At 37.5% G+C, this 288358-nt stretch overlaps 1 protein-coding gene across 1 annotated transcript; it reads left to right on the top strand.

Annotated features, from left to right (window-relative positions):
* The first annotated feature begins 93546 nt into the window (after nt 1-93546).
* Nucleotides 93547-257304, top strand: Rp1 (RP1 axonemal microtubule associated). Its single transcript, XM_077801313.1, has 22 exons — nt 93547-94161; nt 95055-95226; nt 116710-116873; nt 120904-120990; nt 124872-125004; nt 133915-134066; nt 153525-153603; nt 165674-165749; nt 166590-166666; nt 166778-166809; nt 166981-167110; nt 183117-183208; nt 184978-185154; nt 187977-188189; nt 202108-202285; nt 208519-208650; nt 216946-217145; nt 221052-221138; nt 234536-234668; nt 236230-236381; nt 239412-239566; nt 257235-257304. Exons 1-22 carry the CDS (start codon nt 93547-93549, stop codon nt 257302-257304), a joined length of 3306 nt encoding a protein of 1101 aa, XP_077657439.1.
* Nucleotides 257305-288358: the final 31054 nt, after the last annotated feature.

The raw sequence follows: 288358 nt of genomic DNA, 5'->3' as shown, positions 1-288358 counted from the left end.
ATTTTGTTTAGAATATTTGCTTCTACATCCATGAGGGATACTGGTCTGTAGTTTTATTTATTTATTTATTTTCAGTACTGGGAATTAAACCCAGGGGTGCTCTACCACTGAGTACCCCTGGTCTCCGGTTTGAATTGAGAATCCTGCTCTGCCTCACACACTGTAAAAACAAACAAATTTCTGTCTTTATTTACAAATTTCATCTATGTAGAAAATCTGACAGAATTTACAGAAAATGTAGGAGAACTAATAAATGAATTTGGTAAGATCTATGGATTATTTAAAATGCATTTTGTAATTTCCAAATAGTTGGAGAATTTTCCAAAGATCTTTCTGTTATTAAAAGTGATCTTGCTGGGCATGGTGGTGAATGCCTGTATTCCCAGTGGCTCCGGAGACTGAGATAGAAGGATCACAAGTTCAAAAACAGCCTCAGGAAATTAGTGAGACCTTATCTCAAAGTAAAAATTAAAAAGGGCTGGGGACGTAGCTCAGTAATTAAGCACACCTAGGTTTAATCCCTGTTTATTTATTTATTTTTTAAGAGTGATCTTAAAATCTTTGACTGAATAGAGAATTTATCTATTTCTTCTTCCTATTGTATCACTTTTGTTTTGTTTTTAAATATTTTTTTTAGTTGTAATCAGACACAATACCTTTATTTTATTTATTTATTTTTATGTGGTGCTGAGGATTGAACCCAGCTCCTCGAACATGCTAGGTGAGCGTTCTAACGCTGAGCCACAACCCCAGCCCTCGGTTTTTGATTTATAAATTTATAAACACTCTGTTAATTGGCATATATGCACTTACATTTTTATGTCTTCTTGATTATTATGAAATGGCATTATTTTGCCATGGTAGTATTTTTCCTCTGAAATTGACTTTGTCTGATACACATATAGCTTCTCTAGGTATGTATTTAGGCTAGTGTTAGCATAATCTGTACATTTCTACCTTTTATTCTTACTGTGCTTGTGACTTTATATTTAAAGTGAGTTTATTATAGGCAGCATTTATTTTGGTTTTGATTTTGTATTCAGTCTGATAGCCTCTGTATTTTAATTAGTATGTTGGACCATTTATACCTAATGTAATTATTAGTAAGTTTAGATAAATGATAAAGATAATTTTTTTTGAGTCAGTATTGTGGTATATTGTCCAGGCTGGCTTTGAACTTAAGACCCTCCTACCTCAGCTTCCTGAGTAGTTGGGATTACAGGAATGCCACCACTGTGCCTGGCTTTTTTATCAATTTGACTTGTTCTTTTTTTTCCCCCATGTAATTATCAAAGTGATTTTAAAACTTTAAACTTAGAGATTTTCTGGGGTGTTTCTGTCATTTTCTTTGCCAGATTATTTTTCTTTGTGTACACAATCCTGTTTATATTTGCAAACTATTTTTGTAGAAATAATTTGGGGATGAAATAGTTTTTTCTCTTCAATGTAGTATATGTTTCATCTTAAAGTCCCCTTTGGAAAATAGCACTTTGAGACCAACTTAATTCAATTTTAAGCAGTCAGATGATTCGAGCTTAAACCCCTTTAATATCAACAGGGCCTCCAGTTTATCCTTATTCTGGGGTGTGACTCCTTGAAGTGACACCCAATACATACTGGGTGTGGGGGACGTTCACTCTGGCCTGATCAGGTCTGAAGGCTAAAGATATTCCCTCTGGATCTATGAGCTCTTCAAAATTGTGCCTTAACTCTTTTAGTTTCTCAGTTTTTCTCTGGAATTGCCAACTTTTTCCAAGGCAGAAGTGCCCCAATACAAGGCTTAATTCTCTGGCCCTCCAAGTTTTTGGTTTCTAACCTGAAAATTCTTCATTATCTTATCATTCTGTTACTTTTTGTTTTGGGCTCTGAGGATTGAAACCAGAGGTGCTTTACCACTGAGATATATCCCTAGCCCTTTTCATTTTGCCACAGGATCTCTCTAAGTTGCCAGGCTAGCCTCAAACTTATAATCCTCCTTCCCCAGCCTCCCCAGTAGCTGGAATTATAGGTGGACACTTACCATTTCTGGTTAGATTAATTTTTAGGAATGACTGGAACAATATTAAATTTTACTTCAGGAGCACCTTAAATTTATAAAATTCTAGATTTCAAGTCATGACTTTTCTTTTGAAATTAAAAGTAAAAAAGCTTCTAAGTTAAGAGAATGCAGGTTTTTCTCAAAACAGAATGTCATGTTAAGACAAACTTTCCAGAAATTCTAACAAAAAGCTAATAAAATGCTGCCTTACATAATTTAATTTCTTCAACTGGGTCTGTCTTTATGGAGTCATTACCACGTGCAACATAATGAATTAGGAGATGGGAAGACATATGATATTCATGGCTGCCAACAAATAGTGCACATCACTCAAAGGAGTCATGCATTTATGCTAGGTCTACATTTCCTTGAGACTCAAATTCCCTGGTGGGAATTTTGATGCTAGTGGGAGAGGAAACAAGAGCCCTTACAGGGAACAGAACTTCCTGTCAGGTTGCCTGTTGTGTTTGGCTCATGGATGGCCTTGTAGATGTGGCCAAGAATGGGGACAGCTTATAAGGTACAGGGAATGTTTGCATTGTACCCTGTGTGTGTGTGGGTGCCTGTGACCAGTGCACTGGCTACTTGGTGTCCACCATTAGGGGGCCTGTTTCACTGCAGCGATGCTCACTGCTTTGAGCATGTGGTCCCATTTGGTATCCTCACTGGTGAGACATGCTGCACCTTTCTTGGAGACATTTTTGACTAACATATCACAAGAAAAAACGTGGTTCTGCCTTGTGTCTTCTGTTTGTCTTAAGCATTAAAAAAAAAAAAAGCAAAGTTACTTAAGGGAATATAGTAGTCAGTTATTACTTCTCATCTCACTGTGGTGTCCGAATGTGTCGGTGGCAGATGTTGACCCCCACCCCCCTTTTTAATAAACAGACACCAAATTTTTCTCTTACTGAAATCAATCTTACAAGAGAGAAACTAGAACTTCCTTACTATCATTTTTTTGGTGTGTTTGAAATATTTTATCGAGCAGCACTATATATTAGAAACTGAAGGAGAGAGAATCATAAGCAAATGAGTAAATTACGTCTTGTTAAGTGTTAAATTGAAAAACGAATGGTTGAAATATAAAAGTGATAAGGAGATCTGCTTTAAATTAAAAGTTAGAGAATAATAAATAGAGCAAATTAATATGCTTTCTTTCTTTGAAGACAAAAAAGTATTCATTGTAAACTTACTGGACTTGACTCCAAGCCATTTTATTTTCTTGACCACACTGTACTGCCTGATATTTTTTAAAATTTATTTACTTATTTTACAGTAGAATGCATTTTGACACATTGTACACAAATGGAGCACAACTTCTCATTCCTCTGGCTGTTTATGGTGCAGAGTTACTCCACTAGTATAATCATATAGGATAATCATGTCTGTCTCTTTCTATTGTCCTTCCCATCCCACAACCCCACCCCTCCCCTGACTCTCTTCAGAACTTCCTTATTATATTAAGTGAAAATGGGCCAACTTTGGTTTTAGGCTGAGTAATGGATAACAACACTGTGGTTTTTTAGGTGAACAAACTGTTCTGTTGTTCAATGCTTCCTTTTCCCCTGATTTAGAATTGCAACCATACACAGAATTTTTTATTTTAATGAGGAATCTTTATGGGGTTCTCATGATTTGGTTTAAAGCAAAAGGAAATGGTATTTTAGACATTTTCCTTAAACATTCTTCTTCTGGGCAGGAAGGGACAGTGTCAACTAAAAGTGTGGCCGTTAGACAGGAGGGAAACCTGATGGTGTAACAGAATACCTACCTTCCGTACTTGATCTTGCTAACTTAGGAATTAAACTAAAGCTCATAACATTGCAGGGAGAAAGCAGGTCTAAACTGTAGATGGAGGTGCTTGGGTACTGACTGTGGGCAGAGGCCCTGTTACTGAGATGGGAGCTACAAGGGCTGTCTTCTGCAAAAAGGAAAGACAGTCCTACTTATGGGGTAAGAGTTGTATCATAGTCGAGCCCTATTGCTTACTTACTGGGGGCCTTTTTATAAGTCTCTTCTCAATTTCCCCATTATAATGGAGATAATAACATGGAAAGTTCTATAACACCAAAATGATATAACTCATTGGAAATTTTCTTCAGGTTCTCAAAAATATTGTACAAATTTAAAAGCATGGTACTAAGATAATCTAAGTGAAAAAATGCACTTCTATTTTATTGAAAGGAATGCCCGTATTTGCCAATAATATAAATTTAGGTCTATGAAAATAGCACAATCTCCAAGGAGCCCAGCTTGTGTGTTATATTTGCATTCTCTTTTCTGTGTTTTTTTTCACAAGTTTTTCTTTAACTGTTAAAGATATTTACTGTTAAAAATAAATAGCTATTGGTTATTGGTTATTTACAATGTGTAAGCACTGTATAGTTCTTTGTGGGACACACACACACACACACACACACACACACACACACGATGACCAAATACTGCTTTCATCCTCACAGAACTTATACTATTTACATTATCTTGGAACTATGCGTTTTGGTTTTATTATTTCTCATCTGTGGATTTTAATAGACGTGCTTCCTAAAATCATGCATTGTGTGATGAACAAAATTAATCATGGCTCGAGTGTTAACAGACATTTTCAATGTAACAGTTTTCACCAGATAATATAATGTGTTTCTTAGAAAGGAAGTTCAAAAGGACCAATTCTGTTAGATTGCTGACCTTGACCTCCTGTGGCCAAAAATCCTGTTTCCCCATGTTTTTAAAGGAAATACGCTTGAGAAAAGCTCCCGATCCCAGATTCAGTGGTTTTCCTTAAAGCCTGTTTGGAGAGACAACAATGGAATTCTGGGAGAGATCTGACATAAGTAGGTTCATCTGATCTCTCTCAGGAGAGAGGAGTGTTTGTTTACTCTGCACAGAGCGGGGATATTCCTATGCACGTGCTATTATTAGATTCCTTTGAAGTAGAAAAGTCATATGTCATAGACCGCCTTGTGATTAAAAACTTGAGGGTTGTTTTTCTGTTAGGCACGAAGAGTCGATGGAAAAGGAGAAACACCTGTCTGTTGAAAATGAATTCTGAAGAGTTACTGAGCAGAGGTTTGGAGGTTTAATTCTCTGTTTGGAGTTGATTTTTTTTTTTTTTTTTTTTTACATCTAGGCAGCTTTACAAATGTTTTCAGACAGATGGCCTTCAAAAGGAAAATACGACTGCATGTGGAACTGTGGAAATTTATTCAGAATTGGGTTGGATCTAGACACTGTGTCGGAATAGAAGTTACTTTGGAAAAACTAAGTGCCTGCCCTAAGAATATATATTGTGAAGAGCAAGTAAGATAAGTCGTGTGAAACACCTCCAGCACATAGCTTTTGATGCATTTCTTTAGCTGAAGCCCCACTTTTTAGAAGATCTTTTAAAACATAAAAACAGAAAACCCATACATTTTTAAATGGTATGCAGTTGAATTGTTTTACTCCATAGCAATATATCTTTTTTTTTTCTTTTTTGGTGGTTCTGGGATTGAACCCAGGGCCTTGCACTTGCTAAGCAAGACTCGACCCTGAGAGAAGCCCCAGCCTGGCAATATACTCTTGACTTTTTTTAATATCTAAATTTTACATTTCATTTTTTAGTGACTATCTAAAATCCCTTGTTTGAAAGTAAAATACGTATCCTGTATTGGTGGATATTTAAAGAAATTTCTGTTTGACTATTTTTATAAAAAGCTACCATGAGGGGTTGGGGATATAGCTCAGTTGGTAGAGTGCTTGCCTCGCATGTACAAAGCCCAGGGTTCAATCCCCAGCACCACAAAAACAAAACAAAATAAACACACACACACACACATACACACACACAAAACTACAGTAAGCATCCAAGTTATCAATACTTGTATATGTTCTCAAACATCTGTCATTGAAGGTAAGGTATGAGAAAAGAGAGGAAAGTCATACAAGATGATATACTGTTGAAGATGTAGGCTAATTGTGTTTATACTTATTAAGGGATAAAACTTTATATCAGGCACTAAGAAAATAGACTATAAGCGTTCAGTCATTTAAAAATTGTAAAAAGGCAACACCTAGAAGATGGAGTAGACGTATTTTCCTACTCTCCTTGATAATTACATCTAAAATGCTGGACATTGTATATAAAATAAATATTAGAAGACTCTGGAAGATGGAGAACTAAAGTACTGACTAGACACCTTGAAACCTGGATTTTTGGATGGTCTCATGTATTCCAGGCTTATTAGAGAAACTGGCAGCTTAGAAATGCCAATGCATGTAGAAAAACAAAGATAAGAAAGTTTGCTTTTTTTAGCCAAAGGACCAAGAAAATGGCTCTCTAGCAGGAACACTAATGTTTGTGGTATTTCAGTCCAATACCATAAAAAAGAGTACTTGGTCCCAACTGCCCCACACCTTCCTTCCAGCAAAGGCCTAGAATTCCACCCTTGCCCTTCTGTCCTGGGGTGCCCACATCCCATTGGTATGGTATCAGTGAAGGTTGCATTGAGAGATGGGAATTTTACCCTGCCCTGCATTGTGAGTGGACACCACATGGAATGTTACCACCTTTCTCTCCTGCTGGGTGAGGTCTGAGGAAGCAGAGGAGAGAGTCAGGACTTTCACCATGGTCGTGTGGGAATCGGCCCACCCCTCCTCAGCGGCAAGACTATATGGTCAACAAGAATGATGGACCCTTTCCCTTAGGTGTGGACAGAGCCCAAGGCAGAGACCTGACAGTAACCAGATGATACCTTCCTTCCTTTACCAATGTGATAGTATAAAAGGTCGGCTAGAACACAAGAATTAAATAAGATACAGATATATAATACTCAAAAAATTGTAAGTGTTGGACACTCACAGTTCAACTGAATATCATTCATCAGAGCAAGAAACAGGATGATCTCAACTAGAATGGAAAAAGGGAAGTAAATAGGAGCCAACACTGAAATGATATAGATATTGAAATTATCTAATAAAGATTTTAAAGTATACATCATAAATGGATTTCAATGAGCAATTATAAATACAGTCACAACAAAACAAAACAAAACAAAACAAAAATAGAGTCTTGGGCTAGGGTCCTGGCTCAATGGTAAGGCGCTTGCCTAGCATGTGTGAGGCACTGGGTTCAATTCTCAGTATTGCATATAAATAAATGAATAAAATAAAGATCCATCAACATCTAAAAAAAATTAAAGAAATAGAGTCTCAGCAAAGTGATTTAAAAAATCTCAGAAAGGTATTAGATGATATAAAGAAGAATCAAATAGAAATTCTGGAGTGGAGTAGTATAATAACCAGAGTACAAAACTCAATGAAGGAGCTCAGCTGAGTGGAAAATACAGGTGAAAGAGTATATGAGATTTTTTGGGAGGAGGGTACTGGAGATTGAACTCAGGGATAGTCAACCACTGAGCCACATCCCTAGCCTTTTTTAAAAAATATTTTATTTAGAGACAAGCTCTCATTTTTTTTAATTTAATTTAATTTTTATTTATTTATTTTTTAATATTTTATTTTTTAGTTCTCGGCGGACACAACATCTTTGTTGGTATGTGGTGCTGAGGATCGAACCCGGGTCGCACGCATGTCAGGCGAGCGCGCTGCCGCTTGAGCCACATCCCCAGCCCCTAATTTTATTTTTTTTATTGGTTGTTCAAAACATTACAAAGCTCTTGACATATCATATTTCATACATTAGATTCAAGTGGGTTATGAACTCCCATTTTTACCCCAAATACAGATTGCAGAATCACATCGGTTACACATCCACATTTTTACATAATGCCCTATTAGTAACTGTTGTATTCTGCTACCTTTCCTATCCTCTACTATCCCCTCTCCCCTCCCCTCCCATCTTCTCTCTCTACCCCATCTACTGTAATTCATTTCTCTCCTTTTTTTTTTTTTTCCCATTCCCCTTGTGAGGGGAATGAGACAGGCTCTCATTGAGTTGCTTAGGGCTTCACTATTGCTGAAGCTGTCTTTGAACTTGCAATCCTCCTGCCTCAGCCTTCTGAGCCACTGGGATTATAGGCGTGAACCACTGGAATTACAGGTGTGTGCCACTGTGCCTGGCATATGCGAAATTTAAGACAGAATAAAGATAATATTCAACCTGAACTACAAAGAGAAAACAGTTAAAAAAATCAGGTACCTGTAGAACTATTAAATATCTAATGTTCATGCCATCAATGTCCCCAAAGAAGAGAAGAAACTAGGTGGAGTTGAAAAGTTTTTGAAGGAATAGGACTGACAGTTCTTTGAATTTGACAAGAAACATAAACCTATAGATTCAAGGAACAGAGTAAACCACAAACAGGATAAACACAAACATTTCTGTGCCAAGAAATGTATGAATTCATAGCCAAACATTTGAGAGCTAAAGATGTAAAAGCAGCCAGAGAGAAATGCTGCTTCACCTGTAACAAATAAAGTGTCAGTGGTTTCTCATCAAAACTAAGACAGCCGAAAGGGAAGTGGCACGTTTTTCAAGTCTGTAAAGGAAAGATGGATCTGTGTATTTCAAAATTTTATATTTGGAGAAAATATCCTATAGGAATGAAGAGGAAATCAAGATGTTGTCAGTGTATGAGGATAAAATTGGTAACCTTTTCCCCAAACATACCCTAATCACTAGAATCTCGAGATTAAAAGATGTTGTCCTACATGGATAAAAGTGACTTATCAGATGTGATTAAGTTCACAATCACAATCTTGAGATGGAGAGATTATCATTGACTATTTGGGTGGGACCAATGTGATCCCAAAGTTGTTTTTAGAAGGAAGGCAGCAGAGGAGAATATGATGATAGAAACAAAGGAGAGGAAGAGCAGAAGAGAAGGAGAGAGAGAGAGAGAGAGAGAGAGAGAGAGAGAGAGACATACTAGATTTGAAGATATTACCAATTGTTTTTAAGGAGGAAGGGGCAACAAACCCAAAAATAAAGAAAAAATAAGGAAAGAAATACTCCCTAGAACCTCTAGAAGGAATTATCAAGGCTGTCTTCTTGGTGTTAGCCCTGTGAGGATAATTTTGAACTTCTGACCTCCATAATTATAAGATGATAAATATTTACTGTTTTCAGTCATTAAGTTTTTGGTAATTTCTTACAGAAGTAACAGAAAATTAATATGCTCAGATAAAGGAAAACCAAGAGAATTTGTCTCCAGCATATACACTTTAAAGAAATGGCTAAGGAAATTTATCTAAATAGAAAAACAAATTATAGAAAATAATTTTGGAATAGGAGATCTGAAGAAGGAACATGGTAAGCAAAAATATGGGTGCACATGATAGATTTCCTTCTCTCCAGTTTTTTAAATTATGTTTGGCAGCTGAAGCAAAAATTATAATGTGATATTTATTCTTAATGTATGAATAGGAAATATTTGTCAATTATGAGCGGAGGAGAATAAAAAGATGTGAGGGGAGATAAGGTTTCTATATTTCATCCGAACACTAAATTGTCAACACCAGTAGATTATGTTGTTATTGTATATAATTTAATGCCTGAGGTATCCACTTAAAAAGCTATGCAGAATAACTCAGGAACACACAAACAAATTAGCTGGAATTCTTTAACAAATTCAAATAACACAAAAAACAAGAAAAAGATGATGGAAAAATAAAAAGTAATAAGCAAACAGGAATCACAAAGTAAAATGGCCTACTAAGCCTTAACATATTGCTATTGCAGTAAAGATAAATAGTCTCAATGGGCTACTTGGTGGAGACCCGTTGTCAGAGCATAAAAAAAATGGCACAAGAATATGCGATCCATGAGAAACTCCTTTCAAATATAATAATAAAAAAGGGATTGAAACTAAAAAGATGGTGTAACAGTTAATTTTATATGCCAATTTAACTGGGTCATATGGTACTAAATGTTGGGCCATGTACTAGTCTGGGGGTGTCTGCGAGGGTATTTATATAGATGAGACGAACCCCTGAGTCAACAGGTTGAATTAGAGTGATTGCCTTCCCTCATGTGGGTGGGCCTCATCCAATCGACTGAAGGTCTGAATAGGACAGAAGGTTGAACAAAAGGGAACTGCCTGCCTATTTGATCTGGGATATTGGGCTTTCTGGTTCTCCTACTCAGATTGAAACATTGGTTTTCAAACCTGCTGGCCTTGAGACTGGAACTTATACACTTGGCTCTCTTGGTTTTGAGGACTTCAAACTTGGACTGCAAGTACGCATCTGTTGTCTGGGTTTCCAGATTGACAAATGAAGAACTTCTCAGGATTGTGTAAGACTTTTCAACTGGCATGCTATAAGTATTTATGTCCATCTTTCTTTATTATATATAAATATATCTCCTATTGGTCCTATTTCTCTGGGGAACTGTGACTAATACAGATGTGAAAAGATATACTATGCAAGCATGAATCAAAATAAAAACCAGTATCATCAAGATCCAATAGGATTTGATTGACATTTCTAAATGATTTCATCCAGAATAGCAAAATAAAAATTTATTTCAAATGTTTGTGGGATATTTCCAGAGTGTAAGTTTTACTGATGGTAGCCTCTGATACAACATTTTAAACTAGAAATCCATATTAGAAACATAATAGGAAAATCTCCAAACACTTTAGAAACTGAATAATACACTTTTAAATAGTCTTTAAATCAAAAAGAAAATCCCAAGGGAAATAAAAAAAAATACATTAAATAGAATGAAAATGAAAATATATCAAAATTTGATAAAAGTCACAGCATTATTGACAGGTAAATTCATAGCATTAAGTGTTTACAATAGAAATGAATAAAGATATTAAATTGGTAACTAAGCTCCCATCTTAAGGTCCTAGGGAAAAAAGATAAGGAGAAAGCATGGAGTAATAAGCAAAAGTAAAAATTAGTGAAGTTGAAATTGAAAACAGCAAATTAATAAAGTCAATGGAAAAAAACAGAGTCCTTTGTAAAAGTCAATAACAGTAGAAAAACTCTATCAAGACTAACAGAGAGAGAAAAAGGGAGAACACAAATTACTGATATCAGAAATGAATTAGGAGATAGTACTACAGATCCTAAAGATATTTTAAAAAGTCAATATTTTGAGCAATTGTACATATGCAAATTTAACAACTTAGATAAAACAGGCTAGTTCTTGTGAAAGTACATATTACCACAATTCATCCAATATGAAATATCTGAACAGCACTGAAACAATTAAGAAAATTGAATCTGTAATATAAAAAGTCTTGAAAAAAAATTCCCAGACCCAGATGTTTTCATTGGAGAATTTTACCAAATATATAAAAAAGAATTAATACACATTTCTCCTTCAGAAAACAGAGGGAAAACTTCCCAATTCATTTTATGAAATCAGCATTACCCTAATATCAAAACCAGACAAAGACAATATAAAAAAGAAAACTAATATCCCTCCTTAATATAAATGCAAAAATCTTTCACAAAATATGAGAAATTAGAATTCAGCAATATAAGATAGTATGAACAGTGGAGGTTATTCCAGGGACTCAGGACAACTCGTTGTTTAAAAATCAGTCACTGCATTAGTAGGTTAAATAATGAAAATCACGTGATAATATTGACTGAAACAAAAAAGTATTTGAAAAAAATCAAATGATAAAAAATCCAGAAAAACAGGAGTAGAGGGAAATCTTAATTTGATTAAAAAAAAAGCCTATATGGCTAATATTATTTTAATGGTAAAAGATTAAATGCTTTCACTCTAGGTCAGCATTTGATAATTTCTAAAGGGAAATTATCAAATGCTGACCTAGATGTCAGAGGTATCTGTGTAATAGGACCCCAGATCCAGATCAAGGCACCATTCAAAACTCAGGAGGTTTCAAATAAAGATACAGATTTTCAGTTTCTTTTCTTTTTTTTTATTTTTTATTTTTTTTATTGGTTGTTCAAAACATTACAAAGCTCTTGACATATCATATTTCATACATTAGATTCAATTTGGTTATGAACTCCCAATTTTACCCCAAATACAGATTGCAGAATCACATCGGTTACACATCCACATTTTTACATAATGCCCTATTAGCAACTGTTGTATTCTGCTAACTTTCCTATCCTCGACTATCTTCAGTTTCTTTTCATAGATTGGAAAAGTCTCAGAGCACTGGGCAGGCTTGGTTACACTACTACAGCTCAGGAGTAAGTACTCCCGTTAGAAAGGTCAGCCCTGTTATAGTTAGAACAGTTATTGAATGCCTATATAAACTTGCAACTACAATGGTGTTGGGAATATTTTTTAAAAAGCAAATTTTCCTTCTTATAGTTGAACTCTAACATAGAACATTACATATAATAAATATTTTAAAATTTCAACTTGGAATTAAGTACTGCTAGAGATTAAATGTCTGTATTTGTCAGATTCATTGTTAAAACATATCTGCACTGCGGTGTTTGGAGGTGGGACTTTTCCCTGGTTGATTTAGATCATGAGGAATGGGATTGTGCTTTCATAAAGAGGCCCCAAACAGCTCCCATTCCCACTTCTGCCCAGGGAGGACACAGCAAGAAGTTTCCATCTATGAACCAGAAGTAGGAGCCCCTTCTTAGATATCAAATCTTCTGCTTACTTAATCTTAAACATTCCAGTCTCTAGAACCAGGAAAAATAAACCTTTTTTTCTTGTGATGTTACAAATAAGTTTGTTGTCAATTATTATTAATTATTCCTTTAACACTCCTATTATACAATACCCAATCTATGTATTCCGTTATAGTGGCCTGAACAGTGGAAGATAGGTATGCATCTAATTTTTATAATGAGTCTTTTTTTTGTTTAGTCATAAAATATTTCATAATGTTGTTCTATTCATTCACTAAATTATTCCTCAATTCCTAATTGACAGGTTGTTTCTAGCTTTTATAATTGATTTTTTTATACCATTCCAGTTAAAATTTAAGCATAGGATAATTAGGTAGGTTTTATGAATGAAATATAAGATGGTTTGTTACTTGAAAATATATGAACACTTTATCTATTTTATAAAAATTTTAAGGGGAAAAATCACAATTGTATCACTAGACAACACAAAAAGCAAATGATTAAATTTAGGAGCCAATTCAAACTCCCTTTCTGAAAATAACTAAAGTAAAATAGGAATAGAAGAAAATTACCTTAGAGAGAGTACCAAATCTTAACCACTTAGATAACCAGAGAAGGTAAAAATTACCGCGGAAGAAAGAAGCACAGTTGTCATTTGCCGATGGTATGATAATATTCCTAAAAATAAAATAAATTCAACAGAAATGGCTAGACAATTAAGAAAATTAATAAGTTGGATATTTGCAAGATAAATTGCAACAGTAAGTATTACTTGGAGTAACCTGCAGGGCTAATGGGTACAAGGAGGGTGGGTGAAACCATCAGAGATGAACAATAATAATAAAGGCAAAGGAAGAAAAAAACAAGTAATACTTTCCTTTTTATTAGCACTAAATAATTAGCAATACTTTATGAGTTTTGTATAATATGAGTGTTTAAGGAATAATTAATAACAATTGACAACAAACTTCTTTTTAACATCAAACAACTATTCTTCTAAAATGATGTGCCAGATTATAGTAAGACTGTTCAGGAAAAGGAAAGGAAATAAGAAAAGTTATACTCAAGATTTTGTGAAATTAGTTTTTAAAACACCAAAAAAAAATAACTTAATAAGAGAATTATATATCATTTTTTTTAGGGGGGTACCGGGGATTGAACTCAGGAGCACTGGGCCACTAAGTCACACCACCAGCCCTATTTTGTATTTTAATTAGTGACAGGATCTCACTGAATTGCTTAGTGCCTGCTTTTGCTGAGGCTGACATTGAACTCATGATCCTTCTGCCTCAACCTCCCAAGCTGCTGGGATTACAGGTGTGTGCCATCACGCCAGGCGAGAACTGTATATTCTTAGTAAGAGACGTAAGATTATATCAAAATGAGAGACATATTGAAGTTTTTTCTCTTGGGAAGAATAAATGGCATATAGAAGTTGCTCTTTCCCAAATCAATATGCAACTATAATGCAAATTTGATTAGGATCTCAATGAATAGTTTTAGGAGAATGGATTATTTGTATGTGGAAGAGTATAGTTTCTAAAAGAATAGTCAAGAAGGGGAATTTAGTCTTTAAGACATTGAGAAGTATAAGTATGAAGACAAAAATAGTTGGATAGCAGTACAGAAGTGGATAAACAGTACAGTGGTACATAATAAAGAATGCAGAAGCACTCACATTGGTATATATGGATTTATTACTAGGATAATGAAGGCAGAAAAATATAGTAGATGGGTTTAGCATTTAGATGGGGGGAAAATCTACACTGTTAGGGTAACTCTGCTAAAATGGCAAAATATTTTAGGATTACAGTGGCTGATTGTAGGAAAGCTTCTTGATTATTCAAAGTCTGAAGAGATACTGGAGACTTTTCAGAGCAACTTCCTTCCAGGTGGTGACTCAGGCACCAAAGCTGTTTCCATGTTTTGGAATTTGGAACAGTTTTGAGGTGTGCTACTCAAGGGGAGAAGCAAGCTAGAGTCACACATGGGTCTTCAGGATCAGGGTAGATGTGACCAAGACTTGTATACTTCACTTCTGCCCATATCTCATTGGTTAGAATGGGTCACATACTTTAACTTAATTCTAAAAGAGGCTGGAAAATGTGGGAGGCTATAAATGGACATTCAATCAGCATTAAATGTTTAAATACTAGAAGTATTAATGTCAAATATAGAGTCACACTTTTATAAACTCAGTTTGGGGGTGATTTCTTAAGATTGTCTAGGAAAGAAAAACCAATAAAGGGGAAAATTAGATTGGATTACATAAGAGTCAGTATTAAACCGTGAAAGATGTGGAAATGCAAAATTAAATGACAAGTGACAGATTAAGAAATGATATTGGCCATATACATAAATGGTAAATATTATAATTCCTAATGTACAGAGTTTGTGTAAATAAAAAATTGCGAATCAACCAATAGAAAAAAAATAGCAAAGAATACTAACAGTTCAAAAATACAGATGGTCAGTAATATATAAGGAAGTATTGCAGTATCGTGATAGCAGCATAAAATTGTCAATTAAGTGTAGTTTCATTTCCTCCAGTTCCTCCTCCTCCTTCTTTTTGGTGCTGGGGACAGAATCTTGGGCCTTGTGCATGCTGAGAAAATGGTCTATTGCTGAGCTAAGGGAGTCTGGCAAAATCATTTATGGGATGTCTACAGAGTTGAATACCATGAGTCATTAAAAGGGAAAAGGTGGATCTCTACACCCTAACATGAACAGATGTCCTTGATATATAAGTGGAAAATAAGATATATAATTCTCTATGGACTGTGACTATTATTTTGGGGAAAAATTAATAAGTTAGATAACATAATACAATAAAAAATAAAAACATGACAAAATCAGGAAGGATATAAACAGAACTTAACATTTTTAAAAAATATTTATTTTTTAAGTTTTAGGTGGACACAATATCTTTATTTTACATTTATGTGGTGCGAAGGATTGAACCCAGTGCCTCATGCATGATAGGCAAGTGCTCTACCACTGAGCCACAACCCCAGCCCAGAACTTAACATTTTATCTCTAAAATGGGGGACATTCCGTTATAGTTTTTATAGTTTCTTAAGTGATAACTTTTGTCGTTTTGTGTTCTCTGCCTTGTTTGAATAAAAAAACCATCAATAATATTCACTCACTCATCATTTATACATCCACCTATCTACCCAACCGTCCATCCATCATCCATTTATTCATTCTCTAATAGGAGATAGACCTATTCTCAGACATTGTGTTTATCATGAATATTGCAATTAATATTCAGGTTAGCTCAGCTGGGAGTAAGAAGGATGCCCATGTGTTTTTTCCTCCTTCTTGTCAACTATTTAAAAACCAACCAAAAAAACATAAAGTGTTTGGTTAGTGGCCTCCTGTACACACCATCTGGCTTGGTTTCCCTAGCCTCTGGCCTTTGTCTGCCCTGAAGATGACAGATTAGTGGGGGACATCCTTTATAGTCGGAAATGGAGGTCAATAAAATTTGCACCAGGCTTTCCAATTTAGTATCATCCCAGTCAGGACATCCCAAAATAAAATTTGTTTCAAAAATAGATCTAGGAGGAGAAAAGTCAGAATTGAAAACAAACAATTAATCCTCTTATGTCACTGATTCTTTGAGAAAACTTATTGAAAAAAAAAATCAGTTTCTTGCTCAGGTGCAATGATTTTGCCGGTAGAAAAAAAGCAGAACAAAAATAGAGCAGTCAAAGAGCGGTGAGATAAAGGATACTATAGAACAAAACAGGAAGTTGTTTAATGGGAGGGAATAATTGACCTCCGAGTCAAGAGACAAGAGATCTTTGGATACAAAAGGTTTTACATTTCTGGAAATGTTATATTGATACTTTAATCACTAGATTTCAATTGTCACAGTGTGGATTCTTTTGTGCCAATCCAATGGCTTAGCTATCTGAAGAGAGGGTCTTCATAACATTGAATGATAAATCATTTGAAAGGTTATTACAATGGAAAGAGAAACACATGTTTCTATTCTAGTGCATGTACTTCTGCAGATAGATATTTGTGTGTGTGCCTGTATGCCAGCACGCGTGTGCATGCACTTTTATAACTTTAGTTGGTTTCAATTGATTTTATGTGCAATTGGACAGATATCTCAATCTAAAATGAGAGTTTCCTGCGACAATCTTAAAAATACAACAGATTGCTGGGTGTGGTAGTGCATGCTTGTAATCCTAGTAACTCCAAAGACTGAGGCAGGAGGATCACAAGTTGAAGGCTAACCTGGCAATTTAGGGTGACCTTGTCTCAAAATAAATAAATAAATAAATAAATAAATAAATAAATAAATAAATAAATAAAGAAAAGAAAAGAAAATTAAAATAAGGATTGGGAATGTCACTCAGTGTCCCCAGGACTGTTAAAAAAAAAAAAAAGAAAGAAAAGAAAAAGAAAAGAAAGAAAGACAGAAAGAAAATTAAAAAAATTTGTATCTTAGAAATATACTTCCTGGGCTGGGGATGTGGCTCAAGTGGTAACGCACTGGCCTGGCATGTGTGGGTTGCTGGGTTCGATCCTCAGCACCATATAAAAAAAATAAAATAAAGATGTTGTGTCCACCGAAAACTAAAAAAGTAAATATTAAAAAATTCTCTCTCTTAAAAAAAAGAAATATATTTCCTTTTCTTATTTTTTCCAAATTGCATGTTTAAAGTAGACAGCCTTAAAAGGGAGAAAAACATCATCCTAATATTCCATATATTTGGTTCTGACTTCTAGTTTCAATCCAGGAAAACAGGTTCTTCCTGAAGAATTTAGTTTTGTTAAAACTTTTCATCTATCAAAATAAAAATAAAAATAAAAATAGACCTTTAAAGTCCTTACTGGGAGAATTCAAGCAAAAGTTCTCCTTAAAATGAAGTAAAGGAGAATATGTAGCAGACGGCTTGCTAGGAGGCGGTTTTATCTTCATTGCCATCTTACAGGGGAGGAAATGAATATTCAAGGAGATTCCGTGACTTCCTCAAGACCCAGCCACTAAGTGGAAGAGCCGGATCTTCCACCAGATAAACCCGTGCCCCAAACACCAGCAAAAGGCTCTCTTTAGAGTCCCCAAAGGGTATTTGTATCTTTTGCCTTGCTCCCCTCTGTGATCTTGCCTGAATGCAGAGAGACTGATTCTAACTCACAAAGACGTGGAGATGATGACAGAATTGAGGATTTTGAGAGAAGAGGTTGCTTGTTTTGTCGATGTGTCCCCTCGAGGGGACCTCGTCAGCGCTCGCAAACACCCAGGCTGTTCCCGCTAATTGGCCTCGGAGAGAAGGATCTGGCCTCCCACCCCGTTTTGGGGGAGGTGGTGGAGGGGCGGGGAGGGGAGGCTGCAGACAGAGCCTTGGTCGCTGGAGAAAGGGAAGGGGCACCCCGAGGATCCGCCCTGTCGGGGGAGGGAAAGCGGGACAGGAGGCAGCCGACACGTAGGGGACGCTTGGTAGGAACGCCGGCCCCAGCAGGCTTCCTGAGCTGCGTCCCACATCCCTTCCCTGCCCAGGCGATGCCGAGGAGTCTGACAACTTGGCCTGGGGCCAGGGGTTTGTAGCCAAAGGGCACTAAATCAAAGTGAAAAAGAGGTGACATTTTAAAAGCAAACGACATTTCTTGTTTGTTTGTTTTAGAGGGCAGAGAGAAATCAGTTATTGTAATGGCAAAAGGGTCGAAGATATAAAACAACATGGCCTAGAATATTTCAAAGTTATTTGTTTGGAAAAGCCCTTTCTTTAATGAGTGCATCCCATTCTTACTAAGCACTTTCCCAGGATTTCTCCAGATGAAGATGATGAGTGCATGAATTCTGGTTTTGTCTGAAAACTGAAGACTCCATAGGAGTGAAGCTCTGATGCCTTTAAATTAAGAGTACTCTAGTTCATAATTTCCAGAGGAATGTTCAAATGTTTTCTGCAATAAAAATTTTTGGTTCCAAAATTTTTCTGTTTTCTTAATTTGAGATTGGTTTCTTATGTTCTTCATGAGTATTTTATGTGACATTCAAATATGAGAAAAAGTTTCTGAATTCTCGTCTCCCACCTTCGGTTGTGAACAGCTTTACATTCCTAGAGAAAGACACTTGGGGAAGTCGGGACTGGATAATGTTATGGGGGCACAAATCTGGGGATGGGTTTCCAAAGAATGGAGGGAAAACCCAGGCATTTGATTGTTTTTGTGATTATAGCTTTATTTTGCTTATTTTTTACTTAGAAGTGTAAATATTTCAGGAATATAGAGACTGTATAAAGAATCTACTTGCTGCCTTGATTAGGAAATAAGGTGAATCACAATTTTATTTATAAGGGAAAAAATGCCAAGCGACCAAAGCATGAATTGGAAAACACTGTTAAGAGTAGAAAGAATGCTAGCTCTGTGGTTCCTTTAACTTTATTAGCAACTTTTAATGAGCTTCTGTTTGTGTCACTGAGGTTGCAGAGGTGAAAGATGCCCTTCCTGACCTCAGTGTGATTCCAGACTCATAAGAAACACATGCATTCTTACACACACACACACACACACACACACACACACACACACACACACGGCACATGCACACACATACTAGCTTTTACAGAATTCAGGAAGGGCTATGGCAGAAGGCTCTGGGAACTAAGGGATATCCCCCCCCCCCCCAAGAGCAGGAGGTGAGGATAGATGTGATTGGTCAGCAAATGTTTCTCAGGGAAAATGATCCCTGAGCTGTGTTTGGAAGAAGCAGCGTTAAGATAGGCATACCAGGGGATAGGGTGCACTAGACATCTGCAGAACACTGGGGTGGCACAGAGCACTGGTGAACAGGCTTCTGCCATGAATATGATTGGCTGCACTAGTAGGCTTTGCTGTCCAGGACTGGCAGGAACCACGGAGGGCCAGGGAGCCCCCAACCAGAGAGCTGAGGCTTTTGAGCAGGGAATTCATATGATCACATATGCATTGGAGAACAAGTACTCCACACAGAGACTAAGGGTTCTGGAAGAATCTGAAGACAGCGTCAGGGCCTCTGCAAGCCCTTGGAGTTGTATGCATGATGAGGATGTGAGTGCTGTGTATGTGTGTGGGTGTGGGTGTGCTCCTCCCCCTGGGAAGATCCCACTCCGTTCTTCCATCTTACAGTGTTTCATAACTCAAAAAGAGAAAAGATCTGTACTAGGACAGAGAGCATGATCAGATGGGAAGGTGATTGCACTAGCTGAGATGACAAATCTTGAAGTCCTGGATTGAGACATTGTCCTAGGGATGGAAGGCCAGTACAATTTCCGAGAATAAAGATTGGCTGTGAAAGATCAGAATCTAACTGGATGTGCAGAGAGAGGGAAGAGGAAGAAGTCAAGTGCAAGGCTTTCAAACTTTGATGTGCTTGTAAATCACCTGGTCATCTTTCAGATGCAGATTCTGACTAGAAGATCTGGCCAGAAGCCAGCGATTCTGCCTTGACTTCAGGCTTCCCCATGGGTGATGGTGATGCTGGACTACACTCTGGAGAGTGACCTAGCACACTGTCCCTGCAGGATTCTCAACCTTGGCTAGCCACCATCTCTTTCTTTAATAATTCTATGTTGGGGACAGGGCTTGGTTAGATATTTAGCAGCATCTTTGGCCTCTGGCCATAGGCAGACAGTAGCATTTCCCTGACAGTATAACCAAGATTTTCTCTGAGCTTTACCATTTTTACAGGTGTGGGTGGGGATGCACTACCTGCCGGGACACAGCTCTTCAAAGGATTGGAGGTGCATTAGGAACTGGCCTTACCCGGACTGATTATATTCTAATCTCTGGTTGGAGGAGAGGGAGGGCACCAAGGCAGCTTTCTGGAATCCTGATGTGCAACCCACGTTGGATTGGGAAGGACGACCTGGTTTGGTGGCCGGAAGCACCTGAAGGCAGAGGGGAGCTGGTTGGGCGGGGAGTTGAAGTGAGAGTAAAAGATAAGACTTCAGATGTAAATGACAGGAGCTCAGTGTGCCTGGGGGACATGTAAAAGGAGATGCTCATTTTGATTGTCTAGGCCTCTGGAAAGCCTTGTGACCTTGGGCCATGTTTTCAGGTTATTTTCTTCACCTGTCCATTCTGATACTATCTACTTTATATTAAGGGTTGAGGGAAAGGGAAAATAAATGCTAATGTGGAAGGAAGTAACAACCATCTCACACTATTACACACACACACACACTCACACAAACATACTGGAGGGTTTTTAGAATTTTATTTGAAAAAAACATATTTTGGAAGTTTTAAGGAAAAATAGGGCAAGATCTTATCACATCAGGGCAAGGAGTGATTTTCAGAAAAAACAAACAAAAATATAAATCATAACTGATAAATTCAAGCAAATTAAAAATAACAATTTTAGTACATCAAAAGGCACCATCAGTGAAGTTAAAAGCCAAACCAAAGATTGGAAGAAAACATTTGCATAGCATATAACTTAAACAGCTTTAACATAGAGAATACACAATAAACACCTAAAAGTCACTTAGAGAAAGACAAACAACCCTAGAGAAAATAGGCAGGAGATATAAATAGGTAAACTACAGGAGAGGAAACTGGAATGACCAGTAAATTTCATATAAGATGCTTAACCTCCCAGTTACAAGGCAAGTGCAAGGTGGAACTGCAGTGTGTGACAAGTCTGATAGTTTGAAGTGTTGCTGAAACTGTAAGACAGAGGAACTCATACCGTATAAATTAGTGTGACTACTCTATGAGCAACTTGATAATATTTAACAAAGTTAAAAATGCCCAATAACCTATGATACTATAATTTCATTCCTAAATGAGGTATATATGTATAGAGATGATCCTTCCAGTGTTCTTTCCAAAAGTGGAAGCTGAAATTGTCAAAATATGTATTTCTGGGAGAATGGATAAGTAAAATTGTTTTTTTAAATAATGAAATGTATGCTTTCATGAAGAAGTGTTCTATGTATTAACATGGATAAATATCAAAGGTGATGTTGAATAAAATGATAAATTACAGAAAAACAAAGAGTATCCTGTTTATGTATGTAAGGTATAAAATACACAAAACAGTGTCATAATTTATTTATAACTGTATGCATTCATACTTAAAAAAGAATATAAAATTAATGCATGAAAAGACTAAAGTCCATATTCAGGACATTGGTTGTCTGCTGGGGAGGGAAGAAATGAGATTTGGAGGACTACATCAGGTGCAAAATTTAAATCATTTGCCCTCCTGTCCATAGCTAGAGGAGAACAGGTGATAGACCCCACCCTAGCCTCTGGCCCAAGACCAGAGCTCTTGTGCTATCTCTTTGCTTTGTGGTTCATTCTGCATTTAAAACACTATCTCCCTACTTAAGTTTTCTGGATGAGTTGTTTGACTCAATCCCTTTATGGTAATTTAATTGGAGAGATTCTTGACCAGGTGTCAGTACTGATGAAAGAACAGGACTCCCAAGAGAAATATGGAGCACCTCAAAGGAAGTGGCCAAGGCTGACTATGATGGAGGGACTAAGCAAGGAGTTGGGAATACAAGTGGAGTGTCCAAGGAATGCAAAGAAAAAAAAATGTTTGAAGAAAGAGGAGTTGGATACTATGTCTTTTGCTGCTCTGAAATCAGTAAAGTAAGAATTGTTAGTCACATGGTAGATAATCTTCAAAGATGGTCCCTAAAGGGCTAAAAAGATACGATATCTATTCTTCACCCTAAGTAAAAATATTGAAGCTGACACTCCCCTCACAAAAAAAAAAGAAAGAAAAAGAAAAAAAAAGGCTAACAAGAGAAGAGCATGAAATTGATTTAATTAAAGTTTTATGAGATGTGGGAGATTTCAGAAATAAAGATCCACAGTTTTCTATTTTCTCACTGAGACAATGTTAACATCTGGTCAGGAGAGGGGTGAATATTTTTACGAATTAAGAATTTATCACATGGAAGTCCTTATTGTCTATGTTTAGTAATTAGAATTGCAGTCTTTACTTTTTGTTTTAGGAAGAGAAGTGAGAACCATTTTAATGGATTTTGAAATTACATATATATATATTATTAATAGATTTTGACAATATATATATATATATATATATATATTATTAATGCATTTTGAAATTAAGAATGGTCCGTCACGTGGAAATGTCATTAGACTAAAGGGTCTAATCTAACAGTCATAGATGGAGGGGGAAACCCAGCAAAGCCTGTGTTCAGATTCTTCTCAGCCTGAGTACCCCTCAGTATTGGGCAGGATCCCTCTGGAATGGGGGGTCTTTAAAGGAGAAGGGAAAAGGGAGAGAATGAGTTTTTTTAGGTTTTATGGCTTGCTTTGCGGGAGAGAGGTTCTAGTTTCCGGGTCCTGTCTCAGGAAGAGGAATTTAGGTTTCTTTGACTAGTTTCCAGGAGGAAAAGAGGCTGCAGACAGGAGGGCAGGAGAAGATCAGAGAGACCTTGTCCCTGAGGCTCTTCCTTTCATTGTGCTTCAACTTGAAGTAACTCAGTGTGCCAAGGTACCGCACTTTGGGGTATTGTGTTCTGATCCCTGAAACCCCCCCATCAACGTCTTCCTCCCATATGAATGTACTGCTCCTTGAATCAGGACTGGCCTCATCTGACCTGAACAACAGAACAGTCATGATAATGAAATTAAGGCTTCCATTGCCAGGTCATAAAAAGCTTGGGGGCTTCTTTAGCCGTGACTTCTAGAGTCTTTGCTCTTGGTAATCCTCTCTGGGAAGCCAGCTGCCATGCTGTGAGGAGCCCCAGTCACATGCAGAGGGCTCTGATGGACAGTCCCAACTAGGATTCCAGACAACAACTAGAATGAACTGCTGACTTGCGTGAGCATCTTGGTCATCCAATCCTACGGATCCTTCAGATGACAGCAGCTTTCTGAAGAACCCTGTGTGAGAGCCATCTGGATGAGGCAGACAACATGTGGGCCCAGGAGATCAGAGTACATTGCTATTTTGAGCCACTAAATTTTGGGGGTAGTTTGATGTAGCAATGGATGACAGAGAATAAGGTGACATAGAGCTTGTTGACTAGAGATATCTCAGTGGATTGGTGGCAAGTAGGAGTGAGGAGAGGGAAGAGGTAAGGTGATAGGGAAAATCACTTTAGCTCTTATATAGCAAGAGCTAAAGTAGAGAGAGCTCGCCCTTCCAGGTGGGATACCCCTCCCACATGGGTGTCCGGAGAGCTTGTATAGCACCAAAGCCAGGGTAGAGGGGACTCGCCCATCCACGCAGAAGACCAGTCCCACCTGTGTGTAGTGGGACACTTGTATACCGCCTTAGCCAGGGTATGGAAGACTGGGCTCAATTCCTTTAAGAAACTGCAGGGATGGGAGTGAAGAAATTGGGTGATAACTGAAGTTGGATAAGGGGGAAAGAAACTTTTTTTTTTTTTTAAAGTAGAGAATTCCATGTTTAGAATTCCCACATCTTCAGAATATGTTTGATAGGATAGAGAAGGAGAAATAGGTGATGTAGGTTATAAATGTAATTAAGAAATGAAAAACATGGCCTTTGATGGGGGAATTTTACTGATAGCAACAGAGTAGACTGCATAATCTGGGTGTAGCAGCAAGTGGATTGTTCCTAGGCAGAAAGAGGGTGAAAGCCCTCCTATCTGGTAATTTCTGTTTTCTCACTGAGACAATGTTAACATCTGATCAGGATAGGAGAGTATATTTTTACGAATTAAGAAATTATCACATGGAAGGCCTTATCGTGTATGTTTAGTAATTAGAATTGCAGTCTTTACTTTTCGTTTTAGGAAGAGAAGTGAGAACCATTTTAATGGATTTTGAAATTTATATACATATATATTTGAATGAAAGCCACAAGAGTGTCCACATTTGCTTCTGGACATATTTGAAGTGTTTAAAGGAAATGTCCATGGATTATCAGGATTAAAAAAAATTATGTGCGTTGTCAAATTCTGATGTGTGCAGTATTGGAATGCCACCACAAAGTCAGCTAAAAGTCATTAAATATGTTGTATGGTTTCCTTCCTTACTATGAGATTCGAATTGTATAATTTTTTGTTTGGTCATTTTTTTAATATTTATTTTCCAGTTTTAGGTGGACACAATATCTTTATTTCATTTGTATGTGGTGCTGAGAATCAAACCCAGTGCCTCACGCACACCAGGCGAGCATGCTACCACTTGAGCCACATCCCCAGCCCTTGTTTGACCATTTGTAATGGCGAGCCAGAGAATGAAAGTGTCTTAGTAAGAAAGTGTTCACAAAATCAAGTAGATCCATTTTTAAAAAGTAAGTCTGTTAAACATGCTTTATTTTTTAAAAAACAGGAACATTTAACAGATCGATTTTAGATTTCAATTAGTATTTATGGTGAGGGAGCATTTTTCTGTTTGCAGTTGCACAATATGTTCACTGGTTTCTGTTGCTCTAACAGGATAACTGAGATTGGGTAATTCATGAAGAAAAGAGATTTATTTGGGCTCACATGTTTTGGAGGCTGGGAAGGCCACAAGCATGGCACTGGCATTTCTTTGAATTCCTGTGAGGGCCTCCTGCTGCTTTCTGGCATGGTGGAAAGCAGAATGCTAAGTAGGAATTTATGGAAGAGACAGAACATAGCTGGTGGGCTCACACTCTCATGGTAACTAACTCAGTCCTTGGAGAAGGAGAACTCACTCCTGTGAGAGAGGCATTAATCCCTTTTAACAACCCACTCACCTCTTAAAGCCCACCCCCACCCCCCATCAAATTGAGTTCTGGAGAGGACAAACCATTGCAGTCACCAAATAGTCTACACAGTGGTGGGCTGGGTCTGCATCAGAGCCTACAGCCTGATCTCCCAGTGGCACCCTGCTGTTGTGTTGTTTCATCCAGGGACATCCACAGGGAGGGGTTGAGGAATCTGTCTGTACTTCAGTGTTCTAAACAATTTTTTATTGCTAGAAACTCTAAATCTTCTAAGGCTTGTTTTGTTTCCCTAGAGTGACTGTGTATTGGGAGATGGGAGAGGGTTTCTAGTTTTCACTTTCTGCGATTTTGTGAGCCACTCTGTAAAGTGAGGGAGCAGAACTCATCCCCAGTGTCTCTTTCTGTTGTGTGTCTCTGGTCTTGTGTAAGTTAAATTCTACCTAGCACCCATCTGTAAGTATTCTAAGCTGTTCACTTTGACAGTCACATTCATTGTAGTGCTTGCTGCAAGGGAGGCATATAACCAGATGTTTTGGCTAAAACAGGATGGTAAGGCATTTTTTGGGTTCTAAATAAAAGTATTAACGAGTCTCATTAACAGATCACTGGCAGGCTGCTTACATGGATGATATCTCCTTCGTTCATTGTATTGGAAGAAGGAGGTGGAAAGGGAAAGAAAGAAACCTAATACTATTCCAATGGTGTAAACTGGAGATACGCAAATCCCTTAAGATGCAGATGGCACTTGACTGCCGTTTTATAATGTTGTTCTTTCAAGTGAAACTATTACATTGCCTCTCGATTTCTCTCCAAGTGTCAAACAGTCCTTAATACCATTCAAGATATTTACTTGCCACTCCTATTTAATTCCTGTAAATTTCTTTTTAGTGACATTTTTAAAGCTAGCATAAGTCATCTTGCTTTTTAAGAGTGCACTTTCAGGAACCCAAGATCTACTTTGCTTTTCTCTATAATTGTTTTTGGTCATCACTTAAATAGAAGAGAATTGCTACTTCTTCCTTCCTTTCTATCTTTTGATTTCTTCCTTTTGATCTCCTCTTGTGTAGGTTTCTTTACTTGTATATCATTAAAAACTTTGAGGACTTCATCACTCACTCCAGATGCCAAGGTGCCCAGAGCTGTGCTTAACCTTTACTCTTTTTAAGTTGATTACTCAGGTATTTTGTTATGGTGACAGAAAGCTGACTTACACAGTCATATAAATAGAGTTATCCAATAGGAAATCTTTTGTGTCTAGCTTCTTTCACTTCAAAAAGGCATTTAGGATTTATCCATGTTTTTGCATGAATTAATAGTAATTTTGCTTCTTATTGCTGAGTAGTATTCTGTCGTGTGGATATACCCCAGATTGTTTAACCTGTCACCTATTGAAGTATGTCTGTGTTGTTTCCAGTTTGGGCATACTATGAATAAAGTTGTTAAAAACATTTGCATAGAGGTTTTTAGGTGAACATACACTTTCATTTCATTTAGCAAATACCTAAAAGTGAGATTTCTGGGTCATATGGCAAGCATATGTTTAACTTTAGAAGAAATTGTTAAACTGTTTTCTCAAATGTCTATATAATTTGTATTCCCACTCAAAATGTATGAATGTCCCTGTTACACATACAGTTTTCACAAATTAGCCTTTTAATTTTAGCAATTTTAGGTATGTGGTAAGGTATGTTTGTGGTTGTAACTCACCTTTTTAATGATTATGAATGTTGAATATCTTTTCAGATATTTTGCTAATTTTTAAAGGAAAATTACTTCTTACAGTTGAGCTTTAAGAGTTCTTTACATGTCTGCCTCAGTTTGTTTGCGATATATAACAAAATACCACAGATGAGGTAATTAATAAGCAATAGAGATTTATCTCTCGGAGCTCTGGAGGCTGGAAGTCCAAGATCAAAGTTCTGGCAGGGTTGATGTCTGGTGAGGGCCCCATCTTTGCTTTCAAGATGGTACCCTCTGTCTGACCCTCCAGGGGGATGGACGCTGTGTCTTCACATGGCAGAAGGGATGGAAGGGCAAGTGAGTGCTTCCTTCAACTTTGCAGTCTTATAGGAGTGACAATCCCATGCATGAGGCTGAAGTCCTTATGACTTAATTACCTTCCAAAGGCCATACCACTGTTGCATTGTCAGCTTTGCATGCCGTGACCAAAATACCAGACAGGAACAACTTAGAGGAGGGAGTTTCTTTTGACTTACGGTTGCCGAGGTCTAGTCTGTGGTGGGCTGGATCCATTGCTCTGGGCTCCACCCAAGGCAGAAGGGCTTGGTGGAGGAATGCTGCTTCATTCTTCACCAGGAAGCAGAAAGAGGAAAGGGAGAAGGGATTAAAAAGAAGATGAATCCTTCCAGAGCTCATCCCTAGTAACCTACCTTCCCCAGCCACACCCTACCTGTCTACAGGCAGCCTTAGCAGATAAAAACACCTGTTAAGCATTTTATAAGTATTAACTCATTTAATCCATACAATCAAACCATGAGGCATGGAAAATGGGGCAGGGGCCGGTTGTTAAATACCATAAGAACAAAGCAATCAATGTAATCCAGAATCTGAAACATTCCACAGGTAAATGGTAATACTTTTCCAACAGAATAATGGCATGATTAAAGAAAAAGGAGAATTAAAGTTGCTTAAAAGACAGTAACCATGTCCAACATTTGGGCCTTATTTGTGTACTGATATGACACACCAATTGTAAAAATACCTCTTTCCTTTTTTTTTAAATTTTAAGACAGGTTTTTACTTTAAGACTAAGCTGCTTAGGGACTAAGTTTCTGAGCCTGGCTTTGAACTCGAGATCCTCCTGCTTCAGCCTCCCGAGTTGCTGGGATTACAGGTGCATGCCACCATGCCCTGATAAAAAATATATATCTTTGAGACAATTGAAGATATTGGTTATGAACCAGATATGAGATGATGAAATTATGATAAGGAATTAATCTTTCTGGATGTTACAATATCATCCCGGTGGTCATGTTAAAATGCATAATTTGTCAGTGTGGGTGAAATGCCCATACTTCCAAGGATCCAGAAAAAAAATATTTGGGACCAGCTTACAAATACTGGACACTACCCTAATGGCCATTACACATAAATGGTAGCTCACTCTACTATTCTTTTACTTTTAACAATGTGTTTGAAAACTGAATTTCATAGAAGCAGAGAGTAGAACAGTGGTTACTAAGAGCTAGGAGGTGGGGAAAATGGGGAGATGTTGGTTAAAGGATACAAACTTTCAGTTATAAGATGAATAAGTTCTGGGGATATGTTTAAGTCAGCTTTATGTCACTGTGACCAAAATACCCTACAGAAATAACTTAGAGGAGGAAAAGTTTACTTGGGTTCCTGCTTTCAGAGGTTTGGTCCATGGTTGACTGTTTCCTTGGCTCTGGGCCTGAGGTAAGGAGGAACATCATGGTTAAATGGTCTGGTGGAAGAACACTGCTCAGCTCATGGCTGCCAAGACACAGGGAGAAAAAGGGGACGGGGATGTAAGGAAGAACCCTTCTAGACCGTGTCCCCAGGCCCATCTCTTTCAGCCATATCCCGTCTACCTACAGTTACCAGCCAGTCAGTCCACTCAAGCTAGGATGAACCGATTAGCTTCCTGCTCTCGGAATCTAATCATCTCACCTCTGAATATTCCTGCATAAACACAGGAGCTTTGGGGGGGACATCTCATACCCAAATTATAACAATTGAGACTGAAGTTTCAGCCTGAATGTTTTTTTTTTAATGAAAAGTAATAACTTTATGAGTCATCATATAAAATGAAAACTGATATCATGTGATGATACCACTGAATACCCACCAGAATGGTTGTATTGGAAAAAAGATAGTGATTATCAAAATTAGGCTGTAGAGCAATAAGAACTCATATACACCTCTGAGAAAATGTTTATTTGTATAACCACTCTGGAAAAGTATCAGTAAATAACTATTAAAGCGGAATATGTACATATGTAGATTCACCAAAAGATATATATGAGATCCTTCACAGAGCACTATTTGAAATATCGCCAAACTGGACACTACCCTAATGGCCATCAATTGTAGAATACATAAAGACATTGTATTATACAGTGCCATAAGCAACAAGAATCAACAGTCTGCAATGACATGTTACAATATGGATGAGGGTCACAAATATGATCGTTTGAGTAAGCACCAGACACAATTGATAATACTCTATGATTCTATTTACATAAAGTGCAAAAACAGGCAAAACTAGACTGTCCTTAGAAATCAGGACTATGGTTGTGTATGATGGTGTACACCTGTAATCTCAGCAATTTGGGAGGCTGAGGCAGAAGGATTGCAAGTTCCAGGCCAACCTCACCAACTTAGTGAGACACTCAAAAATAAAATTGAATTAAAAATGAAATGGACTGGGGATTTGGCTCAGAGAGCTACTGGGTTCAATCTCTAGTCCCCAGGGTTGGGGGAGAAATAAATCAATACAGTGGTTATCCACAGGGAAGAGAAATGACAGTGAGGGGGCTCAAGGAGATTTTGGGGAATATAAAATTTACATTCTCTTCCTTGATTTGGGGAAAGGTCAAGTGGGTTGCTAATTCTGTGAAAACTCATTCAGCTGAACAAATAAGTATCAACCTGACTTGTGAAAGGGACATCATCCTTCAAACCATATAGTATTCTAGTTACAAGTCCTTTTTTCAGATATGGGATACATAAATAGTTTTCTCCCAATTTGTGTCTTGTCTTTTCATTCTTTTAGCATTGTCTTTTAAAAAGCACAAGTTCTAGTTTGCTAAAAGTCCAATTTATCAATTTTTCTTTTATAGGTCATGCTTTTAGAACATTTAAAAAAATTATCAAACTGAGGGTCTCACAGTTTTTTTCTCCTACATTTCTTCTAGAAGTTTTAAAGTTTGAGGTTTAGAATTAGGTCAGTTATCTATTTTGAGCTTTATATAAAACATGAGATACGTGTCAAGGTTCTTTTTTTAACACATGGATGCCCAATTGTTTCAGAAACATTCATTGAGAAGATAAAAAGTTCACCATTTAATTGCCTTTGTTTCTTTGCCAAAATGCAATTCATTGTATTTTTATGGGTCTATTTCTGGGTTCTTTATTCTGTTTCATTATAATTTCTATCTACCTTTTTCACAATATCATATGGTTTAAATAAATATAACTTTATAATAAGTTTTGAAATCAGGTTTAATGAGTTCTTCAACTTTGCTTTTCTTTTCAAGATTTGTTTTGGCTTTTTCTAGTTCTTTTAAATATCCATATACATTTTAGAATTAGTTTGTCTGTATCTTAAAAAACTATGCTGTGATTTTTGTTTGGACTGTACTGAATGTATACACCAATTGAAAAGAGTGGAAATCTTAATAACATTGAGATATAGTTCTTTGTTTATTTAAACTTGTGGTATATCTCTTTGTTTACTTCAATTTCTTTCATTAGTACTTTGTGCCTTTCAGGATGCAAATGCTGCACATATTTTGTTGTATTTATACTTAAGCATTTGATTTTTGGTACTGTTGTGAATGATTCTCTTTTTGAAATTTCAAATTCCTACTGTTCATTCTGTGTATGAGAATACACTGATTTTTGTATATTAGCCACGTGTCCTATGACCTAGTTACACTCTCTTTTCAATTCTGAAAGATATTTTTGTAGATTTTTAAAAACTTTCTCCATAGACAATTGTGTCACTTGAAGTCAGAGACAACTGTATTTCTTCCTTTCCTATTTGTATGACTTTTACTTCTTTATCTTGCTTTATTGCAAAGGCCAAGGGCTTCTAATGTAATTTTGAAGTGATACTGAATAGGAGTGGTGTTAGAAGATTTCTTGTTTTTGTTCCATTCTTATGAGAAAAGCACAGAGGTTTTTTTTTGTTGTTGTTGTTGTTTGTTTGTTTTTACTATTAAGGGTACTTGTAAGTTTTATATAGATATGTAGATGTGTTTTAATAAGATTAAGATTTTTTTTTATTCCTACTTTCTACATTTCTGGGAGTTTTTAATCATGAATGGATATTAAATCTTGTTGAGTAATATTTGTGACATCTTTTGAGATGATTATAAAGTTTTCTTCATCAGTCTTTTAATATCATGAATTATATTAATTGATTTTTTCAGCTGTTGAACCAGCCTTGCATTCTTGAGATGAATTCCACTTCATCAGATGTATAATCCTTTTTATATACTCCTGGATCCAAATTCCTGGTATTTTATTGAAGAAATTTACAACTGTGTTCTCAAAGGATATTGGTTTGCAATATTTTTTCTTGTAATGACTTTGTTGAGTTTTCATTTAGGTTAATCTCAGCCTTATAAAATGACTTGGAAAGTCTTTCCTAGTCTTTCAATTTCTTGAGAAGATCATATAGGTTTGTTATTATTCTTTCCTAAACACAGGTCGAATTCACCTAGGGAACCATCTGGGCCTGGAGTGTTTTCTCTATTGGAAGATAGTATGCAGGTTTTCTATATCTTTTTCAGTGAGATTTGGAAATTTGTGCCTTTCAGGGGATTGCCCTGTTTCATCTAAGCTGTCAAATTTATGGGGATACAGTTGTTTATTCCAGTTTTCTATGATCCTTTTGATATCAGTGAGGCCAAGAGTAAAAGTCCCCCTTTGTATTTTCTGGTATTGGTATCTGTGTCCTCTAATTTCTCTTGGTGCATTTGACTAGAGGTTTTATCTATTGCATTGACTTTTTCAGAGAATCAGCTTTTGGTTTCATTGATTTTCTGTTTTTTTCCCTATTTTTAATTTCATTGATTTCTGTTCTTATCATTATTATTTCATTCCATCTGCTTGCTTTGGGTTTAATTTACTTTTTAAGTTGGAAATTTTAAGATGGAAATTTAAAATTTAAGATGACAATTTTAATAACCCCCTGCCCCCTCCCTTTCCCTCCCACCCCTCTGTCCTATCTAGAGTGCATCTATTCCTCCCATGCTCCCCCCTCCCTATTCCACTATGAATCAGCCTCCTTATATCAAAGAACACATCTGAATTTGTTTTTTTGGGATTGGCTAACAAGTTATTAATAATAGTGGAATGTGATGATCATTATTATCCAAAGTACAGGTATAAAGACACAAATTGGTGTGAACATACTTTGTTTACAACCAGAGATATAAAAAATTGTGCTCTACATGTGTCATAAGAATTGTAATGCATTCAGCTGTCATGTATAAATAAATTTTTTAAAAGATGGAAATTTTAGGCAATTGGTTTTATGTCTTTGCTCTTTCTTAACTTAAGCATTTGATACTCTAAATTTCTTCTGACTACTGTTTTAGCTTCATCTCACAAATTTTGATATGTTATGCTTTTGTTTTCATTCAGTTCAAAATATTTTCCAATTGGTCTGAGACTGTCTCTCAGACCCATGTGTTATTCACAAGTGCATAATTGACCTTCTGAATATTTGGGCATTGCCCCAAATTTGTTTATTGATTTTTAGTATATTTCCATTATGTTCTAAGGAACACACTTGTTATATGATTTCTATTACTTTAAATGTTTTTGGCCTATTTTATGGCTCCCAAATTGGTCCTTTTTGATGAATGTTTCATGTTCTTTAAAAAGAACATGTTCCAGTTTTGGTGGCGTGAGTGTATTCTACACATCAGTTAGTCAGTTGGCCAACAGTTTGTTCAGGTCATCTATGTGCTTAGTGATTTTATGTCCATTTGCCGTATCAATTATAGAGAAAGAGGACTTGACTTCTGCAATTATTATTGTGAGTTTATCTCTTTCTCCTTTTGAACCTATCAGGTTTTGCCTCTTTTATTTTAATGCTCTGTTAGGTGCTGACATATTTAGGATTGTTCTTAGAAAACTTTCTTAGAAAACTCACACTTTTGTTATTAGTTGTTTTCTTTGTTCTATAGTCTACTCTGCCTGCCTTGAAATCAGAGTTCCTCCAGCTGTATAGTATTTTTATATGTTATACATATATATGTAAGTATGGATGTTCATATTTTTACTCCTAACATATTTATAGCTTAGTGTTTCAAGTAGGTTTGTTATAGACAACACATAGCTAGGTCTTGATTATTTTACCCGATAAAGCAACCATTTTCCTTAAGCTTGATTGTTTAGTCACATTTAAAGTGATAATTAATGAGGCTGGATTAAAATTGCCCATTTATCATCATGCTACTTTCTGTTTGCTCTATTTATTCTTTGTGTATTTTTCCCTTTTAAAAAATACTCTCTTTGGGTTTATCCAAGCACTTTTTATTATTCCATTTAAACTTTTTTTTAATTGATATTATTTATCTCTTAAGCACTTTTTAGTTGTGGCCCCAGGGTTCACATATAATTTTAAAATAATCAATTTTCATTTTTAAATGATCTGCACCTGCCCCCAAATAACAGTATACCATTCATATGTCATAAACAAATTTGTAGCAGTGTGCTCTCAAATTTTCCCCACCATTCTTAGTGCCATTGTCATATAGTTTACTTTTATATGAATGAACATTTTTTTTAGTATTTACTATTTTTAAACATTCCATTATTTTTCAATTAAAATTTAAAAAGTAAATTAAAAAAATATATTTTTTTAGTTGTCAATGGACTTTTATTTTACTTATTTATATGTGGTCTGAGAAACGAACCCAGTGCCTCACACATGCTAGGCAAGCACTCTACCACTGAGCCACAACCCCAGCCCCTTAAAAAGTAAGTTTTATTTAACTTTATATTCACCATTTCTAGCACTCTTCATGTCTTCGTGTAGATTGACGTTTTTGACCTCCATTATATTCCTCTGACCTTTCCTGCCCAGCTGGACTGCTGTCAGTGAACTTGGACTCCTGCCCATACACTCCTGTCTGCAATCCCCGGGGGCTTCACGTTCTCCTTCTGCCCTGACCCTGGTCCTTCAGCAATTCACTAGAAATTTCTAGCGGAATCTTCTTTCTGGTTTCTATAACGTCCGATGACATCTGCCCCAGGTAAGCTAAGACTTGGGAACTGTTTCTCCTTGCAGTCACCTGTGTCTGAAGACTTTGGCTTCATTGTTTCCTCTTATGAACTCAGTTCTCTAGCAGATTCCAGAGGAGTCATGGCTTTACCATTTCTCCGGCCTTTTGCTTGTTGTAAGAGTGGGCATGACACATTTCTCTGCATTCTCATGCGGAATCTGGAAATACAGTGAGTTTAATTTCTATTTTTTTTTGTATTATTGGACTGAGATGTTATAATTTTGGAGTTCATAAATAGGAAAAGTTCATTAATAGGAAAAAAGATTGTCAGATAAAATGGCCTGTGTTTATTTCCCGAGGGGCATTGGTCCCAAGGAGGTCTTGCCAGACCTCACCTCCCCTGGCTGTGTTAGGGACTCCCGGAAGTTTCTTATTTCCATATTGTTGTCCCCCAGACAGTACATCAGTGAGTGGGATTCAGTGCCACTGGTTTCTTCTCAGAACTTATCATCATTGTCTTGGGTATTGATTGTATATGTGACCATGCTCTTTTACTTATACTTTCCTTTAGACCATGAACTCTGAGTTTAGTTTGGGAAACATATTTATATTCCTGATACTGGTATCCCAAGAAACTATTATCCTGACTTTTTCCCCCCCAGTACTGGGGATCAAGTCCAGGGCCTCACACATACGAGGCAAATGCTCTACCACTGAGTTATATCCACAGCCCCATCACTTACTCCTCAATTTAAACATTTTTATCTTCCACCTCTTCCTTCCCCTCTGTCTCTGTCAGCTTCCAGCCACTGTGACAAAATACCTGAAACGATCAACTTAAAAGGATGAAAGACTTATATTGGCTTTTGGTTTCAGAGGTTTCAGTTCATGGTTGCCTGATCCCATTGCTTTTGGGCCTGTGGTAAGGCAGAGCATGTGGTGGAACAAAATGACTCACCCCAGAGCAGCAGTGAAGCAAAGAGAGAGAGATGATGGAGTCCTGATATCCCTGAAGAGCATGCCCAAGTGACTTAACTTCCTGCCACTAGCCCCCCCCCCTCTTAAAAGTTCCACCACATCACAGTAGTGCCACAGGCTGTCAATCAAGCCTCAAACACATGGGGCATTGCGGGACCACTTAAGATCCAAACCATAACAATTTACTGGAACAGAACTTACCTCTGCACACTTGACAGATCACTGTCCGCAGCTGATCCCTGACCCCCAATTTAGCCCATGACTTTTTAAGCCCCCTTTGAAGACAGGTGGTTGGTTGTGTAGAAATGTCTCCTTGGTCCTAGCTGTCTTAATTCCCTAGAAGTCTACACACCTGAGAAGCTGGGGAAGGCATACCTACCTTACTGAAGACAGTGGGCTCCAGATATGAGAGGAGCAAGATGGAGTGACCAGGGTGTCAACCTTAGTAAGGTCAGGAAGAAGCTGCTTGGCTGACTTAGCATTGCCTCCTCTTTATTGCTGCCCATTTTATTTATTTAATTATTATTTTTAATTAATCAATTATTTTTTGCATTACAATTCTTAATACACCATTATACCATAATTTATCATATCTCTGATTATATTGCTGCCCATTTTAAATCAAAGATTTCTTAAAGATAATTTCCAAATCATAATCAGAAGAAAAGGGTAGTGAAAACATATTTTAAAAATTTCTCTTTACCCATATAGCTCATTAAAAAATTATTTTCTAAGCCATCAATGTAGCGTTACATTTATTTATTCACTGTGTGAACAATGAAGGTCAGTTTGATTTTTACAAAGAAATGTTGGGAGGAAAAAAGCATTCACTGTGGAGATCAAGACAGCTCTGCAAATACGCTCCACCTGCCTTGCCATTCCTCCTCACCTCTGCATGCTCCTCCTCCTTCCCTGTCCTCCAGGTGCGCTGATGCCTGTGCGCCACAAGGTGGAGCCTTCAAAGCAGTTTATCTTTTAGGGCTTCCTCTCCAGTTCCCTCCCAGAGAAATGCAGATCTGAGACTGAGAAAGAACAGCAAACACTCCAAGGCAGAGGGGCTCAGGTAGCAAAGGATCCTTTGCTCAGGTAGCAAAGGCTGGTGCTAGTCCTTGTAAGGAAAGCTGACCTGCCCTTGACTCTCGATTAACATTGCTATCAGCAAGATTCAGAAGATCTGCTCAGCAGGTGGGCAGATAACACAGGCCAGAGAGGATAATAAGTGCATTTCAATGGCAAAGATTCTAGAAGCTTTCAGTGAGCAGAAACGGACCAGATGCAAGTGGACAGAAGCAAATGTAAGTTTGTTTTTGATGGAAGAGTAAACAGAATCTCTAACGGTGGAAGAGAACCCAATACGTGTTCAAGATAATGTAGCAATAGTCACCAGGGGACTGAGATGATTATTATCACAGTGTAACCTAACAGCTTCACTCAGCGCCTCCCGACTGCCAGCTGGCAAACTGCCAACTGCTAGTCCTTGGCAAGGTAAGAGACTTCAGCCAGAAGGTCAGTGAACTTCATCACGAAGCCTGTTATTTAGTAAAGCATCCCCTGCCTTCCTCTGCAGTTTTGCTTTGTGGTTTCGGTTATCTGTGATCAACTAGAGTCCAAAAAATATTGAATGGAAAATTCCAGAAATAATGCCTGTTTTAAGTTGCACACTTTTCTGAATAGTGTGATGAAATCTGGCACTGTCCCACTCTGTCCCACCCCATCCCACCTGGGATGTGTCTAGTGTGTCCACACTTTATACGTTGCCCTCTCAATTATCTGATTGACTGTCCTGGCATCATTGTGCTCTTGTTTGGGCAACCTGTATATTACTGAATCACAGCCCCAACATGCAAGAGTGGTGATGGTGCTGGCAATTTTATTACAGTTTATTATTCTAATTATTCTATTTTATTATTTGTTATTGTTTTTAATCTCATATTATGCTAGTTTGTAATTTATGAGAGGTATGTATAAAAAGGAAAAAATAGTATATATAAAATTCAATACTATGCATGGTTTTAGGCGTTCACTGGGTTGTATCCCCTTTGGTTAAGGGGTGTGACTACCGATAAATTTAAACTTTTGGTGAAGGAAGCAAGGACTCAATCTATATTTCAGGAACAACCTGCCCTTTGAGCAGTGCTGAATTTTAAAGGCTCCTGTGTACTAAGTATGTAGTACTTAGTACTAACTGTGTTAAGTACTTCAAATATATCATCACATTAGTGCAGAAACATAGAACATGTGGAGCCAGCATGGTAGAGTGCTTAAGTACATATGTCTGGACCACACTACCTCACTTTCCTCATCTGATGGGTGGTAACATAAAGGGTTGTCATCATGAAGGTGAGAAGTTTGGATCACCGAAGAACATATTGCTTCCTTGCACATGATGCATGCTCAGTACAAGGATGAATTAATGTGTTTCTCCTTAATAACTCTTTGAGGAAAGTACTGTTATCCCATTTTATTGATGAGGAGCCGAACTGAGTTTCTAAAGAGCTTCATGATGTCCTTTCTGCCATTTCTAAATGCCAGACCCCAGACTGTAAACCAGAGATTTTCTGGTTGTATATTTCAAACAAATGCCTATCTATTATGGCTGACTGCTCTCTCCTGATTGGACTAGATTGATGGTTTTTTTTTTTTTTTTGGTGTGTGTGTGCCAAATTTCCACTATGGTCATAATCTACATAAATATATAATTGTGTATATAAATAGTTGTGCATAAGATATGAAACAACAAACTTTTTTCATTACTGAGGATTAAATCCAGGAGTGCTCTATCACTGATCTACATGTCCACTCTTCTTTATCTTTATTTTGAGACTGAGTATCACTAAGTTGGTCTGTCTGACTTTGAACTTGACAAACCTGCCTCAGCCTCCTGAGTTGCTGGGATCACAGAGGTGTGACACTATGCCCTATTTGAAACAAGAATTTAGTGAAATAAGACTTGTCATTCTATGTACAACGAACTCTGATACATTCTAATCTATTTTATGTCTTGGATGGATGGATGGATGGATGGATTTATTTATTTATTTATTTATTTATTTATTTATTTATTTATTTATTTATTTATAGAGCTGGTGGTGACTCTCTTAGTCCACTCAGTCTGTTATAAGGGAAAAAAAATAGGCTAGGTGACTTAAATAGCAGACATTTATTTCTCACCGTTCTGAAGTCTAAGATCAAGGCTTTGGCAATGATGTTTGGTGAGGTCTCATTTTCTGGCTCAAAGATGGCACTTTTTCTCACTGTGCCCTTAGATGCCAAAAAGGGCACAGGGGCTCTTTGGCAGGTCATCTATGCACCAATCCCATTTAGGAGAGCTTCCTCCTCATGACCTAAACATGATCCAAAGGCCCCGCTCTTAATATCATAACATTGATGCTTGGAATACCACTCTATGAATGGGGGCAAAGAAATATTCCATCCTCCTAGTGACCTACTAAATTGATTTCACAGTCCCCAAATGGGATATAACCCACAACTTGAAAACATGGTCAGGTTGAGTAGCCTTTATCCAAAATGCTTGGAACCAGAAGTGTTTGGGATTTCTATTTTCTTTTTAAACTGTGGAATATTTGCATATACATTGTAGGATATCTTGGAGGTGGGATCCAAGAGTAAACACAAAATTCATTTTCCGTTTCACATATGCCTTGTATACATCCTATGAAAATATTTTTTTTTGCAATATTTTAATGTGCCTGTGTTTTGACCATGACTGGTCCCATGAAGTCAGGAGGGGAATTTTATTTTTGTGGCCAATGTTGGCTCTTAATTTCTGATTTTGGAGCATTTTGGATTTCAGGATTTGGATTAAAGATGCTAAACCTATACCAGCAGTTTCTTGAGAATCTTCAGTTCTAATGTTCTTTGATTCTCTAAAGACAAAAACACAAATAAAAGGCTTCAAACCCAAGCTGATTAGCCCAGACAAAGACCTTGACTTGGGTGCAATGTATGTAATAAAGATTTAAAGATGTCCACCTAGGTCAGTGTTTGTGAACATTGGACTGTAGGGATAGAAAGCTCCCCTTAATTTCCACCAGGAATCTTGTGTTCTATCTTATGTCCATGTCACATTTTAAGAGAAGTCAACAACCTAGAATATGCTCAAGGTACAGTCAAGGTGGGGAAGGATCTTAAGTTATTTAAGGAGCTAAGAATATTTAATCTGATTTAGAAGGAAGCATCTCCAATTTATTTTTATTTTTTTTAAAAATTGATTTTATTTTTTAAATACATGACAATGGAATGCACTACAATTCTTATTACATATATAGAGCACAATTTTCGTATCTCTGTATATAAAGTATGTTCATATCAATTCATGTCTTCATACATGTACTTTGGATCGTGATGTCTATCACATTCCACCATCATTGCTAACCCCCTGTCCCTTCCCTTCCCCTTCCACCCCTCTGTCCTATCTAGAGTTCATCTACTCCTCCCATGCTCCCCTTCCCTACCCCATTATGGGTCAGTCACCTTATATCAGAGAAAACATTTGGCATTTGTTTTTTTGGGATTGACTAACTTCACTTAACATTATCTTCTCCAACTCCATCCATTTACCTGCAAATGCCATGATTTTATTCTCTTTTATTGCTGAGTAGTATTCCATTGTGTATATTTGCCACATTTTTTAAATCTATTCATCTACTGAGGGGCATCTAGGTTGGTTCCACAGTTTAGCTATTGTGAATTGTGCTGCTATAAACATTGATGTGGCTGTGTCCCTGTAGTATGCTGTTTTTACATCCTTTGAATATAGACCCAGGAGAGGGACATCTATAATTTTAAAAAATTAAATAAATAAATATGATAGTATTTTGCTAAGTTAGTAAAATTAACTTTCAGGATGGAATAGGTCTTGGCTCATCTTAGGGATTACCTCATGTAAAGTTTCTTTCAATACATTTTTTAGGTTTTGTTGTCCAAAGTTTCTAAAGTCTTGCAAAATGACTGTCAATATACTCTCCTCATACAAGGGGCTGTGTAGAGTAGGCAGGAAACTGTCCTTCCTGTGGAAGGGGAGGAGCCCTCCCGCTTGGCATTGGTTGGAGGCTTTTTGGGCAACTTTGAAGGGATTGGAAGGATGGTGGTGGGCTTGAGTCTTGGAACGCAGGCACTTTGTGCCAGGGGTCTGACTTGGTCCTGTGGGAAAGCCCCAGGTTCCTGCCTGTCTGAAGTGGTAAAAAGCATTTGCCAAGGTGGTTTCCCTCCCTTCTTAGGCCCCATAAAAATCAGGAAGGAGACAGAGAAAGGAGTGAGCAGTCCCCTTCCAGGTTTCCATGGTGGGGTGTGGGGCAGGAGCACCTGGAATTCCCCTGGGAAGGGGAGCTACATCATGGAGGTGAGCACTGTGGTTGTTGGAGGAGGGCATTTTACTCATGTAAATAGCAGCAGTTTTGTTGGGAGCTTATTAAATTCATGAAGGAATGGGGAGAAAGGAATCAAGCATGATTGCAAAGTTACTCTGTGGCAAAATCTTGGAGCAAGAGGCGGGGGGCTGGCAAAATGAGGTGGGAAAATTTAAGTCATAAATGGTGGGGAGAAAGGATGCAATTTCTTTCTTTCTTTTCTTTTTTTTTTTTAAATTATTTTAGGTGTCAATGAACCTTTATTTTATTTATTTATTTGTGGTGCTGAGAATTGAATCCAGTGCCTTACACATGCTAGGCAAGCACTCTACCACTGAGCCACAACCCCAGCCCTGGTATTTCTTTTTTTTTTTAAAATTTTTTGAAATAATTTTTAATTGGTGCATTATAGTTATATGTAATATGATTCATTATGGCATATTTGTATATGAACATAATTTGATCAATTTAATTCCCCAGTACCTCCCTTTTCCATCCCCTACTCTCTGTCCCGGATTCCCTTCCTCTACTTTACTGGTCTTATCGCTGCCCTCCCCACCCACTTTTCTAAATTGATGCCTTATATATAAAAGTGGGGTTCATTGTGGTATATTAGACATACACATAGCATAATTTGGTTGATTTCATTTCCGAATCCTCCTCTATGCCCTTCCTGCCTCCCTCTCCCTCCATCCCCATCCTCTACTCTGCTGATCTCCCTTTTACTTTCATGAGATCCTTTTTAAAAATTTCCTTTTGCCCTCTCGGAAGCATTCCCATATGAGAGAAAACATATGACCTCTGACTTTCTGAGTTTGGCTTATTTCACTGAACATGATGCTCTCCATTGAGGATTGATACTTCTGATAGAGTTGTATGTGTGGCTTCGAGTTGGAGCAGTGTCTGTGAAAGTTTGAAATGAAGCCAGAGTGGTTAAAGATATACTGAACTTGTGCCAACACCAATTATGACCCAAAGTTAAATCTGGGGGCTTGTGCAAAATTCAGCTGAAGTGGTTCTTTGGAATGTTGAAAATGTTCTATGTCCCAGATCCACTATTTATTCATTATTTGTTAGATTAATTAATTAATTGATGTATTTATTTCTGCTGTTTCTTTAAGTAAACTTAAACAAGTTGATGAATTTTTTTTCAATTTTTTTAGCACCTAACACAGTGTCTAGCACATGGTAAAAATGCCATAGTATTATTATTATTTTTGCAGTGTTAGGGATGGAACCCAGGACTTTGTGCATGCTATGCAAGAACAGAGCTACACCTCCAACCCTGCAATAATATTGAATGAAAAAAAAACAAAACAAAAAAACAAGAAAACCAGTGTGTCCATATGATCCAGCTCCTTACTTTACAAAGCTCCAGTGAAGGTTAAAAAGTTGCTTCAGGAATGTAATCAACCCAGGTTTCTGGCTGGTCAACCATGGACTTTTTCCATTGCACAATCCTGCCCCCTGCTGTTTTTAACTTGTCAAGAGATGGTAAATGTTTCAAAAGGCCTAGGTTCTTCCAGAAAGAATTTCTTCCCCTCTGTAATTGACATTCCAAGGTCAGACTTGAAGAAACTTTGCTTCTTGCATGTTCCACCTCACACAAAAAGTTATTTCATGCATTGAGAAGACCAAATAAATTTCATCTTTGCTCTAAGCATTAAAACCGATATGAGACTACGACTGGAAAATTGAAAACCAAATAATGAATTGAAAAAATACACAAAAGTCTTTAACAGACATTTCTCTAAGGAAAACATACAGATGGCAAGCAGGTATATTGAAAAATGGTCAGCATCTTTCATTAGAAAGGCAAATGAAAACACAGTGTCATCTCACACCTGTTGGGATGGCTATTATGAAAAAGAAAAAAGAAAATGTTGATAAAGATGTGAGGAAATTTGGAAACTTTGTACACTATTGGGAATGCACAATGGTGTAGCAGCTACAGAAAACAGAGGATAAATTCTTCAAAAAATTGAAAATGAAACTACCATATGATCCAACTATCTCACTCTTGACCTATATATAAACAAAAGAATTGAAATTTGAAGAGATATAAGCACTTGAAGAGATATTAACATTCTATGTATATTGCAATATTATTTATAATAGACAAGAAGTGGAAACAACAGAAATATCTCTTGATAAATAAATGGATAAAGCAAATATGCTCTATCTGTCTCTATATATTGGAATATGATTCAGTCTTAAAAAAGAAGATCTTGCCATTTGCAGAGACATAAATGAACCTGGAGGAGATTATGCTTAGAGAAATAAGCTGAGCACAGAAAATACAAATGTTGCATGATTCCATTATGTAAAGGATCTAAAATAGTCAAACACTTGGAAGCAGAAAATAGAATGGTGGTTACCAGGGGACAGTGATGGGGAAATGGGGACATATTGTTCAAAGGGTCTAAAATTTCAGTTATGCAAGATGAATAATTTGTAGAGATCTGCCACACAGGATAGTGCCTGTAGTTGACAATAAAATATTGTCAACTGTGTATTTTAGAATTAGTTAAGAGTATAGCTAATGTTAGCTGTTCTTACCACAAGAGGCAAACAAACAACAACAACAAATAATTACAAAAAGACACAAGGAATCTTTGAGGGTGTCAGATATATTTATTAACCTGATTGTCATAATGGTTTCATGGATGTATGCAATTCATCAGATTACATATATCAAATATATGCAATATATATTTACATATATGTATATGCAATATACATATACAGTTCTTTGTATATGTATTAAACCCCAGTAAAGCTATTAAAAAACAAAATAAAACAAAACAACAAAAACAGGAGACCTTGAAACAGTGTTTCTGAAGATGTTGAGTGATCTGATATGTTTATCATCCTCTGAGGCCCCATTTCTCTGGGCCGCCTGTCTATCTCAGTGCCTGAATGCCTGGCCCAAATTGGGACTTACATAGTTGTTTAAAGAAAAAGTGAAAAGTTAACAGAATGTATGCGTATTGATAATTTTATTTCTTTTTTCAGTTGTAGATGGACATAATACCTTTATTTTATGAGGTGTTTAGGATCGAATCCAGTGCCTCACATGTGCTAGGCAAGTGCTCTACTGAACTACAACCTCAGCCCCTTGATAATTGTCTTTCTATAAAAGATAACTGGCTTGTGAACCAATAGGAAGTCAGAAGTGTTGTTTTCTCAAGGCCAGATTTTAAGGAAACAGGCAGTGGAAAAATGTCTGTTGAGCTGAACCCATGTTCTTGTTAGAGGGATGTGAGTTTTATTTACCTCATAATGTCCAACTAAATTATCACACACATTGCAAAACAACCACTAAAAATATCAACCTCAAAATAAGGTAAAAACTCCTGTGTAGTTATGCCACATAATATCTACGTACTACAAAGGATGGTTTGCATAGAAAAAGAACACAATAAGTTATTTTGTTTGCCATCTAACTTAGGTGCTATAGTCGGAACATTTCTTTATCTGAATGAGAGGACTCCACGCACTGATACATAAAAACAGTGGAATTCCAGACCTGTGTTGTTCTCTGCTGGTTCTCTCTGTGTTTGAAAGGATGTTTACCGTTGCTACAGGTGATACTGGTGACACTGTAAACAATATCTCTATTCCCTGTGACCAACACAAATAGAGGCCAAGTTCATTCCTCTGCAGTTGAGCTAGAGGCCTGCAGCAAGATCATCATTTTGCTTTGATTCTTCCAAACTCTGGCTCTCTTGAAACAATTGAGGGATTTCTACATATGTTTTAGAAATCACAGGTACAATATCTGCATTTTTTTCCCTCCTCCTTCTGCTGCTGCTGCTCCTCCTCCTCCTCCTCCTCCTCCTCCTCCTCCTTCTTCTAAGCAGGGAATGGTGACTAAAATGTTAAGTTTTTAAAATTAGGGTTTAGAAAGGAAAGGTATATTTCACTTTAAATGTGGCAGACTGCCAAAGATGGTAAAGGAAAGGCGTGGGCCAAATAACTTTTGGTCTTGGTTGCTACAAGGAAGGTGACAACTATTTTTCCTATGAGGCATTTTTGTAGATATTTCTGAGAACTTCTAGCTTTGAGAGGGAAAATGTTGTCAAGTATAAGACCCTGTGAACCACCCCTGGGGCTTGTACTTGATCTGTAAGATCTGTGTTCCCCCAAATTCTTAATGTCCTAGAAAGTGATAAACAGAGGAATAATATGACCAGCCTTAGGTTTTCAAAGCAACAGTGACATTTGTTAGTGATGGAGCCAAATAGCAGAGTGGCTCATAGAGAGATGGGATCAGAGGGATGCATGAAACCCACCAGGAGGCTGTTGAGATGGTCTGATGTGGGAAGACTTTGAGGGCCTGAGAAGGGCTAGATCAAGATATCTGAAAAGAATAGGGAGAGGATGAGATGGAGTGGGGATATATTTTGATTTTTTTAACTTGGGTGATGCTAATTTCTCTCGTTGAAATTGCAACTTTAATCATGTTTAATCAGTCAAGTCAAGCTGCACATTTCCAGTCTGCAGTAGCTGGAGAGGAGAAAATTCAGGGCATTCCTCCTGGAGCGCAGAAGTGAAATCAGAGGGCATGGTCTGCATATGCACTCTGCTCCCCTAGGCACCTCCAAGTTCCTCAAGAAGGGAGGAGTGATGTGGAGTGATCTGCGACGTTTATCACCCTCTGAGGCCCCACTTCCCAGGAACTCCCACCTCCCAGGAGGGTTGGAGATGGTCAAGTTGGGTGAGACAGTCTGAGTGAACACACTTTCAGTGTTAGTTATTGCTTTCCACTTCTTTTCTTCCTGGACAAGTGGAAGTTTATTTTCATTTCAGTTGAGTTACTAACTGCCGTGTCTGGAATGGAGGATCTCACACACACCTCCTAGAAGGTTGGAGCTGGAAGCAGCATTAGTGAGTCTATCCATCTTGTTTACAGAGGTAGAGATGGGCCCAACATCTTAGAGTAGGTGCCAGAAAGATGCAGGTGAGAAGTTCCCCTAGTAACTCACTCGGGGCTGTGTTCCTATTCCACATTTTGTGAAACATGGTTGGTTTGCAAATGTGAAGAATGTGACTGGTCTATAAGGCGTCTCATGGGGTCAGAGGCAGCATTGCCTAGTGATTCAGAACACCTGCTCTAAGATGTTTCATTGACCCCGTGTGCCTTATCTCACATCTTGTGATTCTATCTCCAAATCTGTCATTGGGAATGATACCAGTAAGTTGGGGTAAACTATTGCATCCAGCATTTAGCAGGTTGAGAACTCTCAGTTTGGAAACAGGTATTATTTGTTTGGGGTTTCACAGGTAGCTCCACATGGCATGGACACACGTGGTGTCCTCTCTGTTGACAGTCTCAGTGGTGTGAGTGGGAACTAGAACTGGGACCTCCAGGTGGTTTCCCCTCGTCCTTTGTGCACTGGGGACAGGTGCCACTTTGCAGTTTCAGGAGGTAACATAGGAGCTGGAGGCTGGACAGATTGATACTGACCGGGGAATGGCTGTGGGACTCTTGGAGACTAGGCTCCTCAGAACGGAGTCCTGTTCCTCTGACCTCATGGATCAAAAACCCATCAACCCAAAGCTTCAATACTACAGCTTCTTGATGAACCCTCAAACTCTTTACTTCACTTGATAAGTTTACAATTAACCCATTTCGTCCCATATCTCAGATATGGAACATTTATAAAACATTCTAGTGAGCTGGGTGTGGTGGCAAACATCTGTAATTCCAGTGGCTCAGGAGGCTGAGGCAGGTGGATCATGAGTTCAAAGCTAGACTCAGCTACTTAGTGAGGCCATAAGCAACTCAGTGAGACCCTGTCTCTAAGTAAAGTATAAAAAAGGGCTATGGATGTGGCTCAGTGGTTGAGTGCCTCTGGGTTCAACCGCCAGTACCCAAAACAAAAAACAAGAACACCAAAACTTAAAGTGAACAACAAATACACCTCTCATGATGATTTTGAAATAATTATTATGCTCACAGAATTAGAAACTTGGGACTTAATAATGGGTTAATGATACAATACTTTTTTTTTATAAGATATGCTACACAACACTTTTGAGCAACCAGAGTTCATATATAATCGAAAAAAAATGTAACTCAGATTCTGAGTAAACAAAGTGCTTATTTAAATTACTTGCCATTAACACCATAGCGATAAATGTTTGGTTTCTGTTTCTGTTTGTTTAGTATGTTAGATTTATTTAGTAGCAACATAATATAGAAGCAAAACAAGCAGCTTTAGAAACTTGTAAACACAGTAAGAGGACCGGACATTGCCACCACTGAAGGACTCCTTCAGGACAAGGAAATGCTGGAGAAGTTTGACAGGCAGGATTAAACCAGCCAAGTCTTACAGAAAGTGAACTTCACAGATGGTCAACTTATTACAAAGCACGTTGTGATTTTTCAGGTGATGAATTGGCAGAGTGTCTAAGCTTTTCTACTGGCTTCTTTTTATTCCAAGTTGACTCACTTGGTGAAAGAAAAATTTTAGTAAATATCAAACAGAAGAAGCATCAATGACAAATATCTAGATTGCTAGAACAATCTATAAGTAAACTGCTTTCTAGGCATGGATGGTGAATGTTATATTTCAATTAATTGTATACCCTTATAACATACAAACAAATACCATGTTATCTTATACACAATAACTATACTTAATGAGAATACAGTAAAATATAAATGATTTTTTTCTCTTTTGAAAAAAAGAAAATTATTAAAAAATAATTCAAGTTTTTGTGGCATTTCTGGGACATTAACGTCACTTGTTACACTTAGTGAAGCAAAATACTGTAACTACAGCACATATAGGAAATTAGCTTGGGATGACTGGATGATTCCCTTACTTATGTAGGGAAGGATGAAATCCTAACAATATTGAGTAATTTAAAATGATGTCCCCCACCAAATTCAGCAGCTTTTCTGTAATTCAAATGATTAGAACTCAGAATTTCCAATTTCTTATTATTATCATGTTCATATGTGAAACCAGTTAATGCAGCTGTAACATTTTTCATTAAGAAAATGAAGATCAATGATGGCTTTTTAGTGTGCAATTTCATGAGTCACATCTGAAGTTCCCTGACATTTCAGAGGAGGAATCCCTGGAGATGTGTTAGCATTCTTCTAAAATATATAAACCGGTCTCTGGAATAAGTTAAAAATACATTTTCAGGAATATTAGGGTAGTGAAATGTTAAATTAAATCTACAAGGAATAAGATTTCAATATTAATTGATCAAAAAAGCCTTTTCATAGTAGATGCTAGACAGACGGCATCTTCTGAAAAAGAGAACAGAGCCAAGCAGTTTTTCAAAGGTTACTAAAACTCCCCAAGGCATTTCTGCGTGGAGAACGTGGAACCAGATAAAAACCTTCTGTTTTTCCCTGCATGGAAAATACAGTTGCAGGTTCATCAGGCAGGATGTATGGGGTCACCCTTTACCAAGGCCCCTGCTGTACCCAAGTCCTGTAACACTTAAGGTATCCCTGCAGCACAGCATGGCAGCCTCTTTTCCTTAAGCCGACACCCTCTTATCTGCCCCTTAAGTCTAAATCAACTCTACAGAAAGACAAAACGTTGTCTCCTTTCATGGCCCATAGCAAAGGGTCAGCCCTGTTAGCCTCACCTATGGCTTGTATTCTGTAGGATATTTCACTAGCCAAAGGGTTTTCTCTGGTGCAAAATACATTGTCCACAGGATTTATGCTCTGGTCATTCAGTTTACACATGAAGCTCAACTCATTCAGTTAGACCTAAGCTCCTTAATAGTGGAACTCTAGAAAATAATTTTTAAAGCTCTAGATCAAGAGGATATTACAGATCCAACCGTGAGTTGACAAATGAAGGGACAGCAATAATTTTTTTTTTGTAAGAAGCAAAGAAAGGAAATTCTTAAAAAAATAAAAGAATCACCACCCCACGGGCTAGATTAGGAAAGATAACAGGAAACAAATCAGTGTCCAGGAGGTCAGTGCATTAGGACAAGTGTCAGGTATTTATTCTGTTTCCTTGTTGTGGGCTCCTTGCTGGTTACTTTGTGGCTTCCTTAGGAGATATGAGACTAGGAATAGGCCAGTGAATAGGGGAATGAAGAATGAGGGGTGGGTCTTATCCCCTCAGTCATATGGGAAATGCCTCTGAGATCCTTGGCTTGGGACTGGCTCCTCAAAAGAGATGGGCCTCAGGGAGCGAGGTCCTGGCAGTTCAAGAGAGATGCCCATGAGTCAGTGTGCTCTCATCTCTGAGGCATATTATTTCTGTGGGTCTATATTTCAAGGACATGATGCAGATGAAATACCTCCCTTGTTGACGTGGTGGCACACAGCTACTCAGCAGGCTGCAGCAGGAGATCACAAGTTTGAGACCAGCCTGGGGAATTGATCAAGACCCTGTCTCCAAATAAAAAAATCAAAAAAAAAAAAAAAAAAGGGCTGGGGAAGTAGCTCAGGGGTAGAGCACTTTGCCTAACGTGTGTGAGGCCCTGGGTTCCATCTCCAGTACTGTTCTCCTATAGGATCCTTTATTATTTAAGAGGCCAGCATAGTTTGAACGTCTCAGAATTTCAAAAGAGGGCTGGGGATGAATAAACTCATCCCTGAAAAAGCTACTTCAAGTTAAATTGATAGAATGGACTTGGTGGCCTTTGAACACACCTTTGGGGATGGAAAGAGCCAGAGGAGTTTGAAAGGTTGTTGACTTTGAAAGCCTGTGGATGTGCACATCTGGATGTGGGGAACCTGGGCTTCTCAGGAGGAAGGTATGACACATGGGTGTGTCATTGGGATGGGATATACAAGAGGCAGAGAACTTCTGTGGGATGTGTGCTCTTAGCTGTTTCTTAGAAGAGTGTTTACTGGGATTCACTGTGTGAGGCCCAGGAACACGGCAGGCTGCAAAACCCACAGCCATCCCAGACTGTGAGCAACTTAAATCTTAGCCCACTCAAAGCCTTTTTTACTGGCCCATTAGCTAGGGGGGATCCACCTAGATATCAGGGTTGCCTCCATCCTCCTTATGGGGGTGTGATGAAAGGGAATTCACAGAGCCCAGCAGCATCAGGCTGCGCTAGAGAGAAATTTCCCATGATGAGAATTCAGTCATATTGTATGAGGGGATCACCCCACTCCAGGGTGACCTGGTCTTAGCTAATGCATCTACAAGAAGCCCATTTCCAAATAAGGTGCATCGTGGGGAACTAGGGTTAGGATCTCAACATATAAAATTGGCTCTAGGGACAGGAGCTGGGTGGGGATGGGGGGTAGCCATGGTAATTCCACCTGTAACACCTCCCCTTTCCTTGACAATGATCTTCAGCTCCTCTCAACCCATCCTGAATGGTGTTCTTCTGATAAAGAGCGAGATAGAAAAAAAAAAACGAAGCTCTGTTACAGAAGGCTATGGGCTTATCTCAAATTATTCTAGACGTAGGTCAGGATGCTGACGTTTAATAATAAATTATCTGTGTAGACATCTTCCAAATCAAAAGGAAGGTGCCCATTTTTCTGAAGAGCCTCACAAGGCAAAGCCCGCTCCCCCATTTCCTTCTCTCTGGGAGAAGAGGTGCCAGGCAGGTCAAGGGCTTTCAATTATAGGTTGTCCACCAGCTGTTCCTCTTAGGACTCTGGAAGTTGGATTAGTTATTTTCCTCTAGTGTGAACCTTGGTTTTTGTAACCTGAGGATGGCTCAGGAGGGCTGCAGGGGGCAGCTCTCCGCTGAGCTCAGAGCCAATTCTTATTAAATTTAATTAATTAATGAATCAATCTTTTGTAGTGCTGATTATCAAACCCAGGGTCCCTTGCCTGGTAGGCAAGTGCTTTATCACTGACCAACATCCCCAGCCTATTTTATTTGTTTTTAATTGTTCAGAGCCATTTCTACCTCCCCAGGCCCCTGGGCTTTCACCCTGTGCTAGTTTCAAAGTGATAGGAAACAGATTTAATGCTGACAGATTTTACAAAGGGCTCAAACCAGCAATTACTGCAAAACACACAGACAAAACAACCCCAGGGCCAGGCAGAATGTACTGCAATAGCAAGAACTAAAGGGTAGGACAATTCCCAGGGCCCACGGTACATTGTGGGGAGCAATCGGAAGTGGGGTGAAGAGCTGGGGACTCTCCCTGTGGGTCCCTGGTGGGAGGCCCAGCAGAGCAGACCTGGCCACACCTCTCACAAATCCTGGCTGCAATGTGGAGCTTACCCTTAGCCCTGGGTGTCCCCTGATTTCTCTACAATTCATTTGAATTTTTAAGTCCCCATATTTCAAAAGGTGATTTGATTTTTACTTCTCCTAAGAAAACTTTTAAAACTCTTTAGTCTGAGCAATTATTTTGTCTCTCTCTCTCTCTCTCTCTCTCTCTCTCTCTCTCTCTCTCTCTCTCTCTTTTGATGGTACTGGGCATTGAACCCAGGATGCACTACCACTAAGCTATATCCCCAGCCTTTTTATTTTTTGATTTTGAGACTGGGTCTCACTAAATTGCCCAGGCTGGCTTTGAATTTGTGATCCAACTGCCTCAGCCTCCCTGGTCTCTAGGATTATAGGCGTGCACCACCATGCCCAGCTTATGTTCTCTCTTTTGTCTAAAAGACTATTTGACATATTTGTTAGTTTCTGTTTTAGGCACAAAATGTACATTGAAATTTATCCGTCTTCAGGCAGACAGAAGGATGTCTACATGTGGTAAAATCTCAGGGGACTTTCCTTGTATTAGGATAAATGCCAATTAATGTGGGCATTTGTATATGGAAATTTATTTTACACTCTCAATTCAACTACCTTTCCTCCCTATTCAGGAATTCCTGAAAGTACCACATAACACTATTGCTTCCAGATTACTGGTTCTAGCAGTGACGTAGTCACAGGTCATTGGGCATCTGCTGCAGCAGAGACTGGGATGGTGCCTGGTTTAAAAACAAAGTTAGAACTTTGTATTACAAAGAAGAAGGAAAAGATTTTGAGAGAGAGCTAGCGAGCAATTCTTACTATGCTGCTCAAAATGTATTTGTTCAGTTGAATTTAATTAATTGGCCAGAATTGGTGTTGGATATTTTGTTGATTGATCTTCCTCCATGAACAACTAGGTAGGAGATTTCTATAACTTGGGACTGGAGAGAAAGGATGCTGAGCACAGGTATATTTTTGGACTGACCCTGAGCTACCCTTGGTTCTTTTATTTATGTATTTACTTATTTATTATTATTATTATTATTATTATTATTATTATTATTATTATCTGTACTGGGATTAAACCACTGAACTCCATCCTTAGTTCTTTTCATTTTTTATTTTGAGACAGGGTCTTGCTAAGTTGCTGAGGGTCTCTCTAAGTTTCTGAGGCTGGCCTCGAACATGACGTTCTCTTACCTCAGCCTCACAAGTTGCTGGGATTATAGGCATGCACACCTACACCTGGTGAGGTTTATAAGTTTTTTAAAAAATTTTTAATTTTTAGTTATACAGGAAAGTAGAATGTATTTTGGCATATCATACACACATGGAGTATAACTTCCCATTTTTGTGGTTGTACGTGATGTGTAGTTACACTGGTTGTGTATTCATATAAGAATATAGGAAAGATATGTCCAATTCATTCTAGTATCTTTCCCATTCCCATCCTTCTCCCTTCCCTTCATTCCCCTTTGTCTAATCTAGTGAACTGCTATTCTCTCCCCTCATCCCCCCAGCCTATTGTGAGTCAGCTTCCCCATATCAGACAGAACATTTGGTCTTTGGGTTTTGGGGATTGACTTAGTTCACTTAGCACGATACTCTCTAGTTTCATCTATTTTGTGGTAAATGCCATAATTTCATTCTCCTTTATGGCTGATTAATATTCCATTGTGCATATATACCACATTTTCTTTATCCATTCATCTGACAAAGGACACCTAGGTTGGTTCCATAGCTTAGCTATTGTGAATTGAGCTGCTACAAATATTGATGTGGTAGCATCACTATAGTATGCTGATTTTGGGGTCTATATGTTGAGGAGTGGGATAGATGGGTCAAATGGTGGTTCCATTCCAAGTTTTCTGAGGAATCTCCATACTGCTTTCCAGAGTGGTTGCTTGCACCAGTTTGAAGTCCCATCAGCAATGTATGAGTATGCCTTTCCCCTCACATCCTTGCCAACATTTATTGTTATTTGTATTCTTGATAATTGCCACCTGGTGAGTTCTTTTATCCTTAAGGAAGTCGGATGTGAATGTGAGTGGTGTGAGACCAGTGCCTCCAAGTTCCATGAGATGAAAATCTAGTGCTCTCATGATGAGTGAGAAACATCTGAGGATCTCTTCAGTTTCCTTCTTATCATCTGGCTGTGTGATGGTTTCAGGGGAAGTCTCTGGTTTCCCTGTGAATTTTGAAATTGTTGACATTATAATTGGTTGTACCATTTAGTTTCCATATGACCATGTAAGTTATTTAACCTTGTTAAACTTCACTTTACTCATTTAAAAAATGGAATAATAAAGGTCTCTACTTTCCTGGGTTGTTGTAAGGATTAAAAAAAAATGCATGTAAAGAGCTTTGCTCAGTGCCTGGCACATACTAAATACTCAATAAATATTAATAATGCAAAACAGAAGAGAATAAGAACACTAAAGGTTATGCTCCCAGATAAGAACAAGTAGTCCTGATTGGATGATTAAGTATTGGAAAAATGTTACTAATCAGAAGTTGGAAGGTGGGAGGGCTGATCAGGATAGGGCTGGGAAAGGAGATAGCATGAAGGCCAAGTTGTCTGTCTCCTTTCCCTCAAGCCCAAGAGGCCTGCTGAATGAATGGGTTTGGATTGTTGGGGTCCCATTGGCCACACCCTCTCAGGAATGCCCTTTGTATTTGATTTTGATTTTTTTGTTCCCTACATAAATTTTGATTATAATTTGGCTTGCCTTATTGCCTTATGGCAGGACAGCATGCATGTGCCACATTGGTTTGTGAACTCTTCTGCAATCCCTTTGTAAGATGAATGAGTTGGCATTCTGATGTTATACATCATTCCCTGGGAAGTTGGTCAAGGTGATTCTGGCAGCAAAGTAAGAGAACTTTTGTTGTCTTGCTGACCATGTGCTTTATGGGAAACTTCTGGAACTTTTTCACAAAAGCTTTGGCACCAAGGAATTATTGCAGAAAGCTGATTGCCAGATTTACTGAGAGATTTCTGGTTGTCAGATACTGTGCTAAGTTTTGGGGATACAGCCATGAATAAGAGGGATACTGTCCCCATCTTGTGGAGATTACAATCCAGCAGGTCAGAGAGCTGGTAGGCAAAATCATCACCAACAGTGAATTGCATCATGTCAAAGTAGAGTAGGAAGGTGAACTGAGTAGAAAGACAGGGGGTTGGGTGTCATGTGGCAGGTAGGGGTTGGCATAAGAAAGTTCCCTTCTCAGTCTTCTTCTGAGATCCTCGGCACAAGTGAGAGTGGGAACCTCACATTGGACTGTGGGTGCTTCTCTGTTCTTTCTTGTTGTGAGTAGTGGGTGAGGTGAGGGGAAGGTACATCTTGGATATCTTCTTGTCCACTCTACATGTTCTATGGAACTTCCTGAGACTTGTGCCCTGCATGGCACCCCAGCTTGGTTCAAGCTCATGGGGACCCTAATGGCTTTATGCCAGGATTGCCATGATGGAGGGAGAGGAAAGAGCATAGTGACACAAAATCCTGCAGGATGTTTTCATTTTTCAAATCTGAGCCTTTCGTGTTCTGTGAGTCTTTCCTTTTGTGTAGTTGGGAGTGTGTCCTTTGGAGCCATTATCCAACTCTTCTTTGCCTTTTTCAAACAAAGAAACAAACAAACACCTGGAACACACTCTCTCACAGGAGCCTAACAACCCAAAGGGGTTGGAAAGAAAAACTGGCTGTGTGGTCTAGATGAAATGATGTGTGTTTATTCATAATTTGCGTTTCCAGTCTGCTAGACTCCTCGCTTACGCAGAGCACGGAAAGAATGCCATCGGGTCCAACCGAAGTCTAAACATGCCTTTGAAGTTTGGAAGTGAGTCATGATGGGAGCCTGGAAGTGTGGGATTCCTTTGAAATAGTGTGTAACTGCTGCTGTTATAAACAGGGCCCACTCAGCACGCACTGACCGGCACAGGATCCATTTCTGTAGTAACTTGTGGCTTTACCACATGCTGAACAATACACTTGCTCCTTCTGTCACCAGCCTTACTTTCTCTTTTTTTTTTTCTGCCCATCAAGACTGTCCCTTGCTTTAGAGAGGGACAGACAGTGAGAACTCCGTGCTGGTCCTGCCTGGAGCATGCACCCCATGCCCTTGCCTCCTTACTGTTGGGGTGCTAATTCTTTCCCTCCACTCTTGGTTTTCTCTTACCTTCACTCCACAAGCCTCAGGTGTTAGTCAGCTTTTTGTCACTGTGACCAAGATACCTGATAAGAACAACTCAAGGAGGAAAGGGTTATTTGGGTTCATGGGTTTGGAGCTTTAGCCCATGGTTGGCGGGCTCCCCTGACCACACTGTTCTGTTGTATATACACAGGGGGCAGAACATCATGGCGGAAGGGTGTGGCAGAGGAAAGCTGTTCTGCTCATGACAGCAGGAAATCAGGGAGAGAAGGAGAAAGAGAAGATCCAGGCACAGAAACAGTCCCCAAGGGCATGCCCTCAGGGACTCACCTGCCTATAGTCCTACACTACCTGCTGACAGTTACCACCCAGTAGTCCAACCAGCTATCAACGAATAATTCCAGAAAATGGATTAATCCACTGATGAGGTCAGAGCCTCTACCACTGCCTGAAAGTCCAACCTCTGAACCTTGCTGCTTTGGGGATCATGCTTCTAACACATGAGATTTTTCTGGGGACATACGAGGACCAAACCATAGCGCCTTGTTTGCTTAAGGAAGCCTGTCTGGCACACCCACTAGTCGGATGCTCCCAGGGCCACCTGTGTTTCCTTAGTATGTGTCTCACTTACAGCTCCTTGATGGAAACTGATCTTCCCTGGGAAACCGGATTTCCTCCTCAGCGGGGATTATGTCTTCCTGCTTATGGCTGCCTAGTGCCTGACCGCAATAGGGGCTCGGTAAATATTTGTTCCTTGTCTGAGAGGCGTGGCCTCTCCCCTCCCATGGCCAGAGTCATGTTTCCCAGGGCCAGGTGTGGACTCGGAGCCCCTGTGTTAGTCTACCTTTACCTGCAACCACAGTCATTGAGCTGGAAGGCTCACTCTAATTCCAACTCCTCCTTTTCACATGGGGCAATGGTATTAGTTTGCAAGGGTTGCTGAACAAATACAGACTATGCATCCCCAGTCTGAAAATTCCCAATCCAAAATGCTCCAAAAAATAGAAAACTTTTTGAGCATCACCATGATCCACAAAGAAAAAAAATTCTTCACCATGAAACATTTGTTTCATGCACAAAATAATTAGTAACATTGTATTAAATTATCTTCAGTCTATGTGTGTGAGGTGTATATGAAACAGAAATGGATTTTATGTTTAGATTTGGGTCCTATCCACAAGATATCTCACTGTGTATATGCAAATATTCCCAAATTAAAAAAAAATCAAAATTGGAAACATTTCTAGTTTCTAGCATTTCAGACAAGGAATCCTAAGTTTGTATCACAAAGTGAACTGGGTGATTTAGATAATGAAAAATGTCTAAATATTCTAGAGGCTAGAAGTCAACATCAAGATGAGTTCCTTCTGACAGCTGTCCAGGAGAATATGCACCATGCCTCTCCCTTAGTGATTTGATGGCAATCTTTAGAGTTTGTTGGCTTGTGACAGCAAAACTTTAATCTTTATATGGTACTTGCCATGTGTGCCTGTGTACAATTTTTCCCATTTTTTTAAATGTACTGGGGATTGAATTCAGGGGTGCTTAACCACTGAGCCACACCCCAGCCCTTTTTATTTTTTTATCTAGAGACACTTCTTGCTAAGTTGCTTAGGGCATTACTAAGTTGCTGATGCTGGCTTTGAATTTGAGATCCTCCTGCCTCAGCTTCCCAAGCTGCTGGGATTATAGGCATGCACCAACATACCTGGCCAATTTTTTTCTGTTCTTGTAAGGACTGTAGTCATTGGATTAGGGTATTAATGATCCTAATGACCTCATCTTCAAAGACTCTTTTCCTTAAAAATTTCACATTCACAGGTACTGAGGGTTGGGACTTCAACATATTTTGGAGGACCCAATTCAGCCCATAACTGCAGCTAAACTTATAATATTTAATTCATCCTCCCTATTGAAAGATGGTCTTACATAGTCACCATTTACAGAACTTGGAGATGGTGTTATTTTCCCAGGGATAGTCTTTATTTGTTGTCTTCTGTGAGTAAGATAAGAACTGGAAGACAGAGAATGCCTGGTTATAAATTAATAGCTGGTCATCAAGCTCAGAGTTGGAGCTTGTTGGCTAAGTTTGGAAAATTGTCCTTACCTGATGCTTTTGACTGACATTAGACACACTTGGCTTGTGTAGCCTCGAAGAAACCCAGTCTCATGGGTCCATTTATTCTTATGGATCAATAAACATTTAGAAAGTGACCTTGTCAACAATTTAATTAATATTATCCAACCTTTGAAATTAGAAATAATTCAGGTTTTGCCAAGTATTCTCTGCGTGGCTGTAGGCAAGTCACTGAACTGTGTGGATCTCAATGTGCCATCTGTAAAGTTCCAGCGCTGGGTCAGGTAACCATTGGCTAGAAGGTGGAAGAAACTTTCTTTGGATTATGTGGTTCTTTTAATGTTGAAGGCAGAAAAGTCCTCTATGGAATTGGGCTCTGCAAGTATAAAAAGAGGTTAATTATTGAAATAATTCTTTATTATCCCCAGTAGATATGAGCTGGATCTAGCCTTGGCACAGAAGAAAGAGATGATTCTTGCTTTAGTCTACTTCTGTGTATTGAACATCTACCCTTGGCAAGAGATGGATCATCACACAGTAGGTCAGCTACTGCTGACAGGGCCTTGTTCCCAGCTCACCCCGGTGTCATTCCTATGCAGTGACAATTTGCATGGGTCAAATGTGTTGTCTTCATTTTCAGAATAATTGATTTTTTTCAAAGAGTTCTTTTTTGGGGAATCTGAGAATTGAACTCGGGGCCTTGTGCTTGCTAAACAAACGCTCTACTTCTAAGCTAACCCCCTAGGTCCGAAGAGTTATTTCTGTAAGTATCTCATAAGATGTTTAAGCACCAGAGTGTTGGTTACTTGTTTCTTGTACAATGTAGCCCTCAGGGTGTAATGCTGGCCCTTTATAATCTTGGCATTAAAAATGCCTGCTATTAATAGAATCTTGAGTATAAATAGAGATTTTTAGATGTCCTCATCTTCTATTGTATCACCTGTTACAATGCTCATTGTATCACAATCCTTTCTGTTTTTTTTTTTTTTTTTTTTTTTTTTTGCCACCAAATTGTGACTCTCAATTGTGGAGAGAACATAAAATAGACCAGATGTTTTAACTGAGTTTGGATAAATCAGTCATCACCTTCTATTTTCCACGAAGAAGGAGGCCTAGCAGCCTCCTTCACTTTCCATTCCATCTTTCCAAAGCAAACAGAGCAGAGATGTCCAAGTCTGCCAACCATCCTGGGCCGGCCCCGGGGGTATTCAGTTTTAAGGATGTGATGACTGTTGCTGTGAACAGAAGGGGAAGTCAGACTGTCAGCACTCTGTCTCAAAGACAGAAAACAAGACAAAAACCAAAAACCCTGAAACCCCAAACAAAACCACCTCAGTAGAAAGAGAACCGAGGAGCCCACTCATTTCTAGTGTGACGTCCTAGAGGAGCACAGACCCACGTAGGAAGCTGGAGAGACAAGCTCTTGATCCTGTAGCCTGGCCTTCAGATTCAAGGATTCTTAAGTTCACATTGAAATAGGACGTGACTTTAGGGTCTTCTTTTTCTTAAAAGAAGAAGAAGGAGGAGAAGGAAGAGGAGGAGGAGGAGGAGGAGGAGGAAGAGAAGAGAAAAAAAGAAAAGAAAAAAGAAAAAAATTGCCTCCTTACCAAGGTCATTATGAGACCGAGTGGATTTTATAGTCACGTAATAACAGTCAAACATCTAAGTGTTTTATCCAGATTTGAGAACCAGATGAATAAAAGGCTCCGTTGTGACACTGATTCCCACTGATTCCAAGGGTGCCACTAAATGCAAGCCAGGCCAGTACTGGTGGAGTTAGGAGGAGAACTGGAATCAGGCCCTATGGGACTCCCAGAAATGAGAGAAACAGTTCCTCAAACCACTTTTAGGAAGAACGTGAATAATAAAAGGGACAGTGTAAGTGCCACCATGCAATTGTTAAATGATGCGATGGGGAGCCTAAGTGCGTGTGCATGTGTGTGTGTGTGTGTGGGGGGGGGTGCTGAGAGCCTGGTCTCCACAGGCCTTTCTGAACCTGGTTCCTTCTTTGCCTGGCGGCGGCCACGCTCAGTGAGAAGAAAGAAAAGCCCTGTTAGGAGAAAGGGGGTGAGAGATGGGCCTGAGGATGGTTGGGATTTTCAGAAGATGGTACTCCAAACAGAGGGAAGGAACACGAAGAGGGAGCCGCCTAATGATAGGAACGCTTTCTATGGAGGTGCATTGCTTGGGACGAGGCTGGGACCTGGGAGCATGTCATTTTGGGAACTTCAAACTTGGTCTCATGGCACACTCTCTCAAGAATTTAGGAATAGGTTTCAGTGAGTCTCAGAGATTTTATTTGAAACTCTGAGTATATGTGCACCTTTCAAGTTACCTGTTGTTGCATTAGAAACCACTCCAGAGATGACTTAATAGGCTTAAGACGGCAGCTTCCCATTCCTTATGATTCTGCAATCTGGTCTGGTTTAGGAAATAGAAACTTGCCCCAGTACCCCAGCCTTCCACTGGGGTCCTTCCACCTAATGTCAGGGGCCCTTCATGATTAGTGCCTGCAGTCTCACTGAGAGTTCAAAGTGACAGCTAAGCCCATCAAGGGGTTCCCCACTAAAGACCATCTTTGGGGACGTTTTCACAATTCCCCTTGAGACTACCACTGCAGTCAAGTACAGGACTTGTACAAAAGAGTAGACATCTCAGAGGCCAGTTTTGACTCAACATGACTAATGACTTTCTTTTTTTTAAATTGATTTTTTAAAATAAATGATAGCAGAATGCATTACAATTCATATTACACATATAGAGCACAATTTTTCATATCTCTCTCTGTATATACAGTATGTTCACACCAATTTGTGTCTTCATACTTGTACTTTGGATAAAGATGTCCATCACATTCCACCATCCTTGCTAATCCCCTGCCACCTCCCTTTCCCTCCCACCTCTCTTCCCTATTTAGAGTTCGTCTATTCCTCCCATGCTCCCCCTCCCTGCCCCACTATGGATCAGCCTCCTTATATCAGAGAAAACATGCAGCATTTGTTTTTTTTGGGGGGGATTGACTAACTTCACTTAGCATTATCTTTTCCAATTCCATTCTTATAGCTATAGCTTTCAACTATGAACTTGGCCGTAAGCCAGGGAGTCCTCTACTATTAGACGAGATTAAATAGAGGATGAATAATGGTGACTCAGGGATTCTGTAGAAGTAAATATTTCACTCCAAGGGTCTACTGCACTGGAGGGTGGTCTTGTGATGGCTGGTAAGCAAAGGGTCTTGATCTACTTGTGCTTCAATATACAGAGCTATCTACTGCACTGGAGGGTGGTCTTGTGCTTCAATATACAGGTGTGGCATGAACAGTGCACTTGGTAACTGGAAGTGTAGAAAATATCCATTTCCCGCTGGTGAGAGAGGGGTCCTTTCTCTCCAAGAGTGCAGGCAGAGAGAAGGAAAGTACCGTTTTCTCAATCGCTCTTTAGTTTCTGCTTTCCCAATCCGTGTGCTGTTTACATGTCCCAGGGAGAGAAAGGAAGAATGGATATGTCAGACTTAATGCTGATTAATGCTGGTAATCAGCCTGGCAACAGCTGCTGGCTTAGCAACTTCATTAGCCGCCTTGGAAGTGTGTTTCCACTTCTTCTGCCTTACTTAACGGCAACCTAATTTGCATTCGACCTCTTCTTCTGCTGTTGAAGACATTCATCAAGGATACATTAGACGCCAGAGGAGTCATTGACATCCACGTTAAAGAAAAAAGATGCCCTGTGGGTCACCATAAAGAGATTCTCACCTACAATTTCCCGTTTTAGCTTGGGATGGTAGTGTAGTGGATGATCCTTGTTGCAGACATGGAACAGATTACACTGCAGTCAAAAACGACAGGAAAAGTGTTAGAAGACTGGAAGTGAAAATTCTGGGAAGTGATTTATCTTTAGGGCCAGAGTTAATCTCTTTCAACTTTGGGTCTGGAAAATCATGGGTTTTGTTTTCTATATAGGACTCTCTACAGCACCAGCCAAAGGGAATGTAATTACCGTCAGGTAATTCTAGTGTGGAAAGAGTTATCGATAACACAAGTTAAATTCAGAGACATTTCTGAAAACTTGGCTTGATTAAATTGATTGATCAGAGCTCAGAGTATATTTTAGGTTTCTTTCTAATGCTGCTATTTATAGTTGCTCTATGGACTATGCTAAAAATAAAAATATGAAATAAAAACTTCTTTGCCAGAAGTAAAACCAAAAATCCATAAATGGGATGGAATCAAACTAAAAAGCTTTTTCACAGCAAAGGAAATGATCAAGAAAGTGAACAGAGAGCCTACAGAGTATGAGAAAATCTTTACCAACTGCACCTGAGATAGAGCTTTAATCTCCAGGATATATAAAGAACTCAAAAAACTTCACACCAAAGCAAAACGAAACAAATAACTCAATAAATAAATGGGCAAAGGAACTGAAAGGCATTTCACAGAAGAAGAAATACAGTCAATCAACAAATACATGAAAAAATGCTCAACATCTCTAGCAATTAGAGAAATGCAAATTAAAACTACACTGAGATTACATCTCACGCCAGTCAGAATGGCAATCATCAAGAATACAAATAACAATAAATATTGGCAAAGATGTGGGGAAAAAGGTACACTCATACATTACTGGTGGAACTGCAAATTGGTGCAACCACTCTGGAAAGCAGTATGGCGATTCCTCAGAAAACCTGGAGTGGAACCACCATTTGACCCAGTTATTCCACTCTTTGGCATATGCCCAAAGAACTTAAAATCAGCATAAGATAGTGACACAGCCACATTAGTGTTCATAGCAGCACAATTAACAATAGCTAAACTATGGAACCAAACTAGGTGCCCTTTAATGGATGAATGGATAAAGAAAATGTGGTATATATACACAATGGAATATTACTCAGCCATAAAGAAGACTGAAATTATGGCATTTGCTGGTAAATGGATTGAACTAGAGATTATCATGTTAAGTGACATAAGCCAATCCAAAAACCAACCAACCAACCAACCAACCAACCAACCAACCAACCAAAGTCCAAATGCTATGTGGATGCTGACTCACACTCACAATAGTCCAAATCTCTCTGCTATGTGGTTGCTGACTTATACTCACAAACAGAGGGGTAGAGGGAGGAATGGAAGTTCACCAGACTGGACAGGGGGAATACAGGGAAGGGATGGGGGATGGAAATGGGAAAGACAGTAGAATGAATTGGACATAACTTTCCTATGTTAATTTATGAATACACAACCAGTGTAACTCCATATCATGTACAATCACAAAAATGGGAAGTTATACTCCAAGTATGTATGATATGTCAAAAATACATTCTACTGTCATGTATAACTAAAAAGAACAAATAAAAATTTAAAAAAGAAAAAATCTTCTTTATGTAAAAGGAAGCTGTCTAAATAGAAGGGAAACAATAATTGCTTACTTTGGGGGTAAAAATGTCAATAATTTATGTGTGATTTATTTGTAAAGGGGACTATGTCACTGTCATTGTAAAGACTGAGAAACAAATGCAAAAAAAATGAGTCTGAATTCAAAGTTAATAGTGTATGTTTTTAATATGAATTTGTACATTATTGCCCATGTAAATTTGAGAATAATAAATGATCAAATTCATATTATTAATAATGATGATGGTGAAAATGATTTGTTTAGTTATTATGCTACTTTACTTCGTTTAACCCTCAAAATAATAGTATACGATACATACTATAACTTCCCCATTTGTAGGTAAGGAAATGGAGATTCTGAGGTGAGTTAAATTTGTAGATTATTTGAGCAAGAAAAATGTAGTAGAACTAGGCAGTATTCCAGTTGAAGTTAAGTTAGAATACTCTGACCTGCCTCATGAAAAGGTTGTATTTATGGCCAGAGAAAAGGAAATAATATATGAAGCAACCCATTTGGCTGCAGTCACAACATTCAACCTTACATGGGCATTACGTGATGCGGCATTCGCCTTTTATACACATGCTCAGACAATTGGCAGCCTGTGATTGACTGAAGCTCTATGGCTGTGATTGGCTGAGACTCAGTTATCTGTAGCAGAAATATATTCTTGGGTTAGTCTGCAGTTTACTTACACACACTAAGTTAGAGTGCAGTTTCCTACCTACGGGGGCAGCATTGGGCCAAATTTTATCATGCAAGTACAGAAACAGACTTTGGCCAAATTTATCAATTTAATAGGCTCAAATTGAGGAATGCCCATTGTCAAAACTACATTTTTAATGAGTCCACTTCACTTACTTTTCACAGAGTGCCGGGTAACCTCAGACTTGGATAAATTCCAATGAGGAGCACCTTGGTAGACATTTTCGGAAAGGAGGAAATAGAAGCACTATAAATATTTTGTCTTTCTTTCTAGAGAAAGAAATGAGGGCTCAGAGGAATCAACTAATTTTTAAAAAATAATATTAGTTGACAAAAATTAGTTAAAACTTCACAAAAGCAGCTCTCTATATTATGCTATATTTTATTTCTTTTGCCTCTGAATTTTACTCTGGTGATAAAATATTTTAAACTTTCTAATGAGATTCCCAAGATCATATGGTCCCTTTCAAATAAAAATGTCTTATGTCATGACTTCACAAATTGAGTGACTGTGTTCTATTGTGCAGTGAATCAAAGGAAGGCTGTCAGTGTTTGTTAAACACAAGACATTGAGCTGAGGAAGTTACTTCATGTAAACCCCATGAACTCTGTGAGCTAGGTGTTAGTATAGCCATTTTTTTCCAAGCTAAGGAAGGAATTCAGGAACATTAAGTGCCTTAATAAAAGTCCTCTGTGTTATAAAGTCAACCCAAGTCTGTCACCTTCTCTTCTTAGAGATAGATTGATGATTCCCTGAAAAATGATGGAAATCAAACCACTTTCCAAAATAAGCAGAGTCTTTATAGTTGATTTTCCAATTTTCTTTGTTCTGATGCCTCATTCCTAAGATTAGTTTCTGACATAATCAATATACATTCCAATTCAAAGTCTGCTGCTGCAAAGTTTGCAAAACTGCGTTGGTGTGTCATTACATGAACTGCCAGGCTAATCACCGTAGCCTCTCAAGTGTCCAGATTTTGACTTTGTGTTATGGCAGTAGACACACAGCTGCAAATCAGTAGCTACAGACAGCTTCATAGGATGATTCTTAACATTTCTTCCAAACAAGAGAGAAGAAAATCAGCAAACTGATGAGGAGTCGAGTCAGCACATTTTGTCTATTCAGATTCAGGAAGTTGGAGTGCAGGATCAATTCTGAAAGCAGAATAACTCAAAAGTACTAGTGACTCATATTCCCATGCAGATCTGCTCCTCTATTGTCACTTAAGTAAAGTTTTGGTGTCTTGTAGCATTTTTACATTGTGTGACTAGTCTGGGGTGTTTGGGATTGGCTGTAGGAATGAGTCCTCATATCCTCTTAGGGCCTGGAGCCAGATACCTTAAAACACCTGGTCCCCAAATCTGTTCTGATTTTGACTCTAAGCTTTGGATAGGTCCTGAGTCCTTAAGACCACTGTGAAGTGGTCTGTAGTCTGGATGAGCATTGGGAACTATAGTCCTTTGTCCTGCTCACAGTTAGGGAAGCAGGGACCTTTTTACTCTACTCTGTACCATGGCATTTCCATGGTTTCTGAGCTGGTTTCTCCACGCATCAGTCTCTTCCTCAGACTCAACCTGCATACAGAGCTGTGATACTCCCTTCTTTCTGAGCTTGTTTCAGAGACTCTTGGAGGCAGCCTGTCTCCTGGGATGTATAGTGCTATGCTCTGTCCTCATCTTCATGTTGCTCCCAGATCAGGAGAGAGTCTTCTGCTTGGACTTGGAGTCCTCAACCCGGTACCAACATCACCCGACAGATGCCATAGTAATGGTACAGGGTAGTGAGACAGTTGGGGACCACCAGAAGGTCAAAAGGGCAGATAAGGGGCTGGGATTGTGGCTCAGAGGTAGAGCGCTTGCCTAGCACATGTGCAGCTCTGGGTTCGATCCACAGCACACATAAAATAAATAATTTTTTTTAAAAAGTATTGTGTCCAATACTAAAAAAAAGGCAAATAAGTTCCAAGGTCTTAATCCATAATCTGTTATCTATTAAATCTTTCCCTACCCTTCCATTCTTTCAGTACTATAAGTGGTATGTGTCTTTCCCTACCTTCCTATTCTTATCAGATTGACCATGAAGAACAGGTGCATAATGGTACCATGATGTTTTCATCATGCTGTCATTGCTGACTGCTGATCTGTATCTTCTGCAATGAAGAAACACTTAAAAAAATAAAACATACTCATGGCCAGTGTAAAAAAGCAGACCCTTGCCTACCCCAGCAACTTTATAAAAGGCTGGCGACTTGCTTCATTTGGGGACTGATCTGCTTTCTCTCTCAATCAGTGGTGGTCCCCCTCTCCTTGAGGTGAAACCTCTTTTCCCAATTAAAGACTTTCCTTAATATTTGTGCTCCCTTGGCTCAATATCTTTTTATTTATTTTTTTAAAAACATCACTGAGTCAGAAGTAGTGGCATCAATAGCAGAAAAAAAAAGAGTTGTTTTTTTTTTTTTTTTTTAAGATGGGCTTGATTGAAATATTGACTCCAATATGTTCACCTGGCTTTGAGACGCTTGGCAAGTCTCAGTTTCTTCATCTGTAGAATGAGGTGAATAACGGGGGTAAAGAACTATTGTAAGGTCAGAGCTAATGAATATAAAGCACATGGAATAGGACCTGGCATGAAATAGCCCTTTAATAATTCAGAACATTTATTAAATCTTTCCATGAACCATCTGAACAGTGGAAAGCAAAATGTAGTTTAGACATTTTTTTTTTTAGCCTTTGAGATACTTGGTAATAATGGCAAAGCCATGAAATCAGCACTTGAGTTCTTGTGTCTTAGCCCCAGTGATCTTTAGAGAATGCCTATTTAGCTTGGATGAGGTCCCACCCTTCCTAGGTCATTTAAAGGCAGATTCCTCAAGGTAGTGAAAATCCTCCTTTTAGTCCTGTGAATTGAGCTGTAGCCAGGAAAGTCCATGGAAACCTTAGGAACTTATTGGGAAGTTAAAAATTTAGACTGAAGAGCTGGAAGGGTTGTCAATTTCTCTGAAGGCTCATTAGACAGCAGAAGAGCTTTACAAATGAAGGGCCTGAAGCCCAGAGTCTCAGGTCATCTAAAATTAGACACTGGAGAATGAGCTATGCCAGCAGGAAGGGAGCAAGGTGGCCCAATGACCTTTTCCACTTCTAATTTCTGTGAGTCTATGGAAAGGTCTATTACTTCTCTGTATTTACTAATGCATTTTTTTCCTTATCCTTCTTAAAGGCATTTTCACCCTTGGGTATATTTATAGATTCTACTGTCAAAGCTTAAAATTATAACAAAAATGCCATTTCATACCCTATGAGGTTTAGTCCATGTTTAATTCCATCTTGCACATTTCTCTTTCTAGAAAGCAAAGTTCCCCCATCCATGTTGCCTTATTTCTGTTGCTATTTTTGAGTTACATTTACGGTAGAGTTAATCCATTTTGATAAGGAATTTAATATGCATGGCCAGGTCAACTAGTAAACTAGTGTGAGTACTGCTGAAAATTATGAAGAATATTTCATCTTAGGTTATTCCCTGGATACAAAAATGGTCCAGATATAGAAGGGAAACTTTGCTATAAAGTAGCAGTTTTTTTTTTTTTTAAGAGAGAGAGAGAGAGAGAGAGAGAGAGAGAGAGAGAGAGAGAAAGAATTTTTTTTTAATATTTATTTTTTAGTTTTCAGTGGGCACAACATCTTTGTTTGTATGTGGTGCTGTGTATCAAACCTGGGCCGCACGCATGCCAGGCGAGCGAGCTACCGCTTGAGCCACATCCCCAGCCCCAAAGTAGCAGTTTTATAGAAGCAGTCCTCCATGGTGGACAGTGCTTTCAGGATGGAATGTCAGGGAAGATTGCAATCGGTTGTAACCACATGAAAGAGAATTGTGGAGCAAAAAAGAAAGTGAAAACAAGATGGTGAGGGTAAGGGGATACCAGTAGGAGAGACCAGCATGAGATTAAGAGGGACCCAGAGCAGGTAAATCATAGCTTTGAGGTTCCAAGTAGGGCTCAGGGTCTGGACTGGTGCAGGGGAAGAAGCCAGGCCTGAGGAGTCAGCACATTTTTAAGATGAGAGCAAGGGAAGTTTTAGGAAAGTAACTGCAGTATTAGGGTCTCACCACAATGGGAACAAGGGTCCCAGAAGGAGCCGGACTGATAGGCTAAGCCTTTGGTGGTGGGAAAGGCTTTGCACATTAAGTGGAGATTTCAGTGTAGCCCTGACATTGTGTAATTGTGGTGTCTGGTCAGAAGCTGGAGCTGATGTCAAAAGCCTGGAGGTGCAGGTGTAGGTCAGTGAGGATACCGGGCAGGAGTTTTCTCAAGCAAGACTTTTAGGAAGAGAGCTTGTGGCTGATTTTACAACATCACCAGACCTGGGCTTTCCTTGATTTCCATGTGCTTTGATTTTCAGCTTTTTAAAAAATTTTTTTTTCAGATAATAGATGTTCTGTCTGGTAAATAAAGAGAAAAGGAATTAAATGAACATTTCTAGAATGCCTGCCATTGAAAGGTGCTTGCCTCGACACTTCACAAATGTTTCTCAATGAACTGTTACATAGCCAAGGACATGGTCACGGTTAAGTCTACCTGACAGGGAATACAGGCTTTGAGGGGTTAAGTCACTCATCCTGGTGCATGTGGGAGACCAACCTTGCACTTGACTGAGTCACACTCCCTGGCTGGGTGCTGAGGCGCTCAGTCACAGAAATGTGGCAGAGCTTTCCCCACCCTTCTTGGGTTCGAGGGTCGGTCTCTTGTGCATGGGCATGTCTTGCTACAGCCCCAGGGTGAAGCTATGCTCACCTGTTCCTTTGTAATATAACCCCTTGCCCTGTTTAGGATAGAATCTTCCATGGAAGTGCCTTCTGTGTGTCCCCTCCTCTTACTGTGCCCTTGGGTGTGGCCAACCCAGATGTCAGTCACCTGCTGACAGTGGACATCATGAAGTTAGGCTCAGCCCCCTGAAACCTGACCCCTTGCCTCATTTCAATAGCTTCTCTTTTTTTTATTGGTTGTTCAAAACATTACAAAGCTCATGACTTATCATCTTTCATACATTTGATTCAAGTGGGTTATGAACTCCCATTTTTACCCCAAATACAAATTGCAGAATCACATCGGTTACACACTCACATTTTTACATAATGGCATATTAGTGACTGCTGTATTCTGCTGCCTTTCCTATCCCCTACTATCCCCCCTCCCCTCCCCTCCCATCTTCCCTCTCTACCTCCTCTGCTGTTGTTCAATTCTCTCCCTTGTTTCCCTCCCCCTTTCCCCTCACAACCTCTTCTATGTAATTTTGTGTAACATTGAGGGTCTCCTACCATTTCCATACGATTTCCCTTCTCTAGCTTCTCCTCAATAAAAGGGGTCAGCGCGTGCTCTCGCTTTCTCTCTTCCTGCGGACCCTTAAGGTCAGAGGAGCCGTCACAGCGACCCCAAAGAAAAAGGTACTTGTGTCTCTTGTGTGGTTATTTTGTGCAGCCCAGTTAGCTCAGTTCAACTGGAGTGACCCCTGAGCCTTTTAGTCGTGAGAACAGAAACCCGGCAGGTGCACACAACTAATAAGCTTTGGCCTTTGGGTTCACTCCCAGGTCTATGTGATTCCAAAGTCCATGCTTTTTACATTCTGCTCTGCTACTTTCTTCAGCTGTCCAGGTTAGGGCTCCAGTACCTGGGCCTGGCTCACAGCAGGCCCTCTGTAAATTAGAGGCTATTGACTCTCCCCCTCTGCTCGCCTTCCTCCATCTCTCTTAAAAAAAGTCTATTATTTTATTTTTAAAGAGTGTCTTAGTTGACTCTTTAGAATTATTGAATTAGGTTATAATGCACCCACATTTTCTCTTTCATTTCATGAAGCAGAATAATATCCTGAATTTGGAAGTTTTGGATATTTTTTGGAGAAGGGAGGGTTAAGCAAGGGTCTATACTATACTATTACTTTATTTTTAAAATTGAGACTCTTTAGTTTTTTTTTTAAAGAGAGAGAAAATTTTTTAATATTTATTTTTTAGTTTTCGGTGGACACAACATCTTTATTTATTTATTTATTTTCAAATATTTATTTCTTGGTATAAATAGACACAATACAATGCCTTTATTTTTATGTGGTGCTGAGGATCGAACCCAGTGCCCTGCACATGCCAGGCGAGTGTGCTACCGCTTGAGCCACATCCCCAGCCCAGACTCTTAGATTTTTAAGATATAATGGGGGCTGTGGCTGTGGCTCAGTGGTAAAGCACTTGCCTGGCAGGTGTGAGGCACTGGGTTCGATTCTCAGCACCACCTATAAATAAATACATAAAATAGAGATCCATTGACAACTTAAAAAATTAAAAGAAAGTATATAATGGCTTTTAAGAAATCTTTGAAATGAGGTATTTTCCAATTTTTCTGAGGGAAAAAAAGTGGGAGATTGATTCTCAGAGCGCTTAGGTGAGTCCCTTAAGCCCCATTTCAACATAAGTGGACATGCCTGAAGGTCACTTTCCTGCACCTGCATCATCTTTTCTTTGCCACTTAGCTTTTTTATCTTATTCCTTGTCATGAGGGGGTTGGACCTGCCCTCTGGCCAGCTTCTCACAGGTTTTCCAGCTATGTATTTGTAGATGTCTACATAACATCTCCAATCGGAGCTCAAGAGGTCAAAAATCTGACGATTCTATCATTTCTGTTCTTTTCCCACCAAAGAAACATATTTTCTTCACTTTCACATTCTCATGTTCTTTTAGTTCTCAATGGAATATTTATTGACGACTTCTTCTAATGCCCACGACCAGTAGAATGGTCTTGCTTAAAATGAATGATGGGCAAGTCTCAAATGGGCAACCAGATGACTCCCAAATCCTAATATAGTGTCCTAATAAATTGTCTTCTTTTTTCCAGATGATATCTTTCCTCAGTCTTCAAATCTCCTAAGTTTTCTCTCTTCCTGATCAATCAACCCAGCTCCCTGCGTTGGACTCCCTATTTTCTGCCTGCCTGCCTTCTGTGACTGGGAAGAATGTGCCCCTGCCCCTATCGCAGACCCATCCCTCCCCCATGTTCAAGGGTCCCATTTTCTCTCACCTTCCAATTTCTCTTTAGCATGATCCTGGCTTTGCCTTCCATCATCTGTTTCTGCTTGATTATTCTGCCAAGCATACAAATACAGCTTAACACCACCAGTTTTAGAGAAAATCTCCTTTGATCCCATTTCTTCTGTCTAGTATTATACCACCACTGTTTCCCTTCCCAGATACAGTCCATGAAAGAATCCTTCTACTTCTCTCTCATCTCTTAGTCTAGCTCACATCTTTGTCCCTGACTGCTGTCTTCCCACCTCTCCACGACAAGCACCTCCGTTGTGACCTCCAGGGACTCCATCTTGCCACAAGCAATGAGTTACACTCAGTCAGAGGTGCTTCTCTAGCTCAACCATCCTTTTCTCGAGAGCATCTTGCCTACAGGCTTTCAAGGTCTTCCCTATATGGTTTTCTTCCTATCTTAATGGCCAGACACACTCAGTTTCTTTTGGAAGTTCTTCTTCTCTGTAAGACCTTGAAAAGCCTAAGGACTCTCTCTTCCTTGTTTCCTGCAAAACTTTCTCCAGGTGTGTAGTGTCTCCCCTAACTGCAGTTATGTGGCTTTCAGCACCATCTGTAAGCTCATTGCTCTCAAAGTTACATCTCCATCTGTGGTTTGCAGCCTGAGCTCCAGACTTCCATATCCAACTACCTACTTGGCACCTGCACTTTGAAGTCCAACAGGTGTATGGAAGAGATTATACCATAAATATAATTATAGATGCTAGCTCCTGCTCACTCAAGCCTTTCCTATTCCAGGACACAGTCCTACTCTCCACCAGCCCAAGCTCAAATCTTTGCTTTATCTTAAAATAGTACGTCCCAACAGATCCACACACAAACTATATATAATCCTGCACAATCTACTTCTCACCATTTCCCTGGCTTCGCTCCTAATCAGAAGCTGCCAAGATTTTTTTTTTTTTTTTTTTTTTTGCTCCAGCTACTTCAGTGACTACCTGAGAATGCTGCTGCCTGTACTCCTGCTGTTCTCAACTTCCAGCCTGCCCCTACCAGCCAGAGTGATCTCCAAAATGTAAATCAGCATGCCCCTACAGAACAGAATCTAAACTCCTAACCCCCGCCCAGAGTTCCCTAACAATCTGGTCTCTTCTGTTCCTCGGATGATGTCTTTCTTTACTCTCCACCTGGCTTATATTTTTCAACCACACTGGCCTTTCTATTCTTGAGGCATTCCCATTCGTACCCCAGGGTCTTTGTCTAGACTGTACCTTCATTTGGAAAACGTTTCTGCTGTATCTTTGAATAGTCTTTGCAGTTGTTTTTCCCCTTAATACTCAAGTTTCACCTTACATGTCCCCTTCTCAGAGAGACCTTCCTTAACAAATTGAGCATCCTTATCACTTTCTACAAAATAGCCTATTTTATCCTTTTCAAGTCACTTCTTTACCTGAAATTCTCTGATTTACTAATTTGCTTATTTTTGCTATCTGTAGTTGTATCAACTAGCATTTGTGCCATAAAAATCACTAATGGTTAAACCAAATGTTTATTGAGCACCCAATTTTTTGAGCTGAGGGCCAATTGGACTGGGCTAACATGGGTTATCTTTTGGACTAGTGGAGCTTATTCACATGTCAGTGGTCTGGTATAAGTGGTTCTGTTTCTGGAATTTGGTTGGCTGTTTGCTGGGGTAACTTGGGGCTCTGTGACTAGGTTTTTCTTCCCATCCAGCAGGTTAGCCCGGGCTTATTACCTGGTCAATAACAAGATTCTTGGGAAACAAAAGTGTACTAGTCCTCTTAAAATTTGCTTGTGGCACTTGCATAATGTTTTGTCTTCCTTATTTTATTCATCAAAGATAGGTAGAGAGAATTGTAACCATTTTTGCAAATTACCTACCACAACGGTACCTACTTGTATTTTATTTTGGATAGTTAGCATCTGAATCCTTTTTTTTGAGTTTGGGAAATTACCTTCTGAATCTTTGTAGTTTAAAGAATACTTCTTCCTGTTGGTGCTGAACAAGCTATATACTTTATTTCCATTATGGGCACAGGCGTTTGGAAGAGTGCAAGCAGGCCTGTTGGGGGATTGATTTGCTGGTTGGGGTGGCATCAAAGGAGACTGTGGCAGGCTGGACTTGACTTGCAGTGCCATTATCTTCCTAATGAGAAAGTGGCAAGGGTATAAGTTGTAGCCTTCACAGCCCTGCTATAGCGTGCTGGTGATTTCTTTTATCATGCCAGTTTTATGAAAGGTTTTGTGTGCTGTTTCTAGAATCTTCCATTTGAGCCTCGTTTTTACTTTATTTATTTTTTTAGCCCTCTCAATATTCTGTGACCTGCTCAACTAGTTTTTCAAGTAAACGTCTTTTCTGTGTAATCTCCCAAGGTCAGATTTGGTTGCTTGTCACGAAGAGCTTCTGTTTTCAGCCACTCGTACCAATAATGGAGCAAACTTTTTCCCATATAACAAGCAGAGATGGGGGTTGCCAGATCAGTCTAGCTGCTCACACAACTACCCAGGACTCTGCTTCCGTCTTCCTGCTTGGACATCCTCGGTGTGTTAACCTTTTATTTCCGTGCTTGTTGCTTCTTGGGTCGTCCCAGTTATTACTTCCTTATTCTGTTCCAGGCAGGAAGGGGGAAAATTGGGCAAACCCAGCTCTATCTGTTTCTTTTATCAGGAAAGCAAAAGATTCTGAGGTGTGTTCTTGTAGACTGGCATTGTCTTAGCCTAAATAGATCAACTGGTCCCCTTCCCTGGGAGGTGAATTCTTGGTATTCTGTGATAAAGGCACCGAAGGGAGAAAGCTTAGAAGTGTGAGTCAAAGAAGGTGTTGAAAGGTGCTGATCACATCATTGGTCCCCTCCCCCTGCCCTTTAGAAGGGTGGGGTTTGGAGAGCCAGGGCTGTGCTTTATTCATTATTGTCCCCCTCAAGGCCTGGAGCAGGGCTTGTCAAATATCAAGGCCTGGAGCAGGGCTTGTCAAATATGTGGCTTCTACACACAGTGAAAGACTGGGTGATCTTTTTTTTTTTTTTTTTTTTTTTAAATTGTGCTGGGGATTTGAACCAAGGACCTTGTGCATGCAAAGCGAGCACTCAACCAGTGAGCTATATCCCCAGCCCCAAGACTGGGTGATCTTTAACTCTACATCAATGTGTAGAGATTCTTCCTGCAAGATATGTCTTATTTTTTCTTGCTTTCCTTACAGAACCACCACTTTATTCCAGGCTGTAGTGCATTATTAAAGATTCGTTTCCATTCTGCATTTCTCCTGCCAGTCTTTCCCATTTGGCTGAAGTATATCATCTTGAATTTCATTTTTTTTTGGTCTCGTCCTTCTCTTCCTCAGAAATCTGTTTCATTGGTTGCTCTGTGGTGGTAAATCCCAGACTCTCAGCCTGAGATCCAACTACTTGCACTAAACTGGTCTGTGTCCTCCCCTACACCAGCAATTAAATTGATAATCACTCACAAGACCAGCTAATCTAAGGACCATCTGCTGTACACAGCCGTATCAGCGTATGCAGGGGGACAAGCTGGCTGGGACAAAGGCAGCAGGCTGAACTGTGAAGGGAATAAATGAGATCAATGTAAGGAAAGCCCTCAGTGGAAGGTAACACATGCCAGACTGCTCTGTGGGCCTATCACCACCCACTCTGAATTCTGGGGAAGTCTGCAGCCTCATGGTTATAACTCATAGTGAGAGGAGGGTCTGACTGGTTGGAGCAGGACGAACTCAGTCGAATCCATGGGGCACTTGCAGAAGTCTTTATCATTCCAGAGAAGAAATGGGGCATAAGCCAGGATCAGGAACTGTGGATCATTATCACAGATTAGATTCAGACAGGCTACAGGAGAAGGCTGAAGGTCAGGGTGATGTAGATGTCCATGAGCTTGCTGCTTGGCCCAGCAGGCACCAAGACATGTCTAAGCCCCCACAGAGTTTGAGCTGGTGGACTGTCAGAGCTGGGGGGCTGCATCTGAGCTCTGTAGGATCTCATTTTTTGTCAGAGAGACGTGAGTTGGATCCTTCAGCAACTGTTTCATCTTCCCTTTGCCCCTGTTTCTCTACCTTCACATGTGTTCCAATTTGGGTTATAGATGTATTCTTTGCTGGTATGCTACGAGGTAGATTTTGAAAAGTCATGGTGACAATTATGATCTCTGTTTGATAAAAAGTAATTGAAATTATTATTATATTAAAACAGTCGAGTCCTAGATAAAATTGGCACGATGTTTTTCAGAAAAGATTTTGAAACTTAAATTTCAAGCTTTGATTAAAACTCCAGTCTCTGATTATATATTCATTCTCTTCTCTCATTAGGGATACTTAGATGGAAAAACTTAAGAAGCACAAAATTCTAAGGCAAATAAAAGGCCTCTGCAGGTATTGTCATCATTACAGAAGCTGTTCACTAGAACAAGCTAGGAATTTAAACCAGAATTCAGAACTTTCCACTTTATGAATGAATTTAAAAGAACATGTTTAAGATTAAAAAAAAAATTCATCAACAGGAAAGAAGAGTTTTTGATAATAGCATTTAGTGGTAGGACTTAGAATGAACCTGCTATTGAGGGGAAAAAACATCTTTTTAAGGTAAAGATGTCAAGTCAGTCTAAAATAATTTTAAGGTGTTTTTCTCACTATAAAAATAAACTTAATATAAATAACTCTTTCCCCACATTACATTTTTATTCTAGAATGTCTATTTTCTCCAAGTAAGAAGGATCCTCCAAACATGTTAAACTTAACAACTTAATCCAATTGCTTGGACAGAATGAGACTTTCTAATGTCATCTCTGTAGCAAGTTGGAATTTTCCAGTATCTAAATACTTCCAAGAATTACTTATTATTTGAAAGAAAAGTATAAACCCAGGATTTACCTACCTGATTAGGCAGACATTTTCCCTATTATTCTGCCAAGATATATAAAAATTATTTTTGTGGATTGCTTGGTTTTAGCTTTTCACTAATACTAAGTTATTCCTTTCCAGGATAAAATTAGAAATGCTCTTTTATTATATTTCACATACTTTGGAAGATACTCTCTGGAGGAGGTACTTTATCCCTAACAATAAAACTCTTGGAGAAATCCATTGTTTTCATTCTTTTATCAAATATTTATCAAATTCTGACCAAATAATAACAACTCAATACTTTGGTTTGAATTTAAAATAAGTGTCAAACAAATAACAAAAATGATAAATTTTTTTATTAAATATTGCTTAAGGAATCCTTGGGACATATAGAACTCTGAAGTATGTGCTGTGTAATGATAGTTCTGCCAGCGACGGACTGTATAGATTCTGGGAGTTCCAGAAGATTATACTGTCCAGTGACATCATAATTACACTCTAAGATATTCACATGATGATGGAATCACCGAATGTCATATTTCTCAGAACATATTCCATTGTTAAGCAATGCATGGCTGTATTTTAGTACTTTTTCTTTTTAAAAAAATGTTTATTTCTTAGTTTTAGGTGGACACAATATCTTCATTTTACATTATGTGGTGCTGAGGATCAAACCCAGTGCCTTCTATATGCTAGGCGAGCACTCTACCACTGAGCCACAACCCTCGCCCTAGTATTGTTTTTCAATAAGACTGTTGTAGACCTCAAGGTGTTTTTTCATTCTTGTCTTACACATGAATCAGAATCATTCTGAATTTTAATTTTGAGTTTATTTAGATCAGTTTCATCTGACCAGTCACTGAAGGAAATGTGAAATTCCATCTATTTTGGCATCTGTTATCTCAACATAACCTAAACTCTCTTATCCATTATAAGTTGTAACCATATATCACAGTCGGGTAGCGATAATTTTTAGTTTGTTTCATTGTATGAATGAGAATATTCACCTCTTTACAGTTCTTTGCTTCTTAGCTATCCCACGACACAAAGTACCTATTTCCTGTCCTTGAACACTTCTCATTTCTTTTATTCTGACCCCTCGCCCAATGTCCAGTATCATATTAATAATCACATTTTGGACATCCCCCCTGAACATTTTTCTTTCTGTCTTTTTTTTTTTTATGGTGGAGGGGACTAAACCCAGGGCCTTGTGCATGTGAGGCAAGCACTCTACCAACTGAGCTATATCCCCAGCCCTGTCCTGAACATTTTTCTAAGATCTTAAACTACAATAAAATTAGAATGGACTTACTCACTTCCTGATTTAACATCATCTTTCTCTTATGCTGTCTATTTTCATTCTAGCACCATAATTTTGCCAAGCTTGTAAAATTGGAGTTACCCATTTAATCAGGGACGTAGCAAATATTCAGTAAGAGCCAACTCTTGTTTTCATCTGTGATCCTCATGCTTCATGAGGATTCATAAACTTAGGCTCTAAATTAACATTCAGAATGATTCTGACTCATGCATAAGAATGAAAAATTCCTCAAGGTCTGTGATAGTCTTACTGAAAAAACAGTATTTTTAAATACAGGACTGAATTCTTTATTTACACTCCATTATTCATTCAAAGGATTAAATAAATTACCTGTATCCTTGCCTTCCATAATGACTCTATTGTTATGTTATTTTGAGTCTAACTCTAAAAAATTTTTTGGGGGGGGAATAATTTCCTTCCTTTCTATTCCTATTCTCATTACTCTAAGTCAAGTCCTTATGAACGCTTAATTTAACTATTTTTTGAGCCAACTCACTGTTTTCTGCTACCATAGTCTCCCCGCTTCTAAACATCTGACATTGCTATGTTCTGTTCTGATGACTGTTGTTTCCCTGCTCAAATACATTCAGGGTATTTCCATGTTAAAGGAGTAAATCAAAGCTCTTTAGTCTGGCATTTTCCACCCTCCACATTATGGTCTCCACACGTACACAGGCTCCAACATGAGACAGAAACATTATTGCAAAGTGGCTAAGAGGCTTCTCTTGTTACCAACTGTGTATCTGGTAAATTCCCATTTCATCCCCTTCTTTCCTCTATTTCATTCCTTCTTTCTTACCTGGAAAACAAAGATAGTAATAGTTCGTATCCCCTGGAATTGTGAGGATTAAGTGAAATATTTATTTAAATATTAAATATATTTATTATTAAGCATGATACTTGGCACAAAACAAGTTATCAATGTGCATTATTAATGTGGCAATAATTATTATTACTGCTATTACAGTACTGCTACATGACCAAGTAAATAAATGGTTGTTTATTTATGGAACTAGGTATCAGTTCAATCCTACTCTTTTAGATGTTTGAGAGTTGGGAACTTGAGACTTCAAGATAATTAGGAAATATGCCTTCATTCCTGTTCAGTCCCCATGTATTTCTCATTATTGATTATTTCTATATGAAGGACTATGCCTGTTGCCTTGCATAGAGCACATTAAAAATTGTTATAACTCCTTGCCTAATAGGATTTTTCATAAAACCCAAATCTCCATCATTTGATGGGAAGATAAACAAAGTGTGGCATATCTGTTCACCAGAATACTATTCAGCACTGAAAAGGCACAGTGTACTAATATATGTTAGAACATTTTGAACATCAAAAATATTATGCCATACCCATGTTCTTTGCAGCATAATTCACAATAACTGAATTACGATTCTTCAAGGGTATTTTCTCTGGATATAGAACTCTAGTTAGCAGTTCTTTCATTTCAGCACCTGAAAAATGGTTGCAATATCCTTCTGGTCTCCCTGGTTTCTGATGAGAAATCTGTTGTCATCTGATTTTTTTCCTTTTTCCTTCCTATAGGTAATGTGTCATTTATACCTGGCTGCTTTCACAGTTTTTCTTTGTCTTTAGTTTTGTAAAGTTCGTTTATAATGGTCTTGGTGTGAATTTCTTTGGGTTTATTGTCTTTGGGGTTTACTCAATTTCTTCAATCCATAGTTTTATTTTTTTTTTCTAAATTTGGAGAGTTTCCAGCTTTTACATATGGGATTTTTTTTTTTAAAGGGATATCTGTTGCCTTCTTTCTGAGATGTCTTGCTATGGTCACACAGGTCCCTGAGATTCTGTTCAAATTTTTACAGTCTGTGTTCTCTCTGTTCAAATTAGTTAACTTCTATTTTCTATCTTCATATTTTCCATAGGCTGCTGAGCCCATCCATTGCATTCTTAAATTGTGGCTCTGGTGTTGTTCAGTTCTAAGATTTCCATTTGGGTTTTCTTCATATCTTCTATGTCTTTGCTGAGATGTTCTATTTTTTCACTAGTTTTAAGTGTGTTTGTGATTATAATTTCTCACTGTGTTTTCTTGTTGGAATAGTTTTATGGAGGGATGTCTTAAAATCCTTGTCAAGGATTCAAATCTCTGTCATATTGGTGTTGACTTTTGTTGGTTGCCTTTTGTCATTGAAGTTGAGATTATTTTCTGGCTTTGGTATGAGGGATATTAAAAAATTGACATTTGGGGTACTGCATTAGGGAATTGTGGGTCCTATCTAAATTTGGATATTATGCTGCCAGGGGAAAGGCAGCGTGTCTCCATTACCAGGTGTGGATAGAAATCCACGTTACCCACAATGCTGCATTTGGTGCCGTGGGAGGGCTACTTTATTGCTGCTGGGTACAGGTGGGATTTCAGGCTTCCTTTGGGGTCTCACTTACTGTGGGGTGGTGGCTTCACTGTTGCTGAATGGTGATGAATGCTTTGGTTCATCTTTGGGCTTTCTCTGAAGAAAGGGGTGGGGTGCCTTGTCCTTGCCAGGGTGGGATGGAAGTCCTGGTCCCCTGCTTGGTCTTCAATGATACCATCCTGGCATGGAGAAGGGGGAGAGGCCTGGTAATAGATGGGCAAGGACTGATGGGGAAGGAGAGGTGGGGACTGGATATGTTTTTCCTTGGTGTCTGGCTGGAGTAGGGCAATTATTTCCTAAATGTATTTTTTGTGTTGCTAGATCGTGCCTTTTCTGGATATTTGGCAAGAGAGAGCTGACCTTTGTTGGGGAATTTTTAATCTATTCCCATTAGTATTTCTGAATTATTGACTTTCTTACTATCTGGTTTGGGATACATGGGATATAAAGAAAAGTTAGAGAATACACTACTATGTCTTATCATGGGACCTGTGTGCCCAGCCCTTCTGATTCCTTGGCTGTATCTTTCAGAGTATTTGATATATCTATATCTATATCTATATCTATATCTATATCTATATCTATATCTATATCTATATCTATATCTATATCTATCCCACTGTTTTTAGTGGTACTTAGTGAGAGTGGTAGGGAGAAATGTTAACCTGAATGTTGCTCTGGACTGTACATTTTTGGCAATTATTCATTTTTTCCATTCTGCTTCATAATGTGGATATATTGATTTGCCACATCATAGAATACTACAAGTAACTTGTACAATAAACATAAAATGGCAAGCAATGGGGTTTACCAGATATACCTCTTGTCTATAAAAAATAAGCCTTAACATCCCATCATAAGAAAGCAGGCTAAGTGAAATAAAACCCAAAGTATTTTAATAGGTGGACATACTATATATGTACTGTATATTTATTTATTAATTAGTTTTTAAAAAGGAATGATAACTCTAAAGATTTGAGCAGGGATGTTCATAGAAGTTATTTCTGTGAGATCCCCAAAGTGTAAACAACCCAAGTGCCATTCATCTAGTGGAAGAATAAATAAAACAAATCTATTCAATGAAGTACTATTTGACAAAGCAGGGAATGGAGTACTGATATGTGCTACAACACGAATAAACTAAAAAAATTGTGTTAAATAAAAGAAGGCAGCCATGAGAGACACATTGAATAATTCCACTTACATAAAAATGTTCAAAATAGGCAAATCCATAGGATCACCAAGTAGATTCCTGGATGTCTAGGGCTAGTGCAGGAGGGGTGGGATGGGCATAAAGTTTCTTTCTGGAGTGTTCTAAAATTAGAATGTTCTAAATGTTCTATTGTAAATTGGATTATCGCGCTTGGAATAACTCTGTGAATATAATGAAAACCACTGAGCCATCCACAGGTTAATTTTTTGGCACCTGAATCACATATCACTAAGTTTTTTGGAATAACAGATGATCATGGTGGAAAACTGAATGTAAGGAAGCATTAAGGAGCCAGCCCACTCTGCCCTCTCTCAGCCTGGTACTGGCTTGTGCCTGACTAGCCATAGGTTGAGTTACCTGGATGAGAGAGCGGCATGAGATGGTTTTGCACACACACAGACCACGAAACAATGTCTTTTTTTTTTTTTTGCATATATTTGTTCCACATGGCAAATAACAACAATAAAAGTAAGAAGAGCCGAGGGGAATCTAGTGAAAACTAGAGTAAGTCTTAGATATGTTTACTGTAATAGTGACAACAGACTTGTAGTCTCAGTCCTGGCCAGTTCTGTCGTCCTTTCAAGAAACATTTCATACTCCAGCCTGCTGGTTTGTGAAGTGGATTTGGGCTAAGTTCACCTCCCTTCCAGCTCTGAGCATCATGAGGACAGTGGCTGGGGCTGCCTTTACTGTGCCATAAAGGACAGGATCTGTGGAAGGAAGAGATCAGGATCTTTTGTTCGGTTTCTGAGGTCTCTTACCTGCACATAGGCACGCTGAGGAATGGGAGAGGCCATTGGGGGTTGGAGATGCCCAGGTTCAGGAGTGCTGGAAATAGGCGTTAAGCCGCGGTGTATGGATTCCAGAGAAAATCAGAGTATAGGTCAATAAATGGGCCCATCTTTTCCGATCATAGCAGATTGGTGCTGTGCAGTGTGAGCCAGGAAAGGGTAGTTGGGTGGCAGCCTGTATTGGTGCTGCTTAGAGTCATTTTATACTCATGGCTGTGAAACTGCAGCAGGTCGTTAATGCTGCCTGGAAGCCCATTGATCTCCTCTTCCAGTCCCTCTTCCACACCTCTGGGTGAGTATTTCACATCTTCTCCTCACCCACACTCAGTGGACAGCTTCAGATCTTAGGTCACTAAGTCAAAGAGGGACACATAAGAGAAAGCCACCTTGATAGGCCTCTCTGCATCCCTTCCTGCTACTTGGAAAGAACTTCTCTGTAGTCCCTTCTAAGACATATAACTCTATTGTGCATTTAGATCCTATATCTGTTATCCACTCAGGACACAGCTCTAGCAATTTCCCCTTTTCTCACCTGCAGCACCAAATCTTCCCCGTGGACTGGATCATTCCCGATATTAAACAGGAAGCCAACAAACCCAAATCATCAAAAACATGGTCTCCACATACTGCTTCCAATCCATTTCTAGTTTTCTTTTATCTGTATTCCCACGGTTCCACCACAACTTGTTTTGTCAAATTACAGATAAAATTGGCATTGGGGAAGCTCATGCTTAATTCTCAGGACTCCTGTTACTTGCCATGTTGGTACCATCTGACACAGTTCATTGCTTCCTTTTTGAAACACTTGCTTCCTCTGGCTTCCAGAATACCACTCTGTTGAAGTACCTTTCACCCACCTCTCCTTTGCTGGTTCCTCCTTAACTCTGTGACTGTTATACTTTGGAGTGCCCTGGCCATTGATTTGAGAACAATCCTCTTCTCCATTTACACTCACTTCTTAGAAGTTCTCATCCAGATTCATCCAAACTTTTAATATTGTTGTGGTTTTAATATGGTGTCCCCACCAAACACTCATGTTGAAGTGCTGGGGTCTTTAAGAGAATACATGCTTTTCCTAGTAAAGTGAGTTTTTGCTCTCAGGGGTGGAGCAGATTGGTTATAAAGTAAGCCTGGCGTTTCTTAGTCTTTCTCTCTCACATGCATGCTCTTCTGCATAGGTCTATGTTTTCTTTCTGCTTTTTCATGAATTGAGCTGCCTTAAGATCCTCACCAGAAGCTGAGAAGATGCTAGCAATGTGCTTTTGAACTTCCCTGACTCTGAAAGTGTGAGCCAAAATAAATTTCTTTCATTTATAAAGTATTAAAATATTTTATTATAGTAACAGAAAACAGTCTGAGACTAATACCAATACTCTGTCAACGAATCCCACATTTATCCTTTTGTCTTGACATTCTAGTTTATGTAAATCCAACTGCTTACTTAGTATTTCTACATGGATGTCCACTATGCTTTGCAAGATGATGTTCACTGCCTGCACTGTTATTCCTAGGGACTTCTCCGTCTGAATAATGAGCAACTCCATTCTTTCCATTGCTATGGACAAAAATCTCATCCTCTTTGACAGATTCTTTCACTCTCATTCCCCACACCCTGTCCTTATCCAATCTACGTCTATGATGTCTGCTAATGGTGTGAAATCACCAAGAAAATGTTCAGAATCTGTTTCCACCCTTTTCACAGCAGCTAATCTTGGTCTGAGTCATCCTCATTCTTGTTTGGATTATTACAACACTCTCCTAATTGTTCTAACCATATATATTTTTAACAATCTAATCTAATCTTAGTCTCCTTTCATTTCAATTCAAAGAACTCCTTTTTTTAGCATTTTGAACAAGGCAAGCTGGTGGAAACAAACTCCCTGAGCTTTTGCTTATTTGGGAATATCTTAATTTCTCCCTCATTTTTGAGGACATTTTTTACCAGATGTAGAAATCTTAGTTGACATTTTTTTTCCTCCAGTATTTTGAACAAATCATCTCACACCTTCTGGACTCCAAGGTTTCTGACGAGAAATTGGCTGAGGATCACACGGGGGTTCCCATGTACCTGACAATTTGCTTTTCTCTTGCTGAGTTTGGGTTTCTTTTTATTAATCATTGTCTCAATACATTTGAGATCATTGAGCTTCTAAAATTTGTAGATTTATATTGTTTCATCAAATATGGGAAAATTTTAGCCATTCTTTTTTTCTTTTCTTTCTTTCTTTCTTTTTTTTGTTACCAGGGGTTGAACCCAGGGGTGCTAAACCACTGAGGACCATTTCCAGGCCTTTTTATATTTTATTTTGGAACTGGCTCTCACTGTCTTAAGGCCTCACTAGGTTGCTGAGGCTGGCCTTGAACTTGTGATCCTGCTGCCTCAGCCTCCTGAGTTGCTGGGATTACAGGCACACATTGCTGGCGGCTGGCCAGCTATTATTTCTTTCTCCTTTAATTTTTTTTTTTGTAGTTGTAGATGGACAGCATGCCTTTATTTTATTTGTTTATTTTTATGTGGTGCTGAGGATGGAACCCAGTACCTCACCTGTGCAAGGCAAGTGCTCTGCCACTGAGCTACAGCCCCAGCCCCCTGTTATTTCTTTAAAGAAGTTCTCTTTTTTCCTTCCTCTCTTCTTCTTGAGCATCCATAATGCACATGTTGGAACTTGACAGTGCCCTACGTGCCCCTTAAACGACGTTCACTTTTCTTCAATCTTTTTTCTTTTTGTTCCTCAAACTCAAAAATTTTAATTGTCTATCTTCAAGTGATACTGATTCTTTTTTTTTTCTTTCTACCTGTTTTTAAATTCCTCTAGTGCAATTTTCATGTCAGTTTTTGTACTTTCAGCTCCAGAATTTCTTTTTTTGGCTCCTTTTTATATTTCCTGTGTTTATTGATATTGTTATTGTGTTCCTACATCATTTTCCTCTCTTGTCTGGGCTGTTATTTATTTTGTTCCTTCAGTGGGATATACTTTTCCGGTTCTTTGTGTATGTGCATGCATGTGCTTTTTAAAGACTATATATTTGAATCTTACAATGTGGTAACTGTAGAAAGCATATTCTCTCCATTCCTCATGGTTTTCTTTTTCTTCTTTGCTTTATGAGATATGGCTCTACCAGCCTGCAGTGAAAGCTTAAAAATATCACGTGGTTTTAGAGCTCATGTTGTTCCCTGGGCCTATGAAGCAATTCTTTTTTTCCTACTGTATATACAGCACTTTTCATGACCTTTATCTTTAAATGTTTTATTCCCAAAAGGAATCTAGCAAAAAAGGAGAAACCCCTTTCCATGTGCTGTGCCTTTAAATTTCCTGGATATTCTGACCGTGACTGCCACCTGTGTATGTACCTCTGCAATCAGAAGTATTAATTAGGAATCAGAACACAGAATCTCAATATTGGGAGAACAACATCTTTTATTTCCACATAAAGACCCATGTGAAACTGTCGGTCATGGGGCTGGGGGTTAAGGGATAGGTAGCTACTATAATCCTAATGGCTGAAATAAAAAGAGATTTATTGTAATTTTTCAGGCAAGCTTTTCCCTGGAAGCTTCAAACATTCAAATTGATTTCAGAGTTCCAAAAGAGTAACTTCATCGAGTTCCTGGGAGTGCAATGACTACTGGAGACATGGATTCCTGGGACCTCTTACTCTTGCTGTCTTCCCTCTGGTCTACCTGTGTTTTTAAAGTTATTTTTTAATCACACAGCAGAAAGGATTCTTTGAAATGAAAATCGGATCATTACTTCTTTTCTGAAAACCCTACTTTGGATTCTCATTTTACTTGAAGTTAAAGCCCAAGTCTTTACAAGGCCCATAGAATTTGTTCTAGTCACACTGACTTTATGATTTCTCAAATATTTCAAATACTGCCCCCAGGATCCTGGATTCAGGATCTTTGCACTTATTCTACCTGCCAGGAAGACTCTACTCTCAATCATCTGTATTTGATTTCTTCTCACTATTTTTGGATCTCTTCTGATGTTACTTTCCCAATCAGGTCTTCCCTGACCTCCACCACAACCACTCCTAGTTTACCTCATTTTTCTCCACAGCATTTGATACTGTTTAACATACTATACACTTATTGGCTAATAGTTCGTCTCTGCTGGATAATGTAATTCCAAGAATGCAAGGATTTTTTTTTTTCTTTCTGTCCTGTTTGTTGCTGTGCGTGACTGGACACGCACATTCCCATAGCTGTTGAATGAGTGAATAAGGAAGGTTGTAGGAGAACCCCCAAGACTAAAGGGGATGTGTTAATTTCAGGATCAAGGTAATCCGTACTATGGAGAATGGTTTCTAAAGCAGAAGTCACCCAGGTTCAACATCTAGCAATTTAATTTCATTCTAACAGCCCACATACAGAACACCAAGTGGGTTGGGTACAAACAACAATGGTTGGATGTATTCCATGCTAATTACACAAACTATTTGTTGTTTCCTGATAGGGGCTGATTTGTGCTCTGGGTTTCTTGAAACTGCCTGAAAAGGTAAATTGCCGCCCCAGCCAGTGTGGGCAGCTGAATTAAGGTTGCTTGTGTGAATTTGTAGTGATGCAAAATAAAACACAGACACAATTTACCTTTACCTAAGCTTCAGGACGGATTCCCCCTGGCTCAAGGCCTCAGGGTCTCCAAAAGGAAGAGCAAGAAAAATGTCAGAGAGGCTGATGAGAGAGAGAGAGAGCGCGAGAGCAAGAGAGCAAGAGCACATTTGGAAGTCGGTTTTTATTGGGGGACTCTGTTCTTAGAAAGTTCTATCCATAAATGGGCAGAAGGGGTAGGATTACCAGGGAGCAGGTGAGTGTTACTCAACTCCAGGGGTATGCCTACAAAGAAGATGGCCTTGCTATCTGAGCTGGGTCAATACCTAAGCCACCACGAATATCGTGGTTGGTCAGGGCCTCATGTATCAGGACTGGAAAGTGTGGTCATTCCTCTCAGAGAGACTCCCCACAGTAAACAGTAGCAGTTACAACAAGGCCTGTTCTTTATAGTGTTTAGATCTCTGTGGAACAGGCCCCAAAATTATTCCTTTCACAGACATTTATTGAATGTGTCTGCTATGTTTTTTTCTGGAAATTTAGAGATGATAAACCACAATTCTGGTTCTTAATGAGTTTATTGAGTAAGAAGCCATCAATGACCTTGCAGCATAAAATATATGACAAAATAAACCTATGGAGATAGGAGAGCACCAGGGTACACAGTCCCCTATCCTGCAGATCACAGGGGTGTGGTTTGTTGTAGTGTAGGGTGATTTTGGGAAAGGCTACTAGGAACATGAAGTGTTTACAAAAAAGATTAACATGGAAAAAGTAAAAATTTTTATTTATTGAGCATTTCTTTTCTTTTTTGGGGGGTCGTGGTGGTACTAGGGATTGAACCCAGGCTCTTAACCACTGAGCCACATCCCTAGCCCTTTTTATTTTTTTTATTTTGAGACAGGTTCTCAATGAGTTGCTCAGGGTGTCGCTAAGTTGCTGAGGATGGCTTTGAGTTTGTGATTATCTTGCCTCAGTCTCCCCAGTCACAGGAATTATAGGAGTGTGCTACCGTGCCCAGTTTTTTCAAAAAATACTTTTATTTATTTATTTTTATGTGGTGCTGAGGATTGAACCCAATGCCTCACACATTCGAAGCAAGCACTCTGCCACTGAGCCACAATCCCAGCGCCCTCCCCCTTTCCCTCCCCCCTCCTTTTCCCTCCCCCCCACCCAGTTTTACTGAGTATTTTTTTTTTAATATTTATTTTTGGTGTCGATGGACACAACACAATGCATTTTTTATTTTTATGTGGTGCTGAGGATCGAACCCGGGTCCCGCCCATGCTAGGCGAGCGCTCTACTGCTGAGCCACAATCCCAGCCCCTGACTAAGTATTTTAAAAGACATTTAGACATTTTGTAAACACTCTGTCCTCTGTTTCCATGGGTTCTGTTTTCCATGGATTCAGACAGCTCTCCATATCCATGGGATCTATCTCTGTGGAATTCTAACTTCAGGTTGAAGATATTAAAAACATAATTTAAATCTGAACTGAACATGTACAGACATTTTTCTTGTTATCATTCCCTAAACAATGAAGTGTAAAAACTATTTACATAGACTTTACATTTTATTAGGGATTTTAGGTGATATAAAGTATATGGGAGGATACGTGTAGGTTATATGCAAATACTATCCCACTTCACTTAAGGGACTTAAACATTTGTGAATTTGGGTATTTTCAGTGGGAAGAGGGTGGCCTTTAACAGAGTCTCCACATTTTATGGCCCAGAATGTAGACACAGAGTAAATTAAGTAAATAGCCTGAGATCACACAGCTAACTGAAAGAAGCAGGATTTGAATTAAGGTCTGACCAAATTTAAAGAATGGACACTTAGCCACTGTCCCCGGGTTTCCCATGATCTAGCTACTCTGCCATGGTGATAGAATTTAAGTGTTCAGATGTGAGGGTTCATAACTATTGAAGGCATTTGTGGGAAGAAAATTAATATGGGCCTTACTTTTTAGGCCTCTGGCATCCTGAGACTCATTAATCAAATTGTGGTCCAGGGCCAGCAGCATTAGCATTGGACTTAGCTTATTAGAAATGCAGACTTGTAGTCCCCTCCTGAGACCTACTGGAGCAGACTGCAGTTTAGCCCTAGGAGAATTATGTGCATGTCACAGCTGGAGAAAACAGTGGCTTAGACACAGCGTGGCACCCATCAGAAACAAGTGATGCTGGGGAGACAGACTGGTATCATGTATTGTAAACTAGGTGTCCCTGGTATAGTGTATATTATGGGAGATGCTTAGAAAAGGAGAGCTCCTTTGCTGTTTTCTTCCATGTCAGAAATTTTACTTTTCTTATAAGTGTCCCCAAACAACCCCTTTAGTTGAAATTCCTTCAGTGTTGAAATAGAACTGGTGGAGTTGAATTGTTTATCAGACATCGATGGTAGGATTCAAGGTAAAATCAGCAGAAATACTTCACATTGTCCTTAGCTGTTTAAGAGCAGATCAGAGCTAACTCCAAACTTCAAGATTTTGTACTTCAATTTGGAGCTGGTAAAGATGCCATTCCCGACTATTGCTACCATATAAACATGAATTTCCTGATCTATCCATTAACCATTTTTCTGTGTGTGGACAATGATAAATGTAAATGGAGGTTTGTGTCAGGTTAAACACTATTGTTGTCCTTATCTATCTGAAGAGGTCTCTTTCTCTCTCATCCTCTCTCTATCTCTATTTCTTTCTTTATTTTTTTCTTTCTAGTGGCAGGTTATGACAAAGTCAGTATTTATGAGGCAAAGTGTGCACTTCCCACCTCTAGCTTTCCATGCTATCACTCATTCCAGGGGTTGCTTTGTCCCTGATCACAGCTCTTCTTTGAAATTCTATCTTATTTTAAATTATTCAAACTGAGAAGAAGGGGTATTTTTGTTTTCTGCAACTGTAAAGACACAGGTTCATGTGCATAACTGAGTCATCTGTAATTCACAGTCTTCTTTTACAATTCTCTCTCTCTCTCTCTCTCTCTCTCTCTCTCTCTCTCTCTCTCCACACACACACACACACACACACACACACACACACACCAGAACCATTTTCAGGAGAGAGCTAAATGACTAACCAGGGTCTGGACTGGCATGTTGTCCCAGGTCCCAGATGATGGCACCACCATGTGAAATAGCATGTGTTTGAAGACAACATTCTGGGGCACATATTTAAAAGTGATTTCTCTTCTCCAGAGGACACTTATCATTTTGTTGTTGTTGTTGTTCACTACTGAGGCAGAAAGTCCAGTAAGAAACTAGATTAGGTGAAGCATCTTCAAAGCTGATTAGACCTCGAGTAGGCTTTGGAGGGATGATGTCATCTGGGGTGTCATCTGGGGACTTCATGTGTGGTGAGTCCTGACATGTTTACATCCCACTGTGGTGAAGCGGTGGTGGAAGAGTGCTGTGGGCAGAACAGGGTCCTGCTGAGCAGCCACACTTTGACACTTACAGCCATGGTCTTTAGAATGACAACAATGTGGCACTGTCTAGAAGTATCTAAATAAATATTAATAAAAAATCCCTAGGTTCTTCTCTTTTTTAATTACTACCAGGAGCAAATAGTGCCTCAGAATTACTTATTAACGAATGAAGTGTCAAACTATTTCATTTTTCAGCAGCATGATAGTTTTTCCCGTTTACCATAAATAAATGGGGCTTGAAGGTTGTCAGGAAGATTTGGAATGCATAGCATGCTAGGAGATGTCTTGTTTCTGGCTGTGGTCTCCTTAAGGCGAGTTCTGTCTGGTGATTAGCATCATCTTGGATTAAATTAATTGGCTATACTCAAGCCCTGGGTAGACACGCTAAGAATAAATCCAGAGATATTAGTTCCTTCGCATGAAACAAGCAGGTTACATATCCAGTGAAATTTATGTGAACTACACAAACAACTTAACCTAGTCTTTTCTTATCCTCAAGCTCTGGTAAGTACAAAACTATTTGAAATATTTCTTTGGGTGAAAATAACCTCCTTTTTTTTTTTGCTAGTTTTATTTAATTTTTTATTTTATAATCTAAATTACATGACTGTGTTCTGTCCTTAACCAGTAGAAAAAGTATAAATGTTCCTAATAATTATTGTCTTTTATTGCCAGCAACCTTTGCAATATGCTGCTAGTGAAGAGAGAACTTCACTATTAGGAAATCAAGTGATTCTAGTTTATTCAAATATGAGTAAAGCTTATTTTTTTTGTCATTATAAAATCACTATAGACTCAGGGTAGAAATCTGTGAAATACATTAGAGAAAAAGGAAGCTGATTGTAATTCAACAGTACTGTGATCATCACAGTGAAGAACTGGTGTGTACATCTTTCTGAACCTCCTTCTCCTAATTCCCATCCAATAGAGTTTGAAAAGTTTGTGAAATGAACTATTTTTTCTTACATCGAGTCTCTGAATTACCGTAAGAATGAATATTTTGAATGTATCAGTTTTCTATTTTGTTTTCTGAATTGCCTGATTTTCTACTATGTGGAAGAAAATTATATTTAAACACCATTAGTAAAATGGCATGTGAACTTTGTAGATCTTTAATTGTAGGTCAAGTGAGTATGAGAGCAAAGCCGTAGCCCTGTAAGTAGAGGTAGCTATTTTGTTCTGAGCTGCATGGTCAAATACATTATTGATTGACACCCACCCACAAGGGCATAGACAATTATATTCATAGTTGAACACAATGAAATGAACAGTATTGGAAAATCTTAATCTTAAAAAGCAATGAAGTTATTCAGGATAGTTCCAGGGTATAACTTGAGGCAATGAAGAAACTCTGCAGAAAAGGGGGAAAGACATGGGCAGCAAGCAGTCACATCGTTAGCAACAGATTTTAATGTAAATTGGGCTGGAGGCAAGAGATTTTTTTATCAACCAGCTTCCTTGCTAGGAAGCAAGTGGTAAGAAAAGTGGAGGGCTGCAAGATTATAGTTTTCTGTTGTTACCCCTTTCCACCTCTAGTCTCCTTCAGTCTAAACTTTTGGGAAAAGAGTTTAAAGCATTTTAGGCTGCTTAGTTGGTTTGTGCCCTAGGTAGTCATTAAGCATATTACTGTCTTATTCCAAGTTCAGAGGAATATACCTTGTCATAAAAATGTATGTGAAGAAAATTTACTTAATTCTCATTCAAATTCTGATTAGTTTTCAAAATTGATTAAGAAAGGAGCACAGTTAACACAGGATAATTTAAAGTCATGGAGGGTTGGTAACTCAGTTTCATAGAAAAGGGGATACTCGACTGCCAAGACTCAGTGACCACACCACAGGGCTTACCCCTATGTGCTGGCTAGATGATGCTCTATTTCTGCCTTCAGAACCCAGTAGGGCATCTCCAACTCTCTTCGCATCAGCTTTACAAGGCTTTCCTCACTCCTACTTCCAAGCCTTCAGGTGAGGTTAGACATCCCTTCTTGAATATTTTCTTGGTACTCTGACTCATTCTCAGTTTTGTTCTTGAATTACCATGTGAATGTCTTGTGGACTCCACGAGATGCCGATGATTATGTCAGAGCAAAAACTGATCCACTTCCTTGGGAAATAATTTGGTTTGAACCCTCTTCCCCAATGACAGAATCGTGTACAGAAAGAACATAGCTTCTTTTATTCAACAATAATATTGAATAGTCATCATGTTCCATGTTTTACACCCAAAGCCCACCTTAAAATGGGTTCTTAAGTCTTACATACATGTATGCAAAATCTCGATGCCGCCTAAAACTTCCCCGAGTGACTTCTAAGAGTTTCCAAAGATTTTTTTTTACATGTGATGAAGTCATGAGAATTTGTATTTTTTTTCCCCTACAGTCTTCTTATCAAGGTGCTTGGCAACTGCCTTGCTATAGGCATTTTCTCTGCAAATGCTCCTCCATTGCTGGGCATGGCGTATCTTCCCAGGTCATGATGCCTTCAGCTCTTGCCTTTCATACATTGGGCTCAGAACTAGCTCAGGACCTGCAGCTGTGAAATAGGGACAATGGGGCTGCCTCTTGTTTCCTATTGCCCTTATCTTCTATGTTTTCCCTTGTGGTCCTGGTACAAAATCTCCTTTATCATATTTTAGACGAAACCAAATAAACATAAAATCCTTCAAGAGCTTTAGCATATTGGATCACACAGATATGTTTCCAGAGTGGTCACCAGGCTAACAACTCTCCAAATAGTGAATATGGGCAGGACAATAGCAATATTAAAAGCCTCAATAATAGGTAAATAGCATTTTCAAAATGTGGTGAAAATGGCGTCTCAAATACTGTTCATGTAAAATATGTTCAAATAAACATTCAAATAAACCATCTTAAAAAGTAACAGGAGGAAAAGATTTCTTTATTTTTTTATTTAAACACTAAAATATTCATCCTTTAAAAAATATTTTTAATTGATGCAATGGGACATTTTAATATTATGCATCCAACGTGTATGATCAGATCAGGTTGAATGGCATATCTGTCATCTCAGACATGGATAATTTCTTTGTGTTGGAAAGTTTAGAATCCTCTCCACTAGCTCTTTTAAAATATTTAATGAATTGTCATAGTCTTCCTAGTGTGCTCTTGAATACTAGAAGTTACTCCTCCAATCCAGCCGTACCCATGTGTCTGTTAACCAGTCTCTCATCTTATTGTTGCTGAGGGCAAGGGGATTAAGCAGCAGGCTCAAGGTCAAGCCACAGTTTATCAGTTGATAAGAAGAGGTTGCAGTTTTGCTGACTCCATTGCAAAGCTGGATTCCCGGTCTACTGCTGCACATGCTTGCCATAGCTGCTGCTACTGTCTTAAGAAGTATAATCACTGTAAGCCTCTGGGGAAGAGAGAAGGGAAGACATCAGATTTCTAAGCTGAATTTCAAATGCTTTTTGTTAAGTTACTTATAAGTAATATTTGCAACTCATTTTAGAGATATATGGAAACTCTTAAATTAGAGCTCACAGACATTTATGTTGGTTGTTTGGATAAGGCATGCAAACATGCCTTTTTCTATCCTCATAATCATATTCTGTTTGTTCAATTTGCCTTTTCGTCTGCTGAGTTTTCTTGCTCTGAAAAAAGGCAATAATAATTAAATTGATTTAATTTATTTATTAAACAATAGAAAATACTAAAAAATTATATATATAATTTTTTAGTATTTTCTATTGTTTATATGTGTGTGTGTGTGTGTGTGTGTGTGTGTATCCCAGAATCAGATAAATCTTCCCACAAACTGCTCATTTGGTCTAGAGTCTAGATTCACTGGGGAGTAGAAAAGGAAAACCACCATGGTTTGTTGAAAGTGTCTCTTCTTGAATTCCCTTCTGAATTTTTATTTTTAGAACCACTACTGCAAAGAAGTACCCAAATTAGACCATTTTTAGCATCCCATAGAAATGCTATCATTCAGTCAAAGAACACTTGTTTATTGCAGTATTTCCCAAGTAGTATAAGTGGTATGTCAGATGATTTGTCTGCATTTTCTCTAATCAGCCATGGGAACATCTGGTAGTATCATAATATGGCCCTTATTTAAGGATCTATGGGATACATTCCTCCTTGGACTTAAAGTAAGGTACATATTCCTCCAGATAAACTCATATGGTTCCACCCAACAGACAGTAAGAACTTTAAAACCTTTTCCTGTCTTTGCTTCCCCTTTTTTCGACTGCCAGGACATTCAGGACTAAATTGATCAATTACAAAATTCGAATTTTTTTCATTGGATAATTTCCATTTTTTTTTCTCCTTTTGTGATTTTTTAAAAAAGTTGTGCAATAATACTTGTTGAATTTACTTTTGTTCACAACGTTTAGCAATGGATAATAAAACACAAATAGGATTGGGATGTAGCACAGTCCACTTGCTTAGCATATACTATGTCCTGGGTTCAATGTGCAGCACTGAAAAACAAAAACACAAATACAAACAATATCCATAGCTGTGCCATCCCAAGATAACTGGTCTATATATTATTTCTAGACTTTCCCTTATTTCTATAAGAAGTATGTTTACGTAGAAATCAATGTCCTAGCATATGTGTCTTACAAACTGCTTTTTCATTTAGCTGTATGTCAAGATCATCTTTCTGTGCCGCCAAATACAGATCTATAAAGCAACTTTTAACGGTTGTATAGTTTTCTATTACGTGGGTGTACACATCATAAATTTATTGACCTAGGTGCTTATTAGTATCTGTAGATTGTTTTATTTGCAAATTATAAATGTTTTAATTTAACTGTTTCATTTGTATCTTTTAAAATTTTAGGATAGACCCCTAAAATTATCTTTTAAAATGGATGGGTAGAATGAATGAATGAATGAATGGATAAAATCCCAGGAATATCCTGAATGTCTGTAACTATAATTAGCCTGCATTAGCATTATCATGTATTTTTCACAGTGGTGCTGTTAATTCTGGAACTATTTTTTTTCTCTCTCTCACTAGGTCTCAATCAAAATGAGTGAGACTCCTTCCACTGGTTTTTCCATGATTCACCCGAGTTCTTCTGAAGGTCAAGTTCATTCTCCTCGCCACTTACGCATCACTCATCCTGTTGTGGCCAAACGGATCAGCTTCTATAAGAGCGGAGACCCCCAATTCGGGGGAGTCAGAGTGGTGGTCAACCCTCGTTCCTTTAAGAGCTTTGATGCTTTGCTGGACAACTTGTCCAGGAAGGTGCCCCTGCCTTTTGGGGTGAGGAACATCAGCACGCCTCGGGGAAGGCACAGCATCACGAGGCTGGAGGACCTGGAGGACGGTGAGTCCTACCTGTGCTCCCACAGTAGGAAGGTGCAGCCTGTGGACCTGGACAAGGCTCGCCAGCGCCCCCGGCCGTGGCTCAGCAGCCGCACCCCGGGCGCGCAGGCACAGGGTCACCCGGTGGTGGCCGCGGCTCCGGGCTTGCTGCGCGCCCCCAGGCGCCTAGTGGTTTTCCGGAATGGCGATCCAAAGACGAGGTGCGCCGTCCTTCTGAACAGGAGGGTCACACAGAGCTTCGAGGCCTTTCTGCAGCACCTGACAGTGGTCATGAAGTACCCGGTTGCCAAGCTGTACGCCACGGATGGAAGGAAGGTGAGCGTCCAGGTTGGGGGTCTCCACGAGGCTGAGCGGGCATCAGGAGCCTGCGGGGGTTTGAGCTGAATATGCATGGCAGCCCTCAAAGAAGGCCTCGCTCTTCTGTGTGTGTGTGTGTGTGTGTGTGTGTGTGTGTGTGTGTGTGTGTGTTTAAATTCTGTGCGTTTGTGGATGGTGTCTTTGCTTTCTTGTCAGAATCTGGGGATGTGGCTCAAGCGGTAGCGCGCTTGCCTGACATGCGTGCGGCCCGGGTTCCATCCTCAGCACCACATACCAACAAAGATGTTGTGTCTGCTAAAAAAAAAAAAAAAAAAAAAAAAAAAAAAAAAATCTGCAGAGGCATTGGGCACGAGGTTCTCTTTTTACTCCATGCGTTCCTTGAGTTATAAGGCTGTGGCACAGAATCAAAAATATTGATAATTCTTGGATGAGGATGGCATGGATAGTGTTCTTCTAGCCAGGGAAAGCATTTTTTTTTTTTTTTTTCTGTTTGCGGTCAGCAGCAGACAGCATGTCCACAAGAGTTCACTTTCCTGACCAGCTATGTCCACCAGACCCTTTCCCAGCTTGCCCTGCAGCTGTAGACTTCGGTGTGGAGTGACATATACATTTTAAAGATTTTTTAATTATGCCAGAAGACCAGCCTGTCTTTTCAGTTAACATGTAGGCTTAATAGACTTCTTGGGTCTGTATTAGTCACCCCTACCCTTAGTGTTCTGTATTTCCAGTTATTTTATATACATCATTTTACATCAATTTTTTGCTTAAGAAAATGCTTGATGTTGTCTTTCAAACCTGAGAGGTTATTGCACTGATTTCAAGTTATAAAATTATTTCATGGAAAGAAGAAAACCTGCTTGTGTAAGGACCATGACTCTGTTTTTTTCTAGGTTCCCAGTCTCCAGGCAGTGATCCTGAGCTCTGGAGCTGTGGTGGCAGCAGGAAGGGAGCCCTTTAAACCAGGGAATTATGACATCCAAAAGTACTTGCTTCCTGCTAGATTACCAGGGATCTCCCATCGTGTGCATCGGAAGGGAAATGCTAAATCAGAAAGCAGAAAGAGTAAGTCACTTACACATAATAGGCCTTATTTTTAGTCCTGACAACTTTTGTCTCAAGAGCAAAAAGAGACATGCTTACTAAATGACCAACTTCATTTATCACAGTAAATAAAACATAAGAGGATTAAAACCACTCTAAAATGAAAATGGTTTTATTTTTAGTTGGAAAGAGTACAGAGATTATCTGGTAATTTAAAAAAGACTTTTCCAAATCAATGATATATCTGTGTAAACTGATGAAGTATGCTTTATTTGTTTTATATTTTTGCATAAAATACCTAGTTAAATCAAAATGTCAGACTTTATTGCTCTAGAAATGAATTTTGTGGAATCTGTATAACATTTCTGGTAGTTGCTGAGTTTTCCCTAAAGGTCTCATGCAGCTTTCATAGCAGAATTTAGCAGGTTAGTGCAGTGACTATATTTTTTTTTCTAATCTATCTGTATGTTCTACCTTCTTGAGTTATACCTGTAAAAACTATAGGTCTTTAGAACCACTTTTTCTTTATTACAAAAGTTTCATGCTGCCAAATCTTTCTGGTTGACAGTAATCTGGGTAGTTGATTCCTTAGGATCTTTTGCATAGTGTGACATTATCCTTTGTATAGGAGAGAAGGAGGACCTCTTAAGGCTTGGGGTTTCGGGCACATTAATCTCTTTCTTCATTGTGCTCAGTATATCCAGGGAAATTTTAGCTCTATGCTAATATACTTATTGCCATTTATACTTTGATTTTAATTTTCATTGCTTTTAGATGCAGAATAAGACATACTACGCATTTTAAGAGGTACTAATCCCTCTACTTACTGCTAATGTGGAGAAAACTCATTTATTGTCATTTAATCATTTCATGGGTATCATATCTTATCAATGAAAGAATTGATAAGCAATTGATAAGCTTACAATCACTAATAGGTCATTGTTAATGCTTCTTTTTTGTAAGCATTATGCTGCCAGAAATGTTATGTATATTGTAGTACTATTCTACCTTGGTCATTTTACTGATGTAGTTTTATTGCTTTGTGTCTGATATTGGCTGCTGATTATGATTTTTGATGACTTCAGGGAATCTGAGGGCTTTGCTACATTTCACTTCAAAAAAATTAATAGTGAGACATTTTCATTTATGAATTCAGTAAAAGTATATCAAAAATAAAAATATTTTTGGATTTATACTCTGGAACACTAAAGATGAACACTTGGTGGTATTCTATATTCTGTAAGCATGTGCACATAAATATAGACTACTAATAGGAATTTGATTGCATTGAAGAAGCAGGAGCACCAAGGTTAATTATAAAAAAAACTTTAAAAATAATATCATGACTGATGTGATTCTGCAACATGTACAGTCAGAAAAATGAGAAATTATACCCCACTTACGTATAATATATATATACAGCATTCTACTATCATATATAACTAATTAAAACAAATAAAAAAATAATATTGGACCTGTGTCTTACTGTTCTTTTTTGTACCATGTAGTAAATCAACTGCAATGACTATACAAAGTGAATATTAAATTTATTATTTGATTAATTCAGTCTTAAATGCTAAAAATGTTTTCTGCCTTCCTAAAGCTATAGGTGTCTGTCTTGCATATACACAGATAGGTTACTACTGTTACTTGTTTAAATTGATAAGCATTTCTTGATAAGCTGACAGTTTTACTAACTGTAAAATCACGAAAGCCCTTCATTTCAATAGAGTCCTTAGTAATTTCTACTTTATTAAATCATCTCATAAATTTGTTGAAATTAAAACTATGTGAATCTTCTCATTGAAGTAGACTTACAAGTTTCTTTTGAGTAATTTGAAGAAATGTATGAGATATTACATTGTTTTCTCAAATAACCATTGAACATAGAGATTAGAAACATATCAGTATATTTTACTGTGAAATACAGAAAATATGGTATTTTTGTACTAATATTTTCCTTTTTCTTCTTCTTTTCTTTGCTGCCTCCTCCATTGGATATTATAACTTCTCTACCTTTCATGTTATATTTTGATGTGGGCATCTTTTACTCCTAAAATCTTGAAAGTGAACACACATATGTCTTCGATCCCAAGATCCCAGATTTATTCTGTTTCTTCTGACAAAACACATACTGTTGACTGCTGCTCAGACTATTCTTTTGCTCCTGAAAACTACTTGGCCTTAGAAAAACATGGTTCTCAGAACTTATCAATATATCCTTCTGAAGATGATATTGAGAAATCAATTATTTTTAATCAAGATGGTACTATGACAGTTGAGATGAAAGTTCGATTCAAGATAAAAGAAGAAACCATTAAGTGGATCACCACTGTCAATACATCTGGTCTTTCTAATAATGACGAAAAGAGTGAGATAAGTTGTTTTCCTGGAAGAACAGATCCTCTATCACCTAGTTTCAAGTTTGCAGCGTGTTCAATGTCTGCAGATGCAAAAGGCAATAATCAAGAGGCCAGTTTAGCAGAAGAAATAAACACTCAAATGACAGTTCAAGAGGCTGAAACTTGCAGTTTTGCTAGTTGGGAGAATGCTGCTTTGGACACAGGTAACATCCATGGAACTCAGAATCAAGTGAAGCATCGTTTTCATAGACCACCTACACCTGGACCAAGGAGAGCAAGACAAAAGAAATCAGTGATGGGGAGTGTGACCCTAGTATCTGAAACAGAAGTTCAAGAGAAACAGTTTTCCTATAGTGAAGAAAGGGAAGGTGGGAAAAACAAATCTGAATATCACATGTTCACACATTCTTGCAGTAAAATGTCATCCATATCCAACAAACCAGTATTTGTTCAGAACAATCAGAATGAGCAGATGGAGTCATCTTTAGAAAAAAAAAAGGAAAGTAGACTCCCCAAATCAAGAGCAATAGGTGCTGGTATTATAGAAATTACAGGTCAGAAGATGGTAAAGATGTCCCATAATAGTGGCTTATCATCATCAACATCAGAGAACTCCACTGTGGAAGAAAGTACAGTTAATAGTGTCATATCAGACAACAAAACTGATATCAAGAACTTAAGAACTTACAATAGCACCAGTGATACGTTCAGTCCTATTTCAGCAGATGTCACGAGCTCTACAAGTAACAATTCTGGGACTGACAGAAGTATTTCTGAGGCCACCGTTTCCGTAGGGTCTTCTACTGTCACCACAAGAATTGACAGATTAATTGATGAATTTTCTCAGCGTGGTTTAACAGAACTGCCAGAAAATCAAAAGCAGACTGTATTATCCATTTCCCGAAAAAAGAAGAAGAAAGTTCAGCCGCAAGTAATAAGTTCCAGGTATCAAGATGGGGTAATTGCCACCAAAGAAATCTCCAAAAAGAGTAAGAGAATAAATACAGGAGATAGAATTGCAGAAGCCACCGTGTTGAAAGGTTCACACCGTCCCCTTAAAGGAGGGACACTTTGTGAGGAAGACCCCCATACAAGTGATATGGTAATCAAATCAAATCATTTTTATTCCAAAAGTATTCTCCATCCCACAATTTCTAAGAATTTCCATAGAAATAAATTAAATACTATTCAAAACCCTAAGGTTCAAGGACTTTTAATCAAAAGAAAATCCAGGCTACTAAAGAGATCAAGTTTAGGAACACCCCCAAAAAGAGAAATTGGTCAGGGAGATAAAGTACTAGCCCACAACGAATCTAAATATTACAGAAGCACTTTAAAAAATCAAAGTTCATTTCATGTGTTTAATCACACTGAACAAACATCAAAAGTTTTTTGTGATCCAGAGTCTCAAGCAGAAATAGCATCTGGGAATTTGAGAGGAATGGCCAAAAAGAGTTTATTTCCAAAAATTAATGATTCACACATAATTTCAAAAAGCCCCCCCAAACGGAAAGGGGTTAAATTGAAATCAGGTGCTATTGTAAATAAGCACCATGCTAGAGCTAGGACCAATTCTTTAGCTTCTTTGAGAAAAGCTGATTTCCTTGAGGATATTGCCCATAATTCGGTTCATAATTATATACAGAGATGGTTGCAGAACATAAATCCATATCCAACTTTAGAACCTGGAATGTCAGCTCCACTATGCAAAAATGAAAGGAGAGTGGTAAATTATAATCATGGCGGTTCTCCAGGAAATCATCCCCACACAAATACTGCAAAAGGAAATGATTTTGTCCTGCAAAGTAGTAAGCACATGACTAAAAATGCCACTTTGACAGGAGATAATCTCTGTAAAGAGGCAGGTGAATCTCCTCTTGCCAAAGATGACGGTGAAGAACCTAAAGATCTTGATGAGAGTCAGGTTGGATCTGTGAATGGCGCCCACTTGGTTTCACTGCACGAATATGGTACATTGTCACAACCAGCTGTCAATGACCCTAAGACTAAAAGCCAGAGATCTGCTGAAAAGTCAGGACCAGAAATGAGCCTTGTTTGCCAGGGAATAAACCTAGCTAAGAAAGCACAAAGTGTAGAGGTTGCCATCCAAGTAGATCCTATGGAAGAGAGCTCTCCCAAAGACCTCTTATCAGTCCTGCTGCTTCGCCAATTTCAAGCTCCAGCTGCGGGTGTCCACAAGCCTCAGAATGGAGTCGTTCAGATGCCAGGTTCACTTGCAGATGTTTCTTTCCCTTCTTCCCTGTGTAATTCATCCACTAATCTTCTTCTGGCTTGGCTGTTGGTGCTAAACCTAAAGGGAGGTATCACTAGCTTCTGTCAAGGGGATGCTCACAAGATCACCAGCCGATCTTCAGAGACACTTGCCCTGTTGGAAGTTCTAAAGCACGTGGCCGTCACAGAGGAAGCTGATGAGTTGAAGGCTGCGGTTGCCCATTTAGTGGAAGCCACGAAACGTTGCCCTGGACCCAGCGGGGAAGAACCGGGTAGGGTTCCGGGAGGTCTGTCTGCCAATTGTGTCACAGCCAACATTCAGGGAGTTTCTGACTGCAGTGGAAATGGAAGAACCCTGAAAATCTCTTTGGAGAGAGATTTTCAGGATTCTACCGATCAGGTCTGTGATTCTGAGGTCTGTGTTCCAGAAACGCCTTGCTCTCTGTGTGCAGTAGGCACTGTGGATGACACTTACCCTCCCGCAGAAACATGTCACCCCAGCGAAGCTGGTTCCCCTGGTGATGATGGTGTTGGGGATCAGACCTCCTTGAGTCAACCTTGTTTCCTAGGACAGATCTGTGCACTTCCTGATGCTGAGTTTTTCCAGGAAGCTTACGCTGAAGAGGAAAATATCTATGAGGCAGCTTGCTCAACTGATGAGACCCACATTCCCACCAGAGTCCTCAATACTATTGACATTTTAGACTCCCAAGAAAACAAATACATTGATTCATTGGAATTAAGCGAAGAGTCGAGAAGAGTTGATGAAGTTGAGAAAGACCCACATGTTTTGGCAGACTCTGAGTATAGAAGTGGCTTTAATACATCAGCGTCACTTCGGGATGTCAGTGATTTAAGCCCTGGTGGCCTTTTCTCGAGTAAAACTGATCTCGAGTTTGATAAGCAACAGAGTTCTTCAGATGAATTTGAAAACTGTTCACTAAAGAAATTTCAGGATAAAAATACCTACACTTCCTTGGATAAGGAAGACTCAAGAACTTCTGAAGAACCAGGTTCAGTCACCAACAGCATGACATCAAGTGAAGGAAATAATATCTCGGAATTGGAGTCCTTTGAAGAATTAGAAAACCAAGACACTGGTACCTTTAATACCAAGGTAAATGCAGAAGAGCAAACCACTGAAGAATCCATCCAAAAAGAGATAGAGGCTGGTGGAAATTTGCAATCCATCCACATGTCTAGTAGGAATATTAGAGAAGAAGAAAGAAGGAATGATGTAATTTCTGAGACCACCAATCCGAGGCAGGTGACACCCCCATCTTTGGTGTTTTGTTACGATTCTAAGCAAAATACTGAAAAAGAGATTAGTGAAGGAGATGCTAAGAGGAGAGCTAAAATGACAGTGAGGCGCAGAGAAGCTGGGAGTTGTTCAGAGTCCTCTCTTGATTTCAAAAAATGCTTCAAAAGCCCGGCAACTTCTGACTGGTCAGACTATAGGCCAGACAGCGAAAGCGAGCAGCCACATAAAACATCCAGTGATGACCACAATGACAGTGATGACACTGCCCAAGAGAAAGAATATAATAAAGGGTTTGTTAAAAGGGCCATAGAAAAACTTTATGGGAAGGCAGAGAGTATGAAACCATCTTTTTTTCCAGGGTCTTTACACAGATCTCAAGTTTCTCCTGACAATTCTGTGGGGTTTCAGTGTGCAAAGAAAGCAAATTCTTGTGTTTCTGAAGGTCGGTCATTTGGCTTCTCTGAACAGGTGTCTAGGAGATCCCCGATGTTGCAGGAATTCCAGGAGGAAAGACAAGGTCAACGTGATGCTAATGGTATGGGGGACAGTTATCATGAGGTCGACATGGCAGACCATGGTACTATAAAACAAAATGATCCTAACAGGGTCCTCAGAGACAAAGAGGAAGGAAAACTGATTGACAAAGGCAAGTGGCTTTTGAAAGAAAATCATCTGCTCAGGGTGTCATCTGAGAATCCTGGCATGTATGGCAATGCAGACACTACATCAGTCGATACCCTCCTTGATAATAACAGCAACGAGGTGCCATATTCACATTTTGGAAATTTGATCCCAGGCTCAAACATGAGTGAATTATCCTCTTCAGAGCTGGAGGAGCTCACTCAACCTCTTGAACTGAGATGCAATTACTTTAACTTGCCTCATGGGAGCGACTCTGAACCCTTCGGTGAGGATTTTGCAGATGTTGAGAATAACACCTCTGCCAAGGAGAGACCACCAGATCGCACAGAAGAGAAGGGTAATCCTCAATCAGAAAGAGTATGCACGTCAGTCACTCATGCCTTTACATCTTCTAGTAACAAAGTTCACCCCGTCTCTGATGAGATCATTAAAACCCAACCGTTACCTGGCAGTTCTGTAACTCACAGTACACTTCCGGAAGGCGACTCTCTGGATAAACTCTACGCTCTTTGTGGTCAACACTGCCCCATACTAACCGTCATCATCCAACCTTTAAATGAGGAAGATAGAGGATTTGCTTATCGCAAAGATTCTGATATTGAAAATTCCTGGGGTTTCCATTTAGGGATGAAAATATACCCCTATTGGCCACAGTCAAACAAAAACACATTCAAGAATCAGGATGATCATTCAATCAGGAGAAAAGAATTTGTGGATAACGCTATTGACGATCCATTTGATAGACTTTATTTCAATAAAATGTTTGACTTGATGGATAAAAGAAGGAAACCAAAAAGAATTAAGTTCTTGGGCTTAGAGGAAGAAAGCAATTTAAAGAAATTTCAGTTATATTTAAAGAAAAGGTTTTGTGTAAACTTCTTGCACAAATCATTGTTAGTTGTGGGTGACGGGAATTCAGAAAAACAAAACCCCAGCAACTGGACAAATGGTGTTTTTAAGACAGTTGATGAGAATAACAACTTATTAAATGACAGATTTCAGAACTCAAGAACAAATCTCAATCAAGTAGTAAGAGAAAATGTCAACTGTCGTTTATTCTTTGAAATGCTTTGTCAAACCTGCCTGCTAGATATTTGCCAAGTTGAGACATCCTTCAATGTTATTAATAGAAATATATTAAAAATACATTATATTTTTGAGGGTGAAAATCTTCTCATTTGGGAAGAGGAAAACCAATTAAATTTAATTGATCTTGAAAGCAGTAATAGGCAAGATGATTTTTAATTTGTAATATCAGCACCATCTTTCTTTGTAATTATTTTTTTTTTCCGAAATAAGATGGAACATTGGGATGGACATTATAGATGACCTCTAAGTAAATTTCCTACTCTTTAAAAATGAGCTTACTCTAGAAATCTTACCCTTGGATGAACTGATTTGACTTTTATTATTACTCTGTTCTTTTGTTTTTTCAGCATTTACAGATTTTATGTGGTTTTGTTCTGAACTTGTGATTTCTTGTATACATGAATTTTTGTCTAGGGCATCAAAAATATGCCTAGGACAAGAATTATGTCTTTTTATATTGTTGGCTTTATATAACATGTTTATTGAATATATTCTTAAATAAATGGAATAGACATAGACTTAAAGTGCTTCATTTATTAATTTTAACTACTGATCTGATAAAATGTATAATTAAAAGACCTTCATCACAATGTCCTAGTTCTTGTGCCAAATATGTTGAGTCCTGGACCCTCAGAACATCTATGTCTATGGGACACGATTCACCATTTTCACACTGAAAAAAGGTGCTCTACCACTAAGCTGCTAGAAAGTACTAGAAAGTACTTTTCCTAGAAATTATAATCTTTTAAATAGTATTAGAAGCCAAAAAATATGAAGGGGTCAGAAAAAGTGGAGACAAAAATATTAAGACATTCTTTGGGAAGGAAAATTAAAGGAGCTGGAACGATTTAATCTGGAAAAGAAAAGAACGGAGACTTCAACATTCTCTTCTGGAAAGAGAACTGCCGTGAAGAATTTGACAGATTTCTTTGTGTCTTTTCCTGCTTTAATGAAGTATTAATTTGATAGAAATAAAAACATATTGCTTCCCAGAAGTATAAATAAGCTTGACTAGATTATAGACCATGGATCATTTTGCATAATTGTGCTATGTTGCCTGGGTGTTAATCAGGCAACCTTTTGAGAACCCTTCCACTCCATGGTTCTAGGATGGTATAACAAGTCTTACAGGACTTGGAAATCTGTGCCTGTTGTCTAGAATGGACTTAGAGTAGAATGTTTACTAATGTTCTTGGAGCAACACATAGAGGTGCTGAAATAACAAATTTGGTTTTGAGGGATGAAAAATAATTAATCACATCAATAATTACTTTTGTATCAGTTCAGCATGAGTCATAAATCCATAAAAATTTGTGAATTGCTACTTTGCCAGCTAAAGACTACCTCTACATAGAGTATGCTTTTTCTACATGAAGTGATACCTTCTTTTTTTTTTTTAATTATTTTTTAGTTGTAGTTGGACACAATATCTTTATTTATTTATTTATTTTTTTGTCTTTGTTTTTTTTTGATTTTTTTATTGGTTGTTCAAAACATTACAAAGCTCTTGACATATCATATTTCATACATTAGATTCAAGTGGGTTATGAACTCCCATTTTTACCCCAAATACAGATTGCAGAATCACATCGGTTACACATCCACATTTTTACATAATGCCCTATTAGTAACTGTTGTATTCTGCTACCTTTCCTATCCCCTACTATCCCCCCTCCCCTCCCCTCCCATCTTCTCTCTCTACCCCATCTACTGTAATTCATTTCTCTCCTTGTTTATTTTCCCATTCCCCTCACAACCTCTTATATGTAGTTTTGTATAACAATGAGGGTCTCCCTCCATTTCCATGCAATTTCCCTTCTCTCTCCCTTTCCCTCCCACCTCATGTCTCTGTTTAATGTTAATCTTTTCTTCCTGCTCTTCCTCCCTGCTCTGTTCTTAGTTGCTCTCATTATATCAAAGAAGACATTTGGTATTTGTTTTTTAGGGATTGTCTAGCTTCACTAAGCATAATCTGCTCTAGTGCCATCCATTTCCCTGCAAATTCCATGATTTTGTCATTTTTTTAGTGCTGTGTAATACTCCATGGTGTATAAATGCCACTTTTTTTATCCATTCATCTATTGAAGGGCATCTGGGTTGGTTCCGCAGTCTAGCAATTGTGAATTGTGCTGCTATGAACATCGATGTGGCAGTATCCCTGTAGTACGCTCTTTTAAGGTCTTCAGGGAATAGTCCGAGAAGGGCAATAGCTGGGTCAAATGGTGGTTCCATTCCCAGCTTTTCCAGGAATCTCCATACTGCTTTCCAAATTGGCCACACCAGTTTGCAGTCCCACCAGCAATGTACAAGTGTACCCTTTTCCCCACATCCTCGCCAGCACTTGCTGTTGTTTGACTTCATAATGGCTGCCAATCTTACTGGAGTGAGATGGTATCTTAGGGTGGTTTTGATTTGCATTTCTCTGACTGCTAGAGATGGTGAGCATTTTTTCATGTCCTTGTTGATTGATTGTATGTCCTCCTCTGAGAAGTGTCTGTTCAGGTCCTTGGCCCATTTGTTGATTGGGTTATTTGTTATCTTATTGTCTAATTTTTTGAGTTCTTTGTATACTCTGGATATTAGGGCTCTATCTGAAGTGTGAGGAGTAAAAATTTGTTCCCATGATGTAGGCTCCCTATTTACCTCTCTTATTGTTTCTCTTGCTGAGAAAAAACTTTTTAGTTTAAGTAAGTCCCATTTGTTGATTCTTGTTATTAACTCTTGTGCTATGGGTGTCCTATTAAGGAATTTGGAATCCGACCCCACAATATGTAGATTGTAGCCAACTTTTTCTTCTATCAGACGCAGAGTCTCTGATTTGATATCAAGCTCCTTGATCCACTTTGAGTTAACTTTTGTGCATGGCGAGAGGAGGGGATTCAGTTTCATTTTGTTGCATATGGATTTCCAGTTTTCCCAGCACCATTTGTTGAAGATGCTATCCTTCCTCCATTGCATGCTTTTAGCTCCTTTATCAAATATGATAGTTGTAGCTTTGTGGATTAGTCTCTGTGTCCTCTATTGTGTACCATTGGTCCACCCGCCTGTTTTGGTACCAGTACCATGCTGTTTTTTATAGTTGTAGGAGGACAGAATGCCTTTATTTTAGTTGTTTATTTTTATGTGGTGCTGAGATTGAACCCAGTGCCTGGGAAAGCATTCTGCCACTCAGCTCCAGCCCCAGCCCCCAGAACTAGAATATTATTAGAACATCATAAGGACGTAGTAACTCTGTGTTACAAGGATGAGAAGTGTTTTTGAAGTCACTTATTCTTTACCTATTATTAATTTCAGATCCATATTTGTAGAAGACTATGCAAATATGCTGAAGGATCGCACTATTTCTGTATTTTAAGAAGCAAGATTTAAGTCATCTTTAAAAATGTGAAGTTTTTTTCCTATAAAACATTCATTAAAGGATGTTTTTATTTTCATAAATCTTGCATTAAAAAACTTTTGTACCTGAAATTTAGCATGTAAGTGAAGCTTCAGAGGGAATTTAAGAATTTTATATAAACCTCCCTTTCACTTTAGAGTAAAATACCTCAATGGCTAAGAAATGGAGTCCAGCTTCTTTTTTCAAAAACATTTTTATTCTTTGTTGATTAATTTTAAAATTTTATTTATTGATTGAGTGTGGTGCTGAGAATCAAACCCAGTGCCTCACACATGCTAGGCAAGCACTCTACCACTGAACCACAACCCCAACTTGGAGTCCACCTTTTTGTACCCAGAGGAATACAATGCTCCTCAACTTCCAATGGAGTTACACCCTGATAAACCAACCTCCTGCAGATACCACGGCATGAATGTATACCTGAGTTCAGAGTTTCTGGTCGCAGCGTGGCATGGTGAAATTTTATTTATGTCCACCAGATGGCGGAGGTGCAATGCACTGTGCAGTGTTCAGGCACCGTCAGAAGGACGCTTTTGTGGTCCAAGGGAGTACTGTCAACATTAGCTGTAAGGAGTTGAAGTTCAGAAGTAGAGGGTTGAAATGAAAAATGACTTATAAGAGTTGATCTCAAGGAAAACCCAATTTGGAGAGGGTAGGGGACATTTAATGAAACACCTAACCCAAGTTGAAGCTAAGTTAATGAGTGATTATCTCAGTGCGTAAGAGTAGTTTTGTTGTTGTTGTTGTTGTTGTTTTTTCCCCCCCAGGGTGGGAGGTACAAGGGATTGAACTCTGGGCACTCGACCACTGAGCCACATCCCCAGCCCTATTTTGTATTTTATTTAGAGACAAAGTCTCACTGAGTTGCTTAAGGCCATGCTAAATTGCTGAGGCTGGCTTTGAACTCAGGATCCTTCTGTCTCTCGGCCTCCCAAGCTGCTAGGATTGAAGGTGTGTGCCACTCCCAGCCAGAATAGGGGTAGTTTTTTATATGATTCCTTTAAAAATAGTTTACCTCTTAACTTTCCGGTGACACAAAACAAATACACCATTTTCAAGGTTTGAACTTAAGTATTGAAATCACATTTCATTTTCTGGAACTCATTTGGTTGGTTTCTTCATCTATAAAACGAGGCTGCTATTTAAAAGTCCTTATGAGGCGATTTCCCTGTAAGTTTATTATGAGAAGATAACTAGAGATGCTCTGAGAGCTCTCTGCACAGACCACGGCCTCCAGTGCTGAATATATTTTGTCTATTAAAAAATAAAAAGCCATCAGTGTTAGGACTTTTGATAAACTTTTTAAAAGTTGGCGTTCTTCCAATCAAGAAGTATTTCTCTCTGTTGGGTGTTAGGATATCTAAAACAAATCAAAACATTTATTTCATGTTTTGACCCCTTATAAGGTCAAGGTGACTAACATTTTGAGCCCTGTTTGGTGTCAAGTATTGTTTTAGGTTCTTTATGCTGATTGGTCAACCCGCATAAGAATGTCCTCAGATGGGTCATTGTATCTTTAATAGCCCAAGGGGAACTAACTCTCACAGAGATAGACTAGGAAAGGAGCACTTCCACTTTCACGTGTGTCTTTCTTCCAAATTGTCCTGTGTTTTGTGGTTGGGTCTTCTGTGTCTAGAACTCCTCAGGGTGGCATAATGATGAGACTCAGTCCTCTGCTTCTGCAGGAGGATGGGGTCTGTTTCAGCTCTAGGTCTCTGCAGCTGAGGAAGCCCATTTGAGTGTTAGCAGATGGTCAAGGCAGGGGATGCCTGCCAGCATAACTCTGAGGGTGGCAGCTGACAAAGCTGAGTTCTTCTCTAGTACTATGAAGTGCGCGTTGCAGCTCTTAATGGTGGGTCGTGCCCTCCAATGTCATAGCAATTCACTGCCGACTTCTTTTTAGGTTCGGCCACTTCTTTCCATGTTCTTATCTCATAAATCCAAAAGAATGAAATTCACAGACCGTGGAAGGCAAGAGAGAAAGGAGTAGGATTTACTCAAGGGGGAAGAAAGGAGAACTCTTGTAGGGTGAGAGGGGACCTGAGAGCAGATTGCCACTAGACTTGGGTCAATGTTGCTGGACCAAATTTATGCTCATCGGGGTTTGGAAAAGTGCCAGCGCTATTGCTGAGCCCTGCAGTTTCCATTAGGGTCTGTCCCACTTCTGTTTTCCTGCCTCTCACTGGAAAATTGAGGTTGCTGAAAGGTGGATGCTGGAGTTTGGGGCTTCAGTGCTGTTTGGAATGGGTGCCTGCACTGAGCCTGGGTGTGACAGGTCTGGCTTGCCTCATTCCTGGCTTATTGCACCTCAGGCCCACATTGGCATGGTGGGCTCCAGGGGAGATTAGTGGACTGGCTGCTAATTGGCGGGGATTAGTGGACTGGCTGTGCAGCTCAGCCACTGGGGAGCCATGTCAGTAAGTCAAAGTTATTTTAATCCAAAATAGAGTACTTTCCCTATTGTTATACTCTCCCATCTATTATAGCATTAAAGGATGATTTTAAAACAAAATCATGAGTCACATATAGATAAAACACGAACATGTGCCAAGAACTTTGTTTAACTTATGAAGAGGGAACCATTTGCATATTACAGTGGTTTCAAAGGAGAATTTAAAGTATCACAAAAAATAGGCAGCTGAAGGAATGCTGAAGTGAATATGGGTCTGTCTAGGACAATAATTAACTGCATCCCCCTGGTCATAACTAATTTATACTTTTATGGACCAGAATAATTTGCATCATGACCTGCTTTTTTTTTTTTTTTTTTTTTTTTTTTTTTTTTTTTTTTTTTTTTTTTTTTTACAACTTACAGGATTGTAAGTTGATTTAAAAAATAATGAAAGAAGAGATAACCCTTAAGAGGATGTTTGACAAGACATAGTCCCCTGCCTTTTTTGTTCACTTGATGAAGTTTCACAATTTTTTCTTTCATAATTTTTATCCTTCAGTGGCTTAAGTGCTAAGTTATTAAAGGAATATTCCCAGGTCATAGTAAACAATGTATGATTGGAAAAGCTTACTAGAATTAAATAACAAAACGACAAATTTTCAAACAGGGACAAGTCTTAGACTGTTTGATGGTTTAGAGCCTATTTTTTCATTCTGTTTTTAGGATAATAAACAATATACAGACTTTAGATGCCATATATAATGACTGATTTTAAACAACTGGAATTCTTTCATAGGATGTGCACATCAGCCTTTTCTCTACACATAGCTATTTCTGTACCTGATGAATATTTACTTCCTGATTCGTGAACAGAGATCATCAGAACAATAATAGCGCTACAAAAAAAAACACAACAAAAGGCAACAGATGAAAATCATTTGTTGTTTTTCCTCCTCTTGAGAATAGTTCTTATCTTTTGTCACACCAATGTTGAGGAATAGCTGAAGTCTACAGAATACTAACTAAGTAACACGGCTTAAAGTTCAGGTAAATCCATAAAACTAAGTAACCTAAAATGAAACATGAGGTTCATAGGAAGACATGAGTTATACATCATAGGGTTTCATTGTATTAGGGCTGAAAGTGGTTATTAGTGAGAAATGAATGACATTGAATACAATAGCTATATTTATAGGTATGGTTATTCATATATATGTGTATTATTACAGTACTAAATTTGTTTAATATAGTTAGTTGCTGCCTCAGCTTCCGTGTGAGACTTGAAATACATTATTTGAAGCTCAGTCTTTTTTCTCCTCCCAGCACTTGAAATTGAACCCAGGGCCACTCTACCACTGAGCTACATCCCTAACCCTTTTTATTTTTTATTTTGAGACAGGGTCTGGGTAAATTGCCCAGTCTGGCCTGGAACTTACAATCCTCCTGTCTCATCCTCCTGAGTAGAGGATGCCCTGCTTGAAATCCATTATTATCCTGTCACCTTGGCCTAGTTTAAACCTCTCCATAGGGTTGTTCACCAGATAGCCTGCTTGGTGCTCATCTCACTCATCCAAACCCAGTGTCCTCCACAATTGTTATCTATGGTAGAGTATAATGGTCAACATCTGTCGTGTGACTAAATCTGCCCTTCAGGAGTGCAGGGGATGACATTTCATTAAACTAGCAAATCTACAGTCTCCAAGGGAAGAACTCAGGGATAATGCCCATGGATCTTAATAAATGCATAGTTCTGTAGGCACCCCTTCCCCATTGAGCACCCTACTTCCTTTAGACGTCTTTTTGGGAGTCTAATCTCTCTGGGGGCTGTGAGTAATACATTTCTTTTTTCAGCATTTTCATCTCACTCCCTCATTGTGTCTCACACAATAGACACAAACACACCCAAGCTTCAACCTATTTCCTGGTCGGGATTCTCTTGAGGTGGTTATCTTCATAGGAATAAACTGAACACAGGTCAGACAAGAGGCACAAGGATATCTTCCAATAAAAAGAATTTTTTTTTTTCTGTGAGAGGGACACCTGCTCATGGGCCAGACTCAGAGGCAACAGGTTGTTTACCAAGATAAAGAAGTATCCCATGAAGGGCAGACTGCAAATATCCATGGCCAAAGCTTTTAGATTCCCAAGCAGGGAATGGCTGGAGCTTATGGCCATTCCCAAGGGACAAAGAAATCTGGGCTGGGGTTGTGGCTCCGTGGTAGAGCACCTGCCTAGCATGCATGAGGCACTGGGTTTGATTCTCAGCACCACATAGAAATAAACAAAACGTCCATTGACAGCTAAAAAAAAATATTAAAAAGGAAGAGAAAGAGATCTCAAATTAAAAACGCCATAGGAATAATATCACAACATCTGTATACATATAAGTTGCATTTATTCTCATGAATGTGGTGCAGATAAGCCAAAAGAATAACACAATGTCATTTAAATAACATTGGAATTTGTTTTAGACTCATATTTAAATATAGACCAATATACATAGCCATATATAATATGAATCTTCACTAAGCAAAGAGTTTTATATGAAGAAAGACTTAGACCAATAAAAACCTAAATCTGTGCTATCTATGCTATTTTCACTTCTGCACCTATGTTTGAGATACTTCCTTCTTCCCCTTTCCTAAAAGCTTTCAGATCTTTCTGTTTATTTTGGTATTTTGAAATTTCACAATGATACACACTTGTGGGTGTGTATATATATGTATATATATGTGTATATATATGTGTGTGTGTGTGTGTGTGTGTGTGTGTATATATATATATATATATATATTTAATTTTTTATACTTGGCATTTAGTATCCATATTCTTTAGTTCTGGGAATTTGATTTATATGATTACTTTAATCTTTCCCTTCTGTTTCTCTTTTCTTTCATTTTGGAATTCCTGTTGTGAATATCACCCGAGGATGATGAATCTGTGGAATAATTTCTTAATTTTCTATTTCCTTCTATTTTTTTAAAATAAACTTTATTAATGTGTAATTTACTTTCAGGAATTCCTTGATTTCATGTGTATGATTTAATGGGATTTGACCAACATATATATTTTTATAACCACCACTATGATCAAGATATAGAACATTTTTATGACCCTAAATAATACTTTTCGTTCATTTGTACAGCAAATTCCTGCCCCATTTTTATTGCTCCTGAATCAATAGTTTGTTCTTTATATATGTATACATTATATGTAAGTATATGTATTTATCCACCAGTTAATAGATATTTATTTTCCAGTTTTTGGCTGTTATGAATATAAGTTATGTAAATATTAATGTGTAAGTCTTTATTTAATTCATGTTTTTATTTTTCCTAGGTAAATCTGTAAGAGTGAAATTGCTGGCTTGTATGGTGATTTTATGTTTAGCTTTAGAAGACATTGCCAGCCGTTTTAAAATGTAGCAATGCTATTGTGCATCCCCCCAGCAATGTGTGAGAGTTCTAGTTGCTCTGTAGTCTTGTTTGCATTTAAAATCCTTTAAAATTTAGCCATTGTAGTGTGTGTTTAGTTGTATCTCTGTGGTTTTGATTTGCATTTCCCTAATAACTTATGAATGGAATAAGCACATGTAAAAATATTCAATATCATATGACTTTTGTGGTTCAGTGTCTTTTAAAATCTTATTTTCTATTGGGCCTTTGAAGTCTAGAGCTGTAAGAGTTCTTATATATTCTGGGTACACTATATTCTTTGATGTATGTTTTGTATATCATTTTCTTCCAGTGTAATAATAGCTTGCTTTAAAACTTTTTTTTAAATGGTGGAACTTTTAAGAAGCTAAATTTTGCACTTTTGGCTAAGTCTAATTTGTTAATTTTCTTTTTATGGATCAAGTTTTTCAAGTTCTATTGAAGAAATCTCTTCTTAGTTCAACGACAAGATTTTTCTCCTGTTTTAGGAGTTTCATAATTTTAGTTGTTCAATTTTCTTTTTGGTCCCATTGTGTGTTTTCTTTTCTAATATGAAGGGAGGTAAAGATTAAGGTTCATTTTATTTCATATGAATATCCAATTATTCTAGCACTTTTTGTTGAAAAGACTCTCTCCATTGAATTCTTTGAATTAAAAAGGATAATCTTTTGTTGAAAGTCAGTTTCTACACTCTCATTTTACTTCATTGATTTGTCTATCTGTATGCCAAAACAGACTGTCTTGATTACTGCTGTTATAATAGTAAGCCCTGAAACCGAGTAGTGTAAAATTTTGCAACTTTATTCTCTTTTCAAAATTGCTTTGTCTAGTCTAGGTTCTTTCATTTACCTCTGCTTTAAACTCTGCCCCACTGTCAGGTGGACACCCAAGACTTAAGTTTTGAGCTTGCAATCCACTGTGGATGGATTTTTGTCCACAGTCAGAGACATGCCCTTGGTCTTATATTCCTAGATGAAAAGAGAGACCACAAAATGATGGAGGAATCAAAGTAGCTCAATGCTTAGAGGCCGTGTGATGAAAAGTGTCAGGGAGAACTACATACAATGACCCTGGTATTTGTGAAGAAGCCCATCGGTGCCTAAGACACTCAAATTGCTATGTTAAGAGGCAAGGAACAGAAAAGAAACTTTTTTTTTTTTTTTACAATGTAAGAGAAATATCTTCCATTAGTTCTACATCTTGAACTACTCAGCAGTTATTTATTTTATTGCCACCTCAATCAATCTTCAAACAACAATAGCTAAGATTAAACAGTCTTTACTTATTGCCCTATTTATGGTTTTATTTCCAGTGGATTAACCCCAAGTATTTGTGATTCATATTTGGCTAATGCTCACCAATATAAGCTTCCTTACCGACAACATTGTAATACAGTGGCTACAGATATATGTCTTAAAGGCTGATTCCCTATCTATCTATCTATCTACCTATCTATCTATTTTTATTACTGGGCTTGTGAATTGCAATCATTCAGGTGTATAGATAGGCACATGCCCTTTTTCTCTAACATTGTTTTCCAGGAGATTAATTTTCATTTGTATAATTATGCTTTAGCCAGCTTTTTCATTGCTGTGACCAAAAGACCTGACAAGAACAATTAAAGGAGAAAAAAAAGTTTATTTGGCTCATGATTTAAAATGTCTCATTTCACAGATTATAGACTCATTTTGCTTTGGGCACAAGATGAGGCAGAACATCATGGCCAAATGTCATGGTAGATGAAAGCATCTCAGAACATGGACCCCAGGAAGTAGACAGAGAGCTTTGCTCACCAGGAACAAAATATGAAACCCAAAGGCACACCTCCAGTCACCTACCTCCTCTAACTACACCTTACTTGCCTAGAGTTACCACCCAATTAATCCACATCAGAGCATTAATCCACTGATTGGGTTAAGGCTCTTATAACCCAATCATTCAACTCTGATAATATTTGCATTGTCTAACCCATAAGCATTTGGAGGATGCTGATATTTATCATTACATTGTTTTTTTTGAAATTTACAAGGCTGATAATAGTCTTGCTGTGTAACTTTTAAGTAGCTTATTTAATTTCTCAACTTTTTTTCTTATCATTGCCTCCTGCTCAAGATTAAACATTAAGGAACAACATTTTGTTGGATAACACAAAGTTATATGTTCCCAGCTGATTTCCTCCACCACATTCTCCCACCATGATGTTCTGCCTCTCCTTGAGCTCCAAGAAATGGAGCCTGCTGTCTATGAACTGAGACCTCTGAAACTGGGAGCCCCCCAATAAACTTTTCCTCCTCTAAAATTGTTCTGGTCAGGTCTTTGGTTACAGCGGCAAAAAAAGCTGACTAAAACAATTTCTTAATGTTTTTGTTGAGAATATTTTTATTTATGTTCATGAGGGTGATGGCCTTGTAGTTTTCTGAGGATGTCTTTTTCTGGTTTTGGTATCAGGTTAATGCTTTTCTCATACAATGAGTTGGGAACTATTCCCAAGGGGTTGCGTTGGATTGATATTATTATTTTTTAAAAGCTTTGAGAGAAAACTTACTAGTGAAGTCTTCCCCTGAAATGCTTAGTGAAAAATAATTCAAACTATAAGTTTATTATTATTTTTAGAAGATATAAGAGGATTTAGATTTTCAATCTATTTTGTATTTGCTATGGTAATTTCAGTGTTTTATTAAGCAAATTGCCCACTACCACACTCTGTATTCTCTAATTCATTTACCCTTCAATGTACTCTTTTTCAAATTAGGGTCTAAAAGGGAGATTAATAGTAAGAAGATTTTTAGAATTTTTGTCTTCTTTCTCCCATAATATTTCTGAGAAATCTGGGCTCCTTACACTACAAATTCTTGAAATCTGTGTCACTCACTTCTTTGCTTCTATTTAACAAGATTATGGTGAAAAATTTTGTACATTCTTTGTTTATACTAACATGGGTTTTTATTTCTTGGGGGGAAGGGCTTCTTTGTTGTTATCATTGCATTTGTTTTAATTTTTCTTATTTATTTTGTTAGTCTTTCTGTGATTGGGCCTCACCTCATCAAAATCTTCTATTGAGAGTAATTTATTTTTTCTTTTTGGTATGTTGACAACTACTTCACATAGTTACAGCTAATGGAGGACAAAGACATCACCTTGTGTTTTTTATCCATACTCCCCCTCCTCCCCTTCTCCACCCCGACACTGGATACCTAGTCATGACTGAGTGACTTGCTGCCTTTTGGTTGATCAAAGTCTAAGTGATAAACTAAAAGGTGAATCTTGGTTGGTCTACTTTCTTGTAGTATTCCCTTGCAAGGCTAAGGTTTTAATGATTTAAGGAGGTGCAGAACCTATAAGTAAACCAACGATGGATTTCATTATTTTAATCTTTATTTCTACTCCTACACTTTTCTTCTTTTTCCATCTTGGTTGCTGGAAAATGCAATTTCTCTCACTATCGATTTGGTCCTTGCACATTTAGCAAGTATCGATTCTCCCCTAACCTCCTTTGCCTCATTTTTAAGAAAGCAGAAGTTGAAAAGCTTTATTTCATTTATTCAGACAAACACTAGCATACCAAGTGTTCTGCAGAACACAACTAGAATTCTCCCATCTCCAAATTTATAATTGTGATTTATCTGCTTCTGCTGCTATTAAAGATAGGATTTCAATTTCTATTCATTTGTAAAAATTATGTTTTTATTTACTGAAGGATGGTAGCCTATCATGGCTTTTTATCCTGTGTGGGACAAATAAAGTACAATTTTCTGTTTTAAAGTAGATTTTTACAAACATACACTAATTTCACATATACTTGTTATATCATATATGTAAAATTTGAACTTAGAACTTTATTACTTATTTTAGTGATACAATGGGAAATATATATTGCTTCAAATTTGGTAGAGAGGAAATTAAAGTTGAATGAGTAGAATGTTGGTTAAGTCCCTAGTTCTGAATTTTATTACCCTGTATTCTTACTTCTTTTATGTAGTCTTGAGTGTGTTCCCTAATTCTCATTTTTCACTTGTCTTACATCAACTTTCTGATGTTTACCCTAAACAAATCTGACAAAATTAAGTTGAAACCTTAGGAAGTTATACCATACAACTACTAATGTGTTGTAATGTCTAATCAATCTCATTGATACTCACAATGAACCATATAGTTTCTAGCACTGTTTTTATTTGTTGCTGAATGATACAAAATTTACTTAATGTTTATGAAACTCAGTTACTTTATCTGTTAATCAAGGAAGCTTAAAATAATAAATGAAATTGTGCCGGATGATTCCTCAAATCCTTACCTTATTGATTCTAATCTATATTCTTATGTAAGTTATATTTTAGAAAGTGTCTAAACTCATAAACCTTTGAAAGCATAATGCAGAATGCATATATTACATGTTAGAGCTAAGAATATGGGATACATTTTGGCAAAAGGTTGGGAGCTTCAGAGAAGTTCTATAATGACTCTTTGAGTCCAGGCATGACCAACTATGACAGGATATTTTCACAGTCACATTGTCAGATATAGTAATCTTATTGGGTATTTTAAAAGCCAAGTCTTAAGTTCTCTGTTGTGGCACTTTTCTCAAGGAACTGACCTCTATCTGTCCTGTCATCTACTAGCTTTATGATGACCTGTTCTTCAGAGTCTTTCATTTCTGTAAGTTGACACAGTGTTGTATATTATTTGTACTTCTGCAGGTGGTAACTGGAAAGTTTCCATAATCACCAGCGACTTGCCAAATGCAGGGACCAGCTCACAGATTTATATTGTATTATATGGACAACATAGAAGTTCAGCCCCTATATATCTTTATGGAACAGATGGGACCCGATTTCAGGATGGCCATGAAGACATCTTTACTGTAAGTAATAAAACGGAGTAAAACTTTTAATAGAAGTGATGCAACCAGTAAGTACTTTCGAATGACTGCAGTTTATTAAACCCGGCTCTTCCTATTGTAACAGATGTGCCCTGTAGAAGATCAATCAAAAGAAATTCATGGCACTCTTTGCTCGAGCCAATTTAACACAAGTAAAACCACCATATGGAAGAGACAGTAGTAGCACGAGAGAAATACTAGATGTTCAGCATTTATTGTTCTTATAAGGGTGACTAACAGCAGCAAGGCCTTATGTGTCTCAGGCACTACAGAAAAGTTTCAAAGCCAAAGTCAAAAAGGGCAAAATAAAATTATCAAACAATGAGGGCAAAGAAGTTGTCTTCAAGTTATTAACTATGAGTCGTAGTTTTTCCTTGTTATTCAGGAAGAGACACCTTTAGAGACACTGAGATCAGAATCTAGAAAGAAACAGAAGTAGAAAAGATGAAGTAGGTGAGACCAGCGCCATGTTGTTAAACCAAAGTAAGAAATGTCATCCATCAGTGACAAGATGGGCCAAGCATTGAGTAGTTTGTAGGTGCTGCATAATGGCTGTTGAGTGAATGTCTGGGTGCATATTTTAAACCAGGTGGAGAGAATGAAATCACAATCAGAAAGTGGTATCTTCAGTATCTTAAGTTTTCACGGGGCATCCCCTTCCATGTGGCACTAAATGCTTGGTTTTACTGCACCCACATGTCACATGTCACAGGGGTGGCCAAATCATTCGCAAGTATCATTCCTTTTAGATTGGTGTGAACTATCCTTTCCATTCTTTATATGAGTTTTTTTTTTTTTAAAAAACTCTCTTTCTTGTATTGATGGTCACTAGAAATAAAAGTTTTTAAAAATGAAGATTCTTGTCATTATTTTTCATATATTAGAAATAAATGTAGAAGTGACTATATCAAAATTTATGTAAACTGTTTTTCTCTTTTGTGGGTACTGAGGATTAAACCCAGGAATGCTCTACCACTGAGCTCCCAGCTCCCCGCCCCCCGCCGCCTTAAAACTTTTGAAACAGGGTCCCCCTGAGTTGCTGAAGCTGACTCCAAACCTGTGACTCTCTCCCTCAGAATCCTGAGTCCCGGGGGTTACAGGTGTGTCACTACTCTCAGATAACTTGTTTTTCTTGTTACTGTTTTGCCATTGTATTGTCTCATGGTTACTTTTACATCAAATTTTACTTTCAGGTAATTTATAGGGCTAGATCGTTTTGAGTTCTCTAGTACGAAAGGAGTACATTTAAACCCTCATTCCCATTTCCCATAGAAAATCATTTACATAGTGTGATGCTTCTTGTTTTTGGGGCACCGCTACCTACATTTCAGCTGTTGGTTTGTCTTGCCCTCTTTCTAGAGCCTTCTTGGTGTGGCTAAATTTGTCTTTGTAGAGTTGTTAGCTTCATTGAGTTTAGTAATTTTATTCAAATGTTGATCATAGCTTTATTTGTCCTGGTGAATTGTATTTTGGTAAGGGTTCTTAGGAAAACCTTTCTTTCCCATTCTTCTTTCCTTTTGCCTGTATCTTCTTCTTAGAGATCTTCTTCTTATTATTATTGTGGAAGAATGCATAGGACTATACATAAGGGTTCCCATTTTTACAATTTTAAAGTGTACAATTCTGTGGCTTGTAGTACATTCACAATATTGTTCAACTGTCGCCACCATCTTAAGTCAACCTAAAAGGAAACCCCATTGTGCAGTAACTCCCATTCCTTTTACCCTGAACTTCTAGCAACCTCCCAAGTGTTTTCTGTTTTTCTTTCTATACGAAAGCTTTACATTTCTTCTTCTTGCTGAATGATTCTGCATAGAACTTTTAATACAGTGTTGAATAGGGGTGACAAAAACTGGTATCTTTGACTTGTTCCTGATTTCTGATTTAGGGTGAAAGCTTTCAGGGTTTCATCTGTGAGAATGTTATCTATAGATTTTTTTTTTTTAAATCGATGCCATTTATCCATGTCCAGGAAGTTCCCTTTTATTCCTAGACTTTTTAGTGTTTTTACCATTCACAAAGGGTGTTGAATTTTGTGATTTTTGTTTTTTCTCCCCCCATCCATGGAGATGGCTGTTTTGCCTCCCTTCAGTCTGCTTATGCAGTATGTTATATTCTTTGTGGGTTGACCCCCATCTCCATTCCTGGGATAAATCACACATGGTTATGATGTATAGTCCCTTTAATGTGGCTCTGGACTCAGTTTGCTAGTTTGGAGGCTCGTGTGTGTGTGTGTGTGTGTATTTGTTAGGGGTCTTGGTTTTCCCTTCTCTTGTCTCTCATCTGGCTTTGGTATTAGTGCACTGCTGATTTTGAGGAATGAGTTAAGAGATGTTCTCACCCCTTCTATATTTTGTAAGAGTTCGGTATAAATTGGCATTAGTTTTTAAAAATTAATTAAATCAATTTATTTCAAGCAGGGTCTGTCTGTGTTGCCTATGTTGCTTAAGCTGGCCTCAAATTTAGGATTCTTTTGCCTCAGCCTCCAAAGTAGCTGGGATTATAGGTCTGCACTACCATCTCACCCAGTTTAATTCTTTTTAAAAATATTCTTTAGTTGTCAATTGACCTTTATTTCATTTATTTATATGTGGTGCTGAGACTCGAACAAGTGCCTCACACATGCTAGGCAAGCACTTTACCACTGAGCCAAACCCCAGCCCCTCGCCCAGTTTAATTCTTCAAATATTTGATAAAATTCACCTGTGAAGACTTCTGTTATCGACTTCTCATTGTTGGGAGATTGTTACTGATGTAACCTTTTTAATTGTTATAGATATACTCATGATTTTTCTTTCTTTTTGAGATAGTTTTGGTGGCTGTGTGTCTCTAGAAAATTTCCCATTTCATCTGGGTTAGCTACTCTGTTGGAATATAATTATACACAACATTTTTTTCATAATCCTTTTTATTTCTGTAAGGTTGTTAGTCATGTCTCTACTTATATTTCTGATTTTAGCAATTTGAATCTTTGTTTTTCTAGGAGACAGGTTCTTTCTGTATTGCCTATGTTGTTTAAATTGGCCTTAAAATTTTATCAATTTTGCTGATATTTTTCAAAGAACCAATTTTTGGTTTCAATGATTCAATTGTTTTCTGTTATCTATTTTTTTTTAAATCATCACTCTGATCTTTATCTTTTCCTACCTTCTTCTAACTTAGAATTTAGTTCTTTATTTTCTAATTCTTTAAGTTATAAAATTAAGCTATTTATTTGAGATCTTTTATTATATTTATATATTTTTCTTTTTCCTCCTTTTTAATATATATGTTAGAGCAATAAATTTCCTTCTGAGCTCTAATTTCACTACATGCTTTATGCTATTTTTTGTGTCATATTTTTGTTTTCATCCATCTAAAAGTATTTTCTGATGTTTTTGTAATTTCTTTTTCGACCAATTCAATGAATTGTGCAGTTTTACTTCTAGTATTGATTTCTAGTTTCATTCTATTATGTTTAGATAAAATAGTGTGTATGATTTTAGTCTTTTAAAAATTTCCAGATTTGTTTTTGTTACACAACATACAGTCTATCTTGGGAAATATTCCAAGAATACTATATCTCTTGTTGAATGGGGTGTTCTATAGATGTTATGTCCAGCTAGTATATGATGTTCCAGTCCTCCATTTCTTTACGGTTTTGTCAAGGTATTCTATCTATTACTCAAAGTCAGATATTGAAATCTTCAACTATTATCATGGCCTGTTTCACTATTCAGTCCTGCTAAATTTTACTTCATAAGGCTTGAATTGTAGCTCATGGAGCATATGCTTGGCTCATGTGAGATTCTGAGCTCAATTCCCAAGTCCCATTCCACCCCACCAAAAGAAAAAAAAAGCCTCATATATTTTAGTATTTTAGTGCTCTGTTGCTGGATGTGCACATTTATAATTCTACTCTAACATCTCGATGAACTGACCTCTTTATCAATATATAATGTCCTCTTCTGAACTGTTTTTAAGTGGATTTTGTGAAATTACATTGAAAGATATTTCTTTGACTTCTTTATAGATTACAGTTGGAGACATTGGAACGGTTTTTAAAATTCGTATTGGTCATACCAACTCTGGCCACTCCCCATCCTGGCACTGTAAGAAGGTAAGGATGTATCAATAATATTCTCCTCCCCCTTTTCTTTTTGCAAAAATTTCTGCAAATTTCTCCAAGAAATTAACTCTCAGGGAGACATTTTATGTCTACAGCAGGTTGATGATGTCAAACCTGGACCTTTTCAGTCAGTACATTTCTTAAGGAAGTAGTATCGTATGCCCTTATCAATTCATTAATCCCTAATTGGTTGGGGGAATTTCCTGAAGTAAGCAATACTTTCACTTCTATTCAAAGAAAAGGAAGTACTGGGATAATACTCTTGATAAACTCACATAGCATTTTTTTAAGAACATTATAGTTATACATGGTTGGGTTGATACTGACAGAATCATACATGCATGGAATTTGACTTCAGTTCACATTCTCCCTTTTTCTCTCTTTTTCTCCATCTCCCCATTCTCCTTCCTCTACTAATCTTTATTTCTCTCATCTATTTATTTATTTTTTAAAGTTCATAGTCTTATTTACTCTGCAAACATTCATGAAACAGCACACTTATGGATCAGAACACTTTGAAACGTTATACTTCAATAGAAAACATTAAAAAAAATCTCAAAATACAAACATATACACAGTATAAAATATATTCTTGACCAGTGGATGAGGTAAGTTCAAAGATCCTAAACAGGTTGAAATTGGCCAGGTAAAATCTTAATTGGAAATTAATATTGAGCCAAAGTAAACAACCTGTATGTTATATCACACCTTTGAACTCTTCTTTATGACTGAGTAATTGAGAATTGTTCAGATATAGTTTGTTGTTGGAGAGATTTCTCAATTAATATTTTTATTAAGTAGTAAGAAGAACTAATTTTGTTTGTAATAAAATACTGAGCCCAAGGATTTCTAACCTGTCTTATTAGATTATTCTTTTTTTAAAGATTTATTTTAATTAGGTATATATGGCAGCAGAATGCATTCTGATTCATTGTACATATTGCAGTACAACTTTACATTCCTCTGGTTTTATGTGATGTAGCATCACACCATATGTGCTGCCATACATGTACCTAGGGTAATGATGTCCACTCATTCCTCCATCTTTTTTGATAGATCCTTTCTATTTTTACATAAAGGTGAAATCCACTGTAGTATATTTAATATATGCACATAGCAAAATTTTTAAAAATTTATTCCACAATTTCCTCCCCTTTCCTATCTCTCTTCTCTCCCTCTTGATCTCCTTCTATTCTACTGATCCTCCCTTTTTCCTTATGATATCCATTCTTTCCCATTATCTTTTCCTTTTTTTTTCTACCCTCCACATATGAGAGAAAACATTTGACCCTTGATTTTCTGAAACTGGCTTATTTCATTCAGCAGGATGTTCTATAGTTTTCATCCATTTACTAACAAATTACATAATTTCATTCTTCTTTATGGCTTAGTAAAACTCCATTGGGTATGTATACTGCAATTTCTTAATCCATTCATCTATTGACAGGCATTGGAGTTGATTCCATAATGTGGCTATTGTGAATTGTGCTGCTTTAAACATTGAGATGGCTGTATTGCTGTGGTATGCTGATTTTAGCTTTTGGATAAACACCAAGGAGTGGGTCATATGGTACTTACATTCCTACTTTTTTGAGGAATCTCCATACCCTTTCCAGAGTGGTTGTACTAGTCTGCAGTCCCACCAACATACACATAACTTTTTGATATATTTGCATTAATGATGAAAAGATGTCTAGCTGTATAGCATTTGCATAAAAAGTTTATTAAGATATATCATTGTATTGATGACTTCATGATATACTAGACTTGAATTCCAACCCTAGAATTTAGTGTGGCATACTAAGCAAGATACTAACCCTTGAGTATTCTTAAGAAGGAAAAAAAGATGAGTTAAATTTTCTACATTGTTTAGAATGAAAACTCTGTTCACTTTCTCCATCACTGGTAAATGCAGATCTCTCACACGGAAATCAATACGGCATGTCATCCATTTTTTTGGTATGATATATTTACATCATATAATTTCAAAATAAATGATCTTTAACTAAACCAGTTCTCAGAGAGCAGAGAGTATCTAGTTACATATTCCTGATATTGTTGACGAACTTGTTCTTCTATAGTTTTGGAATGTGTGAGAAAATTAATAGAAAATTCATGGAAGATGAATAATTACTTAAGACAGACTTTTTATTCTACCAGTAGAAATGAATAGTTGTTACTTATGCCATCTTCTCTACATTAAAGTCACAAAGCATCCTGAAGCAGAATGAAAAATTAATATAAAATCTACTTTGTGAAAATATAGGATGTGGATGTTAGATTTCAAAATTCAAAATTATTGCCTGGCTTTTATATGCAATAATGTTCTCTTTTATGCCATATAGAGCTTTTGATGTATGCTATTAAGGCTTGGTGTGGTGGTATATGCCTACTATCCCAATGACTCAGGAGGCAGGAGGATGATGAGTTCAAGGCCAGTCTCAGTGATTTAGAGAACACGCAGCAATTTAGCAAGACCCTGTCTCCAAATAAGCAACAAAAACAAAACAAAACAAACAAACAACATAAAACAAAAAAATGACTGGGAATTTAGCTTAATGATAAAGCACCCCTGAGTTCAATCCCCAGTACCAAAAGAAATAAATCATATGATATTCAAATTGATACTTTTAATAATTATATAATATCATCTTTTCCCTTTTTCTCTGTTTAAAAACTGATTATAAAAATTATCATTAATGATTATGCTATCTCATTTGATTGATAACCAATAAGAAATATTATATTCATTATAATGTTGGGATGCTAAGATAGTTGTTAAGTTGTCTGAAAATATTATGTACTATTGCAGAGGAATGATATAAAAATCCGTCTGAAAATTCCTACTCTCTTTCTCTCCATGATAACTACTTTCTTTTTGCAAGACAATTTGTTTGCCTGAGGTTTACCTCACCTCTATTTGAGTACCAGTAAAGAAGACACTCTTTTTGGGATGGGGTTGCTGGGGATTTAACCCAGGGCCTCAAAGATGTTAAGTATGCACCCTACCACTGAGCCAGCCCCCAAACATTTCTTAAATCAAAGTTTAATTCTGAGTAAATAAAATCTTCATGTAATTCATCTCAATTAATATGCTGATAAGAGGTTGGAATTTTTCTGTTTAGTTTTTATAATTCAGTTTAGAAGTTTGAAGTTTGACATTTTAAAGAAGCCAACTTATACCTATAACCTGAAGGGATTTGAGTGAAAACTCTGCTTTCATATACAATACCAACAGTGATACAATATTTCCATAAAATAATTACATTGCTTTTAGGAACTTAATTCTTTCAATTTTAGTTGGGGAAGAGTACAAGATAGAAAGTTAAAAATGCCGGTTTATTTTCTGTTTCTCAAATGATTAGTTTTGGCCTTAATAGCTTAATTGCAAACCAATGATTATTCTCCGTGGTTGTCAGGGAGAATTTCCAAAAGTGACATTGTGTCTGAAGTGTACTTGGTATGCATTTATAAATGTGAATTCCTGGATCTGTGTGAGACCCACAAACCTTAAAGTATTGGGTCCTGAAGATTTGCTTTTTAATGATATAATTTCTAAAATACATTAAATCACATCATTAAAACTCTTAATAACATAAAACTTGGGAGAAATTGGCATGTTTCATATGAACATTTCAAAACAGAAAAATTACAAATAGAAACATTTCAAAATAATAAAAAGAAATGCCATTGTACAATAAAAGATCAAATTGGAGTAAAAAGAGTAAATATGCTTTTTTGGGGCAAATAATCCATAATTTCTTATATTAAAAAATGTAAAATGGTTTCTGAGCTAAGTGGAGTGTTTGGACAAATTTTGTTGGAGACTTTGATAGGAGATTCTTTTGCAAGTAATATTGTTGCTGTTGTAGATACAGTTGCAGAACATAAATTCTGGAGAAGAGTTTTATATACCTGTACAGCGATGGTTGGCGCGAGATCAAGAGGATGGAGAAATCTGCCGAGAATTGCCTCTTATAAATAGAGGACAACCCATCCTTCCAGGTAGGGACACTCCAAACCCAGGCAGCACACACAAAAAAACCCCTCGTTTGCCTAAATGTTGAAGGACAGGGAACTCAATGAATGCATGATGAATGAATGAATGAATGAATGATTAAGGACTGCTAGTTTCTTATCAATTACCTCTGCTGCTGTGCCAGCTGCATCTAAATGTGCTTTAGTTGTTTCACATGCTGGCATTCAAGAATATGTTCTTGTCGCTGTTAGCCCTGTAGGAAGGTCAACTAAAGTGCCTCTCAATCAAAACAAGAAAATTAATTCTTAGAAGGTCATGAGAAAATTGAATGTCAAATGAAGCGAAGGGCTAAGACATGCAAGTTAACGTTTACTTTTCCCACAAGGTCCTACCGTGCTTTTGAAAATTGATCTCTTTGATCAGGAATTGAAAACACAACAGCTCAATGACTTTCTAAACATTTGCCCAGAAGCAGAGATATGTTCAAGTTTTATGTACTTGTGGCCGAGACTAGTTTTATCAAGTGCTGCTCTTGAAATGCTTAGAATTAGGCAGTGACTTTTCCCCACCACAAGAATCCAGGGTAACCTTGTCTATAGAAGCTATTTGTTCTTGGGGCCTAGTTACTAGCCTATGTTTTGGAAGATAATGGGAAAAAAGGTATATGAGAATTATTAAATTGACAATTGGTAAATAGAAATATTTTTCCAATTTAGGCATTGTCCTACCATAATGTTATCTTGTAGTTTTCTAAAGAAAAAAAATAGTAAAAGTATTATCTGCAGAATAAGAAGAGACCCACAATATCATATAATCTGACATTTGGCTTACCTATTTGTGGAACTTTTTGACGGAACGTACACTGGTAAAACATTTGCACAGACTGATAATTTCCCTGTGGTTTTTAAATAAGGTGCGCTAATAAATTTTCTTGAGTTTCTGAAGCTAATGTATTTTGAAGACATGAATAGCCCTAATTTACTGAAAAGTGAAGATTGCGTGAGCATTGTTCTCACCATTCATAAAAGATTTTCTCACTACTTGTAAGTATTTTTCTTACCATTCTTCTTTATCATTCCACATATACCACCTGAAAGAAGTTCACCAGGTACCCTATTCTATTACTGTTAGTAATAATTTAGGGGTTAGAAATGATTTAGAGGCTATATTTGCTTTTTCCTCTCCCCATTTTAATTGCAAAATTCTGATCAAAAGAGACATACTCTAGAAACACATACTGATTTTCTTTGCTTCCCCTGTAGTGCTTGGTATTTATTAACAGACATTTTTCTTTTCAATTTCTCCACTTGGCTTGGTTTTCTAACCATACTCTATCATGTGCTTGGTATACTCTTTGGTAGGTCAGGGATAAATGAAGTAAATGGGTAGCTGACTCTACCCATATTTTTATCTAATATCCTAGCAATGATTGATGTGATATCTGAAATGATGTCATTATAGACAAGCAGCAGCCTTCACTAGAGGTAGACACATCATTTCTTAGGGATATAAATAAGGCAAGCTGCATTAGTATATATATATATATATATATATATATAATGCTATATTTTGTTCCTTTAAGTTCATGAAGAGTTATGGTAGTATTTGTTATTTAAGACAAAAGGAACTCTGACAGAATTTGCCTGTTTATCAGTATACTATCATATGTACCTGAAAAATACGTTTTCTCGAGGGGTGTGGTGGCGCATGCCTGTAATCCCAGCAGTAGGGAGGCTGAGGCAGGAGGATCACAAGTTCAAAGCCAGCCTCAGGAAAAGCGAGGTGCTAAGCAACTCAGTGAGACCCTGTCTCTAAATAAAATACGAAATAGGGCTGGTCATGTGGTTCAGTGGTTGAGTGTCCCTGAGTTCAATCCCCGGTACCAAAAAAGAAAAAAAAATATATATGTTTTCTTATTATGGAATTATTTTCTTGAAGAGGATACAGGTTGTTAAGAAAACTGAGCAAAAGTGGGGTTTCTCAGATTGGTGAGCTATTTATAAAATTTTAATTTTTTATTGTGGTAGTAACTAACACAAACATTAAATTTACTATCCTAAACATTTTTAATCATACTCTTCCCTATGATTAAATGTATTCACATTGTTATGCAAATGGCCTCCAGAACTTTACCATCTTACAAAGCTGAAACTCTGTACCATTAATTCTTAATCCCTCCTGCCTCACCGCCAGCCCTTGGCAACCACCTTTCTATTTTTTGTTTCTGTAATTTTACCTACTTGAGATCCCTCATCTGAGTGAAACCATATAGTATTTATATTTTTGCGATTTGGTTTCTTTCCCTAGAGTAATATCCTTGAAGTTCATCCATAGTATAGTGTTCCCATGGTAAAAGGTTTCCCTTCTTTGTAAAAGCTGAATGATACACTACAATTTCTTTGTTTATTTAGCAATGGACATTTGGGTTGCTTTCACTTCTTGGCTACTGTGAATAGTGTTAAAACAAACCTGCATGTGAAATTATAAATATCTCTTTCAGAATCTGATTTGAAAGCTGCTGGATCATATAGTAATTCTCTTTTAATTTTTTGAGGAAACACCATACTGTTTTCCATAATAATTGTCTCATTTTACATTTCTACCAACAGAGCACAAGGGTCCAATTTCTTTCTATACATTGTCTTCAACACTTGTGTTCTGTTGTATTGATATGGGCCATTCAATGGGTAGCAATTATTTATCCTTGTAATTTTTATTTGCATTTCTCTAATAATTGTTGGTGTTGAGTTTTTATATTCTTGTTGACCATTTGTATTTTTCTTTAGAGAATTGTCTATATTCAAACTCTTTGCCTTTTGTGTGTGTGTGTGTGTGTGTGTGTGTGTGTGTGTGTTGGTATTGTTGAATTGCAGGATTTTCTTTTATTTTCTGTATATTCACCCCATAGTAGACATATGAATTGGAAATGGTTTCTGTAACTTCAATGGATGTTTGTTCACACTGTGTTTTCCTTTGCTTCTTAGAGTTTAAGTTTGAAGTAGTTCTGGTTTGTCTATTTTTGCTTTTGAAATCTGTGATTTTGGTGTCATACCCAAGAAATCATTGCAAAATTTTATAACTTGAAAATTTTCTCATGTTTTCTTTTAGAGTTTTATAATTTGGGGTCTTGTATTTAGGTCTTTATATTTTTGGAGTTAATATCTATATATGATGTCAGATAAGGGTTAGGGTTTTTATAAGCTGAAGACCTATTGCAACCCTGCATTAAGCAAGGCTGGAGGTGCTCATTTCCTAACGATGTGCTTTCTTCTTGTGTCTCTGTGTCAAAGTTTGGTATTTTATAATATTCCACGCTTCTTCTTACTACATCTCTTATGGTGACACATGATCAGTGATTTTTTATTTTTACTCTTGTCTTTGTTTTGGGGCTGCACAAACTATGTCCATCTAAAGTGATCTTAATGCACGGATGTGTGTGTGTGTGTGTGTGTGTGTGTGTGTGTGTGTATGTGTGTGTGTGTGTGTCTACCACTCCACCAACCAGCCATTACTCGCCCTCCTTAGGTATCCTTCTTCTTCAAAACACAAAAATATTGACATTTGCCCAATGAGTAAAGTTACATTGTTCCCTAAATATTCAAGTGAAAGAAAGTCATACGTCTCTCCCTAGAAATGAATAAGAAAAATCTAGAAATGAGTAAACTCAGTGAGGAAGGCATGTTAAAAGCCAAGACAGGTGGAAAGCTAGGCCTCTAGCATCAGTTAGCTATGCAGTGAATGCAAACGAGGAGTTCTTAAAGGAAATTAAAAGTGTTGCTCCAGTGAACACATAAATGATAAGAATGAAATAACCTTATTGCTTACATGAAAAAAGTTTTAGTGGTCTGGATAGAAGAGCAAATTGGCCATAATATTTTCTTGAGCCCAAACCTAGTCTATATGTGCTCTAAATGTGTAAAATAAATTGCAATTCATTCCGCTGTCATATATAACAACAACAACAACAACAACAACAAAAAGCCCATGCGATTTCATTGTGATATTTGCTTTATTGCAATAGTCTTAATTGCATAGTCTAGAGCAAGGACCTAACTCTCTTAAATTCTATAAAGGCAAGTGAGGAAGTTCCCAAAGAAAAGTTTTTTTTTTTCTCCCCACTGGTAGTACTGAAGACTGAATCCAAGGGCAGTCTACCTTGTGCTACATCTCTATTCTTTTTTTACGTAAAAAATATTTATTTTATTTGTGCATTATAATTATACATAATGTGGAAATAGCAGCTCTTTTTATTTTTTGAGACAATTTCTCCCTAAGTTTCCAAGGCTGGATTCAAACTTGTGATCCTCCTGTCTTAGCCTCTTGAGTGGCTGGGATGGTAGGCTGCCGCAAACTGCCCGGCCCCGGGCCGGCTGAGTCCCGCTCCTGCTGCCGAGCACTGCCTGCGGCACCCCTGCTGAGCGATTCCCTGCTGAGCTGTCAGTGCACGCGGGCTTGCAATCTTGCAACCCGGTTGGGCACAAAAACACAAGCCAGTCAAACTGAGACAAAGTTTTATTTAGAGAGAGGCCGTGTGCGTCCCCTAACAGGTGGGTCCGCCACGTGTGTGTTCTACCTGAGCCGGGGGGTTTCCCCTTCCCCCGGAACACCCTCCTACCATCCTTTCCCAACCAATGGGAACTCTCCCATTACAAGAGTGACATGAGTAACCTGAGTCCTGAAAATGGGCCCAGCTAGACAGCATGAGTCCAATTACCATATGAATGTGAATTGCTGGCTGGCAGTCATAAAATCCAAAGGTGCCTGTATCAATATTTTTGCTGTGGCTCCTAACAGTAGGCAAGTACCACCATGCCCAGCACCAGAACAATTTGAAGTTAGCATAAGATTTAATGAAAGTAGTCTCTATAACATTAAAGTGCAAGCTGAATCAGCAAGTACTGATTAGGAGGCTGCAGCTAGTTCTCCTTAAAAGATCTTGCTAAGATCATTGACAAAGATTATCAGTTATATTATGATGAACAATTTATCACAGATTTTCAATGTTGAGACACCTCATACTGGAAGAAGATGCCATCAAGGTTTTCCAAAGACAGAAATCAATGTCTGGCTTCAAACCTCGAAAGGACAGAATGATTCTCTTGTTAGAGTCTAATGTTGTTGGTGACTTTAAGTTGAAGTTGGTGTTCATTCACTATTCTGAAAACCCTAAGTTTGTTTAGAATGAAATGGAATCTACCTGTGTTCTGTAAATGGAACAGCAAAACCTGAGTGACAGTACATCTGTTTACAACATAGATTACTCAATATTTTAAGTTCAGATAAAAGTTTCTCTTATTATTGCTCATTGACAATGCCCTTGTTCATCCAAGAGTTCTGGTAGAGGTGTACTCTAAGATTAATGTTGTTTTCATGCCTGCTAACATAATATCCCTCCTGTAGCTCATAAATCAAGGAATAATTTAAACTTTCAAGTCTTATTATTTAAGATATTCATGAGCCTATAGCTGCCATTGATATTGAGTCCTTTTTTTGGATCTGTGCAAAGTAATTTGAAAACCTTCTGGAAGGGATTCACCATTGTACATGCCAGGAAGAACATTTGTGACTCATGGAAGGATTTCAAAATATTAACATTAACAGAAGTTGATTCTAACACTCATGGGTGACTTTGAGAGGTTCAAGACCTCAGTGGAAGAAATAACTGCATATGTAGTAGAAATAGCAAGAAAACTAGAATTAGAAGTAGAACCCGAAAATGGAACTGAATTGTTGAAATCTCATGATAAAAGCTTACAGGATGAGGAGTTGCTTCTTACAGATGGGAAAAGGATTTTTTTTTTTGGAGATGAAATCTACTCCTGGTGAATATATTGTGAAGATTATTGAAATGCAACAACAAAGGATTTAGAATATTACATAAACTTAATTTGTAAAACAGTAATAAATTTTGAGAGGGATGATTCCAATTTTTAAAGAGGTTCTACTGTGTATAATGTGTTATCAATAGCATTGAATGATACAGAGAAATCTTTCATGATAGGAAATGTCAATCAAGATGGCAAAACTTCATTTTTATCTCAAGACTTTGCCACTGCTGCCTGAGCTTTCTGCAAAAACCACCTTGATCAGGAGGCAGCTATTAACATCAAGCAAAAAGATTATGACTGGCTGATGGCTTAGATGATTATTAGAATTTCTTAATAACAAACTTTTTCAGTTAAGGCATGTGCATATTTTAATGCTATTATTGCATATTTGGTAAACTATGGTATAATATAAACAAAGCTTTTTTTTTTTTTGAGATGGGGGTCTTACTATGTTGCCACAGTTAGCTGTAAACTCTTAGGTTCAAGCAGTCCTCCTGCTTCAACCTCCCGAGTAGCTGTGGCAACAGGTCTGCACCAACACATCTTGTCCACTGTTAGCATAATTTTAATGTATGCATTGTATAAACAAAAGGTCCACATAATTGGGAGGAATAGACAAACTCTAGATAGCACAAAAGTATGGGAGGGGAAGGGAGGGGCATGGAGTTAAAAATGATGGTGGAATGTGATGAACATCATTATCCAAAGTACATGTATGAAGACACAAATTGGTGCCAATATACTTTGTATACAACCAGAGATATGAAAAATTGTGCCCTATATGTGTAAATTAAATTATAATTCATTCCGCTGTCATATATAATAACAACAACAACAACAACAACAACAACAAAATCCATGTGGTTTCATTGTGATATTTGCTTTATTGCAATAGTCTGGAAACAAATCTGAAATATCTCTGAGGTATGCCTTTAGTGGAGAAAAGTTATTAATTGTTAGAGCAACATTTCCAAGTTAACAATATAGAAAAAAAGTGAACTTCTCTCAAAGATTACTGCTTATCAATTTTGTTTCTATGAGTCAGGTGTGTGGAAATATCACTGGTGTGAAAATCCAAAGAATGGAATTGGTACCAGAGGAATTGTGCTCATGAGTACATAGAACAGGAGTCTGATTCTTTCTCCTTTTGGAAGTCCACACCGTGAATATTATTATTCGATCCTTTGTTATTATCCTACAGATCCCTGAGGCTCTGGTCTTTGCTTTCTCTTTTTCTTTTTGGTTTTGGGGATTGAGCCCAGGGAGTGCTTAACCACTGAGCCACATTCCCAGTCCTTTTTAACTCTTTAATTTGAGATGGTCTCACTAAGTTGCTTAGGGCTCCCTAAATTGCTGAGGCAGGCTCTGAACTTGCAATCCTCCTGCCTCAGCCTCCTGAGTTGCTGGGATTACAGGTGTGAGCCACCATGCCCTGCTCTGGTCATTTTTATAGAAAGGTAATTTTCTGTCTTTATGTTCACGGGTGTTTTCCTTGTGCTTTTCATTCTACTCTTGATACTAGTCAGAGACTTTTAAAATTTTAGTGGGCTTTTTTTTTTTTTCAATTTTAAAACTTCCATCTGGATCTTTTTTAAGTTTTCTATTTCGTTGCTAAGACTATTTTTTTGAAATTGTTTCTTCATTCTCATTTCCCATGTGAGTTGAGATTTTTGTGATTCTTAATAGTATGAGTAATATCCTGAATATTTTACACGTTATTATATGATACATTGGTTCTTATTTAAATCTTGTGGAGAATGTTCTTTTTTTTTTTTTTTTTTTTTTAAGCATGCATATGACTTCTGGTTAGTTTCAGGCCACAGATTTCAACCAGTCTTCTGTGGTCTGTTTCCAGTGTCTATTCAGTTTTTAAAGGCTTTATAGCTCCCTAGATCCTCTTTTTGGTCCTTTAGCTGAAAAACTGGGACTTTCTACTCTATTGGATTGTGGATTTCTGCAGTCTTTTCTGTCTAGGGCTAAGCAGTGGCAGGACAGAGAAAGTAAAGCAACAGGGTTGGGGGCACGGGGTAGGGGTGGGTGGCCCCTCTCTCCTGAAGCCTAGTTTCACTGAATTGAAGAGGAGGTTCTTATGTGCTGTTGTTTCCAGACACTGAAATGTAAGAGAATAGAGAATGAAGGATATGGAAAACACACCCCAGGGAACTTCCCTTATCTCCAACTGTTCCCCTCCTGCCCTCCTGCCCGGTGCCTGTGGTAAATTGGAGGTTTGTCATTGCAGCAGGACAAAATAGAAGCCCAGGCCTCAACCAGAGGAAAGGCCAGAAGGGAAAATAGGGGTAACTCAGAAGGGACTCCCAAGTGACCCCCACCTGTAGCTGAACTGGCTGTCCCCAGTACTGAGCACCTCTGTTCTCTATCCACACCTTTTGAAGGACATGCAATATAACAACCCCCAAGGAGAAAGGGAGAGTAATGGGTCCTGAACTTGTTGCAATGTTCTTTATCTACAACCCTTTCCCTGGCTGCCCAAGGTCTACCTCCAGCTGCAACCAACACATTTCCTGCTAGGACTCAGCTCCTCTAAACCCTATAAAACTCAGACCCTTATGGCAGCCAGTTGCCATTTTTACTCTTGAAAATGTGCCTTTCCGCTGCTTAGTAAAGCAGAGTGATCTGTTGAGGTCTGTTTCCCTTTCTTTTTCTTTTTGTGTTCTTTTTCATCTGCTTTCAGAGAAATGGAGGGTTGGAGAGGTAGAACGACTACCTTTTCTATGTGTGGAGAGTTCATGTTTTTGCTTCGTTAGTCAGAACTAGAGGTCTTCTTCTGAGCCCTCTGTATCTGAGCTCTAGTGAGTTCTTTCCAGCTTTCTCATGCACTGAATCCAGGCTGGAGGACTGTGGTGAAGATAAATGTCAACTTATTAACACTTGCTGTTTTGTTACCTTCTGGTCTTTCCCAATCCTCCTGCTCCTATGCACTGCCCAGTCTTCATATAGCTGTGGCATGCATCCAGCTCAGTTTTCATAACCTGCAATCAATGAGAGTGACTTACCTAGAACTGGAACGGTTGATTAGATTTATGTACTTAATTTTTAGTTACAGAAGTAATGCTTGGCACTTAAAGCCTATTTTTCTTCTGTTATCAGTGACAAAATACGAAGTGTTTGTGGCAACAGGTGAGCTATGGAATGCTGGAACATCAGCAAATGTCTACATTTCTATCTATGGGAAAAAAGGAGACACAGGATCCAGACAACTATTTAGATCAAAGAACTCCTGTAAATTTTTAAGAGGACAAGTAAGTAAACAAAAATTCCTTTGTCTGATTGAAAAAAAAGATTTTTCCTTGTGGCTCAAAAACAAACAAACACGTAAAATAAGATTTCCTATCTTTACCATTTTTTAAGCAGATTTTAAGTGCATTTCTAAGAGCATAGTTCAGTAGTGTTCAGTGCACGGTGGTGACAGTATGTCGCTTATAGTGGCTCAACATAACAATTTTTCGACTTTATCAGAAAAGCAGTGTGCAAGTAATATGCAGCCAGTAGAAATCATATCTTGAATTTTGATCTTCTCTTGAGCTAGCAATGGGTGAGATGCTCTATTCTGATGCTGAGTAGTAGCAGTGAACCATGGCTCCTACCAGTCACATTATCATGAGAATAAGCAGCTGAAACTCTATCTGTCCTGTGTTGCTGAGCACTGATATTGAGTAGGATAAGATTTTCAGCTCACTATTTTCAAGTTACAGTGGATTTATTGGGATGTAACCCCACTGTAAGTCAAGAAGCATCTGTATTCACACTGTTATGCAATAGCAGGTCTTGAGAAATTTTCTGTCTTTCCGAACTTGGAAATCTATAACCATTCAATAACAACTACCCAGTTCCCCAGGTCACCACCACTCTACTTTCTGTTCATGGGAATTTGACTACTTTCATTCGGTACATCATATTATACAATAATTATCTTTTTGTGACTTTTTTGAATTAGCATAATGTCCTTAAGATTCATCCATGTTGTAACATGTTAGAAGATTTTCTTTCTTTTTTACTGAATAATATTCCATTGCGTGTGTGCACACACTATATTCTGTTTATTGATTAATGTGCATCTGGTAATGGACATTTGGATTTCCACTACCTCTTAGCTATTGTGAATAATGCAGATACATACATAAAGTACAAATACCTCTTTGAGATCATTCATTCAGTTATTTTGGATCTATTCTTGGAAGTGAGATTGCTGTATCATATTGCAGTTTATTTTAAATTTCTCGAAAGTACAAGGGAATACTTAAAAATATAGTCTGATCACAAAAATTAACCTAAAGTTTTATGTATTTTTCTTGATTACTTGTAGTCTCTTGCCTTTTTATCTTGCCCTAAAAAAGTTAATTTTGATTTTGAAGCACATGTGTAACCAAGTCAGTGCATCTTCTGATGAAGCCTATGAAACATTCCCATCAAAGAGGCTCAGATTAATTCACAAGGTTCCTCATGATCTGCATCCCACCCATGCCCTTCTCCTGTCTCCCCTTCCACCTTTCCTCTTGCTCATTCCACCCACCCACATTGTGTTGGAGCTGTTCTCCAACATACCAGCTTGTATATCTTGGGGTATCCAAGTTATGCAGTTATGCCTGGGGTATTGTGCTTGCAGGTAAGTACCTCTTCTAGACTTTAGACATAACTGCCTGTGTTCAGTCCTGGCTCCATAGCTTTGAGCCTACAATCTTGGCCAAGTTCTATTCCTCTCTGTGCCTCAGTTTCCTTATTTATACAATGGATTTATTACCTAGCTACCTAGTTTATAGGTTGATTGTGAGAATTAAATGAGCTCTTGTATGCAGAACACTTAAAATAGTTCCTGGCACATGAGGACACTAATGTTCCCTTGGGTTGGCACGAAACCCCTTTCTTTACCTTCTTCAGGTCTTTACTCAAAGAAGGCTACTGTGATGTTCTCATTTGATATTACAGCCTTCTACCACTTCCTCTCCCCATTTCCATTTTTTAAATTATTGGTTCTTTTAAATTATACATAACATTAGGATTCAGTTTGACCTAATTATAAATGCATGGAATATAATTTGTCCTAATTCAGTCCTCAGTTACTTCCCTTTTCCTTCCTCTTCCCCGCCCCCCATTCCCTTCCCTCTCCTCTACTCCTTCTGCCATTTATTTACATTTTTTTAAAAAATTAGTGTCTTGTGGATATACATATTGGTGAGACTCACTGTAGTACATTCATAAGAATTTTAGATAAGAGTCATTCCACTGTCTATTCTTATCTCTCCTCCCTTCCCTTCATTCCATTTTATCTACTCCACAGATCTTTTTTCTATTTTTTTATCCTCTTGCTTATTTTGGATTAGATTCTGCACATAAGAGAAAACATTCTATCTTTGGCTTTTTCAACTACCTTATTTCACTTACCATGATAATCTCCAGTTCCATCCATTTACTGGCAAATACCATGATGTCATTCTTATGGCTGAGTAATACTCCACCACATTTTCTTTATCCACTCATGTGTGGAAGAGCACCTAGGTTTGTTCCATAGCTTGGCTGTTGTGAATTGTGCTGCTATAAACATTGAAGTGGCTGCATCTCTGTAGTATGCTGATTTTTAAGTCTTTTGGATATATACCGAAGAGTAGGATAATTGGGTCAGATGGTGGTTCCATTCCTATTTTTTTGAGACATCACCATACTGCTTTCCAGAGTGGTTGCATGAAATTGAAGTCCCACCAGGAATTGTGTGTTCACCTTATCACCTGCATCCTTGCCAATATTTATTGTTATTTGTATTCTTGATAATTGCCATTTTGACTGAAGTGAAATGAAATCTCAATACAGTTCTGATTTTCATTTCCATAATTGCTAGAGATGTTAAACATTTTCATATATTTGTTAACCATTGTATTTCTTCTTTTGAGAAATATCTGTTTAGTTCTTTTGCCCATCTATTGATTGTTTTTTTTTGGGGGGGGGTGTTAAGTTTTTTGAGTTCTTCGTACATTCTGGATTTGAATGCCCTATCTGAGTAGTAGGTGGCAAATATTTTTTTCCCATTTTGAAGGCTTCATCTTCACTCTCTTAATTGTTTCCTTTGCTGTGAAGCAGTGTTTTAATTAGATGCCATCTCATTTATTGATATTTGATTTTACTCTTTGTCCTTTAGGAGTCTTGTTAAGGAAGTTGGTTCCTGTGCCAATATATTAGAGTGTTGGTTCTGCATTTTCTTCTAGCAGGTGTAGGGTTTTTGGTCTGATTCCTATGTCTTTGGTCTACTTTGAGCTGAGTTTTGTGCAGGGTGACAGGGGTTACGTTTCCTATATTATATATGGATTTCCAATTTTCCCAGCACCATTTATTAAAGAGACTAGCTTTTCTCCATTGTATGTTTTTGGCACCTTTGTCTAGTATGAAATAACTATGTTTATGTGCATCTGTCTGTCTTCTATTCCAATGCGCCTGTTTTGGTACCAGTACCATGCCGTTTTTGTGGCTGTAGTTCTGTAGTATAATCTGAGGTCTGGTATTGTAATTCCTCCTGCTTCGCTTTTCTCACTAAGGATTGCTTTGTTAATCCTGTTGTCTTTTATTTTTCTAAGTGAATTTCATAACTGCTTTTTCTAGTTCTGTGAAGAATATCATTGGAATTTTGATGGGACTTGTGTTGAATCTGTATGTCACTTTTGGTAGTATGGCCATTTTGACAATATTAATTCTGCCTATCCAAGAACACGGTAGGTCTTTTCATCTTGTAAGGTCTTCTTCAATTTAAACTTTATTTATTGTTTTATATTTTTCCTTGTAGAGGTTCTTCAACTCTTTTGTTAGATTTATTCCCAAGTATTTTATTTGTTTATTTATTTGAGGTCATTGTGAATGAGATAGTTTTCCTAATTTCTTTTATAGCAGATTCATCATTGGAGTATGGGAATGCAATTGATTTATCAGTGTTGATCTTGTATCCTATTACTTTGAGAAATTAATTTGTGAGCTGTAGAAGTCATCTGGTAGAGGTTTTTGGGTGTTCAAAATGTAGGATCGTGTCATAGCAAACACATAATTTGAGCTCTTCTTTTCCTATATGTATCCCTTTAATTTCCTTCTCTTTTCTGATTGCTCTGGCTAGTTTCAAGGACTATGTTGAATAGGAATGGTTAAAGTGGGAATCCTTGTCTTTCTCCTAATTTTAGAGGAAATGCTTTCAGTGTTTTTTCCACTCAGTATAACATTGACCTTGGGTTTGTCATGTGTAGAGTTTACAATGTTGAGGTAAGTTCTTTCTGTCCCTAGTTTCTCTAATGTTTTAAACATGATTGGGTACTATACTTTTTCAAAAGCTTTTTCAGCATCTCTTGAGATTCTGTGCATTTATGTGATTCTTGTCCTTAAGTCTATTTTATGTGGTGAATTACATTTATTGATTTCTATATGCTGAACCAAGCTTGGATCCTATGGATGAAACCCACTTGATCATGGAGCACTATCTTTTTAATGCATTTTTTTGTATATAGTTTGCCAATATTTTATGAAGAATTTTTGCACTTATGTTCATCAAGGATATTGGTCTGTAGTTTTCTTTCCTTGATATGTTTTTGGTTTTGGTATCAGGGTGATACTAGCTTTGTAGAATGAGTTTGGCAGTGTTACCTCCTTTTCTATTTTATGGAATAATTTGAGGAGGATTGGTATTAGTTCTTTTTTTTAAAGATCTGGTAGAACTTGGCTGAGAGTCCATCCAGTCCTGGGCTTTTCTTTGTTGGAAAGCTGTGACGGCTGCTTCAATTTCATTACTCAATATTGTTCAGTTGAAGTTTTTATATCTTCATGGTTCAATTTGGGTAGGCCATATGTATCCAGGAATTTGTTAATATCTTCAAGAAGTTTTAGTTTATTGGTGTATAAATTTTCAAAATAGTTTCTGATGATCCTCTGGATTTCAGTAGTGTCTCTAGTGATATTTCTTTTTTCATCTTGAATTTCATGATTTGAATTTTTGCTTTCCTTCATTTGTTGAGTTTGGCTAAGGGTTTATTAATCTTGTTATCCTTTCAAAAAACAACTCTTTTTTTTCATTGATATTTTGTATTTTTTTATTCTCAATTTCATTGGCTCTGATTTTAATTATTTCCCATCTTTTACTGATTTTGATGTTGGTTTTTCTTTTTTCTAAGGCCTTGAAATGTAATGTTAGATTATTTGTTTGATATCTTTCTATTGTTTTAATGTATGAACTCAATGCTATGACTTTTCCTCTTAGAACTGCATTCCAACTACCCAGAGACTTTGATATGTTGTATCACTGTTCTCACTTCTAAGAATTTTAAAAAATTTCTTCCAAGTTCTTCTTCTATCTAACCATCATTCAAAAGTGTATTATTTCATTCTATTATGATCTGATAGAATGCAAGGTATTTTTCTTTCTTTCCTTGTTTTTTAATACTGATCTGTTCTAATTCAGAAAATGCTCCATGTGCTGCTGAGAAGAAGTTGAAATCAGTTGTTGATGGAGGGAAATACTCTATAGATGTCTGTTAGTTCCATGTTATTAATTGTGTTTTTTAGTTTTGTAGAATCTTAGTTTATGTTTGGTTGATCCATCTATGGTGAGAGAGATGTGTTAAAATCACCTAGTTATTGTATTATGGTCTATCTGACTTTTAATATTGAGAGGGTCTGTTTGATGTGCAAAGATGCTCTGTTGTTTGGGGCATGAATATTTATAATCATTATCTCCTGTTGATGTATAATTCCCTTAAGTATGAAGTGACCTTCTTTGTCTCTTGTGATTAATTTTGGCTTGAAGGCCACTTTATCTGATGTGAGGATAGCTACCCCTATTTGTTTATGAGTCCCATTTGAATGATATCTCTTTTCCCATCCTTTCACCTTCAGTCTATGAATGTCTTTGCCTGTGAAATGATGATTCTCTTGCTGACAGCATATTGTTTGGTCTTGTTTCTTAATGTATCAGCCAACATGTCTTTTAGTTGAAGACTTTAGACCATTTACATTTGATGTTATTATTGAGAGTTTTTTATTCCTTGCCATTTTGATTTATTTCTAATTTTTAAATAGGATTGATTCTTCTTTAATTGACTATTCTTCTAGTCATTCTTCCTATGCTGGTTTCCCTGTTTGTTTTTTATTCATTCTTCATGAAATATTTCACTGAGTCTGTTTTACAGTGCAGGGTTTCTAGTTATTAATTCTTTTTGCTTCTGTATACATGGAATGTTTTTATTTCATGTTCAATTCTGAAGTTTAATTTTGCTGAGTATAATATTCTTGGTTGGCATCCATTTTCTTTCAGAACTTGGTATATATTATTCCAAGCCTCTCTTGGCTGTTAAGTGTCTGGGTTGAGAAAAACAGTTGAAAACGGGATTGGTTGACCCCTAAATATGACCAACCATTTTTATCTATCCTTATTTTGCATGCGAGGCATTTTTATTAAATATGTCTTAGAGTGGATCTTTCGTGACTTTTGTGTATTTGGAGTTCTATATGCCTCTTGTATTTGAATATCCATTTCATTTTTAAGGTTTAGAACTTTTTATGATATTATATTATTGAAAAGACTGTGTATTTCCTGTAGCTTGCATTTCAGAGCCTTAAGACAATGACTATTACATTTGATCTCTTAATATTATCCCAGATTTCTTGAATATTCTGTTCATGGTCTCAACATTTTTTCTTCATGGTCAGCTTTATTTTCAAAATTATATACCTTGTCTTTGAGGATTGAAAATCTGTGTTCAAAGTGGTCTAATCTATTGGTGATGCTTTCCACTGAATTTTAAATTTGGTTTATTGAGTCCTTCATTTATAGGATTTCTGTTTGGTTCTTTTTCAGAATCTCTGTTTCTTTAACGTGGTCTTTCACTTCCTGGATTTGCTAATTTCACTCCTTACATCTTCTTTTAGCTCATAGAACATTTTAATTATGAATATTCTAAATACGTTTTTAGACATTTCCTCCACTGTGGTGTCCATGGCGTCGATTGTTAAAGCATTGTTGGCTGTTTGGGATGGCTTGCTGCCTCACTTTTTCATATTGTTTGTATGTTTACCCATCTATTGATACAGTTCTCACTTTTTTTCTTTTAAGAAAGGGACTACTTTGTGTGCTTGTTTCCCTTAAGAGCCCTGAGTTGGGTGATATTGATATCTAAGTCAAATGTGTGACCTCTATTGATCCCAATATCACTACTACTTTGAGATGTCACTGGACCTTAATCATTTCAGCCTCATACTCTTCAAACTTAAAAGAAACATAAACTCCGTTGCTCTTGTTCTCCATGTTTTCTCAAATCCAGATATAAACTTGTAATAAAGTTCTGGAACAGGCCAAAAATTTAGTTACTAAATTTAGTAAAACTACTAAAACCCTAAATGAGACCTAGACAAAAGAAGAAAGACTGGGCAAAAAAGATAGGGGAAGAGAGAGAAAGGAGAGAGAGAGAAAAGACATAAAAAAATGATTCACGTCAATCTAGAAATGGGAAATAGATGAGGGGGGGAGGGGATAAACTCTTAAGCTCACCCACTTAAAGTCAAATATCCATCCAGTGGACCTTTGAAATAGTAGCAGATAAATAATACAAGAGGATGAATGGGGGTAAGAGGAGAAAGTACAAACTAGAGCTAGGAAAACAAAGAAGATTGATTCTAATTAATGGTTTAAACCATTAGATGAAATACATTCAATTGGGTTGAAGGTACAATGTTGGCTATTGGGGTAACAACTATCATTCAAGAGTTATTTATATGATCAAAGTTGATGTTGGTGTTATTTATAGTAAACCACGTCCAGGTGAAGAATATTCTTGTTGAATCCTGGTTTGGATTTCATTGTGGTTTAGATATTTAGCAAATGTCCATCATTCTTTTTGGCCGTGGATCTCTCCAGAGTTGCCCCTGCAGGAGCCAATTCACTAGTTGTTATGAATCTCGCACCAGCTGGTTCTGGTTTATCAGCTCAGGGATATGCAGCTGACTGCTTGGAGGGTGCAGTGTCATGGCTTGGTTGATTTTATTATTTGCAGGAGTTCAGTCTGTCTGCAGGCTCTGGAGCATTTTTGTGATTGCTCTGCTTCACTTTGTACCTGCTCCCCTCCATAGGTTCCTTTTTGTGGTGGAGAAGATCCTGGTGGCTGTCTGTGAGCTCAGGAACTCTGGTTGTGGGTTTTCTGCAGGTGTTTTGTGACACAAAACTATCCCCCAGCTGATGCTGCTCTCTGCAGTGCTGTAGTGAAGAGACTCGGGTGGTTCACCTGGGCGCTAGCTTCCACTGCCCCAGGTGTGAATGGTGGGTGCTGATACCCTCTGTTTACTGTGTCTGATGCAAGGTCCTGCCAGTATCCAAACAGTACCGTTTCACTCACCAGTCGTGATCACAGGTCAGGCTATGCGTGGTTAAGGCTGGGAGCAGCTGCTTCTTAATGTCTTTCCTCGGGTAAGTTTTTGCCTTCACTGATCTCTTTCAGGTTATCTTTGCAGGTGCCTTCAGCTTAAGTGTCCTGGGTATACAGGGAACTTATCCTAGCCACCTTCTGTCTATGGCTGCCACTATCCAGGAACTTGGTCTCCATGTCACTGGATATTCAGGCAGCTTCCCTGTGGTAAGGTCCCTTGATCCCAGGACTATTCCTAGGCTTCCCATGGTGCCTCCCTGCAATGTCATGATGGGGACCTGCTGAGTTCACCTTCTTCTGCTTGGGATAAAGCTGTTTCTTTGCTCTCTCTGTTTGAGCCAAGCAGATGCTATGCACTTTCTGCCCTTGCCTGGATCATGGAGACTGAGCAGGGTTATGTGCATCTCCAGGCAAAGGTTCACTTTGCCCCACTCTTCTTTGTGGTGAGGAGGAGAGGGAGGGGGTTTCAGCAATTTTTGGCTAGTAGTAGTTCCTCTAGAAGTTCTTTCTGGCCAGAGTCTTAAAAGATCCTACTGTAGGGGACTTCCCTCTCGTTTAATTTGCAGCTGTCTGAGTGTGGAAGACCCTGTGCTGGTTTAAGGGAGCAACTGGTTTACTGAGAGCTCCACAAAATGACTTTGGACCCTCAGCTCAGTTTCTTTTCATGACTGGTTTTAAGCTTGTTTGCTCTGGTTTAAGGGCCATGCAGTTACTGTCAGACTTAAGTGGGTGAACTTGAGTTTTTTCACTCCCTCTCTCTCTCTCTTTTTTCCTCTCTGTTGCCCCTCTCCTTTCCTCTCCCCTGATTAGGGTTGAGGGTTAGGGAGCTTTGAGTTTATTTTGTACTCTGATAACCTTCTTCAAGTCTCTCCAGGTCTCAGACTTTGCAAAATTGAGTCTTAGAGCATTGATTTTGTCACTCACCTTTCAATTTTTCTTTTCCTTTGCTGCCTTCTTTCTGTGTTGTGAGGAGATTGGGACTTGCTGCCTAGCTCACTTCTGCCATCTTTAGCAGAAATTTTATTTTTAAGTTTTTGAGAAACTGCCATAATTTATCTATTTTTTTTTCAGTGCTGGGCATTGAATCCAGTGCTTTCACTCATGTTAGGCAGGTGCTCTGAGCTAAATCCTCAGCCTGCTGTGACCTTTGTTGATAGTGGTTACACCATTTTAAAGTCCAAGCAACAGGGCACAAGAGTTCTCATTTCTTCACATCCTTGCCAAGGCTTGTTAAATTTTAAAAACAGTCACCATTTTAGTGGATATGGGTGATATCTCATTGTGGTGTAGGTTTGCATTTCTCTAATATTTAGTGATGTTGAGCTTCTTATACTTATTGATCACTTGCATATCATGGTTAGATAAATTGAATTCAAATCTTTTGCCAACTTTTCAATTGGTTTATTCTTTTTCTGCTGTTGAATGATAGAAATTCTTCGTGTATTCTTGACTTTAAGCCTTTATTATTTATACTTTTTTATCTCTTTCAATAGGAACTGTCTTCTAGCCTGCTTGTTTTTGGGGGCACTGATGAATTTGGCACACCCTAATCTCCTTCAAGAGATGAAAAAGTAAAGGTTTAAGGTACAGAATACACGGAGAACCATATTCTGAATTCCCTGTTGATTAAATTATACCTCCATTTCATTAGGGTAAATTTATAATTAATCTTGTTATTTTTTTTAGAACATATTCCCTTCTTTATTTTCTTTTTTCCTAACATTGGACAAGAACCAGGTCTCCCAGTATTCTCAGACTTTTTCATGTAGGAAATGAACTCACCAATAAACTTGGTTAGAGATTGAGTGTGCTTTTCAAACCTTTATAGTTGTCCAAACTGCTTTGTTTTTAATAGCCTCCAGAGGATTATGGTGTGCCAAATTCACCAGTGCCCCCAAACAAGCAGGCTAGAAGCCAGTGCTTCAAAAAGCAGCTGGGAATGTTGGGATGCTAGATGGGTGAACTAGTTTCTTCTCTCCTCAGGGAAAACCTGGGAGCTAGAGTTTGTTTCCCACTTCCTCTGTACTAAGGTTAGGAGAGGATCTGAGACCAATATCTGCACTAATGTTCTGACCACACATTTTCAGCCTATTACTTTGTTCTTTGATGCCCCCAGGAGCCTTCTAAACGCATGGTTCCATCAGCTTTCAGGGACAGGTGGGTGAGCTGGAGGCTGGGTTCCATCTCAGGAGCTGCATGAAGTGTCCAGATACCTGTCCAGGTGCTCAGTGGCCTGCTGACTGCTTGTTCTGTCAGTTCCTAGATGCATGCTAAAGCAACAGCTGGGCAAGCTGGGACAATAGGTGTGTGGTCAGATCTTTTCCAGGGACAGACTGAGAACTGGACGTTTTTGCCTGTTCACTTTGTGCTAATGGCTCTGGGGATAGCTGCTGAAAGTGTTCCAGTACCCATTTGAAATCATCTCTTTGTTCTCTGTGGTCCTGAGGGATCTTCACATGCTGAGCCCCTAACCTTTGAGAGCTAGGTGATTTGGGAGCCAGTCCTTAGAGTGGTAACTATAAGTTGGGGAGCTTAATGTGTGGACAGTCTCTTTCTAGGCAGAAGTTAGAGACTTCATTCCATTACTGGGGTGAGCTAGAGTATAAAGTCATGGGAAGTACCCACATGCATATTCCTGTCCCCAGAAGTTTACTGGTTACTTGCTCCATTGACTCTCTGTCATAGGTTATTTAGAAGCTTGACCCTCAGGCAGCAACTGGAAAAGTGTGTAGTTAAACCCCCTGTTGGGAGAAATGGAAAACTGGACATTTTTCTCTGCTCACTGCATTGGATCCAGGGGGATAGTGACCTTGTTGTTCTTCTGTGTGGTCTCAGGGGATTTGCAAATGTTGAGCCTCATCTGCTCTCAGAGGTAGTTGATTCAGGAGCCATTCTCTCAGGTGGCAACTATTAAAGTAGGGGTGCTCTATTCATGGTCCCCAAACTTCACTCTTCAGGAGGCAGTTAGGAGTTGGGGATTCCCTCTTGACCATGCAGCACTATTTCCAGAATATGATTTTTGCATGACTCAATTTTCCCTACCGTTTTCCATGTAGGTGTTTTCTCAGTGGCAGCATGTAGAAAACTTTTAACAAATTTCTGGATCTTTCTCCAAAGGAATTGGTCTCTGTATAGTTGTTCATTTGATATAGGAGTGTTGAAAGTTGGAACCTTGCTATTTTGCTGTCACTTATTTATTATTTTGCTGTCATTTATTTATTAAATAAATACTTATTTAAAGAGCGACTTTGTTTATTTTCCACATACTTGTAGATTTTCCAGTTTCTTTCTGCTTTTGTTTCTGGTCTCTTTCCACTGGGCTCGGAAAAGGTTCTTCGTATGATTTTAACTTTATTGAATTTGTTGTGACTTTTGTGTCCTAATTTGTGATCTATTGTGAAGAATTTTTTCTATGTGAGTTTGAGAAGGATACATATTCACCTATTGGTGATGGTTCTGTATGTCTGTCAGGTTCAGATGGTCTGTGGTGTTGCATTCTCTGTTTCTTTATTGATGCTTTTATTTCATGGCTCTATCCATTATTGAAAGTGCAGCATTGAAGTTTCCTGCATTATTGTGTGGCTATTTCTCCTTTCAATTCTGTTACCATTTGCTTTTTTACATACGTGAGCTTTGATGTTAGCTCCATACATATTTATAAATGTTGTATCTTCCTGGTGAATCAACACTTTATTCATTGTGTCATGTCTTTTTTTTTGTCTTTTTATAGCAGTTTTTGACTAACACTCTATTTTGTCTGATATAAGTATTGCTATGTTCTTTTTTAGTTCCAATTTGCATGAAATATCTCTTCCCAGCCTTTCACTTTCAGCCTAAATTAAATCTATTGTAAATAGTATGAAGTTAGATTTTGTTTTTTAATACATTTAGCCTATTCATGATTTTGATTGTGAAGTTAATCCATTTACACTTAAAGGATTTCCCAACAGTGAAGGACTTACTATTATCATTTAGTTAATTGATTTCTGTATATCTTGTAGCTTTTACCTGGTTCCCTTTTCTCTTTCATCACTTTTTTTGGTATCTTATTGATATTTTTCCTAGTGACCTACTTGATTCTCTTCTTTTCACTTGTATTCTACAGATATTTTCTTTGTGGTTACCAATGTGATTATACAAAAACATCTTCAACTTCTAACTATTTTATTTCTAACTTCTATTTTATTTTTTCTCTTTCCAATATTTTTTATTGGTGCATTACAGTTGTACACAATGGTGGAATTTGTTGTATATTTTTTCAAAAAAGCTCTCTACTGTGGGAGACCAACCTTGCACTTGACTGAGTCACATTCCCAGGCTGGGTGCTGAGGCGCTCAGTCACAGAAATGTGGCAGAGCTTTCCCCACCCTTCTTGGGTTCCAGGATCGGTGTCTCATGCATGGGTGTGTCTTGCTACAGCCCCAGGGTGAAGCTATGCTCACCTGTTCCTTTGTAATATAACCCCTTGCCCTGTTTAGGATAGAATCTTCCATGGAAGTGCCTTGTGTGTGTCCCCTTCTCTTACTGTGCCCTTGGGTGTGGCCTACCCAGGTGTCAGTCAACCTGCTGACAGTGGACATCATGAAGATAGACTCAGCCCCCTGAAGCCTGACTCCTTGCCTCATTTGAATAGCTTCTCCTCAATAAAAGGGGTCAGCACTTGCGCTCTCTCTCTCTCTCTCTCTCTCTCTCTCTCTCTCTCTTTCTGAGGACCCTGAAGGTCAGAGAAGCCGTCACAACGACCCCAAAGAAAAAGGTATTTGTGTCTCTTGTGTGGTTATTTTGTGCAGCCCAGTCAGCCCAGTTCAACTGGAGTGACCCCTGAGCCTTTTAGTCGTGAGAACTGAAACCCATAATTCTACCCCTTTCTCATTTATTTCTTTCTGTCCCAGAATGTGTATGTTGGTGACTTGATGGAGTCCTGGAAGCCTGTCTCTCTTCATTTTCTTTCTTTCTTTTTTTCTTGTTCTCCTAACTCAATGATTTCAAATCACCTACCTTAAAGTGATATGAGTCATTGTCTTCCTTATCAATAGAACCCTTCTGGTGACATTTTCAATTCAGTTATTATCAGCAGCAGAAGAGAAAGGGGTAGGCAGTGTTTCTCTTTGCTTCTCCCTTGTAGCTTCTATCTTTTGTTGATATTTTACTGAGGCCTGATCTTCCTGATTTCTTTAGTCATCTGTTAGTGTTTAGCTCATTTAACATCATTAAGATAGTTGTTTAAAACCTTTTTTTTTTCTTCCCCAGGAAACTTAGTGAAACACATTTCTATGAATTTTTTTTTGTTCCTTTTATCAGGTCCTGTTTTCCTCCTTCTCTGTAGGCCTTGAGATCTCTTGTTGAGTGTCAGGCATCTCATAGTTGTTGAGGACAGGGGAAATCTTGCACTCTTCTTCTCTCAAACCTTTTCTGCTGCTGTGTCTTCTCTGTATGCTTTTTTTTTTTTGGGGGGGGTGGGGATTTATAGGAGAATTTTTTATTATTTTTTATTTTTATTTATTTATTTATTTATTTATTTTATTGGTCGTTCATAACATTACATAGTTCTTAATACATCATATTACACAGTTTGATTCAAGTGGGTTATGAACTCCCGCTTTTACCCCGTATACAGATTGCTGAATCACATCAGTTACCCTTCCATTGATTGACAAATTGCCTTTCTAGTGTCTGATGTATTCTGCTGTCTGTCCTTTTCTCCACTATCCCCCCTCCCCTCCCCTCCCCTCCCCTTCTCTCTCTCTACCCCTTCCACTGTAAATCATTTCTTCCATTTGTATTATCTTGTCTTACCCCTCCTTTCCTCTTATATGTCATTTTGTATAACCCTGAGGATCGCCTTCCATTTCCATGCGATTTCCCTTTTCACTCCCTTTCCCTCCCACCTCTCATCCCTGTTTAATGTAAATCTTCTTCTCAAGCTCTTCGTCCCTACCCTGTCCTTGTTTACTCCCCTTATATCAAAGGAGTCATTTGGTATTTATTTTTTAAAGATTGACTAGCTTCACTTAGCATAATCTGCTCTAATGCCATCCATTTCCCTCCAAATTCTATGATTTTGTCATTTTTTAATGCAGAGTAATACTCCATAGTGTATAAATGCCACATTTTTTTTATCCATTCATCTATTGAAGGGCATCTAGGCTGGTTCCACAGTCTTGCTATCGTGAATTGAGCTGCTATGAACATCGATGTAGCAGTGTCCCTGTAGCATGCTCTTGTTAGGGCTTTAGGGAATAGACCGAGAAGGGGAATAGCTGGGTCAAATGGTGGTTCCATTCCCAGCTTTCCGAGAAATCTCCATACTGCTTTCCAAATTGGCTGCACCAATTTGCAGTCCTACCAGCAATGAACAAGAGTGCCCTTTTCCCCGCATCCTCTCCAGCACTTATTGTTGTTTGACTTCCTAATGGCTGCCAGTCTTACTGGAGTGAGATGGTATCTTAGGGTAGTTTTGATTTGCATTTCTCTGACTGCTAGCGATGGTGAGCATTTTTTCATGTACTTGTTGATTGATTGTATGTCCTCCTCTGAGAAGTGTCTGTTCAGGTCCTTGGCCCATTTATTGATTGGGTTATTTGTTATCTTATTGTCTAATTTTTTGAGTTCTTTGTATATTCTGGTTATTAGGGCTCTATCTGAAGTGTGTGGAGTAAAGATTTGTTCCCAGGATGTAGGCTCCCTGTTTATCTCTCTTATTGTTTCTTTTGCTGAAAAAAAACTTTTTAGTTTGAGTAAGTCCCATTTGTTGATTCTAGTTGTTAACTCTAGGGCTATGGGTGTCCTATTGAGGAATTTGGAGCCCGATCCCACAGCGTGTAGATCATAACCAACTGTTTCTTCTATCAGATGCCGTGTCTCTGATTTAATATCAAGCTCCTTGATCCATTTTGAGTTAACTTTTGTGCATGGCGAGAGATAGGGATTCAGATTCATTTTGATGCAAATGGATTTCCAGTTTTCCCAGCACCATTTGTTGAAGATGCTATCCTTCCTCCATTTCATGCTTTTAGCCCCTTTATCAAACATAAGATAGTTATAGTTTTGTGGATTGGTTACTGTGTCCTCTATTCTGTACCATTGGTCCACCCGCCAGTTTTGGTACCAGTACCATGCTGTTTTGGTCACTATTGCTCTGTAATATAGTTTGAAGTCTGGTATCGCTATACCGCCTGATTCACACTTCCTGCTTAGCATTGTTTTTGCTATTCTGGGTCTTTTATTATTCCATATGAATTTCATGATTCTTTTATCTGTTTCTACAAGATATGCTGTTGGGATTTTGATTGGCATTGCATTGAACTTATAGAGAACTTTTGGTAATATCGCCATTTTGATGATGTTAGTTCTGCCTATCCATGAGCAGGGTATATTTTTCCATCTTCTAAGGTCTTCTTCTATGTCTTTCTTTAGGGTTCTGTAATTTTCATTGTATAAATCTTTCACCTCTTTTGTTAGGTTGATTCCCAAGTATTTTATTTTTTGGGGGGATATTGTGAATGGAGTAGTTGTCCTCATTTCCGTTTCAGAGGATTTGTCGCTGATATACAGGAATGCCTTTGATTTATGCGTGTTGATCTTATATCCGGCCACTTTGCTGAATTCATTTATTAGCTCTAATAGCTTCTTTGTAGACCCTTTTGGGTCTGCTAGGTATAGAATCATGTCATCTGCAAATAGTGATAATTTAAGTTCTTCTTTTCCTATTTTTATGCCTTTAATTTCTTTCGTCTGCCTAATTGCTCTGGCCAGTGTTTCGAGGACTATGTTGAACAGAAGTGGTGAGAGAGGGCATCCCTGTCTTGTACCAGATCTTAGAGGGAATGCCTTCAATTTTTCTCCATTCAGAATGATGCTGGCCTGTGGCATATCATAGATTGCTTTTACAATGTTGAGGTATGATCCAGTTATCCCTAATTTTTCTAGAGTTTTGAACATAAAGGGATGCTGTACTTTGTCGAATGCTTTCTCTGCATCTATCGAGATGATCATATGGTTCTTATTTTTAAGTCTATTGATGTGGTGAATAACATTAATTGATTTCCGTATATTGAACCAGCCTTGCATCCCAGGGATGAATCCTACTTGATCATGGTGTATAATTTTTTTGATATGTATTTGAATCCGATTCGCCAGAATTTTATTGAGGATTTTTGCATCAAGGTTCATTAGAGATATTGGTCTGTAGTTTTCTTTCTTTGAAGTGTCTTTGTCTGGTTTCGGAATCAGGGTGATGTTGGCCTTGTAGAATGAATTTGGAAGTTCTCCCTCTTTTTCTATTTCCTGAAATAGCTTGAAAAGTATTGGTGTTAGTTCCTCTTTAAAGGTTTTGTAAAACTCTGCTGTATACCCATCCGGTCCTGGGCTTTTCTTAGTTGGTAATCTTTTGATGGTTTCTTCTATTTCCTCTATTTTTATTGGTCTGTTTAGGTTGTCTATATCCTCCTGACTCAATCTGGGCAGATCATAAGACTTAAGGAATTTATCTATGCCTTCACTATCTTCTATTTTATTGGAGTATAAGGATTCAAAGTAATTTCTGATTATCTTCTGTATTTCTGAAGAGTCTGTTGTGATATTGCCTTTTTCATCCCGTATGCTAGTAATTTGGGTTCTCTCTCTTCTTCTCTTCGACCTAGACTTAATTGACATATATAGACTATACCACCCAACATCAAGTAGTTACACTTTTTTCTCAGCAGCACATGGAACCTTCTCAAAAATAGACCATATATTATGTCACAGGGCAACTCTTAGACAATATAAAGGGGTAGAGATAATACCATGCATCTTATCTGATCACAATGGAATGAAACTGAAAATCAATGATAAAAGTAGGAAGGAAAAATCAAGCATCACCTGGAGAATGAACAATAGGTTGCTGAATGATCAATGGGTTTTAGAAGACATCAAGGAGGAAATTAAAAACTTCCTAGAGTTAAATGAAAACACAGACACAACATATCGGAATCTATGGGACACATTGAAAGCAGTTCTAAGAGGAAAATTCATTGCTTGGAGTTCATTCCTCAAAAAAAGAAAAAACCAACAAATAAATGATCTCATACTTCATCTCAAAATCCTAGAAAAAGAAGAGCAAAACAACAGCAAAAGAAGTAGAAGGCAAGAAATAATTAAAATCAGAGCTGAAATTAATGAAATTGAAACAAAAGAAACAATTGAAAAAATTGACAAAACTAAAAGTTGGTTCTTTGAAAAAATATATAAAATTGACAGACCCTTAGCCATGCTCTGTATACTTTTAATTGTCTTAATTTCCTTAAGTGCTTCCTCCTATTTCTTATCTGAAGCCCACAATCTCTCACTCCCTGGGTTATCTGCTTGTCGTCATGAAGGATCCCTGTAACCATAACAGGCTGCAGCCACAGCCTCTCTTCCTAGGATTTTAAACCCTGTTGTCATTGTCGTCATGGCGCTAGGCCAGGGGAGACTAAAGCAGTCTCTGGGCTGTCTCCAGACAAGTTACATTTTGGACACATACCCCATTCTTTTGATTCTGTCCTGAGGGAGGATTTGGGGGATGGAGGGTTTCCTTCCTCTTGTCCTGCTAGGTAGGAGTGGGGCACAGGCAGGTAAACTTCCTTAAGTTTTCCTACTCTACTGAGATGGAGTCACTTCTTAAAAACATTTTTCTAATTGGTTATACATGAGAGTAGAATGCATTTTGATACATAGTACATATAGGGAATATAACTTTTCATTCTTCTGTTCCTACATGGTGTAGAATCACACTGATTGTGCTTATACACACACACATAAGGTAATAATATGGGGTTCATTCTACTACCCTTCCTTATATCCCCTCCCCTCCCTTCACTCCCTTCTGCTTAATCCAAAATACCTCTATTCTTCCCTAGTCCCACCCCCCTTTATTGTGAATCAGCATCCATATATCATAGAAAACATTCGGCCTTTTGTTTTTTTTTGGGAGGGGGGGTCTAGCTTATTTTGCTTCGAATAATATTTGAGATGGAGTCACTTTTTGATTATGCATTGACCTGAGTGCTACAGCTCTTTAAGCGGTCTTTAAATCAAAGAGCGTACTCTAGTCTTTGTATTACTGTTAACTTGCCTCCATGGGGGGAGCAGGGACTAGAGCTTCCTAACTTGCCATGTGTCTCCCCTTGTTGTTGTTAATTTTTAAATCTCCCTCTAGATTGTTAAATGTGGCAGTTATTTATACAACTTTCATTGTTGAATGTGAAACTGAATGCATTATATTATTCTACCATTATTACCTAATAGTATAAACAGAATATTTAGTATACATGCCTGCCTGCCTGGTCTTCCTTCCATCATATTTTGGTTTCTTTGATGACCCAACTAGTCCTCTAACAGATTAGTTTAGTGGATAAAAGGATGACAATATTACCCATTAAACTATAGCTAAACATGAACTGTATTTTTTGCTAATGAATGCTAATGGTTTTGTTACCTATTATTTATACTCTTAACAGACCACTTCCGCCCAGGGAGAGTGGTTCAAAAGGAAAGTGGTCTTATGCTATGTCAGAGAAACTGAGCTCTAATCCCACATCTGTGTCTCACTTGTATTGTCTGTAGCAAGGAAGTATTGCTCTCACTGAACAATTTTTGAGGATAAAACAATAGTATGTGAAAATATTTTGAAACGTGTAGAACACTATACCATGCAAAGGTTTTTCTTCTTGGTCATTGTCAATAGATTTTGCTATATTATGTATTTTTCTTACACCGAAATCTATAGCATTATCTTAGATTTTATCAAAAGTATTCTGTGATACTCACATTCATCCATTTTCTGAGTATATAAATTGTTGAAGTGTGACCATAGTACCTTTCTATTTGACAGCAGATTTGACTTCAGATAAATGACATATATTTCTAATATTTTTGTATTAGTATCTTAATGTTACTTCACAAGTATTATATTTTCAAATGGCCCATAAAAGTTCCTAAAAGTTTTCATTCTAGGATAGATAGGAGTTATTTACATTGAAATGAATACAAATTTTTAGAATATTTTATAATCATTATTGTTATGCTGTGATTATTTGAAAAATATAGTTGTAGAGAGTCCCCAAATGTATGCTCACATACTAAAAATTTTCAATAAAGTAGAGGAGTATATTTAAAATTTATTATATTCTATAAATAAATGTTACTCTTTTATTCATACTTTCTTAACATAGAGATTTATATATTTAGTCAAAGAACATACTTTTTACAATTAACTTTTACTAAATATTAATTTATACTCTTGATAGAAATCAGAATGACAATCTAGATCTAATTGTACTGTGTTTTGATTGGTTATAGACGGATGCCTTCTTCCTAGAAGCTGTACACCTTGGAGATTTGTACAAGATTGTAATTGGCCACAATGGACTTGGCCCAGGTAAGTCTCCTCCACAGAGTTAATGAAGGTCTGGTTCTACTCTATTTATGTGAAATCTTATACAAGACTTGAAAATAATGTGTGAAAGTTGTAGGAAACAAACTTCCAAGTATGGACTATGTGAAATAAAAATATTGGCCCCAAATGTCTTTTAAAATAGATGTGTTTCTCTTCAAGATGACATAGGCTTGGTTAAGTTGATGGATAGGCCTGGATTGCTAGAAAAATCGATTCAAAGAAATAGAAGGAATTTGGGATTTGTATGCGGTGGCAATAGCAGTGTTCGGCACACCAGTGGAAGCAGCCGTAGGGTCACTTGGTGGTGATATCCCTGGAAGGCTGGTGATTGTCCAGTTGTGGTACCTTAAGGTTGCCTGGGTGAGGAGGCCTCAAAGGTGTTTCCTGCTGCCACCTTGCTCATATTTCATCCCATGTTTCCTCTCAGCTTTGTTAGAATTCGTTTTCCTTAAAGCAGCCATGACATACACAGACTCCATTGACAAAGCAGAGCACTAAAAGGGACAGACCGAAAAAGGATAAAAAACAAACAAAACAACTAACACAATAACAAACTTGTTGACTAAAATGTGTCAAGGTATGATTTTCATGTTAAGAATAAAATTTTCCGGCTGGGGTTGTGGCTCAGTGTTAAGGCCTTGCCCAGCATGTGTGAGATCACTGGGTTCGATTCTTAGCACCACGTATAAATAAATGAACAAAAGAAAGCCCAACAGCATTCCTTTGCTGAGCGTGGTGGTACATACCTGTAAATTCAGCTCTCACAAGTTAAAGGCTTTCCTTCAGTAAACCCCCGCCCCCCAAAAAAAAGAATAAAAGAAATTCATTTCTTATAGCTCTGTGGTTCTGGAGGTTCTCTAGTCTGGGAAGTCAAGATGAAAGTGAAGGCAGGGGGGTGGGAATATGGTCCATGTGAGACTGCTTGGTATTTAGGAGGCCCAGCACAACAAAAAAATAAAAGCAAAAAAGAAAGAAAGAAAATGTAGGCACAAAATTATACGTGTACTGAACATGTGTATACAATTTTTTTTGTTATTCCTAAAATGATATAGTATCATAACTCTTCATATAGCGTTAACCTTGTATTTAGTATTATATCTAGAGATGATTTAAAGGATATGGGAGGATATGTGTAGGCTTCACGTAAATACTGTACCATTTTATACATAGGACTTTCGCATCCATAGAGTTTGGCATCCTTGTTGGGTGGTGGTCCTAAAACCAATCCATCAGGGATAACATGAGATAAGTCTCCACTTTCTAGATTTCCTTCAGAAGGTGATGGGGAGAAAATTCTTTGAACAGATTTAAATGAATAGGAATATAAAAATAAATTTTCTCCTTTAACCCTGTGGATTTCTAGTATTTTCAGCATAGAGAATACATGACTGACTATTAGGCATAATAATGTGATTTATGAAGTTCAAAGGTATATTCAAAACCTCACTTCCAGTGTTGTTCTGTAGGAATCCCAGTTTTCTCCTACTACACTCTTAACATAAAACACTTCTCTTACCAAATGAGTGGGATTTTTGTTGTTGTTTTCTTCAACAGAAATTTCCTGGTGTCTTACCGCTTAATTCAATTCTGACCCTATCTACCTGGGGTTAGTTACCCCAGAGTTTAAGGGCTTAGCTCTTTGAGACTGCCCCTATCTCACATGCTAATTTCAAGTCTGGGCCTCCAAAATATCAGACCAAATGTTTACAATCAAATGGTTATAAATTGTGGATTCCCTGGAGTCTCTTCAGTGATTTGCTAGAGTAACTCACATTACTCAGGGAAACACCAACCTTTACTGGTTTATCATAAAGGATATTATAAAGGATACAGAAGAACATCTAGATGAAAAGGAACAAGGACTCAGATATTTGGGAAGAATCTATTCCAGGTACCTCTCCTTCCTGGTAACTCTGTATGTTCAGCAACCTTGGAAGCTTCCTAAACTCTCTTCTTTTGGATTTTACGAAGGCTTCATTACATATGTATGATCAGTTAAATTATTGGACATTGGTGATCGGCTCATCTTTCAATCTTTTGTCTCTGTCCCGGAGGTCTGAAAGTGGATTTCTCAGGAGATCAATCCCCATTCAGGGGCTCTATACTACAATCATATAATAGCATATTAAAAGATCTCGCTTTTGGAGATTCCAAGAATTTTAGTGTAGAATCTGTGTGCCAGGAAACATGGAAGAAGAACAAAATACACATCCCTTATTATAAATCATAATATCACAAGTGATTAAAGAATGAATAAAAGAAGAGAATTTGTGAATTGAGTAGATATTGTTACTATAGAGGTTGATGGTTATTTTCTTTTAGGACTGGAAACACATAATTGCAGAAAGTTATTCTGGTTGCCTTGCATCTAAATGTGACCTGATGCTTTTCTCTGGAGTCTTTTAAAATTCTACCCGTGTTCTCTATGTTAGGCATATTAATTATAATGTCTTGTTGGGAGTTTCCTTTTTGATCTTTCTCTTTGGGATTTTGAATGCTTCCTATATCTGGATGTTCATCTCATTTTCAAGTTTTAGAAAATTTTCTGTTATTATTTCCCTAAAGAGGTTTTCCATTCCATTAGCCTATATCTCATAACCTTTCTCAAATTTGATGATTCTTAAATTGTGTCTTTTAAGATTATCCCAGAGTTCTTGTATATTCTGATCATGATTACTTCTTTTCTTTTATTCTGTCTGAATGTTCAAGGCTTTCCACTTTGTCTTCCAGCTCTGAAATTCTATCTTCAGCCTAGTCTACTCTATTAGAGAGTTTCAATTGAACGTTTTATTTGATTCATTGTATCTTTAATCCAGTATTTTTGTTTGGTTATTTTTTAATATTTCTGTCTCCTTGAATTTCTCATTCATGTCCTGTAATGACTTCCTTAATTCACTCAGTTGTTTTTATGTGTTCTCTTGGAATTCATTGATCATTCATAGGAGTCTTTAAAATTTTCTGTTGATATTTCCTCCACTTCAGCATCTTTGGGGTCAGTTTCTGGTGAAGTATGAACTTTAGGAGATGTTGTGTTACCTAGTTTTTAAGTATTTCTTGTATTCTTGTGATGGATTTTATGCATCTTTTAGGAAGGATTTCTCTTCCTCTATTATGTGTTGACCTTTTTAGAGTGTAGACTTCTTTTGCCAAAGTGTCCTTGAGTAATCTAGGTGAGACCCCCCCCCCATAAGTGTGGTATCCATAGGCTTTGTGTTTTATTATTATTATTATTATTATTATTATTATTATTATTATTATTTTGGTAATAGTGGATGTCTGTGAGTGGGACCAGAAGATCTATCTATATCCTACTTGGGGTCTGGTCATTGGTTTGGGTTTTTGCCTCTTTTATTCTTTGCATTAAAGTACAGTTGAAGTTTGTGTATGATTTATTTGTATGTAGAGCAAGGTGTACTATCTTTTGTCTAAGTTCAGTTCAGCAGCAAAGTCTCTTCCTTGTAAATTTGTCGTGTCCTCGTAGGTTCTCAGCACCTCACAGAATAGAGAGAAACAAACAATCCTAACAACTGATGCAAACAATATGCAGCCTTAAAATAAATGCCCAATTCCTACTGTGAGATCTATAACATTAATTCCCTCAAAAGCAGGAAAGGGGAGGTCAGCAATTGTCAATAGCAACAAAACAATCAACAACCATGAAGTAGATCTGGCTTTAAAGCATATACAACAGGTGTTATGTTAACCACAGCAGTAATAATGGCAACCACATGAATGGTGAGGGCAGGAGTTATATAAATCAATTACTTCCAAGAGATGGGGGAAATGTAGTTAAGAGAAAGGAATATGTGATAAGAAGGTAGAAAAGAGTTTACAGTGTTCAAAAGGTGACAGATAGAGGGATGTCGTAGTTTATGGTTATAAGGAAGGAGGAGGGAAAATAGGAAAAACAATGTAAAGGGAGAATCAAGGAGAGGAATCATCTCCAATGAGGTAGTCGAAATAAGAGAATAGATGTTAACTGCCTATGCCCAACTGTCCTTTTCATTTCTTCTTGGGCTATAAACAGAGAGGGGATGGGGGAATAAGAACACAGTTTTTTTTTAACCCCTTCTTCTTTTATTGCTCAATAAACAGCCTAAGACTGAAGCAGGTTGAAATAACTCTCAGCTTCCCTCCTGTCCAGTGTAAGGTAGGGTGGAGGGGGAGGTACTGACAGTTGGAGTTCTGTTTGCACAGACCAGATCAATGCACTCCCAGGGTGGGACTGCAGCAGGGTTCTATGAGTGGAGTTCCTGTGATTGGTGCTTAGGTCTAATCAGGTCTTAGGGTATTTTTTTTTTTTTTTGGTATCTTCTCTACAGAGACTAGATCAACAGACCTGTAGGGCCCAAAGTTGCCTATCTCTGCTGGGATTCTGGATCTCAGGAACCTCCAGGAAGTCTGATCCTGGGGCAGGCGAGCCAATCCTCCATACGCTCTGCTGCCCCCAAAGCCTTCCCAGGCTTAGTCCCTGAGTGGATTCTTATCCACCTCTTCAGATTTCCAGCCCTCTCCTGCTGATCACATGAATGGCTAGACTCAAAGAAAATGCTGAGTTGGGCTCCCTTTCTTTTTTTCTGACTTGAATACCCCTGGGTACAATCTCTCGGTGCCTATTTAACTCTCCTCTGCTGAGTACACCCTAGGCCACACGGTAGGCACTTGTTGGTGCAGTATGGCAGCATTTGCTGTGATCTCTAGGATCCCACAGCAGTAGCTACAGCGCGGCTACCTCAAGATTACTGATGCCTGCAGCTTTCTGCTTGCCAGTTGAGAAATACAGAGCACTTTTCGTACACCCATTCATGGTGCAGCCTCTGGATCAGCTAAGTAAGTTCAGGCTGCTTTTCTGATCTTAGGATTTTCCTTACCAAATCTTTTCAATGGGTTTTCCTCCCTCTGTGTCATTCCTGTGTTTGGTGGACACCCATCATGTGTCTTACGGCTTAATTCAATTCTGACCCTATCTACCTGGAGTTAGTTACCCCAGAGGTTAAGGGCTTCAGTGTACTTTCTTCTTTGTTTAGTGCATTCAAATTTCTGAGTCTTTGTCCAATACTGAATTTTAATGAAATGCCACTTTCACCTGCCTCTCTATGAAACAGTACACCCGCTGCTTGACTCCCAAGCTACAGAGCAATTAGGAATGCAGGCTTTCTCTAACCTGTCATCTTGAATCTCTAATTTTATATATTCAAATGTAATTTTATGAATAATACAGAGAAATTTATCTGCACCTTTTACTCAGTTTCCACTAATGTTAGCATCTTACAAAGCTGTAGTACAATATTGTTACCAGTATGTTGTTATTGATACAGTAGGACATAAAATTATACTACCTCGATATTATGTTTCTCTTCTTGCCTTTTTGCTACATCCACATCCTTTCTTCTTCCTCCTTCTCCTATCCCTTGTTATTAACTTCTGGCAACTGTTAATCTATACTTTATTTCTAAAATTTCTTGAGAGTTATAAAAATGGAATTATGTATTATGTAATCTTTTAGTTTTGGCTTTTTTCTTCATAATTTTCTAGAGACTCATTCAAATTGTATTTATCAATAGTTGATTTTTTAAAAATTGCCTTTTGTACTCCAAAGTATGAATTTCCCTCAGTTTGTTTTTTTTTATTTCTTACATACATGACAATAGTGGAATGCATTACAATCATAATTATCCATTCACAGAACAATTTTTCATAACTCTGTATATAAAGTATGTTCATGCCAAATTATGCCATTATACATGAGCTCCCTTATTTTTTAAAAATATTTTTATTTGTTTATTTTTAGCTGTAGTTGAACACAACATCCTTATTTTATTTATTTATGTGTATGTGGTGCTGAGGATCGAACCCAGAGCCTCCCATGTTCAAGGCGAGCGCTCTACTGCTGAGCCACAACCCCAGCCCCCCTCAGTTTGTTTAACCATTCACCTATTGAAAGACATCTAGATTGCTCAGTCTGCAGCTATGATGAATAAATCAAAAGGCCAAGGCCAAAATATATGGAATGGGGTGGGTTGAGAGGAAAAGAATTGTGGTCAAGTAATGTAATATTTTGTGAGTGATATTACTTAGTGTTATTTGAAAACCACACTAATTCTACTCAAGAATTCTGTTTCCAGAAAGGTAGCCAAAAGAATTGGTAAACATAAATAAAATATTATGATCAAAATTGTGGATTTATTAGGCATAATACCAAATTTCCCTATCTCATAATAGGAAAAATTATATATATTATATATATAATGTTAATTATTAATTACTTGGAAATTAAAGGCAAATATAGATTAAGAAAACCAATTTTGCAAATACAGAAATAGAGGAGATATGATTTAACATCAGAATGGAATAAATTACTTAGGTGTTTTGGTTGACAGCTCAGAGTGAGTCAACTATATGAGGTGATGAGAAGAAAACAATGTGAATTATCATGAATTCAGAAGCTGAGTATCTGGTTTCATAATCAAAGTACCTACTTGATTCTAGGTCATGGTTTTAGAGGGACTTAGATCTGAAAGCAATATAATTCTTGAAGTTGCTTTAAGTTTTTTTTTTTTTTAATTACCAAAATAGACAAGCTACCAGCTAACATTATCAAGAGGAGAAAGGGTGAAAGCACAAACATACAAAATGAGAAATAACAATGGAAAGGGAGCTGTTAAAACAGGAAAAAAAAATTACTAGAGACTTTTTAGGCCTCTATGCAGGTACATTTAAAAAAGCTCTGATGAAATATATAATTTCCTAGGGATGCACTGGTTACCAAAATTGACAAAGATATAAAGTTTAGATAGGCTAAAGAAGAAATAGAGAAACTTATTAAAGAAATATTGTCCAAGAAAAGGAGCAGGCTCAGATGATTTATAGGAAATATATTCTATGTGTTACCTCAGTACACAGAAATGTTACAGAACTTTAAAAGCAATGGCTAATAATATTTAGGAAAAATGTGGGAATACTCATGTATAATGTCAAGTGAACAATGTAGATACATGTCTTGGGTCATCAATGCTCACTAGCTGGAATAACAAATCACCTCAAATGCTGAGAGGTTTCACGCAGCACGGGTTTGTTTGTTGTTAATATAGCAGTCTGATGCAAGCTTGAAATTCTCTCAGGCAGCTATTCTTGGAGCAGTGCATCACAGCTCTGGGTCCAGTCAATTTGCAGAGACTTCAGGTGCTCTCTGGCTTCCAAGGTCCCCACAGAAGGTGGAGCTGGTCAGAGATTCTTGAAGGATGTGTTTCAAGGCTAGGTCTGCAAGTGATGTACATTGTTTTTGTTTTCATTCCTTTGGCAAGAAATGAGTCATGGATCTCTACCTAATTTCAAGAGAGACTGAGAAATGTAGTCCATTTTTTGTTTATATCTAGACAAAGGAAACAATGCAGTAAGCACCTGGCTTCTGTGTACCACAGCAGAGCAACAAACTCTTACATGGCAGGATCCATATTTATGACATATAGAAGGGCTGTACATAGGCATTGAAAATGTATAAAGTACCTATAGTGTTGTTTTTTTTAAGTAGGTGCTAAAATTTTATATTATTTCAATGCCTTTTTTGGTCTATTTTTTAAAAAAAACCCAATCCAGTATAAAATAAACATTATATTAAGTAATGAATAATATTTTGAATATTAGAAAACCACTCATTCTGTGCATTATATTAAGAAAGTAACACATTCAGTGGAATTTAATATTACTTTGTTGACTCCTATTCTTTCTGCCTAATTCTTGCAGAGATAGCTTGGATTTCTTTATGAACTCATCTTTTCTTGTTCTAATTTCAGTCCTGGGTCTTTCTCACTTATGGGGGAAAAATGTAGACAATATATTTGTACATAAATACTTTTAGATGAACTTATTAATTTATAAAGTGTTATTTTATAAAATATTTTTATTGATGAATTATAATTATACATAATATTAGGATTTATTTTAATACATTGTACCTGCACATAGCATAATTTGGTCTAATTCATTCCCTCATTTCTCTCTTTCTCCTTCTGTCTGCCCTTTATCTAATTCCTACTTTCTATTCTCCTGGTCTCCCTTTTATTTTTATGATAAGGAACATCAGTAGAATTTCTCTGTAGTTTCCATTTATGAGAGAAAACACGTGATCCTTGATTTTCTGAGTCTGGTGTATTTTACTTAGTATGATGTTTTCCAGTTCATTTTTCTGGATAGAACTCCTGGAAAAAATGACATGACTTCATTCTTTATGGCTGAGTAAAACTCCATTGTGGATAGGTACCACTTTGCTTTGTTCATTCATTTATTGACAGACAACTGGTCTGGTTCCATAACTTAGATATAGTGAATTGTGCTACTGTAAACATGGCTATGCATGTATTCCTATAAGTATGCTCACTTTAATTCTTTTGGATAAAGACTGAGAAATTGTTTAGTTGGGTCATATGGTGGTTCCATTCTTAGTCTTTTGAAGACAGACTCCACAGTGGTTGTACTAATATTCAGTCCCTCCAACAATGTATGAGTGTTAATTGTCTCCCAAATTATCACCAGCATTTATTATTTGTATTCTTGATGATAGTCATTCTAACTGGAGTGAGATGAACTCTTGATGTGGTTTTGATTTGCATTTCCCTGATTGCTAAAGATGTTGAACATTTTTTCATATATTTGTTGGCCATCTATATATTTTTTTTATTTTGAGAAGTGTCTGTTTATTTCATTTGTGCATTTATTGGATGGGTCATTTTTTGGTGTTAAGTTTTTTGAATCATAAATTCTGGATATTGATCCTCTGTCAGATGAGTAGTTGGCAAAAATTTTCTCCCATTGTGAGAGCTGTCTCTTCATGATTTTATTTCCTTTAATGTGAAGAAACCTTTTAATTTGATGCTACCCCATTTATTAATTCTTGTCATACCATGCTGTTTTGTTAGAATAGCTCTGTAATATAGTTTAAAATTGGGTATTGTGATGTCTCCAGCATTGATTTTATTGCTCAGAATTGCTTTGGCTATTCTGAGTGTTTTATTCTTCTATATGAATTTTAGGACTTTATTTTTTAAAGTTTTGGGAATAACATTCTTGGTAGTTTGGTGGGGTTTGCATCAAATCTATACATTGCTTTTGGCAATATGACCATTTTAGCAATATTAATTCTGTCTGTCCGAGAATGTGGGAGGTCTTTCCATATTCTAATGCCTTTTTAAATTTCTTTCTTTGGAGTTTGATAATTTTCATTGTAGAGGTCCTTTACCTTTTTGGTTAGATTTGGTCCTAAGGTATTTCTTTTATTTCATTTTGTTTTTAAGCCTATTGTGAATGGGATTGTTTTCCTAAATTCTTTTTCATTGAACTCATTATTAGTGTATATAAACGTTGTTGTTAATTTTTGTTTGTTAATTTTTTATCCTGTTACTTTACTGGATTCATTTATTAGCTCTAGAAATCTTTTGATAGGCTTTTTGGGTCTTCTAAATATAGGATCATGTCATCTGCAAACAGTGATAATTTGACTTTTTCCTTTCCTATTCTGTTTATTTCCTTCTCTTGCCTAAATGTTCCAGCTAAAATTTTAAGTGCTATTGGATAGGAATGGTGAGCATAGACATCCTTTTCTGGTTCCTGACTTTAGAGGAAATATTTTCAGTTTTTCCCTATTCAGTATGATGTTGGCTTTGGGTTTTTCATATATAACCTTTATGATGTTAAGGTAAGTTCCTAGTATCCCTCATTTCTTCAGTAGTTGAAAATGACTGGGTGTTGAATTTGGTGAAGATTATTCTACATCTCTTGAGATGATCATAGGATGATTGTACTTAATTCTATTTGCTTATTGATTTGCATTTGTTGAAGCTTCCTTGTGTCTTTGGAATGAAACCAACTTGATCATGATTTGTAGTCTTCTTAATGTGTTTCTGAATACAAATTACTAGTTTTTTTATTAAAGATTTTTTCATTTATGTTCATCAGGAATACTGGTCTGTAGTTTTCTATCCTTGACATGTCCTTATCTGGTTTTGGAATCAGGGTGATACTGGCTTCATAGGAGGGTAACTTTCTATTTCACAGAATCAGGAGAATTTACATTGTTCTTCTTTAAAGGACTGATAGAATTCAGCTGGGCTTTTCTTTTTTGAAAGAATTTTTATTAATGCTTCAAGTTGATTGCTTGTTGGTGTGTTTATGCTTTCTTGGTTCGATTTTGGTAGGTCTTATGTGTCTAAATTTATCCATTTCTTTTGGATTTTCAAATTTATTGGAATATAAGTTTTCAAAGTAGTTCTTAAGAGCCTCTGGTTTTCAGATGTCTGTTGTGATATCTCATATTTATCTCTTATTTTGCTAATTTGGGTCTTTTTTTCTGTTGGTTAGTTTGGCTAAGGATTTATCAAACTTGTTTATCTTTTCAAAGAATCAGCTTTTTGTTTCATTGACCTTTTGTATTACTTTTCCATTTTATATATCATTAATTTCAGCTTTGATCTTAATACTTTCTTATACTGGTTTTGAGTTTGATTTGTTTTTGTTTTTATAGAACCTTGAGATGCATTTTTAGCTTTTGGGGGGATATTTTTGATTTTTTTTTTTTGTAGGATATCTTGTTCTTACGTTTTCTCTTAGATCTTCCTTCATAAAATGTCCCAGAGATTCTGATATGTTGTCTCTACTCTCAGTTGATTCTAGAAATTTTAAATTTTATATTCTATTTTCATCTTTGTTTCATTCATCATCCAAAAGTATATCCTTCAATCTCTTTATAGATATGTAGTTTCCATAGTTGTTTTGCTATTGATTTCTAATTATATTCCATTATGATCTGATAAGATGCAAGGGTTTATGACAATTTTTTTAATTTGTTAAGACTTGCTTTGTGATCTACAATATGGTATATTTTGGAGAGGATTCAATGAAATTTGAAAAAAAATGAATTTTGCTGTTATTGGATGAAATATTCTATAGACACTTGTTAGCTCAATTTATTATATATTTTTAGGTTTAAAGAGTTTTTTACTGATTTTATGTTAGGATGACCACCTATCTGTTGGTGAGAGAGGTGTGTTAAAAGTGCCCTGTATTATTGTATAGGGGTCTATCTAGGTCTTTGAGTAGAGTTTGTTTTAAGTAACTAGATACACCAGTGTTTGGGGCATAAATATTTATCATTATTATGTATCTTTGTTGAATTTTTTTTCGCTTTACCCTTATAAAGTGACCCCCTTTGTCTCTTCTGATTAATTTTGGCTTGATGTCCCCTTTGTTGGATATGAGAGTAGCTACTATTGCTTGCATTTAGGCTCTATTTGCATGGAATATCATTTTCCATCCTTTTACTTTCAGTCTGTGGCTGCCTTTGCCTGTAAGATGAGTCTTTTGAATACAATATGTAGTTGGGTCTTGTTTTTCAATGTACTCTGCCAGTCTTTGGCTTTTAATTGAAGAGCTGAGAACAATAATGCCTATCATTGTATAATTATCAGGACCAAATTAGTTCACATATTCCAAAGTTCTTTGTGAACTCAAGAGAAACACACATATGAGATAATTATGACTCATGTATTCCTCAGTCAGGACCCATCCCAAGTAACAGACAGAGACAGGGTTTCTAAATAACTGTTTATTTTTATCTGATCAAAACATTTATTTTATTTACATAGACTTAGTCCATATAAACTTTAATAAGCTTTAATAATTTTCTGGAATTATAAGATACTACTAACTCATCAAATATATATTCTCTGGAAGATTAAGTTCAGGATTATCAATATAGTTTATAAAATCAAGAGCAATGGAGAAATTATCCTATTTTCATTTATTTGGAAAATCATATTAAAATATTTATAAAAGTATGAAGTTTTAAAATAATGCTGTGCTTGTTGCATGTATAAGACATATGTATGTTTCATATAGTTTACTTCTGTTGTAATTTGCTTTTATATGAAGTACTAAAGTTTTATGTTGCATAAGACTTTTTTTGTGTGTCTGGAAGTAACAAGTAATTTCTCAAAACTTGAAGCAATCCCTGGACCATATATATTCACATTATATTTTTCTTTCTTCAATTTGTGTTTAGGAAACGGCTGGTTTCTTGATGATGTTGTGGTCAAGGATCCCACAACAAATCGTGACTATGCCTTCTTTTGTCACAGGTTTGTGTGTTTTTACATGGAACAGATTATAATTAGTCAATTTTATGTTCATGTGCTTTTGAGATCTAGGTAGCTTATTGAATTATTCCTGGTAACAGATGCTTTGTTGAATCACTTTTATGAACATTAATCTTAGGGACTTGTGCTTCTATGGAGAAATGTATCTATTATGTTTATTATCATTCCTGATGATATAAATTTAATGTTTATTAGTAAATTAAAATATATTTAATTTTTTTTTATTTCCCTCTACACATTAGTAAGGAGAGTGAAAATCTCTGACAAGAAAACATACTTTCTTTTAAGTTGGTCCCAAATTCCTTTCAAAAATAACAAATGTGCATGCTAAATTTTGCATTTGGCTTGTAAAACGTCAATGACAGTGATAACTTGTTGTCCATAGGTCTTGACATTTTGTTATTATGCCAGCAGTGGTGATAGATTTGTCTTTTTGAAAACACTTTTTGCCTCTTTCTATATGGAACCAGTAATAACTGACTGGAATTGGAATTGTAGTTGGTGCCGCAAGAACAGGGTAAAATAATTGGTCCAATGGATGTACTGTCTGTGACCTTTTCAAATAGCAGGATGACTGATTAACTCCCCTGTGCATTAGGGAAAACATGTGATCCTTACCAGATGGCAGCTTCTTCTTCCTTGCACTCTTGTGGTCATTCTGGGATTTCCTGTTCCATTCTGTACTATTTTGCCTTTATCAAGTAGGTATACAGTACTCCTCCCAGATCCAGCTATCCAGTTTTTCTGACTAGAGTAGATATTCGCTAATAGTTTGAGTAAATATAAAGCCTGAAAATAACGGATGCACTTTTCTTTCCACAGATGGCTGGATCAAGGAGAAGATGATGGTAAAATTGTCAGAGAATTGTATGCCAGGACTAACAGTATCTTCTCTGCAAGTGAGTGTTATGTACAAATGTTTTTTTTTTTTTTTGGAAAATTATATTTTATGATGATGGAAGAAAGCATGACACTACTAACATTCATGATCCTCTCTTTTATCTTCTCAGGGAAGAAGCTAGAACTTCAGAGAAAAGAAACTGTGAGATTTTGCTTTGGGCTTTAAACTATTTAGTACAAACCATGTTCAGATAACTATTTGAGGTGTTAAAACAGAAGAGGGTATAATGTTTAGTAAGAGACATTACTTTGTAATTTCTTCTCTTGGTATTTTCTCACTTGGTATTTTTGTTTGTTTTATTTTTGTTTTTAGTGGGCTGCAGAAAGCTGGAAGTTTACGAAAGGAAATACCCTTCAGTTCTACAACAGGCTGACTGGAGGGTTCGTCCGTCTGCATCCAGATGGCACAGTTGATGCCCTTGGAGAGAAGACTGACAAATATGGTAAAGCCAGCAGACAAGCATGTGGTGCTGGGCAGGCCTGGGAGTGGAAGGATGGCAGGTTTCTAGGCATAGCATGATTTGCAATTTTACTCTTTCTTTTTTGGATGCCTTTACACCAGTATTAGGCCATTTAAATAATTAACTATCTGCATTACAAATGATCAGTAGACAACAGGCTTTAAATATGTGCAGACAGCATAATGCAGAACAATGTGCCATTAAAAATTTATATTTGGTATTAATTAAGTGAAGAATAAAATGTAGGCAGTTACCATTAACCATTCATAAAAAGCAGCAGCTATTGGCTCTTGATGGATATGATTATTGGGGAATTAAGTTAGTGTTCCTAAATACTGAGCACCCACTCTCTTCAAAATATCATGTTAATTTGAGAGGCAAGAAAGTAACTAAGATATTCTTCTCAATTCCAGAGATTCATAATCTAATGAAGAAAGCAAGCATGGGCAACAATTCTAATAGTGGTAGTTTGTAGCTAATGCCTTAGTAAAGGTACAAAGGGAAAATGAGGCAAAGAAAAACTAGATTTGATATTTAACATTAGCATGACATAAATCCATACTCATAGGATTAACAAAGAAGGAATAGACTGATTATGGTGGGTATTTGATTATAGACCCTAATCTTCAACTCTTTTTGAAATTTGGAACTTCACTATTTAATATAAAATTTGCCTGCTGTATCTATGAATGTAATTTTCCCATACTTTTTATTTTTTTTAATTTTATTTATTTATTTTTTATTGTAAAGTATTTTATTTTTTTCCTTTAATTTTTATTGTTGGTTGTTCAAAACATTACATAGTTCTTGACATATCATGTTTCACACTTTGATTCAAGTGGGTTATGAACTCCCATTTTTACCCCGTATATAGATTGCAGAATCACATCAGTTATACATCCACTGTTTTACATATTGCTATAATAGTGTCTGTTGTATTCTGCTGCCTTTCCTATCCTCTACTATCCCCCATCCCCTCCCCTCCCATCTTCTCTCTCTACCCCATCTACTGTAATTCATTTCTCCCCCTTGTTTTTTTTCCCCTTTCCCCTCACTTCCTCTTGTATGTAATTTTGTATAACCATGAGGGTCTCCCTCCATTTCCATGCAATTTCCCTTCTCTTTCCTTTTCCCTCCCACCTCTCACCCCTGTTTAATGTAAATCTTCTTCTCATGCTCTTCCTCCCAACTCTGTTCTTAGTTACTCTCCTTATATCAAAGAAAATATTTGGAATTTGTTGTTTAGGGATTGGCTAGCTTCACTTAGCATAATCTGTTCTAATGCCATCCATTTCCCTGCAAATTCTATGATTTTGTCATTTTTTAATGCAGAGTAGTACTCCATTGTGTATAAATGCCACATTTTTTTAATCCATTCGTCTATTGAAGGGCATCTAGGTTGGTTCCACAGTCTTGCTATTGTGAATTGTGCTGCTATGAACATCGATGTAGCAGTGTCCCTGTAGCATGCTCTTTTTAGGTCTTTAGGGAATAGACCGAGAAGGGCAATAGCTGGGTCAAATGGTGGTTCCATTCCCAGCTTTCCAAGAAATCTCCATACTGCTTTCCAAATTGGCTGCACCAATTTGCAGTCCCACCAACAATGTACAAGTGTACCCTTTTCCCCACATCCTCGCCAGCACTTGTTGTTTGACTTCATAATGGCTGCCAATCTTACTGGAGTGAGATGGTATCTTAGGGTGGTTTTGATTTGCATTTCTCTGACTGCTAGAGATGGTGAGCATTTTTTCATGTCCTTGTTGATTGATTGTATGTCCTCCTGAGAAGTGTCTGTTCAGGTCCTTGGCCCATTTGTTGATTGGGTTATTTGTTTTCTTATCTTTTAATTTTTTGAGTTCTTTGTATACTCTGGATATTAGGGCTCTATCTGAAGTGTGTGGAGTAAAGATTTGTTCCCAGGATGTAGGCTCCCTATTTACCTCTCTTATTGTTTCTTTTGCTGAGAAAAAACTTTTTAGTTTGAGTAAGTCCCATTTGTTGATTCTAGTTGTTAACTCTTGCGCTATGGGTGTCCTATTGAGGAATTTGGAGCCCGACCCCACAGTATGTAGATCGGAGCCAACTTTTTCTTGTATCAGACGCCATGTCTCTGATTTGATATCAAGCTCCTTGATCCATTTTGAGTTAACTTTGGTGCATGGCGAGAGAAAGGGGTGCAGTTTCATTTTGTTGCATATGGATTTCCAGTTTTCCCAGCACCATTTGTTGAAGATGCTATCCTTCCTCCATTTCATGCTTTTAGCCCCTTTATCAAATATAAGATAGTTGTAGTTTTGTGGATTGGTTTCTGTGTCCTCTATTCTGTACCATTGGTCCACCTGCCTGTTTTGGTACCAGTACCATGCTGTTTTTGTTACTATTGCTCTATAGTATAGTTTGAGGTCTGGTATCGCTTTACCACTTGATTCATACTTCCTGCTTAGAGTTGTTTTTGCTATTCTGGGTCTTTTATTTTTTCATATGAATTTCATAATTGCTTTATCTATTTCTACAAGAAATGCCATTGGGATTTTGATTGGCATGGCATTAAACCTATAGAAAACGAACTTTTGGTAATATCACCATTTTGATGATGTTAGTTCTGCCTATCCATGAACAGGGTATATTTTTCCATCTTCTAAGATCTTCTTCTATTTCTCTCTTTAGGGTTCTTTAGTTTTCATTGTATAAGTCTTTCACCTCTTTTGTTGATTCCCAAGTTTTTTTTTTTTTTTTGAGGATATTTTGAATGGAGTGGTTGTCCTCATTTCCATTTCAGAGGATTTGTCACTGATATACAGGAATGCCTTTGATTTATGCGTGTTGATTTTATATCCTGACACTTTGCTGAATTCATTTATTAGCTCTAATAGTTTCTTTGTAGACCCTTTTGGGTCTGCTAGGTATAGAATCATGTCATCTGCAAATAGTGATAATTTAAGTTCTTCTTTTCCTATTTTTATGCCTTTAATTTCTCTCATCTGTCTAATTGCTCTGGCCAGTGTTTCGAGAACTATATTGAATAGAAGTGGTGAGAGAGGGCATCCCTGTCTTGTTCCAGATTTTAGAGGGAATGCCTTCAATTTTTCTCCATTCAGAATGATGCTAGCCTGAGGCTTAGCATAGATTGCTTTTACAGTATTGAGGTATGTTCCTGTTATCCCTAGTTTTTCTAATGTTTTGAACATAAAGGGATGCTGTACTTTGTCAAATGCTTTTTCTGCATCTATCGAGATGATCATATGGTTCTTATTTTTAAGTCCTGTGGGTCTGTTCTTTCCCATACTTTTTGAAGGAAACTGGGCTGTTCAAATAACCTCTAGAATGTTCTGGGGACAGTAACCTATAGCATATTCTCTTTTACTTGACATTAGAGATCCTAGGAATCATCCAGTTTTCTCATCTATGAAAATAGATGACCATTAAAAAATATTTTTTTTTTATCCTCCATGGCACTGGAGAATGAACCCAGGGTTTCACACATTCTGGGATGGCAGGTACTCTACCACTGAGCCACATCCCAGCCCTCAAAGAAAGTTTCCAAGTCACTTCTCCTTCCAAAAGTAATCAGTTTAAATATTTTACTTAACTCTTGGTTTCCATCTGAGATTACTAATCAATCCAGTTAGATCAGTAAAAATATTCCTTCATATCCTGTTCCCTTTGTTCCCTATTTATTAGCATGGTAGATGGTATTTGCAAATATGACCACAAAATTATGTCCTATTGTTAAATCAGAAGGCATGAATGCTCTAAGTTTTATTCTACCTGCAGGAAACACCAGACCACTGGTCAGACTGAAACCATTTATTTCTGACATCCAGTGCAGCAGCTACAGCGATATCTTGTGTCAATTCCCCGAACCATAGTTCCATGGTGTCGTGAATAGAGAGCCTAAGCGTTCTGTGCAGGCAGTTGGATATATTAAGGGAGAGAAAATTCCCAAATTAGGAAACTCTTTTATAGGGCTGCATATCTTTTCTTCCAGCAAATGAGAAAGAGGGGGGAGGGGAGGGAGAGAGGGAGGGAGGAAAGAAGGAAGGAAGGAAGATAGGTAGGAAGGAAGAAAGGAAGGAAGAAAGAAACTGAGAACCTATCTTTATTCTGGAATGTAAGCAAATCTCCAGGGAGGGGAAGGAAAGGAAAGGTGTTACCTTTACTCCCCTGGTTCATCTGGAGAGAATGATATGTCTTCTTCACTGCATTGTAATGTCTCCTTAGAAAACCATTTTATAAATGTCTTTGCTCATTTATTTGTGCAGGGGCATGAAGGATCTCAGAACTCGGAAGGATTTTTTTCTTCTAGCATCTATTCCATAGGCTGGTTTATAAAAGGACCTTGACACATCTTCCTAAAAGATGTAGAGCCTTCTCTTGCTAGGCCAGCCCTTTCTGCATGTTCTCACTAATAGAAAGCAGCTAAAGCAACACTTTAGCTTCCAAGAACTTCATCTTCTGCTTTCACATCTTGGATTAATCTTTCTTGAAACCCAGTCCTAATTTCAGGAAGAAGCCCAGGAAGTTATTTTCCCAAAGAAGGAACTGAGGCTCTGGCAGCCCCAGATGAGTTCTTGACCTGTGGCCAGCACTTGACTCTCTGTAGACCAATCTGACTGGTAGGAAACCACATAAACTTTTTACCCTTCAGAGTTTCCAGAATTTGAATATGCTATTCCTGCAAAACATAAAGCAGAATGAACAGCTCTAAAAAAGGCAGGTGCCGGATGGTATGAGTAATTTTCCTCAGTGTAACTGACAGTTTGACAACAGGAGGTCTTTTATGTGCAATAATTACCCACAGGATTACTTCCTGACGTTTTTCACACTGTCCCATAAATTCACACTAATCAATCAGTTTTCTCATGGGATGAACACTGACCCGGGAACACCTTTTCAAGGAAGTATCTTAGGAATGTTGGAAATATATTGACTCATAATTTTTACTTCACAAAATAATGTTTTTATCATTGTAAGCCAATATTTCATTTTGTGATTAAGCTGGTAATAAATGTAGCTATTTTCATACTCAGAATTAGAATGCTTATTTCACTAAATGCTACTGAACCATTTCTTGGCAATACTAGACCTAAAAGCAGATGCATAGCATGAGAAGTTCTTTGAAATTGCACAGGGAACTGTTATGATCATGAGCTCTTTCAGTTACTAAAAAACAATTCTGTAACATTATTGACAGTGACAGATACAAATAAGCCTTCTTGTCTGTATTTTGGGATCCTATAACTAAAAGGAAGGACCAAGTAACCAAAGCTATACTGTTTTTTTTTTTTTATCACTGCATCCTTGATAGCTATTTTTATGTCTGGTTCAGTTTCACAAACTTCATATCCCTTAAAATTTCAAAAGATTTACTCTAAGATAGAGATTCATATATCCTTCTAATTTCACAATAGTAGTAGTCTTTTAAGGAAAAAAAGCCCCTCATAACCTAATTTTAGATATATTTGATTTATAGTCCTAAAAGGATTAAGTTTGCTTTTTAAATGTTTTCAATATATCACATAAATGGAAATGAGTAATGTGTCATATTCTTCTGTCTTCTGTATTATCTTTGTATAGTTCTATGTTCTGGGTTTTGAGATAGGATTTTTGTTTTCTATTTTTGGAGTGTTTATTTTGTGCTATGTCAGATGATTGCATATGCAAGAGGTGTCTGCATTTTTCAATGTGGAGGTTTTTAAATATGTCCACAAATAACAAATAACCAAGGTAGACCTTAATTCCTCTCTCCTTGAGTAAGAGCTAAATTTAGTGACTTTCTTCTAACAAATAACATGTGGTGAAATCACTATGGATGACTTTTAAGAGTTTGTCCAAAAAAGCATTACAGATTCCTCCTGCCTCTCACTTTTTCTGGGAGAAGCCAACTGCCATGTTATGATGACATTCAGGCAGCCTAGCGGAGAGGCTGGTATAACATGGAATAGAAGCTTTTGTCAATAGATACAGGATCCAGACATCTTTTAGGAGGGCCCTCCTGATCCAGTCCAGCCATCAGATAACTAACTGCAACCATCAACTTGATGGCAACGTCATTACAGACCATGAGTCACCCACAGAAGTTGCTCCCAACAGAAGTTATAGGAAAATACATGTTTGTTTTGAGCTGTGATTTTAGAATAATGTTTGATCTACTTTAGATTACCAGTATACAGTTCATACATTGTTCTGTAAGGTAGCTACTCACAGAACTTTCTCAGGATGGGCTTCCCTTTCCCTTAATAGTAAGGGTAGGAATGAAAAGGGCAATATCTATCTCTTGTCTCTTATTGGGATTCTCAGCTTCTTTCTTGTGCTGCTGTTTAACTTCTAAATTCTGCCCTGATATGATGGAAAGTCCTTAGTATTCTGTGTAATTTTTCTGCAGCGTTAATATTGATGCCACTTTTCTGACTGTGGATGTACTTATAAAATGCTTTCTATAAAATGCAGTGCAAGAATTAGGAAAAATATTTCTAACATAAAAGTAATGAGCAATATTTTTTCATGAAAATATATTCTATGAACTAGGGATAGAAAGAAATTCCTTCTGCATGGTAAAGAGCATTTATTAAATTGTCAAAGGTAGTATTTATTAGTGGTAAGAGAGAGAACACCGCCCCCCCATCTGGAAAAAGAAAAGGATGACTGCTATTACCACTTCTATTTAGCCTTTTACTGATAGTTGTAGATAGAGCAGTATGCAATAAAATAAAGGCATCCAACATAAAAAAGGAAGAAGTAAAATTATAATTATACATGACAAGATCTCATATATAGAAAATCTTAATGGGTCCACAGCAAGGAAAGTATTATGCTTAATAAATAAAATCATCAGTGTTGTAGGATATAAAAAATGACTAAAAATTACTAAAAAAGCACTAAAAATCATTTGTATATATCTGCAATAGAAATAATTCAAAAGTAAATTTCAGAGAACAATTTTAATGATAATAGTATCAACTTCTTGGGAATAAATTCAACCAACAAGTGTAAGACTTGTACACTAAAACTATAAAATATTTGTGAAAGGAAAAAGACTTACCAAGGTGGAAATATATTGTACACTTATGGTATTTGAAGTTTTAATATTGTTAAGCTGGTAATACTTCTGAAAGTGATCTACAGATTCAATGCAATACCACCAAATACCAATACCTTTTCTGCAGAAATAGAAACACTTCTGAAAAGAATTTCAAGGGACCTCAAATAGCCAAAACAATATCGAGCAAGAGCAAAGTTGGAAAATTCACATTTTGATTTGAAAAACTGTTATAAAGCTAATGTAATTACAATAAAGGGATATTGGTGTAAAAATAGATAGGAGGTAGGTTTACAGCTCAGTGCTAGAGTGTTTGCTTAGCATGTGGAGGGCCCTGGGTTCAATCCCAAGCACTGTAATAAAATCAATCGGTAAATAAAAAAATCTTACATACATACATACAAACAAATAAATGGAATAGAACAGATAAAAATGAATCCATACATCTATGGTCAATTATTTTTCATTAAGGATGTCAAGACCATCCAGTGGGAATAGTCTCTTAAACAAATGGTGCTATGACAATTTGATGTCCAAATAAAAAAGAATGATGTTTTATTTTTACCTCACTACACATACGAATTTTAATTCAAAATGGTCTAATGGCCTAAATGTAAGAGGTAAAGTTGAAACACTCTGAGAAAGGAAATGTAAAAGTAAACTTTATGTCCTTGGAAGTTTCTTAGTCAATGGCTTCTTAGATATGAGATTAAAAACCACAAGTAATAAAGAAAAAAAACCCAGATAAAATGAACATCAAGTTAAAATTTTTTTTGCTTCAAAGGATATTACAAGAGATGAAAGATGATCCACAAAAGAGGAGAATATATTTGCAAATCATATATCTCATAAAAGTCTATACCCAGAATATATTAAAAACTCTTAAAACTGAACAACAAAAGGCAAACAATTAAAAAATGAATAAGGAACTTGTGTAGACAATGGTCCAAAAAGAGATACATAAATAGACAACAAATACATGAAAAGCTGTTCAGTTTCATTAGTTCTCATGGAAATACAAATTAAAACCAAAATGATATACTGTTTTACATCCACTTGGATGGCTATGATACAAATAATGAAAAATTGCAAGGATCTGGTAAGAATGTGGAGAAAAATTGAATTCTTTTTGAGTTGCCGGTGGAAATGTGAAAATTATTTAGCAGCTTTGGAAAATACTTTCATGCAATTAGAATTATTTTGTGATTTAGCAATTTATTCGTAGGTATATGCCCAAGAGAATAGAAAACAAAAGTAATTATACAGATGTCCATGACAGCACTATTCACAATAGTGAGAAAAGTGGAAACAACGTCCATCAACCAATGAATGAATAAACAAAGTGGTGCATTTAGCACAAAAGGGAATGAAGAACTGATGCATGTTATAACATGGTGGGCCATCAAAACATTGAGTTGAGTGGAAGAAGCTAGACACAAAAAGTCACAGCTAATTCCATTCATATGAAATCCAGGAGATATAAATTCAAACAAAGCAGAATCCTGGTTGCTAGAGAATGGGGAGCAGGGAATGGGAAATGATTGCTTAATGGGTGCAGGGTTTTCTTTGGGGTGATTAAAATGTTCTGGTACTAGATAGTGGTAGTTGCCCAATACTGGAAAATTACTCCATTGCTACTGAGGTGTATACTTTTAAAAAAGAAGAATTTTATTTTATATTATTTTACCACAATTAAAAAAACATAATAATGAGCCATTGTGCTTTGTACAACAGTAGGGATACTATTCACATTTGTAGTTGCTATGAATTTATATATTTATTAATTTTCTAACACAAAAGCAGTACAATGTTTTCAGGGAGGAACTTATAGGTCCTGTATCTATTTATTCATACATACATACATACATACATACATATGTACCCACTCCCACATGCATTTCCTCCCCCTTTACATAGGAACCTACATTTTCTTGATAGCACTATTTGTAGGTGTTTCTTTTCTAGACACTAGACTATTTTGGTGGTAAATAGATACTTTCTCTAATATAAATCAAATTTATCTGAAAATATATAGAAAGGTATAATTTTTATGTTTATCCAGTATTTATTAATGTGCTACTGTGTATCAGGCATTGGTCTAGTTATATAATTACCTTATAGCTTACTACCTTACTGCACTCTCATTAATTATAGTAACATATTGGTTATACTGTCTCTGTACATATATGAATGTACCAGAGTGAATATCCTGTGGATAAGATGCTTCTTATTTTGATAAACATACCTATATGTTCCATCACTGCTAATGTTTCTATGCTATTAGATTATTTTTGTAACAAAAATTCCAGAAGAATAGAATTACCAGATTAAAAATAAAGAGTATTTTAAGTCTCTGTACATATTACCACATCTCTTTCCAGAAGTTATATAAATTTGAATCTCTTCTGTTGTGTATGAGTAATCTTCACCTTAGTATACCCTTACCACTAGGGCCAAAAGAATAATAATAAATGCATTGAATTTTATTCTCATACAAACTTGAAACATTTAAATGTAACTTATTCTCTAATTTTAAAAAGTGAGACTAGGTTTTATTTTTTCATAAAGTGTAACTTTAGGTAAAGTGACCATATACTCTGTTGTGACTCAGTTTTCCATCTGCCTGGCGTACCCCTTCACTCTCACTAGTGTCCTGGTGGGATGATCAATTCTACAGGCTAATGCATCTTTGAAGATTTTCAGTTTCAGTTTCAATTAAAATAAAGTGAGAATTTAAAGAGAACTGTTTCATAGTGGATATAGCTTCTTGACTCTTAAAGCTTTCAAGAAGAACTTATTTAAAAATTTTCATTGCTGTTTTAGTAAATAATTTACAGAGTATGTCAAAGAGGTTAATAACTTTTCCCCTTTGCCCTGCAACTTTAAGAAAATGTTCTTGGACTGGTTATTTCCTAATTCCCCTTAAAAAAGAAAAACATAACCAGCTCTAGAAATTACCATCTCTGGATTTTCTTTGGTTTCCTTAGCCATGTACTCAGTACAGATAGAATTATTCTACTTTTTTTCTGTTGCTAGTGATTGACCAACACAGTTTTTAAGTCATGTTTCTCAGGACTATGTGGTGATGATTAGCAGTAATTCTTTTCTTTGTCTGATTCTCTGGTACTTTGGCCTAATAATAGATATGAAAGAGTGTCATTATTTAATGTGTTGCACTAACTATAGAGTGGTTACTTTGTCTTCTGTCCAGCTCTTATTACTTATTTTAATCTTTATTGGTGAATTACAATTGTACTTAATAGTTACCTTCGTTTTTATATAATCATATATGCACACAATATAACAATATAAATTTGTCCCTGAAATTCTATGAAATCAAGAGGCCATTGGCTTTACCATTCTGTTTTCTGAGAGGATTGTGAAGAACCGTCTCTGTTTTAAGTTGTAAATGAATGGGCTCTGGACTGGAGCACATAGTCAGCGCAGCCCTCTTTTACTGAGAACTTTCGTCTCTGGATACAGAAGGAAATCTTGGGGAAAGAGATATAAGAGAAAAGGATTCTGGATGTCTCAGAAATACATCCAAATTCTTTTAGAACATATCCTGAAACTCTTTGGTTTTTAGTATGTAGTTTAAGACAGGGAACACCTTTATTAATTTGTAGTAAATCATGGTTGTTTGTATCACTAACTGCTGAAATTTCCAATTTGAGGTTGCACAATAGAAATGTTCCTTTCAAGTTTTTTGTGCTGCCTGTGCTTGCAACAGTTATGTGTTTAATCTCATTTTTTACCTGAGAAGCCTTAAAAAACTTTATGTACTATGCCACCACTACGACCATATCATCCCCTGTTAAAACCATTCATTCTGCTAGTGGCCCAGAGCAGTGTACCGCATTTGATAACTTAAACCTTAGCTCTTCCATAATTCCTCTTTGTCCCCCATGAAAGGCTCTGGAAAGAAAGCCAGTCCTATGTCTACAAGCCACTTCCCTTATTCCCTCCTGGTAGTGGGAGATAGCTTTGGAGGGATTTGAAGTAGAGTAGAAACACTGGCAGTAAGTGGAAGTCAGACTTGAGGCATATAGAAGAAGAGTAGAGAACAAAAGGACTTTTTTCTTTTTCTTTTTGTTTGACATAACCAAAAAAGTGGGGGAGGCTTGCTTACTTAGAACTTGAGGGAAAGGTACAGAAGGTTCACTCGCTTCCCGTAGAGGGGTCAACGGCAGCTGTATTTTTAGGGGTATCTGCTTAAGTTTATATAATCTTCATTTCTGTGGCTGCTCATTGTTCAGATGTTTTCAGCTTCATTTCAATTCTTTCATTCACATAGGAGTGCTTTTTCCCTTATCATACTTTTTCCTTGTACTCCATGCAACTCCAGAGGCTCAGATAACTGTTGTAGAATTCCTCAAAAATAGTGTATTTTTTTTCTCTATTGAAAATACTTTAATTTCCTGAAGCTCTCATCTATCACACTGACTTGATTATAATTTTACTGGAAAAGATTCTATTCCTAATATATATTTTTAATTAAGAGTCACTATTTTAAGCTTCCACATGCAAGGACATTCTCTACTGTGTTGAATTTCTCAAAATAGAGATGCTTGATTTTTTTTTTCCCTCAACAGTAGTCAAGGTTTCAGAGAGTTCAGTTCATGGTCAGCTGGCTCCAAGGCAGGAACAACATGGTGGAAGGGCATGGCAGAGGACAGCTGTTGAGCTCATGGGAACAGGGAAGGGTAGACAGGTGGATGGTGGAGGGAGAGAAGTAAATCTCCAACTAGTAATACTTAAGGACCTCCATTTAAGTACCACTGGCCAATCGTTCATTCAGCCCATCCAGTTAATCCAGCAAATGGATTATCCATTAATGAGGTCAGCACCCTGATCGTTGCCTAAATGTCTCATCTCTAACCCTTGCCATACTGGGGACAACCCTTCCAACACATGAACTTTTGGGGACATTTCAGATCGACAGCGTAATACACACAGAGTGGCTGAATGAAAAAAACAAAAACAAACAATATCCAACTCTTTGCTACCTACAGTAGACTCATTTCACCTGTAAGAATACACATACTGAAAATGAAGAGATAAAATAAGATATTCTGTGTAAATGGAAACCAAAAGTGTACAGTAGTAGTGATACTTACATCTGATAAATTAAATTTAAAGTACAAAATCTGTAAAGTGACAAGGTCATTATATGACAATAAAAGGGTTAATTCAACAAGGAGATAACAATTGTAAATACAGGCATGTCCCACATAGTGACATTTTGGTAAATGTCAGGTAACATATACAGTGGTGGTCCCTGAATATTATAATAGAGCTGAAAACTTCTTATCTCTTGCTAATCTTGTAGCTACTAGAACTCTGGTAACATCTTTGCACAATGCCTAATTTATGTGTTTGTGGTGATACTGCAAACAAATCTACTATGTTACTAGTCATATAAAAACAGATCCAATTATGTATGGTACATAATCCTTGTTCATGTTACTAGTTTATGTATTTTCTATACTTCTATTCTTATTTTAGAATGTATTCCTTGTGCTTATATAAAAACGATTTTACTATAAAGCTGAATGCTATGTTATGCTGGTACTAGTCATACATCTAGTTTTATTGTATTTATTGATTGCATCAAGAGCTCATGTTGAGCAATTGACCTAGACCATCTGGATTTATAGAATTGTATTTTCTTGTTTGTTCAATGACAGTATCACCTAAGAACACATTTTTGAGGAATGTATCCCTGTGGATATGTGACACATGATTATATGTATCCAAAACGGGAGGTCCCAAATATATAAAGCAAATATTATTAGTTCTAAGGGAGAGATAAATTACAATACAGTAATAATAGTGGGCTTCAACATCCCATGAAAGCAATGTTCAGATCATTGAGACAGAAAGCCAACCAAGACACTCCAGATTTAAATTGAATTCTAGACCAAATGGGCCTAACAGACATTTATAGAGCATTCTATCCAACAGCTGCAGAATACAAATTCTTTTTTATTCTAGGATATATGTGGGTCCACAAAAGAAATCTTAACAAATTTGAGAAGTTAAAAATCAATTCAAGTATCTTTTCTGACTATTATGGTATAAAAATAAAACGGGGAGAACTTCAGGAACTTTACAAATACACAGAAATTAAACAACATGCACCTGAAAATCTCTGAGGCCTTGGTCTGGACAATGATATTTTTGAATATGACCTCGAAAACAAAGACAAAAATAAAAAATAGACAAGATTACATCAAACTATAAAGCTCCTGCATAGCAAAGAAAACAAAGAGACAACCTACAGAATGGGAGAAAATATTTACAAGCTACATATCTGATAAGGAACTAATGTGCAAAACATTGAGGGAACTCAATAACAAGATAAGAAAAACAAATATAAATAGGTGTTCAAGAGTCATGAATAGACACCACTCTAATGAAGACATGCTAATGGGCAACAGGCATACAAAAGGACACTCAATATTACTAATAGATAAATGCAAAATGGCTATTATTATATAGACAAAAGGACAAGTGTTGGTAAAGATGTGGAGAAAAGGGAACCCTTATTCACTGTTGGGAATGTAAACTAGTTCAGCACCAAGAAAAACGGCATTGAGGTTCTTCAGGATATTAAAAATAGTACCTGTAGAACATTATGTTCAGTGAAATAAACCTGGAACAGAAAGACTAAGGTGGAGTTTAAAAGAGCTGATCCCTTAGAGAGTCAAGGACAGATTAGAATGGTGGTTATCAGAGGCTGGGATGGTTAGAGAGGAGTGGAGGATAGAGAGAGATTGTCAAAGATACACAATCACAGTTAGGAGGAAAAATAATATGTCTAGAATAGGCAAGTCTATGGAGACAGCAGGTGAGTAATTGCCTGGTGATAGTAGGGTTTGAGGAGAAAGGATTGGAGGGGAAAAGAGGGGAAGACAAATTGGAGTGACTGCTAACGATGCTGAGTTTCTTTCTGAGATGAAAATGTTCTAAAATTGGTTGTGGAAATGACTGCACAGCATTGTGAACATTGTGTGTTTGTTTGTTGTACTGGGGATTGAACTCAGAGGCATTCAACCACTGAGCCACATTCCCAGCCCTATTTTGTATTTTATTTAGAGACAGGGTCTCACTGAGTTGCTTAGTGTCTTGCTTTTGCTGATTCTCAAAATTCTCCTACCTCAGCCTCCCCAGCTGCTGGGATTACAGGTGTGTGCTGCCACATCTGCAATCTTGGTTTTTTTTTTATGCTGGGAATCAAAGCCAGATCTTTGCATGTGTAGACAAGTGCTCTACCCCTGAGCTATATCCCCAGGCTGCAATACTAAGCCTCATTGGATTAATGGGTAAATTGTACCACATGTGAAATACATCTAAATAAAACTGTTACAACACAAAAATAAATAAAATAATTGTAATAATTTTTAGAAACAGATAAAAATAATGTCTTTAGAGTTTTTATGGATTTATATTCTGGTATTTATAAAATCATTAGGTCAAATTGACAATTGAATTAAATTGTGAAAATTATAGTTAGCACATTTGTAGTAATAGTTCCTTAGTTTTCAAATATTTCCATCAACTCATCAGTTAACATGATTAGAACATCATCTGAATAACATTCCTTCGGGAATTACTGCTCTGATTTTATTAATGAGAAAATGAAGACAGAGAGATACAAAGCGATTTGCCCAAGGTTATTTAATGAGTCAGTGTCAGCCTCAAAGTCCGAATTCTTGCCTCTTAGTTTTCTGCTCATTTCAATAACATCCTGACCCCCCAGCATTATCTATAATTACTTATCACCACTGTTTAGTTTTATAAAGGTCCTTAATTCTTAACCATTAAGATGCATTTTATTAGGTAGACAAAAATAAATTAGAGATTAATTAGGCCAAAAGCTTTCCATTTGGAGTCATATGTTGAACTAATCTTCAAACCTTTTACTTTTAGAAATATGACTTTAAGTGAGTAGAAGATCATTTAAATATGTAGTGGAATCCTTTTAAAATTTGGAATTCTGTAGTCACCCTCTGCATCAGACTTTGCTTTTAAAAGGGTTTGCCCAAGTAATTAACTGGAATAAAAATATAAAGATAGAATTTATTAATCACATTTCTTAATACTAGATGAATATATATGTATATATACATATACGTATATATATAAGCCACCTAATTTTATATATGCATGTATATATATATATATGTGTGTGTGTGTGTATATATATATATATATATATATATATATACATATATATATGAAAACATATGCATAACTCTATATTAGAAATTGGGATCTAGGGAGCTTAAATTAGTGAATAACCCCCATAATCCTCCTTCACTTGATATTGATTAGCTTACAATTTTGAGTTAATACAAAATGGGCTATGTTGACAGTGGTAAGAAAGGAAAAATAGGTTCATTTTAGAAAACCAAAATGATCATTCAACAGACACTGTATAATGTATGTTACATATTTCATATTATGTATTTTATATAAATACATGTGTGTATATTTAGTGTGTATACACACACATACAACACAAACTTCAGCAACTCATTAGGAAATGTAATAAGTCCTGGCTCAAGGAATGATGCAAATATGCCTATGCAGAAAAAGTAATATATTGTATTATGAATAAGTAATATATTGTATTATGAATTTTCACAAACTAAACATACTGTACCAGAGGCATTTTACCTTTCACTAATTACAAATATTTTTTTTAAGAGAGAAAGAGAGAGAGAGAATTTTTTTAATATTTATTTTTTTTAGTTTTCGGAGAACACAACATCTTTGTTGGTATGAGGTGCTGAGGATCGAACCCAGGCTGCACACATGACAGGGGAGTGCGCTACCACTTGAGCCACATCCCCAGCCCCCTAATTACAAATATTTTATTGAAAGATATAAAATGTATTGTTAGGAGAATTCGATTACTTGCTCACATTTTAAAATGTTTTCTAGGACTCTTTGATGTTATTTTCAATAAAGGAAATATATGCATTTTCCAGAGTCATGAGATGAGGCATCTTTCTCTTGGTATTGACAATGGCTTTGTCACTGGAGTGGTGAGTAGTAACTTTTCTCTTTGACATATATAAATAGAATTGCATCTGCATAGGATATATTTTTCTATACAATACTTTTATACAATCATCAAATTATATTTTACTTTGGCTGATACTTAGTGCTCTTTATAATTTTCTGTCTTTTGTTTCATTTATTTTTGAGATTCTGGTGCATAAATGATCCTACTTTCTAGCAAATGAAATTTAAACTAGAGGAAGTAATACCGATTCTCTAGTAACATTGAAACTTTTAATGAGCTTTCCAAAGGACTTCTGACTTCTCAATGGCCCCTTTAGGGAACATATTATCAGGAAAGAAAGAAATAATCTTGCCTAGTTATGGTTTGTATTGCTTAGACTAGTATGAAATGTAGCTTTTAATATATAAAATTGTCTTTAAAATGAATGCTTATTATTTATCTTGAAAAATGAAACTGGAGGATAATTGACATGCGCTCTTCTAATTCTTATTATGTATTATAACATTTAAACCTAAAATCTGCCCCATGAGAGAATCCACTCTTATCACTGTTTAACAGAAGCAGCACATGATACATAGAAAGATTGAGTTGCTCACAAGATAATAAGGGTGGCTGCAGGAATTGAACACAGGCCATCTGACTCAAGCTACAATTTCTTCACATAAGGTTATACAATTTAACATAATGATTTGAGCTCATAACATGTTATTTAATTTAAGGGAAAATACTAATGTAATTTGTAGCTCTGCAATTTAGACTGGCATTGATCATTCAGATGTTCTCCATAACGGAATTATTCCTCTGCTTTGGACTTAGCATAGTATCTTATATTATACTTCATAGTACATATGTCCTATTACAAAGCCCATAGTAAATGCTTAATAAATATGAAAGTAATAGGTTTGGAATCTATACAGTTGAATTGAGATTTGAAGAAGTGTTCCATTATTATAATTTTCTAAAATAAAGTTAAATCGAAGCCTCTATCCCACGAGGTTGCACGAAGTTGGTGGGAGATTCTCTCTTAGTTATTATGAAAGTTATTATTTTTTTTTCCACAAAAGATTTTACCTATCATGTGGCCTTGGAGTATCTGATGTCATCCTTTATATGCTGGTCACTATGATAGACTTATAAACCATCACATATTTTCTTAAAGGTAAACAGCTCTACTAATAAGAACAAATAAAAGATATATTAATTAAAAAAAAGATAAACAGCTCTGTCACTCCCCCGCCATATGCAGGATTAAACTTTGCTGAGGTTGTCCCTAGCATCTTGGGACACTGTAGGGAGAGGCCCTGAACCCTGAATGCCCTGTTACATGACCTCCCCCCCCCCCAGTTTATCTACTGTTTTGAAAGCAAAATCTGGAAATGAGGTAAGACTTTTGTTTCTTTCAGGTTTTGGTTCCAAATAGTCTTGAGTTAGGAAAACTCAAATGATTAAATGAAAACTAAACAATGGTCAAATACACATTAACGTCTCATTAACTCATTCCTGCTACTAGTCTTATTTTTTATTGTTATGCAACATCTGCCTTGGGTCCTGCGAAATCAAGAGAAGAAATTTTTGGAGGAAGTCACTGACAACGAGGCCAATAAAACCAAGGAATAAAAGTAATTAAATTGTAAAAGCATGCCACTCTATAAATAGAACAAGGACTGCCTAGCATGAAGTAGATCTGTATGCACATGTAATGTCAGGACATTTTAAATTTAATTGTCTCTTGCTAATTCAGAGCCGGGTTTTAATTTTTTTCCCATCTTCTTTTAGGCTTGTGGTGGAGCCTCCAGTGAGCTGCGGGTGCTTTCTCAGCCCAGCCGCTGCTCACTTCTTACATCAGCAGCGGTCCCTGGCCACATGGTGATTTTTGATCGTCATGGAAAAATAGCTGATGAGTCCTCAGGAGGCTATGCAAACCTTTCAAAAGAATTTGTGATTTTTGTCAAGGTAAAATGGAAGAAAGTCATCAAAGTTTATATGGCTAAGTACCTACTTTCTTGTCTTTGTTGAATAAAAAATTTGAGAATTGAGTCATAACCGCAGTAATGAAGTCTCTTTCCACTAGGTGGCATTGATGCCTATATCCAGTCTGTTTACCCAGATTTTGAAAAGCAAATAGTGATCATGGCGTCAGGTGCAATGAAACTGGGATGGTAGTAACATCCTAGGTCCAGCTGAAGTTGGAGGTTAAAACTATGGATGTGGAGATTCTTAATAAAAAGTTAGAAAATACTGCATCTGGTTGTCAAGAAATGTATACATTAAACTTTTCTGATTGTTAGGATTAATACACTTTGATTATTATGCATATGTGATAATTTCCTACTGTTTATGTCTCTTTACAGTGTTTATAAATTTATTTAAAAAATAAGATTTCATATTAATACACTACTTATAATTTATGAGACTGCTTATTTTACTAGAACTTTAATAGTGTTGCACCACAAACAAGACTACACTTAATCATCCTAAAGACATTGAAGATACTATTTTCTGTATTTTAAGGTAAAGGTAAAGAATTTCAGGGATAATAAGAGTCTTGGCTTATATAGTATAATTAGTAAATGGTGGATTATGACAAACCAAACTGTATTTGCCATTAAAATATTTTATATAACCTCTCATTATTATTTTTCTTAAAACAACATAATTTTAACTCAGAGCATATTATTTAATAATATTTACACATAAGGATTTTGTAAATGTATACATCTTTTAAAATTATTAGACATTTAATATTTCATTTCACTCTTACATGAGATATTATAATATATACTTTGACAAATGCCTTTGACCATATTTTTTTATTTTCTTAGCTTACAAAATTAAATATTGAATTTAAAGTTTTGACTATGAAACTTTTAAGCTGCTGGGAACATAATATTGACTCTTTTCCCCCCCAGAAATGTATGTGTCTTACTCTTGTGAAAGTTATGCCAGCTATGAAGTTAGAGGGTCTAGACAACCACCTGCCTCTGACGCCAGCCTCAATGTGTGGGGTTCCCTGAGAACACTATAATTAATTAATCACTGGAAGGAACCACAGCATCATTGAGAGTGATGAAACACACAGTTACAGTTGATTACCGTGAAGGATATAGATTAAAATCTGCCAAATAAGGAGATTCATAGTTCAGAGCCTAGAAAGAGCAGCAAAGTGGAACTTTTAGTTGTCCTTTCCCCATGGAGTCAGGTCAGGGTTACTTACTCAACACTGAGGTGATGACACACGGGGAGTATTGTGTGTCCAGGGAAGCTCACTTGAACCATGGTGTCCAGAGTCTTTGCTAGAGTTTCATCATGTAGGAAGTTCGGTGACTGGTGGCTGATCTCAGTCTCCAGCCTCTTAAAGGTCACTTGATACCTTGTGACCCAAAGTTCTACACCCTAAATGTCTGGACCATGGACCCAAGGCAAATAAAGCACTCCCATCAGGCTTGACACTCCAAGAGCTGACAAATTACATTTCTTACTACCCAACTCCCTTCAGAAGTATAGGCAAATACCTATCTCATTGACCTCTGTGTTGAGTGTGGTTCCAAAAGAGAAAAGTCTCTGACAATTTTCTAGAGGAATAAACATTTAATGTCAGCTTTTTAAAAATTTATAAGGATGAATTACTTTTCCTTGTTTATTTTTATTTGCATCTTACGATTTGTCTTTTACCATTTCTCTACGGAATTAGTGTATTTCTAGTTAACTTTCAAGAGCTTTTAATATCTTCCTCCTCAGTTAATGATTGCATAGCATTGACTGAAATATACCTTATTTGTGTTTGCTCTCTCTTTTCATGCATTCTTATGTACATACTACTATTCATAGAATGCATTCCATAATTCAGGTACTCTTACAGCATAGTCTTTTTATTCTACATTAATATAGTGTTAATAAAAATAATATTGATGTAATATTAAAATTATTCACTAATGGTGACTATTGTGAGAAATAAAAAGTCTGATGATCCATTTTCAAAATACAGTATTTAGCTTGGAATGTAAAATTACTGAGGATGTTGAAAGAAAACAGCCAATGGGGAAATAGAACAAATGGTTACTAGCAGTTAATACATGAGTGACAGATTCACAGCCCCTTAAAAAACAGGAGCTGAGGGGAAAAAGGGCTGACCTGACCAACAAAGATAAATAGCACAAGTGCACTTCTCCCAAGAAGACCTTCCAGCCACAAGAGAACAAAGGGAGTTAGGGCAACTAAAGGTACATTTCTTTAAATAACCCAATAGGAGACAATAAATCCTAGGCAACCTTTGGAAAGACTACACCTCATAATACTCAACCAATGAGGATCCTGGGGGGAGAGAGACCTTGCACACTAGGGAATAAAATGCTAATTATAATCACTCTGGGTGCTCCTGCTCATCCAGACACCTGATCTTGCAAGACCATCAGTAAAAGTCTCATTTTTTTTTGCACTATTTTATTTATCACAGTCCATTCTTTGGGTTTGTGCAGGTGAACTTGTTTCCTATGCTGTGAGTTCCTTAAGAGAAATATTTGCATGTGTGTGTTTTTACCTGTTAAAAAGATCTCTGTAAATCTGATGCTCAGCCTTCAACTTGCAATAATGGTTGAAGTAAATTGACCTCCTTTTGTTTAGCTGTTTCTCAGTTACATTATTTCTTTTGCTCATTCTCAGCTACTTAGCTTCTGGTAACATCCTGATCACTGCAGCCTCTGTGAGAGAATTGATTCCATAGCCAGTGCAATTTGAGCCTGTAATTTACTGCCTTTCTGTTGTTTGTTGCTCTGAAGGGGGTGTTCCTCAACAGTGCTGTGGTTCTCCTTGCTACAAGCTTGTGCCAGGCCCTGTGTCTCCAACCTGATGGGACCTGCACTGGAGCAGGAAACCAGTCTGAAAAATCCTACTGGAAAGTGCATAAAATCAGCTCTGGGATTTGCATGTTTGAAAGTGTGAAAAATGCACGGATGTATCTGAGGATTAAGGATGGTCGATGTGATGGCACAGTAAGCATCTGCTCTTATTTTTCTCAGCACATGTTTAAGACATTTGCCAGCAACAGACACAAAAACACCACTTTCTGAGGGTTTTGGTTTTTCATTTTACCTACAGATATTTTGGAAATTGGATGTTATGTGGTGGTGATCCCTCTTGACTGTCATTTTTAATAAGTAGGGAGACAGTCACATGCCTGGTATAATAATAGAGAGATTCCGACTCTCTGGACAGTGCTTCTGAAATATAGTTTGCATACAAATTACCTGGGAGTTGTGTTAGAAAGCAGATTCTGATTTTGAAAGACTGAGATGGGAGCTGAATGTCTACATTTATAACAAGCTTTCAGCCTTTGCTGCTGATGTCCAACCACAAACTGCTTTTTCCAAATCAAGGCTCTAGAAAAATCCCAGTTCAACAGTGAATTCTTACCGCTCCTTTTAGTGCCTGGATTTCCACCATTGGAAACACTATACTTTCATTATGGAAGAAATTTTGAATCCACAACAAACTGGTGACCGTTGTCAGGCAAAGAGTCTGAAGGTATCTCTGGACATCACTCATCAGCATCAAGTGGGGGTGGGGGTCATGTTGAGCTGAAGCTTGGGACAGAGTCTGAAGTTCCTTGGCTGGTGATCTCATGACATGTATGCTGGGTGGTCTCTATGATGTGCTTCAGTGTTCCTTCTTTTGTACCTCTTAGATGGATGTGATTGCATCATTCATTAGCCTGGTGTGTTTGGTAAATCCATGTGTCTGCTGGCTCTAATGTGATCCAATAAGCCCATATGTTGGTGTGCCCCTGATTTGATTTGATAAGTTCACAGGTGGTAATTTTTTATTAGCTCAAATAATTTACTTATGTAGTGTAGGCTTTTGCTGGAAAGATGGTGGTTATTTATATGCAACAAGGTACAGAGTCATTCTACCCTGGGCACATGTACTCAAAATGGTGTAGTTGAGGGCAAGTAAAGTGCAATAACTCAGGGACAAAATAGAGTAACTAAGAGCAAGGTACAGCCTGCTCTAGACATGCATGCATAACAATGAGGAAATATCATTTTTCACTTTTGCTGTATCTGACCAGGAATCACTAGACTCTGGAATGGCATTGCTGTTGAAAATAGAATGATAACAATCCTCTTAATTACTCTATTTTCGTATGTTTAGAGGCGATGATAAAGCATGCTTATGCTCTCCACAGGGATTTAAGATGCATTCAAAGGTATATGATAATGCAAACTCCTATCACTATACTTGAAAAATCTAACAGTGCCTCAGTCCTGGTTGCTACTCAAAAATGCTTATTGTAATAAATTGAATTTAATGAAAGCATTACTGGTTCCAATGTGTTTGCCATTGTACATTTGAAAACATTTCTTACAGGCAAACACACATTTAAATCAATTGATGCTGATCTTATAACAAATGTTTCTATTTCTGTTACCATAAAATTCTTATTCTGTAGGAGTAAATCTAATACATTTTGATGTAGTAGAGATTCAAGTTAGCAACAAACAGCAAGCAGTTCACAAGGGACAATTGTAAGGTTGTTAATTTAAAGAAAAAAAACCCAAGACTCAAAACAACATAGGTGGAACTTGCTAAGCATGAGTACAAAGGGAGAGAAAAAAAGACGTAGGAGTTGTAGGAAAAATAAGCTCAGTGTACCAAAATGATCAGTGCACCAAAGTGATACAACAGACACACCCCACACAAACAGGATGCTTATTCATGGACAAGAGTTTAGTTTATAGAAATTAGGAAATATTCTGTCATTGCAGTTTATCTAATTTATCTTCTTCACTCAAAATACACATGTAAATAAATTTAAGATGAAAGGAAACTAATATTTGTAAGGAGTTGAAATATGAAAGCTTTGTGTGCTTACATACACACACACACACACACACACACACACACACATATTCAAAAAACTCTTGAGACCGAGGAAACTGAAGTAAAAGGGTTTCTTGAACTGTTATAGGTATTAGCCCACTAAAGGACAGGTCATGGCATAAATTCCCTCAACTTCTAGGAACAAAGTTAGAGAGCAGTCGGAAGAATGTCTGTTGGACTTGGAGCTTAATATTTCCATATCAAAAATTTGAGGAAGGAAAGCACAAGTTGTACATTGAACCTATATTAGCTGTGGAAAAAGGTGGGCAGGATAATGCGAAGAAAGCTTTGGGATAGGACAGTTCATAGGTGAAGGTGAAGTGCCTGCTGCTTTTGGATGGGTTGAGTTGTGTGGTACCCAGGGGTAATGCTGGAATTCAAATTAAAGTTTTACTATCCATCCAGAAATGTGAAAAGCTCTTTTGTTTTGGCCCTTAGCTGTTAACTGATTCAATTCTCCCAGCTTTCTTTTGTTTCTTTCTCTAGCTCTAGTGATGTAGGCCATCCCAGAATTCTGTTTTCTTTTATGGATGATGAGTTAGGTATATACGTTGTTAGGCCAGTAGGATGAGAAGTATAAAATTCAGTGAAAATCTTACTTAGTTTTATGTCAAGAATTATAAACTGTGTTTCATTTAAGCAAACATTTTTAAAAGAAACTTATTTTAATAGAATTGTGCTGTATACATAGCCATATGCAAGATAAATTATTTTGTTGGAATTTCCTGGAAAATGATCCTACATTTTGTTGTTATTATAGACTGGAGTTTATGTGTTAGTTTTGATCTTTAAAGATCAAAAAATATGAAAAAATATTTGAAGAAAATACGGGGGGCCCTCCAGGAGAGCAACAGAGACTTTCTCCACTCAGGAACAAATATGCTTTAAGAAAGGAAAAATCATTGAGTGATTGATTCATCTTGGGAAAGAGAAGGCTGATGAGTTGCATTAACAGTACTCTATTGTGCAAAATGTGTATTAGTAGGATGAAAGAGTCTTGTTTGTCTTGTTCATTAAAATATCACAGATCCTACCGTAAGACCTGATATTTTGTAAGTGCTCAACAAATATTGAGCGAAAAAGAAGTTAAAATATCAATTGAGTAATGGTAACTAGGACTTATCCTTCTGCAAAGGAGCCAAAGAGAGAGAAATTGGCATTAGATGTTATATTAGCCTGCAGTGGTGTGAGCATGTTCTCCATAGTGGCTTTGTTCAGTTAGGTATTTGTTGCTAATTATTAACAGGGCAGTGAAGAACACTTCTGCATTCAGAACTCACATATTTTAGTTCCCACCTACTTCCTTTTAACTAGTTGATATTTGGATTAGGTGTAAATAAGATATTTTTAAATGAGAAAAGGACAGATGGAATGAAGGGAACTAGAAATGTTTATTGTTTTAAAATTTAGTTCTGTTAAATCTAATTTTCATTCTTATCACTAATTTCACTTAATGCAAGGTTAATAATGTCATTCCTTGAGGTGCTGTTGGAGGAAGCAAATATGTATTAGAAAGAGAATACTGGCGAATCTGTGATCCCATTCAAATTTGGTTCAACTGCTTGTTTGAAGGATGAGGGGAGGCAGCTGAATTGAGTGGAGTAGGAAAATTGGGAGAAGTTTCTTGGAATTATGAATTTCAGAAAGAATAATCCCACTTTTTCAAAGAAGAAAGAGGAAGACATGATAGGAACAAGTTATGAGCTTAAATATTAGCAAACAAGAGAATTTTTTTTAAGAGCCAATAAGCATTTATAGTGTCTACTGGGAGGTAGAAATTGCTATAGTAAACATAGTAAGGCATCCCACCCTCTCCCCATCCTTAGGAAATTTGTAGTCTGAAAGGGAAAATGACTAAGCTTCCAACAAACAAACCTTCGGAGGACACACTCAAGCCATATCCAAACCACAGCAGTGTGCAAGTTCAAATGAGGCTGATGCTGTTGTCTTAAAATTTCAGGCCACAAGGCTCTTGAGACTCCAATGTAGCCTCTGGTTTCAAGATTCCCAACTCAGTGGCCAAGTTGTCGCAAGTACAATCCTCTCCTAGGCGTTAGTCTTCTCAGTCGTTGTGTCTGCTACAGAAGCACAAGATAACGCTTGGATCTCCTGATGTCTTTGTATGAGCTGTGGAGAATCTAGAAAGCTATTATCAGTGTCATCTTCTCAAATTCCTTCCTCAGACATTTCAAATCCATCTCATGAGCAGCTCCATGTTACTCTGGTACTAGGCTGAACATCAGGATAGTTTAAGAGAAATTTATAAATTTCTGGGGTGATGCTTTCAGCCCTTTTATTGGAGATTCTCCACTAAAATATATGGGTGTTTCTACTACCTCTCATTTCTTTTCTACACTAAGAAACAACTCCATGTGGGGTTGAAATAGGACATTCATGTTTGCTTTTAGGACATTTACTCCAGGTCCATACTCCTAGCACCGATTGGCCTTCTCTTCCTGTGGGGTGTAAGTTTCCTCTGTATCATATAGAATATCCACCTACTTACTCATTGTTTTCCACATTTAAACTCTGTGGTTTACAGTCATCCACGCTTGGTTCTAGGTATATTAAATCCGATTTTGCAATTTCTTTTAAAAATCATTTTATCTTTCAGTGAAGAAAAACACCTTCCTTTTGATGATTTGCTGAAGACTTCCTGTAGCCCTTATAATTGTAAACTCAAAGTTTAGGACAACTTTTTTTTTTTTTTAACCTGGATTCTACTTACCCATGATACAATGAGCATTATTGATCTGGTAGGTAAGGGAGCTTTGGAACAATAATCAATGAAAGTATATTTAATAGTCAAAAATACGATTCTTATTTTAGACTGTGATTATAGTGATCCAGGTGATGGGGCATGTTATCTGAGAAGTAATGAAAGAGAAGATTTGCATCAAATTTGAAAGACACTGTTGTGGAGTGTCGAGAGCCATTGGTGGGTTGTGTGTGGACTAGGTCCACATCTCAGCCTAGTGAGTAGGAGAATCTGGTGTCTGGGAACTTCCAGTGGACATTTCCTCTGGCTGACTGCCGAGACACATTGTGAGCCCTGTTCAGCTCTGCCTGGTCCCACACAGCACCAGAGATGGGGTGACCTGCTGCAGCCTCACAGCCTCTCAGAGATGGGTGTGATCTGCCAAGATGCCAATCAAACTACTGAATGAAGACACCATGAAGCAAGACTCCACCCCTGAAACCTGATCCCTGCCTTTGATGTACCCCCTTAAATAAACCAAAGGAGCCATTTTCTAATTGTCCAGCTCCAGGACCTGTGAGGGCCGAATCTATCAGGCACTTCAGGCTCCCTTTGAAACTATCTTTTCTGACTCTTTTTCTTGTGTTCTTCAGTAGTTATTTCTGACTTTAAATTCTTAGCAGGCTTATTCCTCTGAGCAGGCAAGAGTTCCCTGGCAAGGTGATGGCCATCTCGTGATAGTGGAGCATTTTGTATTAATGTTGATTGAATATTTATGGTGAAAATAAGGAAAACTATCAGCAAATTATGAAGAGAGGGGAACTTTCTATTCTTGGTAAAGAATATCTACAAAAATCTTACAGCTAATATCATATATAATTATGAAAAATTACATGTTTTCTCCCTAAAATCAAGGGGAAAAAAAGATGTCCCTCACAGTAATCCTTGCAACATTGTAGTGGAAGTCCTAGGTAGTGCAATGAGATAGGAAAAGGAAATAGATTTTGTACAGGTTGGAAATATATAAATAAATAACACTGTCTTTGTTCATATATGACATGATTAAATGGTTCAGTAATTTTTTTTTTTTGCCACTGTGACAAAAAGACTTGACAAGAACAATTTTAGAGGAGAAAAAGGTTATTTGGGGTTCATGGTTTCAGAGGACTTAGTCCATACATTGGAGACTCCATTGCTCTGGTACTAAGGTGAGGCAGAAAATCATGTGTAAAGGTGTGGAGGAGGAAGACATCTCAAGACATAGCAATCAGGAAGGAGAGAGAGAGAGAGAGAGAGAGAGAGAGAGAGAGAGAGAGAGAGAGAGAGAGAGAGAGAGAGAGCTCTGCCCACCAGGGACAAAATATAAACCCCAAAGGCATGCCCCAGTGGTCTACCTCATCCAGCCACACCCTACAGTTATAGCCCAGTTAATCCATATCAATTAAAGTACTGATTAGGTTAAGGCTCTCTTAACCCAATCATTTCACATCTAAGCTTTCCTGCACTATCTTACACATGAGATTTTTGGGAGACACATTTTATATCTAAACCATAATAATTAGGCATATAGAAAATACCAGAGATTCGATAGAAAACCCTAGAACCAATAAGCTATTCTAGCAAGACTGCAATGTACAAGTTAATATACAAATTCAGTTGCTTTCCTAGAGACTAGCAATGAAAACTTGAAATTTTAAATTAAAAATGTAAAGATAATTATATTAGTCCAACAAAATATATGAATCTAACAAAATATGTATAAGACCCATATATGTCAACTATAAAACTGGTGAAAAAAATCAAAATCTAAATAAAATGGACAGATTTTACATCCGTAGGATGGAAGACTCACAGTTGTTATCCGTTCTTTCCAACGGATTCTTAATGGAGATGTGTCAAAGGATATAGAAGTCATCTGCAAGAGCTCCCAGGCTGGAACAAGTGGAGCAACAAAATAAAAAAGTATTGGATTATAATGCAAAGTCTGAAATATTCATGAGTCCTCACTGCTATAAATAAATAATTGAATAAATAGATAAATGGGGCAGAAGAGACAAATCTCTTGTGCAGAAGATTCCAAATAAATTGTGTGAGATACTCAGCCTTAAAGGGGTTGGAGCATAACTCCCCATGCATCAGCATCCCTCAGGTGTGGGTTGAGCATGGTAACTTTCTCCTTGAGCACACGGTATGCAAAGTTGGGAAGGGAGTAACGGGGGGAACCTGACAACCACTGTCTTAGATGATCCGGCCATCATTAATAATTACAAATCATGTTTATAATATGTTATGCTTGTTGTGATGTGATGAAAATGGAACTCTACCTCCACCCAATATCTTATAACACCAGTTTAATTATGAGAAAAGCAAACACCTTCCAATAGTGGATTATTGGAATAATAGTAATAATAATTGGATAGCCTACAAAATGCTTTACCAGTGCTTCTCAAAACTTTCAAGGTCATCAGGAATACAAAGAGTCTGAGAAAATGGTACAGCCAAGAGAAGTCTGAAGAGTAGTCAAGAAAACTTTTTGAAAATTTTCTTCGAGGATTTCAGAGTTCTAGAAAATGAATTTTGTGAGAATGGATTTAAATTTCCAATAGCAACTATTATTTTATTTATAATAGGAAATTATGTTGTAATCTCAACTTAAATGTGAGCTGTTGTCACTAAGAATCACATGACCTTCCGTCTCTCTGCCCTGCAGACTCTCAAAAAGTTTTCATGAATACTAAATGTAACATGGCACCCTGGATAAAATGCTAGGGAGAAAAGGGATACTAGATAAAAAATTGAGAAAATAGGAATAAAGCATCAGTTAATAGTATGTATCAACATTGTTCATTTTAGAAACTACAGGAATCTGTTTCTTGCACATGTTTATTCTATTATCTATATTATTATTTTTATGTGTATATGTCATTGTCTCCTGTGCTTGACAATGAACGAATCAAGGCCAGAGTCTTATTGTATCCATAATAAGAATAGGAGGTTAAAGCTGCTCAATTCATATTTGTAAAATGAGCAGGGCAGGGAGACAGACAGACAAATGGTTCTTAGTGACAACAAGCTCACATTTGAGTTGAGATTTCTCCCTCCAACCCTCCATCCCCTCTGTCCAATCAATCCCCTCCCAACATTGTGAGTCAGAATCCACGTATCAGAGAGAACATTCAGCCTTTGTTTTTTTGGGATTGGCTTATTTCACTTAGCATGATAGTCTCTAGTTCCATCCAATTACCAGCAAAGGCCATAATTTGATTATTCTTTATGGCTCAGTAATTTTTTATTGGGTATATGTATCACATTTTCTTTAGCCATTTATCTGTTGAAGAGTACCTAGGTTGATTCCATAGTTTAGCTATTGTGAATGGAGCTTGAGCTGCTGCTATAAAGGATGTGGCCAAGTCACTGTATTATGCTGATTTTTAAGTCCTTTGGGTATATGCTGTTTTAGTCAGTTTTTTTTTTGCTGCTGTGACTAAAGGATCTGACCAAACAACTATAGAAGAGGGAAAGTTTATCTGTGGGCTCACGGTTTCAGAGATCTTAGTCCGTAGAAGGCCGACTCCATTCCTTGGGGCACAAGGTGAGGCTGAACGTCAGTGGGGAGAGGGTGGCAGAGGAAAGCAGCTCACATCATGGTGACCAAGAGGCAGAGAGAGAGATGCCACTCACCAGATACAAATATATACACCAAAATCATGCCACCAAAGACCCACCTCCTCTAGCCACACCCTGCCTCTTCAGTTACCATTCAATTAATCCTAATCAGGGGATCAATTCACCGATTGGGTTGACTTTCACAACCCAGTTATTTTCCTCAAACCTTCTTGCATCATCTCACACAAGCGCTTTCAGGGGACACCACATTTAAACCATAACGTATGTCAAGGAGTGGGATAACTGGGTCAAATCATGGTTCCATTCCAGGTTTTCTGGGTAATCTCTATACTGTTTTCTTATCAGCAATGTATGAGTGTATCTTTTTATCCACATCCTCACCAACATTGATTGTTGCCCATATTCTTGATAATTGTCATTCTGACTAGAGTGAGATGGAATCTCAGTGTAGTTTTAATTTGCATTCTTTTAATTGCTAGAGATGTTGGACATTTTTTTTTCACATATTTGTTGACCATTTGTATTTCTTTTCCTATGAGGTGTCTGTTCAGTTCCTTTTCCCCATTTATTGATTAGGTTATTATTATTTTTTGATTTTTTTTGTGTTCTCTATATCCTGGAGATTAATGCTGCATCGGAGGTGCATGTGGTAAATATTTTCTCCCATTCTGTAGGCTCTCTGTTCACATTCTTGATTGTTTCCTTTGCTGTGAGGAAGCTTTTTCGTTCGATTATATCCCATTTATTGATTCTTGATTTTACTTATTGCACTTTAGGAGTCTTATTGAGAAACTGGATCCTAAGAGGACATGATGGAGATTTGGGTCTACTTTTTCTTCTAGTAGGTGCAGAGTCTCTGATCTAATGCCTAGGTCCTTGATACACTTTGAGTTGAATTTTGTGCAGGGTGAGAGATAGGGGTCTAATTTCAGTTTGCTACATAAGGATTTCCAGTTTTCCCAACACCATTTGTTAAAGAGGCTGAAATACATATATTTCTCCAATATATGTTTATGGTGCTTTATCTAATATGAGATAACTGTATTTATGTGGGTTTGTCTCTGTGTCTTCTATTCTGTACATTTGGTCTTCATGTCTGATTTGGTGACAATACCATGCCTTTTTTGTTACCATAGCTCTGTATTATGATTTTAGGTCTGGTATTATGATGCCTCCTACTTCACTTTTCTTGCTAAGGATTGCTTTGGCTATTCTGGGTCTCTTATTTTTCCAAATGAATTTCATGACTGCTTTTTCTATTTCTATAAAAACACCATTGGGATTTTAATAGGAATTGCATTAAATCTGTGTAGCACTTTTGGTTTTATGGCCATTTTGAAAATATTAATACTGCCTATCCAAGTACATGGGAGATCTTTCCATCTTCTAAGGTCTTCTTCAATACCTTTTATTAGTGTTCTGTAGTTTTTATTATAGAGGTCTTTCACCTCTTTTGTTAGATTGATTCCCAAATATTTTATTTTTTTGAGGCTATTGTGAATGGGATAGTTTTCCTGATTTCTCTGTCAGTTGATTTATCACTGATGTATGGAATGAAATTGATTTATGGGTGCTTATTTTATATCCTGCTACTTTTCTGAATTCATTTATAAGTTCTTGAAGTTTTCTGGTAGATTTTTTTGGGTCTTCTAAAAATAGGGTCATGTCATCAGCAAATAGGGATAGTTTGGGTTCTTCCTTCCTATTTATATACCTTTAAGTTTTTTCATCTAACTGCTCTGATTAGAGTTTCCAGAACTATGTTGAATAGAAGTGGTGAAAGAGGGCATCCCTGTCTTATTCCAGTTATTAGAGGGAATGCCTTCAATTTTTCTCCATTTAGAATAATGTTGTTCTTGGGTTTAGTATATATAGCTTTTTGTTGATGTATGTCCCTAGTTTTTCTAGTGTTTTGAACATCAATGTTTGCTGAATTTTCTCAAATGCCATTTTTTGCTTTTATTGAGATAATCATGTGATTCATGCCTTTAAATCTATTTATGTGATGAATTACATTTATTGATTTCCATATGTTGAACCAATTGTGCATCTCTGAGATTAACCCCACTCGATCATGGTGCACTACCTTTTAAATACGTTTTTGTATGTGATTTGCCAGTATTTTATTGAGAATTTTGCACCTAAGTTCACCAGGGATATTGGTCTGAAGTTTTCTTTTGTTGATGTGTCTTTGTTTGGTTTTGGTATCAGTGCGATACTAGCTTCATAAAATGAGTTTGGAAGGATTCCCTCCTTTACTATTTCATAGAATTATTTGAGGAGGATTGGTGTTAGTTCTTCTTTGAGAGTCTGGTAGAACTCAGCTGAGAATCCTTGATTTTCTTTGTTGGTAGGCTTTTGATGGTGTCTTCAATTTTTTATGTTCTCCTGATTCAATTTGGGTATGTCATATGTCTCCAGAAATTTGTCAATGTCTTTAAGATTTTCTATTTTATTAGAGTATAAATTTTCAAAATACATTCTGATTATTTTCTGTATTTCAGTAGTGTCTGTTGTGATGTTTCTTTCTTCATCTCAAATTTTAACAATTTGAGTTTTCTCTCTCTTTCTCTTTGTTACCTTGGCTAATAGTTTATCAATTTTATTGATTTTTTCAAAGAACTGTTTGTTTTGTCAATTTTTTTTGTATTGTTTCTTTTGTTTCAATTTCATGGATTTCAGCTCTGATTTTAATTATTTTCTGTCTTCTGCTTTTGGTGTTGATTTGTTCTTCTTTTTCTAGAGATTTGAGATGTAATGTTAGATTATTTATTTGTTGACTTTCTATTTTTTCAATGAATGAGCTCAAAGCAATGAGCTTTCCTTTTAACACTGCCTTCATAGTGTTCCAGAGATTTTGATATGATTTTGATATTGTCATTTACCTCTAGGTATTTTTTTTTATTTTATCCCTGATTTCTTTTGCTACCCATTCATCATTCAATAGCATATTGTTTAGTCTCCAGGCATTAGAATAACTTCTATTTTTTATTTTATCATTGATTTCTAATATAATTCCATTATGATCTGATAGGATTCTATTTTATTTTATTCTATTTTTTTTTTGTATTTGCTAAGAGTTGCTTTATGGCCTAAGATATGGTCTATTTTTGAGAAGGACCCATGTGCTTCTGAGAAGAAAGTATATTCAGTCATTGATAGATGAAATACTTTATATATGTCTGGTAAGTCTAAATTATAATTGTATTTTTTGTTCGATAGCTTTTTTTATTTAGATTTTGTTTGGAGGATCTATCCAGTAGTGAGGAAGTGTGTTAAGTGTGTTAAAGTATTATTGTGTTGTGGTCTATTTGCTTCTTCAAATTGAGAAGGGTTTGTTTGATGTACATAGATGCTCCATTTTGGGGGTCATAAAATATTTAAGACTATTATATATTGTTCATGTATAATTCCCTAAGCAGTATGAAATGTCCTTCTTTGTCCCTTCTGATTAACTCTGGCTTAAAGTCCACTTTATCTGATACGAGGATGGAAACCCCTGCTTGTTTATGCGACCTATGTGAAGGATGTGTTTCTTTTCCCATCCTTTTACCTTCAGTCCGTGGATGTCTTTGCTTATGAGGTGAGCCTCTTGGAGATGCATATTATTGGGTCTTGTTTTCTTATTCAAATCCACCATTATACGCATTTTGATTGATGAGTTTAGGCCCTTCATGTACAATTTATTATTTAGATATGATTGGCATTCCCAGTGGTTGAGTTTATTTCTGGTTTTTAATTTGAATTGGTTTCTCCTGTGATTGACTAGACCTTTAGTGTAGTTCCTCCCTTTGCTCGTTTCTCTTATTTCTTATTTCTTTTTCATTTCGTCTTCATAAAATATTTGTTGAGAAATGTTCTATATAGTGCAGGCTTTCTAGTTGTGAATTCTTTCAACTTTTGTTTGTCAGGGAAGGTTTTTATTTCATCTTCAAATCTAAAGCTTAATTTTGCTGGATATAGGATTCTTGGTTGGCATTCATTTTCTTTCAGAGTTTGGCAGATGTTATTCTAGGACCTACTAGCTTTGAGGGGGACTGAGAAATCAGCTGATATCTGAATTGGTTTCCCCCATCTGTAATCTGATATTTTCCTCTCACAGCCTTTAAAATTTTACCTTTATTCTGCATGTTAGTCAGTTTCATAATAAATGAAATTGCACTGGGGATTTCTTCTTCTTCATTTTATTTTATCCAACCTCCTGAGTCCCCAGTCTGCTTCAAATCTCCAGTTTTAATTTCTAGTAGTGTTCCCCCCCAACTTCTTTTGTTCATACACTTTTCTGAGTGTATGAACACTGTCTGTCTGCTTTTCTTGGTTTCATGCCACAGAGCAGCTAGGAAAGTGACCTCCTCTATTCCACCATCTTGAAAAACAAATATAATTTTCTATTATAAGTAAAATAATAGCTTCTATTAGAAATTTTGAATAATTCTCACAAAATTCATTTTCTAGAAATCTGAAATCATATGAGAAAACTTTCAACAAGTGAATGGTTAAATATTTTTTAATATTAGATTATAACTGTCTGAAAAAAGGGAGATTTCATTATTCTGTAGATTACTTTTGGGCTCTTCATTCCTAAATGTTTTGGTATATAGTCTTTGAGAATTTTATTTACACTGTATAAAAATTTAGTCTGGAAAATGCAGAATAACACGGAAAATTGTTTTATATTTAAATGCAAATGAACTTGGGATAAACTGCACTTTTTTCTGTAATTTCAGAGTATAGGCATAGGCTACCTAACTTTGTCTCAGTCAATAATGCACTGCATGTATGATGGTCATACTATAAAATTATAATGGAGCTGAAAAATTCCTCTTGCCTAGCGATATCGCTGATGTCATAATTTTGCAGGACAATGTATGTGGAAATGCTGGTGTAAACAAACTGTGCTGCCAGTTGTAAAAGTATAGTACAATACAATTATGTACAGTATACAATACTTGATAATAACGAGTGACCACATAACTGGTTTATGTATTGACTTATTACATTTTTATCTTTCTTTTGAAGTATTTTTATATTTATATAAAAACAGCTTACTATAAAACAGTATGCTGTTACACCATCTCAAATTTAGTGCACATCCTGAAAACATTGTTTTTATTGTGCTTGATTTAATCTTTTAATCTCATTTTGTTTTGGTTTCTCATGGCTCTAGGAGCAGTAGATAATGTTACATAAATGTGTGTGCACACATGTATGCATGCATACTTATATAACACTAATATGTATGTGGATGTGTATACCTATAAATGTGTGTGTGTCTACCATATAGCTTAAGTATTCAGTGTAGGTTTGCATAAGTGCATTCTGTGATGTTTGCACAATGACAAAATGGCCTAATGATGCCTTTCTCAGAAAGCATACCCATCATTAAGTAATTTAACATCTTAGTTTTCTGTACTCACCTTTGGAGGTGAGCAACTCTGAAATGAAATACAGCATACAGCATACTCTGTATGAAGCACTCTTTGATTTGGAGCCCTTTGTTCAAAGATATATGCTCTTGAGTCAGGCTGTTACACGATCTGTGATTCTGAATCTTATGGAACAGGATGCAGTTTGTGCAAAATGTTTCTAGATTTATCAAGACAACTTGAAAATACAGCAAAATTACATTCTTGTTGAGTAAGTGGATTTAAATTCTGTCATTAATGTTTGTTCACACTTATCAAATCACTTTACCTTTATTGTAGGGCACTGGAGATATTGACTGTCATTTTAAAATTAAGAAGAACTTGGAAAATGCATCCATAAGCCTAGAGTCTACGAGGAGCCCAGGGTTGTTTGTTGGACTTCAACCAGATGGTCTGGCAAAACCTGCAATTTATACCAAGGATGAGAATGTTTGTTTCTATCCACAAGTCATCCAATGTATGTTTATTCTGAAGTACTTCAACTTTGGTTTGCTTGATGATGTTTTGTGCACAGTGGTAGATAATTTCATCACATATTTTTCTAAGAAAATCTCTGGTGTTAGGACTTATTGTTTAATAATCCTAGAAGTAGTGTAAGAAAAACATAATGAAGACCATTTGCCTCAAATTTGGGGGGTAGTTAATGTGAGGTGTAGAGTATTTTGCTGTTGAGCTCCTTTATAACTTTTTAAATTGTGTTTGCATATTTGACTCTTGTTATTTAAGGATATTTCCATATACACTGAGAGAAGCTGAGGCTGTTAGAAATTCTCAGCTTCATTGCTATTAATTTTTAATGCTCGGTTATAAAAAAAGAGTTGGCATAAAGATAAAAATAAATGGGATTTGGATTAAAAATAGAAATTGGGGGAAAAAAAGTCCAAGGATAGGACAGAAATGTGAATATTTTGAAACTAGTCTCTCTCATATCTAAGCTCAGGTTCTTTAGAAAGTTGAAGATCTTAGAACTTTTTAAACATTTGAAGCTTAAAATATATTTTCTTGAACACAAAGGCTAATTAGGTAATGTTATTGTGTTTTTAAATTATTTCAAAGTTTAGTGTGCTGATTTTTGCCTGATGTTGTTCCATGAGCTTTGGTTTCATCAAAACCTAAATTTTCTTAGTCAGTCTGACTCTTATTCAGCTTCTTTTTTTTTTATCAGAGTCCATCTATACCTGTGTGTGTGTGTGTGTGTGTGTGTGTGTGTGTGTGTGTCTGTGTGTATGTGTGTATGAGAGATATCCTAGATAAGGTGGTTTAAAACAAAAGCATAAAGCTTGATTTAACAAGACAGTCTATCTGGCCCTATTTTTTCCCCCTTACCTCCATCAGTTCATTTTCAGCTTTTAGTTACTGTATTTAAAATCTTGCAAATTCTTGGGCGAGTAGACCTTAGTTTGCTGCCATCTATATCACCAGTTTTCCCGCCCTCTGGTGCTCCGTGGGCTGGCGCACTTGTACTCCCACTCAACAAAATGGGTCTGCCCTCTGCCTCTGGAGCTCAGAAGAGAGAAGCAGGTGACTTGAATGCACACAGAAGGGTACAGGGTGGAGCAGGAGAAGATTAGGGAGAGATACTTAGCAAGGGACATCAAGCAAGCGGGAAAAACACAAGGGAAAAAGTAGAAATAATGAGGAAGAGGTCAGAGAAGATAACCTGAGAAAGAAGAGAGAGCAATAATTAGGTGACAAAAGGGAAAAATAATTTTGGCAAGATATGATCAAGAAATAATAAGAGGCCACGTTTATTAACATGGGACCAGTAATATAATAATAAAGCTATTCTTTACAAGCTCCATAATTTAATTTGGTTTGATTGCTAAAGCCTCAGTGGTTTTGTTTTGTTTTTATTTTTTGCTCTATTTATTAGAGGGAACTTCCTGTTTTTCTATTTTAGCAAGGGTAACAATAATACAGGAGACCTCACTTTAGAAATCGTTTATTGGAACACTTAGAATTCTAAGCATTTTGAGGAAGAGTATGGAAAATAAATGGGATTTGGATTAAAAATAGTATTTCTTCAAGAAATAATTAATTTAATAATACATACCCATGTTCATAAGAAAAGAATCCCAGTGTTAATCTGTGTGGGTACCTCAAGCCCTTCAGCTTCCATAGCAAGTTCGAATTTTTCCTGTCTGGGATTATAATGAAAAGCATGCCCACAGAATAAGCTACCACAACTCATTTAAGAGATTTATTTTGACTCTAATTAATCATTAGACATTGAACACTTCAGCAAATGGAAATGCAAAGAATGGTTCCTGTACCAGGGCTCATGTGTGCTATATTGGGGTGCACCATTGCAAATTCTGTTTTGTGTAGATATTTATCCTCACTTTTACCTTGAATTCTCTAGGAAATGCTGATTTCTCTGTCAGATCAGAAAAACAAAGGAGTGTGTGTTCTTCTCTAAATTTTTTATTACTCCTTCGTCTTCTGATGTGGTACTTACTACATTGAGTACTGAATGGCAACTCACCTTGTGGTATCTCCAGGGCTTAGCACACTCCCTGGCTCTGTCAGCGTATGTGGTGTCTTTGTTGAACAAATTCATGGTATAACATACACAGAGTGAGATTTCATGCCTGGGTGTTATTTTTATCTGCTAACATCATGCTCCTAATTTACCACCTCAACTTCTGTTTTGTCATCTGTAAATATAATGTTGCCTTACAGTAAGAACTTTCTGCCTTGAACTTATGGAGTAAACACATTTTGAGTAAATAAATAATATGCAAATTTGCATGAGTGTACATTGGAGGTAGGAAGAAGCACATAACCTTTAGATTTTTCAAAAAGCTCGATGACTCAGTGTTAAACTCTCTTACAGGGTTTTGTCATGGGTGATAGAATGTTTATTCAAACTTTAGGGTGATTCCCTAACTCATTTTCTAATTTTGGAATCTTTTCTAGCTAGACTATCTGCACAGGATAGATTGAAACTTCTCTATATTGAAAAGAATACTCTTGACATTTTTTTGTGAGTTTTTAATTGTATTTCAAGAGAGAGAGAGAGAGAGAGAGAGAGAGAGAGAGAGAGAGAGAAGACTAACTCTGTAGCTTGTTTTTACAGCATATATATATATTTTTCTCATAGTTCTCAGGAAAGCAGTGTGGGGAGTTTTGAAGTGCTCTGAGCAATAAGGGATCTGGGGTAGAGATAGTAATAGGAAGAAAACAGTAAGATTGCCTTTCAAGAGACTCCTGTAGAGAGAGACCTTCCCATGGAGAAGGTACCTTGTTGTCCCCAAACACAGAGCCTGAATGAGTCTCTTTGATCTCCTTGGAAGTACCTGCACCTTGTGTATGCATTTACACACTGCTTAATCTGGCTTGGTTCAGGATCACATGGAGGTACTGTCCTGTCCTGTCCTGCCTAGGATAAGTGTAGCCTAATAGACTGGGTCTACCCAGCAAACAGTAAGAGCCTTGGAATCATAGCTGGGTAGGGGGCAGGGTGGAGTTTCAGCACACAGGTTCTGAGGGCTCTAGCCCTGGTCAATGTCCAAGCCCTGGTTTTGGCTATTTCCAACTTGTGTTCTCATAGGTCCTGAACCTCTCTTCTGTAAAATGAGGACAAAGAGTGCCTTAAATTAGTGGTGCTATGAGAATCACATGAATTAACACATGCAAGATGCGTAGGAGAATCCTGGTACTCAGCAAATGCTATACAAGTATTTGCTATTATGATTATCAGACAAAGAAGAGCATCTCATGTATCTTAAATAGAATGGACAGATTTCTGAAAGGCAGGAAGTGCCATCTCATCACCTCTATTAATCACTTTGGATAAATCACTTAACTTCGATGTGACTTGATTTCTTCATGTATATTTTAGTTAGGATTTGGTTTAATTATTGTGTATTAAGAATTTATAATAAAAGTAATTTATCCCACTACCATTTAGCTATGCTAACTAGCTTATGCAGCAAAACCTCTTCATTCTGTTTCATGAATTTATAATCACAGTGCTATAAAACTTATATACAGAAAAAAATATAAAAAGATTTAACCTCTTGAGTCTACATGACCAGTTATTATGCTGAGCCAATGGAGAGATTCTCCATTTGTTATCTGGATATGTGGATCATTTAGAAATTTTAATCATATCCATTGCTCCAGATAATGAGCCAACACTTATAATTTTATATAATACGACCTCAATGCTGGATATTGTTGAAAGAACTTTGGATCAATATAACTTGTAAATTTTCATTAACTTCAATGTACTGTTACTTTTATAGAACACTGAGGTAAGTGTGAACATATTCTAGTTTTTACAAGTATTATGACATAAACTTATGTACAAAATTTGCCTTCTCTTATTCTAATTCCAGCCTGGTTTTATGGCATGAAATTTATATTTCATATCAACAGAAACCTGTCTATAAATCATGTTATTGGTAATTAATTTCAGGTTTCTAAAGACATGGGATGGAAGACATGGTTTAGATGTTGTATTTTTGCTAAAATAAGAATTTCTTTAAGATTCAAGTGCTATAGAAGTTCATATTAAATATGTTTGGAAAATTGATTTTTGTTTCATTCTAGCAAAATATAAGATGGTTCAAATATAAAAATTTATAAGTTATATTGATCCAAAGTTCTTTCAACAATATCCAGCACTGCAGTCTTATATGACCTTGTAAGTGTTGGCTCATTGTCTAGAATAATGGATATGAATGACATTTCTAAATGATCCACATATCCAGATAACAAACAGAGACACTCTGCTGTCTAGTTGGTGGCTCTTGATACAACTCACATATTGGATATAATGAGACAGTATCTGAAGTGAATAATCACCCAAATCCAGGTGTATGTGATATACATACATACATACACACACACACACACACACACACACACACACACTTTTTTTTTCTGATAATATTCTAGGTTAGACAATTCAAGTTCTTTTATATTCATCACAAGGTTATTTTACATTGCTGTTTATAAATTTTCATATTCCTTTTAAATTGTGAAAGTTAGGCAAAGAAAGCATATCGCTCCAATTCAGAGTCTTATTGGAGGTCCCCTCAGTAGTTGAATTTTGTACCTCCTTCTGACCCACCTGGCCTAAAGGCAGAGTGGGCAGCTCTCTGCACAGAGGGATAGGTGACACTTTCAGAAACATCTTCCATGTTTTGAATTTCCTGCCACTGTGTTCTATAAAGAGATATCCTCTTTGAAAGGCTGAGGTGGAATGTTGAGAAGCCCGTGGGGAGGGAGTGGGAGATACTTATCTTCATTTCAGCTCCCCCTAGGCGGACCCTGTTGTGCAAGCTTTCTGTGTTGTTTCTAATCTCTGCACTGGCACATAGTCATCTCTTTTATATTCTCCATGCATCCTGTGCATGGGTCTGTTCTAACATTCATCAGAGGTCATCACTTATGTGTCTCCCCTCTGGGATGTGACCCCATCAATGTCAAAAAGCCATGTGTTATGCACTGAATTATTTCTAAGTCTATGGAAGCGACTGGAAGATTAGTTTATATTCCCTTATCAGTTCTGAGTTTGACATTATTAGTATATAGGCAAATGGCACCTTAGTTATATTTAGGAATCTTTTTCCCTCTCTACAATTGTTCATTTACTCTCCGTGAATATATTTCTACTTATTTCTGATCTACATTTTACTATTTGAACTTTCCTTCACTATCATCAATCTCCAGTATCCATGCATTGTATTGTAAAGAAATGATATGGGAAAAAAATCAATATTTTGTAGGGTTTTATGTTTAAAAGATTATTATTATATGAAGTTTATCTTATAATACTTAAAGGATGTATATAACAATGTGTTATGGGCAGTTTTTCAGACATCAGTGTTGAGTTGTCTGTGCATCACTCCCTATGATTGTCATTAATTCCATACCTATGAGGTTGTCATGCCTTACTTATGAGTTATCTAATTTGTTGACTGCAGTAGTGGTATAAGAAGTAGCTGCTGTTTAACTTCTATAGAATCAGACATCTGTGTAATTTTTTCTTGCTCATGTGGTCTCTTAAATTTGACATTAATAGTGTGAATTGCTGTCACTTAAAAAGTAAGTGCCCATCCTATGCCTGATTCTAAAGAAGGAACACAAACAATTTCAACATTGAAAACCTAACATAAATAGCACTCTCGAGTGTACACTATAAAATTGAATCATTATTCAATTAAATTGGAGATCTACTTTTGAGCAAGGCTCCAAAACAACTTGCTTCTCTATAAAGGATAGAAAAGTAGCTAATATATTTTTTTTACTTGAAGGTGTGTGTATATTTCTTTGATTTTTATATTCCGGTAAGATCATATAAAATTATGTTTAGAGGATACTTTAGTGAGTTTCCTCTTTTGAGGAAGGCAAACTACCAGATTACCAAAGGAGTTCTCACTTAGAATCTAAGAAAAAGCATCTTGAATAAGTCATTTGATTCATATTGTGATGTTAAACTGTTGCTTGGATTTACAAAACAGTGAATAGGTTTTACAGGAATACCATCCATGCATAGCCTGCTGGTAAGAATAACAAGTCATTTTCTAGTAACTATGTAATGCAGAGGGAAGATTTGACTAGGCATTGAAATAGAAACAATGAGAAAGCTTCAACTTGCCTAGCTGAGCATATGGTGAGCATTCTGTGAAGAAACAAGTGATTTTGAAAGGATGGTGTCTTTTAGAATTTTAATTTCAGTTGGCAGAGAAAACCCAATGGGGATGTCTGCAACACCCAGCCAAGGGGAAGAAAAGATCCATGAGTCACAAAACCACAGTGTAATACCATCAGGACCTGAGGCCGGGCATCTCTTACCTTCTTCAGCTGCAAGTAAGCACAAAATATTTTCTTCCTCTTTTGGTTTGTTTAAAGGCATTACTACTTCCTAGTTCATCCAGCATACATTATATATATAATTATAATGTTATGTATTATTATGTATATGTATATATTACATATATGATATGTATATATAATATATATAATATTATATGCATGCCATATGAACTGCTCTTAAGCTTTTTTATGCTTAGTTTTATATTGCAAAAATGTATATATTTTAAAATGTGCTTATTTCTTTGTCTTAAATTTAATTTTGAGTTTAGAACAATGACTTCAAAAGAACATGGTTTTAAATTATGACATCATTCAATAGTTCATGAATATATTATGACATCATTCAATAGTTCATGAATATATTTTATAAACAAAATACAAATTCACAACAAAATATAAGCAGATAATACATGTCTTATAATACATGTCTCATAAGATAATACATGTCTTATAAGCAATAATAGAAAGTAATCTCCATTTTTCTGACATAGAAACTGAGGTATGAATAAAGTACTGTAGGTCGTAGAGGTTTGAATTTCTAATTTCTATCTTTGCCTGTTTGATCATTTTTCTTGCTCTTACATGTATTACATTCCTTGGACTGGGAAGTATAATGTATGCTCTCTGGCAAATTCTATGTTTTAGAATCTAGTCATCCTTGGGTAAAATAAAATAGTGGACTGCTGTCTTTGAACTATTTTTTTTAAACCTATCTTGGGAGAAAACTAGAATGTTACCTTTAAAAAAGTGATTTTTTGACAATTAGTTATTGGGTGTGCTTTCTTTTTCTTTCAGATAGTGAGCAGATAATACATGTCTCATTGACAGCCTATTATATTATAACATCAACCACAGGGAAATTGCCAGTTTGATTTTTTGCTGCGTTGGACTAGTTCTCGTTTCATATCTCCCTGTGTTACATCATGAATCCATGTAGCAGGGTGAGAAACTGCACTGCATGAGAAACATGTGCTTAGTTAAAATTTCTCACAGAAGAATTAAATATTGTGTCAGGAAGCAGTGGTACCTAAATTAGAGATGGCTACCTCAAGTAAAATTAGATGTGGTTAAAAATAGTTGAAATTTCTAGGAATAGACACTTTTTTTTTATGGGTTGCCAAATGCTTAAGAGAGAACCTTCTACATGTCTTATAAAATTTGTCTGTTCTTGCAAAAACATTTTAAAAAATGTTATCATTGTTAAAGTGTTAAGAAATGAAAGTCATAAATTTTTGATTGAAGGAGATCAAATATGTTACCTTTGTACTACTACGACAACAGAATACTTGAAGCAACTAATGAGCAAGAGAAAGGCTTATTTAGATCACAATTTTGTAGATTCAGAGCCCAAAGAGTGACATGGGATAGGTTTGGTAAGGATTGCCCCTTGACTGCATCTGTTCCTCATGGGGCAGAAGACAAGGTGGAAGTACATGTTGGGGATCAGCAAGTGATCACAAACTGGAGGACAGAGAGTCTGGAGTCCTTCAGTCCCCTTCAAGGGTCCACTCCCAATGACCTAAGGAGGTATCATCATACCTACCAATAGAGCCACCCTAAGAATGAAGCCCTTAACTAACATAAGAACCTTTGGCAGACATTATTACTCTCATTCAAACCACAGCATCAAATAATTTGCAAAATTAGTTTTCGTTATATATGTGTGTATATATATATATACACACACACACACACATATATACACACATATTTATATATATGTATGTATACACACCTATGCATTTTCAAATAATTCTTTCACTTAATCTTCAAATATGCATTGCACATTTAACTAAAAGTCAGATGTAAGGAAATACAGCGACAGGCAAAACAGACTTGGTCTTAGCCACCTTAAAGTTTATAGCTGAGTGGGTCAGATAAACATTAAACCAAACAGATACATAAGGCTAAAAACTAACAGTTGAGATGAAGGACATTTCCAGGGCATGCTAGTCACAAAATAAAATTTGACCCATAGTACAACGTAAAAGTTCTTCATTGTAGTTAATGGCAATATACCAGAGTTGGAGACTGGACCAAAGAGTGAGAAAAGGGAGTCTGAGCTTAATTTATTTATGAGCTACTTAAATCATTGGCATACCACAGTCTTTAGATTAGAACATGAGATCCTGGAAATCTAGATGATAAAGTTCCTCTAATAAAAACACCATCCATAAAATGAATGTTCATGATTTGTTTAAAGTTTTCCATCTTTGATTCCAATAAGAATCGCTTTTATAAGCATCCATGACTTCAAGTAGGGAAAAAAATGTCTTTGTATATCAATATTACCTAGAAGGCTCTCATTCATTACTGAGTAATTAGATCATGGCTTCCTTTAGTAGTCTTTTCTCTATTAAGAGTTGCAGTAGTTAAAATTGTTTCTTGCAAGAAATACCTTTCTATTGGTTTTGCTATTTAGCTGTCATACTAGATAGTTTGGGTTGTATTATCCATTCATATAAAATATGTAAGAGTTAAAATAAAGTATTTTACAAAACTTCTTTCTTACTCTTAAAGACATCTAAGATCAACTATCAGTTTCTGAATAGTATGTTTACTAGTTCACTTCTGGGATAGGGCAAGATGTATGGTTTTGGGGTTTAGGGATAATAGACAAAATGAATTTGTACTCTGTTGTCCAAATGCTTATTTATTAAAAAAAAAGCTGGAACTTTTTTCATGTACATCAAAGAGGCATGAGGATTTAGAACTTCAAACATCATATATACACCAAATATTGCTTTTATAGTAGTCCATACAGATGTATTACATTGAATTTGCAGGGTTTTTCTTTAGGTCCAAATTAAATCATATTAGCTTTGTTAGGATAGGGGGAATATAAGAAATGAATATTAGGATTTTAGAGAAATTTTTTTCAATTGTGCCAAACTTCTGATATATAAAAGTAGAGAGAATGCAGTAATGCATCCCATGTACCCTCTACCCAGCTTCAACAATTATCAGCATTTAACTAATCTTGTTTTAATTATGACCCTTTACAGTATCCCACACCACTCCCACTGGGTTATTATAAAAGCAAATCCCAGGCATCATACCACTTCATTTACAAACACTTAGGAAATGCATGTTTTAAAATTTATTTAGGGGAGAATAGACATTACTTCTGAATAATTTCAAGTTTGGAAACATTGTATCTAAACACATTAGAGCCAAATATAGAAAGAAAAGAACTTATGATTGAATGTTTTGAACTAAAACCATCCTATACATTTTACTATGAACTCTTATTTTTGCAAATGACAAAATTGAGGCCCAGGAAGGTGAATGTGACAGGGGTCTTACCTCCACCCCTGTGTCTGCATATGGGCACTTGAGTGAGCAGTGTGGCCAGCATGCCAGTCCTTACTGTGTCTACGGTGGAAGCTCAGCCATGGTGCAGGACAAGGCCTAGTCTATGCCTTGGTCTCAGTTAAGGCACATTCTTTCTTTAAACCTCTTCAGGCGTCAACACTTTAAAACACAGAGAAGCATGGGCAAAAAATTACAAAACGTATTATCCAGTTGAAAAATTCCTTAAAAGCAGTTGTCACTAAATTAAATATATTCAGAAAACTGTGGATCTCCTAAAGCATAAAGAAAAATATTAAAATTATGCCACCTTAGTCCTTCCAAACAGCATTTTAAAAATTGATTTGTATTTGTGTGTGTTTAGATATACACATATAGGTTATGTTCAGTAATTTTGTAATCTGCTTTTCAGTTAATAGAAGGTAGTCAACATTATAAATATTTTTAATAATATTAAGTTTTTTTAAACTTAATAGCTATAGATGGTCTATTGTATAGACATACCATAATGTGTTCACCTAGGACTTTGCTAGACCTTGCAGTGGGCGCTCATCTATATTTTACATGTTTTTAAGAATAATTTCTAGAAAGGAAATTACTAGGTAATGGATGATATTGATTGCTCTTCCTGTTATGGTCTTAGCTCCTTTTTAATATTACACAAACCCCACTCATCATTCAGAGGAAGTGTAGGTTTATGTTTCATGCTGCTGTTATTGTAGTAAATTACAATGTGAGGGTGGTGTCAGTTTTCATTTATGATAAAATGAGAACGTGAAGAGACCTTTGATATGACAAAGACAATGGAGAAGTTCACATCAAGATTGCAGAAATAAATGATTCATCTCACGCTATCCTAATCACTTGAAAGTACCTCTCAGTGCTGAGCAGAAAACCTACTGGTAATTTCTTTTGTCCTACAAAACATCAGGGTCCTCCTCTATTAAACAACCTTTATTGTTTTTTTCTTAGTATAACCTCATTTGTTTTCAGTATATTCTTTATATACATACACATACACACAAACTAAAAAGTGGATTTTTAGTGTTTCTTTTTAGTATAGTCTCTTCTGTTTTAATTCTTTCTCTAAAAATATGGTTTTTAGACTTCTGTGAATATTTCTCTTAAAGTGTGAATCTTCAAACAGCAGCCTCTATTGGTATAAAATCCAAACAGTTAGAATAGTGGTATTCCTTTAATGTGGATACATCAGTTAAGACTGCCTTGGTTTGTGGTACATGTTTTGGTCATCTTTATTGCATTCCTGTATATATTATCATCATTAAGATATTTTATGTGTAAAATATATAACTGATGCTTTCAATCAAGAGGCAGACTTTTCCCTTGATACTGATAAGTTTTTAATCTTCCTAGTATCAATCCAGCATTCCAGCATCTTGGGATACCTTTGATTATTTGATCTTGATTTCTCTTTGTTAACTGTTCCTACCGGTTTTGTTCATTCTGTGCTCTGTATAAATATGCCTGCTATACCTCAAATCAAGAAACGGATTATCAGGACTGTTCAAGACTATTCGTGTTCATTTTATAGAAATAGGTATTTTTCCTTTGCAAGGTAACTCTAGGGAGAATGCTTTAACTACTTTTATTTTCTGGATGGCTTTACTTTTTTTGAAATGAGGGTTAATCCATGACCATTTGTTTTCTGATATTGTGCTATCAAATGATTAAGGGCACTTGTTTTCAATTGTTGCTCTATATTTTAGTGTTAATGAGCTTGTCTTTTTATGGCCACGCTCTGATGGTGATTCATGCCTTAAGCTGACTTCAACTTTGATCTACCTGGGAACTATTAAAATCGGTTAATTAATTTATTTCTGAGTTATTTTTCTTCCTCCAGACCTGCAAGAGACCAGCACCACAAAGGTAGCTTAGCGCTTTTGTTTTGTTCTGAGTCAACCTGATGGCAGCCTAATTAAAATGTTCTGTCACCCACACGGAGGGTATTTTTGAGTCATCCAAATACCTTTTAGGGACCATAGATTTTGTTCAGGGAGACCCTGAAGGAGTCTGTTTCCTAATCCAACATGACCATCATCAAATATTCCCCAGCTTAGAGTATTTTTTAAACTCCTGGTCAACAAAAGCAGCTGCTTTTATGGTTCGCAGATGGAGAAATTTATAGTCCGAGACTAATGGACCTTGGTTCATTTCCAAAAGCTCATGGCATTAGATGGTATTCATATTTAATTGATAACAGCCCAAACTTTAATACATCATTATATATTATAGATCATGCCATATGAAGTTATCAATTTTGTAATACGAGTACACCTTCACTATGTGTTATATTTGTGCAAATGATGTCAGAAAATGTTAGCACAGGAAGAAGGGGCCCTGGAGACCATCAACTCTTTTGCAGATGATATCAAATAAACAAGTATATACACACATGTGGACATGCAGAAAACTACAATAGCCAAGGCCTCTTGGCCTCATTCCACGACTTTTCTGTGTGTTTGTCCCCTGTTCAGGATTCATTTTTCACTGGTATTCTTGTCTCAGGCTCCAGCTCACCCTGTATTAGACTGACCCTTCTACTACTTCATGCATATTGCTCTCTGTTGCCTGCACAAAGATATGTCAGCTCCCTTGCCACCTGCCAAACCTTTCATGATCTCACATCATATCTCCTTTTATGTGCAGCTGTATATTGGCACTGCTGCTGCAAGCCCCACAGTACTGGGAAAGCTGCTGTTCCTTCTGTCTAGAAGTCCCTTCCCGACTCCCCACCCCCATTTTGATACATCTCTCTATTTTCAGCACTGAGGTTCCCCTAAGGAAGCCTATTCTTCCCACTCCTCCACAGTTACCACTCCTGGCTCTCTCAGGCATTTGAACTCTGCAGTACTTCTTTTGTTTCCTATGAATTTATTTGCAGGTTCCGAATACAAATATTTATGTCTTTCTCCACTAGATGGCGTGTATCTTCAGGGCAAAAATCTGTCCAACTTAAATCAGTGCCATTATAAGAGTAATAAACCTAACACAGTACCCAGTAAATAATAGGGATTAAATAATGTTTTCTTGAATTGAATAAAAGTGGCCTTTTTTTTTACATGATTTAACATACTCATAAGATAGCGAATAAATGATTAGCATCTATAAGAGCAACCTGCTGACCTGAGATCATTAACTATTCTCTTGACTCCTGGGTGTGTTGCAGACTTGTTGGTAGGTATCTGGTTACGCTGTTGTCTAGCACCTGAAGAAATTACAAATGTGTTTGATTAGAAGTGGCATGAAAAACAGTTAGATATTCACATGTAATCTTTGAATCTTGAATATGAGATTTTCTTATAAAATTTTATTGAACCAATTTTTGTGGACTTTTCCAAGTCAGTTAGCCTTGGTATTATATCCAAAGTGGCCTGAAAATGCACACATTATAACAGTATAATTTGACCAATATCCCTCCCCAGCACTTCCTCTCCCTCCCCACCTCCCACCCTCACACTTTCTTTGCCTGGGTTGGAGGCTTTTGCCTGTGAAACTCTGGGCAAGTCATTTAATCTGAGGTTTGTCCATCTGCTTAACCATGGGACTTATAGGACTAGGGTGAGGATTCAGAAAGTCTGTCATGATAATATCAAGCACTGCTGCTGTGTCCTGGTGAATTGTGTTTAGATTATAGAGCACCTCCAATCTTGTTTCAGTACAAGGCTTTGGAGTTAAACATTCCACGGTTTATTTATATTGGGATTTGATTTTAGTATTTAAACTCTGTCTCTGCAACTTAAAATAGACCTCATAATTTGACTCACCTCATAGATTTGTAGTGACGTTTGAATGAAAAATGCATGTAACCCATTCAGTACAGAGCTCAGCAAATAGTAGGAGCTTAATAAATGTTGATTGCTACAACAGTTGAAGAGAAAATTCCAGCTGTTCTAATGACAGAGATTACTCAGGAGACTAAAGAAAAAGGAACACCAGTTCTTCCATAGCATTTTTTTTCATTTATTACTTTTTATTTTCAAGTTAGTTTTGCTATAGCTTAGCAGAAAATAAATAACTAGTTATTTGCTGAGTTCATTGGTCTTGATGCTGTACTAATAAGATCCTAGGTGCTATCCAGGGCTTCCACCGGTTTTAGGCCATAAAATTAAAACTTTTAACCCTTCTAACCCTTCTAACCCTTCGACATGGGAAATTTATCTCATTATCTTGAGTGTGTAATAGTTCTCTGTAGAAATATCAATTAAGAACTAAGGTGCCATTGACGGACCAGTTCCTGACAGTGCAGAGTAGCTGTCAGCATTGTTCTCACATGAGTCAGCAGGCTCACGAGACGGTGAAGAAGACAACCATACTAGTTTGGGACTTCTTAGCTGTTTGGACACTGCTAGCTGCTCGAGGCTGCCCTGTGAAATGTTAGTGCTGTGCAGCCCCCATTCTGACAGGCAACTGTTCTGAGCATCTCAAGAACCATTTGAACATGTGAAAATTCTCTTTAGTTCCAAATCCTTTTCATTGTCCTCTCCACATCAGATTTTATTTTTAAGAAATATTTCAGAAAATTTTTCCTGTGTTCTCAAATTTGATATTTTCATATCTCATTTGAAAACATGTTTTAATTTCATTTTTTTTTACTTTATATTACAGTAGTTATATATAAAATCCATGAGACAGGCAACCACTTTATGGAAAATCCATGGGCACAGAACTGCAAAAATGTCTTGCACTCCTGTGTCGTTGCATTGAGAACAGGCAGAAGTTTACCAGGCTCCTCAGATATTTATATTTGTTCTAATTTAGTTTACTTTAGTAGTTGAATTTCAGCTGACCAGAACCTTACTGTCAGGAGACAAGCACAAATCAACTCCCTGGAGTCTTCTCAGTGCCTCCTCACACACCCCACCTGATTTTGATGTCCCTGGGCTCCCATGTGACAGAGGATTTTGTCAACTTGATGTTGTATCTGATCTGCCACTAATGCCCTTTTTCTGCATACAGAAGAAATCAAACATTCCCAAAGCAGTGAGACTCTTCTGTCTGAAGATGAATGGAAGGTGATAGTGCTGACGGGAAATACAGGGACAAAGGCCAATGTCACACTCTGGGTATATGGAGATGAAGGAGTCACTGGACCAATCAGTCTTAGCAAGGACAGCCCAGGGCAGCTCTTCCTTCCAAGACAGGAAGATGAGTTTCAGGTAAACAGAATCATCAACAACACTGTTCTGTGAAGTTTGCAGTGACATTTCTGAAATACAGAAAAGTGTGACTGTGTGTTTGTGTCCTATCTAAAATAAATCCTTAGTCTATTAGCATCCCCATCAGTTAGTTACGTTAATTCTTATTCTAGTAATCAAAGGAAACTGTTTCACTCACATATCTTACATAAGCAAGGAAACTTACAGGAGAAAAGTGTTTTCTTTAAAGACATTCATTTTAGGTCATCGTTTAGAAACTGGCCCCATAAACCATTAGCTTCAACTCAAGTTATAACCAGGTTATAAGCAATCTAGATTCTTCTGGTAATGAAAATCCGTCTTTTTTCTACTTGCATATATTTTTAGATGTTGCTCACCTGAGCTGTAGGGGTTTGAAATTATTTTCTTGGCATCTTTATGCACCAGATTCTAGAGCTCTGTCTGATGCCTATTCTAATCTCTCTTTTACTTCCTGGTGTTAGAGAACACTGTGCTTTGAATACAGCTGTTTGCCCCATCTTTGTTCCTCAGAGTGTTGGCCAAATTTCAATGAGGACAACTGCATTCTACTCCACTGATTCACACCCCACACCCTGCAGGGTGCCAGCTATCTAGTTCTTTGGTGCATTGTTAAACAGCAGTCATCTCCTCTGGAGAGTTCTCCTTTTGCATCTTGAGGCTGGCTAGAAAATAACAGAGAACCAGAAAGGACAACCAGGGCCACTAGACAAGGCTCTTGCGGGCTGCAGTACCTGGCTTTTAACTAATATTCCAAATGGTTTCTAAATCTTCAGACCCAAACTTGTCCATTCTACTTTCTCCGTCATTAAGTTAGAAGAAAAGTAGTCGTCTGCAGTCATGAAGGAGCACTTTGGCTCAAGGCACCTCATATGCAATGGATTTCCAAAGATTATTTGAAGATGATTGTTTAGAACTCAGAATGCATATATTATGATTAGATCCTAAGGCCATCCCACAGAAGCCTCATTTTTTCCATAATATACCTTATGGTGCATGTATTTATGATCTGATAAATCCTTTCTATGTTTTTTTCTGGAGAAATTTACCCAGCATTGAATCTTAGAATGGTATAGATGCTCATGATTGCACATTGGAATCACCTGGGGAGTTTTAAAAACGACTGATGACTGGTTCCACCTCCAGAGATTCTAGTTTATTTTTTCTGGGGTACAGCCTGGGCAGGGAGATTTTGAAAAGCTCCCCAGGTGATTCTAAAGTGCAGTCAAGCTTGAGAAATCTCATTACAACACCCGAATGTGGATCAGGTGAGCTGGGTTGGAGTCCTGGCTTCCCATATGTTAGCTGTGTGTGATGTTGAATACGGTCACTTCATTTCTCCAGGCCAGCATCGTCTTTATGGGTAGAATGGAGGCAATAAGATCCATCCTTTCTAAATTCCAGGGAAGTCTGATAACAAAAAGTGAAAATGTATAAACGTTAAAAAGAATTTATTGACATACAGGAAATGTAGTCAATTGGTTAAGAATGGAGGCTTTGTAGTTGTGGCTCCCAAATTCAAATTGAAATCAGCCTCTCACTAGTTCCCTAACCTTGATTTGATTGCCTGTCCTATGAATCCTGAGTTTCCGTTTTAGTTGAAGAAGAGGGTAATGATACTCACTCAAAAAGATTTCTGGGAAATTTAAAGAATATATGGGAATGTATGTGCTAGTCACATGCCTGGTAGATGGGAATACCCAACAGACGAAAAGTATCATTACAGTTGCCAAGAATTCTCCCTTTCCTGGTCGGAGGCATTGGGATATATTCCCTCCTGGACTCTCATTAACCATGAAGTGAGGGCAGAGGCTCATCCAGCTCTAAGCTGTCATCTCATTGGTGATCAGGAGTCTACTCAAGAGTTATATGGACTCCAGGCCAGCATTATCTGGGAGCTGGTTAGGTCTGCAGAATCTGACCCCCAAATCCAGTGGGATGGAACCTCTGAATTTTTCACCTCTGAATTTCTCTCTCATTCTCTTTTTCTTCCTTTCTATCAAAGGGAGCATAAAATCACTTTTGAGGACAGGTGGTACCTCTGACCAAACAGGCTTGAATTCCAGTTTTACTTTTGGAACTTACTGTGTTTCCAGCTGTGTGTCTCCAGACAAATGATTGAATGTCTTTGGATTTCTTCATGTGTTAAGGGAGACTCTTGGAAGAGCTTTCCTCTTCCCAAGGAAGAGAGCAGGCCTGTCCAGCACTTGCACCCTGGCTGGCACTTCTCACTGCTGCGTAGTTCAATCTGCGGTAACAGCAGACTTGCATGAAGTTACACGTTTGCTACCCGATGGCTCAGACACCTCTGTATTGTATTCACTTAGAATGTGGAGAACGGGGAAGTCTAGACTCAAGTTCTAAGAGATTCTTGAGACCACAGAAGGAGATCTAAAGGTTGGCTTACCTTTCAGAGATAAACCAGGTCTCAAATGAGGGCTCACTTTCTGCTTCTTCTGGTGGGAAGAGCCGGTCTTTGAGTTCTGTGGTTATGATCATCTCTGGGAATAAGAAAGTAGGAGGGGATTGAAATGGACCGTGAAGGATTAGCATCTCTCTTTTCCTCCCTTCCAGTCAACACCAGCATGATTTTTCCTAAAATGCTGCGGACACAGGCTCAGATCTGTTTTATTTGCTATATAGTTTGGGGGTGAGGTGAGGAGGATGTGGTGGTGAGCACTTAAAAAATAAAAATAAAAAAGAATCTCAAAGCAGAGAACATGGGTATGAAGTGGGAGTTTTGATATATTTTAGATCTCCTGACTGTTCCAACTGTGTTGGGATCTAGACCATAGGTATGCAATGATGTAAGTCAAACATAACCTGTGAGGAATACCTGCCTATTTGTCTCCAGTCTGTAGCATCAGATGGTTACTTATAGTAGAAATAAGGATGATGTTTATTGTCAATTCACTCATTAAATAATAAGGTGATAAAATATAGGTTTTAATCCTTATGGTTTAGTATCCTGGATGTATTTTCTTTTACTGAAAATGTCTGCTTATAAATCTCTTTCTCTAGGTTCTGTATTTCTCCAAGTTAGAAACTCTGCTGTTATTTTTTAATCTTTGCCTACTTGTGGCCTTGCACAATGTCTTGAATATTGTTTTAAAAAATCCTCATGAGTTGAAATGAGAATTTTGTGCAATAGCATTATGTCCTTTCGATAGAGGAAGGAGGAGAGACATAGAACACCATGTAGTACTTAGTGTGTAACAACCAGCTTTTCAGTTGAGCTTGAGGTAATTCTATGTCTATTTCTCCACACTATCTGGATTAACAAATACTCTAGGGTCATGTCCAAAACTAACTTTAGTTCCCCTAACCTGTGGGAAGGTTTGTTTGTCTTCCTTGAACTTACAACATCTATATCTTATCCTAGGAGGCAAAAAGAGAGGATTTTTCAGAGTGGAAGGAAGTTCTAGACTCATGGGGACTTTATTGTAGAAATTGCTGTATATTTAGCTTTTGTGTGTGAGGGTGTGTGAAAATTGATTTTTTTCCCATCTTAAAATAAGAGCCTATCTTTCTGTCATTGGAATTCAGAAAGTGTTGGCTTCCAGTGAGAAATGTGTGGTAGTCAGAGAACCGAGCATATGCATGTTTTTTAATCCTATTCTTTCATCTGACTCTTCCCTGCATATTTTTAGCCAAGTTTCAGGATATTTCTGTCTCATATTCTATGTCTGTGAAGTTCACTGATAGCTTGAGAGGACTTCATCTCTAGACCCTGAAAGGGTCCCTGAGAGCTTTTCATTCAACCATTAGCAATACAAAAAAAAAAAAAAAAAAAAAGAATGTGGAAGTTCAGTATGAAGAAAAGAAAATAAACAGCATGTTTAATTTTTAAATCTATGCAATTTGTTTTCTCCCTTGTATTTCATTCAGGTTGAAATAAGAAGGGTTGGAGAGATATATAAAATAAGAATAGGACATGATGGGACTGGCGGACAACCCGAGTGGAGCTTGCAGAGGGTAATCTTGTTTTTTGTTGAATGATTTGTAGTTATTCTATAATGAAAAGCCAGCAGGCCATGTAAAGCAATGAGAAAGATAACATATTTTACTAATTGCTGGATATAATGGGAAAAAATGTTTGAATATAACACTTTAAAATGTTTAAATGTTTTGTTTTTGTATAAGTTTGTTTAAATGGCATTTTTTAAGAGTGATATTGCAAAGGTATCCATTCGTCGAGGCAGAAAATTTGAAGAATACAGTAAAATGCAAGAATAAAAGTATGTTGTTATTCATTGATTTTAAGTGACTACTCTGGTAGTTTATGGTCTTAAAATCTTTTTTTTTTTGAATGAATCTCATATGCACATGACTTTCACTCTTTCCAAATATATATGTATATATGTATGTATATATATATATATGTATATATGTATGTATATATATATATAAAATATGTATATAACATGTAAATATGCATTGAGATTCATAAACACAAGTATACATTTATAATTATATTTTATATAAAAGTAAATGTTTTTTTCCTTTTTAATGAAATTGAATTATGCTATGTATGTACTTTTGGATTCTATTTATTTTTCCATTTTTACTTAATCATGGCCATAATTAGAAGTTTTTGTTCAGTGCTTATCATATGTCCACTGACTTATAAATACTACTATATTTTTGCCTGACCACAACTCTTTGATTTAGGTATCATTAATATCCCTGTTTTATAGTTAAGAAAACTAAGGCCTAATAAAATGAAATAATTTTAGAGGTCACTTAGTAAATTGTCTTATTTATTACATGATGGAATTGAATCTAGAGACTGAGGTCTTAAGCATGTTATTAACCCTAAGTTTACTTTCAAAAAGAGAGGTCACTGAGTGTGGTAGAGCATACCTATAATCCCAGTGGCTTGGGAGGCTGAGGCAGAAGGATCACAAGTTCAAAGTCAGCATCAGACTGGGGCTGTGGCTCAGTTTTCAGTTTTTGGGTGTCCCTAGGCTCAATTCCTGTACCAAAAAAAAAAAAGATGATAATTACTCTTGGTGGCCTTAATATTTTAAAATGGAAGCATTAGATTATAGGGAGTAAGATATTTTGAATTATAGAACATCTCTCCTTTCTAGCTTTAAATACGATGTCTTCCACTGATTCCTTTATAGTACATGATGTGTTACTTTAAAATGTTTGAGGCTTAAAAATGTGGATACCACTGATGGAATCTGACAAAATATTTTTCAATTTTAAGTGTTTCATAATCTTATCTATAATTTTTCTTATTATATCTTTGGTTGTCTAATGAAAGAAAATGAGAAAATGTTAATTTCACTGAAATATTTGTTAAATAGTTTTTTAACACACACATAATACAATGAAGCTTATTCCCTTTAGTACAGGAACAGGTGAGTACATTGCAGTCAGTCAAGTATTTCTTAGCATCTAATACACACCTGCCATTGTGCCAGATGCTCTGAGGAATGGGAGGAGATAATATATATTGAAAGATTTCAAAAGAGAAACAAGGAATGACCTATTATGAAGGGGATGCAAAAACCCATGTAAACTTCAAAGTTTTAGTAAAATTACAACCTTTATTCTTGTGTATTCCTGGGAAGGTCATAAAAAAAACCTTACTTATGAGTTAAGTTATTCTGTAGTCACTGGTGTACATTGTACTTTCTCTGGGGCCTTTGAGGAGGGTGTTGAAGGTTGTTTTATGTTTTTTTTTCCTATAACAACATACCTACCTGAGTCTGGGTGATTTATAGAGGAAGGAAGTGTATTTAGCTTGTAATTCTGGAGAAATCCTGGTTGCTGCATTTATAAAGGTTTCATGCTGTACATGGTGACAAAAAGTGGAAGGACAAGTGAGCACCTAGAAAAAGACAAAAGATGGTCTTGCTTTGAAATAACTTACTCTCACAGTAACTAATCCAGTCCTGTGAGAACTGCATTAATCCTCCCTAATGACATGGTCACCTCCTAAAGGCTCTGCCTCCCAACACTGCCACAATGACAATCAAATTTCAACATGACTTTTGGAGGGACAAATCCTATTCCACCATAGAAAGATGAACAGCCACATCACCATAAACATAGTGACTCTCCAACTAGATGGAAGAACTTCTCGAGCAGAGGGTGTTGGAAGAAGGAGCACTGAGTTCCTGGAACTAAGGGAGGGATTCCTCTGCTCAATGATAAAGGCTTCTGAAAAGATCAAAGTGGGTGAGACATTAATTAACCAATTCAACAAATGAATTGAGCAGCTAGAACTGTAATGAAACACCAAAATGTTTTGAAAGAAGAGACATTTTTCAGCACTTAATTTGTTTTTATCTTGAAGTGATTTTTAAGTTTATATGAAAAATTAAAGAATAGAAAAACATTACCTGATTTCACCCAGATTTGCCAGTTGTTTAAACTTATGCCCCATTTAGTTTATTATTCTGTGTTACAATTTGTGTATGTGTGTGTTTTCACCATTTGAGAGACGTTATTGATGAATTCTAATTGTACTTTTAGCATGTGTGTGTCTTATTCATCATAAACTGTTTACCAAGTTTAGCATCCATTGATAATTCTTGCCTGAATCAGTTATTACTATGATGGTTCCCAAATGATAATTTTTTGATCCTGTTGTTTTTTTTTTCTCCTTTTATTGTCAGGCTACTAATAGACAGAGCTTTCCAATCTTTTGGTCTTAAATCTCTCTTTTTTTGTGCGCGGGCGCACACACACAAAAATGTAGGTTCTGTAGTTTCTATGGATTCAACCAAACATAGATGGAAAATATTTTTTAAAAAATTGTGTCTTTGTACATAGACATTTTCTTTACTTATCCTGTAAGCAATATAGTGTGACAATTTTTTATGCAGCATTTATATTGTAGCAGTTATTATAAGTAAGCTAGAGATAGTTAAAGCTGTATGGGAGGATGTAAATAGGTTATATGCAAACACCATGCCCTTTTATATAAGGGACTTGAACGTTCATGGATGCAGTAAATCCCCTGTGTACCAAGGGATGATTCTGCCAGCATCTACTTATAGATTTTTATTTTATTTTATAGGTTTCATCTATTTTTATCATCATCTTTTGATGCTGAAATCTTCCTTAATTTGGCACTTTAAGCTTACATATCATTTTGACCTCTCACTATCCATTCTATGAAGGCTACTTTACTTTTTCACATAAAAAGACATTTTAGGCTCATCTAGTTATTTCTTTCCCCAGCTCTGGAATGAACTATTATTTTCCAGAAGCCCTAGTTTCTTTTAGCGCAGAATGGTATTTATAAACCAATATTTATTCGAGACATACAGGGAGAATTTATTATTTTTTCCCTTTAATGCCCACCCACCCATGCCCAGGGGCTACTTCCTCTGATGTGATAACCTGGCTGTGCATCTGCCTTCCCAAGATTCTCTCCACTAAATGTTTCCATGGTGAAATGAGTATGTGAAACACTGAGCTTTTCATTCTTTTCTCGGAGAGTCAGAGTGCATTATAAATATAGTAAAGGCTCTGAGATGCCCTCTGGTAAAGAAATCTGTTTAACAGCATTTCCAAAACTAAATTCACCATGGGACCATATTTTTTTTTCAGGTAAAATCTATTAACATCCTATGAAAGAAATATTGTGTATTATTGTAGAGGCTTGAGGTGTTTGGGAGCTGATCTAGGGAAAAGCTATGACCATAGGGCAGAGACGGGAGCACACACAAATTTAATTGGGTAATGCTTTGAAAAGTTTGGTGTAGGGGAAGTTCCTCCCAGCGGGGTCCTTCTGGAAGCTTCCCTGCCTTGTGAGGAAAGGAGGCAACAAAGCTCCCAGGAGTCTGGGTGGAGTGTCAGCAGGGAGTGTGCGTGTCTAGGAGTTCCCTCGGGCTGTGGTGATAGTTGGGGTCTCATAACAGTAGCCATATCTTACAAATTGAGTAGCATCAGGGTGAGATTTTGTGGGGCATGCAGAGCAGGCAGCCTCCAAGTAGCTAAAGATTTACTTTGGGGATTTTTATTTTATTATAACAAAAATCTGGGATATTTAAAAAAGGTATTAGATATGTAAAAACTTGAGTTTGGTGTTCATGAACTTTTGCCCTAATGGGTCTCAGCCTGCATGAAGAAATAAACAATGTAGGGGCCAATGTACACAAGCCATCTTTGGCTCATTTACATAAATAACAATTATATGCTAGGAAAAACACTTTTATGTTTGTATGAATCCAATCATAGCTAACAATATAGAAGGGTTTATAATTTACACGACTTAGAAAATGACCAACTAATATGCTAACCTGTTCTTTTGAGCTGTCTAGGCCAGTGAGAGATCCACAAGAGGTGATCAACACTAGATCCCAAGGTGCCACTTCTAACCTAGAAATAGCAAGGTGGGTGAATGATTGGGTGATGATGGTACATCTGAGAGAAAGGGATTGATTCAATATAGATCCAGCCTTAGTTATTGCAATGATACAAAATTAGAGTGAACATTGGTCTGTTTCAATCTAGGTGGAGAACAAGATTGAGTAGCAAATAAGTTAGAGAGCAGGTAAAAGCCCAACTACATGCTCAAGCCTTAGTAGTAGTGGGTTTCCAATGAGAAAGATGAATGTGTTCCCTAGAGGAACTGGGAAACCTTTGTGGACAGAGGGCACCTCAGAGAATAGAGAAGTGTGAGTCAGGGCAAAGCTGGGAATGGCGAGTGGAATGTGAAATGCATGTTACCTGTTTCATTTATCAGTGGTGCCTGGGGATGGCCAAGAAATATTGTATTGCTATATATGTAAAAGTGTTTTTTTTTTTTTTTTTTGCCAATGAGAAGGAAAGTGCCTGTTTGCAAAACTGGAAAGTTTTCTTGTGTTTGGGCTTTAAATAGACTGGAATTTATCAGACATGAGTTGCTTGACCTTGTTTAGGTAGGTGAAGTTTATAATAGACTTTAGATCTTTCATCACCATTTCTCTCATTCCTAGTCAGGTGTGTAGGAATAATTCTGTGTTGATCATTACCATCTTCTGTATCACAAGCTCCAGTCATTATTTATTTTCTCAGTATTTCATAATTGCACCGGAAATTTATTACTATGCAATGTGAAGTTTTATTTGTCGGTATTCATTTGCTCTGTGGCACAATTCGGTAATTTTTTTGTGTATTCTACATAGCCTTCTTAATCAATATTTTCCTTTTATTATATTGCATGGGCCATGCTAGTCAAATTAACTTTATATTTTAGGACAAGTCAGAATCAAAACTATTTTTGTTTACGTTTCAGTGTGTCAGGGTATAAGGAAGAGAGGAATAATTCTTTCTTTGGGCTTTGATGCTAAAATAAACAATAGCACAGATGCATAAAAGTGTATATAAATGTACTCATATTCAGAAATTTCATCAAATGAAGCCAACGCACCCACTATGCAGAAGGGTTCTGCTAGATATTTGAATATACCCACATGACTGAGATACAGTTCTTGTCTTCAAAGTGTTCATTCCACCATTAACCTGATTATAAGCCATATTCTGTTTCGGTTTTCCTTTAGAGTAGTAATTTTAATTCTCTTAAACCAGTGAAATTACCTCTTTATCTCTCATTCTGCATCTGTCTTCTGAAAGATTTATGGAAGGAACTAAATTGATTTCTCCCTTTCTCTCAGGTTCTGAGCAGAAAGGTTGGGTAACCTGAGAGGTAATATAACCTCAGTGTTGAATTTTAGTATGTTAATTCAGACATTGTAAGTATCACCATATGTCTGTTCCAGTCAGCTATTTTTAGTACTTGTATTTAACTACTTGGCTGAAATTTCTTAAAGCAATCCAGGAATTTTAAGTTTCTAAGAAACCAGGAGTGAGTGTTTTAATGGTACTGTTCTCTTGTGAAACAACTAATATTTGTTGTTGTAAATCAGCAGGGGCAGATCAGCAAATGAACTCTAGTTTCTATTGAGGCCATTTCTAAGGTTGTTTCTTTTCATTTAGGCAATTAAAGCAAATGCTGAATATTTTATGTGATAAAGACTCTAGGTTTCCTTCTTAATTCATTTTTTAAAAAGGAAAATATTTTTGGAAATTCCCTTTGTCTTTCCTTCATTTATTTCAACCAACCTTAAGTTTGGCTTTGAAGCTTGGTATCAGTAGACTTTTTTTTTTCTGTCATATTGACCTTTTGTACTACTTAATGTTTGGTAGTTCTGTTTTAGAGCTAAAGCAAAAGTCATGGCTTTGGGTCTTTTTAATATAGACTGAATAATTTGAGATGATGCCTTAATCTGAAAGTCAGTCGGAAATACCATTTTTTAGAAATAAATGGTTGATTCTGTAATGATCAAAGGCTTGTCTCTTATAAGTTCAGAATATCATAACGTCCACCATTATGAGGATATGTACCATGAGGGTTTACCCCCACTTGTTATGATGAACTATTTATAGCCATAACTTCTTGTAATTACCAGTAAGATCTCGTTGGGGAAATTATTATTAGGGGAAATCCAGTGCTTCCAAGAAGTGTTTGTTGAAATTATTTCCTGTATCCTAAGTTAAAATGGGTGAAAACCTACTTTTTTGCATTATATTTAGATTTTGAGCTGGGCTAGCTACCCCGTTTCCTGACACTCTGGCAATGTAAGGCTCTTGGTCTTAGTGGTATATCTGTGCTATCATACTGAGTTTCAGACTTTTCTTTTTCCATGATTATATGGTTAGAGGTCTTCTTGGAGGTATGACTTGTTATCCTACACATATTAATACACATTAATCAACTATGCTATCTAGTGTCCAAAAAAACTATAATAAAATATTAATCTAAGTCACTAAATTCATTCCAATTCAACTTTTGGATCATTTGAGCCCAAATAAAATGGCTATAACTGAACATAGTAAGAAAATAATTATCTTTGAATATTAGAAAAAAATAGAAATGCATTTTAACAAATGCTGTCAGGTAAAACTAATACTTGTTTTTGAATTTTACGTTTTCTGTTTTTTTTTTCTTCTGGCCATTGGCTGTGATTATTTTAAATTAGGGTAATAAATTTTAGAGTTGAAATCAAAAGACTTGAAAGATGTTTAGTTTCTCAAAGGTCATCATTTTCTCTGAGTTTTCCCTGTTGCAAAATAAAGCTCAATTATGCTTGCTCTGTCTCACAAGTTGTGCAGATCAGGTGAAAAAATTAGGTGAAGCTCAAGCAGCACTCTTTATTCCCCAACTCAGCCTACTTTTCCCTCTCTCACCATACCCTTAGTTATCCAAGCCAGAACCCTGCAGATTTTTGTAGATTGATTCATTCTCTTGCCTCCAAAATCCAATCCCTAAGGAAACTGTGGACTATTACTGAAGCTTACCTTGATTTTATCTATTTTCTCCATCTTGTCACTATTTTCTCCATCTCGGCCCAAGTTGCCATATTTTCCTTCCCTCTGCTTTGAGTCTCCCACCATAGCTGTCCAGCTTCTTTGGTTCACCTGCTGTGTCCAGGCTTCAGAGAGCAGGCAGAGGGATCTTTCCTTGGCATTAGTCTCATTAGATTTTCCCCTGTCTAATCTGTCCCCTGTCTACTTCCCTGAACTGTTTTTACACCTCTCTGCCTTGTCCATGATGCTGAAGCCACAGTAGTCTTCTTCAGAGTGGTCTTTGCCTCATCACCCAAAGGGAGCACCCAGTGGCTCTTGATCACATCAGCCTTGCTTATTTGCTTTATAACATGTCACTCATCTGATATTTATGATCTGTTTATTGTCTGACTTCTACTAAAAAGTGAGTAACACTAGAAGAGTTTTTTTTTTTTTTTTTTTGGTCATAGCCAAGTCCTAGAACAGTGCCTATCAGGTAGTAGATGATGTTGGATAAGTATTTGTGGAATGAATAGCTTCACAGAATACGTTTTGTTCACTTAGTAAATGTTTATGATTAATCTGTCATGTTAGTATTAATTGAAGGGGAATCAGACAGTTGTGCTTGTTTTTTAGGGAATGGGGGATAGACTTGCGTGGCTGAGCCTTGGTGCATGGGAAGGGCAAATGAAGACACAGCCTGGAGAGTCAGAGGTCTGGCCCATTCACACTAGGGCACTGAGAGGAGGCCGGTGCTGGGGCATTGGCTCAGTCCACCTGTCAGCTGGTTCTGCACATGCTACCTGTGACTTGGATAAATTGATTCAAACACAAAAAAGAGCTCTCTTGAAACCTCTGATTCCTCTGATACTTTGAATTAAATAGGGTCATAAGTTTTGGTGGATTTTCTAGTATTATTAACCTAACATGCTCCATATAAGCTCCAGGCAGTCTTAAAGATTAGCTAGGAAGGAAATGGCTTTATTTATTTATTAATTTTTATTTTGAAGTTTTAAGGCATCTCATAAATATTTCTAGTTCCTTTTCATTTTTAGTTGCTTCTTCATTTCAGGGTTCCAGAAAGTACCATTGAAGGGAAAGAAAAAGTTCTGAAATACAGTGAGAAAAATAGTTCGTTTTTGAGGATTTTCCACTTCAGTGAGCAACAGGAAGTATCAGTTTCTTCTCACAAAATCTCCAGTCAAATGCTTAATCTCAAAAGACTCCAGCAGTTTAGAGAAACATCCTCAAAGTTGTGCCAGCTTATTTGAACCAAGGATAAATTCATGTACTTGATAGTCCCTCTGTCAATTGTAAAAACCATCTCTGATCCTCCGTGTCCGGGTGTTGTAACACATAGGGTGTTTGTACAAGGCACAGGAGGGAAAATGGAGAGATTTAGTGTCCAGTGTTGACTCTGTATCTGATTGGAAGGGATACTTAAAGTGTTCTCTGAAAACACATGGAAACCTTATTTTATTTTTGTGTTTCTGACTCCAGAGAGAAAATACTAATGGCCGACCTTGGAACTCCCTCTGCCCTCCCCCAAACCAGATATTGTAAAGTACATTTAATTGTCTAATGCATGTCTTGGTGAATATTTTTTTTCGGAGGAGAAGTATTACACATATTTTCGTTTTATGGAACAAAGGTTTATAACACTTCAGAACAGAATTCCTAAAAGCAGTTTTCTCAACTTTTCTCTTTCTTGATTGTACATCTAGAGTCAGACCACCGGCCATGTGTGTAGCTCTCAGAAAGTTTTGTGTATGTTTGTGTGTGTGTGTATGTTTAAACTTTGATATTTTATCATTTCTTCTCTAAGCTTAAGGAAAAAAATAAGATGAATTTTGGGTTAAATAAACACATGAAGGGTGTTTTATAAGCAAAGTACAATATAGATTGTAATGATTATTGTTGGCTATTGTATTCAGTCACAATGTTAATGGTCAGGAGAGAAGTGGAGCCATATTAGCGTAGCTGATTCACTCCCTGCATGACTCTGAGTGTTCTGCACAGGGATAGCATCCCTTCTTCCTACCCAATCCTATCCTTATTGTGCTGGTTATCTTGATTGACATTAAAGATAGGCAGAGAGGACAGTTAGGGAAAGGATAAAGGCATTATCAAGAGAGGTTAACCATGGAGGAGAGCTGAAATGGTGCTAGCACCTGCGGTCTGGAGAGGAATGGACACCCTTTTCCTTATGTGTTCTTGCCTGAGGTAAGAGGATCAGACTGGGAGCTATCTCAGGGAAGCTGTGCAAGGATTCTATAGCTGGGGACCTGGGAGACAGGTGTCTATTTCTCTAATTAATTTTGATGCTCCTACTAGGAACAATAAACATATATTAAACACTCAGGATTTACATTACCACATTTAATGCTTATACCACCACTAAGTAGATACTATAATTCATCCAGTTGAAAAAAATTGAGACTTTGAGAAGACAAGTCACTCTCCTTGTCACAGAGCTAGTATGTGGATTTAGGAAGCAGTGGTCTGACTGCTTGGCATCTTTACCACCCTCTTCTTTTGCCAGCCTGGAAATCCAGCTGTTCTGAAAGGACACTCCCTTAGGAGACACCTGGGTTCCAAGGCCCACTCTTTGGAAGGCTTTTCTTTGAGAGAGAAATTTCTGTGTCTAGTCACTGGTAGTTTGCAAACTGTTTCTATAAGGTGTCTTCATCTCATTTTTTGTACATGAAACACTCTTCAATCTAGTGAGACCGGTTATGACACCAGTTTTCTAAACAAGGACCTGAGGATCGCAAGTCATCTGTCCAACTTCTACTCAGCAAGGCTATCCACCTGGGAGGTAGCAGTGAGGATAGAAAGCAAGGTCCTTTGAACCCAATTCCACTTCTGTTCTACTTGCTGCATTCCTTTTTCTGATTCCTGCCATGAACTAACACATGACTGGGCTTATACACTGTATTCTTCTAAGAATTCAGTCCTCTTTTATAACTTTAACAATTAAAAATTTTTTTTGCATTTGAAAATAAATACAACTGAAGATAAGATCTATGTCTGTCTACCTCTTCTGTATTTACTTTTATCACTCTGTTTAATTATGGAATTATTTATTAGGCAATGGTTTATTTTGATATCCCAGGATTTTTGAACCTTGGCACTATTGGCATTTGGGGCTGGATAATTGTTTATTGTTGGGGGCTGTGCTGTGCACGGTAGAATGTCGAGCATTATCCCTGTCCGCTGTCTACTGAGTGCCAGGAGCAACCTCCATAAATGAGTTGTAACAACCAAAAATGTTTGAGCATACTGCCACATGCCCCCGGGGGGAAAATCTCACCCCATTGAGAACCATTGCCATATCCTTTTATAGCTTTGTAAAGAATGAACAAACTTAGATTCTTTGTTTTACTCTTTTGAGGCATTATGAATTTGAGGGTAAACGGAGCTCATCTGGAGTCCCCACCCCAGAGGGTTTCTAGTGGTGACAGTGGGATTGAGCTTACATAAAATCAGTGGAACTGTCACCAATGAGTACCTCTGAGGTGAAAATCACAGTGGTACTCAGAAACCAGGGGCTTCCTGCAAGTTTCCATGGAGGGTTTAATGTGGTGGAAGAACATAATGGGGTTTTAGGAAAAGTAAACTTGTAAGAGCCTTGTATGTCATGGAGAAAGCTTCAAGTACAGAATCTAAAAGACTCTCATTCATCTGTGTATGACCCCTGTTTATCATCATGATGAAACAATGTGACCCATCTGAAATTCTTCTATCCTGATTGCTACATTATTTAGAATCTATTCACAACTTAGTGTGAATTAATTAATATACTTCTTTTTTGTACGTTTCACATTATATTTTAAATATTTTGAATCTGTACCTCACAGACAATCTATAAAATCCCCCTAATGGTAGAGAGCATTTCTCTTAAACTTCCAACTATACCTGTGCCGTGCTCTGTGTATCTGCATAAGAAACGTCGGTGTGATGAGGCTGAGGGTCTTGTATTCCCCCTCTCAGAGTCATCTGCCACACACACATAGCAGGACAAGGTGCTGCCCTGCGTCTTTGGTTAGTTCTTTTTGTTTAGGAATTCCGTTTTCTGGCTCCTCAGGGTTAGGTTCATCTATTTAGCTTTAGGGGAGAACATCTCTTTTTGCTCTAAATAGAGCAAAGTAATAAACTCATTGACTCAAGGAAGGGAAATAAATTGGATTAGACACCCTCTCTGATTGCTAAAACCTTAGCAACAAGGGGACTAAAGACAGAACTTCAAGTATAGGATGGGGACACTCTTCTTTCATTCCCTCACCACCAGCCTCTCTAGTTTCAAAGTCGATGACCCAGGCTCTGTGTCTTAGGACTATTGGAACAACAGAAGTTGATTATGATTAGACTGAAGGCTAAAAATAATGGAATTGGAGCATTGTATCTGATTGGGACCCAAAAGCATATGGATCCTTATGACTGCTCCCTTTCACCTGGTGTCTTGAATTTTTCCATCTAATTTTCTTAAAGTGTGATACAACCTAGTGGACATTTGCAAGTTCAGTAGAATGTATTATATTAACCTCTTTTATATTTATCCATGTAAAAACACATAAATCTGGCTCATGTTAATATGAAGAATTTATACAGTTTATATAAAGTTTTCCACACTTCTTACATATAATATCATCTATTCTCTACCACTTTGTGAGATGGTTATTATATGTTGGAAAACTGTTCTTTTCAGGATCTCTTCCCTGGAGCAAGTAAAGATGCAAGCAGGATTTGTAATGATTTGTATGAATTAGTCTTATTATTTGTATTGTTAAATACCCATTTCATTGAGCTACTCAATCTTCATTCAACAAGAAAACCAAGGACTGACTTGCGAGAGCTTGAGGAATGACCAACATAAGAAGGACTTGGTCCTTTCCCTCAAGTCCAAAAAGGGTGTGACGTCATGAATGGATAGGCTGCCAGGGATCCAAAAGGAGGGTTGCCTGGCCAGACTAGGGATCATAAAAGACTTCTCAGAAAAGGACACATCTAAGCTCTGTCATGAAGGATGGGTCAACTCATCCAGGTAGAGTCAGAAGAATGCTGTTCTGAGTAAAGAAAGCAGTATGTATGAAAACCCTGATGAGAAGATATGCATCCGGGTTGCAGAACCACGAGCAGTTCACTAGAACCAGAGTAGAGGATAAGAGAAGGAAGTGTCTAGGAAGATGAGGACCCAGTTGTAAGCTGCTCACTGTATTGGGATTTTGAATTTTATATTTTACCTGCAACTATTGAAAAAGTTATGAGCAATGTACAAAACGATCAGATTTTTAATTTAGAATAAGCTCTCTTGAAAGAGCCTAAAGCTGGGGTTGGAAAAGAGTGAGAGTGGCCAGCAGTGCGAAATGGCAGTGGAATCTAAGAATAAGCCCCTGAGAAATGGTGGCATCTGCACTACCAGGTGCAAGGAACGCAGAGGAAATGGAAGAGGGACACGTGGCTATTTAGAGTATTAATGAATATCTTAAAAGGAGAACATGTCATCCACTGTGATAGGAGAGAAGGCAAGCAAATCCTCTGCTGATGTGCTGAGATGGGGAGGAGAAGACAAAGAGAAAAGGAACTTGTATAAAATAGCCCCCAAGGGAGCAAGCCCTAAGGAGGCACCCAGTGCGCACTGGGGAGAAGTGCAAGTCCTGTGACGCAGCAGCTGAGGGCTCACCCCCAGCCTACAGGTATATAAGTGTGCTTACAAGGATCAGAAACCTCCTCTGGAATTCCTCCCATAGATTACTTGTTTGGTCACTGCCACAGGCAAAATTGACACCTTCAAATAAGACATAGTCCATTCCATATTTTCAAGCCTTTATTTTCTTATCTATAAACTTAAAGAATTGTACCAGTCTATTTGGTGATAGTTGAAATGTGATTTTAAAAAAATCACTTGCATAAGCCTTGGGAAATAATATTGACCTAGTAACCCACAACCACTAGCCACCACCACCACGACCACCAGAGTGCACAGTCTAATCGTGCAATCCTTGGGGTGCATTTTGAATTCTGAGTTCTATGAGAGGTTGGAAGCCTTGCAATTTGATCATTGTTTCTTCTAATCTCAGGTAACCATGAAGCACATGAGGAGCAAGAAGATGCTAGATTTTGTAGCCGACGTGTTGCTCTCTGGGATCCAAGTGGATGGGGACATTGTCTGTGAGCTTCCCGTAATCAGAGATGGACAACCCATTTTTCCATGTGTGTTCATAATCTTCAGTAGCATGCATTACATATTTAAATTGCTTTATAGCTTCTTGAATTTACTTCTGACCTATTTATTTGCAGAATATTTTTCCTACTTCTTAAAGAGTTGTTTTACCCACTGAGAAGTGACTTTTTCAGTGTTTCAACATAAGTCAGTAGTGGATATGGAATTAAGCACATCTCACAATGGTTCTTATGGTACATCCACAGTCACAGAGGCTTAGTCAATGGAAGATAAGAAATGTCCTGGCTTTGCCTGGGACCAGCTGGTCACCTCCTGCCATCACCTCACTGTTGTTTATTTCCACATTAAACTTTACATCATTGTAAACTTTAAGCATCATATACAATAACATCTTCAGCCTCAATTTTAAAATATGAAGCATAAAATGTCCTCCTATGTCATACATGGAAGAAGAGCCTTTTAAATTATATTTTATTTTTGCTTTTGAAAAACTTGTAAACACTCTGAGCATTTACTTGTTCATGATGTGAAAATACCCATTTGAAGCTGAAGATAAAATTCAAGGGTCAATAATTAATAAATGGATAAATGAATTAAACAGACACTTCTCAAAAGGAGAAATACAAATGGCCAACCAATATATGAAAAAAAAATGCTCAGTATTCTCAGCAAATGGGGAAATACAAATCAAAACTAAACTGAGATTTCATCTCACACCAGTCAGAATGACAGTCATGAGAATACAAGCAATAATAAATGCTGGGGAGGATGTAGAGAAAAAGGAACACTTTCACACTGTTGGTGAGATTGTAAATTAGTATAACCACTATGCAAATCAATATGGAGGTTTCTCAAAAGTCTAGACATGGAACCACCATATGACCCATCTATACCAATCCTGGACATTTATCTTAAAGAATTAAAGTCCTCATACTATAGTGATACCTGCATAACCCATGTTCATAGGAGCACAATTTACAATAACCAAACTTTACAACCAGCCTAGGTATCTACCAATAGATGAATGGATAAAGGAAATGTGGTATATATGCACAATAGAGTTTTATTCAGCCATAAAGAAAAATGAAATTGTCATTTGCAGGAAAAATGGATGGAACTTGAGAATATTATGTTAAGTGAAATAAGCCAAACTCAGAAAGTCAAGGTCATATATTTCTGTCAGATGTGAAAGCCAGAACAGGAAAAGGAAAATAAAGTGTGTGTGTGTGTGGGTGATTTCATGAAAAGCAAAGGGAGATCAGTAGAAGAGAGGAAATAAACCAGGGGTGAGAGGACAAGAGGGCTGTTGATCAAATTATATTGTTATATTGTTGCATATATTAAGATGTAACCACAAATTCCCCCATTACATACAACTGTAATGCACCAATAAAAAAATGCAGAGGAGAAAATCTAAGGGCAAAGTCTCTTGATAAATACAAAATGTCCAAATTAGGAGGTTTATCATATAGTTTTTTAGTTTTTATTTTTTTTAACAATATCCTGAGAACACATGAATCTGGGTTTTGTTCGTATGAATTCTGAGTTAATAGTTTTCCTCCTGTTTTCTCTTCCTTGCTGCTTGGCCAGTGGTGAGGTACCATGTTGATGTCTACACTGGGCAGTTGAAACAAGACAAAACAGAATCTGAGGTCTCCCTCTGTCTCTATGGGGAGAGGGGAGACTCTGGCCTTCGGCTGCTGCGCAAATCCAACATGCCAGTAAGATTCCAAAGAGGACAGGTAAGTCTGTGTAAAGGGCTCCTCCAGGTTCTTGGCATCCTTTCTGTTGCTGGCCACGTGTGATTTAAAATCTAAAAGGTGTTGGTCACTTTTCAAATTTTAGTTTGGAGACACCTTAACACAAGTTTCCTGACCTGTCTTCCTAAGGTTGCTGTGTTTTATAAATTGTTCTTGAAAGAAAAACGGGATATTCTAAAGCTATAATAAATAATGGAACAAAGAAAAAGACATTAAAAGTTAGTGAGTGATAGTGAAAGAAAAAGAACAAAACGAGTTGAAAAGATATCAAGGAAACATGCTTTCTCAGGACTGAGAGCTACCAAGCATTATTCTAAAAGGTCAGACCATAGAAGGACGATTATAGGATATTTTATGTATTTTATATTTCATATACTAACACTATGGACTTTCTTTAAGAAATCTTGAATGGAGCCAACTATATTTTATTGACATTCAAAAGCCTTCAATTCCTCATTATTCTCTTTTGTTCTTTTTATACAAACATAATTCTTTCTAAATATTAGACATTTGAGAAATAACAATGGGAAATCTATTAACCTAATTTTTAATGTTACTTGTTGCATATGGAAAGAGGATAGTACTTGGAGATTTGAAATTAAGTAGTTATTCCAAAGGTTCAGTTTGTATGTATTTTTAAGAAGGAAGATTCCTTACACCAGCTCAAGATTGCTGTCTCTCAGACTTTTGTTGTAGTTTATGAAGTATTGTGAAACATCAAAGATCTTCAAGCTCACCTCTGCCTTTTATTTGTTGTTGTAGATTACACAAAAGCTTTCCCTGAAATGAATAGGAAAGCTAGTTCTGCTTTGAATGAGACAAAAACAAAATTATACCTAATTTTTATCACACCTGAACTAATTTAGAACAGAAACAAAATTCTAGATACTGTGATGTTATTAATATTATTCTAAATGATTAGTGACATTATCCCCTGAAAGACACCTCGAGTTTGGCGTTAGCTGCAGACTCCTCACCCTCCCACTTGGTGATAAATTGTGCTGGCTCCCACTCCTGGCTGGTAGCTAGCTGGCTGGCCAGAATGTAGTACTTGGTGGCAGCTCCTAATCATGTGAAGTTGCTAAGATGTTACAAGTCATCTTCATGATTGATCTTCAGGGCATTATTGTGTATAGCATTTAACAGAGTTGGTAGGGTATATGATGGACTGAAATTAAAATGGGTAGGGGGTATAGTGGCCATCAGGGCATAAAGTCTGGGTTTAATGTTATCAGTTTTGAAGTTTGGAATCAGAAATACAAAACTGCTTTTTCTTCCCTGGTTCATTTTCGATTTTACATTTAAATTTTTTTTTCCCCTCAATTCATGGAATGTAATGGCGTTGCCAAATGGTTTCAAGAGGCCTGTAGTCAAGAAACCATGGTAACAATCTTGGTGTCTTATCATTAGATTTGTGCCATCCCAGCCACAACTCACATCAGAAGCCCCGGATTGGACTGGTTGTTGTCATTTTCTCTACATGATGTCCAGTGATGTAAACAAAGGCAGCAACATGCATCACAGACCCTATTTAATCCTGTCCTCCAACCTGGGGTTGGTTTAAAATGCAAGAAAGATGTTGTAGTTTGAGTTTTCCCCAAAGCAAACCAGGAGACACAGGCTTGGATGCAGGTAGTTTATCTGGGAAGTGATCCCTCTGAATCTGTAGGGATCAGATGGTGGCACATCTGATGGTGGCGCAGAAAAGGGAGAGAGGCCAACATAGAGACACCAGTGGGCTGCCCACCGTGGGGCTTCATGCTTGAGACCATCAGAGGAACCCCAGGCACATTCCTCAGAATGGTCACCATGTGAAGCCCTCAAACACATGAGCAGGAGACCCAGGAGACTGAGTGGTCAGTAATCGCAAACTGGCTACCAAAGCAAACAGATGTACCTAGGGATGATACCAGAGGATGTGGGAAGGGACATCACCTGCCTCTGCTACAACAGGTGATGTGTGTCAAAAAATGTCCCCTTGTGAAGGCACACTAGGAATGAGGGATAGTGAAAATCAGGTTATCAAGCCACATCCAGGAAGAGGTACCCCAAAGTCTCAGCTGGTTTACAGAAACATCACCATTGAACAAGTAATGATTTTTGTCTGGTTCAAACCAGGGCAGATTTCCACCAATAATAACCAACCAACAATTTGAGACCCAGGTAGCATATCTGAAATGACCAAAGTGAAATTTAACTTGGTAACAATGCTGGGGCAACCCCTCTCCTGTAGGCAACACAAACAATACTGGATTTGCATTTTTTACCACAAAACAGGGTCATAGTGGCTAACAGTCTACAGATTTAATGAGATTCACCACCTTTTCTCAGATAATTTTAGGACGGTTATTCTCAATAACAATATAGGAGGAATTTATGTATGAAGTTCTTTTTTTATTCCAATCAGCAAAGCATTTTCTTGAGGTCCTGCATTTCTCTGGAAATGTCAGTGAATTTTTGACATGACACATCAATTCTATTTAGAAAGGAAGATTACAGAATTCTCTTTACAACAAACCCTATTTTTATTTATAGAGGAAGGTACAGGAGAGGGATTTATTAAAGAATGGGAGAAAAGAGAGTAAGAAAGAGAAAATTGTCCACCTGCCTCAAAGTAGCTCATCATTCTGGAAAGCAAACGTTCACATTAGGTCACATGTCACCAGCCTGACCACCCAATGAACCGCTTCTCAGGGGGAGGAGTGGAAATGAGAAAAAAGCCATAGACTGGAAGCTTTGGTGTTAGGTTTTTTTTTTTTTTACACTGGCCGATGCTATAATGGAGAAAATAAAACTGCAAGAGAAAAAAGAAACACAGCCAAAAAATATTTTTAATAGATAAAAAAGTAATTTGCTTATTTTTCTTCCTTTATTGCCCTTTTTTGATGCTAACAGTAGTAACATTATCTCTTTTAAAGCTGCTTCTGGCAGCCTTGGGCTATAATGATTGCTGGTATTTGTCATTTGCAGGACTCTAGTTATTTCCATGGGGTTTTCTGTCTCTTCCACCAGATTGATAAATTTCAAGTTGAAGCAGTGTCGCTCGGAAAGCTGCAGAAGGTGCTGTTGCACTGTGAGGCTAGTGACAAATCCCAGTACTGGTACTGTGACAAGGTCATAGTCAGAGAGCCCAGTACAGCATCTGAGTCCATCTTCATCTGTGAGAGGTAATATGGGTCTAGACCTATGGCACTTCAGAGGAGTGTGGGTATGTGGGGTGTGTGTGTGTGTGTGTGTGTGTGTGTGTGTGTGTGTGCATGCTTGTTTGTGTGTGTGTGAGGTTGTGGTTTCATGGATTTTTGTCTTTTACTCAGCATTGCACATTATATAGCACAAATTGCCTAAGTAAATGGTCTTTTGCAAAGCATTGTGACGAAGTCTTATCTTGTAATTACTTAGTGTCAGAATGTTATATGTCATAATAATTTCCAAAGTTTAATATTGGAAATCATTGCATAAATAATGAGAATATCTGTTTAAATGTTGGTTTCTTTACATTACCAAAATTTAGTGCTACAGGGTGGAACATTTTAGACAGAAGAACTTTTAGAACACAGTAGGTAGAAGACGGGGATTCAGATCTAGGCAAGTTGTGCTTTCCTGAGGCCCCATAAGGGTAAGTCATAGAAGCAACTCCCTTCATTTCTAACCTGGCCCTGTTGCCATTAGGCCTGAGCCACAGGTCCTCTTCTGCTCATCAGAAATTCAACATCTCCATGCTTAAGGAAATGACCTTTATTTTCTCAGGAGAAGCCTTGCCCTTCAGATCTCTGCTGAATCCTGCCATTCCAAGAAAACTCCCAGCTTTGGCATTTATGTTTGCTTGAGCTCTTGGTCATCAGGGAATAGGACCAGCCTCAGCTTCAAGAAAGGGATTGAGCATGATCAGATTTTTACACTAAAATGCCATCTAGGAAGGCGTGGCGCCTCAGTGAAGCCATTAATTAGCAAGCAGGGAGGTTAGGGAAGGCCATTAGGTGGAATCCCAATAGCCAAGCACACACGGACCCTTGGGCTGAGCACGGGATCTCAGAAGGGGAAGGAAGCGGTACAGTCCCATCCCCCACAGCGGACACTCCACCCAGGCAGTCAGCGGCCACCATCCGGGAAAGCTGAAGGATACACCGCCACTCTCCTTCAGAGTGCAACATCAAAACAGGTCGGTGTCATTCAGCTCACCCCCCAGACAGCGGGAATTCGCATAAAATCTCTCCTAGGCTTGCAGGGAGAGGGAGTATCAAGCTGAGCCTCCATACAGACTAGGGGGAAACTAGAGACACCTGACCTCCAACCCCTCCTCCCAGTAGCAGCCAAAAGGAAACCTGGCTAGCCAGCGCTGGGGGAGGGGCAAGCAGAAAAAATCAAAGTGATAGAGTGCCAGGGATCCCAACAGCCTGCAGCAGGGCCCCGGAGATCCAGGCCAACTGATTCGCGTGGCCTGCCCTGCGGCTACAGAAGGCGTGGCGCCTCAGTGAAGCCATTAATTAGCAAGCAGGGAGGTTAGGGAAGGCCATTAGGTGGAATCCCACCAGCCAAGCCCAAACGGACCCTTGGGCCGAGCACGGGATCTCAGAAGGGGAAGGAAGCGGTACAGTCCCATCCCCCACAGCGGACACTCCACCGAGGCAGTCAGCGGCCACCATCCGGGAAAGCTGAAGGATACACCACCACTCTCCAACAGCTTGCAACATCAAAACAGCCAGCAGCAGGACCCCGGAGATCCAGGCCAACTGATTCGCGCGGCCTGCCCCGCAGCTACAGAAGGCGTGGCGCCTCAGAGAAGCCATTAATTAGCAAGCAGGGAGGTTAGGGACTGCCATTAGGTGGAATCCCGCCAGCCAAGCCCACCGCCCACGCCCGGAACAGGCCCAGCGACCTGCCAGCATTGTAGTCACGACACCCCAATTGGAATAGGGACAGAGCAGAGCCGCCTTCCACTCCCGGAACAGGCCCAGAGAGCCGCCAGCGTGGTAGACACGTCACCCCAATTGGAGTAGGGGCACAGCCGCCGCCCGCACCTGCAAGGGAGACTTTTCAAGTATACAAGAGCAACATAAATAAATAGGGGGTAAATTTCAAAACACAACAGTTGCACCAAGCAGAAAGAAACGTGAGCAGTATGAAAAGACAAGGAAAGAAAGGACCACAAGCAATGCAGGTCAACTCAACTTTAGAAGAGGTAATAGCTGCAACAGATGGAATATCAGATAAAGAGTTCAGGATATATATGCTTCAGATGATCTGGAGTCTCAAGGAAGACATGAGACAGCAAAATCAGACAATGAAAGATCACATTGACAAACAAATCCAGGAAGTAAAAGATCAATTTCACAGGGAGATAGAGGTAATAAAAAACAAACAAATTGAAATTCTAGAAATGCAGGAAACAATAAACCAACTTAAAAACTCAATTGAGAATACTACCAGCAGAGTAGATCACTTAGAAGAGAGAACATCAGACAATGAAGACAAAGTATTTCAACTGGAAAAGAACATAGACAGCTCAGCAAGTCTGCTAAGAAACCATGAGCAGAACATCCAAGAATTATGGGACAATATCAAAAGACCAAATTTAAGAGTCAATGGGATACAGGAAGGCACAGAGCTCCATTCCAAAGGAATAAACAGTCTATTCAGTGAAATAATACGAGAAAACTTCCCAGAATTGAAGATTGAGACAGAATCCCAAATCCTAGAAGCCTACAGGACGCCGAATGTGCAAAATCATAAGAGATCCACACCTAGACACATTATAATGAAGATGTCCAACATACAGAATAAGGAGAGAATTTTAAAAGCTGCAAGAGAAAGAAAGCAGATTACATTTAGGGGTAAACCAATCAGGATAACAGCTGATCTCTCAACACAGACTCTGAAAGCTAGAAGATCCTGGAATAACATATTTCAAACACTGAAAGACAATGGGCTCCAACCAAGAATCGTGTATCCGGCGAAATTAAGCTTCAGGTTAGAAGATGAAATTAAAACCTTCCACGATAAAGAAAAGTTAAAAGAATTCGCAGCTAGAAAACCATCTCTTCAAAAAATCCTTGGCAAAACATTACAGGAAGAGGAAATGGAAAATAACATTGAAAACCAACAATGGGAGGTAGGACAGTAAAGGGGGGAAAGTAGTCAAAGAGGATAACAAATCAGGTTTAGTAACATCAATAAACAAATATGGATAGAAGAACAAACCATATCTCAATAATAACCCTAAATGTTAATGGCTTAAACTCACCAATTAAGAGACACAGGCTAGTAGAATGGATCAAAAAACAAGACCCAACAATATGCTGTCTACAGGAGACGCATTTGATAGGAAAAGATATACATAGACTGAAGGTGAAAGGTTGGGAAAAATCATATCACTCATATGGACCGTGGAAACAAGCAGGAGTGTCCATACTCATATCTAATAAAATAGATTTCAAGCCAAAGCTAATCAAAAGGGATAAAGAAGGACACTTCATACTGCTCAAGGGAACCATACACCAACAAGACATAACAATCATAAATATATATGCCCCAAATAATGGTACAGCTGTGTTCATCAAGCAAACTCTTCTCAAGTTCAAGAGTCTAATAGACCAACATACAATAATCATGGGAGACTTCAACACACCTCTCTCACCACTGGACAGATCTTCCAAACAAAAGTTAAATAAGGAAACTATAGAACTCAATAACACAATTAACAACCTAGACTTAATTGACATATATAGACTATACCACCCAACATCAAGTAGCTACACTTTTTTCTCAGCAGCACATGGAACCTTCTCAAAAATAGACCATATACTATGTCACAGGGCAACTCTTAGACAATACAAAGAGGTAGAGATAATACCATGCATCTTGTCTGATCATAATGGAATGAAACTGAAAATCAATGATAAAAGAAGAAAGGAAAAAGCAAGCATCACCTGGAGAATGAACAATAGGTTGCTGAGTGATCAATGGGTATTAGAAGACATCAAGGAGGAAATTAAAAAATTCCTAGAGTTAAATGAAAACACAGACACAACATATCGGAATCTTTGGGACACATTGAAAGCAGTTCTAAGAGGAAAATTCATTGCTTGGAGTTCATTCCTCAAAAAAAGAAAAAACCAACAAATAAATGATCTCATACTTCATCTCAAAATCCTAGAAAAAGAAGAGCAAAACAACAGCAAAAGAAGTAGAAGGCAAGAAATAATTAAAATCAGAGCTGAAATTAATGAAATTGAAACAAAAGAAACAATTGAAAAAATTGACAAAACTAAAAGCTGGTTCTTTGAAAAAATAAATAAAATTGACAGACCCTTAGCCATGCTAACGAAGAGAAGAAGAGAGAGAACCCAAATTACTAGCATACGGGATGAAAAAGGCAATATCACAACAGACACTACAGAAATACAGAAGATAATCAGAAATTACTTTGAATCCTTATACTCCAATAAAATAGAAGATAGTGAAGGCATAGATAAATTCCTTGAGTCCTATGATCTGCCCAGATTGAGCCAGGAGGATATAGACAACCTAAACAGACCAATAACAATAGAGGAAATAGAAGAAACCATCAAAAGACTACCAACTAAGAAAAGCCCAGGACCGGATGGGTATACAGCAGAGTTTTACAAAACCTTTAAAGAGGAACTAACACCAATACTTTTCAAGCTATTTCAGGAAATAGAAAAAGAGGGAGAACTTCCAAATTCATTCTACGAGGCCAACATCACCCTGATTCCGAAACCAGACAAAGACACATCAAAGAAAGAAAACTACAGACCAATATCTCTAATGAACCTTGACGCAAAAATCCTCAATAAAATTCTGGCGAATCGGATTCAAATACATATCAAAAAAATTATACATCATGATCAAGTAGGATTCATCCCTGGGATGCAAGGCTGGTTTAATATATGGAAATCAATAAATGTTATTCACCACATCAATAGACTTAAAAATAAGAACTATATGATCATCTCAATAGATGCAGAAAAAGCATTCGACAAAGTACAGCATCCCTTTATGTTCAAAACGCTAGAAAAATTAGGGATAACAGGATCATACCTCAACATTGTAAAAGCAATCTATGATAAGCCACAGGCCAGCATCATTCTGAATGGAGAAAAATTGAAGGCATTCCCTCTAAGATCTGGTACAAGACAGGGATGCCCTCTCTCACCACTTCTGTTCAACATAGTCCTCGAAACACTGGCCAGAGCAATTAGACAGTCAAAAGAAATTAAAGGCATAAAAATAGGAAAAGGAGAACTTAAATTATCACTATTTGCAGATGATATGATTCTATACCTAGCAGACCCAAAAGGGTCTACAAAGAAGCTATTAGAGCTAATAAATGAATTCAGCAAAGTGGCAGGATATAAGATCAACATGCATAAATCAAAGGCATTCCTGTATATCAGCGACAAATCCTCTGAAATGGAAATGAGGACAACTACTCCATTCACAATATCCCCCCAAAAAATAAAATACTTGGGAATCAACCTAACAAAAGAGGTGAAAGATTTATACAATGAAAATTACAGAACCCTAAAGAAAGACATAGAAGAAGACCTTAGAAGATGGAAAAACATACCCTGCTCATGGATAGGCAGAACTAACATCATCAAAATGGCGATATTACCAAAAGTTCTCTATAAGTTCAATGCAATGCCAATCAAAATCCCAATAGCATATCTTGTAGAAATAGATAAAAGAATCATGAAATTCATATGGAATAATAAAAGACCCAGAATAGCAAAAACAATACTAAGCAGGAAGTGTGAATCAGGCGGTATAGCGATACCAGACTTCAAACTATACTACAGAGCAATAGTAACAAAAACAGCATGGTACTGGTACCAAAACAGGCGGGTGGACCAATGGTACAGAATAGAGGACACAGTAACCAATCCACAAAACTACAACTATCTTATATTTGATAAAGGGGCTAAAAGCATGCAATGGAGGAAGGATAGCATCTTCAACAAATGGTGCTGGGAAAACTGGAAATCCATTTGCACCAAAATGAATCTGAATCCCTATCTCTCGCCGTGCACAAAAGTTAACTCAAAATGGATCAAGGAGCTTGATATTAAATCAGAGACACGGCATCTGATAGAAGAAAAAGTTGGTTATGATCTACACGCTGTGGGATCGGGCTCCAAATTCCTCAATAGGACACCCATAGCGCTAGAGTTCACAAATAGAATCAACAAATGGGACTTACTCAAACTAAAAAGTTTTTTCTCAGCAAAAGAAACAATAAGAGAGATAAACAGGGAGCCTACATCCTGGGAACAAATCTTTACTCCACACACTTCAGATAGAGCCCTAATAACCAGAATATACAAAGAACTCAAAAAATTAGACAATAAGATAACAAATAACCCAATCAATAAATGGGCCAAGGACCTGAACAGACACTTCTCAGAGGAGGACATACAATCAATCAACAAGTACATGAAAAAATGCTCACCATCGCTAGCAGTCAGAGAAATGCAAATCAAAACTACCCTAAGATACCATCTCACTCCAGTAAGACTGGCAGCCATTAGGAAGTCAAACAACAATAAGTGCTAGACGATGCGGGGAAAAGGGCACTCTTGTTCATTGCTGGTGGGACTGCAAATTGGTGCAGCCAATTTGGAAAGCAGTATGGAGATTTCTCGGAAAGCTGGGAATGGAACCACCATTTGACCCAGTTATTCCCCTTCTCGGTCTATTCCCTAAAGCCCTAACAAGAGCATGCTACAGGGACACTGCTACATCGATGTTCATAGCAGCTCAATTCACGATAGCAAGACTGTGGAACCAGCCTAGATGCCCTTCAATAGATGAATGGATAAAAAAATGTGGCATTTATACCCTATGGAGTATTACTCTGCATTAAAAAATGACAAAATCATAGAATTTGGAGGGAAATGGATGGCATTAGAGCAGATTATGCTAAGTGAAGCTAGTCAATCTTTAAAAAACAAATACCAAATGACTCCTTTGATATAAGGGGTGTAAACAAGGACAGGGTAGGGACGAAGAGCTTGAGAAGAATATTTACAGTAAACAGGGATGAGAGGTGGGAGGGAAAGGGAGTGAGAAGGGAAATTGCATGGAAATGGAAGGCGATCCTCAGGGTTATACAAAATGTCATATAAGAGGAAAGGAGGGGTAAGTCAAGAGAATACAAATGGAAGAAATGATTTACAGTAGAAGGGGTAGAGAGAGAAAAGGGGAGGGGAGGGGAGGGGAGGGGGGATAGTAGACAATAGGACAGACAGCAGAATACATCAGACACTAGAAAGGCAATATGTCAATCAATGGAAGGGTAACTGATGTGATACAGCAATTTGTATACGGGGTAAAAGCGGGAGTTCATAATCCACTTGAATCAAACCGTGTAATATGATGTATTAAGAACTATGTAATGTTATGAACGACCAATAAAAAAAAAAATAAAAAATAAAATGCCATCTATTGTGGGCATGGGGGTAAGAAACGGGGATCCACTTTGAAATTTTGAATATTCAGTGTTGTGAGCTGCCCTACAAACCCATTTTTTAATATTTATTTTTAGTTGTAGTTGGACACAATATCTTTAATTAATTAATTTATTTTTATGTAGTGCTGAGGATCGAACCCAGGGCCTTGCCTGTGGTAGGTGAGCGCTCTACCACTGAACCATAACCCCAGCCCCTGCCCTACACCCATTTTTTTTCCAAACAGATAATCAATGGGAAATAAGGCCAAAACCAAAACAAAACAAAGACAGGTAAACCAGGCAATTAGAAAATCCAAGGGTATGGATTTGGAGATGCCAAGACAATTGTAACTTTAAGTGCTAAGCAAAAAGTATTAAAAAGAGTGAGATGATTCAACTAAAAATACTAAAGCCACACCACTCAAAACGGCAGACACCAGGAGATTGAAGATGACTCTAGATGAACAGCAGCCCTGAGACCCACAGTAGGCCTTCCTCCTTCTTTGTCCCTTTAGTCATTAAGTTCAATCAATTCCTTTTCCAGAGGGCCTGTTAGTTCACCCCTTTTCTCTTATTGCTTCTGCCCTGACTGGTGTTCTTGTTTTGTCAATGCTAGATTATCACAGTAATCTCCTGACTCTTGAGTCCTTCCTGCCTAGCACTTCTGAGATGATTCTACCACAATACATGTAGCATCATTCTGACTTTACCTGATTTTCTTTGCTTTGAATCTTCTTGGATAGTTTTACCCTAAAACTTTTTAAGAAAAAAAATATGTGGGCAAAATATCATCCTTAAAGCTGAAATTCCATCCCTCCTCTGTTTAGAAGTCTTCAGCCATCTATCTCTACCAAAAAAGCAAAGCAAAGCAAAACAAAATGAAACAAAACCAACAGCATGATCTTTCCAGTGAAGGTTTTATATCCTCTGACTCCATTTTCTCCCTTCCAATTCATTTTCATAACTGTCCTCTTGCCAGATCTCAGGCAAATGAGACCACCTGTCTCATTTGTTAGTTCTACTTTGCTTCTCTATGTAGGAGCACCCCCACCTTAAACTCCTATCCTTGTCAGAACCCAGTCTATCCTTTAAGGTCCCATTCAGATTTGGCATCTAGCATGAGAGGCACAACCAGAAAGTTTCTTTCTCATCTCCCAGTGGTTACTCAGAGCTTAGCATAGCCCAGGCCTTCCCATCTGACAAGGACATGCAGCACTGAAGAGAACCCTGAGCATCTCTTCCTAGCCTGTTGCCACCTGCAGGGCTGTGGGTATCTCCTGGGCTGGGTGGCACATGTAGCTTAGTTGCCACATCAAAGAGCTAGAGAGTGCTCCACCAAGGGCTTTCTCCTTATGTTCTGACATACTTGGTCATACCGATTCAGCTGATGTCTCTTAAATATGAAATCTCCTGGGGATCTTTTAGCTGTATTCACACCACCGTGCGTGCATGCACGCACATTCCATGCATCTCTGTAGCCCTACCAACTGCGACTCCATTGCCTCCACCCATCCCTTCATGCATCTTTACTTCTAATTTGTGATGCCAACGTGGCCTCCTCTGGAAGGAGAAGACATGGTGATAGCTTAATTAGGGCCATTGGATTGTATCTGAAAAAAATTTCTTTAGAGAATATATGAAATTAACAACAAAAATATAATAGCTATGGACCATCTTGATGTATCAAATGCTGCTATTTGAGGCCCTATGCATAGTAGGTCCTAAAAAAAAGTGGTAGCCAATACTCATTCATACAATACCCTGATGAAGATGACAGTTGCTAAAAATCATGATTTTTTATTCTGTAGCTGTAAAGAGATGGGGCAGACCCTGATTCCATAATTCTTTTAAAGAGGCACAAGAGTGTGGATCCAGGAGCTGAAAAGGGCACAATAGTTTCCTTTCTATGACAGAAAAATACTCTGAGGCCAATTACAGTGGTTTCTGAGCTCTTGGAGCCTGCATGTGAAAGGTCAAATATAATGTCCTCTAAGGCAGACGGAGTTGGAAAAGACCTTTGGCTGCACACAGGAGCTGCCCTGGGCAGTCCTGGTAGGGGAGCTTGGATGGGCACATGTGAGTAATTTTGTTCTGGGGTGTAGGAGGCAGAAATCCACACAATACAGAAAAGAAAAGAAAATAAATGTTGGTCTTGCTCCTTAGAACTTTCTCAAAGAGCAAAAAATTTACAGCACACCTGAATTAAGGTGAAAGACCACTGTGTGCTCATTTGTTTTATGAACTATTGAGGAAAAATGCTTAGGTGAAATACAGAACTGACCAATGAGGAGAGTGCTTCTCACTAGCCTTGGTATCACCTTTTCCCTCTTCCACTGAACACCCACACCCGTATGATTTTATTTTTACTTCTATACCTAAAGATACTATTTTTCTGCTTTTTGTACCTTTAACATAGATCAGAGTATAACCAGTGAATTTCTGCAACAGAAGCCTGGGCCATTTGAGGTTTGCAGCATGAAAAATTTGTATTCAAATAAGGTCAACGTTCAAGAGACTTGATAAATTGTTTCGAATATTCTTATTCATTATTCCTTTTGGATGCTGAAACAAATGACCACAAACTTGGTGCTTTCTTCCCCCCCCCCAGTACCAGAAATTAAACCCATGGATGCTTAACCCACTGAGTCACATCCCCAACGCTTTTTATATTTTATTTTGAGATAAGGTCTCACTAAGTTACTCAGGCTCTCACTGAATTACTGAGACTGGCTTTGAACTAGCCATTCTCCTGCCTCAGCCTCCTGAGCCATTGGGATTACGGATGCATGCTCACTGTATCCTGCAACTTAGAGCTTTTAAATGACAGAAATTTATCCTATCACAGTTCCTGAGACTGGTAGTTGGAAATCCAGGTGTCAGCAGAGCCCTGCTGTCCCTGAAGGCTCTGGGAAACAGTCCCTCTGTGCCTCTCCTACCTTCTGGTGGCTGTCTGTGGCTTGGGACTGCGTCATTCCAGTATCTTCTCTGTAGTCTCCTAGTTGTCTTCCCTTGGTGTATCTGGGTGTCTTCTCAGAAGGATGCTTGTTTTTGAACTAAGCCCACTTTACTTCAGTGTGACCTCAGCTTAATGTGACATCTGCAAAGACTCTACTTCCAAATAAGGTCACATTCTGAGGTTCTGGGTTGACATGAATTTGGGAGGGCACTGTTTAATCCATTACACTATTTGAGTGGCTCTCATAATGTACCATGCACTGCAAAGTTTCTTAACATTATATTAGGGATCGTTAGGTTTTCTGTGTTACCAACTTGTTCTAGTCGTGTCTTTGTGTGTATATGTGTGAGCCTTGACTTAAATGATCAAATTATTAAAAATAAGTATCTTTTCACAGAAACAATGTGATGTATGATATTTATTTGTTAGCCCACTGAACCTAGGAGGGACTAGACACATAAGCAGTTATAGCCAAACTCTTTAGCCTGAAGACAAGAAGTGCCCTCAGTCTGTCAGTGTCACCCTTCATGACTCCTGATTGGAGATGGCATTGACTGAGCTCACAAGAACAAGTTATTTGAAGTAAACGCCCTCCCTGGGGCAATTCTAAATATAAGGAGAATTTATAGATGCAGGAATTGAAAAGTTAATGCAAATAACTGATTTTTTTTTTTTAAAAGAAGCTATCCTGACATCAGGCAGAACAGCATGACCCGCTATGTCTTTTCAAAAGGAAATCATGGCAGGATAAGTAAAGTGACCTGAGGCATGTTCCCCTAAGGAAGGAGGACAAGATGCTGCACAGTGTTCCTTAGAGTTGATATTTCAACTAACACCTTTAAAATGTTCGTGCCTCATTTTTATTCAGAATTCTGTACTTTTTTTTTTTTAAAAAAAAGAAAGTTTGAGATCATTTCCCTTGGGTAGAGTGATGTAGAAGAAAAAAAGACTTAAGAGGTTTTGACTATGGATATAACCAACTACCAGTCCATCCTGGATTGATGGGAGGTGACGGGCCAACTTCAGGGCCACAGAGTCTTCTAAAATAACTAGGTCCTGGTGGGTAAACGAGATAGGCCTCGGGCAGGGGAGGCCAAGAGGCCTTCTTTGTACCCCTAGGGCTCCACTCTCTGAGAACCATCACTGCTGACGCCAGCCTTGACCACAGAGCAGACCTTGGCCATGCCAGGGCCTGGATGACAGGGCTCTTCTCTGTTCTTGGCCTTCAGTAGTTCTCAGCTGGTGCTCTCCTACCTGAGCTTACCTAACCCTAACCTTCCTGGTTCCTGGAGTTCTTTGGGCACTTGGTGCCGTATGTCCTGGTGAATTGACAAGAGCTATATCACTTCTGCCAACAAGTGTATGCCGAAGCTTCAGGTTGGAAAAGTTGCTTCCTTGTGCATCTTTCATGAGGCACGTGACCATAACTCAGTGCTTGCTCTACTGAATTATGTGTGTGTGTGTGTTTCTGTCTACCCCACATCTCCAACTTTCAGTAGACTTCTCCTCATGCCTGTGTTTTATATTTTTACTTTTGATCCCTACAGAACTATTCCATCGATCTTGGAATAAATAGGTTAAACTTACATGTGTAATAATTGAACCAAGGGGCATGTACTAACCAGGACAGTCAAAGTCCTAAGAGAAAGCACAGGAGAGGGTGTATTTGGAATGAGGACATGATATCTAAAAGGTCTTATGTATGTCTTAATCTAAGACACATATAAACAAAATGATCATTTACTTCCCATTTTAAATGTTAATGATAACAAAGAGCCAGAGAATTATTCTTTGAATTGCACAGGCATTTAAAAAATCCAGTGGTGTTGATTTTCAAGCAAACGACAGTGACATCCCACCCTAGCTGTCTGTCAGGGAATGTCACATTTTCTACTGCTCCATTACTAAAGCCTCAAGTACCTTTGGGGCCACATCTTGATGGAGGAAATCTTGAACTTCTGCAAGGCTGGTCTTGCCCCTCCACTACTCCGACGTTAGTCATGAAGCATCTTTTCTTGCTTAATTGTCTTGTGCCAACTCTGGTGTTTATTCCGGAGATATTACACATGGAGACCCATGAGCTTAGGAGGTTGAAATCAAAAACCTTCATTGTCTACAGGACAAATATAGAACATAGTGAATGCTCAGAAAGTATGTGTTAAATCAGTAAATCACTGATGAGGTCATAAACTAAGTCCCATGCAGATTAGAACTGAGTATATTATTTGTGTAGAAAGACAGAAATACAATCAGGGACAGCACCCTTTCTTTTGCTTCAGTCGGCCAGTTCTCGTGAAGGTGTTAGTTTATAGTGACAAGTTCAAAATGAATTATACTGCCACGCCTTGGCCATTGAGCTTTCCAGTCTTCTTTTTCAAATCTCTCGAGTTAAGAGTGACTTTTACTTACTTACTCCCAGGACATTGGTCCTATCTTAGGTCATGTGACTTAGCTCGTTTTATTTTTTCCTCTGCTTATTGAAATCTTTATTCTTCAAGGCCCAAGTCAAACCTCTTCTCCATTCTATGAAACTTTTTTCTGTTCATCTTTATTCTCTTTAAAATCTCCCAAGGCTTGAATTAGACATCTATGCAATACTTACCATATAATGTCATCTATTGTGGTTTTAAACAAGTTTGTCTTATGTCCTTCTTAAGGGTCAGGTCTCATATATTGTCTTTTTAATTGTCCAGTATGTTTCTTGTACCAAGAAGGTTTTTGACCAATATTTACAGAAAAATGGGGGAAGGAAGAAAGGAAAAGGAAAGAAGAATAGAAGAAAAGAAAGAGGGAAGGAAGGAAAGAAGGATAAGTAAAATGGAATCTCAAGTTGGAGAAAAAGTTAGAGGTCACCTAGTCTTTACATGAGTTCCCTCTATAACCTCCTCAGATGCCTCATTAAAAATAATTAACCTATGTACAAAAGGTTACATTTTCCTTTTCTGGGAAATAGGGGGAAATGGTGAATAATACAGATAAAAGGGCATGTAGAAATTTCGATCAAGTACGGGAAAATCTGAAATACTATTTCTATGGGGAGAACAGAATAAAAATTATCATGAGACAGTGAGCAATCATTTAACTTTACTGATTTTTTTTCCTGAAAGAGGCCACTATTAATCATTTCTTGCTATTCTGAGCATGTATTTGTGCTGCTGCAGATTTCTGTGCTCTTCTTTGTCAGTCTGAGCCATTCCTTGGTGCGAAAATGACAAGGAGTGATGGTGGGAAACTGACAGAATGAGGTGCAGGGATGAGTCCTGCTCGTTTTTTTTCAGGGTGGGGGTGGAGACATAGAACTTTCAAGCAAAATTTCTTCCACCATTTTCAAGGTGGGTGAGTGGTTGCCCTATCTAGAATGTATCTCAGGCAATTCTGATGTCTAACCTGTATCAGCCCTTGCCTTTCCAAGCCCCTTCCCATATGGGTTAGGGCAGGACCACTCAAGCACATTCTTTGGCTTGTCTACTGTGAATCTCAAAAGACTTAGAAAGTTTTTTTGTGATTTCTGGGTAGGACATTGACAGGGAACCCCCGGTGATCTGGGGATTTGAGGCATTCTTTTGCTGATGGTTGCATAATATATATGTTGTTCTGGGACAAGCTAGCTTCTCCTGGCTTTTCCCCTCTTCTTTCCATATCACTGTTATTCCTCTCAAGCCACACTGCTCTAATGCTCCCATCTGCTGGGGTCTTGGAGGAATGTTCTTTTCCTAATGCAGAAACAACACAGTCATCAGTCTTTAACTGCGAACCTTGGCTAGTTTCCTATTGCTTTTTTTTTTCTGGTTTCTTTCAGGACATTAGGTGTAGAAATTACATTTTGAAAGGATGGGCTTGGACACATGCCTGGGCAGGTATGTGAAAACATGTATATGGAAGAACATAGGCATATGCTGTGAATACTCTCCCTTAGAGCAAATAAAATGCATCCTAGTCTCTTCATTTAAAATAGTTTAGCAGTAAAGATATAATGGCAATATTAAACTACTTTTTAAAAATAGAAATCATGGTCACCAAAGGAAATTAAGAAAAATAGTTTGATGACTTTAAGATTTTAAAAAATCTCAGACTAGAGTAATCTAGAGAGAATTATTTTTAATAGGCTAGTATTCTACTATCTCTGGAGCTTTCAGTGTCATGGAATTGCTTTGTCTAGTATCTTCTGAAAAAAAGAAAAATTATAGAATAGACTTTTCAGGAAGGAACTACATCCAAGACAGGTCAAGATTATATGATTTTTTTTTTGAAAATTTCAATTAGTTTATAAACTCTGGTTTGATTATAAGATGACAAATTCACTACAGCCTATTTTAGGAAGGAGAAATTTAAAAGTGACTCTTATGGAAATAGGAAATAAAACTGGAAAAAAAATAAAACTGGACATGACAGACCAGGAAGACATCAAAGAATCACATATCCTCTAGATTGTTGAGCTGTCTCTTCATCAAAAAATCTTCATCCTTCTTTCTGTAGACCAGTTTCTTCTGGAAGGTTCTTCTCACCCATATCTCTGTGACTGACTTTGGGTTGCACAGTACCAGTTTTCCTCAGCAACACTGTGGAGATTCCATGTTGTTTCTCTACCTTTTAGTTCACAATATTAAGGGAGAACATCTGATTGACTAAGCCTGGGTGAGGTGTCCCTTCCTGCTCCAGCCAACTAGGAGAAGAGGCCGGTCCAGTGGCCAAACATTACTACCCAAGGCCTGTATCTCTACAACACATCTGAAAAAGGAGGAATCATTGTTGGTTGACTGAAAGTTACTTCAAATATATTTGCTATGATGCCAATTATGTCCAAGTACCATGTTTTGCAATGAGGAAATAGTAGTAACTGAACATTTATTACGTATCAGAAACCATAATAAATTTATATATATTTAGTTCTGTATTCCTATTGTGTAGGTATTATTATCTATAAGTTATAAATTAGGAAACTGAGGCTGAGAGAGATCAAGAACATGGGTTAAGATGGTACAACTAATAGGTTCTGAAGTTAGGTAGTCTGACTGCACGTTAAATCCGGAGCCTAGTTCTTAAGCATAAAGCCAACTTCCTTTATTCTGATTCATTCAGAGACATTTTAGCTGGAAAGATGGGATGCATTGATCAAAACCAATTAGTAAACAAGATTGCAGAATTAAGGGCTAACTCCATGTATAAAATAAGTTGTGTGTGTCATTAGATCCCAGAGAAGGAAGAGAAGGCACACAATGATCTGCGGTGGTCAGGAGAAAATGAGATCTCTTGTAGCCTTTGAAAACTGCAGAGTTGAGTGACCTTGATGACTGGGTGGGACTGCATGAGCTCCCAATGGACCTTCTCCCCCACATCTGACCATCATCTGGGATTTCAAGGCCAGTATGGTAGAGTGGCCCCCACAGCTCTGCCTCTTAGTTCCTCGACATTCTCAGGTATCTCCCATAAGTAAGCAGCGCACTGCCACCCTACTCCTCTGCACACTCACCCCATGTCCTAGCTTGTCCAGTAGCTTCCTGTGCTTCAGCTGCATGGGATCCCATGCTATCCCTGTACCTCTGCCAACACTGCTCTCCCTCGGTTGTGCTCTTTCTGGACTCTAATTGCCACCTTCAGCTCAAGTATCACCTCTTTGTTGAACTATTTTTGTTCCTCATTCCTCTGCACGTTCCCATTCCTGCCATTCAGAACTGGCTAGTCTCCTTTTGTGCGCCTACACTGCTGTTATTTCTTCTACCACTGATTCAGTCAGCCTTTTCACCACTGTGACTAAATGACCTGACCAGCACAATTGTAGAGGAAGAAAATGTTTATTTGAGGGCTCACAGTTTCAGAGGTCTTAGTCCACAGCAGGCCGACTCCATTTCTTGGGGCTCCGGGTGAGGCAGAACATCATGGCAGAAGAGTGTGGCAGAGGGAAGCAGCTCATGTTTTGATCAGGAAGGAGAGAGAGAGAGAGAGAGAGAGAGAGAGAGAGAGAGAGAGAGAGAGAGAGAGTCTTCACTTGTCAGATACAAACAAATGTATACCCCAAAGCTACACCCCAATTCCCAACTCCTCCAGCCACACCCTACCACTTCAGTTTGATTAATCCCTATCAGGAGATTAATTCACTGATTGGGTTAAGACTCTTACAACTGAATCATTTCTCCTCTGAACCTTCCTCCATCATCTCACATCCAAACCCTAACAACACTCACTGCAGTTCACTGCATTTTTATCTTTACATGTCAGTTCCCTTCCTTGATCTTGGAAGCTCCCCCAGGTCAGATTCCTTACCTCCGTTGTTGTTCTTGTAGCCCAGCCCATAGCAAAGTGTCTGTCACACAGAAGGTACTTGGTAGGAATTTATCAAATGGGCAGATAGATGAATGATGGAAAGAATGGAAGTATGTTTGAATATAGGATAGCAATAACAGGGTTTTGTGATATGATAATGATGTTTATGTACTATTTAATAGCATGCAGAACACTTGTGCATGAATTTTAATTTATGCTTCACTATATTTTTATGAGACAAGTAATTTAGTCAACCAAAATAAGCTTTAGGAGGTTACTATCACAGCGGGGCACAGTGGCACATGCCTGTGATCCTAAGCTACTTGGGAGGCTGAGGTGAGAGGATCGTAATTTCAAGGCCATCCTGAGAAATTTATGGAGACCCTGCCTCAGAGTAAAATTAGAAAGTAAAAGGGGTTGGGGATGTAGCTCAGTGGTAGAGTGCTTACCTACCATGCACAAGACCCTGGCTGGGTTGAATTCCCAGCACCTGGAAAAAAATAACAAGGGAAAGATAAGAAAGCTGGTTTTTGAGTCCAGTCTTGACTATTTCTGCAACAGAGCACTTCTAACACAGAAGTTTGGCTGACCTAGGTGCAAGTTACCAGTATGAGCTATTACCCTAAGTACATTTTCTGAGGTGGTGATATTTTCACCAGGTCTTAAGGTAATATGATTATTTTTGCAGACACCGAGGAAGAAATTTTAGAGGAAGTCATGTGAAATCAAGATAAAGACTTCCATAGAGGAAAGACTAAAACGTTGAAATTTATTTTTTCTATGACAAGTTGCCCTCAAATCAATGGTCAGTCCATACTTTCTAGGCTGGCCCAGGGATCAGGCTGAAGATCTTAAACCCATCCTGGTCCTGTTCTGACTTGGTCCTCTGCATGCTCTGCTGCAGCCCCGATGGTTTACATGCTGGTGATTGCGGATGGTAAACCTGGATAGGTTATATTTTATGCTTCAAGCCACATTCATGATATCATTCTTGGCACAATGATGAGTACGTAAAAACATTGGATAAAAAAGCTATTGTTGTAGCTACCTTCCACTTGAACAAGTAATGCAAAATCAAGCTTATTGTAAAAATCAACAAGATAAAACTTACTTTCTGTTTTCTTCTCTTTTTTCCCCCCTTTTTCTTCAGATGGCTTCCCTTCATGTCTCAGGGCATAATTCATTCAGAAATTGAACTTTATCGTCAAGGTGAGGATTAATCACACCAACAGTAGAAGAAAGTACAAGATGACTTTGTACATCTGGACATCATGGAAGATGATTTGCCAGATGCCCCTAGCATATCCCCTTCTGTAGTTTACCTTTTGTGTAAGATTTATAGAGTATTCCTTGCAGTGAAAATACATGTAAAAATATGTCTTAACAATGTTATATGCCTTATTCTTTGTTAAAAGTCAACTTAAGGATTTGCCACTGTTTAAAGAGTTAAACTCACACTTCCTGTTTTTCCCCCACTTATAATGTCATCAGACAGATCTATTATTAACTGCACTTCACTTTTATTTTTGCAGAAATGCAAATAAATCATCAACCTAAAATACAAGAGGAAGCAAATGGTAAATGTTGTTGTCACTTTTCATCTTTTAATCTATTTCTGTTTCTAGATTACCTGCCTTGCATATTTTTATGGTACATTCTTATTGAATTTAAACTATAGATTAAAAAATACTTTAAATGAATGAAAGAATAAGCATTAGATCATAATTTGATTTATATAAAAGAACTAACATGAACAACGTCAGCTCCAAATGTGTTTTTGCTTGATGTATCCCTTCAATAATTTAAATATATAGGGAAAAATAATCATTTTCTAAATGATTAATTTCTATTAATTGTTGTTTTTTATTGGTTTGCCTATTGGTTACTAAGTTTTCTCTTATACATCTTTTGTCATTAGCTTTTTTCTATTAGATCATCTTCCAATTGACCTGCAGTTGTGTTATTAATATGTTTACGTTCTGAAGTTGATCTAAATGAGATGGATGAATACAGATTACTAATATGCATATCAGGTTAATAAACCTTTATGTTTTTTAAAATATGTGTACTTTGTTCAGTAATTTGAAATTAGGCAGGAGTCAGTGTAAGTATTATTATCTTCTTAAACTCATTGATTAGGATAGTAACGGAGATAAACAGTTCATGTCCACTGTGACAACTAGCTTAAGCTAACATTTATATTTATTTATATTGGAAAATGTATTTCAGCTTCCATTTTACTTTGTTATTTATTTGACAAGGAAAAGTTTGTATATGACTGTTAGAATAATTTTGCTAATGTTCCAGAATCTCTCAGTAATTTTAAGGGGCTTCTAATGGCATTCTAAGTAGAATTGATTATCCATTACTTCCAGAACTTGGTGGGCATATGTGAGTAACAAATACTAATAATTTTAAATTAAAGATTATAATTAAGGCTGAAAATGTCCAAAGTCCTTCATCAGTAGTCAACGTCTGCGATACTGATCAAGATGAAGTTGAATTATACTGGAGAGGTGTTTACCTAGAAGTTGGTTAGATCAACTTCATCAAGTGTAATTTTGATTAAAATAAAATACTATTACATGTTTTCTTGTAATTATTTCTGTTGTCTTATTTTATTTTTATGACCTCCTTAAAATGTCCATTTCTTGTAGTACAAAAGGGGACAAGTCACAGGCCTTAGTTCATGAGACACTAGCATTGTAAATGGATTTCTTAGTTCACTTTTAAATTCTGAAGATTATTTTATTTAATATTTCTTGGGATGTGATTCTTGAAGTACATTAGTGGTCTCACATTTAGGTGAAGCAGCTAATTTGTGGTGTGGATAGAACCTGGGAGGTCAGGTGCTGCAATCTGTTGGAGCAGGGTTACATGGTGGTTAAGAGTGTTGAAAAGCAAATATAAGTTGTAGATTTTGAAAGTATATGAAGAATGTTTATGTCATCCATGCCTTTCTAGACAGTGGCAGTGGGGACAAAGCAGAGCAAAAGGCTATTTCAGTTTAAGAGTGGAGGGAACAAAGAAGGAATCAACTGAATTCATGGTAACCTCTTGTTGACGTGATAAACACTAAATACAATTATGCATCCTATTTCATTAAATCCTACTCATAACCCTAAATATTTATAATTCATATAGATAAAATACTCATTCTTCATAGTAAGGCTGACCAAGTTACTGAGTTAGACTGAGCTTAATCGTAAGATTTTTATTTTATTTTATATTTTTGGTATGGGGATTGAACCCAGGAGTACTTAACCACTGAGCCACATCCCCAGCCAGTTTATATATATATATATATATATATATATATATATATATATATATTAGAGACAGGGTGGCACTAAGTTTCTTAGGGCCTTGCTAAGTTGCTGATTCTCTGGCTTTGAACTTTTGATCCTCTGCCCCAGCCTCTCCAGCCACTGGGATTGTAGGCATGTGCCAATGTGAGGTGGTATTTTAATATGTATCGCTGGATTGAATTTCCTGTTAGCAATGCCTTCTGCATTTTGCAATTACATCTTGTTACTATGCTAAACCCTCTCATTAATTCTAATAAATTTATATTCTATCATAAACACATGCTAATTCTAATAAATTTTCTCATGATACTTTTTGACTTATCTGTGAAGGCAGCCATCTTGTATCTTCATAATGACGTCTTTTCTGGCTCTAATCTGCTACCTAGGTCCCTGGTACAATGGGAAATAGAAGCAGTAATGGTAATGTTAATACCGAATATATCCAGTAATTACTACGTATTCTAAGTGTTTTAGCTAAACCTGTGTAGCTTAAGTGTTTGTGCTAAATCGATTAATTTATTTAATCTTCATAAAAGGACCCAGAAGTTTTTTTCTGGGGTGGGGGTTCAAATTCTTTTTTTTTTTTTCCTAAAGTCACACAGGTGGCATACAGCAGACTTAGAATTCGAATGCAAGTAGTTGGTAGTTAGTCTCCAGAGTCTAGATTATTTTTGCTTTAAAGGAACTGCTTTTAACGGCTCCCAGCCATTAGCAACATATGTGTGTGAGCATGTATCTTCCATGTCTTTGGATTAATTTTGTTGTGTTATTTTTCTAGCTCCTCATTAAGCTAGATTTTAGTTCTTTAGCTTTCAGCTTTGTTCTGGGCCCAGGTGAAAGGATGTTTTTAATTGTCAGGGGAGAGTATTATTTTCATTTTTGTTTTCCTATTTGATTTGATTTTCTTTTCTTTTCTTTTTTTTTAACTTCAGAACATTTGTGGAGACAGATTGGGTTTTGCTAAGCTTCCTTTGTTGCAGTGTACTTGGAGGCCAATCTTAGGCTAAGGTTAATGTCCCTTGTGGCTTACATTACGAATTCAAGTTCAGGGCCCACTCTTGCGTGGGCCACGGCCTCCTGTTCTGACTTGAAGCTTTGGCCTCACAGTTGCAACACTCAGCCTTCTTGTTTGCTGAATGCTAATGACTCAGTTTCTGTTAACAGTCCTTTTTATTGTTGTTGTTATTATTGTGATTATTTGCCACTGGGGGAACCCCTTAACTTTCTTCGAAATGCAAGTTTGATGTTTCTTGTAATTTCTCCAAAATCTAGTTGTGTTATAGGGAGGGTGCTTTAAAAAGTGTCATGCCAGGAAACTAGCTCAGAAATGTAAGAATCCTGTCCAAAGTTTAGCAGTTTGTAAGTAAAAGAACTGTATTAGAAATCAGCCCTTACCCATAGTCCTACCTACTCTCAGGGATTTCTGACTTGAGGGAATTTAAATTTCTTAGAGCATTTACCCATTTATTTACAGGCAGTGATAACTCTTTGTAGCGTGATTATTAGCAATTTGGTAGATTATCTGTGGTGAAGATTATTAAAATATTTTCTCCTCTTGATTCTATTTGCCCAACCATGCTCAGCTAGCCTAACTACCCAAATAGTGTCTGCTCAAGGAAAGAAAATTAAATTTAATGAGTAGTGTCAGCCAAACATAATTAAGAACATAAAATATCCTAAACCACCATCATGCATTTCAAATCAAATATAGATGGCTTTGAATTGCCCCTGCTCTGAATCATTTAGGGCACACTTTTTTTTTTTTCTGTAGTGAACAGGATAATGATCAGGTTGCCCTACCTCCTACATTGGAGACTTCTACCTGTTGGGTCAGTCTCATTTCTTGCCAAGAAAGATATCCTGCGGGTGCCCAAGAGCCTGGGAGGGCCTGAGAGGTCAGTGTCTCAGATGTGTGATGTTAAGACACCAAAGCAACCACCTCCAGACTGTCCTATCCATCCCAAAATGCAGAACCTGAAACTGGGTTAACAAATTCAAATGCAGCTAAATGGGAAAGGAGAAGCTGATGTGTATGAAAGAGTTTGGAATCAAAAGGGGAGAAAGGGAACCCAGAAGCATTCTCCCCAGCAGAGGCCAGATGTTTGCTGTGTCTTGTGTTTGGTGTCTAGACCCTTTGGCATGCATATGCCAGGAACAGTTAACTGAACAACCAGGAAGATAATGTGGTGCTGCCTAAGCCACAGTGTAGCTTTGGCTTCACTTTCTCCTGTCATTCAATAGCTAGTGTTTGAGTTTTCATTGATGCTACCTTGACTCTAGAATATTGGTTCACACCTTTCCCTGTCTCAGAATATCTACAATTCAACACAGCAGTGGAATGGAATAGAGTTGACTCTGAGACAGTAGTTCTAGATTCTCAGCGTCTTTAGAACATCCACAGCCAAGCAGAATCATTGCCACAAGCAACCCATTCCTCAACAAATTCACATTTACAGATAACTCACCAAGAACATGGTATGGTTTCGAGTGCAAAACACTTATTCCATCAAACTGAATCGGAGGCAACATTTCTCACTTTGGGACTGTTGGCATTTTAGCCAGATAACTCTTTGTTGTGGGGGAACTGTTAGGAACCTCACAAACATCACAGGATGGTGAGCAGCAGATCTAGCTTGTACCCACTAGATGCCAAGTTCATACACACCCAGTGGTGGACACAAAGACAATGTCTTCGGATATCACCAAATGTCCCCAAGGGACAAAATTGCCCTTAATTGATAAGCACTGGCCTAGAGAGATGGTTCTCTGGGTAAAGCATGCGGAGGAGTGTTGAGGTGGGGCAAATCTGAGAAGGTAGATGTAGCAGATTGTGTTTGCTAAAAATGTCTGTTGTAGCAACATCATCTTCTGTCCCATGTGCTCTTCAGAAAGTTGCCAATCCCATATCAAAAGACAGAATCTACCAGGGCAGACATGTGAGCCTGTCTTGACTACGAGTGTGTAGCAGAAATGATCTGATGTGACATTTCTGCTATTCACTGTTGGGTCATAAAGTATGATCCTATGTCTGCCCGGCCTTGCTCTCTGCAGATGTTGGTCTTGAAAACCCAGCCACCATACTCTGAAGAAGCACAGATCACATGGAAAGGTTGGCATGGAGATTCACAAAGGCCATTGTCCTGAGCCCTGGGGGACCTTTTGGCCAGGAGCCAGCACCAATATGCCAGTAACATAAGAACCACCTCGGAAGCAGATCTTTTTGTTCCTAGTCGAATTGCCACTGTGGAGCAAAGATTAACCTTTGGGACCAAGCCTAGCCCAACTATAGATTCATTGGCAAAATAGATTATTGTTTTAAGTCATTGAATCTTAGGATACTTTGTTATGCAGCAATAGAAAACTCTAGCAGAAGAACTCTGAGTTCATGTAGACCTGAATACGTAGCTCAAAACTTGGATTATAAATATGTGGAGGATCATGAGTAGCTACCCTGATGACCAGAACACTGTAATGTGTTCTGAAAGTTATAGCTAAGGAGGTAGGGGCACAAAGTATTTAAGAATTGTTAGTAAATATTCAAAGAAAGTCAAGTCAAGATTTCCATAGGAGTTAAGAGGAAGTGAGGGGCGGCTGGGGTTATGACTCAGAGGTAGAGCACTCGCCTTGCAAGTGCAAGGCCCTGGGTTTGATCCTCAGCACCATCTATAAGTAAATAAAATAAAGTTAAAAAAAAAAGAAAAGTGGATGTTGAAAAAGGGAAAGGAGATGGACAGTGGTAGCAGCAAATATCAAGGAAATATGGGGTAAGGACAAGGTAGAACTGCAATTGCTGGGAACTGGAATCTGGGGCACTCAGCAGAAATTTGGTATTTAACTACCAGGATCAAGACTTAAAGTGGAATGGAGGGCACTAGACACAGGCAGGGTGTAAGTGGTAAATCACACAGGAGCCTAGCCACTACCTTAGGAGTGTCACAGGCTCCAATGTGCAGGGAGGCCACTGGATGTCCTGGCTAACATTGCAGATGCTGAATCCTTGCTGCACCACCTACTTCCTGCATAGCTTGGGGAAGATGCTGGATTTCCCTGTTCTTCCATTTCTTTTCTATGAAATATAGCCAATACTAAAAACTGTCTCTGAGGGTTGCTGTGAGGAATAGGTAAAATAATATCCAGAAAGCATCTTGAATAATGTCTGCTAGGTCTTAGGTACCCAATTAGTGTTAGTTGTTAAAGTTTATTTTTCAACATAATCCCAATCTTGAACATTCTGGCTGTCTGGATGAAGTCCCTCTATATCATCATCTAAAAATTTTTAATTTTTTGCAGTACCGAGGAACGAATCTGGTGGTGCTCTATAACTGATGTATATTCCCCATATCTTTAAATATATATATTTTAAAAATTTTCAGACAAAGACTCGCTAAGTTTCTGAGGCTAGTCTCAAACTTGTGGTCCTCCTGTGTTTGTCTTCCCAGTTGATGGGGTTACAGAAATATGTCACCAACCTCCCCCAGTGGCTATAGCCCTTCTATGCATGCATTTGGATTGGAATGGGCACATACCGTACCCATTGGCTATCTCTACCACTCTTTTTAGTCCTTTCTTTCAACCCTGTAAAGTAAGGCATCATTGACCCCATCAGATACAAATAAATAATAAACCACATCACAGAATGATAAGAGATTCCCCCTAAACTAATACTGAGATAAAATATGAAATAGATTCCTTTATGATAAGGTTTTATAGTTACTTTCTGAATTTACAGTAGAGAAAATTGAGCACTGTTTGGAAACCATTTTATTCTAGGAAGTATAACTATTTCTAATTCTGTGTCAAATTTATCCCAGCTCCTGTGCTCCTCAGCACATAATTTCTCTATTGCTTTACATGTATAATAGGATTAATAATATTTGTGTTTGGAAAGAATGAAAATATTTGTAAAGTACTTAAATTTTTTTTTAAAAAAATCTCATGATCCTCTTATAAGGTTGTATTTTGAAGGGCTTGTGAGTTTAGGTACATAGATTTATTTAGAGATAAAATTATTGAAAATTAGAATACAGTAATAACCTGTCTTATTTGTAGTATTTTGCTAAATCTCTTTGAAATATATTTACATGCCCTTCAAAATGGGGTGATACAAGGCCATTATTGTTTCCATTATCTTTGTGCTAATAATAAGACCAATCATGAGGCAAGTAACAATGTCCTTGTCCTTTGTTATGACACATGACACATCCTCTGAAGAGCTTGTACTTTGTTAATTGAGAAATAGTTATACATTGTGCTGAGACAGTCTTAATGATACCTTGAATACCCTTCTTCAAGCAAGCAGTCTTTGCTTTTCAAAATACTCCTTAACAGATTCCACAACATTTTATAAGTCATTTATTTACTTGCTATGTGCTTATTATATGAGGCACTGGAGACATGGAAACACTAAGGGCAGACCTTGTCCTTGGAGGGGCTTGCAATCTGGGTGGGTAGAGAGGGGTGGGTAGAGATGGGTGGGAGGGTCCCCTTCTGTGGAGGCAGTTATTTGCACAGCTTAAGATTGAAGTGTACAACTCTAAAGAAGTCGTGAAGCAGACAGTGGTTGGTTCTGGTTACAGAAGGGGGGATGTTTGGAAGTGCTGCTTAGAGGAGGTGACCTTTGAGCTGAGCCTGCAGACATAAAGAGTTCAGCAGATGGGAAGGGAGGAAAGAGAATCGTGAGAGAGGACATCATGATGGAGGGATTTGGGCAAAGTCCTGAAGGTAGAAAGGTTTCCTTCAGCATGGTTGGAAGATGTCACAAGACAGTGAGGCTCCCAAAGGGCCAGAGGCTGCTTTGTGGTGGATATTTGGGAAGAGGGCATCAGTACTACAAAAAGAGCTAGGAGAAAATCTTTTGCTAGGTGTGCTCATCGGTAAGTAATGGTAATGTCTCTAAGTAATGTCCATCTACTAATGGAGAAAGTTTTAATGTGCTGATCTCTCTCATGGAGCAAAGAGAGTGGTTGATTCACTACCTAGAGTCCAAAGGACCCTCCAAGGGCTTCATGGGGTGGAGCAATGTCCAAACTTGTGGCTCCCCCTGTTGAGGGCCACAGCCGAGTCGGGATGAATTGGAATTGAAAAAAAAAACAAACAATCTTTAATATCTACAGCTAAAACGTACCAGGTTTTTGGCAAAGCGGACAATTGAGGAATCCCTGATTGAGCAGGTCCCATAATAACCATCTCATTATTAATGGCTCTTAAATCTTGCAATAATCTCCATTTACCAGATTTCTTTTTAATGACAAAAATGGGAGTATTATGGGGAGATACGGAAGGTTGTATATGTCCCTCCGCTAATTGTTGTTTGACCAGGTCATGGGCTGCTTGTATATTTTCTTTAGTCAGGGGCCACTGAGGAACCCATACTGCTCTTTCTGATTTCCAAGTAATTTTGATTGTCTCAGTGACCCCTTTCTGAAAATCCAACCCATGTCTGTCTGTTCCTTGATCTATTTGTATTGGTGCTGCTATACCTTGTTCTTGTTCTCCTAATCTTTTTCCTTTCCTAAAACCTTGTCTAGCCCTAATAGTAGGCTCATTTGGATTGATGTTATTTGTTAATGTCAAACCTAATTGATCTAGGACATCTCATCCCCATAAATTTATGGGAAGATGATCCAATACATAGGGCTGTATAGTTCCTTCACATCCTTCAGGATCCTTCCAATCTCATACCATTGCACTTCTATGGGGATTAGTCACCACTCCTAGGCCTCGAAGTGTTTGAGTGGCTTATTGTAATGGCCAATGTTTTGGCCATTCTTGACGAGAGATGATGCTAAGGTCTGCACCTGTATCCAGTAGCCCATTAAATTCATGTCGTTGAATATTTAGTTTTAGCATGGGGCGAGAATCTAAATTTAAAAGCATAGCCCAATCTACACCTGTGGAGCCTAATCCCTTGGAACCTCTTTCTACAGCATGACTGGAAAATTTATCATGTAGGCTGGGTATTATTAGTAACTGTGCTATTCTATCTCCTGGTGAAATTACTGATATACCCTTTGGAGAACTGGCTATAATTTTTATTTCACCTTCATAATTGGGATCAATTATCCCAGGACTTATCATAAGTCCTTTTAGAGTAGAAGAACTGCATCCTAACAATAAGCCTACTGTTCCCTGGGGAAGAGGTCCTTTTATTCCTGTAGGAATGATTTGAACTCCCATCTCTGGAGTTAGTACTGCTCTGGCAGAGGCGCAGATGTCCAACCCTGCGCTCCCTCTGGTTTGTCTGATGAGAGATCTGATGGGTACTGTGTCCTGGGCACTACCCTGATGGTGTTGCTGGGTTCCTCCAGTGCCCCGTATATTTGTGGTCGTGGTCCCCGGAGCATTGGGCCCCGTTTTTTGGCAATGGAGCCCGATGCCTTTCTCCACGATATCGTGGGTAAACACCTGGTCCTTGTCCTTTTTTTTGATAATGGAGTACCCTCTGTGGTGGTTTGAGAATTCATCCCAACTCAGCTGTGGCCCTCAACATCCCCCCACAAGTTGCCCACAGTTCTCCATCCTTCCCCACAACACTGAACCTCTCCATCAAGTAAGCCTGAAAAGAGATTTTATACACACTGACATTGTTCTTAGGCTGCGTCGATCACCCCTCACTGTAATCAGGGAGTTGGAGGTTGCAGTCTGCAGGGGCCCACTGGATGTTCTCACATTCCCTGCAACTTCCTGGGTCCTGCTCTGTTAGGGTAAGCATCATGAAGCCATGCTTGATGTCCGAGGAGCCATCGGGGAAAGCACGGCTAGCCCATCGTTTTTACTATGTGTTGCGGTGACTTAGGGCAGGCAGCTCAGTATTCCATACTAGCAACTCCATGGTAAGAGCTTAATTTACATTCATCCTCTCTGCACTTCTCTGAGTATTCAGTGGGTAGTTGCCAAGTAACTGAAAATGTGTCTAGACGCAGATGTTTCTAAATTCAACAACAGGGTTAATTTTCTGATCTGCAAAGTCAAACACATGTGACCCCTGTAGCAGAATGCACAGAGTAAGGTAAAGATAACATGTTAAGATCTAAGGAAGGGCTAGCTATACTTCATTAGCTGCAGGGACTTTGTTCACCAAAATAACTTCCAATCAAAATCAACATCCAATTAATTTAAAAAAAAAACACTGTGAAGGAAATGGTTAACAACAGTCCTCTGACCTAATTTTTTTCTTTTACCCTGGACACACACATAAAAAGTGCCTCAATCAGATCCCTTTGCTTATGTGCTAATAACCAAACCTGATAAAAGCATGGTATTTATAAGTAAAAAAAGGGAATGGAGAGTACTTCTATGTGAAATGCTCTCAGCAACTCTCCCAGTTTTCTATTGCTGTGCGAGAAATCACCACGAAGTTTTAGAGGCTTAAAACAATGCTTTGCTATTATCTGTCATCTTTCAGTGGGTTGCTGTGGCTCCTGGGTGGTTTGTTCTTGGAACTTCCCCTGTGATCTTAGTGCTACAGTTGCAGACATCTGAGAATGTGGCTGGATCTCTGAGATGGATTGCCGATGATGCCAGTTGATGAGATTGAAGTTATAAACTTACATGGGATCTCTCCACATGCAAGCCTTGAGTTTCACAGCTTGACTTAGGGGTCTGTCTCCAGAGAAAGTATTCTAACAGACCCAGGCAGATTAACCTCCCAGAATGTCCTTCTGCTGCATTGTATGAGCCAAAGGCAGCCCAAACTCAGCAAGAGGAGAAATAACTCCCACCTTTGACACTAAAATGGTCACTTTGCAAAAACAGCAAATGGGTTGGCAGATATCATGAGAACTTACTTTTTTCTTCCACTGAAGAATATGTCTGATCTATCTGTGTTGCCTATTGTAAATTAACCTGGTCTTTATGGATTGATGGGGCATGACTGGAGACTGTTACATGAGCTGGGAAATTAGTGGCATTTAATAGCTCTGTATACATTCTTATCCATTTACCTTACAAGGTAAATTTGAACCAGCATTTTTTTGTGTGTGGTATATCATGTATTTCTCTTTATTATAGTTACTTATTTTTTCTTTGATGTGACTATGTTTGATTGTGATAAAATATACAAAACAAAAATTTACCATCTTAACCACTTTTAATTGTTCATCAGTTTTAATGCAGGCTAGAGAGAATAATTCTGAGACATACTGGTGGTCCAGGAAAAAATTATTAAACTTTTATGATAAAGAGCCAGATAATATACCCATTAGATTTTGTAGGCCACTTGATCTTTGTTGCGATTTCTCAATGTTATTTTGTATGTGTGTGTGAATTTTTATTTTATCTTCTATGTACATATGTGAATATACCAGAGTGAATTTCTCCATTGTGTATATCCACAAGTCAATAATTTTTTAAAAAATTAAAAACTACAAGTAGCGGAAAGTTCAGTAGAGGGAAGGGAAGAGGGAGAGGGAAGAAGGGTGGGAAAAGAGAAGTATTTGGGACTGAATTAGAGCAAACTATATTCTATGCTTTATAATTATGTCAAAATGAATCCTAATGTTACGTATAGCTAAAAAGAATCCACTGTGTTGTGGTGGTGGGAGAGGACCCATAGACAACATGTGGACAAATGAGCCTGACTTTGTTCCGATGAGACTTGAATTACAAAAAACAGGTAGCAGGCAAGATTTGATCCAAGGGCCATAGTTTGCCAACCTCTGTTCTATGACATCTCCAAAGGAAGAATGCTTGCCCTGTATCTTGCTATTGAATCATTAACAAACTTGGTGTCAGGTAAGATCTATAAGCTGTGTTAAGTCTGATTCAATTGTGATCTTCACTTAGAGAGTCTCTTAAATATCCCACACCATGCTTATGCACAATATGGGCACTTAATATCTATACATCAGTTGGTCTGCAAATATTAATTGAATTCCAGTGGACATGGTGGACATGGCAGAATATAGGATCGAAACTGAAGTTTAGGATTTTCTCATTCAATGACACCTGAACTGACTGATTGCACTTAGCTACATGCTAATGGAAATGGCAGAGCACATACTTTTCATTGTAAAAGTGGAAGTTCCTATTCAACTTAATCTGAATTTATTATGGGCTATCTGGAGATCAGACAATACATCTAGCCAACTTTTAAAGTATTTTTAACACAAAAGGAAAATAAGTCTCCTAGGATATAGTGTCAAAAAAAAAAAAAGAATCCCCTTTTCTACAGCAGGATTTTTACAAATGGAAGCCATGGTATTAGGTTAAATTTGAAGGCCAATGAGAAGGGAATGAAGTGGGACAGTCTAAGTAGATTGTCAGGAATGGCTCATTGCATAACCAACAACTGTTTTTAAATCTTTTGAGAATACTGGTAAATGTAATATAAATATTAAGACTTCAGTTCCATGGAATTTCCATTCTTCCTTTGAGAGCTTTAATAGAAGTTGTTTTCTAAAGAGGTGAACAGATGACAGTATTTTTTAATATGTGTAGTTGGGGTAATTAGAAGCTATAAGGAAAGAAAAATAAAAGTTTGTATAGGAAAAATATCTGAACTCTTTTTTTGGTGAAGGAAATTTTAGGAAATTACAAAAAATACTTGAAATTTTACACATATATATAAGCAAAACAAAAGCTATAAACATATTTTTAGCCTTATTATAAATAAAGTGTTTCACAGGAAAGTGGAACTTCTAATTTAAATATAGACTCAGAATGTTTCTTTGTTATTTTCTACAAATGTTCCCATTCCATATTTCAGATAGTGAGACATTCTTAGAGAGGTTAAGTGATCAGATTTTTAAAAAGTATGTGGTGGAAATGATGGAAAAGACTTATTTATTTTTCCTAGGGGCAGAAAAGAAAAAAATATGCTCAGGGAAACTTGAAAATCAACAAAAATAATTGCAGAAAATGTTTTTATTAGCTATTCTACCGTTGAAGCTTATGTCATGGTGACATGCTAATTCCAGAAAGGAGGAACACAGGAGTATTACATGAACTTCTGGCTTCTTGCTATTCGTCTCTATTTTAGAGCAAGAACCCAAGCCTACATATAGACTCAAAGCTGTTGGTCTAGCCATAACTGCATGAATTCAAAAATCCCAGGGCAGGCTCAGATGGTAGGGTAAGGAGACAAAACTGAAGCAGGAAAGAAGACTTAGCTACATGATGAAAAGGAAAGAGGTTCTGTAACTTCTTGAATAATGCATCAAAGCACAAATGTGAAGATTTTTGGTGTGAGTGAGGATCAATACAGGGTTCTCAATGGGAGCACAGTTTGAAATGTGCATGTTTTCTGTTTTCCCCAAATCCAAGTTCCTCAACACAAAACTGGCTACAGAGGAGAGGCAGCAGAGCTCACCTCTTTGGGATCTGCTATACCTTTGGTATTTTTGAGGCTTCAGGGCCATCTTTACTGTTAAATGTAGCATTATGTAAAATTGACTGGATGCAAGTTTTATCAAATGGGTTAGAAATCTTCACAGGGTGTGTATGGATATATATATATGGGCAGGGAAATGGAGTAGAATTGATGTATTAAAAGGAAAGATAAACATCTTAGTGGAGGAATTACGGAGAACTCGGGAGTCCAGAATGGTGGTGGGTTTTAACTACATTTTGGAAATGTAAAAATCCCACCCAGGGCAGTATGTACTTACGGTGCTTTTGAAAATAACAATAAAGATGTCTTCAAATTGCTCTGCCCTCCAGGGGTGGCCTGCGCTGTGCAGAGATGCATGTCCTACACCGAGTTCTGGCAGGCAGAACCGCAGCCTTGTTATGCTTGCCTGTATGGCGTGGACCCAGGGCCAGAGGGGTTTCCTGCCGGGGGCTTGTTGCTAAAGTTTCCCCAAGAAGTATGCAAAAGGCTAAAATGAAATACAATCTCAATTTGTCTTTTCAACTAAAACAATCGTAGATCTTTCACAAAGATGTTTTCTGTCATGCTCTGTTTGTCCCAACCTTTCTGTGCTCCTGGCTTCACTGTGGCAGGAAGCTCAATTATCTATTCTGCTTACGCGGTGCACTGTTTTTTATTTTTTTTCCCAATCCATTTTCTCTTCATCCTCCTCCCCAGGCACCCTGCTACTTTTGCTACACCCCATTATGTTGTACAGAAATTTCCCCATTGCTCATTGGTCCATTCCGGCTCTCAGGGGACTCCAGCAATTTTTCATGAACAACAACAACAACAACAAACATAACAATAACCAAAAAAATCCTTAGCTCTTTGTTGCTTCTTTTAAGGTCTTCTACATCCTTACCCCTGTTCTTCTAGGATCACCAAACTGTGCTACTAATACCAGCCTCACAGGGTTCTGTGCTGGTATAGATAATGGATTCAACTCAGGCTCCCGGTGCATATCCATCATTCATCCCCATCCAAAGATTCCACAGTGGTACCTCAACAAACTCCCAGGTCTGTCGGTCAAACACAGAGTGCCAAGTGCCTCAGCTCAGCTGTTTTGCTCCTATCTGTTGTTCTTGAGAGCCCACTGCTATTTGTTTTGTAATTAAAATGCTATATTTTCAAAACGATTGCAGATGCTAACTTCCAAAGCAGAGGTTCTTTTAAACAATTATTTGAGAACTTCTTGTTTTTTTTTTTTTTTTGAGAACTTCTTGTTTTTACAAACTGTTTAGTTCATATCTAAAGTAGCCTAAGTAGACTTCTCCATTTCCCTAATACTAAGAGAGTTTTCCTCCATAACTTCATGTTGCTTTTTTTTTCTTTTTTTCTTTTCTTTTTTTCCTTTGCAGATGGAGACTGGAAGGTAACTGTTGTCACTGGGGAACTTGAAAATGCTGCCACCACGGCAACAGTATCCCTTTATGTCTATGGAGAAACAAGATGTTCAGGGCCTATTATTTTGGGATCTGGGAAACACCAGCTGTTTAGTTCCAACAGTGCAGATATGTTCAAGGTAAGACTAACATGACTCTAACTTGTTTGCGGAGATGTATTATGGTATGCATTCCCTAGGATGCACCAAGAATGACTTTGTTCTATTGACCTTGCATTTGCATTATATATATATTTGTTATATGGGAAACCTTCTATCCTAAGGGAGTTAGGAAACAGTAGTAATCATAGAAATATAAGATTTCAGTCCATTTTTATTTGTATACAGAAGCAAAAAGCACCCAAACTTTGGAAAGTTCAAAATTTAGAGTGGAAAAATTTACTATTCGTATTACCAACAAGCTGAGCTTTTATATTTATTTATTTATTTATTTATTTATTTATTTATTCATGGTGCTTGGGATTGAACTCAGGGACTTGTGCATGTGAGGCAAGTGCTCTACCAACTGAGCTCTATCCCCAGCCCTAAGGTGAGTATTTTTGTTTGTGAATGTCCATCCAAGATTTTGTTTGAATGCTTACAAACTTCACACAAGCACCTTTATGTAGATGATGGGCCTGTGATGGTGTGATGAAAGGAGATGGTGCAGCCCACAGTGACCACAGGAACTAAGCTGTCCCATGACCAGTATTTAAATGCTGACTTGGCTGTTTTTAAGCGTGGTGAGCTGGACACGTTAACCTTTCTTTGCCTCTGTTTCCTCAATCATTTTTCCCTTAAAAGGTTAGCATGAAGGCTCAATGAAGTAATCCTTATTGTAGTTCCTGAAGTGTTTAATGAATGATCACCACTAACATCATAATACATATGCAATTTTGTATCACTCCTTTCTACGTGTTACCATTTATATAAGAAGCCACAAGTCTTCTTGATTATAAATTTCCCACTTATTAAATACTAGTAGTACACCATCTATACGGAATACTTTGCTATTGTTGAGTACTTAAAAAAAAAACTTCTAGGCTTTTGCTATTATAAATAATACTAATGAATATACTTTGAACCTTAACTTTCTTCTTTATTAAACAGAGCTATTTTATTTTCTTAGGACAAATCCTGAGCAGCAGGATTACTCTTGATTCATTTTTACAAATCACTTTTTAAAAGTATCTGCTTTATATAGCACCATGCCAACCAGGACACAGGGAAAAATGGATGAATCTTTCTTAGTTGTTACTAATCATGACTACACACCAAATTATGGTCTATTCCTGCCATATGTAGTATTTAATATCTTGCAGTTAAAATTTCTCACCTCCCCTGAAAGTCATGTTACGTGAATGACTCTGTGGAAGTTATCTTAGCTCTAATCTTTTTGTTAAAAGAGCTTTGCTGAGATATAATTCAGATGCCATACATTCACCCATTTAAGTGTACAATTAATGATGTTCAGTAAACTTACAGATAAATACAACAACCTCCACAATTCACCCCAAAAGAAAGCTCATTGGCAAGAACTCTAACTCTCCAGCCCCCAGCTTTAAGAAACCATTGTTCTGCTCTCTGTTTCTATAAGTTTGCCTGTTCTGGACATTTCATAGAAATGGATTCATACAACATGGGGTCTTTATTGTCTGTCTGACTTAGCATAATGGCATTTTTTTCTGATTAGTTATCCATGACAGTAGAATGCATTTTGACACATCATACATAAATGGAGTATAACTTCTCATTCTTCTGGTTGTACATGGTGTAGAATTACATGGGTCATGTAATCATATATGCACATAGGGTAATAATGACTGATTCATTTCATTGTCTTTACTACTCCCATACCCCTCCCCTCCCTTCAATTCCCACTGTCTATTCCAAAGTGCCCCTATTCTTTCCTAGCCCCTGCTTATTATGTTTTAGCGTCTGAATATCAGAGAAAACATTCTGCCTTTGGTTCTTTGGGATTAGCTTATTTCACTTAGTATGATAGTCTCCAGCTCCATTCATTTACCAGCAAATAATAATTTTATTCTTCTTAAAGGTAGAGTAATATTCCATTGTGTGTATATATACCACATTGTCTTTATCCATTCGTCTGTTGAAGGGCACTTCCATAGTTTACCTCTTGTGAATTGAGCTGCTATGAACATTATTATGGCTGCATCACTATATTATGCTGATTTTGTGTCCTTTGGGTATATGCCAAGGAGTGGGATAACTGGGTCACATGGTGGTTCCATTCCAAGTTTTCCGAGGAATCTCCATACTGCTTTTCAGAGTGGTTGCACTAATTTGCAGCCCCACCAGCAATGTAGGAGTGTAACTTTTTCCCCACATCCTCACCAACATTTATTGTTGCTTGTATTTTTGATAATTGCCATTCTGACTAGAGTGAGGTGAAATCTCAGTGTAGTTTTGATTTGCATTTCTCTAATTGCTAGAGATGTTGAATATTTTTTCATATATTTGTTAATCAATTATATTTTTTCTTCTGTGAAGAGTCTGTTCAGTTCCTTTGCCCATTTATTGGTTATTTGTTTTGTGGGGTGTTAAGTTTTATGAGTTCTTTATATATCCTAGAGATTAATGCTGTATCTCAGGTGCATGTGGTAAACATTTACTTCCATTCTGTTAGGCTGTCTCTTCATGTTATTGAGCATAATGGTTTAAGGTTTTAACCTGGGTTATAGCATGTATCAATACCTCAGTCCTTTTCATGACTGAATAATATTCCATTATGTGACTGTATCACACTTTATCCAGTCACCCACTAGATGACAGACATTTGGATCATTTTCACTTTTTAGCTATTATGAATAGTACTATGATAAATATCCCAGTATATGTTTTTGTGTAGACATGTGCTATCATTTCATTTGGTTTTATATTTAGGAGTATAAATGTTGGATTGTGGAAAATATATATTCAGCATTTTGGGGAATTTCCAAACAGTTTTCCAAGGCAGTTGCACCATATTTTCATTCCCACCAGCATTGTGAGAGGTTTCCTTTTTCCACATTCCCACCACCATTCATTATTGTCTTTTATTAAAAGTGCTGACCCAGGCTGATGCATGAGCATTGTGAGTTCAAAGCCAGCCTCAGCCAAAACAAGGCACTAAGCAACTCATTGAGACCCTGTCTCTAAATAAAATGCATAATACAAAACAGGGCTGGAGATGTGACTCAGTGGTCAAATGCCCCTGAGTTCAATCCCCAGTACCAAAAACAAAAATGCCATCCCAGTGGGTGAGTGGGTATGAAGTAGTATTTCATTGGGTTTTTGACATACGTTTTCTTAGTGACTAAAGATCATATGGCAGAACATCCGGAGAGAGCAGGCAGAGAGGAGTTCTGGAGATCAGGGGCTGAACATCTTTCAGCTGTTCACTTTTGAATCTTATCCACGAGCTGACATAGACTAGACACTAAGGAACATCTTTTAAAAGCTTGAATATTTAATGAAATTTTCTTGTCTAAAATTTGTTTAATATTTTCTCCTTTGTCTTGGGGCATTCATTGCTGAATTTCTCTTGTGATAATTCTTACCCTGAAGGTATCACAAAGGCATTCCTTTTGTGGTTAATATTTACATACAAAGCTTCCTAGAGATTTCTGGGGGGGGGGTTATTGTATTTTTGCAAATAGAAAAACTAAATAGTGCTCTTTATAGCTTGAAAAAAGTTAGAGCCCATGCCGTTTACTCTTAGGAAATAGTTTCTTGGCTCTGGTTTATCAATATATGAAGTCAATTAATTTTGTAGATGATAAGTTATACTCCATGTGTGTCAAATATGGCAAAATACACTGTACTGTCGTGTATATCTAAAAGGAACAAGTAAAATAAATAAAAAATTTGTAGATGAGCAGGTTTAATATTAATGAGGAGCTCCTACAGCATTTGCACAATAATTGAATTATATAGTCTGTTCCTTGGAATATTCTGAAGAATACGATATGCCTTTTTAAACACAATGTATATCAGCAACAATTAGAAGCCCTGTATTTGAGTTCCTACTCTGCATTTTGCTCTGTAAGGAAACGTGTGTAAACCACTTTACTTTTTCCAAGCTTTAATTTCCTCCTTTGTAAAATGGGTACAAGAATACCTTGTAATATTGTCCTGAAGATGGAAAGAGTTAAACATTAAAACACTTTAAAGTATAAAACATTCTTATCTTTATATTGAGACTGACTCTTCTGATAACTGCCCACAAATGGGGGTAGGCTTCCTGATGGGGTGGGATTTAAGGCAATTTTTCAGATGAATGAAGGCAGGAAGGCAGCATTGGCAGATGGTTGGTAGGTGGCTAGTGCTGGCACGGGGGTCTGTGTAGAAATATCTGGAGGCTGAAGTAGGAGGAAGGAAGAGAGGGAGCCAAGATTGTCTTGCTCTAGCCTGTCAGTGAGTATGTGCGTGATATCAGGAACATTTATCTTGGGTCTTTTCAATGTTTAAAGGTCAGATGTCCATGTGTACCTACAAATTATTAGCCATTAGCTAAATGAATATCAGCATGTCATGGGATTTGGGCACAACTCCATGATTTTCACATTTGTCTCTTTTCTCCTCTTTAAAAAATAATCTTCTCCTGCTTTAAATTTTCTTTCCCTATTTTTTTTGAGGTACCAGGGATTGAACTCAGGGGCACTCAACCACTGAGCCACATCCTCAGCCTTATTTAGTATTTTATTTAGAGATAGGGTCTCACTGAGTTGCTTAGCACCTTGCTATTGCTGAGGCTGGACTTGAACTCACGGTCCTCCTGCCTCAGCCTCCAGAGCTGCTGGGATTACAGGCCTGTGTCACTGCACCCGGCTCTTTTCTGTTTTTTTTTTTTTTTTTTTTTTTTTTTTTTTTTTTTTTTTTTATAGTGGTTCTGACACTTGGAGTTTGGTAATATTTCACTCAGAAGATAAGAAATGGCATCACTAAGCAATGCCCTGCGGAAGAGGTGATTTTCCTGTGGATGGGCAGATCCTAGGGACAGCTTAAGTGGATCTTTTCCTTCAGTTACAAATTTTTGCTTAGGAATTCTTATCAAGAAAAGTCAGTGGGATTGTTCTCCTTTAAAATAGAACAAACCTGGACATCCAAACTCCCCTGCAGGTGACTCCATAATGACGGCAGAACAGGAGTCACCCAGCTCTAGTCCCCTTCACGGAAAGACCAACTGGCAGCTCTCCACAGACGAGAATGTCCTTTTGAAAATTCTGGAACCTGGGAGGGAGGCGCTCCCTTGGACCCCAAACCCTAGAACAGCAGTGTCAGAAAGGGACACAGGACCCCAGGAGGGCTGCCCTGGGCCTGTGGTTTCTCCAGGGGGTAACAGGGAGCTTTGAGGTGGACATCCAGCTTCCTCATTATGATGGGGTCCACCTTTGTGTTGTTTCCCAAGGAACACGGAGGGCATTGGCAGGGCTAGACTTCCTGTGTGCAGACAGGAGCAAAGAAGAGGGACATAGCTCAGAGTGGCCAGCACACAGATCTAGGCCGTTGCACTGCATCCTGCTGACTTGTCCTCACCCAGTCACTGGAGCCGTTACCTGACCATCTCAGGGAACACAGTCCATGGTTCTCTCTGGCTTGGTTACTTGGCCAGTAGTCAGGCCTGACCACAGAGACCCACTTATATCCCCCGTCAGAGAGGTGAGCAAGATCTGTGACTTTCCTGAGCTTATATCCCTCCCTGACCACGCAGCCCACGGTGGCTCTTAGAGTCCAGTCCATGGCTCTGACAGGGAAGGGAGCTCAGCCATAACCTTGCCCACTAGGGGGCCAGCCTGTGGCCAAGGATGACCAAAAAGTCAGACCAGAAACTCTGTCTAGCCATGGAGCCTAGACTGTGGCCCCACAGGACCGTGAAACCCAACCCATGGCCCTGACTGATGGCAGAGTACCAGTCCCAGCCCAGTGGGGCAGGGATTCCAGTCCATGACCCCCCCACCCAATTGCTGAGCACAACTTACAGTCCTGCTTAACTGTGGGGCACCATCTAGAGAGACTTCCAACTTGGGAGGTCACTACTAACCTCGACTGCTGTGGGGTACAGACAGAAACTCTGCACGGGCGGGGAACCTCGCCTGTGTCTCTGCCTAACTATAAGGCACAGCATATAGAAGCTCCACTGAAGAGCTCACAGAGCCCAGCCTCTAGCCACATAAAACCTAGCCTGTCTATCTCCAAGTGGAGACCAGCCAACAGCATTATCTGGACAGGGAGTCAGACAATCTCCCCAACCAGTCAGAGGGGATTGTGGAGTCTAGCCTACAGCTCCACTCAATCATTAAGTCCAAAAAGCTGCAATATTTGACCAGGGAGCATAGCTTGCTATTCTGCCCAAAGAGAAGCAAGGAAGGAGCACAGTGAGTGGTTCTGCCTGATCTCAGAGCCCAGCCAGCAGACCTACCAACTGCAGAACCCAGCCAGCAATCCTACTCAAACTCAGCATAAGCAAAGACTCTGGTCCAGTTAGAGATACTGACAGCATGCTCCACCTGCCTGATGATGTGACTAGCTGGACCCTCTAAAAATTTAGGCTAGAGTGATTGTTGAAACTTTGTTTTTTCCTGACAAAGTTTGCCTTTAAAAGCTAGAACTGACTACTTCCTCTAATGCACAGACATTAATGCAATGATACAAAAAAGAATAATAATAATAATAATTAATAATAATAATCAGGAAACATTCACCAAAAGGAACTAATAAAGTTCCAAACAACTGACTCTACAGAAAGGGAGACCTGTGAACTGACTGACCAAGAATTCAGAATAATAATCTTAAAGAAATTCATTGAACCTCAAGAAAACAGAAAAGTCAATGAAATTAGGGAAACAATTCAGGAACAAAGTGAGAAGTTCTACAAAGAATAAAAGCAATTAAAAAAAGAACAGAAGTACACAAGTTCAGAGCTGAAGAACACAATGACTGGACAAAAATAAAACAAAACAAAACAACAACAAAACACCAAAGAATTTTATGAGTAGAATCAACCAAATATAATAAAGAATCAGTGAACAGAAAGAGTATTTGAAATCATTCAATCAGAGGGGTAAAAGGAAAAATGAATGAAACAGAAGTCTGAAAGACTTGTTGGATAACATCAAGTGAAATAATATATGCATTTTGAATTCTACTATCAAAAACCAAAACAAAAAAAGAGAGAGAGAGAGAGAAAGAAACAAATGGTCCATCTAAAGAAACTATGGCTGAAAACTCCCCAGATTTGGGGAGAGGAATAGATAGCCAGATTTGTGAGGTTTAAAGGTTCCCTGAAAAGTTATGCACTGAGACATGTCATTAAATTGTCAAAATTCAAAAACCAGGGGAGAATTTGAAAACAGGATGAGGGAAATGATTCATGGTATACAAGGTAGCCCCTAAGAGACAACCAGAATTCCTGGGATGAAAATTTACAGAGAGTGTCATCATCTATTCACATCATTGAAAAATATAATCTGCCAACCAGGAATACTGTATCCAGAAAATCTTTCCCAGACATTATGATTGCTGTATGTATATAGGTGACTGCATGACCCATGTGATTCTGCAACGTGGACATTCAGAAAAATGAGAAATTATATCCCATCTGATTCAAATATATGATATGTCAAGGTCATTGTACTGTCCTGTGTAACTAATTGAAACAAAGTTAAGAAGAGATAAAGACTTCCCATAAAAACAAAAGCAGAAGACTTTGTCACCACTAGACGGGCCTTACAAGGATTGCTAAAAGGATTTCTTGAAGCTGCAATGAAAATATGTTTTTATGTTATTGTCGTTATTAGTTATACATGACAATAGAATATATTTTGACATATTATACATATATGGAATGTAACTTTCCATTCTTCTGGTTGCACATGATATGAAATTATATGGATAGTGTATTCATATAAGAAAGTAATGTCCAATGCATTCTACTACCTTTTCTATTCCCATGGCCCCTCCTTTCCTTCATTCCCCTTTGTCTAATCCAAAGTACTTCAGGTCCTTCCTACCCACCCCCTCATTGTGATTTAGTATCTCTGTATCAGAGAAAACATTCAGCCTTTGGTTCTTTGGGATTGGCTTATTTCACTTAGCATCATAGTCTTCAGTTCCATCCATTTACTAGCAAATGCCATGATTTTATTTCTCTTTATGGCTGAGTAGTATTCCATAGTGTAAATGTACCACATTTTCTTTATGAAAGGTGATATTTAACAGTGTAAAATTATATAAATATATAAAACTGGTAAAGGTAAATACAAAGTTAAAGCCAGAATTCTCTAGTAATTGTGATAGTGATGCCTAAATCACTTTCAACTGTAAGGTAAAAGTCAAACAAATATATTGAAAAAAATCATAACTACAATAATTTGCTATTAAATATATAACATATAAAAATGAAATATGATATATATGTTATAAATATATATAACATATAAAAATGTGACATCAATAACCTAACATGTAATGGGGAAAATGTAAAAATATAGAGTGTTCATATGTGCTTGAAGTTAAATTATTATCAGCTTAAAAACAAAATGCTAAAACTATAAGATATTTTATGTAAACCTCATGGTAACCATAAATGAAAACCTTGTAATATATACCCAAAAGATTAAGAGAAAGGAATTAAAACATTATGATACAAAAGTCATCAAATCGCAAAGAAAGTAATAGAGAAACATAGGAAATATAAAACAGTAACAAAGCAACTAACAAAGTGTTAATAGTAAATACTTACATATCAGTAATTATATTAAATGTAAATGGGTTAAATTTTATAAAAAGACATAGGTAGGGTGGCTAACTGGATAAAGAAAACAATATCCAGTGAAATGCTAACCATAAGAGAATTACTTTAGTTTTAAGGATGCTAGTAGCCTGAAACTGTGGTGATAGAGAAGTCTGTGCCATGAAAAAACAGGAGTAGGTATACTTACATAGTACAAAATAGAAAAAAAAATCAGGAATATATCAAGGGGATCATTATGTAATGATAAATGGTGACTTCATGAAGAAGACATAGAAATTGTAAATATTTATACTTCTATATCAGAGCACATAAATATTTAGAACAAATACCAACAGAATTGAAAGGAGAAATAAGCAGCAATAAATTAATACCAGGAGGCTTTTGTAGTCCACCTTAAATAATGAATAGATGTTCGGAGAGAAAAATCAAGAAATACTAGATTGAATAACATTATACAAAAAATGAAGCTAACAGACAAATGTAGAACATTCCATGTAACAGGAGCAGAACAATATTCTTTTCAAAGGCATATGAAACAATATCTAGGATAGATCCCATGTTAGGCCTCAAAACAAGCCTTAATAAAGTCAAGATTTAAATCATACCAAGTATATATTCTGACTATCATGGTACGAAATTAGAAATTAATAATAGGAGAACAATTAAAAAATTCACAAATGTGTGGAAATTAAACATATTCCTGAGTGACTAGTGAGTCAAAGAAGAAATCAAAAGGGAAATAAAAGAATAAATTGATAGAAATAAAACTTATGGGTGTACAACAAAGGAAATTCATAACTGGAAGGCTTGCATTAAGGAAAAAGAAAGATATAATCAACCTAACTTTACACTTCAAGGACCTAGAGAAATTAAGCCTAAAATTGTAAGTAAAAGAGAAAACATTAAAACTGATATCAGAGAAATGCAAAATACTATTATGAACGATTATGAACCAATAAATTGGATAACCTAAAGGATACAGATAAATTTCTGGACACATACAGCCTACCAAGACTGACTCAGGAAGAAATAGAAAATCTGAGCAGAACAATAATGTATAAGATGAACGAATCGGCAGACAAAAATTTCTCAACAAAGAAAATTGTAGGACTTGGGCCAATTATATGACTCTAGAAATTTGTTGATGCCTTCAATATTTTCTATTTTATTGGAGTACAGGTTTTCAAAACAATTTCTAATTATCTTCTGTATTCCTGTAGTGTCTATTGTGATATTTCCTTTTTCATCACGTATGTTGGGAATCAATAAAAGAGCTGAAAGATCTATTTAATGAAAGTTACAGAACCCTAAAGAAAGAAATCAAAGAAGACCTTAGAAGATAGAAAGATCTACCTTGGATAGGCAGGATTAATATTATCAAAATATTATGAAATATTCCAAAAGCACTATACAGATTTAATGCAATTTTGATCAAAATTCCAATGACATGCCTCATAGAAATACAAAAAACAATCATGAAATTCATCTGGAAAAATAAGAGACCCAGAATAGCTAAAGAAATCCTTAGCAGGAAGAGTGAAGCAATTGGCATCACTATACCAGACCTTAAACTATCCTACATAGCAATAATAACAAAAACAGCATGGTATTGGCACCAAAACAGACGGGTTCATCAATGGTACAGAATAGAGGACACAGAGACCAACCCACAAAATTACAATTATCTTATATTAGACAAAGTTTGCCAAGAACATGCATTGGACAAAAATAGCCTCTTACACAAATGGTGTTGGGAAAACTGGAAATCCATATGCAACAAAACGAAATTAAGCCCCTATCTCTCACCATGCACAAACCTCAACTCAAAATGTCTAGGACTTAGGAATACAACCAGAGACCCTGCGTCTAATAGAAAAAAAAGTAGCCCTAATCTCCACCATATGGGATTATGCCCCAACGTTATTAATAAGACTCCTGTGGCACAAGAATTAAAATCAAGAATCATTAAATGGGATGGACTCAAGCTAAAAAGTTTTCTTCTCAGCAAAAGAAACAATCTGTGAGGTGATTAGAGAGCCTTCATCTTGGGAGCAAATCTTTACCCCTGACACGTCAGATAGAGCACTAATTACTAGAGTATATAAAGAACTCAAAAAGCTAGACACCAAAAAAAAAAAAAAAAAAAAAAACAAAAACCCAAATAACCCAAACAATAAATGGACCAAGGACCTGAACAGACACTTCTCAGAAGAGGATATACAATCTATCAATAAACACATGAAAAAAATGTTCATCATCACTAACAATTAGAGAAATGCAAATCAAAACCACTCTAAGATTTCATCTCAAGTCAGAATGGCAGCTATTATGAAGATAAACAACAATAAGTGTTGGTGAGGATGTGGGGGGAAAAGGCACATTTATACATTGCTGGTGGGACTGCAAATTGGTGCAGCCAATATGGAAAGCAGTATGGGGATTTCTTGGAAAACTGGGAACGGAACCACCATTTGACCCAGCTATCCCTCTCCTTGGACTATACCCAAAGGACTTAAAAACAGCATACTACAGGGACACAGCCACATCAATGTTTATAGCAGCAGAATTCACAATAGCTAAGTTGTGGAACCAACCTAGATGCCCTTCAGTAGATGAGTGGATAAAAAAAAATGTGGCATATATACACCATGGAATATTACTCAGCAATAAAAGAGAATAAAATCATGGCATTTGCAGGTAAATGGATGGAGTTACAGAAGATAATGCTAAGTGAAGTTAAGCAATCCCCCAAAACCCAAATGCCTAACGTTTTCTTTGAAATAAGGAGGCTGATTCATAGTGGGGTAGGAAGAGGAAGCATGGGAGGAATAGACGAACTCTAGATAAGGCAGAGGGGTGGGAGGGGAAGGGAGGGGGCACGGGGTAATTAATGATGGTGGAATGTGGTGGACATTATTATCCAAAGTACATGTATGAAGACACGAATTGGTGTGAATATACTATGTGTACAACCAGAGATATGAAAAATTGTGCTCTATATATATAATATGAATTGTAATGTACTTCGCTGTCATAAATAAAGAAAAAAGAATAAGAAAAAAAGAAAATCATAGTACTTGATGTCTCCATTGCTGAATTTACCAAACATTTAAAAAAGAATTAATGCCAATCCTTCTCAAACTCTTCCAAAAAATTGATATGGAGAAAATCACAGTGGAGGGAACAACTTCTGACTCCTCACCTTAATACCAGTCACACAAGAGTATAAGAAAAGGAGGTTATAGGCCAATATCCTTGATGGACATAAAGGCAGAAATCCTCCATAAAACACTAGAAACCAAATTCAAGAACATATTAAAAGCCTCAAGCACCATGAATAAGCGGAACTTATTCCTAGAATGCCAGGATAATTTAAAGTGCACACTTCAATAAACGCGATATGCCTCATGAATGAAGGATAAAAATCAGATTATTATTTCAGTAGATGCAGTAATTTTTTTACTTACAAAATTTGACGTCCTTTAAATGGTAAATCTTTCCATACATTGCAAATAAAACAAATCTATCTCAATCTAATAAGTGAAATGTGACAAGCCCACAGCTAATATCATACATAATGGTAGATAGCTGAAAACATTTCCTCTAAGCTCAGGATCAAAACAACATCATGTATTGAAGGGCATCTAGGCTGCTGCCCCAGTTTAGCTCTTATGAATTGAGCTGCTATAAACATGGAGTTGGCTGCATCACTGTAGTATGCTGCTTTTAAGTCTTTTGGGTATAGACTGAGGAGTGGGACAGCTGGTCAAATGGTAGCTTCATTCCAAGTTTTCTAAGGTATCTCCATACTGCTTTCCAAAGTGGTTGTATCATTTTGCAGTCCCACCAGCAATGAATCAGTGTACCTTCTCCCCCCACATCCTTGCCAATGTTTATTTTTTTTTCATAATTGCCATTCTAACTGGAGTGAGATGAAATCTTAGTTTTAATTTGCATTTCTCTGGTTGCTAGAGATGTTGAACATTTTTTGATAAATTTGTTGATCGATTGTATATCTTCTTTTTTGAAATGTGTGCTCATTTCCTTAGCCCATTTACTGATTGGGCTGTTTGTTTCTTTAGTGTTAAGTTTTTTGTGTTCTTTATATATCTTGGAGATCAGTGCTCTATCTGATGTGCGTGTGGTAAAAATTTGCTCCCATTCTGAAGGCTCTCTCTTCACTTCTTTGTTGTTGTTGTTGTTGTTGTTTTGCTTCGAAGAAGCTTTTTAGTTTGAATCCATCCCACTGATTGATTCTTGATTTTACTTCTTGCACGTTAGGAGTCTTAATATAGAAGTCAGGTCCTAAGTTGACATGATGTAGATTTGGGCCAGCTGTTTTTTCTATTAGGGTGCAGAGTCTCTGGCCTAATTCCTACATCCTTGATCTACTTGGAGTTGAGTTTTGTGCAGGGTGAGAGATAGGGGTTTAATTTCATTTTTCAGCCATTCTTTATTTCCTGGAATAACACTGAAAGCGTATGATGCTATCTACTCCTTATCTATAGCCAAACACTTGCATGAAGAGGAGAGCAAGAGTGTAGCATATAATCTGAATTAGATGCTTGATATTTAGCATAGCTGAAACATGAAAGAAAAAAATACCCTTGTCTAATCCCTCTCTGTTGACCTCCTCTTGCCAATGACCCATACCTGGATTTGTGAACTTGATGGCTTTCTCTTCTGCCTTTCAAGATGGTTTCACCAGCTTTGTTGATTCTTTTCTTGCATCTTGACTCTGCTTGTCCTTTGCCTTTGGTCTACCCATCTGTCAATATACTTACATCTTCCCTGTTCTAAAAGGGATCCTTTCTCTGTTCTCAAATGGCTCATCTTTCTCCCTTCCTTCTTTGCAAACATTTGAGAGACCTATCCACACAAGTTGCTTCACCACTTTCTCTTTCCATTTCCTTTGAAATCTCTCCTAGTTTGGGGGTTTCTCCTATTGCTCTATTTAAATCATATTTTCAAAGATCAGCTGTGAAGTCCTGATTGTTCCCTCAGTTGCTATCCTGGTTTGGCAGCCAAGGGATAAGTATGAATACTGGGTTCAGATATCCTGGGATCAAATTTTGTCATGCTGACTACTGGAGTGTTTTGGGAGCCGTTGTTGATCATTTTATACTCTATGATAATTGCAACCTAGCTAATAATTATAATAACAGATGTGGATTTAATAACAGAGTAAGGTAGAACTGTGAGGGTATAATCAGTTTGGCTATAATATTTGTTTAAAAAATGGAATAGGTTTCAACATGATTGATATATTGAAGTACAATTTGAGCTTATGTACATTTTATCCATCAGAATCACAAGATAAGCACTAAAAACTCCACCCAGAGTAGCAGGATCATATAGGACTATAAAAACCACATGCATGCACACACTTCAAAACTTACCAGCTACCTCAGCTCACTGTGTATTTCAGGAGCTGCACTCATCCACATCCAGTATTAAAGCTTTCCTTCTATTTCCGGATAGTCCTTCTTCCACCACTTGCTGGTAACTCACAAGCTACAATTTTTCCCACATCCCTTCCAAAGGAAACAGCACATCTTTTCAAGGTAAGGCACCACAGCTACATAGTGTTTATGTGTTCCTTAGCCATTCATGTGTAAAACTCTGCAACTGGTTTTTTTTTTTTTTTTTTTTTTTTTTTAGGTTTAGGTTGCTGTCTTTTGTCTTATGTCACCGATGCTGGTACTATGGCCAACCTTAGTGTATCATAGTCTTCACATTCCTTTAGTAATACCTATGCTTAGGGTGTAGCCCAATTTGCCAGAGGGTTTTTCTCAGTAGTTGTTTCCCAATTGACTTAGGCCTCCCTACCTAATTGTACTGTCAATTTTATTTGACATTCATTAGTGTAGTGGAGTGGTGTGTGTGTGTGTGTGTGTGTGTGTGTGTGTGTGTGTGTGGTGTGTTCACTGATGCTCTGATTAAGCCTGTCTTGGTCAGGAACTGTGAAGATAGGTCTATGGGATGTGGCCTTCCCACGTGTCTCCACCCGCCTTCCTGATGCACTGGGCCCAGCGTGAATTCCTGTTGCTCCCTGCAGGATGAGAGATTTCTCCATTTTTTTCATGTTTCCCTGCCCCAGATTCAGTGGCTTTCCACTAGTCCCCTCAGGTGACTATTTTTGTTGCTCTGTCCTCTGCAGACCTCAAATCTTTTGTTCCATTGGGGCAGAAAAAGGAGAGAAGATTCAGGGTTTCAGCAGGGGCTGCTGTTTGTCTCCTCAGTCAGCAACAGGAAAAAAATCTTTCTCAATAACACCTGGATCTTTCCTTGCAAGTGCCTGGTGGGTTCCTGGAGGAAATGTCTGCAGGAGGGTGAACGTCCTTATATGGTCCACACCCCAGCCTTTAGCAATTTGTTGAACATTTCTAGGTGAATTTTTGTTTTTTTATTTTTTTAATTTTTTTTTTAATTTTTATTTTCATTGGTTGTTCACAACATTACAAAGCTCTTGACATATCATATTTCATACATTAGGTTGAAGTGGGTTATGAACTCCCAATTTTACCCCAAATGCAGATTGCAGAATCACGTCGGTTACACATCCACAATTTTACATAATGCCAAATTAGTAATTGTTGTATTCTGCTACCTTTCCTATCCCCTACTATCCCCCCTCCCCTCCCCTCCCATCTTCTCTCTCTACCCCATCTACTGTAATTCATTTCTCTCCTTGTTTATTTTCCCATTCCCCTCACAACCTCTTATATGTAATTTTGTATAGCAATGAGGGTCTCCCTTCATTTCCATGCAATTTCCCTTTTCTCTCCTTTTCCCTTCCATCTCATGTCTCTGTTTAATGTTAATCTTTTCTTCCTGCTCTTCCTCCCTGCTCTGTTCATAGTTGCTCTCATTATATCAAAGAAGACATTTGGTATTTGTTTTTTAGGGATTGACTAGCTTCACTAAGCATAATCTGCTCTAGTGCCATCCATTTCCCTGCAAATTCTATGATTTTGTCATTTTTTATTGCTGCATAGTACTCCATTGTGTATAGATGCCACATTTTTTTTTACATTCATCTATTGAAGGGCATCTGGGTTGGTTCCACAGTCTAGCTATTGTGAATTGTGCTGCTATGAACATCGATGTGGCAGCATCCCTGTAGCATGCTCTTTTAAGGTCTTCAGGGAATAGTCCGAGAAGGGCAATAGCAGGGTCAAATGGTGGTTCCATTCCCAGCTTTCCCAGGAATCTCCAAACTGCTTTCCAAATTGGCCGCACCAATTTGCAGTCCCACCAGCAATGTACAAGAGTACCCTTTTCTCCACATCCTCACCAGCACTTGTTGTTGTTTGACTTCATAGTGGCTGCCATTCTTACTGGAGTGAGATGGTATCTTAGGGTGGTTTTGATTTGCATTTCTCTGACTGCTAGCGATGGTGAGCATTTTTTCATGTACTTGTTGATTGATTGTATATCCTCCTCTGAGAAGTGTCTGTTCAGGTCCTTGGCCCAT

The sequence above is a fragment of the Urocitellus parryii genome, chromosome 7 (assembly GCF_045843805.1).
Source record: "Urocitellus parryii isolate mUroPar1 chromosome 7, mUroPar1.hap1, whole genome shotgun sequence".
Classification (NCBI taxonomy): domain Eukaryota; kingdom Metazoa; phylum Chordata; class Mammalia; order Rodentia; family Sciuridae; genus Urocitellus; species Urocitellus parryii.
Note: the sequence above shows the minus strand (reverse complement) of the source record. Positions and strands in the feature narration are given on the sequence as shown.

Coding starts and splice junctions, on each gene's coding strand:
- Rp1 (XM_077801313.1), top strand. CDS start 93,547: ATGAGTGAGACTCCTTCCACTGGTTTTTCCATGATTCACCCGAGTTCT. Junction 165,750..166,589: donor TATGCCTTCTTTTGTCACAG/GTTTGTGTGTTT, acceptor TTCTTTCCACAG/ATGGCTGGATCAAGGAGAAG. Junction 239,567..257,234: donor TCCATCTTCATCTGTGAGAG/GTAATATGGGTC, acceptor CTTTTTCTTCAG/ATGGCTTCCCTTCATGTCTC.